Consider the following 288,358-nt stretch of genomic DNA (forward strand, 5'->3'; position numbering starts at 1 on the left):
ATATTAGAGAAATGCAAATCAAAACATCCCTGAGATATCATCTAACCCCAGTGAGAATGGCCCACATCACAAAATCTCAAAACTGCAGATGGTGGCGTGGATGTGGAGAGAAGGGAACACTTGTACACTGCTGGTGGGACTGCAAACTAGTACAACCCTTCTGGAAGGAAGTATGGAGAAACCTCAAAGCACTCAACCTAGACCTCCCATTCGATCTTGCAATCCCATTACTGGGCATCTACCCAGAAGGAAAAAAATCCTTTTATCATAAGGACACTTGTACTAGACTGTTTATTGCAGCTCAATTTACAATCGCCAAAATGTGGAAAGAGCCTAAATGCCCACCAACCCAGGAATGGATTAAGAAGCTGTGGTATATGTATACCATGGAATACTATTCAGCCATTAAAAAAAATGGAGACTTTACATCCTTCGTATTCACCTGGATGGAAGTGGAAGACATTATTCTTAGTAAAGCATCACAAGAATGGAGAAGCATGAATCCTATGTACTCAATGTTGATGTGAGGACAATTAATGACAATTAAGGTTATGGGGGGGGAAGCAGAAAGAGGGATGGAGGGAGGGGGTGGGGCCTTAGTGTGTGTCACACTTTATGGGGGCAAGACATGATTGCAAGAGGGACTTTACCTAACAATTGTAATCAGTGTAACTGGCTTATTGTACCCTCAATGAATCCCCAACAATAAAAAAAAAAAAAGATTATGCTCATTAATGCAAATATATGTAAGAATTATGCTTATGAACACCACAGCAATGACTGATGTGTTGAACATTCACACCTAAGTAAAATGAATATTTTCATGTAGATATATGGACCTATTTCATTTAGGTGAGTGCTTTAGATATTCATTAACCTATTTTTAAAACATCATGCATTAAAACTTTCACAATAATTACAGTGATGAGACCAAAGTGTGACAAGCTCATAAACGAGATGTCAAGCTGACAGTGCTGCTGTCCTTCTTTAAGGCAGGTGACCTCCCAAAATAAAACATGGTGAAAGTCTGCTGCATAGACTGAAGCACTTTCCCAGGCATACATAAACATTTGTTCCTTCTTAGAATTTTAGGAAATGGAATTATTCTTTTGGGGAACATTGATTTTTCGGCAAAAGAACATAAAGAGCATGTTTGTTTCAGGACAGAGATTAATTTTTTCTCCTTAATGCACAGATTGACAGACGGGGCATAGTGGCTCATGCATGTAATCTAAGCACTCTGGAGGCCAACACAGGTGTATTTACTGAGCTCATAAGTTCAAGACCAGCCTGAGCCAGAGCAAGACCCTGTCTCTAAAAACAGCCCGGCATTCTGGCGGGTTCTTGTAGTCCCAGCAACCTCGGTTGTGGGGTAAAGATCATCACTTAAGCCCGGGAGTTGAGGTTACTGTGAGCCATGATGCCATGACACTCTACCAAGCGTGCCAACATGAGACTGTCTCAAAAAAAAAAAAAAAAAAACAGATTGCCAGCACTCATTCCTGAGTACCAACCATATTTTTTCCTTCACTCTCTATCTGGAGCTCTTGATCCTAATGTCTCTCACAAATACAAATCAGGCTCTTCTGGGACCAGGTCCAAATAATTTTAACTTTTGGCTGTTACATCTCCAATGTAAGTGTTTTTACCACCATGACTGGTCCTAAATAAAATACTGCAAATAATGTCACTTAGTTTCTTTACTGTGTTTTGTGCTTGTAACAGATTACTAGCTCAGTTACTAGTCAAAGTGCAGTGATGACTGTTGTGTTTAAGTGAATGGAAGTAGAGACAGTGAAGATTTCCACTGCAGAACTCTCTGGAATGTGTGATCAGCTGCCCCCAGCACCTTGCCATCCCTACAGAGAAGATCATTCACTGTCCTCACTGCTGTGGGATTCACAGCTGGAGGAGAATGCTGGCCACCAGAGAGGAATCTCATGAGAGGTAAGAACCCAGCTTCGAGCCAGTCACTGCTCTGGACCTGACTCTGCCCTATGAGGACTGTATTGAGACACCACCTCAGTCCGGACAAAAGATCAGCCCAGGCAGCCAGGCAGCTAGGGACAGATTCACCCTGAGGAGCCCCGTAGAACATGAAGACTCTCTTAGCAAATGGGGAGGACACAGGAGCAGCTGCCAGCCTGATCCTGAGTCAGGGAGGCGGTGGACAGAGCAGTGGGCTTGCAGGGCTGGCTCTGGGAGGCTGTGGTTACTTTGTCACATGATAGTGTATCAGCAGGATCTGGGCACCAGGGGGAGCTGGAGGCCTGTTCCTGGGAGTCTGGGGGTGAGCAGAGCTGGGATCAGCCACCTGCTATGTCTGGTGCCCTCTGCTCAGGGTCACAGCTGTGACCACCCAACCCCGTGGGACCACACAGCCCTGCCCCTGACACTCTCAGGCAGAGGGACCTGACTAGGCCCAAGGTGGGGTCAGAAAGCTGAGGGATCATTTGCATGGAAGATGGGGACTCCTCTCTCAGGGTATGAAGAAGGGACAGGCAGACCTGGGGGAGCTGTGCCTCAGCTGTGGGCACAGAAGGCAGGACCCAGGACAGTCCCCACCATGGCCTGGTCCCCTCTCCTCCTCACCCTCCTGGCTCACTGCACAGGTGACCAGACTTGGGCCAGGAGAAGGGCCCTGGGGAGAGCCTGGGGCCCTGCTCTCTCCTCTTCTCTTCAGACCCAGGGTCCTGGGCGCATTCTGGGCTTATTCAGCCGCCCTCGGTGTCAGGAACCCTGGTGGAGACAGTCACCATCTCCTACTTGGGAAGCAGCAGCAACATCGGGGTTGGGTATGCTGTGAACTGGTACCAGGAGCTCCAGGGAACGGCCCCTAAATCCATCATCTATGGTAACAGCAATATACCTTTGTGGGTCCCTGACAGATTCTCTGCCTCCAAGTCTGGCAGCTCAGGCTCCCTGACCATCACGGGGCTCCAGAGTGATGATGAGGCTGATCATGCTCTCAAAATGCTCCAGGCCCATGGGGAAGTGAGGAAAAAAAAATCCTTCTTACCCTTCAAAAGGGTCAACACCTGGCAGCTGATGCTCAGTCCTGGCCTGTGGCTTCTGCTGCTGTTGCTGCTGCCACCATGGACACAGCAGAACCCACAGGTGCCACCTGGGAGTGGAGGCTTCTCCTCTTCTGTCATTCACAGAAATCTATTTCTAGAAAATGTGTACCCAAGGAAACAGAAAACCCTGCTAATTATCAGCTTGATATACAGAATCTTTTGGTAAGGAAGTTCAAGGGCTGAGGTGGCAGTTCTAGCTCATCCATTCTCTTCCTGATTCCAGGATATCCCAGATCTCTTGTGTGAGTTTGCAGCATCCATACCTGTCTTTTGGCTGTACCCTCTTAATCCCTTCTTTCTAATGGATAACTAATACACAGTCATGTGACCATATTTAATGTGTACAGTTAGACACACTTGGATATTTTATGCTCCCTGGAAAACATCCCCACAATCAACGAACCTCACAACCTCAAAGGCCTCTGGTCACCTTTTTCTGATTCCTCCTCTGATTCCCTACCCAAGGCCACCCTAGATGAGCTCTACTTTCTGTCCCTGTTGCTTTCCATTTTCTAGAATTTAGAAATAGAATCCTATGCAGACATCTTTGTAAGTCAGGATTCTCTCCCTCACCACACTTCCACCGATGGTCTTCTGTACTGCCCCACCAAGCCTATCACCGTCACATTCCTTTTTGCCTCTGTGGGTACTTCCTCTGTTCAAAAATTATTGAAAACGTATTTCCAAACACACAGTCATAGATACAGATATAATCCAAGCTGGATTGCAGGCATTTTTCCTTCTGTAAATTGGCATATCTCCCAGGGTCCCTGAAAGTGTTTGGTTCTGTAGGTACGGGCCCGCTGTGCCAGGAGATGCTCAGCCCTGCTTTCATCTCGTTATGATTTACTTGCCTTTCCTTAGTACAGAAAAATTGTGGATCTTTTTAAAATTTTAAATAAATAATACATCATCAAGATATCAAATTAAAAGACATGAAAGTCAGCTGAATTTCTACCTCAAGGAAAAAATAAAAATTTAAAGAAAATGGTAAGAAACGACCTCCCAAAGTTAGGCACAGTGGTTCCTGCCTGTAATCCCAGCACTCTCAGAGACTGAGGTGTGTGGCGTGCTCAAGCTCATGAGTTTGAGTCCAGCCTGAGCAAGAGTGAGACTCCATCTCTAAACAAAGAAAAAAAAAAAAAAAACACAGCCAGGCATTGTGGCAGGCACCTATACTACCAGCTACTCTGGAGGCTGAGGCAAGACAATCACTTGAGCCCAAGAGTTCGAATTCTGTGAGCTGTGAGGCCACATCACTCAACCAAGGGCAACAAAGTGAAACTGTCTCAAAAAAAAAAAAAAAAAAGGAAAAAGGAAAGAAAGAAAAAGAAAAAAGGACCTCCCCATTCTATATGCTCTCTTCTGACCCTTTGGCTCAGCAGAAGTGACCAATGATGATGATGTTTATTTATCCTCCCAGTGAAGGTCTGTGTGTATAAACACAAATGTCTATCCATGTGTATGTGTGAGTGTGTGTTCACATGTGTGTTTTTCTTTATAACTATAACCCGTTGCTTTTATAATCTTGATTATTTATAAAACCTAATTACTGAGTGTCCCAATTATTCTGGACAAGCACTGTATTGTTAGAAGTTCAAAGAATCCCTAAGCAATATGAAAAAAAAAGACTTCTAAAGGAAGAAGGATGGAAAAGTTAAATATCAAGAAGTCAAATAAAGAAAACAAAATTTAGTCATTTCATTTTTAGAATTACATTTATTAGAGTAAGATGATGAGGAAGAAAATGACCTAGGGGTAATAAAGGAGAAGAAGACATGAGATATTAGGGCTCTGAATGTAAGTTGACCAGCTGAGTGAGGCCCTTGGGACTTTCCTGGAAGAAGCTCTCTTGAATTAAATATTTTTAATTTGTACTCATATAAGCCAGGAATGGTGGCTTAGCCTGTAAGCCTAGCTCTCTGGGAGCCTGAGGCAGGTGGATCACCTGAGCTCAAGAGTTCAAGACCAGCCTGAACATTTGTGAGACCTCATCTCCACTAAAAATAGCAAAACTAGATGGGCATTATGGTAGACTGCTGTAGTCCCAGCTACTTGGAGGCTGAGGCAGGAGAATAGCCTAAGCCCAGGAGTTGGAGGTTGCTGTGAGCTGTGTGATGGCACGGCACTCTACGGAGGGCAATAAAGTGAAACTCTGTCTCTACAAAAAAACAAACAAACAAAAAAAAACTTAACTGAAGACTGAAGTTTTCTCTGGACTGGAAAGCGGGGGTGGGGAGAGAGGGAGGGTTTCTGTTCCAGGAACTGTGCTATGTGACTATTTACATCTTTATTTGATTGATTTTAATATTTATTTATTTATTTATTTTTAATTTATTTGATTTTTTTTTTTTTTTGGGTGAGGCAGACTCTCACTATGTCACCCTTCATATATTGTTGTGGTGTGGGGTCACAGCTCACAGCAACCTCCACCTCTTGGGCGTTAAGGATTCTCTGGCCTCAGCCTCCCAAGTACCTGGGAATACAGGAGCCCACCACAATGCAGGACATTTTTTGCTTTCTTGCAGTTGTCTCTGTTGTTTAGCTTGCCAGGCAGGGCTGGAATCCGCCACTCTGCTCAGTGGATGTGGTTGGTGCCTTAACCACTGTGCTATGCACCACCCCCCCACCCCACCCCAGCCTATTTATTCATTTATTTATTTATTTATTTAATATTTTTCTTCTCCTGCAGTTTTTGACTGTGGTCGGGTTTGAACCTGCCACCTCTAGTATATGAGGCCGGTGCCCTACTCCTCTGAGCCCCAGGCACTGAACTACTTTTACTCTTTGATCTTCCTTCCTTCCTTCTTTCCTTCCTTCCTTCCTCTCTCCCTCCCTCCCTTCCTTTCTTCCTTCTTTCTTTTTTTTTTTTTTCCAGTTTTTCCCCCCCACGGTTGGGTTTGAACCCGCCACCTCTGGCATATGCGGGGTGGGGTGGGGGACACAGGCGAACTCTTTAAACGGAATGAATTTGGGGAGGGGGCAGTGTTTTTCGCCACCCACCACCTCCGTATATGGGGCCGGCACCCTACTCCTTTCACCGACAGGTGCCACCCGTTATCTTCTTTTCTTAACAATAGCTTCCCCCAGCCACACATACATCTCTCCAGATACAGTGAAACCAGGTGTGGGAGAATGATATGTCACTAAGTCAAATTAGGCTGGGCGTCCTGAGGTGGCTCAGGCCTGTAATCGTAGCACTTTGGGAGATCTAGGTGGGCGGATTGCTTCAGCTCACTGAGTTGAGTTCCCAAAAATTTTTTGGTTTGTTTATTTGTTTGTTTTCCAGTTCTGGCGGGGGCCGGGCTTGAACCGACACCCACGGTATAATATGGGGCCGGTGCCCTATTCCTTGAGCCACAGGCTGCGCCCACTCAGACGCACACGCATTTCTGAACTGAGCAATCCCCCGCTGAGGCCCCAGCACCTGTTTAGGATAATATTTAGAAATAAACTTATCCTACATCAAGCACACAAAGCAAATTCCGTGCGAGTTTCAAATGACTTGCTTTTCTTCCAGAGGCTTAAAGAGACCTGGATCCCCCTGGGTTACTCACAGAGTTAGGCTTTTTTGGAGTTGGAAAATTCCTCAGGCCTTTTCTCTGAAGCTGTATACCTGTGAAACCTGAGATCCAAGGGCATGACGCCTCTCCTCAGAGATACGGGCCAGAGGGTTGACATATGTTAACAACATATTGTCAGAGGTCTATAGGTACTCTGCCCCGAGGGAAGGACACAGTCATTACTTCATACTGAGTAAACTGAGTGAATGCTTGAAGATATTCTTCTATCAACTCTGTTCCCCTCTGGCTACTTTTGTCTTTGTGACCTGCTCGGAAACTAGTCACTGTTTAGAGGAAGAGATTTACTACACAAGTGATTGCATTGATATGATAAATACTTCCTTTCAAGTTAAATTACAGATATGTAAACAAGAAGATAAGATGATGAAAGTAATAGATAATAGATTAGGTGTGTACGTGAGTGGAAGAGTATAAAACTAAAACTTGGAATAAAGAATTTGGCTACATACCAAAAAAAAAAACAAAAAGAAGTTAATAGGTGGCACCTCTGGGTGAAAGGAGTAGGGTGCCGTCCCCATATACAGAGGTGGTGGGTGGTGAGAAAAACTGCCCCCTCCTCAAAATCATTTAAATGAAAGAGTTCGCTTGCGTGACCCCCCGCCCCCCCCCGCATATGCCGGAGGTGACGGTTTCGATCAAAGCCCCAGACAATAACTAGAAAAAAAAAAAAGCAAGAAAGAAGGGAAGGAGGGAGAAAGGATGGGAGGGAAGGAAGGAAGGAAGGAAGGAAGGAAGGAAGGAAGGAAGGAAGGAAGGAAGGAAGGAAGGAAGGAAGGAAGGAAGGAAGGAAGGGAGGAATGGAGGGAGGGATAAACGATGGGACGGAACGATGGAAGGAAGGAAGGAAGGAAGGAAGGAAGGAAGGAAGGAAGGAAAATCAAAGAGTAAAAGTAGTTCAGTGCCTGTGGCTCAGAGGAGTAGGGCACCGGCCCCATGTACCAGAGGCAGCGGGTTGAAACCGGGCCCCAGTCAAACACCGCAGAAGAAGGAAAATATTTAATAAATAAACAGATAAATAAATAGGCTGGCGTGGGGTTGGGGGTGGTGGTGCATAGCACAGTGGTTAAGGAACCAACCACATCCACCGAGGAGGCTGGCAGATTCCAGCCCTGTCTGACAAGCTAAACAACAATGACAACTGCAACAAAGCAAAAATACCCCGGTGATGTGGCGGGCTCATGTAGTCCCAGGTACTTGGGAGGCTGAGGCCAGAGAATCGTTAATGCCCAAGAGTTGGAGGTTCTTGTGAGCTGTGACACCACACCATGGCAATCTATGGAGGGTGACTCAGTGAGAGTCTGCCTCACCAAAAAAAAAAAAAAAAAAAAAAATCAAATGAACGAAAAATTAAATAAATAAATATTAAAATCAATCAAATAAAGAAGTAAATAGTCATGTAGCACAGTTCCTGGAAAAGAAACCCTTCCTCTCCCCCCACCCCCGCTTTCCAGTCCAGAAAAAAACCTCAGTCCTCAGTTAAGTTTTTTTTTTTTTTTTTTTTTTTGTAGAGACAGATTGTCACTTTATGCTCCTCGGGTAGAGTGCCATGGCATCACACAAATCACAGCAACCTCCAACTCCTGGGCTTAAGCGATTCTCTTGCCTCTGCCTCCGGAGTAGCTGGGACTACATGCACCCGCCACAATTCCCAGCTATTTTTTGGTTGCAGTTCAGCCGGGGCCGGGTTTGAACCTGCCACCCTCAGTATATGGGGCCGGCACCTTACCGACTGAGCCAAAGGGTATAAAAAGTTCCTCCACCTCAGGCATTCCAATAATTATTATTTCTTTGTGTTTTTTTCAGTGGTTATTCTAATTGGGGTGAAATAAAACATCTCATTGTGTTTTTATATTTGCATTTTTCTCAATAATTAGTGTTGTTGAAAATTTTTTCATATATATGGCAGTTATTTGCCTATCTTCTTTTGAGAAATGTCTCCAAAGATGGAGACGTGGATGCAGCGCCTCACCTTGGACAAGGTTATTAGGTCTTTGCTGCAGTTTTTTTCTGGGGAGGAGATTAGTGTGTGTGCTCCTTAATCAAGGTGGAGCCCTCCAAATGGTTTTGGCTGCTTTGGCCATGGTTTGGCCATGACCTTGCTAGGGCTCAGAGGTTTTATGCCTGGAGATGGGAGTCTAATGTCTAAGCTCACCTGATCCTGAAAAATGGGGGTTCCCTATCCAGTGGGAAAATCCTGTATCAATGTTCCATCTCATAAAATGTCTCTAATATGTAAAATGTAATAATTTGGTTGCTTAAGTTCTTGGGGAAACTAATCTTTGTCAAAGGATAAGATTCTTGCCTTTTAAACCTTCTAGTTATGAGTTTGGCTGAGTGAATGGGGGACTTCATGGTAAACTGGGATCCTGTTTTGTGGGAATTGGGTTTTTGAGAGTAATAGAAATTAGACAGAAAGGAGAATGGCATTGTGTAAAGAAAGAATCTTGCATGGTAAATTTTGTCCTGAAACAGAATGGTTGTGTAAGAAAGTGGAAGGCAGGGCAAAAGTTAAAGAAAGTTTAGAATGTTTGTAGATGGTCTGTGCAGGTTAAAGGAAGTTCATAAAAGAGAATTTTGAAAGAATTTACATGTGATCCAGTTGACTATGTATTTTCTTTAAAATCTTCTGGCTTGTAATTTTCTTTAAAAAAATGTTTTAGGCTTTTGATATTTGACAAACCTTCCAAAATAAAAACTCTGAATCTGGGGCTTGGACCCCGTAGGGCAGTGGTCCACATGCACTAAGACTGGCAGGTTCAAACTTGGCCCAGGCCAAAAACAACAACAACAACAACAACAACAAAACACAACTCTAAATTTGGTCTTCTTGAACTATTAAGACCATTGAAAGTCATGGGAAAACAAATTAAACTTATTTGATTTATTCAAAATATATAGAAAACATTGTCAAATATTAAATGGTGATTAATTTTGTGTGGATTATGGTTATACATATGTTCCAATATTATAAAGCATTTGTCTGTCCTAATGTATAAAGCATTGGTCTGTCCTAACGTATAAGAGATTGGTCCATCCTAACATATATTGTCGGTAATAATTTTAATTCATCTAAAAAAGAAAGAACTTTTTATGTAACTGGCTGAGTTCAAAGTTTATCCTAAAAAGAAAAAGAAATATTAAGAGAGGCTGACAAATTCTCTCAAATTGAAATTCTTGATGTCTTTCTAAATTGAATACCTCTGAACTAAAAAGCAGATTTTTAGAACTTTCATTGGAAAGTTAACATGTCTATGAGTATTGCTAACCTAACTTTAATAGAACAGAAATCAGTTACATGGAACTGGGCTAGTTTGTAATGGCTTTTGGTTTGAAATATTGTTGATTCTTTTTGTGTTCCTTTTTCCAGAAGTCAAGAAAATAATTTTCTGTCTTTTGAGCTATTTGTAGCTTTTAAAGCAATGTATGTACTTCCAAGCAGAGTTTGAAACATGTATTTTTCTCTCCTTGATTTCTCTGGAATTTGAAAGCCATTTGTAAGTATTCTTAATTTCTGACAATACAGTTATTTGCATAAGTTCAATAGGAATCTGTTTTGCTGTAACAGACAGAACATGATGAAGGCACTGGTTATTTTACCAAGGCTTCGGCTGGAATAGTATTTCCAGAGGAGTCCAGACTGCGTTAAGGAATCAAGGTTGACTTTATAAGGTCAGTAAAAAAGGCCCTTTGGAAAACTGGCCAGATACCCATCAGTAACATTTCCTGATCTGTGGTAAGTAATGAAGGATGCTTGCTAATGGGTCTGGGAATCAAAATGTGCTTGGGGACCTCAAGAGAAGAGGGATTTACCCAATGCATACAGGTATCTAATGGCACAGATGAAACCTGGGCTCTGAAAGGCTTTCAAAAATTCCAGCCTGAGATTCCTTATAAAAGGTTCTAGCAAAGCCAATTTTAAAGGAAAGAAGAGCCTAGATGGCTAATAATTATTCTTACTGCAATTTATGCAAATCATCAGACCCCCATATATTGAAGGTACATTTATTTTGGCAAATAAGTTAGTTTTACTATAATTTGTCTTTTGTAAAGAGAGAAATTGGAGAGAGAAAAATAGTTTAAAAGGAGGAAAAAGAGGCTGTGGTCTACCTGTATTTACATCTCAACCTTGTCTGTATTGTTGACTCATAAAATGAAGCATAACTGTTTTACTAAATTGATCTGTTGTTAATTGGGACTAAGAGACTGGCCAAAGAGTATGGAATTATATGCAGTAGTTATATTTACTCTGAAGCTTAAGACTCCACAAAGGTCGCCTGTTGGCTACACTGAAAAACTTGTGCAGTATTAAATGTTATCTAGAATTTCCCAGTAAATGGTGAAACTGTAACACTGCATCCTAGTCTGCTGAATCTGCTGCCAGCAGAAGCCAAGTGGCCCACTTTTATGGACTTAAAAGATGCCTTTTTCGGTATAAGGCTGGCTTTGGGAAACCAGAGGCTGTTTGTTTTCCAGTGGGAGAGACCAGATTGGAAACAGTACATATGGACCAGGTTACCACATGGGTTCAAAACACCCATGATTTTTGGAGAAGGGCTGGCTTGTGACCTCCAGAAATTCCAAGCTGAGGAATTAGAATGTGTGCTTTTCCAATATGTCCATAATCTCCTTTCAGGACACCCTAGCCAGGAGGGCTGTGCCCCAGGCATGGACTGTCTTTTATGACATCTAGAGGTATGTGGCTATAAAGTATTCAAACTGAAGGCCCAGATTTGCTAGTGGTAAGTACATCATCTAAGATTTACTATCCAGCAGGGGTAGAGGTATCTAGGCATGAAATAGAGGCAGGTCATTAATTGCCTCCTCACTCCCAAGAGTCAAAAGCAGGTTTGAAAATTCTTAGGCATGGTCGGATTCTGTCATCTTTGGATCCCCAACTTTGCCATCTTAGCTAAGCCCTTGTATGAGGCAACTAAAGGAGAGGAGAGAGAGCCCTTAGAGTGGGGAGGAGAACAGGAATGTGCCTTCTCCCAGCTAACAATGAGGCTGATGGCTGCACCTGCATTGGGACTGCCAGACTTGGCCAAGCCCTTTACTCTGTATGTCTCAGAGAGAGATAAAATGGTTGTGGGTGTGTTAACTCAGCTGGTTGATTCCTGGCCGAGGCCTGTAGCCTACCTCTCTAAGAAGTTGGATGGAGTGGCAAGAGGATGGCCACCCTGCTTATGGGCTCTATCCACTACTGCTCTCCTTGTGCAAGAAGCCAATAAGCTGCCTCTAGGGCAGGATCTCAGAGTGAAAGTACCTCACTCTGTGGTCACTTTGATGAATGCAAAGGGACATTTATGGCTCTCTAATGCAATATTAACTATCAAAGCTTAATGTGTGGTGATCCACGCAAAACAATAGAAGTATGTAACACCCTGAACCCAGCCACACTCCTTTCAGTCAGTGGAAGAGAAACTCAGCATGACTGTGCGGAAGTCATAGATAATATGTACTCTAGCAGACCTGACTTGCGTGACCAGCCCTGGACAGATGCAGACTGGGACTTGTATGTAGATGGAAACAGTTACGTGATGGAGCAAGGTGAACGGTGAGCTGGGTATGCAGTGGTCACCTTAACAGAGACTGTGGAGGCTATGCACCTACCTCAAGGGACATCTGCTCAGAAGGCTGAATTAATTGCCTTGACCCAAGCCTTAGAATTAAGCCAAGGAAAAAGTGTAAATATTTACACTGACTCTAAGTATGATTTTCTGACTCTCCAAGTGCATGGGGCATTATACAAGAAAGAGGCATTTTTAAACTCTGGGAGAAAGGACATTAAGTATCAGCAAGAAATACTCCAATTGCTACAGGGAGTGTGAAATCCCCAGAAAGTGGCAGTTATGCACTGTCGTGGACATCAAGAGATGTTTCCACCATCACTAAGGGGAACACCAGAGCTGACACTGAGGCAAAGAGGGCTGCCTCCCAGCCATACCAGGTATGGCGAGTGGCTCCCCTCATCCCATGTGTCCTGGAGCTCATCTCTATCTACTCCAGGGAGGAGAAGAAATGGTTGGCAGTGGAAGGGAGCCAGGATTGAATGGAGGGAGGATGAATAAAGATGTCAGATGGACAGGTAGCAGTCCACCAGATTCTAGGAGCCATTATGGTGACAGTAGTATTTGATGAAGTTGCTGGGCCAGTACTTCTACATCTCCCACCTGGTAGCCCTGGCCAAAACTGTCAGTCTACAGTGTGTCACCAGCAGCTAGTTTAACACATGCCAAGAACCAGTGGTACCCACGGGAATCCAGTTGTATGAAGCAACGCCTTTCGAGGACTTCCAGGTAAACTTTACTAAACTGCCCAGGTTTAGAAGGAACAAATACCAGCTGGTGATGGTCTATCAGACTTGGAATAGGTAAAAGCCCTTCCCACTGGGATAAAAAAGGACTCCTTAATTAGTAAAAATATTGCCCAGAGAAAATGTCCCATGGTTTAGGTTGCCACTCTGTTTTAAATTTGACAATGGGCTAGCCTTCATAACAGAACTAGTGCAAATAATAAACTAAATCTTTCAATAATTTATAGGCCTCAAAACTTAGGGTAAAGTGCATAAACAGGACCATAAAAGCAGAAATTGGTAAACTCTGTCAGGAAGCAAAGCTTAACTGGATGCAGGCCTTGCCTTTGATGTTGCTCAAAGAGACCTTTGTCAATTCTCTGCAATTTAGCAGGAATTCCTAAAAGAACTGGAAAAGACTGAACTGAATAGACAAAACCCTAGAAACAGTAACAAGGAAAATCTCTACTGGGATAATTAACTGTGTTCTGTTTAGTCTTTTGGGTCTGTACATCTTTTCTCTCTGCAAGATCAAGGGGACCAAGTCTAGGTCTGGAATCAGAACCTGATCCCCCTGAAACCAAGGTAGAAAGAACTTTACACCATCATTCTGACCACACGCACAGCAGTGAAGATGGAAAGAATCCTCATCTAGCGTCATCACAGCTGGCTGAATAGGGCTTCAATGATCCTTGAAAAGTAAAGGTAACTTTTAAGACAATCAACATGCCCTGCTCCAGCCACATACTGGGAGCTAGCTGGTCAATGCACAGATGAAGCCTGAGGAAACTCCTTGAGGGACTTGTCTTAATTGGACTTTGAACTTTGGGCAAAGGGGGGAAATGTCACAGGGAAAAGTAAAAACTCATATGCATATTAGCCCCCCCACCATGATACTATTAAGGCCTGAGTAGAGAACCCAACAAGAGTCATAGTCAATAACACCTCAGTGCTGAAAATTAATTAATATTGGCATCTGCAGAAACAAGTTGATATTGAGACCCCAAATTAAAATGTATTAGAGTCTTAAAAGGGGTAAATGAGAGAGGATACCTGAGAAGGGTGAGGTCTAGAAGAACAGGTCTTCTGAAGGAGACCACAAGGATACACATGTAGGGTCCTCTCCATGCTGACTCAGCTCTTGGGAATTTGTAAAGTTAACTTCCTGAAACTTTGAAATTTCCAAGTTCTGTGAAATCCTGTAGTTCTGTAGGGGTGGGAATGGCATCTCCCACTTGATTCAAACTTGCCAATGAGAAGGGTACCTGTGGGAATAAAAAGGGAAAGCTAAGGAAGTAAGGGAGCATGGCCATTTGGAATTCTTCTATGCCGTAAGCTCCCAGCTGGTGAATAAAGCCCATCCTTTTATAAACATGGTATTTGGGTGCTCTTTCTCTCTGTTGGGCCTTGTCTTCCTACAACAGTATGAGATGGAGACTGGAGGCCTCTGCATATTTCTTATACCCCACAGGCTTGGGATCCCAAATGTCTCCTCGGCCCGCTTAAAAGACACTTCTAACTGTGAGCCTCAGCTAAGCAGAAGCTTTCCAAGAAAAGCACTTATCTCTGGGATCTCTCCTGGCCTGGTTTCCCACTTATCCAGTGCACCAAAACTAGTCTCACTCTAAGCCCCTGAGGGTCAAGTCTTTTAATCTGCCAAACTCTTAGATCTCTGCTCTTCCCCTGTATCTCAGTGCCCACCTTTGGTCATTTCAGTCACTAGACTACACACCCTAATTCTTCTCCATGATCCCTGTGCTGAAATGTGCAGGGGCACCTCCCCCACAGTAGCTATACAGACAGCCCACAGCTAAACAGTATTAGCTCCTTTCTCACTCAGCAGCTCAGTTCGGGGTCCCAGATAACACCCAAAGTCATCTGCACACCTGCCCAAGATCTCCCAACGCAGTCCATTGAGTGCCCAAGTCCAAAAATCCAAAAGAGCCCACAGGTAAGGCATTTCCTGCTTGCAGTTTCCCTGTTGCTATGGTTACAGCTGCTGGCAGCCTCTGACTAAACAAATACATCTACCACTTGCTAGTTTTCCAGTGCTTTTGTTCTCCTTGTGGGGTCTATAAGTTGCTCACTGACTTCCTGTGTCACCAAAGGGAAGTTTCTGAGCAGAACCCACCAGCAAGAGATGCCTGGAGTCTTCTCTCCTCACTCTCAGTGCACCCAGTTGCACAGAAGCTGTAACTCAGCTGCCATCTTGCTCCTCATCACCCCTGCCCTTTGTCCACGTTTACACATTATTTAGCTACCAGTCATAAGTGATAACGTGGACCATCACTTTTTTATGTTTATACAATGAGTCATTGACCACATCAAGAGCAGAGAATGAATATCATTTGTAAATATACTTAAAATTTGGCAAATTGACCACATCTCTAGTCTGTATAACATTGAAGTAATTATTCACTGCCTTAGAAGACAGAGTGAAGGCAATTTGACCTGTATACATGCAGTATTTTATTTTCTTACTAGAACTCTATACCTTCAATTTAGCTTTCTATGAACTCTTTGCGGGGGGGGATGTATGGATTATTTAATTTTGTGTCATGACCATCTATTGGGATCTACATTTCTTAAATAAAAATTACAAGATAAAGGATCATAGAACAAGAGGTAGGTCCACAAATAATAGAGATGAAGGACTCTATGGGCTGCCTGTAAAGAGAATAGGAGGGTGAGGGGAATGGGGAATGGAGTGGTGTTTATAGTCTGAGGCTTTTTCAGTCAGAGGGGGTTGGTATCCAGTAGGGTGAGGATATGAAGAGTTATTTTGGGGTGACTAGTTAATAAATGGAGAGATGATGTGAATTGTTACTGGTCCAAAACTGAGAATGAGAAAAATTATAACATAATTAATTAGTGGCTCTATTACATACAATAACCAGGAGTTGTCATAGCCATTAGTAATCCTGAGAGGACATTTCCACCTAGTAGGGGAATGTCACAATACACATTACTGAGACCTCTGCTTGTTTTTAGAGACCTTTTATAAGGTGATAGTGTGGAAGAGGTTGCTCCCATGGTTATCAGAAAAGGAATTGGCTTAACTTCCATTAGGGAAAATACCCAGAGTTTAGTTGTCTGGGACAGCATCCAGAAGGCATCCTGACTTTCTGGGTCTTGTCAGTCTTTTGCAGCTGGGCTCAGGCCAGGTATTGGCCTTGGGAGTTACTGCAGAACTGTATCTTCAGAAAAATCCTAGGCAGTCAGACTTCCAATGAAGACTTTCATGGGCTGACTGCTTTGCCAGTCAGCCTGGTCTACTACACTTAAAGAACAATCCTGAGGAAAATTTGGGGATTTGTTTTGAAATAGCTCTTAGAGTTTCAAGAAGTAGCCAGGTTTTACCTAATGGTGGAAATTAATAACCAGAGCACTGAGAGGTTCTCCCACACCTTGAAGACCAAGGATATCTCTAGGGATTCTGAGAGCACTGGGGGAATTCTGCCAGTTTTTCTACCACATATGGTGGAGAGCAGGTGAGGCACAGTGGAGAGAGGTGGAATGTGATATTATTTAAGGGAAGGATGTGGGGGTTGGAGGGCAATGTGAATGGGTGAATGATGGGAGAATATAGATGGAGGAGAGGTATCCTACACAGAGGAATTTTCCAGGTGTTCTGGTTGAGAAAATAGAGGGATTGTAGGAGGTGGGTTTCAGAAGAGTAGGAAGGGCTGTGGAAGGGCAGAAGGGAAGAGCTGTTTACCGGGTAGGAATAGACAATGGAAATTCTGATGGGTCTGGGGAAGCCAGTGTTACACACATGAGGATAATCTGAGAGGGTTCTCAAGATGAAAGCAGAGAAGGAATATTTCAGAGTAAGAGAAATGCCTGGATGTAGGGAATCCCTGACCATTTACCCAGTTTTTGACAGTAATTATTGATATAAGTGAGAATTGAGAGATTAAAGGTGCAGTGTTCAGGCCAATGCAAGCCACTGTCAAGTTTGTACATAGGCCAAGCAGTATTACCGAAAAAAAAAAAAAAAAAAAGAGATGTTTTGGTTTGAGGTCCGGCTGGAGATGTAGGGGCTTGAGGTTAGTTAGAAGACAGCTTAGAGGTGAAGAAGGGGGAATCATGACTCGGTCATGCCCATAGCAAAAACTGGAGGTAAAGTAAAAGAGATTAAACCTAAGATATAAAGAGAATTTTCAAGGGGGAAAAAGAGGAACAAAAATAACTGAAACTGCAGCCAGAAAGGAATCTGCCTCTGTGTGTGGCTGTCAGACAAAAGATGTTCTAGACCTCTGGAAAGATTCTAGATGAGTGAACCTGTTTTACTGAATGACCAAAAACAGTACAGCTCCACAGTAGGGCAATGGACTGATGAGGCTGGCATCAGGAGATTACCCAAACTCTCCATATATGACTTTAGAAAGAAGAGAGGCTGGCCTCTGTGTGTGACCTTAACAAGCCAGAGGGTTCTGGGCCCACAATTAGGGCACCAGAGGGACAAGACCGAGGTCAGAGAGGACCTGAGCACTCCATGCAAACATCATTCAGGAGTGTAAAAGGAGCAATCTACCTATTCAATTCCATTCCTATTAAAATACCAACATCGTACTTTCAAGATTTGGAAAAAATGATTCTGTGTTTTGTATGGAACCAGAAAAAAACCGTGTATAGCTAAGGCAGTGCTTAGTAATAAAAATAAAGCTGGGGCATCAGCATACCAGATTTTAGGCTGTACTACAAAGCCATAGTGGTCAAGACAGCATGGTACTGGCACAAAAATGGACACACAGACACTTGGAATCGAATTGAAAATCAAGAAATGAAACTAATATCTTACAACCACCTAAACTTCGATAAACCAAACAAGAACATACCTTGGTGGAAAGACTCCCTGTTCAACAAATGGTGCTGGGAGAACTGGATATCCACATGTAAAAGACTGAAACTGGACCCACACCTTTCCCCACTCACAAAAAAATGATTCAAGATGGATAAAGGACTTAAATTTAAGGCATGAAACAATAAAAATCCTCCAAGAAAGCATAGAAAGAACACTGGAAGATATTGGCCTGGGGAAAGACTTCATGAAGAAGATTGCCATGGCAATTGCAACAACAACAAAAATAAACAAATGGGACTTTATTAAACTGAAAAGCTTCTGTACAGCTAAGTAGACAACAAGCAAAGCAAATAGACAACCTACACAATGGGAAGTGATATTTCATTTTTGAATCAGACAAAAGCTTGATAACTGGGATCTATAGGGAACTCAAATTAATCCATAAGAACTCAAATTAATCCACATTAAAAAAGCCAACAATCAATTGGCAAGAGACATGAATAGAACCTTCTCTAAAGAAGACAAATGGCTAAAAAACATATGAAAAAATGTTCATCATCCCTATATATTAGATAAATGCAAAACCAACCTGAGATACCATCTAACCCCAGCGAGAATAGCCCACATCACAAAATCTCAAAACTGCAGATGCTGGCATGGATGTGGAGAGAAGGGAACTCTTTTACACTGCTGGTGGGACTGCAAACTAGTACAACCTTTCTGGAAGGAAGTATGGAGAAACCTCAAAGCACTCAAGCTAGACCTCCCATTTGATCCTGCAATCCCATTACTGGGCATCTACCCAGAAGGAAAAATATCCTTTTATCATATGGACATTTGTACTAGACTTTATTGCAGCTCAATTTACAATCGCCAAAATGTGGAAAAAGCCTAAATGCCCACCAACCCAGGAATGGATTAACAAGCTGTGGTATATGTATACCATGGAATACTATTCAGCTATTTTTTAAAAAATGGAGACTTTACATCCTTCGTATTAACCTGGATGGAAGTGGAAGACATTATTCTTAGTAAAGCATCACAAGAATGGAGAAGCATGAATCCTATGTACCGAATTTTGATATGAAGGCAATTAACTACAATTAAGGTCATGGGGGGGAGGAAAAGCAGAGAGAGGTTAGGAGGGAGGGTGGTGGTGCCTTGGTGTGTGCCACACTTTCTGGGGGCAAAACATGATTGCAAGAGGGACTTTACCTAACAAATGCAATCAGTGTAACCTGGCTTATTGTACCCTCAATGAATCCCCAACAATAAAAAACAATAAATAAATAAATAAATAAATAAATAAAAGCAGCAGAAATGGTTTAAATAAGTTAAAAAGGATCAAGCTGAAATGAGTAATTTACAAAAGAGCTTACTGCAATATCTACCAGGGAATGTGTTTTTCTTCAAATACATTGTGCTTCAGTGCCATACAGAAGGATGGTAAGCTGAGATTTTTTTTAACCAATGAAAATTTTCATTTGAAATTGATTGAAAATTTGGATTTTCAAATATATGAACATATAGAGCTTTGACTCACTTCATTTATATACTTCCACATAATGTAAATAGAAAAGACTGACATGGTAAGAATATTCCTAAAATTTTATTTACAAAAACTGATTATTTTTTAAAGTAGTTTTTAATTTTTTTAATTTTAAAATAATATGAAGGTACAAATTTTTAGGTTACATTGTTCTCACTTCCAAGGTAAAGTTCAAGTTTTAGTTGACCCCTTCAACCAGGGGTTGGCTGAACACCCTCACATTGTGTACATTAGATGAAATCCCAAGTGTGGTGCATCTGTATATATACTTTTTCAAACTCACACACATACAATTCAGCCAATTAAAAATGAAATCTTGTCATTTGCAGCAGTGTGATTGGGAATGGATGTCATGGTGTTAAGTGAAATAAACCTGAGTTTATTTCAGAAATAACTCAATAACTTTCAGAAATGTGGCATGTTTCACACATAAAAATACTAAAAAGTGATTCCAATGGAGGCAGAGTAGAAGATTCTCCTAATACCCCTCTCCCCACTTCCTTCACCAGCCTCTGGTAACCACACTTCTACTAGCTGGTGAATCCCAGATGAAACTGCCTTCATAAACTGACTTCCTGTTTGCATAGGGCCACTTCAGACTCTCCCTAAAAGTGTACTGCCTAGAAGCTGGGAGCTAACTTTTCAGGTTCTGTGGAATCTGAGGGCAAGCCAACCCAACCCAGGCTTACCCAGCTGCCCTCCCTGCCACCTCTGCCCAGCAGAGATTAAGGACTCATTTGGAAGCTCATTTAGAAGGACCCCACCCACTATGTGGGGGCATTCAAGTGCTTCTCTTGAGGGATTAGAATCAGTCACAGGACCCCAAAACAACACTGCACCTTGTTCCTTCTGGCACCACCATCTGTAAATAGTGAGGTTAGTTTATATACCCCTTTACCATTTACTGACACACTCTTACATGGTGTGTGTGTGGGGAGTCCAAGAACTGGTCATTTGGAGAATTACCTACACTTTCCCTCTGAAAAAGCGCACTACTGAATAAGGACAGAAAGAACTCAGCCAAGTTCCTTAGCATACAAGCATTTAGCCTTCTCCCCTGTTAAGAGCTCTGTCAGTCTGCAGAGGTTGACTTGACCTTCCTACCAGTGGCTATCCCTAGTGGCCAAAAAAGCAACAACCGATCCTTGCTGAAGCTTTGCAAAGACTTTCAGAATCAAACAACCTAGCTATGAAATGCCTTACTCCTATCCTCACCCCAGTGGCAATGGAATTCAAGAAACCCCCGAGAGTTGCAGAATCCCTTCTAAAGTTTGGAGCACTCAAGTACTCCATCTTGGAGCCAAGAGTCTACCACAGACACAAAAGAACATCTCAGCAGTGGACTTGCTCATACAAACATCGATTAAAGAGAGGGGAAACAATGATATATCCCTTCAAAGGGTCATCCAACTGAAGAAAATAGGGTATAGAAGATCCACACGTATAAGCTTCACCCACCATTACTCTGAGTAAGCTGAATCACTATACATTGTCAGGAGGAAGTGAAGATAGTAGGCCTCTAAGAAACTGGATAGGTATAATAAATTTGTTAGGGAAACTCAACGGATACTCAGGCCCAAGACTACTCTCTCTGACACAATATCATTCAGGCAGGGATTGATATTCAGGGTCTCAGAGATAGGCCAATAAGCCAGCCCTATCACATGTGGTTCTTTCTTTTTTTTATTTATTTATTTTTCACATGTAGTTCTTTATTAAGAAATTATGTGAGAAGGAATCAACAAAACACTAAGTATAAGGTCAATGTTTAGAGAAATAATAACTCCTTACTAATGGATATCGACCTAAACAAAAGAATCAAAATGACAGATGAATGTAAGAAAAAGTATCAAATGTACTCAGTACTATTATGAAACCAATTTACAATTACTCACACTTTGTTTTGTGTGTGTTCATCTTTTTAATATTAATATTAAATCATAGCTGTGTACATTAATGCAATCATGGGGCACCATACACTGGTTTTATAAACAGTTTGACACATTTTCATCACACTGGTTAACATAGCCTTCATGGCATTTTCTTAGTTATTGTGTTAAGACAATTATATTCTACATTTACTAAGTTTCACATGTACCCTTGTAAGATGCACCGCAGGTGTAATTCCACCAATCACCCTCCCTCCTCCCCTCCTCCCCCCTACCTCCTCTACCCCTTCCCCATATTCTTAGGTTATAACTGGGTTATAGCTTTCATACACTTTCATATGAAAGATAAATCATAACTATAACCAAGGATTAAAAAGGGAAGAGGAGGGGAGGGGGGAGATTTGATGGAGGGCAGGTAATTGGTGGGACTATACCTATGGTGCATATTGCAAGGGTACATTTCTAATCAATTCAGTATAGAGTATATATGTCTTAACACATGTATTACGTAGATGAGGTGAAGGATATATTAACTATTTCAATGTAAGCATTCCAAATCAGCACATTGTACACCATAAATGCATTAATGTATACATGAACTAAGTGGTTATGACTTAGTAAAAAAAAATGACAGATGAAGAATTTTGAACATGTGTTGTAGGAAAGTTCATGGAAATACAAGAGAAAATTGAAACCCACAGAAAGAAGCCACAAAGACCATGCAATAATGAGTGATAAATTCTCCAAAGAAATGAAAGTACTGAAAACGAAAAGGAACTTCTAGAAATGAAAAGAAAAGCATTCAAGAAATTACAAAACACAGTGGAAAGCCTTAAGAGCAGGTTCAATTAGATAGAAGAAAGAATCTCAGAACTTGAAGATACCTTTGTGCTAAACAAATCAGTTAAAGAGAAAGAACAGAGAAATAAAAAAGAAAAGACTACACAAAATGTAAAACTATGCAAAGAGACCAAACATAAGAATTATAGGTGTCCCTGATGGTGCAGAAGAAAATACTCAAGGGTTGGATAATTTATTTGAGGAAAATTTCCCTGCCCTTGCTAGAAATCTGAATATCCAGATACAAGAAACACAAAGGACACCTGAGACATTCATTGTAATCAGGTAATCATGGTAACACAGAATCATTAGGTTGGTCAAAATAAACAAGAAAGGGACCATTTTATGAGCAGAACTAGGCTTTAACAGTAGGTAACTTACAAAAGATAACTGATCGGACTAACTCGAGACTTCTCAATTAAAATCCTACAAGGCAGAAGTTATTGAACAGCTATCCTCAGCCTTCTAAGATAGAATAATGGCCTACTTGGAATCTAATATCCTGCAAAATTAAGTTTTCTCTATGAGTGAGATATAAAGACCTTCATAGAGAAACAATTGCTGTGGGAATTTGTGAAGAACAAACCTGCCCTGCAGGAAGTATTCAAACCTGCTTTACACCTGGGTCAACATAACAGATACCCACCTATGTAAAATCACCTAAAAGCTAAAGTTCAGCATCCAGATATCACAATGGCTCTAGAGGTAAAACAAAACAGTAAGGGTGTATTAAACATGATGAAAAGAAATCCACCACACATATTGATACTTCCAATAAATGTGAGTGGCTTGAATTCTCCACTGAAGAGACAGGCTGCTGAATGGGGGGTGGATAAAGGAAACTAAGTATATGCTGTCTCCAAGAAATGCATCTAATTCAAAAGGACTCACTTAGACTTAAGGTGAAAGCATGGAAAACAATATTACATGCAAATGGAAGCCAAAAGAAGGCTGATGTAGTTAGCCTCATATCAGATAAAATAGACTTTAATCAACAAAAGTAAGGAAGACAAAGATGGTAACTGGATGATACAAAGGGACCAAGACAACAAGAAGACTTCAATATCATAAATATTTTTAGCACCCAACAGAGGAACACCCAGATTCTTAAAGCAAACTTTATTCAAAGTAAATAAAATAATAAACAACAGCATTATAATTGCCAGGGACTTCCACACCCCACTGACAAAACTGAACAGATCTTCAAAACTGAAAACAAACAAATAAATAATGGTCCTAAACAGAACTCTAGAGCAAATGGACCTAACAGACATGTACAGAATATTTGACCCCCTAAATACTAAATTCTTCTCATTAGCTCATGAAACATTCTATAAGATTGACTACATCCTAGGTCACAAAACTGCCTCAACAAATTTAAAAAATAGAAATTATCTATGTTCTTCTCAGATTACAGTGCACTAAAACTAGAAATAAATTCCAAGAGAAACACTCATCTCTATGCAAAATCATGAAATCTAAATACCTAATGCTAAATGATAATTGGGTCAAGGAGGAGATAAAGATGGAAATTAAAAGATCCTCAAACAAATGGCAAGGGGGGCACAAGTTACCAAAACGTGTGGGGTGCATAAATAGCTGTCCTGAGAGGCAAACTCATAGACTGACATGCTGACATAAAAGACAGAAGGTTCACAACTTGACAATCTAATGACTAATCTAAAGCAACTGGAAAAGAAAGAGCAAGCCAATTACAAACCCAGAGGAAGAAAATAAATAACCAAGATCAGACCAACATAAATGAAATCAAGAACAAAATAGCTATCCAGAAGATTAGTGAAACAAAAAATAGATTATTCGAAAAGATAAACAAAATTGACAAGTCCCTTGTCACATAAGTAGAAACAAAAGAGAGGACTCTAATAAGATCAATTAAAGATGAAAAAGAAGTTATAACCAATATCACAGAAGTAGAGAACAACATCTTAGAATACTATCAAGATCTCTATGCCTACCAAATTTAAAATGTGGAGATTATGACAAATTCTTGGAAACCTCCTTAAGTTCAATCAAGACGAAATAGATTTCCTGAACAGACCAATATCAAGCACCAAAACTGAAGCAGCAATGAAAATTTTCCAACCACAAAAAATTCCTAGATCAGATAGTTTTAAACCTACATTTTAACAAAGCTACAAAGAAGAACTTGTTTGGTAGAAAATTATTCTATAGCATTGAGAATAAAGGAATTTTCCCCAACTTGCTTAATGAGGCCAGTATTACCTTGATACCAAATCCAGGAAATGGCACAACTGAAAAAGAAAACTACAGACCAATATTCCTTATGAAATTCAATGAAAAATTCTCACTAAAATCTTAGGAAAGCAAATCCAGCTGCACATCAAAAAAAATAATAATCAAAATGATCAAGTGAATATCATCCCAGAGATGCAAAAATGATTCAACAAACACAGATTTATAGATAGTAATCCACTACATAAATACATGCAATAGCAAAGACCATATCATCCTTTCAATCAATGCAGAAAAAGAATTTGGCAAAATTGGGCACCATTTCATAGTAAGAACGATCAAAGAGATCAGCATAGGTGAGATATGTCTCAAAATTATAAAGGTTATATATGACAAATCTTCAGTCAAAATCTTTTTTTTTTTTGCTGTTTTTGGCTGGGACCAGGTTTGAACCCGCCACGTCCGGTATATGGGGCTAGCACTCTTCTAGTTTGAGCCACAGGCAACGCCCAACATATATATATATTTCTATTTTTTATTTATTTTATTTTTTATTTATTTATTTTTATTAAATCATAACTATACAATGATATGATTATGGGGCATCATACACTCACTTCATAAACCATTTGACACCTTTTTATCACAGTGGTTAACATAGCCTTTCCGGCGTTATCTCAGTTACTGTGCCAAAACATTTACATTCTACATTTACCAAGTTTCGCAAATACCCCTGTAATATGCACCACAGGTGTGATCCCACCGATTCCCCTCCCTCTACCCACTCACCCCCTTTCCCACTTCCCCCTATTGTTAAGTTGTAGCTGGGTTATAGCTTTCATGTGAGAGTCCCAAATTAGTTTCATAGTAGGGCTGTGTACATTGGGTATTTTTTCTTCCATTCTTGGGATACTTTACTAAGAAGAATATGTTCCAGCTCCATCCATGTAAACATGAAAGAGGAAAAGTCTCCATCTTTCTTTAAGGCTGCATAGTATTCCATGGTATACATATACCACAATTTATTAATCCATTCGTGGATCGATGGGCACTTGGGCTTTTTCCATGACTTAGCTATTATGAATTGGGCTGCAATAAACATTCTGGTACAAATATCTTTGTTATGTTGTGATTTTTGGTCTTCTGTGTATATGCCCAGCAGAGGAATTACAGGATTGAATGGCAGATCTATTTTTAGATCTCTGAGTGTTCTCCATATATCTTTCCAAAAGGAATGTATTAATTTGCATTCCCACCAGCAGTGCAGAAGTGTTCCCTTTTCTCCGCATCCACGCCAACATCTCTGGTCTTGAGATTTTGTGATATAGGCTAGTCTCATTGGAGTTAGATGATATCTCAAAGTAGTTTTGATTTGCACTTCTCTGATGATTAAAGATGATGAGCATTTTTTCATATGTCTGAAGGCCGTGCGCCTGTCTTCTTCAGAGAAGTTTCTCTTCAAATCCCTTGCCCAGCCTGCAATGGGATCCCTTCTTTTTTTCTTGCTGATGCGTTTGAGTTCTCTGTGGATTCTGGTTATTAAACCTTTGTCAGAGATATACCCTGCAAATATCTTCTCCCATTCTGAGGGCTGTCTGCTTGCTCTGCTTACTATGTTCTTAGCTGTGCAGAAGCTTTTTAGTTTGATCAAGTCCCAGTAGTGTATTTTTGAAGCTGCTTCAATTGCCCGGGGGGTTCTCCTCATGAAATACTCACCCAGACCAATTTCTTCAAGGTTTTCCCTGCATTCTCCTCTAGTATTTTTATAGTTTCATGTTTTAAGTTTAAATCTTTAATCCAGTGAGGGTCTATCTTAGTTAATGGTGAAAGGTGTGGGTCCAATTTCAGTCTTCTTCAGGTTGCCAGCCAGTTCACCCAGCACCATTTGTTAAATAGGGAATCTTTTCCCACTGAATGTTTTTAATTGGCTTGTCAAAAATCAAATAGCGGTAAGTAGCTGGATTCATCTCTTGGTTCTCTATTCTGTTCCAGATATCTACTTCTCTGTTTTTGTGCCAATACCATGCTGTTTTGATCACTATCGATTGGTAGTAAAGTCTGAGGTCTGGTAGTGTGATTCCTCCTGTTTTGTTTTTATTTCTGAGTAATGTCTTGGCTATTCGAGGTTTTTTCTGATTAAATATAAAACGAAGTAATGTTTTTTCAAGATCTTTAAAATATGACAGTGGAGCTTTAATAGGCAGTGCGTTGAAATTATATATTGCTTTGGGTAGTATGGACATTTTGATAATGTTGATTCTTCCTAGCCATGAGCATGGTATGTTTTTCCATTTGTTAACATTTTCAGCTATTTCTTTTCTTAGAGTTTCATAGTTCTCTTTATAGAGATCTTTCACGTCTTTTGTTGGGTAAATTCCCAAATATTTCATCTTCTTTGGCACTACTGTGAATGGGATAGAGTCCTTAACTGCTTTTTCAATTTGACTGTTGTTGGTGTATATAAAGGCTACCGATTTATGAATGTTGATTTTGTAACCTGAGACGCTGCTGTATTCCTTGATCACTTCTAGGAGTTTTGTAGTAGAGTCCCTAGTGTTTTCCAGATACACAATCATATCATCTGCGAAGAGCGAGAGTTTGATCTCTTCTGACCCTATATGGATACCCTTGATCGCCTTTTCTTCCCTAATTGCGGTGGCTAAAACTTCCATTACAATGTTGAAAAGCAATGGAGACAATGGGCAGCCTTGTCTGGTTCCTGATCTGAGTGGAAATGATTCCAATTTAACTCCATTCAATATGATATTGGCTGTGGGTTTGCTGTAGATAGCCTCTATCAGTTTAAGAAAAGTCCCTTCTAGACCAATTTTCTTGAGTGTTCTGATCATGAAGGGATGCTGGATATTATCAAAAGCTTTTTCTGCATCAATTGAGAGAATCATATGGTCTTTGTTTTTTAATTTGTTTATGTGTTGAATTACATTTATAGATTTACGTATATTGAACCAGCCTTGAGACCCTGGGATAAAACCAACTTGGTCATGATGTATAATTTGTTTGATGTGTTGCTGGATTGTGTTTGTTAGGATCTTGTTGAATATTTTTGCATCTATATTCATTAGTGATATTGGTCTATAATTTTCTTTTCTTGTTGGGTCTTTTCCTGGTTTGGGGATCAGGGTGATGTTTGCTTCATAGAACGTGTTGGGTAGTCTTCCTTCTTTTTCTAAATTTTGGAACAGGTTGAGTAATATAGGTACTAATTCCTCTTTAAAGGTTTGGTAGAATTCTGACGTGAAACCATCTGGTCCCGGGCTTTTCTTTTTAGGGAGGTTTTGTATAGTTGATGCTATTTCTGAACTTGATATGGGTCTGTTCAACATTTCCACTTGATTCTGGTTAAGTCTTGGAAGGTGGCGTGCTTCCAAGTATCGGTCTATTTCCTTCAGATTTTCATATTTCTGAGAATAAAGTTTCTTGTAATATTCATTAAGGATTTTTTGGATTTCTGATGAGTCTGTGGTTATTTCGTCTTTGTTGTTTCTGATTGATGATATTAGAGATTTTACTCTTTTTTTTCCTGATTAGGTTGGCCAGAGGTTTATCTATTTTATTGACCTTTTCAAAAAACCAGCTTTTTGATTTATTGATCTGTTGTATTATTCTTTTGTTTTCAATTTCATTTAATTCTGCTCTAATTTTGGTTATTTCTTTTCTTCTACTGGGTTTGGGGTTGGAATGTTCTTCTTTTTCCAGTTGTGTGAGATGTCCCATTAAGTTGTTAACTTCCTCTCTTTCCGTTCTCTTGAGGAAGGCTTGCAGTGCTATAAATTTCCCTCTTAGAACTGCCTTTGCAGTGTCCCAGAGGTTCTGATAGTTTGTGTCTTCATTGTCATTTTGTTCCAAAAAATTGGTGATTTCTTTCTTAATCTCATCTCTGACCCAGCTATCATTCAGCATAAGGTTATTTAACTTCCATGTTTTTGTATGGGTATGCAGATTCCTGTTGTTACTCAATTCAAGTTTTATTCCATGATGGTCCGAGAAGATGCATGGAATAATTTCTATTCCTTTAAATTTACTGAGGTTAGACTTGTGACCTATAATGTGATCAAATTTGGAGTAAGTTCCGTGGGCTGATTAGAAGTATGTGTATTCTGTTTTGTTGGGATGAAATGTTCTGTAGATGTCTGCTAAATCTAAATATTGGATGGTTAGGTTTAAATCTAAGATTTCTTTGCTCAGCTTCTTTCTGGAGGATCGATCCAACACTGCCAAGGGAGTGTTGAAATCTCCAACGATTATGGAGCTGGAGGAAATCAAGTTACTCATGTCTGCTAGAGTTTCTCTTATAAATTGAGGTGCATTCTGGTTGGGTGCATAGATATTAATAATTGAGATCTCATCATATTGAGTATTACCCTTAACAAATATGAAGTGACCATTCTTGTCCTTCCTTACTTTTGATGGTTTAAAGCCTACTGTATCTGCAAATAAGATTGCAACACCTGCTTTTTTCTGATTACCATTTGCCTGAAATATGGATGACCATCCTTTCACCCTGAGTCTGTATTTGTCTTTTAAGTTGAGATGTGACTCTTGTATGCAACAAATATTTGGCTTGAGTTTTTGTATCCAGTCAGCTAACCTATGCCTCTTTAGAGGACAGTTTAAGCCATTCACATTGATGGAGAGTATTGATAAGTCTGGTGGAATTTTGGGTATCGAGTTTTTGAAAGGTCCAGTGGACATTTTTAATCCTTTTGCCAGCGTGGAAGTTGGAGTTTGATCCGAAGTTTCTGAGTGAGTTTACTTTTGTGGTATAGGATTGGGTTGGTCATTGTGGAGGATAGGTCCGAGAACATCCTGAAGAGCTGGTTTACTTATGGCAAATTTTTTCAACATATGAATGTCATTGAAGTATTTAATTTCTCCATCATAGATGAAACTCAGTTTGGCTGGGTACAAGATCCTGGGTTGAAAGTTTTTTTGTTTTAGGAGATTAAAAGTTGATGACCAGCCTCTTCTTGCTTGAAAAGTTTCAGCAGAGAGATCTGCAGTTATTCTAATATTCTTACCTTTGTACGTTATAGTTTTCTTTCGCCGGGCTGCTTTGAGAATCTTCTCTTTCATGTTAACTTTAGTGAAGCTAATTATGATATGTCTGGGAGATGGCTTATTGGGGTTGAATCGTGCTGGGGTTCTGAAGCTGTCTGCTATCTGAATTTCAGATTCTCTAGGCATGTCTGGAAAATTTTCTTTCATAATTTCATGTAGAAGGGCCTCTGTGCCCTTGGCATCCACTTCATCGTTCTCCGAAATTCCTATAACCCTTATGTTGTTTTTTTTCGAATTATCTGAGAGTTCTCTGAGTGAGTGATCCATTTTTGCTCTCCATTTCTCTTCCTCTTTGAGAGATTGGGAGCGTTCGAAGACTATCTTCAATGTCAGAAATCCTTTCTTCTGCTTGCTCCATTCTGTTACTGAGGGATTCTACTGTATTTTTCATATCTTTGAGGGCTGTAAGTTCTTGTTTCAGTGTGTCTAAGTCTTTGGTGGTTTTGTCTTTAAATTCGTTACATTCTTGAGACAGTTTTTGAATTTCTCCTCGAATTCCTAATTCCATTTTATTAATCTTGTCTGCAAACCAAATTCTGAATTAGACTTCTGACATCTCAGCCAGTTGTTTATGAAAGGGATCTTCAATCACATCTGCCATATCTTTTCTTGGGGGGGTTGATCTATTCTGGTTATTCATGTTACCAGAGTTTTTCCGCTGATTCCGCCCCATGGTTTACTCTGTTCGGTTTTTCCCCTGGGGTTTTATCGAGGGCCCGTACAGTGTTGTGGCCTGAGAAACTGGGGCCCTGTCTGGTGTGGTGGAGCAAAGTGGTTCTGTCGTGTTTTCAGCTGGTTTCTGTTCGATCCTATTGCAACTTCTACTCTGGCTTGAAGTCTCAGCTGTGTGGAAAAACCAGCAATTAAGTCACCCCGCCTGCCCACCTCTGGCCTCAGTTGGAAAAGGAGACTCAAACCTTCCTACAATCGCACACCCAGGGCACCGCCTGAAAAGTCCTCAGTCTATTAGCCCATTTCCAAAGGTCCGAATCAACTGTCTCAATCGGCAGTTGTCTCGGGTGGAAGGGTTCAAGAGGTCTCTGGGAACTGGATCACAGGGGCCTGGTGACTCCTCTGACACAGCTCACCCCAGTGCAGCGTGGAGTCAGGAGGAGCCACCCAGCAAACAGAGCAGTCTGGGAAGGTTGACGTCTCCTTCCCCACTTTGCCCCTCCGTCGGACCCAGTCACTGGTATCTCTGCAGATGGCTAACCCAGTTGCCTGCAGTGAACAGACACTCCAGGGGTTTGCACCTGCCTGAATCACAAGGAAGTCTGCCAGGCCCCCGCAGACTTCCGCTATCTAGCAGGAGGTGATGTGCCCTCACATCTTTGAGTGTTTGATGCAGGTGATGGGAAGGAGGTGTTCACTCAGGCTTAGCCCCGTCCCTGATGAATGCTGCTAACAGAACAGAACAGAACAGACAACTTTGTGAGGTTCTGTCTCTGTTCCTGTCGTCGCCTACAGGAGACGGGCTGTTTTGAGTTCAAACGTCTTTGCTGCTGGAGAATTGCGTCTGAACACCTCTCTGGGTCGGCCCCGCCCTGGAAGCTTCCCGGGTTTGTGAGCCGTGTCACCGGTGGCCTCCTCTGGTTGCCCAGGGAGACAGGGGGTGTGGCCTCAGAATATCCAGAAGTGAGCGTTCTGCCGTTAAAGAAAAAACGGCTGTTGATCTACCTCCAGGGAACTGCTGCTCTGGTGTGGGCACTCAGGCCACCCTTTTCTCCTCTGTCCCGCGCCCCAGAGTCAGCACTGAGCGGCCGCAGTTTGTGCTGGGTCCACACCCCTTAAGAGATCCCCCAAGAATCAGAACTCTTGGGGGATGGGCCCTCAGACCCCGATTGGGAGTGGGGTTGGGGAAGCTAGAGTTTCATTCAGTTTCACGCAATACTACGGTCCGGGGAGGGCTCTGCACTGCACCGCAGGGAAGTGCCGCCAAGGCTTGATTTCCCCTCAGCAGAGTGCCCTCTCCTCGCTCACGTATCCCAGAGTCAGCGCTGACCTGCCGCAGGTCAGGCACTGTGCACTCCCCTCGAGAAATCACCCAAGGAGCCGAACTCCTGGGGGATAGGCCCTCAGACCCTGAGTGAGAGTAGGGGTTCTCAGCTCTCAGCGGGGAGGCCAGAGACTTATTCAGTCTTGGGCCCCGTATGCCCGGGAAGGGTTGCTGCACTGCACCGCAGGGAAGTGCCCCGAGGCGTGACTCCCCCTCAGCCCGGTGCCCTCTCCTCACTTGCGCGCCTCAGAGTCAATGCTGACCAGTCGCAACTCGGGGACTGTCCACTCCCCTTGAGAAATCACCCAAGGATCCGAAGTCCTGGGGGACAGGCCTCCAGACCTCAGTGGGAGGGAGGGGAGCACTGGGGATTCAGGGTTGCCGGGGAAGGATTCCCAAAGTTTTATTCAGCCCTATGTCTGGCAGGAGAACGCCACGGCACCCCAGTAGGGTAGGTAGGTCCAGTTTTTAGGTCTCTCCCGTGGAGTGTAGTGGGAGGGCCTTTAATTTCTGCCCACTTGTTCAATTGTGGGGCTCTTGAGCCGGTCTCATGGGGAAGGGGGACTCCCGTCCTCTTGGTGGTGGATTTTGTACCTTTTGTTTGCGTCCTTGTGATCACAACTTGCCTCAGCGGTGTTGATGTGCGTTCTTCAGCCTTCTCTCTTGGTGAGGCTCAAGTCCACCAGGATACTTACTAAATTCCTGTCCCTTAACTCTCCTTCTGGACGGGAGCCTTTGTTGAAAGCTGGCTTCAGTCCGCCATCTTGTCTCCCCCCTCCCCATATATATATTTTTTAATTTCACATTAACGTGAGGGTACAAATACCCAGGTCAAAATATTTGATTTTAGACACTTATACTCTGCTGTTAATATATTTGACATGTACACTTGCAACATACATAGTAGGTGAGGTATGGCAAGTATATATGTCAAATATATTAACAGTAGAGTATAAATGTCTAAAGAAAACTATTGAATAAATGAGGTGAATGGCATGTTGACCAATTTAATGTGAACATTCTGGATTGTGCATAGAGTCAGCACATTGTACCCCATAAATGCAGTAATGTACACAGTTATGATCTAAAAAAAAAAAAGATTAGGAACTATTAGGGTGACATCAACCTTTGGCCTTGGCAAAAGATCTTAGGGAATAAAATGCAACTGGATGTTGAATCTTGTCAGGGGAGTGTCAGACTGAACTAGGTGGAGGCTGAGACAGCTTTTTTGGACAGCAACAATGGAGAGAACCAAAGCAGTCCAGGACATTTGCATTGTAATGGAGTGCAATAAGCTGCAGAAACAAGTATCTTTATTTAAAAAATGTTTGATTTTGTTAAGTGGAGTCCCTCTTGTTATGTCCCACACTCAAAAGGTTTCCCACATAGCCCCACACCATGCCCATTCAGAGGAAGCACCCCACCCTCCTTGCATCTCCTTGTCTGTCCATCATTGCCCTACCCCAAACTTGAATTGAAATGAGTTTTTCTCCTGTGTGGGCTTGTGTTATATCATCTACTGGCTTCATATTAGTATTGAGTACAGTGGATAATTGATTTTTCATTCTCGTGAATTAAATGCGCTACTAAGAATGTGTTTCATCTTCATCTAGGATAATACAAAGGAAGTATCCATCTGTTTAATGGCTGAATAGTATTCCATGGTATACATATACCACAATTCATTAATCCATTCCTTAGTTGATGGGCATTTTAGTTGTTTCCATATCTTTGCAATTGTAAATTGATCTGTGACAAATAATCTAGTGCAAATTTCTTTATAATAAATGATTTTTTTTTTCTGTTGGGTAGATGCCTATTACTAGCATTGTGGGGTCACATGGAGATTAAATTTGAATTATTTTTTTTACTTTTTTTATTAAGTCATTTCTACATAGATCATGAATGCATTTATGCCATCATGGGATTCAATGTGTTGATTATTTGTACAAATTGGAGTGCTTACAGTGAACTCTTGGAGGATTCTCTAGACTTCTTTCCAAATAGACTGTATTAGTTTGCAGTCCCATCAACAGAGTAAAAGTATTCCCTTCTCTCCACATCAACACCAGCATTTGCAGCTTTGGGACTTTGTGATGTGGGCTAATCTTACTGGGGTAAGATGATACCTCAGGGTTGTTTTGATTTGCATTTATCTAATAATTAAGGACAATGAGCATTTTTTCATATGTTTGTTAGCCATTCATCTGTCTTCCTTAGAGAAGGTTCTGGTCATGTTTCTTGCCCAGTGATAGATGGGATTGTTAAGGTCATAAATGACAGAAAAATGAAGAAGGGAAATTTAAAATATGAGATGATGAAAACAATGAAGTAAATTTGTGAGAAAGTGAAAAATAACCAAAAGGAAATTATAAAAATCAGAATTAAATAAGAGGTGAAGGATATGAAGAATACAGAAAGGATATAGCGGAGCTGAAGGAATTGAAGCAGTCAATTAGGGAACTTAAAGATGCAGTAGAAAATATTAATAACAGATTAGACCATGTAGAAGAATCTCAGAGGTAGAGGATAAAGCTCTTGAGATAACTCAGACAGTTAAAAAGGCAGAAAAAGAGAGAGTGAGCACAGAATGCTAACTGACAGAATTATGGGACTTGATAAAGCATTCAAACATGCAAGTTATAAGCATCCCATAAGGAGAAGAAGAATACTCTAAAGGAATGGAAGCCATACTGGAGAATGTTATAAATGAAAATTTTTCAAATATCAGCAAACATTTTGACAGACTCCTTTCAGAGGGATATTGGACCCCGGGTCACCTCAACTCAAATAGAGCTTCTCCGAGACACATTGTGATGAATGTTTCCAAAGTCAAATGAAATAAAAGATTCTACGAGCTTCCAGGATTAAGTACCAATTTACATACATGGGCAAATCCATCAGGGTGACTTCAGACTTCTCTAATGAAAATTTTCAAGCCAGAAGATAATGGTCATCTGCCTTTAATCTACTTCAGTGTAACCATTTCCAGCCCAGAATTCTATATCTTGCTAAGCTAAGCTTTAAAATTGATGAAGAAATCAAATCTTTTACTGATATGCAAACATTGAGAAAATTTGCCACAACAAGACCAGATCTACAGGAAGTACTTCAACCTATTCTACACAGTGACCATCACAATGGACCACCAGAAAAGTAAACACCCAGAAATTAAAGAACAGAACCTAGCTTCCACAATGATGCAAACGACAAAACTAATGCACTTTTACAAAATAAGATGAATAGAATGCTACAACACTTATCAATTATCTCAATAAATATTAATGGCTTGAATTCCCCACTGAAAAGGCATAGACTGGCTAATTGAATTAAAAAGTACAAGCCATCCATTTGCTGCTGCAAGAAACACACCTAGCCTCAAAAGACAAATTAAAACTAAGAGTTAAGGGTTGGAAGACAATTTTTCAGGCCAATGAAATTCAGAAAAGAGAGGTTGCAATCTTAGTTTCAGATATAAGTGGCTTTAAAGCAACTAAAGTCATTTCTCTGATGATTAAAGATGATGAGCATTTTTTCATGTGTGTGTAGACCATGCACCTATCTTCTTCAGAAAAGTTTCTGCTTATGTGTCTTGCCCACAATGAAATGGGATTACTTGTTTTTTTTTCATAGTCATAAGTTTGAGTTCTCTGTGGATTTTGGTTATTCGACTTTTGTTGGAAATATAACTTGCAAAAATCCTCTCCCATTCTGAGGGTTGTCTATTTGCTTTATTTAGTGTGTTCTTGGCATTGCAGAAGCTTTTTAATTTGATCAGATCCCAGTAATGTATTTTTGATGTTGCTTCAATTGCCCGGGGTGCCCTCCTCATAAAGTATTCTCCTTCCTTTTGGAAGGAAGTTTGGAGAACACTCAGGGATCTAAATGTAGACCTGACATTTGATCCTGCAATTCCTCTTCTAGGTGTATATCCAAAGGAACAAAAATCATTTGGCAATAAAGATATTTTCACCAGATTGTTCATTACAGCTCAATTCATAATTGCCAAGTCATGGAAGAAGCCCAAGTGCCCATTGACCCATGAATGGATTAATAAATTGTGGTATATGTGTACCATGGAATACTATTTAGCATTCAAAAAAATGGAGACTTTACCTCTTTTATGTTTACATGGATGGAGCTGGAAAATATTCTTCTTAGTAAGGTATCTCAGAAATGGGAAAAAAATCCAATATGTTCAGTACTACTGTGAAAGCAATTTATAATCACTCACACTTGCATATGAAAAAGGAAACACAACTATAGCCTAGGATGAAGGAGGGAAGGGGAGAAAGAGGGAAGCATAGGGGGTGGGTTGATAGAGGGAGGGTTAGTAGGGCGGCCACACCTATGGAGCACATTGTAAGTGCAATTGGATCTATCAGGTGTAAAATACAAATGTCTTAATGCTGTAATCGGGTAAATGAGGTTAAAGCTATGTTGATTAGTAAGGACTCTGATTTGTACAAATAATCAACACATCAAATCCCATAATGGCATAAATGAGCTGTAATGAACAATCTGGTGAAAATATCTTTATTGCCAAATGATTTTTGTTCCTTTGGATATACACCTAGAAGAGGAATTGCAGGATCAAATGTCAGGTCTACATTTAGATCCCTGATCTATGTGCAAATGACTTAATTTAAAAAAAAGCAACTAAAGTCAAAAAAGACAAAGATGAGCACTTCATATTGGTCAAGGAAAAAAACACAACAAGAGAGTATTTCAATTCTAAACATTTATGCCCCCAAGTTAAATGCTCCCAGATTCATGAAACAGACCTTAATTAGTCTGAGCAATATGATATCATATAACACCATAATAACAGGGGACTTTAACATTTTTCTTACAGAGCTGGACAGATCCTCAAACCAGCGGTTCTCATCTTGTGGGTCACGACCACTTTGGACTGTATTAAAGAGTTGAGGCATTAGGAATTTTGAGAAGCACTGCTCTAAACCGAAATTAAACAAAAGATATAAAGGACTTAAATGAGACCCTAGAAATGTATCTCAAAGCTAAAGAATATAAATTCTTTTCCTTGGCCCATGGAACATTCTCCAAAAGTGATCATATCCTAAGACATGAAACAAACCTCAACAGAATCAAAATAATTGAAATTTAACCTTCTATCTTCTCAAACCACAAGGCACAAAAGGTGGAGCTCAAACCAACAAAAATGTTCAACTCAACACAAAGGGATAGAAATTAAACAAGCTTATGATGAATGACAGTTGGGTGCAGGAAGAAATAAAAGAGGAAATCATTAACTTCTTTGAGCATAACAGCAATGAAGACACAAGCTAACAAAACCTGTGGGATACAGCAAAAGCACTCCTGAGAGGAAAATTTATCACTTTAGATGCCTATATCCAAAAAACAGAAAGAGAGCACATCAACAAACTCACAAGCCATTTTATGGAATTGGAAAAAGAAAAACAATCTAAGTCTAAACCCAGCTGATGAAAAGAAATATATAAAATTAAATCAGAGATTAATGAAATTGAAAGCAAAAAAAATTTTTTTTCAGAAAATTAATAAAACAAGGTATTGGTTTTTTGAATAAATAAATAAAATAGATAAAACTTTGCCCTAACTAGAAATAGAAAAGTAAAATCTCTAGTAACCTCACTCAGAAATGATAAAGGAAATGACAACTGACACCACAGAGATACAAGGGATTATCTCTGAATACAAGATACTCTATACCCAGCAATTTGACAATGTGAAGGAAATGGATAAATATTTGGAATCACACCCTGTCCCTGGACTTAGCCAGGAAGAAATAGATCTCCTGAACAGACCAAATTCAAGCACTGAGATCAAAGAAACAATAAAATACCTTCCACAAAAAAAAAAAAAAATGCCCCGGTCTAGATGTCATCACACAAGAATTCCATGAAATCTTCAAAAAAGAGCTTGTTCCCATTCTGAAAAAATTATTCCAAAAAACTGAGGAGGAAGGAATCTTCCCCCAACACATTCTACAAAGCAAACTTCACCCTGATACCAAAACCAGGAAAAGAACCAACTAAAAAGAACTTCAGACCAATTTCACTAATGAATATAGATGTAAAAATTGTCAACAAAATCCTAGTCAATAGATTACAGGAATCATTAAAAAAGTCATCATCATGATCAAGTAGGTTTCATCCCATGGATGCAAGGCTGGTTTAACATCGCAAATCCATAAACATTATTCACCATATCAACAGAAGCAAACATAAAGACCATATGATCCTCTCAATGGATGCAGAAAAAGCATTTGATAAAATCCAGCATCCTTTTCTAGTCAGAAAATGATGTACACTTTTGAGAACAGGCATAGGTGACACATTTCTTAAACTGATTGAAGCTATCTATGACAAACCCACAGCAAATATTTTACTGAATGGAATAAAATTGAAAGCTTTTCAACTTAGAACTAGAACTTGAACTCTGTCACCTCTACTATTCAACATAGAGCTGGAAGTTTTAGCCAAAATGATCAGGTAAGAGAAGGAAACAAATGGCATCCAAATGGAAGCAGAGGAGGTCAAACTCTCCCTCTTTGCTCACTAGATTATCTTATACTTAAAGAACCCCGAAGAGTCCACCACAAGACTCCTGTAAGTCATGAAAAAATACAGTAATATCTTGGAATATAAAATCAATGTCCAAAAGTCAGTAGCCTTTGTATATCCCAATAACAGCCAAAACATCAGAGGCTAATTAAAGACACAACCCCCTTCACCATAGCTGCAAGGAAAATTAAATACTTAGGAATATACTTAACAAAAGACATGAAGGACCTCTTGAAAGAAAATTATGAAACCCTAAGAAAAGAAATAGCAGAGAATATTAACAAATGAACGAACATACCATGCTCATGGCTAGCAAGGATCAACAGTGTTAAAATGTCTATACTTCCCAAAGGAATCTACAGATTCAATGCCATCCCTATTAAAATACCAACATCGTACTTTCAAGACGTGGAAAAAAATAATTCTGCATTTTGTATGGAACCAGAAAAAAACCTGTATAGTTAAGGCAGTTCTTAGTAAAAAAAAACAACAACAAATCTGGGGGCATCATCATACCAGAACTTAGGCTGTACTGCAAGGCCATAGTGGTCAAAACAGCATGGTATGGCACAAAAATAGAGACATAGACATTTGGAATTGAATAGAAAACCAGTAAATGAAAATAATATCTACAGCCACCTAATCTTTGATCAACCAAACAAGAATATACACTAGGGGAAAGAATCCCTATTCAATAAATGGTGCTGGGTGAACTGGATATCCACATGTAAAAGATTGAAACTGCACCCATTCCTTTCTCCACTCAAAAATTAATTCAAGATGGATAAAATACCTAAAATTTGGCATTAAATGATAAAATTCCCCAAAGAAAGTGTAGGAAAAATGCTTGGAGCACCCTGGAGAAAGACATTATGCAGAAGACCTCCATGGCAATTGCAACAACAACAAAAGTAAATGAATGGGACATAATGAAACTTAAAAGCTTCTGTACAGCTAAGGAGACAACAGCCAAAGCTAATATACAACCTACACAATGGGAAAGCATATTTGCATATTTTGATTCAGAGAAAAGCTTGATAATGAGGATTTGCAGAAAACTCAAATGAATAAACATAAAAGAGCCTATAATCCCTTAGATCACTGGGCAAGAGAGATGAATGGAACCTTCTGTGAAGAAGACAGACGAGTGGCCAAAAAACATGAAAAAATACTCATCATCCCTAATTATTAGTGAAATGCAAATCAAAACCACTCTGAGATATCATCTAACCCCAGCAAGAATAGCCCACATCACAAAATCTCAAACCTACAGATGCTGGTGTGGATGTGGAGAGAAGGGAACACTTTTACACTGATGGTGGAACTGCAAACTAATACACCCTTTTTGAAAGGAAGTACAAAGAACCCTCAAAGAACTCAAGTTGGACCTCTCATTTGATCCTGCAATCCTATTACTGGGCATCTACTCAGAGGGAAAAAAATCCTTGTACCATAAAGACACTTGCACTAGACTGTTTATCACAGGTCAATTCACCATTGCCAAGATGTAGAAACAGATGAAATGCTCACCAGCCCGGGAATAGATTAACAAACTGTGGTATATGTATAACCAGGGAATACTATTTCTGCATTAAAAAAGATAGAGTCTTTGCATGCTTTGTAGTAACCTGATGGAAGTGGAACACATTATTCTTAGTAAAGCATCACAGAAATAGAGACAATAATTCCATGTACTCAATTCTCATATGAGGACAGTTGATGACCTAGTACAGGCTGGGGGGGTGGGAGAAGGGGAGAGCAAAGAGAGGGAAGGAGGGAAGGAATGGGGCACAGAAGAGTAGAGAGAAGGAAGGAGGGAGGGAGTGGGGAAGAGTGGTGGTGTGTGACACACCTTTGTGTGCAGGACAGAATTATAAGAGGGACTTAACCTGACAAATGCATCAATGTAACCTGGTTCTTTGTACCCTCAATGAATCCCCAACAATAAAAAAAAACCCAAAAACAAAACAACAAAATCATATATTTTTCTCCTTTGTCTGTTGGTAGTATAGGACACCTCCTGCTCCCCAAAGACTACAGATTATGCTAAAGGAGTAGTCTTGGTGCAACAAAAGTGAATGTGACTGGGATCTGCACTTCCTACTTAGGTCTGGACTGCCTACTTGTGTGGCTTACTCACACCTCTTGCCCTATTCAGCTTTGAACTGAAACTTACCATTTCTACCAAGAATAAGTGCTGAACCTATAAGATTTTAAGCCTTAGGGTTCCCATAAAACCAGTCTTGTATTGAGAAGTTTTGGATATGGGATTACTGGGTGCCCTATGTTCAGTCATCCCATATCTACATGACTCCGTAACCAGCAACTATTTCTCCATGATATATAAAAATTCTCAGTAGGGGCACAACATTGTTTTAGAATCCCCAGGGTGTTATTATGATTCTTCTCTAAAGGCATTCCGAAAGTCCATATGGAATGCCCCCCCACCATTTAATACCATATATCTTAATGTTCTCACTCCAAGTAATAGGAATGTATAACAGGAGATGGTGAGATGGTGTTGGCATGCAGGTGATTGACCTAGGTACTTCTTGATACTCCCTTTCTCAATTTTGACCATAAATGGTGAAATGGAGTAGTCAGCACATGAGATAGAAATGATGACAGTCTCAGAAACTCAGTGATGAGGAACAATCTCACCCTACAATGTCAATCATTCTGACTAACAGAGGTGTTATCTAGGGGTGCAGAGAATTGAGAACGAACAGGAAAGGGGGCACATGTTGCATATCAGTGTGAACTTGAGATGACCTTCAGGAGACTAGGCTCTGTACTATGACCCACTGACCCTTCTTTAAGAAGTTGTTCAGCCCATTGACCTCTCTCCCTAAAGAAAGGGAGAGGAAACCATAAAGGTACCACCTCCCACACCTACATGCACAATCCAAATGGATAAAGGGGCGTAAAGGAGTGAAAACTGTGCTGCATCTCCCACTATGCATCTCAAAATTTAGAACCTTTTTCTTTAAAGTTGGCCATCTCACAGCCCTCAACTAAAGGAGGCTGCTTCACCCAATGTCACAATACTCAGAGGTCTGTCTGTGTCACTGACCAACAGAACCTACACCCACCACTGTGCTGTTAATGAGATTGCTCCTGGGCTGCTCCCAGCCACTGATGGGAGCACTGAAGACAAATTGCGCATGCTGCTTCCTGGGCACCATATAGACAATGATGATCCAGTTCAATTACTCCTGCCAGGGTGGTAACTCCTCTTCTGGTCATGAAAGTACTGAATGTCCAGGCAGCCCATAGCTTGAAAGGCCTTAAGACTTTTGCCTGTCTCAAGAAGAACCGTCTTTTAAGAGTCAAAACCTCTGTAACTGAAAAATCCAGACTTGCAGAGACCAGAAGCCCAAAGTTCCCAGGTGGGTCTTTAAAACTCACATTATGTAAGAATATTCCTACTTTCAACCCTTGTTATCTGGATCCTTGTATTCTGCATGCATGTCATACATTATGACATTTCTTTGATTTACAGTCTACATTACATACTGCAAAATATGTAGCCAGTATTTTCTTTGTGTTCAAATGCTCATATTAATTATGTTTATTCTCTTGGGAATTAAACACGTTCTCATATATTCCATTTAAAACTTTTCTGTAAAACTGTCCAACACTTTATAATCTCTTTAGGCTATACTTCATCTATACTCTTCCCTTCACTGACACACTTTGATTATATGTGTTGTCTATATTTCCTAAGAACTCCCACTTTTCAACCCAGTATAGCTGTATTATTATTGTTTTATCTCTAAATAGAGAGAAGTGGTAAATAAATCCCTAATATCTACAAAGATTTCCATGTCTGAAGTCATGTCAAAAGAGATTTCTCCATTCCAATTGCGTTAGTCACTTCAACAGAAGAAAAAATGTTTACCAATTTTCTTTCTTCAATAATGATTTATTTTCTTTTTTTGCAATGGGTTTTCTGCCATAACAAAGAACACATGCTATGAAAACCATCCATACAATCTAAAATGGGAAAGGAAAGAATTGTATTATCATCATAACATCATCATCACCGGACACGTAGATTTGAGCAAGTCCACAACTATTGGCCATTTGATCTACAAACATAGTGGCATTGACAAGAAACTCATTGAAAAATTTCAGGAGACTGCTGAGATGGGAAAGTACTCTTTTAAGGATGCTTGGGTCTTGGATAAACTGAAAGCTGAGAATGAATGTAAGCTTGCTGTTACCATTGATATCTCCCTGTGAAAATCTGAGACCAGAAAATATTATGTGACTATCATGGATGCCCCAGGACACATAAAAAACATGATTACAAGCACATCTCAGGCTGAATATACTGTACTGTGCTCATTGTAGCTGCTAGTATTTCATGAATGTAAAGCTGGTATCTCAAGTAATGGGTAGATCTGTGAGAATATTCTTCTGGCTTACACACTGAGAGTGAAACTAATTGTTGTTAACAAAATGTATTCCACCCTATACCCAGAATAGATATGAGGACATCATTAAAGAAGTCAGGATTTATATTAAGAAAATTGGCTAGAACCCTGACACAATAGTATTTGTGCCAATTTCTGGTTGGAATTGGTGACATGTTCATGTCCAGTGCTTACATGCCTTGGTGCAAGGGATGGAAAGTCCCTGGAAAGATGACAATACGAGTGGAACCATGCTACTTGAAGCATTCTGGTAAGAATAACTTTGTTGTAAAATGATTTTTGGTCATCTGGATTTATACCTAGTAGAGGAATTGCAGGATTGAGGGCAGGTTTACTTTTAATTCCCTCAGTGTTCTTCAGTATGTTTTAATGAAAAAAAAAAAAAACTGGACCAAAAATCTGTAACACAATTTTGAGACCCATTAAAACAAAATTAAATGGGGGGGAAAAGACTGAGTTCTTTTTTTTTCTTAATTGTTTAAATTAAATTATAACGGTGTACATTAATGCATTTATGGGGTACAATGTGCTGATTTTTTTTTTTTATTGTTGGGGATACACTGAGGGTACAATAAGCCAGGTTACAGTGATTGCAATTGTTAGGTAAAGTCCCTCTTGCAATCATGTCTTGACCCCATAAAGTGTGACACACACCAAGGCCCCACCGCCCTCCCTGCTTCCCTCTTTCTGTTTCCCCCAAATAACCATAATTGTCCTTAATTGTCCTCATATCAAAATTGAGTTCATAGGATTCATGCTTCTCAATTCTTGTGATGCTTTACTAAGAATAATGTCTTCCACGTCCATCCAGGTTAATACGAAGGATGTAAAGTCTCCATTTTTTTTAATGGCTGAATAGTATTCCATGGTATACATATACCACAGCTTGTTAATCCATTCCTGGGTGGTGGGCATTTAGGCTGTTTCCACATTTTGGCGATTGTAAATTGAGCTGCAATAAACAGTCTAGTACAAGTGTTCTTATGATAAAAGGATTTTTTTCCTTCTGGGTAGATGCCCAGTAATGGGATTGCAGGATCAAATGGGAGGTCTAGGTTGAGTGCTTTGAGGTTTCTCCATACTTCCTTCCAGAGAGGTTGTACTAGTTTGCAGTCCCACCAGCAGTGTAAAAGTGTTCCCTTCTATCCACATCCACGCCAGCATCTGCAGTTTTGAGATTTTGTGATGTGGGCTATTCTCACTGGGGTTAGATGAGATCTCAGGGTTGTTTTGATTTGCATTTCTCTAATATATAGAGATGATGAACATTTTTTCATTTGTTTGTTAGCCATTCGTCTGCCGTCTTTAGAGAAAGTTCTATTCATGTCTCTTGTCCATTGACATATGAGATTGTTGGCTTTTTTGATGTGGATTAATTTGAGTTCTCTATAGATCCTAGTTATCAAGCTTTTGTCTGATTGAAAATATGCAAATATCCTTTCCCATTGTGTAGGTTGTCTCTTTGCTTTGGTTATTGTCTCCTTAGCTGTACAGAAGCTTTTCAGTTTAATGAAGTCCCATTTGTTTATTTTTGTTGTTGTTGCAATTGCCATGGCAGTCTTCTTCATGAAGTCTTCCCCCAGGCCAATATCTTCCAGTGTTTTTCCTATGCTTTCTTGGAGGATTTTTATTGTTTCATGCCTTAAGTTTAAGTCCTTTATCCATCTTGAATCGATTTTTGAGAGTGGGGAAAGGTGTGGGTCCAGTTTCAGTCTTTTACATGTAGACATCCAGTTCTCCCAACACCATTTATTGAATAGGGAATCTTTCCCCCAAGGTATGTTCTTGTTTGGTTTATCGAAGATTAGGTGGTTGTAAGATGTTAGTTTCATGTCTTGGTGTTCAATTCGATTCCAAGTGTCTATGTCTCTGTTTTTGTGTCAGTACCATGCTGTCTTGAGCACTATGGCTTTGTAGTACAGACTAAAATCTGGTATGCTGATGCCCCCAGCTTTATTTTTGTTACAGAGAATTGCCTTAGCTATACAGGGTTTTTTCCAGTTCCATACAAAACGCAGAATCATTTTTTCCAAATCTTGAAAGTACGATGTTGGTATTTTGATAGGAATGGCATTGAATAGGTAGATTGCTTTGGGAAGTATAGACATGTTAACAATGTTGATTCTTCCCATCCATGAGCATGGTATGTTCTTCCATGTGTTAATATCCTCTGCTATTTCCTTTCTGAGGATTTCATAGTTTTCTTTATAGAGGTCCTTCACCTCCTTCGTTAGGTATATTCCTAGGTATTTCATTTTCTTTGAAACTATGGTGAACGGAGTTGTGTCCTTAATCAGCTTCTCATCTTGACTGTTATTGGTGTACACAAAGGCTACCGACTTGTGGACATTGATTTTATATCCTGAAACATTACTGTATTTTTTGATGACTTCTAGGAGTCTTGTGGTTGAGTCTTTGGGGTTCTCTAAGTATAAGATCATGTCGTCAGCAAAGAGGGAGGGTTTGACCTCCTCTGCTCCCATTTGGATTCCCTTTATTTCCTTGTCTTGCCTAATTGTATTGGCTAGAACTTCCAGCACTACGTTGAATAGTAAAGGTGACAGAGGACAACCTTGTCTGGTTCCAGTTCTAAGAGGAAAAGCTTTCAGTTTTACTCCATTCAGTAAAATATTGGCTGTGGGTTTGTCATAGATAGCTTCAATCAGTTTTAGAAATGTGCCACCTATGCCTATACTCTTCAGTGTTCTAATTAGAAAAGGATGCTGGATTTTATCAAATGCTTTTTCTGCATCTATTGAGAGGATCATGTGATCTTTATTTTTGCCTCTGTTAATATGGTGGATAACGTTTAGAGACTTGCGTATGTTAAAGCAGCCTTGCATCCGTGGGATGAAGCCTACTTGATCATGATGAATGACTTTTTTGATGATAAGCTGTAATCTATTGGCTAGGATTTTGTTGAGAATTTTTGCATCTACATTCATGAGTGAGATTGGACTGAAATTCTCCTTTTTGTTTGGGTCTTTTCCTGGTTTTGGTATCAGGGTGATGTTTGCTTCATAGAATGTGTTGGGGAAGAGTCCTTCTTCCTCAATTTTTTGGAATAATTTCTGCAGTACAGGAATAAGCTCTTCCTTGAAGGTTTGATAGAATTCTGGAGTGAAGCCATCTGGACCAGGGTATTTTTTGGTTGGAAGCTTTTTTATTGTTTCTTTGATCTCAGTGCTTGAAATTGGTCTGTCCAGGAGCTCTATTTCTTCCTGGCTGAGTCTAGGGAGCGGGTGTGATTCCAAATATTGATCCATTTCTTTCACATTTTCAAACTTCTGGGCATAGAGTTTCTGGTAGTATTCAGAGATGATCTCTTGTATCTCTGTGGGATCTGTTGTTATTTCCCCTTTATCGTTTCTGATTGAGGTTACTAGAGATTTTACTTTTCTATTTCTAGTTAGTCTGGCCAATGGTTTATCTATTTTATTAATTTTTTCAAAAAACCAACTCCTTGTTTCATTAATTTTCTGAATGATTCTTTTGTTTTCAATTTCATTGATCTCTGATTTGATTTAGGATATTTCTTTTCTTCTACTGAGTTTACGCTTAGATTGTTCTTCTTTTTCCAATTCCATAAGATCTCTTGTGAGATTGTTGATGTGCTCTCTTTCTGTTTTTCGAATGTAGGCATCTAAAGCGATGAATTTTCCTCTCAAAACTGCTTTTGCAGTATCCCACAGGTTTTGGTAGCTTGTGTCTTCATTGTTGTTATGCTCAAGGAAGTTAATGATTTCCTGTTTTATTTCTTCCTTCACCCATCTGTTATTCAACAGAAGATTGTTTAGTTTCCATGCCTTTGGATGGGGTTGAGCATTTTTGTTAGAGTTGAGTTCCACCTTTAGTGCCTTATGGTCTGAGAAGATACAAGGTAACATTTCAATTCTTTTGATTCTGTTGATATTTGTTTTGTGTCCCAGGATATGATCAATTTTGGAGAATGTTCCATGGGGTGATGAGAAGAATGTATATTCTTTTTCTTTGGGGTGGAGTGTTCTATATGCATCTATCAAGCACAGTTGTTCTAGGGTCTCATTTAAATCTCTTACATCTTTGTTTAATTTCTGTTTAGAGGATCTGTCCAGCTCTGTAAGAGGTGTGTTAAAGTCCCCTGTTATGATGGTATTATCAGATATCATATTGCTCAGACTGAGTAAGGTCTGCTTCAAGAATCTGGGAGCATTTAAATTGGGTGCATAAATATTTAGAATGGAAATGTCTTCTTGTTGTAGTTTTACCTTGACCAATATAAAGTGACCATCTTTGTCTTTTTTGACTTTAGTTGCTTTAAATCCACATGTATCTGAAAATAAGATTGCAACTCCTCTTTTCTTCTGAATTCCGTTTGCCTGAAAAATTGTCTTCCAACCCTTGACTCGGAGCTTTAATTTGTCTTTTGAGGCCAGGTGTGTTTCTTGCAGACAGCAAATGGATGGCTTGTGTTTTTTAATCCAGTCAGCCAATCTATGTCTCTTCAGTGGGGAATTCAAGCCATTAACATTTATTGAGATAATTGATAAGTGTGGTAGTATTCTATTCGTCTTATTTGGTGAGAGTCCATTGCTTAGTTTTATCTTTTTCATCAGTGTGGAGGTTAGGTTCTGTCCTTTGATTTCTGAGTTCTTACTTTGCTGCTGATCCATTGTGGTGGTCAGTGTGCAGAACAGGTTGAAGTATTTCCTGTAGAGCTGGTCTTGTTGTGGCAAATTTCCTCAATGTTTGTATATCCGTAAATGATTTGATTTCTCCGTCAATTTTGAAGCTTAGCTTAGCAGGGTACAGAATTTTGGGCTGAAAATTGTTCTGTTTAAGTAGATTAAAGGTAGATGACCATTGTCTTCTTGCTTTGAAAGTTTCATTAGAGAAGTCTGCGGTCACTCTGATGGATTTGCCCCTGTAGGTCAACTGGCGCTTACTCCTGGCAGCTTGCAGAATCTTTTCTTTTGTCCTGACTTTGGAAAGGTTCATCACAATGTGTCTTGGAGAAGCTCGGTTAGAGTTGAGGCGACCTGGGGTCCGATATCCCTCTGAAAGCAGTGTGTCAGAATCTTTGGTGATGTTTGGGAAATTTTCTTTTATAATATTCTCTAGTATGGCTTCCATTCCTCTGGGGCATTCTTCTTCCCCTTCTGGAATTCCTATAACTCGTATGTTGGAATGCTTCATAAAGTCCCATAATTCTGACAGTGAACGTTCTGCTTTCTCTCTCTTCTTTTCTGCCTCTTTTACTGTCTGAGTTATCTCAAGAACTTTGTCTTCTACCTCTGAAATTCTTTCTTCTGCATGGTCTAACCTGTTGCTGATACTTTCCATTGTATCTTTAAGTTCCCTAATTGACTGTTTCAGTTCCTTCAGGTCTGCTATATCCTTTTTATATTCTTCATATCGTTCATCTCTTATTTGATTCTGTTTTTAGATTTCCTTTTGGTTATTTTCCACTTTATTAGCAATTTCCTTCATTGTATCCATCATTTCTTTCATTGTTTTCAACATGTGTATTCTAAATTCCCTTTCTGTCATTCCTAACATTTCTATACTGGTGGAATCATCTGCAGTAGCTACCTCATGGTCCCTTGGTGGGGTTGTTCTAGACTGGTTCTTCATGTTGCCTGGAGTTTTCTGGTGATTCTTCCTCATGAGTGATTTCTTTTATCTGTTTCCTTGCCCTAATTTTCTTTTCACTTCCTCTTGCTCTTTAAGTTCTTGTCCCTGTGGACTAAGTGTTACAGGACCAGAAGGGTGAGAAGGTTGAAGAGCAAAAAAAGGGGATGAAAGAAAGGAGGACCGAGTGATAAGAAAAAAGGAAAGATAGAGAAAGGAGAGGGGTGGGTATAAGGAATATTGACAAAAAGAAGAGAGGCACAGAAAGAGGGTGACAGGGCAATATAGGTGTACAGTAGGGTACTTTGACACAACCTTAAAAAACCCCACCTTCTGGGGGTGCCCAGTTGCGTGGTTCCCTTGAGGTCAGCAGCTCTTTGCTAACCTGATCAGACACAGTACCCCACCTCCACCAAGTAGAGAAGAAAGACAAAAATGCTATAAATCAAACCAAAAGAAGCAAACAGAAAACTTTACGGGGATAAAATTGGGTGAAAAACCAAATTATATCGGTAGAAACACTAGCAAAAATGAAGTGGAAGTTATTAAAAAAGGCAGCAATGGGAAATTATAATTAAACTAGGAAAATTGAGAAAGAAAAAGGGATCTGTGTGGAAAAGATTGAAATTAAAAAACAAAAGAACATCAACAACGTCAAAATAAACAAACCAAAAAAACAACCAAACCAAAAAAAAAAAGAAGAAAAAAATACACAACCAAAAACAAAGCAGTTTGTATATGTTATTGAATTTTGTCTGGGCAACACGTGGTCTTCTGGGGTATGAGATGTTAGTCACAGTTCTGATACGACTGGAGCGTGCTGATTTCTCAAACCCCAGCAGGTAGACACCCTAAATCTCTCTTCAGCCTACGTAAAAGGCACTTTGAACTTGTAAACTTGCTGAGCAGAGGCTTTCCCAGCTTTCTCGCTGGAATCGCTGCTGAAGTGGCTATCCACTTACTCAGTGTGCCAAAACCGGTCTCACTCTGCCCCTGAGGGTTAGGGCTGTAAGGCGGCTCAAACCCCACCCTTAGGCTACTTGGTTGCTGGGTTACCAGCTCCCACCCGTTTCTAGCTCTGTGACCCTGAGGGCGGAGCTTGCCGGGGCAGATCACTGACAATGGATCCGTGTGACCCACCGCCAAACACTATCAGCTCCGTCTGGCTCAGCGGCTCAGACTGGGGCCCCAGACAATGGCCAAAGTTCTCCGCACTCCCGCTCAGGCCTTCCCCAAGGCAGTTCAACTCAGTGCCAAGTCCAAGGACATCAAAACAGTTCACAGGTAAGGCCTTTCTGGTTTGAAGTCTTGCTGCTACTGAACTTACAGTTGTGGGCGGGTTTAGACGGATTGAACACACGTGACCACTTGCCGGTTTTCCACTGTTTTAGTCCTCCTCTTGGGGTCCAGAAGTCTCTCGCTGACTCCCTGTATCTTCATAGGAGTGATGATAGGCAGTTCCCACCAGCCAGAGATGCCTGGAGTCCTATCTCCCCAGACTCACGGTGCCCAGATGCAAGGAAGCTGTTACTCGGCTGCCATCTTGCTCCGCCTCCCTATACCAATTTTCTTAAATGTTCTGATCATGAAAGGATGTTGGATGTTATCAAAAGCTTTTTCTGCATCGATTGAGAGAATCATATGGTCTTTGTTTTTTAATTTGTTTATGTGCTGAATTACATTTATAGATTTACATATATTGAACCAGCCTTGAGACCCTGGGATAAAACCGACTTGGTCATGATGTATGATTTGTTTGATATGTTGCTGGATTCTGTTTGTTAGAATCTTGTTGAATATTTTTGCATCTATATTCATTAGTGATATTGGTCTACAATTTTCTTTTCTTGTTGGGTCTTTTCCTGGTTTGGGGATCAGGGTGATGTTTGCTTCATAGAACGTGTTGGGTAGTCTTCCTTCTTTTTCTACCTTTTGGAACAGGTTGAGTAATCTTCAGGGGAATATGTGAATCCTAGTAAAAGTGGAATGTAAAGCTCTTAGCCAAATAACTAAGAGAATGCCACGAAAGCTATGTTAACTAGTGTAATGAAAATGTGTCAAACTGTCTATGAACCAAGTGTATGGTGCCCCATGATCATATTAATGTACACAGCTATGATTTAATAAAAATAAAAAAAAACTAAAGCAAATAAAGAACCTTTGGAATGGGAAAAGATATTTTCAGGTTAGTAATCTGACAAAGGGTTGATAATTAGAATCCACAGGGAATTCAGATTAATCAACATAAAAAGAACAAACAATCCCATCTATCACTGGGCAAGAGTCATAAACACAACCTATGAAGAAGACAAATGAATGGCTAACAAACATCAAAAAAATGGTCTTAATCATCACAGAAATACAATCAAAATCATTTTTAGATATCACTTAACCCCACTCAGAATAGCTTACATCACAGAGTCCCAAATGAGATGCTTGTGCAAATGTGGAGAAAAGTGAACATCTTTACACTGTTGTTGAGATTGCAAACTAATAGAGTCTCTTTGGAAAGAAGTAGGGAGAGTCCTCAAAGAACTCAAATTATACCTCCCATTTGATCCCAGAAGAAAAAAATAGCACCTTATCATAAAGACATCTGCATTTGATTATTGCTGCTCAGTTTACAATCACCAAGATGTGGAAACTACCCTAGTGCCCACCGACTCATGAATGGATTAGCAAACTGTGGTATATGTATACTATGAAATATTACTTAGCCATAAAAAGATGGAGAATTTACATCTGGATAGTTAGAAAACATTCTTTTTAGTAAAGTATCACAAGAATGGAAAAGCAAGTATCCAATGGATTCAACAGTAATATGAAGCTGGTAGACCAACTAATACATGCCCCCACAAAACAAAAACAAAACAAAACAAAAACAAAAAGTCAATTTAACTCCATTTGAGCCAAGGGGGGAGGAAAAAGGGGGAGAAGGGAATGGGATCAGTGTGGTCCCACCTAATGGGCACATGTAAGGACATAGGGCACATCTCCCCAGAGTGAGAAACAATTATAATAGGGACTTTCCCTAACAAACTCAAAAACAAAACAAAACAAACCCCTACAAAGTTTAAGACTTCTCTATAATAAACATGCCTTTTCCCTGTTTCTTGCAGCTTTTCATTTATTTTTATTTTTATTTTCTATTTTAAATTTTATTTATTTCTGTTTTAACCTTTCTTTTATTTGAGCCAAGGTCTTGCTCTGACTCTCAGTACAATGCCATGATCATAGCTCATTGCAACCTCTAATATGAGGGCTCATGTTATTTTCTCACTGCAGCCTCTTGAATATCTGGAACTGTAGGGAAGCATCACCACACCCACACCTGGATAATTATTTTTTCTTTCTTTCTTTCCTTTTCCTTCCTTACTCCCTCTCTCCCTCCCTCCCTTCCTTCCTTCCTCAATTAAAAAAGAGGGTCATCAAGGCCATATCTTTCAGTCTTAGTTTGCTTTACCTCTCAGCACCACCTGCAGGTCATTCCTTCCTTCCTTCCTTCCTTCCTTCCTTCCTTCCTTCCTTCCTTCCTTCCTTCCTTCCTTCCTTCCTTCCTTCCTTCCTTCCCTCCTTCCTTCCTCCCTCCCTCCCTTCCTTCCTTTCTTCTTTCCTTCCTTCCTTCTCTCCCTCCCTCCTTTCTTCCTTCCATTCTCTCTCTCTCCTCTCTCTTTTTTCTTTTCTTTTCTTTTCTTACTTTTCTCTCTTTCCCCTCCCTCCCTTCCTTCCTTCCTTCTGTCCTTCCTACCTTCCTTCCTTTCTTTCTTCTCTCTCTTTCTTTCTTCTCTCTCTTTCTTTCTTTTTGTTCTAACATTACCTAGGCTTGTCTACAGCTCCTGGTTTCAAGCCTCCTACAGTGCTTAGATTACAGGCATGAATCACCTCTTACAGCTTTTCTATCATCCTGTTTCTCCCCTTGCTTTGAACTCTATTTTTTTTTTTTTTTGAGACTAGGTATAACTTTGTCACCCAAGATCAAGTACAGTGCTACCATCACAGCTTGATGAAGTCTCTAATTCCTGGGCTCAAGTGATTCACCTGACTGGGCCTCCAAGGAGCTAGGACTACACTTTCATATCACCATGATGGACTAATGCCTTTATAGTTTTTGTAGAGATAGACCCAAGATTCAGGTGATCTTTTTGCCTTGGCCTTTTTACTTTGGCCTCCCAAAGTGCTGGGATTCCATGGCATGACTGTGTATTAATATTCCTTAATACACAGTCTCATCCAGAGATCTATTTTTCATCACTTTTTTAAACTAAAATCTTTTACAATCCTATACTTCCAATTAAAAAAGAGGGCCATCAAGGCCATATCTTTGAGTCTTAGTTTGCTTTACCTCTCAGCACCACCTGCAGGCACTGACTAGACCTTCCCTGTGCTCCTGGACGAGCATCTATCCTGAAATCTCCAAACCTGAAATCCAAAATGTTTCAAAATGTTATTCATCTTACATATAAAGATGACAGCACAAGTGGACAATTCCACATCTGAATTCATGTGACAGGTTTCATTGAAAACATACATCTTTGTTTCATGCAAAATTTAGTACTTAAAAATATTATATCAAGTTACATTCAGGCTTTGTGCATAAGTTGTTCATGAAGCATTAATGAATATTGTGTTTAGACTTGGATCCCATCCTCAAGATATTTTATTGTGTATATATAAATATTCTAAAATCTGAAATACTTCTGGGCATTTGGGGTACAGAATGTACAGCCTGTACTAGTAGAGAAAAAAAGTTCCTTTTAAGTATGATAGAAAGTAAGAGATTGACTTACTGAACTTGCAGATGACACATATTTCTCAATGCAGTCCAGTGCCTTTCCAAAGTTTACTTTCATTTTTGAATTTTCTTTTTCAAGGCTAAAATACATATTGTAAAATAATTCTTATCACAGATAAATTTTTAAAATGCCATAAAGCTTGTGAAAAAATATCTAAAGGCATAATTAGAGAATTTCTCAAAGATTAACAAAGCAGATAATTTGGCAAAGGTATTTTTCTAGGTGTATTTTTGGAAAATGTATAAAATTTTGAAAAAATATACAAAGGCATACATTTCAAAATAGCTTAAAGTTGAAACTTTCCTTGGCTTCACACAAACATACTTATTTTCTGAACAGATACAATCTCATATTACACTGCTATTTGCTTTATGAATACTCAAGTTATTTTGTGTGCTGCTTTTAACTGTACCTTTGCATGCGGTCTTCCATCATCCTTTTACATTTTATAGTCTCTGCTAACTGATCTTCCAGAGATTTCTGCACCTAAAACAAAGGATTAAAAATAATTTACACTTGGAAAAACAAAATGTCCACCAATGGATTAATGGATAAATGAAATGTGGTATACATAAAAATATTATTCATAGGCTATGACAATGTTTTTATTAAAATCTTACTACCCAAATTATTAATTTTAGGAATTAAGTCAATTTCTTTTGTAAAGTCACGGGGACTGGCACTACTTGCAATAAGTACTATCACTGTGAAGGGGATAGATATTTTTATCAGAGACGTTTTTCATATTGTCTACCATATTCTTATACGCAGGTTGTCCCTGACTTGGGATCCTCCAACTTCCTATTGTTTGACTCCATAATGATGTGAAGCCGTTGCAAGTTTGACATAATGATGATGGCCACCTTAATTTTTTTGACTTTAAAATGATATGAAACACCCCAATTTCAATGTATGTTGAATTTTGATTCATGATCCTTCCCAGGCTAGCAATATGTGGTATGAGGGACATACAATGCTTTATTATAGAAAGACTTACATTAGATGATTTTTTCAACTGAAGGCTAATGTAAGTGCTCTGAACATGTTCCAGGTAGGCTAGGCTAAGTGAGGATGGGTTTATTGGGATATAACCCCACTGAAAGTCAGTGAGCATCTGTGCTACAGGTTGAGCATCTTAATATTAGAACCTAAAATCCAAAATGCCCCCAAATCCTAATCACTTTTAGGGTCAAAATGACATTCCAAATGGAAAATTTGACATCTGACTTCATGTGCCATGTTGCAGTGAAAACATCTTTGCTTCATGCACAAAATTATAAAACATTACATAAAATTACCTTCAGAGTGTGTGAATATGGTGTATATATTACAAATAAATTTGTGTTTAGACTTGAATTCCCTTCCCAAGATATTTCAATATGCATGTACAAATATTCTACAATTCAAAACATTTCTAGTCCAAAGCATTTTGAGTAAGATACACTCAGCCTATTCTGCCACAGAACTAAAATAAGAGATTAACTTACGAAACTTGCACTTGACAAGTCTTTCTCATACTTGTTGAGTTTTTTGGCTTGGTCTTTGACAGTAAGTTTTAATTTGGAATTTGCCATTTTGATCCTAAAATATAATTTTTAAAATAATTAATGTCAGATAATTTTTTTAAATACCATGCATTTTTGAACAAACACTTGAAAGTATGTTTATGTGAATCCTTAAATATTTGAAAAGTAGATGATTAAGCAACTATATCATTTTTCTAGCAATGTCCACGCATAATGTGCAAAATTTAGAAACAAAGTAAAAAAAAATATGCATTTCAAAATAGCTTAAAGCTGAAAATTTTCCTAAGATTCACACAGATATAGTTACTATTACAACTAGCACTAGTCTCAAACTGTAACACTTATTTTCTTTATAATACTCAAGTCTTTTTATTTTTCTTTTTTGCTGCTTGAAAGCATACTTTTTCCATTGGTCTAGCATCTTCTCAGCACGGTGTCCTTCCTCTTTGAGTTGATCCTCTACTTCTTGAAACTAAAACAAAGATTAGAAAAATGTTTACACTTGGAAATGACACACATTTCCCTCACTGGATGGATAGCTAAAAAATGTAGTATATAGAAAACAAGGTTTTTAGACTAACACACTATTTCTGTTAAAAATAATAATGATCTAGTACAAATCTGCTCATCACCTGAAGAGATTTTTGTAGCTAAATTTCATTGGAACCCTGACACACCCCTTCATTCTGCATATTATTTATAGATACTTTTCTGCCATCACTGCACAGTGGAGCTGTTGCAACAGGAATCTTCTGGATCATAAAACCTAAAATATACTATTTGGCCCTTCACAGAGAAGGTTATCTACTCCTGTGATAGGATGAAAACACAACATTATTCTTGCTTTTACAAATTATATTGTATTATTATTAATTTTACAAATTATATTGTATTACATAAATACTATTAAATACTCAATAAATACATTATTCTTGATTTTACAAACTATATTGTATGAGATAAATACTCAAATTTATAAAATTGATAAAATGGGGAAAGAGAAGATTACATTATGATAAGCATGTATATTTTGAATTCTAAGACCACAACATCAACTTTTATTATTTTATTTTATTCACATTTAATTTTATTGTAACAAGGCAACTTATATACTTTCAGCATCTAACACTCACCATCATCTTTCCTTTTAGGAAAAGGAAAAGGACTTTTAAAAATAAATGGGAAGAAAAGTACAACAGAGAATGTCAACCCCAAAGTTAAGTTGCAAGGCTTAAGTTTTCACTAGAAGAGAATTTAATTTAAATGCGTTGCCTTAAACTGTGAGGATGACTATTAAACTTTGCAATTAAACATGACAAAGGAGAGGCCATGATGTTAAAATTACCACTTAACCTACCCAGTCACGTCAAAGCCATGTTTTACTAATCATAGTGACCAGATTTTTATTTTATTTTTTTGTTTTTGTGAACATGAGCAAGTAGACAGGCACAAGTTGGTAAATGCTAACTGTCCATATTCATAGACACATTGTAGTCTCTGAGCCAATTTACAGGGAAAATAGAGAAAAGGCTAGAACTTTGTGCACTGCTACACAGGGGGACAGCACCCTTCAGCTTCCCACAGAGCAAGGGGACCAGGTTTTCCTTTTTCTCTCACATCTCAGTGGTGTGTATGCTTCAGATGACAACCAGATGTCTCATGGAATAGTTCGAGAGGTGAACCTTTACAGAGGCCAAAAGATCTGGGTTTGAGTACTGGCTCCACCAGTACTGTGTGACCTTTAGCAAATTAGCATCTTGGTTTCTTCATCTACAACATGGACAGAATAGCACTGATTTCCTCATGTGGATGTTGGGAAGACTGAACTGGGGAATACACATAATGCACTTAGAAAAACGTGAGGCACATGGTGAGTGGCATATAATATTTACTATTAACATCTTGTATTTTATGTTCTAATAAAATTTTATAGTTTAGGCAGGTGACATGCCAATGAAAATGGTCCCCGACAACTGCACTCAACTTATCTCCACACTACTGAAATTGGCAATAAATGCAGAGCATGATGCCCACAACAGTCCCAAGTTCTGTAGAGAACAGTCACCAACTCCAGTAGCCAACAGTGTTTTCGTCCACTCATAAGAATTCATAGCTTACTTGTCTCCATAGCAATCAGTGGGATGGATGACCATGCACTGCAGTGCACAGAGCATCTCCTGGAGTGAGTTGTATGGAACTTACATGACCCCAGGCAATAGCCTCAACCTGCAAACACTGGACTCCATTGATAAATCAAGGTGCCTTGATCACTTCATTCCCAGCAACTGGATATGATGGGCTGCACTAGCAAGCACTCTGATGATCAAGTTAAGGTCATGTGCTGTGGTAGATCAGAAAGGCCAGAGCTTTTCAGTTGGAAAGGCAATTATCAATCTACAAGTCCCAATTCTGACTTTGTAATGAAGGAATACTAATTTAATTTTTTTTCTATAGTGAGAATGACATGAATGTATTTTTTTCCTGCTGGTTGCATCTACATTCACTTATTTATTTGGTTGAACACTTTCCTTGGAAATTAAATTAGTACTAGCAGGAAAGAAGCAGACTGGTTTGGCCCTAACTCATTAAAACAAACAAAGAAACAAACAAAAAACAGAAAAATATTTTCTTGCTACTGTTGAAACAGCAATGAACAATAAGAAAGAACTACAATATTATATAGAATAGATTCATTATCCTAAAAATCTTCTGTGATCCACGTCTTTACTCCTGCCTCCCTCATCCCCTAGAAGACCACTGATTTTTTTTTTTTACTGTATTCATAGTTTTTTCATTTGCGAAGTATAATAGGAATCATACAGTCTGTAGCCTTTTCAGATTGGCTTCTTTCCCTTAGTAATGTGCATTTAATGTTTCTCCCTGTCTTTTCATGGATTGATGGCTCATTTCTCTTTAGCACCAAATAATATTCTATTCCTTGTATGTTCCACAGTTTATTTATCTATACACCTACTGTTGAGCATTTTGGTTGCTTCCAAGTTTTGGCAATCATGAATAAAACCACTATAATATGAATAAAGCAGTTTTAAACATCAAAAAAAAAAAAAAAAAAAAAGAAAGAACTACAGGAAATATTTCAAACTTTATCAATATTAAATAAGATTACATGAGGAGATAAGCAAAGACATAGAGTACTTTCCAGATGTATATCTTTGAAGGAGATAAGGAAATCAAAATATGATTCCTTGGTATAGAGAATATTTTCAATGAAAAGGCCATTTTTGATTAGAATGCACTAGTCTGTCCTCTATAAAACCTGAATAACTTGATTTAGAATCAGAAAAGGGGCTGCTGGAGTCCTTATCACATAGGCCTGGCCCTAATGTCTTTTGAAGCACTGAGACCTGTCTCTCAGGTTAAACTGCAACTCAGTCTGTTTCCCCTCCATCTACCCATCATCCCTCGCAACCACTTGCTACACATATATTTTAAAGTTTCTCTCCCCCCTCCCTTCTAAAAGGCATCTTTAAAAGCCACTGACTATCACTGAAACATTGGGGAATCATTCATACCACCCATGTGCATGGTATTTGGAAATAAACCTTTCTCTTATTAATCTACTATAACTGTGAGTTGATTTTTTCAGCAAACCAACCTAGGGGAAAAGGGCAAGTTTCCCTGAGACTCCCCCTCACCTTCTTTCCATATAATTTCCTTAATTCCCCAATTACAAACTTCACTGGGAAGATATTGCAATGGATAAATCACAGCTAGACATATTTACAAAATACTTTTCACTAAATTCTGTTAAATACCATCTATTAATTATAAAATAACTTGGAAAAAGTCACTGAAATATATATCCCAAATAGAGAAAATTAGTAACAATAGCAAGAAAGAGTTTTTTTCTGTTTTTTTTTAATAAAAAAGTTCCAATTTTATATTTTATTGCTTAAAATATATTTAGAATAAAATTTTATTATATCAATTATCAGTATAAAGTATTTAATTATATTCTAACAAATGTTAATCTAAAACATTTTCAATTTATATAAGGATAAGTTATAGGCGTATCAACTTTTGCTATTAAATCATAGGTGTGTACATTAATGCAATTATGGGGTACAATGTGCTCGTTTTATATACAACTTAGATATTATTCTCAACTTAGGCAAATTTATAATTGAACAAGATGACTACTCATGAAAAAATAAAAGCCCTCAGAATGGGAGAAAATATTTGCAGGTTATACCTCCGATAAAGGTTTAATAATCAGAATCCACAGAGAACTCAAACATATTAGCAAGAAAAGAACAAGTGATCCAATCACAGGGTGGGCAAAGAACTTGAAGAGAAACTTCTCTAAAGAAGACAGACACACGGACTACAGACGCATGACGAAAAGCTCATCATTCTTAATCATCAGAGAAATGCCAATCAAAACTACTTTGAGATATCACCTAACCCGAGTAAGAGTAGCCCACATAACAAAATCCCCAAACCAGAGATTTTCGCATGGATGTGGACAAAAGGGCACACTTCTACACTGCTGCTGGGAATGCACACTAATACGTTCCTTTTGGAAGGATGTTTGGAGAATACTTAGAGATCTAAAAATAGACCTGCCATTCGATCCTATAATTCCTTTACTAGGTATATACCCAGAAGACCAAAAATGACAATATAACAAAGACATCTGTACCAGGAAGTTTATTGCAGCCCAATTCATAATTGCTAAGTCATGGAAGAAGCCCAAGTGCCCATCAACCCACGAATGGACTAGCAAATTGTGGTACATGTATAACATGGAACATTATGCAGCCTTAAAGAAAGATGGAGACTTTACCTCTTTCGTGTTTACATGGATGGAGCTGGAACATATTCTTCTTAGCAAAGTATCTCAAGAATGGAAGAAAAAGTATCCAATGTACTCAGCCCTACTATAAAGCTAATTTATAGCTTTCATATGAAGGCTATAACCTAACTATAGCTCAAGAATATGGGGAAAGGACCAAGGGAAGGGAAGGGAGGGGGGAGGTTATGGTGGACGGAGGGTAAGGGGTGGGGCCACACCACGGTGCATCTTAGAATGGGTACAGGCAAAACTTACTAAAGGTAGAATACAAATGTCTACATACAATAAGCATGAAAATGCCATGAAGACTACGTTGAACAGTTTGATGAGAATATTTCAGATTGTATATGAAACCAGCACATTGTACCCCTTGATTGCACAAATGTACACAGCTATGATTTAATAATAAAAAAATTTAAAAAACCAATGCAAAATGAAGCCCTAACTTATTCTGCACAGATTAGATAACAAGTACTAAAGAATAAAGTCAATGAAAGTCAGAACACTCAGAGAAAGTTTCATGAAGAAGGAAAAATTGTGCTCAGGTCTGAATGAGGTTAGATGATCAGAAGCTAAAAAAGTGGGAAGCACAGCATGAGCAAGGCAGAGAGATGGTCAAATCTGCTAACTAACTGAGGATGATAGTCAATGGCAGGGAAATAAAAACATGTCCGCTTGATATCTTTTAAATTAATGTTCATGGGACTATGATGCATTAGTGGCAAAAAGTAGAAACAAACCTAAAGGTCCAGCAAGTGAAGAATCGATCACCAGTAGGACCACACAATAGAATAGTACCAGACCATGAAAAGAAATGAAGTATTGATCCATACTACAACATGGATTTATCCTGAAAACATGCTTTGTGAAAGAATCCAGTCACAAAGGACTAAGTAGTATATGGCTCCATTTATAAGAACTGTCTACAAAACAGCATGGTACTGGCACAAAAATAAAGATGTAGATCTATGAAATTGGATAGAGAGTTTAGAGATGAACCCAGCCACATATCGCCATTTAATCTTTGAAAAGCCTACAAAGAGCATGCAATGAGGAAAAAGATCCTTATTTAACAAATGGTGCTGGAAGAACTGGTTATCCACATGTAGAAGACTGAAACTGGACCTGCACCTCTCACCATTGACAAAAAATTGATTCTTCGTAGATGAAAGATTTAATTATAGGACACAAAACAATAAAAATTCTAGGAGTGGGGGAAAACACTTGAATACATTGGCCTGGGAAAAAACTTTGTGAGATAGACCCTCTTAGCAATTGCAGCAACACCAAAAATCAATGCTCATTGTCTTTAATCACCAGAGAAATGCAAATCAAAACCACTCTAAGATATCACCTAACCCCAGCAATCCCAGAACTACAGATGCTATTGTGGATATGGAGAGAAGGGACGCTTCTACCATGCTGGTGGGATTGCAAAATAATACAGCCTTTTTGGAGAGAATTATGGAGGATCCTCAAAAATCTAAAAGTAGACCTACCATTTGACCCTGCAATCTCATTACTAGGTATCTATCAAGAATAACAAAGACATTTGCGCTAGAGTATTTACTGTGGCTCAATTCATAATTGCCCAGTCATGGGAGCAACCTAAGTGTCCATCAACCTATGAATGGATCAACAAACTGTGGTATATGTATGCCATGGAATATTATTCAGCCATTAAAAAGATGGAGACTTTACATCTTTTACATTTACCTGGATGGAATTAAAATACATTCTTCTTAGTAAAGTACCATAAGAATAGAAAAATAAATATCCAATATGAAATCCATACCTCCATAACTATAAGAAATCAATATATAAACAATTACATGCTCATTAGAACAATAAAACACTCTTATAGTCCAGTTTGTGGGTAGAGTGAAGCGGGGTGGGGAATGTTTGGCAGAATGAGGGAGGGCACGAGGCAAGATCTCACCTATTGTGCACATTGTGAGGATGTATAATATGCCCCTTGAAAAAAAATAAAATAAAATTTGATTGATAAAGTCTCCCTCACCCCCACCCCGTCACCCCCAAAATGAACTGTCTAGATAAGCAAATCTATGGAGATAAAGGTAGATGGTGGTTGCCCAGGCCTGGGGAAAGTGGAGGGATAAGATGAGGGTGGAGGTTATGGTTATAAGATGTGGGGTTTCTTTTCCCATCGATGCAAATGTTCTGAAATTGATTGTGATGATGGTTCCACAACCCTGTGAATATACTAAGAGACATTAAGTGGTGAACTGCATGGTATGTGAATGACACCTCAATACATTTGCTTTTAAAAATCCAATGGCAAGATCTGGATAATTTTCTTAATTCTTTATTTTGGATATACCTCCTATCCAAGACCTGAATATTTCTGTGCTTTTACAATATAATTAAAGTGAAATGAAAATGAAGGCAATTAACTTTGCAAAGAGTTTATAAATTAACCTAAAACATTTTCATTTTATTTATTTATTTATTTATTTATTTTTTTGTAGAGACAGAGTCTCACTTTATGGCCCTCTGTAGAGTGCCGTGGCCTCACACAGCTCACAGCAACCTCCAACTCCTGGGCTTAAGCGATTCTCTCGCCTTAGCCTCCCGAGCAACATTTTCATTTTAGACAAGAATATAAAGGCCTTTCTCTATGAGTTAACCTGAAATCCGTGAAATAAGTATACACAGATTTTGTATCCATTCACAAAATTGAAGATATGTTCTGGAACATTTCATTAGACATTACCCTGATTTAATCTGGCTTGCCTCACAATGGCAATAGAAAAATCACTGAAAACTACTGCTTAACAGGAAAAATGTCTCACAACTTCTGTGAAAAATGATGCATAATCCTCGACTTTCCTAAGGATATATATTATAAAAAATATGGTATATTTCTATGTAATTTTAAGGAAAAGTGGAAGAATGAAAGTCAGAATTTAAGAAATAAGTACATGATAAAGATAATAAAATTGTACAAAACTACTCATAATGAAAATATAAAAAGAAAGCAGTCACCTGCAGCTAGTATTCTAAAACACTTTATGTTATTGGATCAGCTCTAGATTAACTGGTGGCATGTTAATTTCGTACATACTTGGTTTGTCATCAGACTTATTTTTCTCATTGAATGTTGGGTCACATCTTCTAAATGAATGTGACAACGTGATGTAGTTTCTGGTAACGTCTCCGATCTGGATAGTTTTTGCATGGTATCACACAGTTCTTGGCGAAGTTGTCTCAAAACTGCCTGGTAAGATATATATTAAATATTTATTAAGAAACATTAAGCAGGGTGGCACCCGTAGTTCAGTCAGCAGAGTGCTGGCCACATACACGGAGGGTGATGGGTTCGAATTTTTATAGCCAGCCATTTGACTGGCCTAGGCCAGCTAGAACAACGATAACTGCAACAAAAAAAATAGCCAGGTATTGTGGTGGGAGCCTGTAGCCCCAGGTACTTGGGAGGCCGAGGCAAGAGAATCATTTAAGCCCAGGGGTTTGAGCTGCCGTGAGCTGTGATGCCAAGTCACTCTATGGAGGGTGACAGCTTGAGACTCTGTTCCCCAAAAACAAAAAAAAACAAAAAACATGAAGCTGGCCAGGAACGGTAGCTCACGCCTGTAATCCTAGCACTCTGGGAGGCTGAGATGGGTAGACTGCTTGAGCTCACCAGTTTGAGACCAGCCTGAGCAAAACAGCGAGACCCAGTTTCTACTAAAAATAGAAAAACTGAGGCAAGAGGATTGCTTGAGCCAGAGTTGGAGGTTGCCATGGGACTCTGTCTCAAAAAAAAAAACAAAACAAAAAAACAGAAAAAAATCAAGCAGCTGTACATCACAGTTTATCAAAATGACATTCACTAATTATTTAGCATGTCTACATCGAACACACATAATACAGTATGTGCTAATGCAGCAGATTTTAAGTTTTTGGTTTCAGAATCCATTTCTTTTTTTTGAGACAGAGTCTTGGGTAGAGTGCCATGTTCTCCTCACAGCAACTCAAACTCTTGGGCTCAAGAGATCCCCTTGACTCAAGTTCTCAAGTAGCTGGGACTATAGGCACCCACCACAATGCGTGGCTAGTTTTTCTATTTTTAATAGAGATGGGGTCTTACTTTTTTGCTCAGGCTAGCCCAGATTAATGAGAACACCAAAGAGTTTTTGTTTACATAAAATATATTGATATTTACTCTATTAAAAATTAAAACAGAAATTTTAAAATATTATTTACTAATTCATTTTTAAAATAATCATTAAAATTCATTAAAACACAATAAACACATTAACATAAAGAATATATTTTTGTGAAAAATTATTCCATCTTCTAACTCAAATAAGAATAGTTTGAAGAGTACCATTTTAATTACATTTTTGCAAAGCCTTAAAAATTTTTAAAAAATAGACTTAAGGAGTACAAGTTGAATTCTGATACACTTAAATACATATGCTATATAGTAGTATAGTCTGGGCTTTAGTAGTGTACATTGTACCCCATCAGTAATTTTTCATCCCTTCATCCCTCCCATGTAAACCCTTTTAATGTCTACTTTAATAAAAGACAGATTGATTATTATTATTTTTTTAAGTGATTCGTAGCTTTTTTTTTATTGTTGGGGATTCATTGAGGGTACAATAAGCCAGTTACACTGATTGCAATTGTTAGGTAAAGTCCCTCTTGCAATCGTGTCTTGCCCCCATAAAGTGTGACACACACTAAGGCTCCACCCCTCTCCCTCCATCCCTCTTTCTGCTCCCCCCCATAACCTTAATTGTCATTAATTGTCCTCATATCAAGATTGTGTACATAGGATTCATGCTTCTCCATTCTTGTGATGCTTTACTAAGAATAATGTCTTTCACTTCCATCCAGGTTAATACGAAGGATGTAAAGTCTCCATTTTTTTTTAATGGCTGAATAGTATTCCATGGTATACATATACCACAGCTTGTTAATCCATTCCTGGGTTGGTGGGCATTTAGGCTGTTTCCACATTTTGGCGATTGTAAATTGAGCTGCAATAAACAGTCTAGTACAAGTGTCCTTATGATAAAAGGATTTTTTTCCTTCTGGGTAGATGCCCAGCAATGGGATTGCAGGATCAAATGGGAGGTCTAGCTTGAGTGCTTTGAGGTTTCTCCATACTTCCTTCCAGAAACGTTGTACTAGTTTGCAGTCCCACCAGCAGTGTAAAAGTGTTCCCTTCTCTCCACATCCACACCAGCATCTGCAGTTTTGAGATTTTGTGATGTGGGCCATTCTTACTGGGGTTAGATGATATCTCAGGGTTGTTTTGATTTGCATTTCTCTAATATATAGAGATGATGAACATTTTTTCATGTGTTTGTTAGCCATTCGTCTGTCATCTTTAGAGAAAGTTCTATTCATGTCTCTTGCCCATTGATATATGGGATTATTGGCTTTTTTCATGTGGATTAATTTGAGTTCTCTATAGATCCTAGTTATCAAGCTTTTGTCTGATTGAAAATATGCAAATATCCTTTTGCATTGTGTAGGTTGTCTCTTTGCTTTGGTTATTGTCTCCTTAGCTATACAGAAGCTTTTCAGTTTAATGAAGTCCCATTTGTTTATTTTTGTTGTTGTTGCAATTGCCATGGCAGTCTTCTTCATGAAGTCTTTCCCCAGGCCAATATCTTCCAGTGTTTTTCCTATGCTTTCTTTGAGGATTGTTTCATGCCTTAAATTTAAGTCCTTTATCCATCTTGAATCAATTTTTGTGAGTGGGGAAAGGTGTGGGTCCAGTTTCAGTCTTTTACATGTAGACATCCAGTTCTCCCAACACCATTTATTGAATAGGGAGTCTTTCCCCCAAGGTAAGTTCTTCTTTGGTTTATCGAAGATTAGGTTGTTGTAAGAAGTTAGTTTCATTTCTTGGTTCTCAATTCAATTCCAAGTGTCTATGTCTCTGTTTTTGTGCCAGTACCATGCTGTCTTGAGCACTATGGCTTTGTAGTACAGACTAAAATCTGGTATGCTGATGCCCCCAGCTTTATTTTTATTGCTAAGAACTGCCTTAGTTATACGGGTTTTTTTCTGGTTCTATACAAAACACAGAAGATATTTTTGTTGCAGATATTATAAACACTTTATTATTAGGATGTGTTAACAATATTTAACTTCAACATATATACCTTGAAGATTATCATCACATACATTGCATTGACTCACCTTCTTTTCCTCCTGTGTACACATTCCTGTTGACCACTAAATTTGGCTAAGGACACTAAGGAAATTGCTACCTCCCCCCCAAGTCAGTATTCTACTGCTCAGACAACAGATTCAGTCCTCTATTCATTCCTCCCCTCATGAATGTGAAATGCATAAGGACCAACTGAAGGCTTAAAAGTAATGTGAAATGCATAACAAAAGATTCATTTGCATGTGGGTGGGATAGTGGTGGCAAATTCTACCCTGTAAAATGGTTTCTTTTTCTTTTTTTTTTTTTTGTAGAGACAGTCTTACTGTACCGCCCTTGGGTAGAGTGCTGTGGCGTCACACGGCTCACAGCAACCTCTAACTCTTGGGCTTACGCGATTCTCCTGCCTCAGCCTCCCGAGCAGCTGGGACTACAGGAGCCCGCCACAACGCCCGGCTAGTTTTTTGTTGCAGTTTGGCCGGGGCTGGGTTTGAACCCGCCACCCTCGGCATATGGGGCCGGCACCCTACTCACTGAGCCACAGGCGCTGCCCGGGTTTCTTTCTTTTTGATTAGAAGCTCAGATCAGCCTCAAAGTTTCTCACAAATTCAATCCTCTGCTCAAACTCTCCCAATAATCCCTATTTTAGAATAAAAGTAAAATTCCAATGGCTCCTGCAGGCCCTAAGTAAGCTGGCCTCCACCTCCCTCCCTAATCTCAACTCCTGCAACTCCTACCCCTACTCAGCTTCCTACTCACTTTTTTCTGCTTCGGCTTTGTCTTAAAATGAGGCAACATAAAGACACTAAAATTATGATTTCAGCATTTTTACTCTATGTCTATTAACAATGTATAACTTAAACTCTTAAAATGTTGTAAGTGACACACTGTCTTTACTCAAAGTAAAACATCTCTCAGTACAAACTTTTATTTGCTGGAAACAAGGTATGTTTCTAGGCTGATTTCACAAATACAGATATTCTCACATTCAACCAGATACGATGCTTAGTCACTACCAAATACCACGTCACTTTTCTTTTTGGAAGTTTGAAAAATATTTATTTCTTGATACTTACTTCTCTTTTCACTTTCTCTTTTTTATATTGGTACTGCCTTTCTTTTAAGTGATTGCATTCATCAAGCAACTTCTTGTTTTCCTCTTCCAAAAGCAGACTGTACCTTTCATGCCCTACTTCAAGAGCCTTCACCACTGCAGCACACAGGCTGTCTCTGGTGTGTTTTGCCTTCTCTTTATCGGCAGAATCCTTGTGAACATCATCCAGCTGTTGTTGCAGTGACATAGTTTTACATTGCAGTCCGGACAGTATCTGCTCTAAAGACTCCTGCTTTACAATGTGCATACTCACTGTTCTTTGTTCACTTTGATACTTAAGTTGAATGTTCTGCTTTTCAAACTGTGCTTCCATCAGGTCTCTCTGTGCACCTTCTAGAGCAAAAGTCTTCTCTCGAAGAGCATATTTCATGTGACAAAACTCAGCTTGCAGGCAATTGAATTTCTCTTCTGCATCACAAAGTTGTTGGAAAAGGGTTTCAGCACGAGAGTTCATATATTTCAGTGTACCAGACCATTCTTCTTTTGTTCTCTGGACAATGAAGGCAATATCTCTTTGGGAGACCTGACTTTGGTGACGCTCATGGTTAGCATCTGCCAGTCTGAGATGGTGGGATTCAAGTTCTGCTTCTAGTTTTTCCTGGTTTTCTTTCGCTTCCTTCAGTTTGGCTTGTAGCACTGTATTCTCCTCTCGTAGCATGTTGAGCTGGCCACTATACTGGGCTGTTACTTTCATTAACCTTTCCTCACTGAGCTTTACAGCATTTTGAAGATCATCAGTCTTGTCTTTGATGATTTCCAAGTCCCGCAAGTGTTTCTTGTCTATCTTCTCATTGTTCATTTTCATTCTTTCTACTTTCAATCTTAGCCTGACAATTTCTTTGTTCAGGAGATCTCTTTCATGTTCATGCCTTTGACAATTCTAAGTAAAAGAAAGGAAACTTTTAGCTATCACTCAATAAAATAATATATCACGATTCCCCCCAGAAAGTAAATAATAACATGCACATTTATGAAATGAAAGGGTTGTAAAAAGCAGCTAACTGGGCAAAGAAGCTGGATCCAAACCTCAAACCTTATAGAGCATAAATTCCTGAAAGTTCAAAAATTTACATGAATGCAATGAATCTGTGAAAGCAAAAAAGAAATCAGTAAAGAATTTTTATGAATCTCCAAATTGGAAAAGGCTTTCTTTGAATTACAACAAATCCAAATGCACAAAACTCTAATAACTGTGACACACTAGAAAGTTGGGTGTACACTCTGGTGTCTAACCTACATCCCCCTCCATAGTAGGAGCCTCAGCTCTGCGTACACTAGAACAGGCAAAATTTGCCAACGTTCTTTAAGTTTTTTTCTGAGAGCATTTTATAGATATTCTACTCTTCTAACATTTTTATCCTAAGTTATAACAATTATATCTATTGATAAATGACAAATCTAGGCATTGTGCAAAGCATTTCTCTATATATCAGTTAACTCAGTTACTGATCACAATTCTGAAAAGGAGAGATTAAACGTATAAGCCCCTTGTAGGATTTTCCTCAGTCTTCTGATCCTAACCCATGAGGCTCATCTACCAAGTCACAGTTACCTCTCTGGAATAAATAGATAAATGCAAAATAAGCCTTATATTTCAAAACACAAATGACAAATAAGATAAAATTTGCAGAGGTCTTCTTAGAAAATCATGACATTACTTTAGATTACAATACATTTTGTTTCTTTCCTCTTCATAATGTTTGAAGTTGTAATAAATGTGAAATAGGGGAAAAATCACTGAACTATTTTACTAGGAACAAAACACCTAATAAGTCATCATTAAGTATATATTATGGTATATTATTTTCAAAAATTCTTTGTATTGAAATAAGATACTACTTGGATGCCAAGATTTATAATAAACAACTTTAGCTATAAATATCATAATTAATTTTTAAGGCAAGATTTTGGTTTGTTTTATAACTAAATAATAAGCATTGAATCAAAGAGACATCACAACTAATAATGATGAAGTAAAATAATAAATGTGATGTTAACCAAAGATTAATTTACCTCCAGATTATTTCTAAGGGTCCCCAACTCCACATTTTGGGCTCTCAGTCTGTGTTCCAATTCTTCTTTTATCGCAACTTCTTTTCTATGTTGCTCTATTTCTCTTGTTAACTTTTCCTTAATTTGTTCAAATGCTATAGAATCATTTTTTCTCATCTCTTCCATTTCTTTTAGTGTGAATCTGCAGTTAAATATACTTATCTTAAAATTCATTTTGTTAGTGAAAAGTTCATTTTGAGACCTGACTCTTCATCTATTCATTGATTATCTAATAAAATGTCTGTTTTCTTGAATATTTGTTTTTTCTAGTTCTAAGGTTTTGAATATCTCACTTCATTTTCTCCCAAAAGACATGTACACATGAAAGGTAGATGTGAAAGAACATTCTTCTAATTGGTAAGTTTCTGTTAGTTTAGTTACTCTTAAAAAGGATATTGAAAATTTTCAAATGTATAAGTTGAAAATTACTTTTTTACATAGTCATAATTACTCCCAAACTGGGACAGATCATGGAGTGTAAACTAACCAAAATTTACCATTTATAAATAAGTTTATGAATTCACTGGAGGGAAATGTTCATCTCCACAAAACAGCACAAGCATTCCTGAAAGTGACTGGCAGTGTAAGAGAACTCATTCCGATGTCTCTCACACAACATATAATTGCAGACTGCTATTTTTATATTTGCTACCCACGTGTTCTGTGTTTCTGTTTTGAGTGATAATTTCAAGGTACTTGTTGATGCTGGTATATATTATAAAGAATTCTGAAATTCCTTTTGGGGAAAGACAAGGTCTAATATTTAATTAAACAATGAAGAATAATATATGTTTTCAACACAAAAGTTTAAATTAATTTTATCTGTGTAGGAGAGATGTTGAACAAGCGAATCAGTAGTCACTTTCCATTTTCCTTTTCATTCCCTGCATTATGAAAACAAACTATGTAATTTCCTTAAGAAACTTCTTCTGGGTTGAAAAAGGCCAACTAAAACTCTGTTGGTTGAGTTATAAATTTGCATAAACATTCCTGAGAAACATTTCAAAATATTGATCAAAGCCATTTTCATAAGATTACTTTAACCCAAGAATTCTATATTGAAGAATATGTTAAAGGCATATAATTTGAAATGTAAGACTTGTGTAAAAATGTTCATAACAGTATTAATTATAATACAAATATTTAAAATTCCAAATTCAATTTGTTAAATAAATGGAGATTTCCCTAAGGTGAACTTCTAATATAGTTATTTTAGAATTATGATTTAAAAGAATATACATTTAATTATCAGTAATTGTAATTACAATTAAGAACTTATTTTATTATTTCCAAGAATTTTATACCGCAGAAGACTAAGATGACTTCTCTCCTATTAAATACCAGATGATATGTCAGCAATGTCAAAAATTCTCCAACATATAAATAAATAAATAAATATTTCAAATAAATACTTCTAAATAAATAGTTCAAATGTTTCTTTAAAGCTAGGATTTCATACCTCAAACTGTGGAGTTCTTGCTCCCATTCACATCTTTGATGGTATAACTGTAAGTTTATTCCTTTTGTTTTAGATAGCTTCATTTTTAGAAAAATAATCATAGTTTCCAGTGCTTTGATATTATCTGTAAGTTTATTATAATAATTTTTATTACATTCTGCATGGCTTTTACAGGGAAGAGCTGTGTTTTGAATTTCCAATTGGTTAAAAGAATCTGTATCAGGATGAAAAAAAAGAAAGAGAATACAGGAACCCTTTTTATATATAAAGGGCTTCACATTCTCACAGTCACTCACTCACACATTGTACATATATAACTCAGTGGGTACAGTGGCGGACATGTGATACTGAGCTCTGCAGACTAGACAGGACCTCTGCTCTTATTTAGCTTGAAGTAAAGTGAAAAAAAAAAAAGACAAAACAGTGACAATTATTAATTCAGATAGATTCTGTAAGAAAATTAGTATGTTATGTAAGAGAATTTAATCTATACTGGGCCCAGGGAAGATTTCTCTGAGGAAGAGATGGCCATACTGACAAATGAAGGATGAGAAGCAAGCAGTAAAGTAAAGCAAGAATAAAAGCATGCTGGCCAGTCCATAGCATGTGCTGAAGTTCTACTGCAATCTCCTTCTAGCCAAGACAGAGGAACAGGTGTTAATTTTCCATCTTCCCCCTTAACCCCCCAAAAAAACCCCAGCCAAAACACATTAAACAGTTATTATTAAGACAGTAGAATTTAGGCAACAAAGACAAAGATCTTTGAAAAATAGAAAACAAGAGAAGGAAGCCTTGGGAATGCCCCAGATCCCTGCCTTAACAGAGTTTTCAGGAAAGCACACCTGGAGGAAAAAAATAAAAAAAAAGAAAAAGCCTGACCTACATGCTACCAGACTCCCCTAATTGTAGTTGAGTAAGGAGAGTCTGAAAAGACCAAAGCAGACAGTGATCGCAGGATAGCAACTGAAGAGGAGAAAGCAGTATAGTGAAAGAATCCTGGAGATGTGTGGAGATTCCCCTCTTAGGTATTTATCAGAGTAGTCAACTGTGCATGTGTGCTAGGAATTATTTGAGACTAAGAGAAAAATTATCTAAACAACATCAAGGTAAACCAAGCCTGGTGCTCATATAGTGCCAGGAAGTGTCCATTCTCATAATGAAGGATGGAAAAACACAGACTGCATAAGATAATCATGAAATAGGTCTTGCCTCTTGCGTAGGGTATTATCTCAAATTATAAAAGCAACAGCAGAAAGGGCCAAGCTGTTTTAAAGTAACGCAACCCTATCCCTATGTAAATCTTAAGAAGAAATTAAAAATTAAAAAAACCTGTACTGATAGACGTGTAAATTGTAATGTCAGAGAGGCAGACTACACCAGATAGAAAAAAAAAATTAGATATCATGAAAGAAAATATTCACAAAACTGAGATATTTGTGATCTATGAGAAACCTTTGATGAAAAAATACTTTTAATTACCCAAAACTTCACAAAACCACCCAAAGGGCACTAGATGTCACTAGGTTCAACCAATACAGACATATCACAGATTTACTCACAGATTTATCCACCTAATGTATATACATATAATGTTAGAAGAAAAACAGAATTTAAATATACAATACACATATAAAATAACATTGTGGATTGTTCTCTACTTCATAATAGTACCGTTCAACAGCATGCTGTGCATGTTGTTTTATTAATAATTCACAAACTTTTGTTACTTTTTATATTTTCATCAGTGTACATCCTGTTTGTTACATATGAAAAGATTTCCTCTGCTATTCTAACAATTTTATTTTCATCTTTTAAGGCCTTAGACTGCTACATGAAGCCTTCATTGATTCCTGCTGTTTCACCTGATAAATAGGCATCTCCATCCTCAGGGCTGCCTTAGTACTCTAGTGTCATCTCTACTGCAATGTTCCTACCTAAACTGTAAGTCGTTTCTTGCCATGTCTCTACCCTTTGCCCCTGGACTGTAAGCACAATATTTAAAAACTTCTGGAACAGTTTTTATCTGTTTTACTCAATAATTATTGATGCTGTAGCTGGAAGGAATATAAATAAAACTGTCAAAAATGAGTTTTCCAGAGATCATGTCTGAGTTGACACTTAGATGAGCCAAATTAAAGGGCGTAGGGGCCAGGAAAGGATGAGAGCAGGAGAGGAAGCAGAAAGTGAGAGAGAAAAATTCCTGAAAAAACATATGTATATGTATTTGTCTACAGTAGAGGGATTGGTGAGCCAGGCATTCTAGAAGCTCAGGGATGCCAGAAAAAAATGCAGACAGGGAAGAGACAGCAGAAATCCTTCTATGAAATTTCATGGTGCTTGGATATTAATATTTCAAAGAGATATTAATTATCCCATTTTCACCGAAGTAAATCACTCTAAATTCTATATGGAAGATGAATTTCAGTAAAACACAAGTGAATGGCAGAAGATGAATTACGAGGAAATATTGGAAAATAAAGGCAATGTGGGCCTGAAATAAGTGAATGTTTCTTGGAAATATTTTGGATATCAAATATCAGTGCCCCATATAGGATGGATGTTTTTATCAAATAAATAAACATATAAACCCTGGTTTTGTATTTTCATTTTTTCAATATTAATAAAAAACATAATAAATATCTGTGGATATGCCTATGTAATACAAAAGCCATTAGGAGTATCATAACAGCTTTCAAAGACTTTGATGTTGCAGCATTTATGTGATGGAATATTATAAAAATCAAAATAAATTAAACCAAATATACTTGTGTCAATATGGATTGATCTCACAAATACTGAGCAAATAGGGCGGCGCCTATGGCTCAGTGAGTAGGGCGCCGGCCCCATATGCTGAGGGTGGTGGGTTCAAACCCAGCCCCGGCCAAACTGCAACAAAAAAATAGCCGGGTGTTGTGGCGGGCGCCTGTAGTCCCAGCTGCTCGGGAGGCTGAGGCAAGAGAATCGTGTAAGCCCAAGAGTTAGAGGTTGCTGTGAGCCGTGTGACACCACGGCACTCTACCCGAGAGCGGTACAGTGAGACTTTGTCTCTACAACAACAACAACAACAAAAAAAATAAATAAAAAAAAAAAAAATATATATATATATATACTGAGCAAATAAAAGAAAGTCACAGAATGACATATGAAGCCTGACAATTAAGTTTACAAACTCACAACCGTGTGCTTACGTTGGTAGTACTGTATAAGCCCCTTATTAAGGTTTCATAACCTTGGTGTATCAGTGTCTCATAACTCTGTTTATGTTGACTGTCTTTCAGAATGGAGTTCATTATCAATGCTTTTACACTTTTGGTGGGAGTGAAAACTAATGCAGCCTCTTTGGAAAGAAGTATGGAGAATCCTCAAAAAACTCAAATCAGACCTTCCAGATGATCCCACAATCCCATTAGTAGGCATCTACCCTCATATTAATCTGAAATAATAAATAAAATAAGATGGCTCTAAAAGAAATGAAGTCTTTAAAAAAACTAAACCAAATGTTAACAAATAAAATTCAAAGATATATTAAAAGGATAATACCTTATAAACAAATGAGGTTTATCCTAGGAACGCAGGGTTAATTTAACATTCAAAAATCCCTGTTATTCACCATATTACAAATCAAAAGTGAATTATAGGACCATATCAGTAGATGGAGGCATGAGAAAAAATTTAATACTCATTCTTAATTTAAAAACACTCTCAGCAAACTAAGAATATAAAGAACTTCTTCAGCATGACAAGGAGCACCTGTGATAAACTCAGCTAACAGATGTCATGGGGAAAACTGAATGCTTTCTCTCTAAGACCAGGAACAACACAGGAATGCTGCTTTCAGTGCTGTCATTCAGCATTGCACTGAAGATTCTGGCCAGTACAGTGAGCCAGAAACAGGAATCAAAGGCATCCTAATTGGAAGGAAGAAGTAAAACATGATCTTTATTTACAACCATGATCACATACTAGGGTGAGTGAACTCCAACCTGTGAGCTAGCTTTGTTTTATGATAACGCAGATGTTCATTAATGTCTGTATTGACTGCTCTATGACTACTCTCATACAATAATGACAGAATTGATGAGCTACATCAGAGTTTGTTTTACAACAGGTTTAAAATATTTACTATCTTTTTTTATTTCTCAATTTTTTAAATCATAACTGTTTACATTAATGCATTTCTGGGGTACAATGTGCTGATTTTATATATAATTTGGAATGCTTACATCAAACTGTTTACTATAGCCTTCACCTCACTTACTTACTTATTGTGTTAAGACATATTTATACTCTACTCTTAATAGATTTGACATGTACCCTTGAAAACCCCCCAAATTACCTGACCCCTCCCCTCCCCTCACTCTCCTCTTTCCTCCTTCCTTCTGGGCGATAGTTGTGTTTTATCTTTCATATGAAAGTGGGGGTGATTGCATATTGGTTTCTCAAAAGTACTGAGTACATTGGATACTTTTTCTTGCATTCTTGAGATACTTTACTAAGAAGAATATGTTCCAGCTCCATCCATGTAAACATAAAAGAGCTAAAGTCTCCATGTTTTTTTAAGGCTGCATAACATTCCATGGTATACATATACCACAGTTTATTAATCCATTCATGGGCAGTTGGGCTTCATCCATGATTGGGCAATTATGCATTGGTTGCAATAAACATTCTGGTGCAAATATCTTTGTTGTATAATGATTTTTGGTCATCTGGATATAGGAAAGGAATTGGAGGATCATACAGCAAGTCTACTTTTGGTTCCCTAAGTGTTCTCCAAACTTCTTTCCAAAAAGAATGTATTAGCTTGCATTCCCACCAGCAGTGCAGAAGTGTTCCCTTTTCTCCACATCCATGAAGAAAGTAGTTTGAGAAAGTAAAGCTTTGACAACATACAGTCCATTTAGAAAATCTCAATGAATCTATCAAAGAAGGTACTACAAGTCATAAATGAGTTAAGTTGATGATACAAAATCAACATATAGAAATCACCTGTATGTACAAATACAATTAGCATTAAAATATAAAAGCGAAAATGTTTAAAATGTCATTTATAACAACATAAAATACAGATAAATGCAATAAAATAGGGAGGACGTATATACTCCATAGCACAAAATGTTAGCTGAGAAAATTAAATATGACCTTCACAAATAAAGTAATGCACTTTATTCAGGAATGAAATAATTCATTATTGTTAAGAAGTCAATTTTCTCCAAATTAACCTATAGAAGCATCATAAGCACAACCTAATTCCTAGTAGGCCAGTAAGTTGTTTTTTGTTTGTTTGTTCGTTTTTGTAGAGACAGAGTCTCACATTGTTGCCCTTGGTAGAGTACTGTGATGTCACAGCTCACAGCAACCTTCAACTCCAGGCCTTAGGTGAGTCTCTTGTTTCAGCCTCCTGAGTACCTGGGACTACAGGCACCTGCCACAACTACTGGCTATTTTTTATTTGCAGTTTGGCCGGGGCCAGGTTTGAACACGCCACCATCGGTATATGGGGCTGGCGCCCTGCCCACTGAGCCACAAGCACCACCCAGTAACTTTTTTTTTTTTTTTTTGTAGAGACAGGGTCTCACTTTATGGCCCTTGGTAGAGTGCCGTGGCCTCACACAGCTCACAGCAACCTCCAACTCCTGGGCTTAAGCGATTCTCTTGCCTCAGCCTCCTGAGTAGCTGGGACTACAGGTGTCCGCCACAACGCCCGGCTATTTCTTTGTTGCAGTTCGGCCGGGGCCGGGTTTGAACCCGCCACCCTCGGTATATGGGGCCAGCGCCTTACCGACTGAGCCACAGGCGCCGCCCAGTAACTTGTTTTTAATTGACAAGCTATTCTAACATTTATGCACCAAAATAACCCTGAAAAATATAGCCAAATTGAAGGGGTGCTTTTAGGAATTGCATGAACCCTTAGTAACTAGAAAAAATGAAACAGGCACAGCTTGAGTGTCCCTTATCCAAAATGCTTGAGAGCAAAAGTGTTTCAGATCTTGAAACATACGTATACATAAAATGAGATCATCTTGGGGATGAAACCTAAATCTAAACACGAAATTACACCTAGGTTTTATATACATCTTGCAATAGTTCGAGAATAATTTTCTACAGGCTTTTGAATAACTTTGTGCATGAAGAAAGTTTGTGTACATGAGGTCAGGTATGGAATTTTCCACTTGTGGTATTATGTTGACACTCCAAAAGTTTCACATGTACAGCTTGGCGCCAATAGCACAGTGGTTATGGCGCTAGCCACATACACCGAGGGTGGCAGTTTCTAACCTGGCCCAGGCCAAGTAAATAACAGTGACAACAGCAACAAAAAATAGCCAGGCATTGTGGCAGGTGCTTGGAGTCCCAGCTACTTGGGAGGCTGAGGCACCAGAGAATTGCTTAAGCACAAGAGGTTGCTGTCAGTTGTAACGCTATGGCACTCTACTGAGCAAAACTTAGTGAGACTCTGTCTCAAAAAAAGGAATAAATAAAAAAATTAAAAAAAATTCAGATTTAGGAGACTTTCATATTTCAGAGTTTTGGAATAGGGATGCTCAACTTGTACAATGGCAGCCAAACTTAAGATGGTTTGACTTAGAATTTTTCAACTTTTTGATGGACTTATTGGGGGCATTAAATGGATTTTTAATTATGATGGTTTTATCAGGACATAGCTGTATATTTGAGGAGCACCTATACATTAGTGGAACACAATAGAACATACAGAAACAGACCAGCATGTGTACAGACAACTTGTTTTCAACAAAGGTGCAATGTCAATGCACCAGAGCAACAATGGCTTTTTTGGCATATGATCAAACTGGATTTCCACATCCCCAAACTGAACTGAAATCCATACGTCAAACCATGAACAAAGAGGAACTCAAGAAGGATTACAAGCTTAAATGTAACAACAAAAACTGTAAAACTTTTAGATGCATAGGAGAAATTATTTGTGACCTTGCACTAGGTAGACCATTCTTAAATAGGACAAAACAAAAGCCATTATTAAACAAACAGATAAACCAGAATTCATTGGAATACTATTAAAAAATGAACACTGGGAAGGGCGGCGCCTGTGGCTCAGTGAGTAGGGCGCTGGCCCCATATGCCGAGGGTGGCGGGTTCAAACCCAGCCCCGGCCAAACTGCAACAAAAAAATAGCTGGGCGTTGTGGCGGGCGCCTGTAGTCCCAGCTACTCGGGAGGCTGAGGCGAGAGAATCGCGGAAGCCCAAGAGTTAGAGGTTGCTGTGAGCCGTGTGACGCCACGGCACTCTACCCGAGGGCGGTACAGTGAGACTCTGTCTCTACAAAAAAAAAAAAAAAAAAAAAAAATGAACACTGGGAAACATTTTTTGGAACGTTTGGAAACATTCCTTGGAATGCAAACCAGGAAAGATTCCTTGCAAAAAACAAAGCTAGTAAAGAAACTGTATCCAGAATATATAAAGAACTCTTAAAACTCAACAAAGAGAACAACAGTTTAATTTTTTAAATGGCAAGAAATTTGCAAAGACAGCTCATCGAAGATGTACAGATGGCAAATATGCACATGGGAGGATGCTCAACATTATGAGTCATTAGGATGCTGTGTATTGAAACCAAAATAGTATGCACAATGCATGCACATCAGAATGTCTAAAATTAAAAACAATGATATACTGAGTGTGAGGATGCAGAGAGAATGGAACTGTCATGGACTGCTGTAAGGAATGGAAAATGGTACAAATACTATGAATAGTATGGAAAGTAATTTAGCAGGTTCTAAAATAAGGGAATGTAAAACGCCAGGAGGAGAGTGCTGTGGGTGATGAATATGTTAACTCTCTTATTATGGCCATGGGTTCACTTGTATATTTCAAAACTTACGATATTGCACATTTCTTCATATACTAATTACGCCTTTCTGAAACCACTGAAAGCAGGAACAAACACCTAAGACAGTGGCTGAAACACACAGAGAAAGAACAGCCAGACACAACTCTAGCAGGATAATGCTAGAGTTCAGATCTCTAATCTTATAATAATGAGAAGTGGTAGATGTATTTTCAACAAGGATTTTTAACATGATGGGATCCTCATTTTTAAAAGTACAGTAGGCCCTCCATAGTTGACCACCTCCCTGCATTGACCACCTCAATTTGACCTCAAGTTGACACACATGCACCAAACATATGTATCTGTACAGTAGGCCTAGTTCCTTATGTTGGCCATCTCCATGTGTTGACCAGTTCATTATAGTCCCTTGAGTGGTCAACTCACAGAGGATTGATGATATATATAATGGTTGCAGAGTAGAGCATGGCCTCAGGAGATGGAGTTGTGAGGAAAGCAGTTCTAAGGTTACCATAGCATTCCAAGTGGGAGATAATGGCAACTTGATCTTTGGAAAGTGTAAGAGAGAAGTAGGGTTAGCAACACACGGGGGTGCCATTCACACTGAGAGAAGTACAGTGGGATTCTCAGAACTCTTGGACTGAGTTCACAACATACTGTAGTTCTCATTCTACATGAACATAAAGCACATTTCTGAGATTAATGTTACCATAATACATCTGTGCTGTACGGTGCAGTGCTAAGCAATGCATATGCTACTGTAGGACACATAAAAAGGCCTTACACTCATGCAATGGTCCTACCTTTATAGTGCTTTCCATGTTGTTTAGCAAGAAATGTCAAATTCTTATAATTAACGGAAGGCAACTCATAATCCTCTGAGGCTCCCTCAGATGACCAGGTTAAGTCATCATGGTCATCCATAGTGTGTATTTGTTTTTTCACCTATAAAATAAAGAACAGTGCTTCAAAATGTCCCCCAAATGTTTCCAGCATAGTCTAAATGTACAGAAGTGGTAGTTATCCATTTTCTTTTCTTTTCTTTCTTTTTTAATAAGTCATTTGTACATAGATCATAAACACATTTATGCCATTTCGGGATTCCATGTGTTGATTATTTGTACCACTTTACCTCTTTAATGTTTACATGGATGGAGCTGGAAAATATTCTTCTTAGTAAAGTATCTCAGGAATGAAAAAAATTATTTATTTTTTATATGAGCAAAACCACAGATATTTTGTAAAGTACTGATGTGTGCTAAAAGGATGACACTTTTACCTATGGCTATGGTTACTTAATCAGTTTTTAAAGGAAATGTCTTTATAGCAAAAGACTCCGTTTTTACTTTAACTTTATATTTTCAAATAATGACATGTTTGATGATTTTTTAATAATACCTTGTTCTTGTTCTTAGATGTTCTCTTTGTAGGCCTAAAAAACACAAATAATTCCTTTTAGCAAATAGGAAATATACAAATTGCAAAATATCTAAAACAATTGCTGTTTAATAAAATATCTGCATTTGTCATTTATTTCTCCTACTTACAGAGTTTTTAGGATTTTTAATACATAATGTAAAATCAATCATTTTCTACAAGAGGGATTGAAGCATAAACAGTAACATTAAGAGACAAAGAAAACATACTACATAACATCCTAACAAAGAATTACATTTAGATCAAGCTTTCTGAAAAAGAGAAAGGCCAATCATACTTCTTGCATTATTTGATAGAAATATACCAGGTGTTTGTCACTCTCCTTTTTAATAAATATGGCAATTTACAGGCACTAATACTTATTTGCATTATCTTTCTAACATACTTATATGAGGGAAATTCTTTTTTTAATAATGTTAAATGTTTGTAATAATGTTAATAATGTTAAATTCAAGGCCAGAAGCAGTGGCTCACACCTGTAATCCCAGCACTCTGGGAAGCAGAGGCAGTGAACTGCCTGAACTCATGAGTACAAGACTAGCCCGAGCGAGAGTGAGACACTGTCACTAAAAATAGCCAGGCATTGTGGTCGGAGCCTGTAGTCCCAGCTACCTGGGAAGTTGACCAAGAGAATCACGTAAGCCCAATAGTTTGAGGCCCATAGCATTCTACCAAGTGTTACAAAGTGAGACTCTGTCTTAAAAAAAGAATAATAATAATAATAATGTTTTTCTTTTTTTTTTTTTTAATTTTTTTATTAAATCATAAGTGTATACAATGATATGATTATGGGGCATCATACACTCACTTCATAAACCATTTGACACATTTTTATCCCAGTGGTTAACATAGCCTTTCCGGCGTTATCTCAGTTACTGTGCCAAAACATTTATATTCTACATTTACCAAGTTTCGCAAATACCCCTGTAATATGCACCACAGGTGTGATCCCACCGATTCCCCTCCCTCTACCCACCCCCCCCTTTCCCACTTCCCCCTATTGTTAAGTTGTAGTTGGGTTATAGCTTTCATGTGAGAGTCCCAAATTAGTTTCATAGTAGGGCTGTGTACATTGGATATTTTTTCTTCCATTCTTGGGATACTTTACTAAGAAGAATATGTTCCAGCTCCATCCATGTAAACATGAAAGAGGTAAAGTCTCCATCTTTCTTTAAGGCTGTACAGTATTCCATGGTATACATATACCACAATTTATTAATCCATTCGTGGATCGATGGGCACTTGGGCTTTTTCCATGACTTAGCAATTATGAATTGGGCTGCAATAAACATTCTGGTACAAATATCTTTGTTATGTTGTGATTTTTGGTCTTCTGGGTATATGCCCAGCAGAGGAATTACAGGATTGAATGGCAGATCTATTTTTAGATCTCTGAGTGTTCTCCATATATCTTTCCAAAAGGAATGTATTAATTTGCATTCCCACCAGCAGTGCAGAAGTGTTCCCTTTTCTCCGCATCCACGCCAACATCTCTGGTCTTGAGATTTTGTGATATAGGCTAGTCTCATTGGAGTTAGATGATATCTCAAAGTAGTTTTGATTTGCATTTCTCTGATGATTAAAGATGATGAGCATTTTTTCATATGTCTGAAGGCCGTGCGCCTGTCTTCTTCAGAGAAGTTTCTCTTCAAATCCCTTGCCCAGCCTGCGATGGGATCCCTTGTTTTTTTCTTGGTGATGCGTTTGAGTTCTCTGTGGATTCTGGTTATTAAACCTTTGTCAGAGTTATACCCTGCAAATATCTTCTCCCATTCTGAGGGCTGTCTGCTTGCTCTGCTTACTGTGTTCTTAGCTGTGCAGAAGCTTTTTAGTTTGATCAAGTCCCAGTAGTGTATTTTTGAAGCTGCTTCAATTGCCCGGGGGGTTCTCCTCATGAAATACTCACCCAGACCAATTTCTTCAAGGGTTTTCCCTGCATTCTCCTCTAGTATTTTTATAGTTTCATGTCTTAAGTTTAAATCTTTAATCCAATGAGAGTCTATCTTAGTTAATGGTGAAAGGTGTGGGTCTAATTTCAGTCTTCTGCAGGTTGCCAGCCAGTTCACCCAGCACCATTTGTTAAATAGGGAATCTTTTCCCCACTGAATGTTTTTAATTGGCTTGTCAAAAATCAAATAGCGGTAAGTAGCTGGATTCATCTCTTGGTTCTCTATTCTATTCCAGATATCTACTTCTCTGTTTTTGTGCCAATACCATGCTGTTTTGATCACTATCGATTTGTAGTAAAGTCTGAGGTCTGGTAGTGTGATTCCTCCTGTTTTGTTTTTATTTCTGAGTAATGTCTTGGCTATTCGAGGTTTTTTCTGATTCCATATAAAACGAAGTAATGTTTTTTCAAGATCTTTAAAATATGACAGTGGAGCTTTAATAGGGAGTGCGTTGAAAGTATATATTGCTTTGGGTAGTATGGACATTTTGATAATGTTGATTCTTCCTAGCCATGAGCATGGTATGTTTTTCCATTTGTTAACATTTTCAGCTATTTCTTTTCTTAGAGTTTCATAGTTCTCTTTATAGAGATCTTTCACGTCTTTTGTTAGGTAAATTCCCAAATATTTCATCTTCTTTGGCACTACTGTGAATGGGATAGAGTCCTTAACTGCTTTTTCAATTTGACTGTTGTTGGTGTATATAAAGGCTACCGATTTATGAATGTTGATTTTGTAACCTGAGACGCTGCTGTATTCCTTGATCACTTCTAGGAGTTTTGTAGTAGAGTCCCTAGTGTTTTCCAGATACACAATCATATCATCTGCGAAGAGCGAGAGTTTGATCTCTTCTGACCCTATATGGATACCCTTGATCGCCTTTTCTTCCCTAATTGCGGTGGCTAAAACTTCCATTACAATGTTGAAAAGCAATGGAGACAATGGGCAGCCTTGTCTGGTTCCTGATCTGAGTGGAAATGATTCCAATTTAACTCCATTCAATATGATATTGGCTGTGGGTTTGCTGTAGATAGCCTCTATCAGTTTAAGAAAAGTCCCTTCTAGACCAATTTTCTTGAGTGTTCTGATCATGAAGGGATGCTGGATATTATCAAAAGCTTTTTCTGCATCAATTGAGAGAATCATATGGTCTTTGTTTTTTAATTTGTTTATGTGCTGAATTACATTTATAGATTTACGTATATTGAACCAGCCTTGAGACCCTGGGATAAAACCAACTTGGTCAGGATGTATAAGTTGTTTGATGTGTTGCTGGATTCTGTTTGTTAGGATCTTGTTGAATATTTTTGCATCTATATTCATTAGTGATATTGGTCTATAATTTTCTTTTCTTGTTGGGTCTTTTCCTGGTTTGGGGATCAGGGTGATATTTGCTTCATAGATCGTGTTGGGTAGTCTTCCTTCTTTTTCTACATTTTGGAACAGGTTGAGTAATATAGGTACTAATTCCTCTTTAAAGGTTTGGTAGAATTCTGACGTGAAACCATCTGGTCCCGGGCTTTTCTTTTTAGGGAGGTTTTGTATAGTTGATGCTATTTCTGAACTTGATATGGGTCTGTTCAACATTTCCACTTGATTCTGGTTAAGTCTTGGAAGGTGGCGTGCTTCCAAGTATCGGTCTATTTCCTTCAGATTTTCATATTTCTGAGAATAAAGTTTCTTGTAATATTCATTAAGGATTTTTTGGATTTCTGATGAGTCTGTGGTTATTTTGTCTTTGTTGTTTCTGATTGATGATATTAGAGATTTTACTCTTTTTTTCCTGATTAGGTTGGCCAGAGGTTTATCTATTTTATTGACCTTTTCAAAAAACCAGCTGTTTGATTTATTGATCTGTTGTATTATTCTTTTGTTTTCAATTTCATTTAATTCTGCTCTAATTTTGGTTATTTCTTTTCTTCTACTGGGTTTGGGGTTGGAATGTTCTTCCTTTTCCAGTTGCGTGAGATGTCCCATTAAGTTGTTAACTTCCTCTCTTTCCGTTCTCTTGAGGAAGGCTTGCAGTGCTATAAATTTCCCTCTTAGAACTGCCTTTGCAGTGTCCCAGAGGTTCTGATAGCTTGTGTCTTCATTGTCATTTTGTTCCAAAAAATTGGTGATTTCTTTCTTAATCTCATCTCTGACCCAGCTATCATTCAGCATAAGGTTATTTAACTTCCATGTTTTTGTATGGGTATGCAGATTCCTGTTGTTACTCAATTCAAGTTTTATTCCATGATGGTCCGAGAAGATGCATGGAATAATTTCTATTCCTTTAAATTTACTGAGGTTAGACTTGTGACCTAAAATGTGATCAATTTTGGAGTAAGTTCCGTGGGCTGATGAGAAGTATGTGTATTCAGTTTTGTTGGGATGAAATGTTCTGTAGATGTCTGCTAAATCTAAATACTGGATGGTTAGGTTTAAATCTAAGATTTCTTTGCTCAGCTTCTTTCTGGAGGATAGATCCAACACTGCCAAGGGAGTGTTGAAATCTCCAACGATTATGGAGCTGGAGGAAATCAAGTTACTCATGTCTGTTAGAGTTTCTCTTATAAATTGAGGTGCATTCTGGTTGGGTGCATAGATATTAATAATTGAGATCTCGTCATATTGAGTATTACCCTTAACAAATATGAAGTGACCATTCTTGTCCTTCCTTACTTTTGATGGTTTAAAGCCTACTGTATCTGCAAATAAAATTGCAACACCTGCTTTTTTCTGATTACCATTTGCCTGAAATATGGATGACCATCCTTTCACCCTGAGTCTGTATTTGTCTTTTAAGTTGAGATGTGACTCTTGTATGCAACAAATATCTGGCTTAAGTTTTTGTATCCAGTCAGCTAACCTATGCCTCTTTAGAGGACAGTTTAAGCCATTCACATTGATGGAGAGTAAGGATAAGTCTGGTGGAATTTTGGGTATCGAGTTTTTCAAAGGTCCAGTGGACATTTTTAATCCTTTCGCCAGTGTGGAAGTTGGAGTTTGATCCGAAGTTTCTGAGTGAGTTTACTTTTGTGGTATAGGATTGGGTTGGTCATTGTGGAGGATAGGTCTGAGAACATCCTGAAGAGCTGGTTTACTTATGGCAAATTTTTTCAACATATGAATGTCATTGAAGTATTTAATTTCTCCATCATAGATGAAACTCAGTTTAGCTGGATACAAGATCCTGGGTTGAAAGTTTTTTTGCTTTAGGAGATTAAAAGTTGATGACCAGCCTCTTCTTGCTTGAAAAGTTTCAGCAGAGAGATCTGCAGTTATTCTAATATTCTTACCTTTGTACGTTATAGTTTTCTTTCGCCGGGCTGCTTTGAGAATCTTCTCTTTCATGTTAACTTTAGTGAAGCTAATTATGATATGTCTGGGAGATGGCTTTTTGGGGTTGAATCGTGCTGGAGTTCTGAAGCTGTCTGCTATCTGAATTTCAGATTCTCTAGGCATGTCTGGAAAATTTTCTTTCATAATTTCATGTAGAAGGGCCTCTGTGCCCTTGGCTGCCACGTCATCAGCCTCCGAAATTCCTATAACCCTTATGTTATTTTTTTTCGAATTATCTGAGAGCTCTCTGAGTGAGTGATCCGTTTTTGCTCTCCATTTCTCTTCCTCTTTGAGAGATTGGGAGCGTTCGAAGACTTTATCTTCAATGTCAGAAATCCTTTCTTCTGCTTGCTCCATTCTGTTACTGAGGGATTCTACTGTATTTTTCATATCTTTGAGGGCTGTAAGTTCTTGTTTCAGTGTGTCTAAGTCTTTGGTGGTTTTGTCTTTAAATTCGTTAAATTCTTGAGACAGTTTTTGAATTTCTCCTCGAATTCCTAATTCCATTTTATTAATCTTGTCTGCAAACCAAATTCTGAATTCGACTTCTGACATCTCAGCCAGTTGTTTATGAATGGGATCTTCAATCACATCTGCCGTATCTTTTCTTGGGGGGGTTGATCTATTCTGGTTATTCATGTTACCAGAGTTTTTCCGCTGATTCCGCCCCATGGTTTACTCCCTTTGGTTTTTCCCCTGGGGTTTTATCGAGGGCCCGTACAGTGTTGTGGCCTGAGAAACTGGGGCCCTGTCTGGTGTGGTGGAGCAAAGTGGTTCTGTCTTGTTTTCAGCTGGTTTCTGTTCGATCCTATTGCAACTTCTACTCTGGCTTGAAGTCTCAGCTGTGTGAAAAAATCAGCAATTAAGTCACCCCGCCTGCCCACCTCTGGCCCCAGTTGGAAAAGGAGAATCAAACCTTCCTACAATCGCACACCCAGGGCACCACCTGGAAAGTCCTCAGTCTATTAGCCCAGTTCAAAAGGTCCGAGTCAACTGTCTCAATCGGCACTTGTCTCAGGTGGAAGGGTTCAAGAGGTCTCTGGGAACTGGATCACAGGGGCCTGGTGACTCCTCTGAGACAGCTCACCCCAGTGCAGCGTGGAGTCAGGAGGAGCCACCCCGCAAACAGAGCAGTCTGGGAAGGTTGACGTCTCCTTCCCCACTTTGCCCCTCCGTCGGACCCAGTCACTGGTATCTCTGCAGATGGCTAACCCAGTTGCCTGCAGTGAACAGACACTCCAGGGGTTTGCACCTGCCTGAATCGCGAGGAAGTCTGCCAGGCCCCCGCAGACTGCCGCTATCTAGCAGGAGGAGATGGGGCCTGACATCTTTGAGTGTTTGATGCAGGTGATGGGAAGGAGGTGTTCACTCAGGCTTAGCCCCGTCCCTGATGGATGCTGCTAACAGAACAGAACAGAACAGACAACTTTGTGAGGTTCTGTCTCTGTTCCTGTCGTCGCCTACAGGAGACGGGCTGTTTTGAGTTCAAACGTCTTTGCTGCTGGAGAATTGCGTCTGAACACCTCTCTGGGTCGGCCCCGCACTGGAAGCTTCCCGTGTTTGTGAGCCCTGTCGCCGGTGGCCTCCTCTGGTTGCCCAGGGAGACAGGGGGTGTGGCCTCAGAATATCCAGAAGTGAGCGTTCTGCCGTTAAAGAAAAAACGGCTGTTGATCTACCTCCAGGGAACTGCTGCTCTGGTGTGGGCACTCAGGCGACCCTTTTCTCCTCTGTCCCGCGCCCCAGAGTCAGCACTGAACGGCCGCAGTTTGTGCTGGGTCCACACCCCTTAAGACATCCCCCAAGAATCAGAACTCTTGGGGGATGGGCCCCCAGACCCCGATTGGGTGTTGGGGGGGAAGCTAGAGTTTCATTCAGTTTTACGCAATACTACAGTCCGGGGAGGGCTCCTGCACTGCACCGCAGGGAAGTGCCGCCAAGGCTTGATTTCCCCTCAGCAGAGTGCCCTCTCCTCGCTCACGTGTCCCAGAGTCAGCGCTGACCTGACGCAGCTCAGGCACTGTGCACTCCCTTTGAGAAATCACCCAAGGAGCCGAACTCCTTGGGGATAGGCCCTCAGACCCCGAGTGAGAGTAGGGGCTCTCAGCTCTCAGCGGGGAGGCCAGAGTCTTATTCAGTCTTGGGCCCCGTATTCCCGGGGAGGGTTGGTACACTGCACCGCAGGGAAGTGCCGCGAGGCGTGACTCCCCCTCAGCCCGGTGCCCTCTCCTCACTTGCGCGCCTCAGAGTCAATGCTGACCAGTCGCAACTCGGGGACTGTCCACTCCCCTTGAGAAATCACCCAAGGATCCGAAGTCCTGGGGGACAGGCCTCCAGACCTCAGTGGGCGGGAGGGGAGCGCCGGGGATTCAGGGTTACCGGCAAAGGATTCCCAAAGTTTTATTCAGCCCTATGTCCGGCAGGAGAACACCACAGCACCCCAGTAGGGGAGGTAAGTCCAGTTTTTAGAAGGTCTCTCCCGTGGAGTGTAGTGGGAGGGCCTTTAATTTCTGCCCGCTTGTTCAATTGTGGGGCTCTTGAGCCGGTCTCATGGGGGAGGGGGACTCCCGTCCGCTTGGTGGTGGATTTTGTATCTTTTGTTTGCGTCCTTGTGATCACAACTTGCCTCAGCGGTGTTGATGTGCGTTCTTCAGCCTTCTCTCTTGGTGAGGCTCAAGTCCACCAGGATACTTACTAAATTCCTGTCCCTTAACTCTCCTTCTGGACGGGAGCCTTTGTTGAAAGCTGGCTTCAGTCCTCCATCTTGTCTCCCCTCTAGGATCATGGTTTTAAGACTGTGTCTACCAAATATTCATAAAGGAAAATAACTAAGAAAATGCCAGGAAAGCTATGTTAACTAGTGTGATGAAAATGTGTCAAACGGTCTATGAACCAAGTGTTTGGTGCCCCATGATCATACTAATGTACACAGATATGATTTAATAAAAAAAAAAAAAAAGAAAATTCATTTAAAAAAATTTCCCACATTGTTTGTAGACTCGCAACTTTCTCTTGCAATTCTGCCAGACTTGCTTTATGTATTTCACCAAAATAAATATGTACTACCAAAAAAAAGTCTCTCAATAAATGAAAAATTAGAAACTAAAAAAAAAAAAATATTCATAAAGGAGTGATTAATTATTTTACTAATAAGGATACCCTCTCACACAAACACACTCTACTAACTGGATCATCTGACTTCCTTTGTATCATTAGTGTAAAATCAGTAAGATGGAATAATTAAAGTTAAACATGACTGAGATGTTAACATGAAATTCTCCTCTAAGTAAAGATTTGAATTCCAAGAAGCACTTGGAAAGTTGTGGAGTCACCAAATTCACCTATGTCAATTCCCTAACAAGGACAGGGATGCCAAATCAGAGAACAGTGGGAGGCAGAATAACAACAACAAAAGAAAATTACCTGTTGCAGCTGGTTTAACTTTAATCCTTTGTACTCCTTTCTTTGGAGTAGGAGGTTTTATATCAGCATCGCGCACAGTAAGCTTTGAAACAAATTGTATCATAAGTAAAGCATAATTTCACATAATGTACAGAAAATAATTCAAGACAATGAATATTATTACCTGATACTGAGGTTGTGTCTTAACATGCACTGAAAAACAAAGAGAATGTACAATCAGTGTAAAGGACAGTGTAAATGTAAATATGACAAAGCCAAACATACAGTGGAGGAGAGTTCCTATTGAGCTGAACCCCCTAGCTGGGCTTAGAAAATAATTACTTTAGGTTTCAGGCTGCTTTTTCTCTCTTTTATTGGTGGATTGATTGATTTATGGGCAGACAGGAGCATAACAGACAAAAACTGAAAACAATAGGAATACAAGTTTAATATAATATGCAGTTAAAACTTCAAAAGTGAGATTATGTTTCAAATGAAAATCACTCATATAGAAAAGTGCACATACAGAAGAGTGAAGAGTGGTCTTTATTTGGAGGAGCAAATCATGACCCAGAGAGCATAAAAGGCAAGGCCAATGGCAGAAGCTTACAGCATGCCTTTACTACAACCCAAAACATCATTTGTACAATAGGCTGCAATTAACTGCCAAGTTCTTCAGTTTGTGGACGTCATTTAGGAAGAAACACAGCTATGATGACAGTTCAGATGAGGGCATAATCCATTTCTCATTAGAGAAAGGGTTCAATCGATCTGCATGGCTAGACCCTTGTAGAATAGCAGTTTTAAAAATTTGGCTTTTCCACACCCACAAGAGACGCAAATATACCAATATTTCTTAGGTCCTCTACTTTTGTGCTGTTAATTTTCTTTCTCAATTCATATAAGAGGTATTACAATTCATTAAGAGTATATGTGAGAAATTACATATACTGAGCTATCTATGGTGAACTATTTATCAAAAGGGAAACACTGAATGGCCAGACAATTATTAGATGTTGTGTGGTTCCTGTGGCTCAAAGGAGTAGGGCACTGGCCCCATATGCCAGAGGTGGCAGATTCAAACCAAGCTCTGGCCCTACAAACTACAAAAAAAGAAAAAAAAGAAGGTTAAAATGTTTTTAAAAAAGAATTATTAGATGTTAATGAATTTTTATATTCAAAAATCACTAGAATATTCATTGGACACGACATTAAATTTCATAAGAGGCAAAAATAAGCTTTTAGGCTTTTTTTAAATTTTCAGAATATTTGGGGATACATGTTTTGCTTGTATACTTTACTTTTATACAGATTGAATCAAATGCTAAGTGTACTATTTCTAAAATTAGTGTTCTTGAAGATCTCACATTAAGGGAATTAGGAAACAACTACTTTGTAGAAAAAAAAATAACATTTGCAAAAAAATCCAGCCATCTTTGTTCAAAGTAACCTGATCTGATTAACTAGTATCAATGCAACATATATCTCAGATGCCTGACCCTTCTGGAGAAAAGAAATGCCTCCCTGTGTTCTGCCCCAATCCAGCACTTCCTCCTCCTTCCAGTAATCTCTGGAGCTGTAATCATCCAATCTTCTCTGTGTGTGCAAATTTCCTGAAGCCACCTGAACTGAGTTCTCTCATGTTTGCTTATCAGTAACTGAGAAATTAGCTCACTAACTTCTTTCTGCCTTGCCTCTATGCCCACTCACAAGCCCTCTTGGTTTGCTAAAAAAAAAAAAAAATCTTGCAATCTGCCATCTGCATTCTTTTGATAGATTATTTCCACCACCTCTTACCTCTTTATTTAGCAAAACATCATATATCTAGTGTTTCAATTTCTCTATCATTCACTGTTATCCTCCAGCTAGAAACATGCTCAGAAATAAGAACAAAATAATGCTTTCCCTTGATTCTAGGTTGGAAATGCTCTTCAATGGCGCCTCCTACACATTTCTCTACAGAGAACTCTACGCCCTAGTTATTCAGGGCGTTCTGAGGACCAACAGTACTGGAAACAAATGAGAATGCATTACGACTGTAGAATCACAAACCTGCTCAATCACGATGTGCATCTTTAACATGGTCCCCAATGATTTGTTAATGTTTGAGAATATCTGGTCTTTAAAGAGTATCAGTCCACATTTCTTTACCTAAAAATAGCCCTTGGAACATAGCCTCCACTTTCTCCCAGTCACATATTCCACACTGAAATGGCATTTAAAAATCACCATGTTTCTAATGGAATGTTACTGGGCTACAGCTTTCCTGACCTCTCCACGAATAAGCCCATTGTGTTCTATCCACTTCCATAAAATTGAACCATATGCTATGAAGAAACATCACTTTATATGACATGAAATTGCATACACGTAACAGCTTCACACTCCATCAAACAGCTTTGCATGGACAGGGGCCTCAGCCCTTAATGGCTTCCAAACAGTGAGAAACACAGGGAGAACATGGATTTTGGTGCTACTTGTCTCACTCATTTTGGCACTGGAAGCTCATTTTACTAAATTCTTCCCACCTAACACTTTAATCTACCTTTTACTTAAGAAGTGTTTTATTGGACCACCCTGACATTACATCCATCTGCTCCTTTTCTCTCCATGTACTCCCTGTACTGTCTGCTTTCCCAGTTCTTCATCCCCTTTTGTAAAGATGTCCTCTTCCTGATTTCTTGCCTTTGCTCAGCTCTCGCACTATATTGAGATGGGACTAAAGATTCGTTCCTTAAGTGATACTCTCGATTTCATCATCATCTGTTGCTGACACCTGAGAAGACATACAATTTATCACTGTTTTGCTTCATCTTTTCTTTTTTCTACCATACATATCTAAAAGCCAAGGTGGTTTTTGGTGCTCATGTTCTTCAATAAACATTATTTCACATGACATTTCCCGTAAGTTGTAGTGCTTACCCTTTACTTGTTTGGGTACTGTCTTGTATCCATTCAAATTGCCACTCCCAGAAGAACCATTAAGATCCTCCTTGGTAAGATTCTCTGATAAATTCTGTTAAAATTAACATCAACATTGAGTTTAAAGTACTTTATAATTAAAATAAGTGGTATCAACATTTCCTAATCATTTTTGTCAAAAATATTTGAATTATCTACTCTAAGATCAAAGTTTTTTAACCTTTAAAGAAAGAAGAATGTCTTGAAAACCAAAGCATTGCAGCTATACATATGCTCTCGAGATGAACCTTACCTTCCACTTGTGTATGGCTATTGATTCTGCAAATTGAGTATAGGCAGCCAAAGGAAACATATTCGAAGACAAAACATTAACTCATGTCATATAGCAACAAGGAACTTACTTCACCTTCCATAACATTACTTTGCATTCTCCACCAAACACAGATCAACATTGTGAAAAATATAAGACATGGGATATCATACTTCTGGCATTACATCCTTAAAATATTTCTCACTCTAGAAATATGTCAGTGGTAACACTAGATACTGGCATAATGGGCAACTTGGGAGTACATCATGTCAAGTATGAGCTCAAAAATGTCAATGTTGCTTCATTTAGCTAAACAAGGCCTTGAATACATCAAAATGTTTTGTGATAAAATATTTACTGATAGGGAAAATTGTTTAAGAAAAAGATATCCTCTCATAAGAACTTGCCTTATGTTTATGTTTAAGTAAAAGCAAGTAAATAGTACATTCACTGTGCAACTCCTTCCCAATTAGGAAACAACTTCAAGAAAGTATGGCAAGCCTTAATAAAGAGGAAAGGATGGAGGCAGAGCATGATGGCAGATGGATGGATGAGTAGCCGACCTATCCCAAGTCATCAGGTGAGAGGAAGAGTGGTCTGGACCTTTCCCACACGTGGATTATTGGTGTGGACGGACATCTGGAGACACTCAGCGAATTGGCAGATTGTTGTATATGAGGGGTAATTTAAAACCACAGACTGTTGTAGAGATTTTTCCCTGCTTGGCCATGCTGGCTGGCAGGCCCCTCCCTTACAGAGGACAGCAGCTTGCAATTACTGGCAAAAACCAACTTACAAAAATGTACTCCTGAGCTAAGGGTGGCACCCGAAAGGAGAGCCACTCAAAACCACGGGGAGCTGGGCAACCCAATGGAAAATTGAAGGGAAGGGATACCACCCAGGAAACAGACATTTTGAACTATCCAAAATGGCAGACGCCTTCCCCCAGAACAACAGGAGCGATTAAATAGACCAGAGCATCCCTGGAGGGGAATGTTGGAGGGGGCTGGCAGTTTAGGCTGCATGGCAAACTGTCAAGTGGCTGGACTCAAAAGTCCCGATTCAAAAGGGAGACTCTGAACCACAAAACTGAGAATAAGGTCCCCGAGCACTCTAGCCACTGGACCTGTCAGCAGCCACGGAGCCACCAGCAGCCAACACCCTCCCCCACAGCCGATTGCAGTTGCCAGTTTGCAGAAGAATGTGGGAGCAGAGTGGAAAGATTTGTGAACTGTGGACTGCTGCACTGAGTTGGGAGGTCGGATAGTAGTGCCATCTGGAACAGAGCAGCTGAGGTTGCACAATACTTAGGTGACAAACTTTTAACAAAACTCCAAAATGGCAATTGGCCAGGTAGGGTGCTTACATGGTAACAGTATAAACTGTGAATCAGGTATAAGCCTGGAAACTACTCACAGCACCTCCTGGTGTCCAGAAAGTATATTGCATTATAAATATATTCCTACGAAAATTGATCCCTACATCATACATACAGATGTATATTTCTACATATGTACAAGAATAATATTTTTGTGATTGGTGCCTTTTTTTTCTTTTTCTCTTTTTTTTGTTCTGTTTTTTTCCTCACCATTTTCTTGGAGGAGTTATTATTAATTTATTATTTTTATAGACATATTTTTATTTCCATTTTTTTCTAATTTTAATTTCTCCTTTCTTATTTTTTAACTTTTTTATGAACACCACTTTTTTTCCAATTATTTTACATTTATCACTATTTTTATTGTAGTTGTTTTTTGTAGCTGTTGTCATGGGTGTTGTCTGTATGTCCATGTGTCTCTGTCTGTGCATCTACGGGCTCATGTGTCTGGTAGCCTTTGTATCTGTTTATTTGATCATTTGGTCTCAATGAGTTTGGTGTTACGACCTGCAATTCTGAGCTCCCAGCACTTCTCTCCACTCTCACTCTGAGGTCTGGAGGCCTGTCCCCCAGGAGTCCAGAGTCTTGTGTGATTTCTCAAGGGGTGTGGACAGGACCTGGACTGCAGCTGGTCAGAGCTGATTCTGTGGCACGGGAGTGAGGAGATGATGGTCAGCTGAGAGGGAATCACACCGGAGTGGCAGTGCCCCGAGGCACAGAGCAGCAGCCGTCTTTAGCAACAACAAGGCAAACCCCCAGATTTCCCAAAGCAACTCCCCCTGTCTCCCTGGGCAACCAAAGGAGGCCAGGCATCTTCTCAGATGGCAACCACCACAGAACAGATTTGGGGCTGAAACACAAGCCCCATGAGTAAAGGGTTTGCCTGAGGCGGTATTGGCCTGGGTGGAACACGAGAACTAGAAAAAGCACATGCAGAACAAGGAAACTCCCAGAGTGGGCTGACCAAGAAGACCGCTCTACTGAGCATAAGACGCACCCGGCCCTCAGGGGATCATCAGCCTATAGACAAAGGAGGACAGGAGGCTAGAGCTGACAGCTAACCGTGCTGCAAATAAAAACCTGCAGGAGTAAAGACAGGGCCTGAGGCACAGATTCTGGGAATTCAAATCAGCCCCTTTTCTGCAGAGGAATTTAGCTGGGACAGAAACAAACTCCAACAAGGTTGTTCTGTTAGGCCAGTAACATTAATCTAGGGCGTGGCTGGAACAAAGTGAACACCCCCAGCCTCCATCAAGTGCCCGAGGTTGACAGGTCTCACCACCCCCTGCTGGATAGAAGCAGAGAGCAGCGGCCTGGCTGAGCAGACACAGACTTCCTTGTGATTTAGGCAGGTGCAAACCTCTGGAGTATCTGCTCACTGGAGACAACTGACTGGGTCACAGCCCTGCGGGGCTAGCAGTGACTGGGTGTGACAGAACTTCAAGGTGGGGAAGAAGGTATCAAACTTCCCAGACTAATCTGTTTGCTGGGTGGGTCCTCCGGACTTCACGGAGCACCAGAGCAAGTCATATTTGAGTTGTCACCAGACCCCTGCATTCCAGTTGCCAGAGACCTTTTAAACTCTCCCACCTGAGGCAGGTGCTGACTGACACAATTGATTTGGACCTTTTGAACTGAGAAAATTGCCTGAGGACTATTCAAATGGTGTCCTGGTGTGTGGTTGTAAGAAAGTTTGATTTTCTTTTCCAATTGTTGCCTGTGGGGGGTAGTGTGACTTAATTGCTGGTAATACTCCACAGCTGATACTTCAACCCAGAGTAACTGTTTCACTAGGGGTGAACAGAGATCAGCTGAAAACAAGACAGAGCCACTTAGCCCCACCACATCAAATAGATCCCCAACATCTCAGGCTGTAGCACTGCACAGATCCTCGACAAGGCTCCAGGGGAAAAATCAAACGGTGTAAAGTAATCATGGCGCGCAATCGGTGGAAAAATTCTGGTAACATGAATAACCAGAATAGATCAACAACTCCCAAAGGAAAGATATGGCAGATGTAGCTGAAGATCCCATTGATAAACAGCTGGCCGAGATGTCAGAAATCGAATTCAGAATTTGGATTGCAAACAAGATTAATTGAATGGACAAAAATCTGGACTTAGAAATCCGAAAAGCAATTCAAAAGTCAGAATTAGAAATTTGAGGAGAAATTCAAACATTGTCTCAAGAATTTAATGAATTTAAAGACAAAACCGCCAAAGATTTCGATGCACTGAAGCAAGAATTTGCAGCCCTCAAAGATCTGAAAAATACAGTAGAATCCCTCAGTAACAGAGTGGAGCAGGCAGAAGAAAGGATTTCTGACATTGAAGACAAGGTGTTTGAACACTCCCAAACTCTCCAAGAAGACGAGAAATGGAGAGCAAAAATGTATCATTCTCTCAGAGAGCTCTGGGACAATTTGAAGAAGGCTAAAATCCGCCTCATTGGAATCATTGAAAGTGATGAAGTGGTCTTGCAAGGAACAGAGGCCCTCCTTCATGAAATTATGAAAAAGAATTTTCAAAATATGTCAAGATATTCTGAAATCCAGATAGCAGACAGTTTCAGAACTCCAGCACAGCTCAATCCAAACAAGATATCCCCCAGGCATATCATAATTAACTTCACTAGTGTCAATATGAAGGAGAAAATAATGAAAGCAGCTAGACGCAAGAAATCTATTACCTACAAAGGGAAGAATATTAGAATGACTGAAGATCTCTCTGCTGAAACTTTTAAAGCCAGAAGAGGGTTGTCCTCGACTTTTAATTTCCTAAAGCAAAATAACTTTCCTAAAGCAAAATAACTTTCAACCCCGGATCCTGTATCCATATAAACTGAGTTTCATTTATGATGGAGAAATTAAATACTTTAATGGCATTCATATGTTGAAGAAATTTGCCATAACCAAACCAGTTCTCCAGGATATTCTCAGAACTATCCTCCATAGTGACACCCCAATCCTCTACCAAAAAAAGAACTCACTCAGAAACTTTGATCAAACTCCAACTTCCACAATGGAGAAAGGACTAACACTGTCCACTGGAGTTTCAAAAAACTTGATACCCAAAATTTTACCAGAGCTATCAATATTCTCCATTAATGTGAATGATTTAAACTGTCCTCTAAAGAGGCACATGATAGCTGACTGTATACAAAAACTCAGGTTAGATATTTGCTGCATACAAGTGTAACATCTTACCTTAAAAGATAAATACAGAGTCAGGGTGAAAGGATGGTCGTCCATATTTCAGGCAAATGGTAATGAGAAAAAAGCAGGTGATGCAATTCTATTTGCTGACACAATAGGCTTTAAACCAACAAAAGTAAAGAAAGATAAAAATGGTCACTACATCTTAGTTAAGGGTAATCATCAATATGATGAGATTTCAATTATGAATATTTATGCACACAACCAGAATGCTCCTCAATTTATAAGAGAAACTCTAAAAGACATGAGCAACTTGATTTCCTCCAGCTCCATAATAGTTGGAGATTTCGATATAGACTGTTTATTGCAGCTCAATTTACAATCGCCAAAATGTGGAAACAGCCTAAATGCCCACCAACCCAGGAATGGATAACAAGCTGTGGTATATGTATACCATGGAATACTAATCAGCCATTAAAAAAAATGGAGACTTGGGCAGCGCCTGTGGCTCAGTGAGTAGGGCGCCGGCCCCATATGCTGAAGGTGGTGGGTTCAAACCCAGCCCCGGCCAAACTGCAACAAAAAAATAGCCGGGTGTTGTGGCGGGCGCCTGTAGTCCCAGCTACTCGGGAGGCTGAGGCAAGAGAATCGCTTAAGCCCAGGAGCTGGAGGTTGCTGTGAGCTGTGTGATGCCACAGAACTCTACCAAGGGCCATAAAGTGAGACTCTGTCTCTACAAAAAAAAAAAAAAAAAAAAAAAATGGAGACTTTACATCCTTCGTATTAACCTGGATGGACGTGGAAGACATTATTCTTAGTAAAGCATCACAAGAATGGAGAAGCATGAATCCTATGTACTCAATTTTGATATGAGGACAATTAATGACAATTATGGTTATGGGGGGGGAAACAGAAAGAGGGAAGGAGGGAGGTGGGTGGGGCCTTGGTGTGTGTCACACTTTATGGGGGCAAGACATGATTGCAAGAGGGACTTTACCTAACAATTGCAATCAGTGTAACCTGGCTTATTGTACCCTCAATGAATCCCCAACAATAAAAAAAAAAGAAAAAAAAAGTTGGAGATTTCAACACTCCTTTGGCAGTGCTGGATAGATCCTCCAACAAGAAGCTGAGCAAAAAAACTTTAGATTTAAACCCAACCATCCAACATTTGGATTTAGCAGACATCTAGAGAACATTTCATCCCAACAAAACTGAATACACATACTTCTCATTAGTCAATGGAACATACTCCAAAATCGATCACAGCTTAGGTCACAAGTCTAACCTAAGTAATTTATTTATTTATTAGTATTTTTTTATTAAATCATAACTGTATACAATGATATGATTATGGGGCATCATACACTCACTTCATAAACCATTTGACACATTTTTATCCCAGTGGTTAACATAGCCTTTCCAGCGTTATCTCAGTTACTGTGCCAAAATATTTACATTCTACATTTACCAAGTTTCGCAAATACCCCTGTAATATGCACCACAGGTGTGATCCCACCGATTCCCCTCCCTCTACCCATCCCCCCTTTCCCACTTCCCCCATTGTTAAGTTGTAGCTGGGTTATAGCTTTCATGGGAGAGTCCCAAATTAGTTTCATAGTAGGACTGTGTACATTGGATATTTTTTCTTCCATTCTTGGGATACTTTACTAAGAAGAATATGTTCCAGCTCCATCCATGTAAACATGAAAGAGGTAAAGTCTCCATCTTTCTTTAAGGCTGCATAGTATTCCATGGTATACATATACCACAATTTATTAATCCATTCGTGGATCGATGGGCACTTGGGCTTTTTCCATGACTTAGCTATTATGAATTGGGCTGCAATAAACATTCTGGTACAAATATCTTTGTTATATTGTGATTTTTGGTCTTCTGGGTATATGCCCAGCAGAAGAATTACAGGATTGAATGGCAGATCTATTTTTAGATCTCTGAGTGTTCTCCATATATCTTTCCAAAAGGAATGTATTAATTTGCATTCCCACCAGCAGTGCAGAAGTGTTCCCTTTTCTCCGCATCCACGCCAACATCTCTGGTCTTGAGATTTTGTGATATAGGCTAGTCTCATTGGAGTTAGATGATATCTCAAAGTAGTTTTGATTTGCATTTCTCTGATGATTAAAGATGATGAGCATTTTTTCATATGTCTGAAGGCCGTGCGCCTGTCTTCTTCAGAGAAGTTTCTCTTCAAATCCCTTGCCCAGCCTGCGGTGGGATCCCTTGTTTTTTTCTTGCTGATGCGTTTGAGTTCTCTGTGGATTCTGGTTATTAAACCTTTGTCAGAGATATACCCTGCAAATATCTTCTCCCATTCTGAGGGCTGTCTGCTTGCTCTGCTTACTGTGTTCTTAGCTGTGCAGAAGCTTTTTAGTTTGATCAAGTCCCAGTAGTGTATTTTTGAAGCTGCTTCAATTGCCCGGGGGGTTCTCCTCATGAAATACTCACCCAGACCAATTTCTTCAAGGGTTTTCCCTGCATTCTCCTGTAGTATTTTTATAGTTTCATGTCTTATGTTTAAATCTTTAACCCAATGAGAGTCTATCTTAGTTAGTGGTGAAAGGTGTAGGTCCAATTTCAGTCTTCTGCAGGTTGCCAGCCAGTTCACGAAGCACCCTGCTCCCTCCGTGGTAAAATTTTGTGAAGCCATCTCACCACTTCTATGGACCACTAGAGGAAGCCCAACCTCGCCCCACAGCGGTACCAGAGGAGGAGTGTGGCTGGGTGAGAGCTGCATTCTCTGAGGGAGTAAAACACACACTGAGTCAACCCCCAGCTTAGAGCAGACTCAGGGAGAACATGACCCAGTTTCCAATGAGCACCAAAGGGTGTCAGGTTTCAGCTCCCTTTGTGTGTTGGTGGCAGAATGCAACGGCCTGGTTAATGAATCATTGACTCCCCTTTGACTTTGGCAGGCACAGATCCCTGGCACATTTGCTCATTGTAGGGAACTCAGCAACAGACCCTAAGGATTAACATTGACTGCTCATGGCAGATGTGAAAAGTGGGGAAGGAGTTCCAACCTCCCTGCACTAACTCATTTGCTGGGTAGGATTTTCTGACTCCATGGAGTACCAGAACAAGTCATATTTGAACTGCTAGTGGACCCCTGCTGTCTGCTTGTTGGATACATTTTCAACTCTCCCACATGAACAGCGATTGTGCTGCCCAGAACAATTAGTTTAGAACTCCTGACCTGGGCTGGCTACCTGGGGATGCTCCAAGGTTGAACCCTGGTAGGGTTGAAATGGGAGAGACTGATTCTCCTCTTCAAGTTGTTGCTGCTTGGGGGTGGGGTGTCTTAGTTGCTTTTATCGCTCCCCAGCTAAGATTTCAGACCAAAGCCACTGATTCCCTGGGATTGGATAAAGGTTGGCTGAATACAAAACAGAGCCAACTAGCCCCATCACACCTACCATGTCCCCAGACTCTCAGGATGCACGATGGAAAGAGACCTTTGTAAAGCTGTAGGGGAAAAAGCCACAGTCACTAGTTACAACTTTTTCATAAAGGGATGGTGAACTGCAACTCAGGGATCCCTCGAACCATTTTCACTTTAGCATCTTCTCCAGGCAAAATGTGAAAAATAACCATTGGCTGGTGTGGTGCCTGTGGCTCAAGGACAAGTATATGTAGTATATGCTGGCTCCATATACTGGAGGTGGCAGGTTCAAAACTGGCCATGGCCAAAAACTGCAAAAAAAAAAAAAAATCATTGGGCAGAACCAGTGGAAATGCTCTGGTAATATGAATACTCAGAGTAGATTAACACCCCCATGGCACGACAAAATAGACACAATAGAATATGCCATTCATAAACAAATGGTTGAAATGTCAGAAAAGGAATTCATAATATGGATGGCAAATAAGATTAATAGAATGGAACGAAAGTTGGAATTAGAAATACAAGGAGTTGTCTCAAGAAATCAATGAATTCAAAGACAAAATATGCAATGATTTAGACATAAGGAGGAAAAAAATGAAGACTTCAATGAACTGAGAAATACAGTAGAATCCCTCAGTAATACAGTGAAGCAGGCAGAAGGAAGGATCTCTAAAGTTGAATAGAAAGCTTTTGAAGGCTCTAAAACATTCAAAGAGGCAGAGAAGTAGAGAGCAAAAATGGATCACTTGGTGAGAGGGTTGTGGGACCATTTCACAAGAGCAAACATTCACCTAATGGGAATTCCTGAAGGTGAAGGGGATAATTCCAAATTATATCCTCTACTCCAAGATATAATGGAGGATAATTTGCCAAGCATGGCAAAAGATACAGAAATTCAGATAGTAGATAGTGTCAGAACACCAGCACAACTCAATCCAAATAAAGCATCTTCTGGACACATTGTAATTAACTATACCCAAGTAAATATGAAGGAGAGAATTCTGCAAGCAGCCAGACATAACAAAAGTATAACCTACAAGGGGAAGAATATTAGAATGACCGTAGATATCTCTGTTGAAAATTTTCAAGCCACAAGAGGATGGTCATTCACCTTCAATCTCCGAAAAGAAAAGAACTTTCAGCCCAGGATCCTGTATCCAGCTAATCAAATACCTCACCTGCATACACATGTGGAAGAAATTTGCCATAACTAAGCCAGAATTTCCTATCCAGGAAATTCTCAGACTCATCCTCCATCATGATCAGCTTAATGGTCTACCACTAAAGTAAATTCACCCAGAAAATGAATAAAACCTAATATCCACAATGGTGAAATGATTGAAAATATCCACTGTGGGGGAGGAGGCAAGATGGCTGATTGGAACCGATTTCAACAGAGGCACCCATCCAGAAGGAGAGTTAAAGGACAGAAGTTTAGCAAGTAAGCTGATGGTTTAGAGCTGAGCCAAGAGTGAAGACTAAAGAGCACATATCAAAGCATTCCTTCTACAAGCAAGCAAGCAGAGTTCATATCTCTTCCTATTTTATCCCATGGGAGAGACACTCTATAAACCGTAACTCCTTCCCAAGAGAGGACCCACTAGTGTGCCATGGCACTCTCCCTCCAGGCATAAAACTGAACATAGACTCTACCTGCAATTCTGAACTTCCAGCACTCCCCTCCACTCTCACACCGTGGTCTGGAAGCCTGTCCCCCATGGAGTCCAGATTCTTGGGCATTTTCTCGAGAGGTGTGGACAGGGTGTGGGCTGTTACAAGTCTGTTCTGAAATGGAGGCATGGGTGGAAACTGGGGACTGTGGAGCATGGGAGCCATACAGGAGAGAGAGAGATGGTGTTCTACATGGCAGCCCAGCAGCAGCAGTGGTGGGAACAATAGGGCTCATGCCCCTGGTGATGTTTTGGAGAAACATTTTCCACCTCTCTTAGCAAGCAGAGGCAGCTGGGCCTCTGCTCTGGTGGCGGCCATGGGCGAAACAGATGTGGGATGGACACACAGGCCCCCTGAGCAAAGGATATGCCTGAAGTGATACCTGCCTTAGAGTGGCATGGCAGGAACAGGGAATAGAATCCACGTGCATGCAGAGATGGCACACTCCTAGGGCAGAGCTGAGTCAGAAATGCTACATTTGTGAGCCCAAGATGCAAGTGTCCCCCAGGGGAGCTTAGCTGGGACAAAATCAGGCAGGGCAACAGCATCAGCCCACGGAAGGGCTGAAACTGAGAGTCATTTCTGAGCTCTAAGTGAACCCGCCCCAACATAGAGTGCAGTGTAGTCAGAGATGCCAGCTACATGAGAATAGGTGCAGCAGCAACAACACAGGGTGGGACTGAGCCATAGTTTCTGTGAACTCAAATAGTGCCTGGCCCGTAGAGCAATAAAGCCAGGACAAAATGCAAATTATGTGAGAATTGAAATGTCTCAAGAATTCAATTAATTAAAAGACAAATCAACAAAGTTTTGACACATTGAGGCAAGAATTTGAAGCCCTCAAAGATCTGAGAAATACAGTAGAATCCCTCAGTAACAGAATGGAGCAGGCAGAAGAAAGGATTTCTGACAACGAAGACAAAGCTTTTGAATGCTTCCAAATGCTCAATGTGGAAGAGAAAGGGAGAGCAAAAATGGATCCTTCTCTCAGAGAGGTCTGGGACACTTCAAAGCAAACTAACATTTGCCTTATAGGAATTCCTGAAGGGGATGAGGTTGCTTTGAAAGCCCCAGATCCTCTGCTGCAAGACATAATCGAGGAGAACTTACCAAACATGGCAAGAGATTCTGAAATTAAGAAAGAAGACAGTTTCAGAACCCCAGCATGACTCAACCCAAATATAGCATCACCCAGACACATAATAATTAACTTTGCCAAAATTAATATGAAGGAGAAAATTCTGCAAGTAGCCAGATGTAAGACAGCCATAACCTACAAGGGGAAAAATATTAGAATGCCTTCAGATCTCTCTACTGAAACTTTTCAAGCTAGAAGAGGATGGTCATCAACCTTTAACCTCCTAAAAAAAAATAACTTTCAACCCAAGATCCTGTATCCAACTAAACTGAGGTTCATTTATGATGGAGAAGTTAAATACTTTAATGACATTCACATGTTCAAGAAATTTTCCATAAAGAAATCACCTCTCCAGGATATTCTCAATCCTATCCTCTATAGTGACCAGCACAATCCTCTACCAGTAAAGTCAACTCACTCAGAAACTTTTGATGAAAATCCAACTTCCACAGTTGCAAAAGGATTAAAAATGCCTATTGCGCTTTAAAAAAATTGATACCCAAAATACTACCAGGCTTATCAATATTCTCAATTAATGTGAATGGCTAAAATTGTCCTCTAAACAGGCACAGTTTGGTTGACTGGATATACAACTTTAAGTCATATATCTGCTGCATATAAGAATCTCAATTTACCTGAAGAGATAAATATAGACTCAGGGTGAAGGGATGGTCATCTATAATGCAGGCAACCTGAATAGCCAAGACATTACTCAGAAATAAAGACAAAGCAGTAGCTATCAGCCTACCAGAATTCAGTCTATACTATAAATCTATAGTGATCAAAAGAGCATGATAGTGGCACAAAAATGCCAAGGTAAATGTATAGAACAGAATAGAGAACCAAGAGATTAAGCCGGACACTTACTATCATTTGATCTTTGATAAGCATATCAAAAACATAAATAGGGGAAACATTCCCTATTCAACAAATGGTACTGGGTGAATTGGCTGGCGACCTGTAGAAGACTGAAACAGGCCCCTCAACTTTCACCATTAACAAAAATTGATTCTCATTGGATAAACGGTTTAAACTTAAGACAAAAAAATATTAAAATACAATTAGAGGGGACAGGGAAAACACTTGAAAAAATTGGCCTGGAAGAATATGCTATGAGGAGGACCCCAGTCCCCAGGCAATTGAAGTAACACCAAAAATATATTACAGCGATCTGATCAAACGAAAAAACATCTGCACGGCAAAGAACAAAGTAAGTAAATCAAGCACACGGTCCTCAGAATGGGAGAAGATTTTTCCAGGTTATGTTTCCAACAACAATTTGATAATTAGATTAAACAGAAAACCCAAATTAATTAGTAAGGTAAGAACTATTGATCACATTTCATTTTAGGCAAGAGAATTGAACAGAAGCTTCTCTGAAGAAAATAGGTGCATGGCCTACAGACACATGAAAAACTTCTTATCATCTTTAATCATCAGAGAAATACAAATAAAAACCACTTTGAGACATCATCTAACTCCAGGAAGAGTAGCCCACATCACAAAATCACAAAACTACAGATTTTGGTGTGGATGTGGACAGAAGGGAACATTTCTGCACTGCTGGTGGGAATGCAGTCTAATATGTCCCTTTTAGAAAGAGGTTTGGAGAACACTTAGGAAATTAAAAGTAGACCTACCATTTGATCCTGCTATGCCTCTGCTAGGAATAAATCCAGATGACCAGTCATCATTTTACAACAAACAAATTTGCACCAGAATGTTTATTACAGCCCAGTTCATGATTGCCCAGTCATGAAAGAAGCGCAAGTGCCCATAGCCCCTGAATGAAATAACAAATTGTGGTATATGTATACCATGGAATATTGTGCAGCCATAAAAAGATGGAGACTTTGCCCCTTTTATGTTCACATGATGGAGTTTGAACATATTTTTCTTAGTAACATATCTCAAGAATGGAAGAAAAACTATACTCAGTACTGTTATGAAACAAATATATAATCCCCCATAATTTTATATGAATGATGAATCACAACTATAGCCCAAAATGAAAGAGGGAAGACAGGAGGAGAATAGGGGAAGGGGGAAGCTGTGTGAAGAGAAGATAAACAGTGGGACATCACCTATGGTGCATATCGCAATGGTACATGTCAAATCTATTAAGAGTGTATAAATGTCTTAACACAACAAATAATTAAGTAAGGTGAACCCTATGTTTGATATAAGCATTCCAAATTGTGTTTAAAATCAGCACCTTGTACCCCATAAAAGCAGTAATGTACAGTTACGATTCAATTAAAAAAAGATATAAAAATAAGAACTTCATAAAAAAAAACTTTCAGTGTCCCTTCATTTCGACAATAACTTCTGACTTCTTTGCTTGTTTTTGTGTCTGTATTATCTTCACATTTCTCCTCACCTGTGTCAAATGCATGCCGAGTGTCCATGTGCATTGTTAGCATTTTTACAGTACAATTTTTTCTTTCATTTAAATGAACTTTAGGAGGTGAGTAGAGATTATACTTCAGGAACACAAAGTAGGCATGAGATGGGAAATATTTTTGTGACTGAGGCCTTTTTATTGAGAAAATGCCTCAAACACTAAAGAGTGGACACTCCAGGTACATCTTTCCCCTCACAGTCTGGTATACTATTTGTTACATTAGATGGTGAATTTTCAGAACTTTGCTCCTTCCTTACACTAACTCAACTAAAGGACAAGCAGGAATTTTGTATTATTCACAGTTTTAACCAGAACTCTGCTTCATCTCATTTCTCAGGTGTTTTTATTTACTTCCCCATTCCACTTTGCCTTGTTGGATGCACAGTTGCTTATACTTTTGAACACAAGGAAGTTCTGAATGTACAGATACATTCTATCAGTCCTCATTCATTTATAGTCAGGAGACATGTTTCCATATGCAAACATGTATAGTACCCAGCCAAAGAACCCCTAAAGGCCCCTAACTGTCTCATCCTGAGTTCCCCGCACATCTGAACCCCCTCTTGGGTTAATTCCCAAAACAGGTTTCAGAATAGAACAGGAAGTTCCCTTAGTGCCCAAAGATTCCTAGCCACAGGTAAAACAATGGTGCAACTTACCACAACCCCCTAGCAATGGCTAAACAATGGTGGAAAGCTTACTCAAGCAAAATTTCCCAAGCCAAGTTTATCCCCATGCCAGCTGCCAGGTTGTAACCCCCTGACTCACTGTAACCAGCGCCAAACCCCTGACTCACTGTAACCCCACCCTTGTGAAAAACGACATGCTGTTGCCCCCCTGAGCTAACTCTGTTACCTGGCCCCTGCGCTAACCACCTGCCATGTTTTGCTTCTGTTTTTGCTTGGCTTACCACATAGCACAAAAATGGTATAAAAATCAGCTTGATCCTCGCCTTGGGGCCGTTTGCCCTTTGGACAAAAACAGGCCTGCGCGGGTGTAATAAATCACTATCTGATTTATACCTAGAGTGGGTATACCTGAGTCTTTCTTCAGGTAGCATGAGTACAACACATGCACTATTAACGTGCTTATTTCCGTTCTGTGTTTAAAAATTGGTAACTGAAACCTGGGAAATTTTACATTATCACAAGACAAAATCAGTAGCAATCAGAAAGAAAAGCCAATTCTCAAATGTGAATTTAAATGATATAGCACAATATGACAGTGCTATTTTCTGAAACAGACTGTCGGCTTAAGCCCACATTTAATATTTTCTAATGTCCTCATAAGACAGTGAGTGAAGGAACCTTGGTACCGTTCAATAATTTCCTGAAGCTATGTGAGTTACAACTTGCTGCTGTACCCTCACATTAAAGTCCCTTTCTTCAAGGTCGGATTTCCTACATAGGCACAGTCTAATGACCTAATTCCCTCTCTCAGCACACACACTGAACTGAGTTAGAGGCCACAAGGTGGAAGAAACACTCTACCTGGCACGACTGATGTGCAGTATAAAAACTACATTACAGTTTGGTACATTGGGAATGATGACTCTTTGAACATGAGTCCAACTCAGTGGTCATCATGATGAAATTGCTCGTAATTTCTCTTGCTTAGTAATATGATTCTGTACTTGGCATTACCGTCCTTATCATGTAAGTTTACAAAACTGAAGAGCCAGAAAAACACCAAAAATTCTCTGCCTGGATTCCAAGGACAAAGATTAGCTATAAGTCACTCTTTACTTTAGGAAGGTTTAAGTTTTATAACTAGTTAAAAAAAAACTGTTTAAAATTAAATATTAGCTAACCACGTATGAATTCTAAAATGCTATTCCAGTAGGAAATGTCCCTTGGACTATGTCATATCATTCATGTAAAGAAAACAACATTAAACCAGGAACTTAAATTTAAATTTGTTGATACCTGTGGCTGGTTATTTTCACTTCCTTTAGGTTCTTCTTCCTCTTTCACTGATTTTGATAAAATTTTGTGTCCTGTAAATTTCATATATTCAGTTAAATGACTTGCTTAGAATGATAAAATCTCTCAGCTTTATAAAAATATATACAAACCTAAATTTATTTTTATCTTATAAATTGAGAGTTTAGATGAAGTTAAGTCTTTAGCAAACTATATACCTCTTTAAAAATTACTCCTAATCATCTAATACTTGAAAAACCACTCAGAAAGCTACTAGATGTCACCAGGTAGAAGGCATACAAAGATCACAGATTCACTCACAAATTCTTCCATCCAACATAAATGACAAAGCCGTCATAAACAAAGAAAAATTTATCAATCCAGAAAACATATCAAGTAGCCCTATGTACTCCTGTCTACCTCCTATTAGAACCTTCAATGCGTTGCACATGTTAATCATTAAGTTGTTGTTACTTTTTATACCTTCATCAGTGTATGCCTGGTGATATATATGTGAAATGCTTTCCGCTCATATGCTGACAATCTTCTTTCCATTTTTTTTTTTTTTAACACAGATTTCTACGTGAGGCCTCCATTCATTATGGCTCTTTCCCTGGATAAACAGGCATATCCTCCCTCAGTAAGGCCTCAATGCTCTAAGGATTTCTCCTTTGCAACTTCCCCACCTCAACTGTAAGTTATATATTTCCATTTCTATTCCCCAGATCTCAAGGCTGTAGGACACAATATTCCATAGCATCATTGGCAAACAGATGATAGAAAATAGATAATAAAAATATTAAATATTTTTATTTTAAATATTAAAATAGATAAAAAATTATCTATTTTACTTGATAATTATGGAATGGGGTTAAAGGAAAATGAATAAGATGCATCAAGGTTGGCATTTCCAGAGCTCATGTTTGAGCTGAGAAGGAAAGGGTGAGATGAGCAAGGTGAAAAGTTGGAGAGGCCAAGAAAAAATGAGAGCAGGATGGGATGGAGCACCCTGCGGCCTACAGATTAGGTGTACACTGTATCCTCTAGCTTTCCCATCTTAACATTTCTTCCTCCACTCATTCAAAAGCCTTGTAAGATACATCTAAGTAATTATGCATATTCACTCTAAATATGACATATTTATAAAAAAAGGAAACAAACTGATTCACCTCATCATTATAACATATTAACTAATTTTTACATTTAAAAATCAGTGTCATATTCATTGAAAATATTAAGGAAAGTCATGGAATGGGCTCTATAAATTTATGGTTTTGACTTTATTTTCTGTGGGGATATTACATTAATCTCTTTCTGATTTTAGAAAACACCTATTTTAATAAAGAATATTTTTAAAAATGACCAGTGTTTTTATATTCAAGTTAATCTATTTTTATGAATTAATATACATATAGCACATATCTCTGATGCCTAACACTTACAGGAGGAGAAATGCATTGCTGCTATAGCCCCACAGATTCACCATTCCCCACAATTTTTTTTTCTCCCAAAATGTTCCTTGAATATCCAGACTGGAGAATTCAAACAGAAATAGTTTCAAATACCCGATCCTAACCTTCCAAATTCCACGTTATAATTCTAGCACACTCTCTTGCTTCCAGTGATCTCTGTGGCAGAAGTAATCTTAATCTTCTGTGTAAATGCAACTTTCTTGAATCGATACAAGAGCATTCTCTCGGTTTTCTTCATCATTAACTGCAACATTATGGGGATAACTTATTCCTTCCCTCTTTCCCTGCTCATGAACTTTTTTTCAGATCTCTCATCATCATTCTTTTCAGGGATCATTTATGCCACTTATTTCCTCTTCAATTAGTAGTAATAGTTCATATCTATAATTTGGAATTGTTCACTTTTTTCTTTATCCCATCTGGCTAGGAACATGTTCAGAAATACATGTAAAAGCAAAATAATGCCCTCCTTTGATCCTTCTGTTGGAAATGTTCTCCAATAGCTCTTCCTATATATTTCTCTATAGTCTATAGTCTTGTTACTTAGTGTGGTCCAAGAACCCGCTGCATTGGAGTCACCTGAGAACATATTAGAGACACAGAGTCCTGGGGGAGCGGTAGCTCGACCCTGTAATCCCAGCACTCTGGGAGGCCAAGGCAGGTGGATGCTTGTGCTCTGGAGTTTATTTAGGACTAGCCTGAGCAAGAATAAAATCCCATCTGTAAAAATTGTCTTTTACAGGAAAATACAGTTCTTACCTTCTACTTGTGCATTTACTCTGTTTTTTTCTTCTTGATTGGCATCCTGAGATGAATGACTAAGATCCTTCTCTGAAAGAGTCTCTGAAACACTCTGTTAAAGTTAATATCAGTATGAGTTAAGTTAAAAATAATAAGTTACATCAATATTTGTTAATCATTTTCTTCAAAAACAACTGAATTTCTTTTGGTAAAAGCAATTACATATAAAACTAAGAGAAACATGTATTGAAAGCCAAAACACTTCAATACAGAACTTCATATATGCTGTCTAGATCAAGCTCATCTTTTATGTGCATATCGGTGTGTAGACACAGCATGAAAGACCAAAATGAATCATATTCACAAAAAATACGAACTCATGCATGTTTCAACATGAAACAAGCTTGCAAATAACTGATTACTTTGTATTCACCACAAGGAATAAGAGAACATTTTTTTAAAACAAAATACACTTGCTCTAATATTTACCCATTAAACACATAAAATATTTCTTAATGCAATTTTAGCATGAAAATTTGACACACAGCATTCTAATAAACTTTGTATATGTCATATTGGGCATAAACTGAACATTCATTTTTATTTCATATTAACATAAGTGTACCTAAACAGAACATTTCTGAAGCTGCTTTATTTAGGTAAACAAAATGTTAGAAAAATCTAAAATATGTTTTGTAGAGTTTTTACTTATGGTTGAATAAAAGGATACCACAGTTAAAAATAACTGTTTTGTTATGTTTAAATAAAATCAAACACTAGATATAGTATGTAACTTTTTACTAACAAAAAGCAAATTAGGAACTATAGAAAACCTCGATATAAAAGAATACAAACATTTATTTTTGAAGCATCTAAGGTATTCCAGACATGTATTTGCACATTTTCATTTCTATGCATTATAATGATAAAAATAAACTTGACTGATAATGATGATGATGATGATGACTACCCTACTTTCTGCTTCCTGGTGTTCCCAGGATGTTTAGAGTAAAAAATGATACATATGTGATCCATTGCTTTCTTTCCTATCTTCCTCCCACAATTTCACATGGCTGGCTCCTTCTCATCCTTTAGCTGATAGCTTGAAAATCACACTCAGAAAGATCTTTCCTGACTATAGATTTCCACCCCAGTCCTTTCCTCATTAACTGCAATCTTCCTCTATATTGTCTAACCTGATATTCTCTGTTTTCCCCATATGATGTCCTCATAGTAAATCAGAATTTTTGGCTGTTTGGCTTTCTATTGATACTGCAATACCATAAGTCATCCTATTGTACATTCAATGTCTAACTACTTAGCACATAATTGGTACTCATAGTACCAGATACTACTTCCGAGGCTGAGGCAAGGGGATCACTTAAGCCCAAGAGTTTGAGTTTGCTGTGAGCTATGACACCACAGCACTCCACCCAGGGCACAGAATGAGATTCTATCTCAAAAAAAAAAATTATATATATATATATATTATTTTTTTCAAGGTCAAACATGTACAAATCTCACTGGGAAGGTCTTAAGCACAAAATCACTATTCTTACAGGATATCTCCCACAATAGTCTCCCAAAACTTATTATACTCCAAATTAGAAAGGCTCATGCCAGTTGTAACTTGCTTAATTAGGTCACAGACATTCAAAATTAATTAAATAATTTTCCTCAGTTTCCACAGAAAGTGAAAGATCCAGAATAACATGTCTTTTGACATCCATTTGATGCTGGTGCTGTTGCCCAACCACTGCTTCTAAGAGGTCAGCCTTTCCCATGTCTTCCTACCTGAGCTCTGCTTCCGAATAAATTGTCAGTATTTCATACCTACAGTATATCAGAAGCATGGCTGCCACAAAAGTACTCTATGTGTTCTATTTTAGAAAATGACTTCTGCTTATTAAAATGCCACTAAATCAAATTGTTACTATTACAGCCCCACATGTTCACTTACTCCCCATGATTTTTATTTTTTTCTCCTAAAATGTTCCTTGATGATCTAGCCTGGTCAATTCAAACATAGTAACAGTTTTGAGTGCCACGTTTTATCATTTCAAGTCCCAAGTTATAAAAATCAACACTCCAAACTGCTTTTTCTTGAATTTCATTAGGACTTATATTATAAATCAATATTTACTATGGACTCATGCATTTGGCTGTAGGTTGATCTTGAATAATTCTTTAGTTTTTAAATAAACTTAACTTCAAAGCCAAATGGAATTCTTATAACTTCTAAGACTTATCATTTTGTATTATATTACACTGTCTTTTTAAATGAATCCTGCAAATTAGCAGAATTTTACTATCTAGCAGCTCATTCTTTCCACATAATTACTTTATTAATTATGGCCTGATAATGTAAGAAAATAATTCCTTGTGGGCACATACACAGGTGAGAAAAGGTAATTAAAAGCATCCCTTTTATGTTTTAAAGTTGTCAATGCTTATATTTTAAAGTAATGATAAGAAAAGACAGTACCTCCAAATACAAACTTGGTTCTTTTGGTTTGTTGTGTCCTGATAACAGTACAGAGATTTTATCTATAAAATGTCATTTGAAGATAAATTAATGATAAAAATATTACTGCATTTTAAAAACATATACAAATGTATCTCCATTTGTGACTATTTCAGTAAAATAAAACTCATAGCAAAAAGAATTTCAGAAGGTTAAAGCAGTTTCAGGAAAAAGTTTATAGTATAAAAAAGGTGGCAAAAGAAACGTACTTAAAAGGAATGGACATTATATATTTGTGACCTTACCTATGGTGCATATTGCAAGGGTACATGTCAAATCTATGAAGTGTAGAGTACCAATGTCTTAACACAACAATTAAGTAAGTGAGGTGAAGGCTATGTGACCCAGCTTGATTTAAGCATTCCAAATTGTATATAAAATCAGCACATCATACCCCATAAATACATTACTGTACATAGTTATGATTTAATAAAAACATATTAAATGTTTTTATTAAATGTCATATTAAATCAAACATAGTTATGATTTAATAAAATAAATAAAAGGAATGGAAATTAAACCAATACCCATTATTGGTTATTTCATAATAGCATGTAATTAAAATTTTTAGATGTTTCCCCTAATTATAAGATTACCACCTCTTATAATTTATTTACACAAAAATAAAATTGTCATTACCTATTTGCTTTTGTGTAGCACTTTCAACAATACCAATCGTGTTGGTATTGTCTCCAACTTCTGACTCTCTTGCTCCTTCCTATTGAGAAAAAGAAAAGTCAACTTCAGGAAATGTATTGATTCACTCACACACCAATCTGTTAGCAAAACAACACACATTCACTATGTTTATCAAGCATATGCACTACCTGGGAGAATAATTTGAACACAGAAACAGAAGACAGAGTCTGTCCTATATTTAAGGGGGTGTGGCAAAGATATATGAAAACAAATAAGAAAGGTAATTCATGAGTCTGTAATTACAGTAAATTAATTACACAAAGGATATAATGGAGGAAGAGTCAGTTCTACCCAGGAAGCTTAGGAAATGCAGCAAAGATAGAGGTGTATTTTCAAAGACACGATGTGCACAGTGAGAGTGTGAAGGGCTTTTAGACAGGGGAGAAGGGGCAAAAGGATGAGGAATGGAACCACAGGGCATATGAGGGCTATGAAGGTAATGTGGTAAAACTTCAACCTTGTGATAAGGAACAGGTTTCAGAGATGAAATGGGAGAATCAGGCCAAGCTACCAAAGACAGGTGGCAGAAGAGGTGCAAACTTTCCCTTTCCTGTAATGGGATCCACTCAATAAGCAGATAATTCAGGCCACCACAAACATATTTTCAAAAGGTCACCTTGGTAGAATGTGAAGATAGATGAACACAGGACAAAATCAGAAAAGAGCTTTTCGGGGAGGGAGACAAGATGGCGGACTGAAGCCAGCTTTCAACAAAGGCTCCCGTTCAGAAGGAGAGTTAAGGGACAGGAATTTAGTAAGTATCCTGGTGGACTTGAGCCTCACCAAGAGAGAAGGCTGAAGAACGCACATCAACACCTCCGAGGCAAGTTGTGATCACAAGGACGCAAACAAAAGGTACAAAATCCACCACCAAGCGGACGGGAGTCCCCCTCCCCCATGAGACCGGCTCTGGAGCCCCACAATTGAACAAGCGGGCAGAAATTAAAGGCCCTCCCACTACACTCCACGGGAGAGACCTTCTAAAAACTGGACCTACCTCCCCTACTGGGGTGCCGTGGCGTTCTCCTGCCGGACATAGGGCTGAATAAAACTTTGGGAATCCTTTGCCGGCAACCCTGAATCCCCGGCGCTCCCCTCCCGCCCACTGAGGTCTGGAGGCCTGTCCCCCAGGACTTCGGATCCTTGGGTGATTTCTCAAGGGGAGTGGACAGTCCCCGAGTTGCGACTGCTCAGCATTGACTCTGAGGCGCGCCGAGTGAGGAGAGGGCACCGGGCTGAGGGGGAGTCACGCCTCGCGGCACTTCCCTGCGGTGCAGTGCAGCAACCCTCCCCGGGCATACGGGGCCCAAGACTGAATAAGACTCTGGCCTCCCCGCTGAAAGCTGAGAACCCCTACTCTCACTCGGGGTCTGAGGGCCTATCCCCCAGGAGTTCGGCTCCTTGGGTGATTTCTCGAGGGGAGTGCACAGTGCCTGAGCTGCGTCAGGTCAGCGCTGACTCTGGGATACGTGAGCGAGGAGAGGGCACTCCGCTGAGGGGAAATCAAGCCTTGGCGGCACTTCCCTGCAGTGCAGTGCAGGAGCCCTCCCCGGGCACAAGACTGAATAAGACTCTGGCCTCCCCGCTGAGAGCTGAGAGCCCCTACTCTCACTCGGGGTCTGAGGGCCTATCCCTCTGGAGTTCGGCTCCTTGGGTGATTTCTCGAGGGGAGTGCACAGTGCCTGAGCTGCGTCAGGTCAGCGCTGACTCTGGGATACGTGAGCGAGGAGAGGGCACTCTGCTGAGGGAAAATCAAGCCTTGGCGGCACTTCCCTGCGGTGCAGTGCAGGAGCCCTCCCCGGACCGTAGTATTGCGTGAAACTGAATGAAACTCTAGCTTCCCCCCGCCCCACTCCCAATCCGGGTCTGGGGGCCCATCCCCCAAGAGATCTGATTCTTGGGGGATCTCTTAAGGGGTGTGGACCCAGCACAAACTGCGGCCGCTCAGTGCTGACTCTGGGGCGCGGGACAGAGGAGAAAAGGGTCGCCTGAGTGCCCACACCAGAGCAGCAGTTCCCTGGAGGTAGATCAACAGCCGTTTTTTCTTTAACGGCAGAACGCTCACTTCTGGATATTCTGAGGCCACACCCCCTGTCTCCCTGGGCAACCAGAGGAGGCCACCGGTGTCACGGCTCACAAACCCAGAAGCCTCCAGGGCGGGGCCGACCCAGAGAGGTGTTCAGACGCAATTCTCCAGCAGCAAAGACGTTTGAACTCAAAACAGCCCGTCTCCTGTAGGCGACGACAGGAACAGAGACAGAACCTCACAAAGTTGTCTGTTCTGTTCTGTTAGCAGCATCCATCAGGGACGGGGCTAAGCCTGAGTGAACACCTCCTTCCCATCACCTGCATCAAACACTCAAAGATGTCAGGCCCCATCTCCTCCTGCTAGATAGCGGCAGTCTGCGGGGGCCTGGCAGACTTCCTCGCGATTCAGGCAGGTGCAAACCCCTGGAGTGTCTGTTCACTGCAGGCAACTGGGTTAGCCATCTGCAGAGATACCAGTGACTGGGTCCGACGGAGGGGCAAAGTGGGGAAGGAGACGTCAACCTTCCCAGACTGCTCTGTTTGCGGGGTGGCTCCTCCTGACTCCACGCTGCACTGGGGTGAGCTGTCTCAGAGGAGTCACCAGGCCCCTGTGATCCAGTTCCCAGAGACCTCTTGAACCCTTCCACCTGAGACAAGTGCCGATTGAGACAGTTGACTCGGACCTTTTGAACTGGGCTAATAGACTGAGGACTTTCCAGGTGGTGCCCTGGGTGTGCGATTGTAGGAAGGTTTGATTCTCCTTTTCCAACTGGGGCCAGAGGTGGGCAGGCGGGGTGACTTAATTGCTGATTTTTTCACACAGCTGAGACTTCAAGCCAGAGTAGAAGTTGCAATAGGATCGAACAGAAACCAGCTGAAAACAAGACAGAACCACTTTGCTCCACCACACCAGACAGGGCCCCAGTTTCTCAGGCCACAACACTGTACGGGCCCTCGATAAAACCCCAGGGGAAAAACCAAAGGGAGTAAACCATGGGGCGGAATCAGCGGAAAAACTCTGGTAACATGAATAACCAGAATAGATCAACCCCCCCAAGAAAAGATACGGCAGATGTGATTGAAGATCCCATTCATAAACAACTGGCTGAGATGTCAGAAGTCGAATTCAGAATTTGGTTTGCAGACAAGATTAATAAAATGGAATTAGGAATTCGAGGAGAAATTCAAAAACTGTCTCAAGAATTTAACGAATTTAAAGACAAAACCACCAAAGACTTAGACACACTGAAACAAGAACTTACAGCCCTCAAAGATATGAAAAATACAGTAGAATCCCTCAGTAACAGAATGGAGCAAGCAGAAGAAAGGATTTCTGACATTGAAGATAAAGTCTTCGAACGCTCCCAATCTCTCAAAGAGGAAGAGAAATGGAGAGCAAAAACGGATCACTCACTCAGAGAGCTCTCAGATAATTCGAAAAAAAATAACATAAGGGTTATAGGAATTTCGGAGGCTGATGACGTGGCAGCCAAGGGCACAGAGGCCCTTCTACATGAAATTATGAAAGAAAATTTTCCAGACATGCCTAGAGAATCTGAAATTCAGATAGCAGACAGCTTCAGAACCCCAGCACGATTCAACCCCAAAAAGCCATCTCCCAGACATATCATAATTAGCTTCACTAAAGTTAACATGAAAGAGAAGATTCTCAAAGCAGCCCGGCGAAAGAAAACTATAACGTACAAAGGTAAGAATATTAGAATAACTGCAGATCTCTCTGCTGAAACTTTTCAAGCAAGAAGAGGCTGGTCATCAACTTTTAATCTCCTAAAGCAAAAAAACTTTCAACCCAGGATCTTGTATCCAGCTAAACTGAGTTTCATCTATGATGGAGAAATTAAATACTTCAATGACATTCATATGTTGAAAAAATTTGCCATAAGTAAACCAGCTCTTCAGGATGTTCTCAGACCTATCCTCCACAATGACCAACCCAATCCTATACCACAAAAGTAAACTCACTCAGAAACTTCGGATCAAACTCCAACTTCCACACTGGCGAAAGGATTAAAAATGTCCACTGGACCTTTGAAAAACTCGATACCCAAAATTCCACCAGACTTATCCTTACTCTCCATCAATGTGAATGGCTTAAACTGTCCTCTAAAGAGGCATAGGTTAGCTGACTGGATACAAAAACTTAAGCCAGATATTTGTTGCATACAAGAGTCACATCTCAACTTAAAAGACAAATACAGACTCAGGGTGAAAGGATGGTCATCCATATTTCAGGCAAATGGTAATCAGAAAAAAGCAGGTGTTGCAATTTTATTTGCAGATACAGTAGGCTTTAAACCATCAAAAGTAAGGAAGGACAAGAATGGTCACTTCATATTTGTTAAGGGTAATACTCAATATGACGAGATCTCAATTATTAATATCTATGCACCCAACCAGAATGCACCTCAATTTATAAGAGAAACTCTAACAGACATGAGTAACTTGATTTCCTCCAGCTCCATAATCGTTGGAGATTTCAACACTCCCTTGGCAGTGTTGGATCTATCCTCCAGAAAGAAGCTGAGCAAAGAAATCTTAGATTTAAACCTAACCATCCAGTATTTAGATTTAGCAGACATCTACAGAACATTTCATCCCAACAAAACTGAATACACATACTTCTCATCAGCCCACGGAACTTACTCCAAAATTGATCACATTTTAGGTCACAAGTCTAACCTCAGTAAATTTAAAGGAATAGAAATTATTCCATGCATCTTCTCGGACCATCATGGAATAAAACTTGAATTGAGTAACAACAGGAATCTGCATACCCATACAAAAACATGGAAGTTAAATAACCTTATGCTGAATGATAGCTGGGTCAGAGATGAGATTAAGAAAGAAATCACCAATTTTTTGGAACAAAATGACAATGAAGACACAAGCTATCAGAACCTCTGGGACACTGCAAAGGCAGTTCTAAGAGGGAAATTTATAGCACTGCAAGCCTTCCTCAAGAGAACGGAAAGAGAGGAAGTTAACAACTTAATGGGACATCTCACGCAACTGGAAAAGGAAGAACATTCCGACCCCAAACCCAGTAGAAGAAAAGAAATAACCAAAATTAGAGCAGAATTAAATGAAATTGAAAACAAAAGAATAATACAACAGATCAATAAATCAAACAGCTGGTTTTTTGAAAAGGTCAATAAAATAGATAAACCTCTGGCCAACCTAATCAGGAAAAAAAGAGTAAAATCTCTAATATCATCAATCAGAAACAACAAAGACAAAATAACCACAGACTCATCAGAAATCCAAAAAATCCTTAATGAATATTACAAGAAACTTTATTCTCAGAAATATGAAAATCTGAAGGAAATAGACCGATACTTGGAAGCACGCCACCTTCCAAGACTTAACCAGAATCAAGTGGAAATGTTGAACAGACCCATATCAAGTTCAGAAATAGCATCAACTATACAAAACCTCCCTAAAAAGAAAAGCCCGGGACCAGATGGTTTCACGTCAGAATTCTACCAAACCTTTAAAGAGGAATTAGTACCTATATTACTCAACCTGTTCCAAAATGTAGAAAAAGAAGGAAGACTACCCAACACGATCTATGAAGCAAATATCACCCTGATCCCCAAACCAGGAAAAGACCCAACAAGAAAAGAAAATTATAGACCAATATCACTAATGAATATAGATGCAAAAATATTCAACAAGATCCTAACAAACAGAATCCAGCAACACATCAAACAACTTATACATCCTGACCAAGTTGGTTTTATCCCAGGGTCTCAAGGCTGGTTCAATATACGTAAATCTATAAATGTAATTCAGCACATAAACAAATTAAAAAACAAAGACCATATGATTCTCTCAATTGATGCAGAAAAAGCTTTTGATAATATCCAGCATCCCTTCATGATCAGAACACTCAAGAAAATTGGTCTAGAAGGGACTTTTCTTAAACTGATAGAGGCTATCTACAGCAAACCCACAGCCAATATCATATTGAATGGAGTTAAATTGGAATCATTTCCACTCAGATCAGGAACCAGACAAGGCTGCCCATTGTCTCCATTGCTTTTCAACATTGTAATGGAAGTTTTAGCCACCGCAATTAGGGAAGAAAAGGCGATCAAGGGTATCCATATAGGGTCAGAAGAGATCAAACTCTCGCTCTTCGCAGATGATATGATTGTGTATCTGGAAAACACTAGGGACTCTACTACAAAACTCCTAGAAGTGATCAAGGAATACAGCAGCGTCTCAGGTTACAAAATCAACATTCATAAATCGGTAGCCTTTATATACACCAACAACAGTCAAATTGAAAAAGCAGTTAAGGACTCTATCCCATTCACAGTAGTGCCAAAGAAGATGAAATATTTGGGAATTTACCTAACAAAAGACGTGAAAGATCTCTATAAAGAGAACTATGAAACTCTAAGAAAAGAAATAGCTGAAAATGTTAACAAATGGAAAAACATACCATGCTCATGGCTAGGAAGAATCAACATTATCAAAATGTCCATACTACCCAAAGCAATATATACTTTCAACGCACTCCCTATTAAAGCTCCACTGTCATATTTTAAAGATCTTGAAAAAACATTACTTCGTTTTATATGGAATCAGAAAAAACCTCGAATAGCCAAGACATTACTCAGAAATAAAAACAAAACAGGAGGAATCACACTACCAGACCTCAGACTTTACTACAAATCGATAGTGATCAAAACAGCATGGTATTGGCACAAAAACAGAGAAGTAGATATCTGGAATAGAATAGAGAACCAAGAGATGAATCCAGCTACTTACCGCTATTTGATTTTTGACAAGCCAATTAAAAACATTCAGTGGGGAAAAGATTCCCTATTTAACAAATGGTGCTGGGTGAACTGGCTGGCAACCTGCAGAAGACTGAAATTAGACCCACACCTTTCACCATTAACTAAGATAGACTCTCATTGGATTAAAGATTTAAACTTAAGACATGAAACTATAAAAATACTAGAGGAGAATGCAGGGAAAACCCTTGAAGAAATTGGTCTGGGTGAGTATTTCATGAGGAGAACCCCCCGGGCAATTGAAGCAGCTTCAAAAATACACTACTGGGACTTGATCAAACTAAAAAGCTTCTGCACAGCTAAGAACACAGTAAGCAGAGCAAGCAGACAGCCCTCAGAATGGGAGAAGATATTTGCAGGGTATAACTCTGACAAAGGTTTAATAACCAGAATCCACAGAGAACTCAAACGCATCACCAAGAAAAAAACAAGGGATCCCATCGCAGGCTGGGCAAGGGATTTGAAGAGAAACTTCTCTGAAGAAGACAGGCGCACGGCCTTCAGACATATGAAAAAATGCTCATCATCTTTAATCATCAGAGAAATGCAAATCAAAACTACTTTGAGATATCATCTAACTCCAATGAGACTAGCCTATATCACAAAATCTCAAGACCAGAGATGTTGGCGTGGATGCGGAGAAAAGGGAACACTTCTGCACTGCTGGTGGGAATGCAAATTAATACATTCCTTTTGGAAAGATATATGGAGAACACTCAGAGATCTAAAAATAGATCTGCCATTCAATCCTGTAATTCCTCTGCTGGGCATATACCCAGAAGACCAAAAATCACAACATAACAAAGATATTTGTACCAGAATGTTTATTGCAGCCCAATTCATAATTGCTAAGTCATGGAAAAAGCCCAAGTGCCCATCGATCCACGAATGGATTAATAAATTGTGGTATATGTATACCATGGAATACTGTACAGCCTTAAAGAAAGATGGAGACTTTACCTCTTTCATGTTTACATGGATGGAGCTGGAACATATTCTTCTTAGTAAAGTATCCCAAGAATGGAAGAAAAAATATCCAATGTACACAGCCCTACTATGAAACTAATTTGGGACTCTCACATGAAAGCTATAACCCAACTACAACTTAACAATAGGGGGAAGTGGGAAAGGGGGGGGTGGGTAGAGGGAGGGGAATCGGTGGGATCACACCTGTGGTGCATATTACAGGGGTATTTGCGAAACTTGGTAAATGTAGAATATAAATGTTTTGGCACAGTAACTGAGATAACGCCGGAAAGGCTATGTTAACCACTGGGATAAAAATGTGTCAAATGGTTTATGAAGTGAGTGTATGATGCCCCATAATCATATCATTGTATACACTTATGATTTAATAAAAAATTAAAAAAAAAAAAAAGAAAAGAGCTTTTCAAAATCATAGATCAGAAAGTGAATTATGGTAACAAGCTATGAACACTGGTAATGGTGAGTGACTGGATTGGTGATCTGCAGGAGAGATAAAGTACAAGATTTACACTAACTTAATGTTTCAGTGCTACTTACTAGATGCTATTTACTAGAAAAGAAAAATTAGATGACAAAATAGGGCACCAAGAGTCAAGGAAGTAAGGGAAGGGTTAAGGACAGTATCTTCAGTCCTTAAAGTCCAATATGTCAACTATGAAGCACCGAAGGACATAGGAGTTAAATCTGGATGCATACTTTATCAAGAGATTACCTTATTCATGAAAGGCATATGGTGTTAAGAACATAAGTATGTGTAAGATATACTAAACTGGCACACCTATGTAATGCAAATCCAACAGAACTCTGACATTTGGAAAATGAGAACAAGAGGAGAAAATTAGGATTCAAATTTTATATTTTAACATTTTTGAAGAAAAATATGCTTTTATTAATATATACAAATTTTATTTCGTTATTGTGTGCATTTTTTAAATTGAAGAAAATGTTTAACTCAAAAAGAAACAATTCAAGATGCTACAAGAAAACTCTTTCAATAATTATCCCTACAAATTTTACCTTGTAGAAGAAAAATGCTGTTATGATTAGAGAATTATGAGGGCATTTTAAGTACTACTATGATGTAAGAAAGAAATGTAAAACCCTAGTTTGAATTTCACATGGTTTTCTTATTCTTCTGTCAACAACATACTAATAACTCTGTCTATTGACACCTGATAGAATGGTCATTAAAAGTTACAGAAAAGGGGTGTGGTATGTCTTTTGTGGGTGGGACCAGGGCTCTTTTTTATTATTATTAAATCATAGCTGTGTACATTGATATGATCATGGGGCATCATACACTAGCTTCATAAACCGTTTGACACATTTTCATCACACTGGTTGACATAGCCTTCCTGGCGTTTTTTTAGTTATTGTGCTAAGACATTTACATTCTACATTTACTAAGTTTCATATATACCCTTGTAAGATGCACCACAGGTGTAATCCCACCTATCCCCCTCCCCCCTCCGTCCCCTCTCTTTTCCCCTTCCCCGTAAGTAAGTATCTCAAGAATGGAAAAAAAAGTACCCAATGTACTCAGCCCTACTATGAAACTAATTTAGGGCTTTCACATCAAAGCTATAACCCAGTTACAACCTAAGAATAGGGTGACAAGGGTTCTTATCTAACAAAGCAATCAATGTACGCTGGATCTGTGTACCCTCAAGGAAACCTCAACAACAACAAAAAAAAAAATTGAAGAAAGGATCTAGAATTTAAAAAACCCTATGATTATACATGTTGAAGATTTAGAAATCTCCCAGTATATCCATGATTGTCCAGTAGGACCCGATATTCACATGAGGAAAGAAGAAATGGACTAAAACATCGGGCCCACAGGACTGTTGTGTTTTACTGATAAAAGACATTGTGTACAAGGTTTGACAAGTATGAATACTAAAGTTAATAATGCTTCTTTAGAATAATAAAATGTTTGCATTCTGGACATATTTGTCAAATTAAGAAATGACCTTCCAGAGATAATTTTGTATACTATTTGGCAGTCTTTACTGCCTTATGCTTCTATAACTTTGTGTAGTTTATTTGATGATTCTTTAATCAAATCTGACTACATTTACTGGATGTGTGAACATCTGTGTCCATTACAGAGATTTCATGAGCACAAGATGAATGAGAAAAACACCAAAACACACAACTGACTAATTTGTTTAAGAGGTTTGAATTTAAAATATCTTTTCACATTTAATGGATACATAAATTTTAATTTTAGTTAACAAAACTATAAATGTTTATTTATTTTCCTTCTTATTTTCAAGAAGTTCAGCTACCAAGAAATTACATCAAATAGTAAGATAAATTAGTTAAGTTGAAAATATACTAAACACTGTTAGAAAACTTAAACAAAAGCCAGAAGAGACAAATACTAATAATGCATTTAATAATTCTAATAGAGCCTAAAATAGGTTTCACTTTGTATAATCTGTGAGCATAGGTTTGACTAGATTAAATATGAGATGACATTTCATTAAATTGAAAAGAAATAATACGGACTAAATTTCCTTTCTTAGAGATACTACCAAAAAATAGAGAATAGACCTTAAAAAGAAGATTGATGTTCAGGCTCTCATAAGCAATCAAAGGAAAAGATAACTTTGGGGGGTTGTTCATAAATGGAATACCCCAAAAAAGAAAAGATAACCACACAGAATAAACATGTTTTTTTCTAAAAAATAAATAAAATAAAACTCCTTTATTATTATTATTATTGTTTTTGAGACAGAGTTTCCCTATGTCCCCCTAGATAGGGTGCCATGGCGTCACAGCTCCAAGCAAACTCCAACTCTTGGGCATCAGCGATTCTCTTGCCTCAGCCTCATAAGTAGCTGGGATTACAGGGGCCTGCCATAATTCCTGGCTATTTTATTGTTGCAGATGTCATTGTTGAGTAAGCCCAGGCCAGGTTTGAAACTACCTGATCGGATGTATGTGGCATGCACCCTAACCACTGAGGTATGGGTGTCGAGCCATTTTCTAATATTTGTAATTGATACATAATAGGGGTCCATATTTGGGGAGTACACATGATAATTTCACACATTCATATCATCAACTCAGGGTATAAGGATATTCATCATCTTAAATATGTAAACACATATACATTTTTATATATACTTTTTTTTGGGGGAATAGCTTTATCCTCTGTCATAACACAAACCAACAGACTTTGGTGTTGGCAAGTGAGGAAACACAACAGTAGAACACGCTGCTCACTGAGGAGGAGGATGAGTTACAAAGCCTCCCCCATTTCTCGTGCAGTTGAGATAAAGCCATAACCCTTATAAATAGATCATTATATTAAAAATATTTCCAGGGCCCACCTGGCTCTGCTCCTACACAAATAGGGTTAATCTCTGTAGTAAAAAGGGTGATAGGGAGAGGCAGAAATTTGGGGGGCTGGTAGCTGGAAAACAGGAAGGAAGACAAGCCAATGTGTAATGAAGGTTCTCCCAAACATCCAGAAGAGAGGGGCAAGGGGGCCCTGTCATTGGCTGAGAAGTGTACCTGGAGGTAGTCTCACTCCTGTCCTCAATCCCTGATGCTCTTGAGTGATCTTTCCTTTCAGATACCCCCCTGTTGTACTCTCAGAGTCTATTATTTTCTTGCAACCCACCTATTTAGCTCACCAACCAAGTTTTGGTGTCCCCTATTGCTTAGGCCTCTGAAGTCATCCCCTTTAAATCACAGCCCTCTCCTTAAATACAAAGCATGAGGAGACCTCAAAGGTCCTTCCTGCCAGGAGTATATTCCAGGGTCAGCCAGTTTTGGGGTCCCCCCTCAGTCTCAGACCATGAATTAAATTGGTGCTGGGCCCTGTGTTCATTGGTGGAGACCTCAAAGACATAGGCAGGGCCGTAATTCCAATAAGACACGCGGCAATTCCTGGGTGTCTCTGTTTGTCACCACCTGGAGGATGGTGGAGTTTTCAAGGATGCTGTTCATCATGTATCATTCAGCCAGCTACTAAAACTTGTGCAGGAAATTCACCAGGTACTCCTATAGGGGTGAGCACAACAGGCAGTACACAAATCTCCGTCCTCCAGCTGGGCCCGCTCTGTCTCTACCTTCTCCACCACCTGCTTGCCAAAGGAGGGTCATGTGCTCCAGGCTCTCATACTGGCTGCTCACTCTGTATAAGGCACCACTGTTACTGCTTCCACCACTGCTAGCCCAGGTCTTTTCATCACTTGGGCCCCAGTTCAGTTCTGCCAAAAACTTAAACAGGAAAAAGATGGGGGGAGGAGGCCATGATCATCAGTTCCTGGACACCACCCTTTTCTCAGAGAATTGGTAATTGATCTGCTGGACATCCACACTCTTGAGTGGGGGTACTCCAGGGCTGGGGCAGTGCTGGGTGATGTGTACAAACGGGTTCCTCTGGTATGAGCCAGTTGCATTTGGCAGTTCCACACAGGCAGAGAACTCTACTAGCTGCAACCAGGAAGAGCCCAGGGCCCAAGCCTGCCAGGCTGGGAATAATGGGGCAAGTACAGACAGGGGTGAGAGGGGTTAAGTGAACCCATACCCTGGTCAATAGATGGGGGAGTCTGACAAGAAGAATGGCTTCACATCTGAAACTTGCAGAGGGGTCTAGGGCCCCAGGCCAAAACTGGAAAATCTCAGAGGCCTGAGGACAACTAGGACCCAGTTTGGTGAGTTGGGACAACGACATGGTAGCCATGGTTTGGAAAGCCTTGTTCTTGGAAACCTGGTCCTTTAGCTTGGACTAGATTTCTCTTGATTACCTTCAAGTTGAAACCTGGATGAGACTAGAGACCTGGTTGCAAGTTCAGACCTTCTCCATTCTTAGCTTGATGTAGCAGGTAATCATTTAATTCTAACCGTACATATTGCCTTCAAAGGACAAGACAACCATAGAGCAGGTAGATGGCCAAGCTCTGCTCAATATCTGGGTTCCAAACACCCTCTGCATCTGGGTCCACTTTCCTTCTAGTACCCTTCCTGCCTGTGCCACTCTCATCACTGCTGTCCTTAATGCTTCTCCAGCCATGGCCATCATCCACAAGGGACCCTAACCCAGGGTTCCCAATCATGGCCTCCCAGCCTGTGGCTGAGGAACCATCACCTTAGATATTTATCTTTCATTCATGCTAGGAACTTATGAAATATCTTCTAGCTATTTGTAAATGTATACAAGATTAATGTTACTATAGCCATCTTTAAGTTTTCTTTATGTTCCTTATTAACATCAGTTATAAGTCATTCAGATAAATCTGAACATGTTTTCATTACCTGGCTTTCTTTTTCTAAGTTATGTTTAAAATAATTTCTATTATATCTTATACAGAGATCATGCCACCATTTAATCCACAATTTCTGTCGTGTTTTTATTTATTTATTTTTTACTTTTCTTTTTTAGAGACAGAGTTCCACTTTTTCACCCATGGTAGAGTGCCATGGCATCACAGCTCACAGAAACCTCCAACTCCCAGGCTTAAGCAATAGTCTTGCCTCAACCTCCTGAGTACCTGGGATTATAGGCACCCACCACAACACCTGGCTATCTGTTGTGTTTTCATAATAATCTCCCTCATTTGGACTGTCTTACTCAATGTTTATATTTATCTTGCCCTTCCTCAATCAATTCTTTCGCTTCATCCCCTCTTCCTCTCCATGTTTGTTGAGCTGGGGTTTTTTGGTTGCTTTATACTACTTTCCTTCCATAATGATAAGCTTAAGCTTTGCTCCACTAGTTTTCCTAATGCTCAATGCTAAGCACATCTCTGGCTTGTCACTATATGATTTCTCTTATGATTATGAGGACTTTTTTTTGTTAGATCTTTCTTATTATTATCAGAATCAGTGGGATGGTATGTGAAAAAAATCACATTGTATCACATAAATGCATTAATGTACACAGGTATGATTTAATAATAAATAAATATCCTTTAAAAAAGGTTTTATGAAGACAACTTACCTCAGTATCACAATGGTTGACAAAGGCCATTCGAGGACCTGGTATGAATGGCTGGACTAAAGTGAAGGTGGAAAAATGGTTTTCAGCCATTTCTTCTTTTTGACAAACAGAATGCCTGTCCTTAACCAAAGTTGCTCTTGCTACAGTAAAAACAAGGTAAAGAATACATAAAAATATTGGTAGTTCATAATCAATAAATAACACAAGAAGAGACAGTCTTCAAATAGCTTATAATTTTCCCTGCATGTCTGAGAAGCAGTCTATAGACTTTTAAAACCTGGGTTGGAAACCCAAAAGGAAACGGAAAAGGAAGAAAAAGGAAACCATAACAAAGGAGAGGTTGCAATCTTAATTTCAGATATAAGCAGTTTTAAAGCAACTAAAATTGAGAAAGACAAAGATGGAAGAGAGGAAAGGATGGAGGGGGGTGATGGATCATGGTGTTTGGCACACCTCTTGGAGAAAAAACACATTTATAAGAGGGACTTTGCCTGACAAATGCAATTAGTGTAACTTGGTTATTTGTACCTTCAATGAATCCCCAACAATTAAAAAAAAAATTAAAAAAAAATAAAAATAAAAAAAGAAAGACAAAGATGGACACTTTATACTGGTCAAAGGTACAATACAACATGAAAACATATCAATTTTAAATATTTATGCACCCAACTTTAATATGCCCACATTTAAGAAACAGACCATGAAGGGTCTGAGCAATATGACATCCCAATGACACCATAATAGCTGGGGACATTAACATCCCTCTGACAGAACTGGACAGGTCCTATACATGGAAACTAACCAAGATACAAGGGACTTAAATATGACCCTGGAACAAATGGGATTAATATACATATACAGAACACAACATCCCAAAGCAAAAGAATATACATTTTTCTCAGCCCATCATACATACTCCAAAATTGACCACATCCTAGAATACAAATCAAGCCTCAGCAAAATTAAAACAATAGAAAGGATACCTTATACCTTCTCAGACCACAAGGCAATAAAGGTGGAACTCAACTCCAACTAAAATGCACATCTCTACACAAAGACATGGAAATTAAATAACTTTTAGCTAAATGAGAGTTATGTTCAAGAAGAGATAAAAGAGGAAATCATTAAATTCCTCAAACATAACAACAATGAAGGAGTAAGTTCTAAAAACCTGTGGGATACAGTGAAAGCACTCCTATGAGGGAAATGTATTACATTAGATGCCCACATTTGAAAAACAGAAAGGGAGTGCATTGACAAACTCAAGAACCATCTTATGGAATTGGAAAAATAAAACAATCTAATCCCCAAACCAGCAGAAGGAAAGAATTAACCAGAATTAAATCAGAGATTAATGAAATTGAAAACAAAAGAATCATTCAAAAAATTAATGAAACAAAAAATATTATTTATTTATTTATTTATTTATTTATTTATTGCAGTTTTTGTCCAAGGCTGGGTTTGAACCCTCCACCTCCAGTATATTGGGCCGACACCCTACTCCTTTGAGCCACAGGTGCTCCCCCAAATGATTTAATTTTTTGAAAAAATAAATAGAATAGATAACCTATGGCCAGATTAACTAGAAACAGAAAACAAAATCTCTAATAACATCAATCAGAAACAATAAACAGGAAATAACAACAGATGCCACAGAGACACAAGAGATTATCTCTGAGTACTACAAGAAACTCTATGCCTAGAAATTGTACAATGTGGAGAAAATGGATCAATAACAAGAATAATATCCTCTCCCTAGACTTAAACAAGAACAAATAGATCTCCTGGAAAGACCAATCTCAACCACTGAGATTGAAGAAAAAATAAAAAATTTCCCAACAAAAAAATGCCATGGTCCAGATGACCTCACACCAGAATTCTATCAAACCTTCAAGGAAAAGCTTATACTCATATTGCAGAAATTATTCCAAAAAAAAAAAAAGAGAGAGAGAGAGAGAAGGAAGTAATCTTCCCCAACACGTTCTACAAAGCAAACATTACCCTGATTCCAAAACCAGTAAAACACCTAACTAAAATGAGAATTTCAGACCAATTTCACTAATGAATATAGATGCAAAAATTCTCAATAAAATCCTACCCAATAAATTACAGCTACACATTAAAAAAATAAAATCACAATCACGCAGGATTCATCCCAGAGATGCAAGCCCAGTAAACAAAAAATGTACTTCACCATATCAATAGAAGCAGAAACAATGACCATATGATCCTCTGAATAGAGGCAGAAAAAGCATTCAATAAAATTCAACATCTTTTTTCTAATAAGAACACTTAAAAATATAGGCATAGGTGGCATATTTCTTAAACTTATTGAAGCCATCTATGACAAACCCACTGCTAGTATTATACTAAGTTGAGTAAAACTGAAAACTTTTCCACTTAGAAGTGGAACAAACACAAGGTTGTCCTCTACCACCAATACTATTCAACATAGTGCTGGAAGTTCTAACCAATTCAATCAGGCAAGAGAAGGCTATAAAGGGCATCTCAATGGGAGCAGAAGAGGTCAAACTCTACCTCTATGCCAATGATGATCTTATACTTAGAGAACACCAACAACTCAACCAGAAGACTCCTGGAAGTGATCAAAAAATACACTAAGGTCTCAGGATATAAAGTTAATCTCCACAAGTCAGTAGCCTTTGTATATGCCAATAACAGCCAAGATGAGAAGCTAATCAAGGGCACAAATGTCTTCACAGTAGCCTCAGAAAAAATGAAATACCTAGGAATATACTTAATAAAAGAGGTGAAGGACCTCTATAAAGAAATTTACATGGGATTACACCAGAGGTGCATCTTACAAGGGTATATGTGAAACTTGGTAAATGGTCTGTGAAGCTAGTGAATGATGCCCCATGATCATATCACTGTACACAGCTATGATTTAATAAAAAAAAAAAGAAAAAAATAAAATTGTGGTAAAATTAAAAAAAAAAAGAAACTTACAAAACCCTAAGAAAAGAAATAGCAGAGGATATTAACAAATGGAAGGATATACCATGCTCTTGGCTGGAGAGAAACAACATTATTAAAATTTCTATACCTCCCAAAGCATTCTACAGATTTTATGCAATCCCCATTAAAATACCATCATCATACTTTCAAAATGTAGGAAAAAAATAATTCTGCATTTTGTATGGAACCAAAAAAAAATATTATAGCCCAAGCAATTCTTAGTAATAAAAACAAAGCCAGCGCATATCCCTACCAGACTTTCAGCTGTAAAGATCAAAACAGCATGGTATTGGCACAAAAATAGTCACTGACATTTAGAACTGAATAGAAAACCATGAAAGGAAACTAATACCTTACAGCTACCTGATCTTTGATAAAACAAACAAGAACATACACTAGGGAAAAGAATCCCTATTCAATAAATGGTGCTGGGAGAAATATGTAAAAGACTGAAACTGGGCCCTCATCTCTCATCACTTACAAAAATTGATTCAAGATAGATAAAAGATCTAAATATAAGGCACGAAACAATAAAAATCCTCAAAGAAAGTGTGGGGAAAACACTTGAAGATATCAACCTGGGGAAAGATTTTATGTAAAAGACTTCTGTGGCAATCACCACAACACCAATGGGACTTAATTAAACTGAAAAGCTGCTATACAGCTAAGGGAACAATAACCAAAGCAAACAGACAGCCTTCAGAATGGGAAAATACATTTGCATATTATGAATTGGACAAAACCATGATTACTGGGATGTATAGACAACTCAAATTAATCAACTAGAAAAGATCCAACAATCCTATATATCACAGGGCAAGAGACATGAATAGAACCTTTCTAAAGACAGATGAATAGCTAACAAACATATGAAATAATACTCATCATCTCTGATCATCAGAGAAATGCAAATCAAACCCACCATAAGATATCACCTAACCCCAAAATGGCCCACATCACAAAGTCTCAAAGCAGCAGATGCCGGTGTGGATGTGGAGAGAAGGGAACACTTTTACACGCTGCTGGGGCTGCTAATTACTACAGTCTTTTGAAAGGAAGTATGGATAATCCTCAAAGAAGTCAAATTAGATCTGCCATTTAATTGTTCAATCCCATTACTGAGCATTTACCCAGAAGAAAAAGAAATCCTTTTATCATAAGGACATTTGCGGTAGACTGTTTATTGCAGCTCAATTTAAAATCACCAAATGTGGAAACAACCTAAATGGCCACCAACCCAGGAATAGATTAACAAGCTGTGGTACATATATACCATGGAATACTATTCAGCCACTAAAAAAGATGGAGACTTTATATCTTTCATATTAACCCAGATGAAGATGGAAAACATTCTTCTTAGTAATTTATCACAAGAACGGGGAAGCAAAAATCCAATGTGTATATTCTATATTCTAATATGAAGGCAATACGTGATCTAATTCAAGGGGTATGGTAGCAGAATCAGGTAGCGGGGAGAGGCAGAGGTAAAAGGGGAGTGGAGGACACAGTGTGTGGCACACCTCTTGAGGGCAGAACACAAGTATAAGAGGGACTTTATCTAATAAATGCAATCAGTGTAACCTAATTCTTTGTTTACCCTTAATGAATTCCAAACAATAAAAAATGCACATTTTGGTTTCATTGATTTTGATTTTTTTACTTTTTATTCTGATTGATTTTGGCTCTAATTTTTATTTCCTTTCTTTTGGTCACTTTAAGTTTCATTAGCTATTATTCTAGTTTCCTTTTTTATTAATATTAAATCATTAATATGATTAATGTCTGTCTAGCTGATAGATCATGAAAAAAATGCACATTTTGTGTATGATTTACAATTTGTTAAAAATGAAGACTGATACATTGTTACAAAGTATTCCTTTGGGATCATACTTGAATACCAGAGTAGAATTAACAGTCATACTATTGGTGGGCTATTACTGCAGAAAGAAACTCTTACTTCCCTTCCTTTGTTTATAAAAAGTAAACAAGAACAAGATCTATCAAAATTATTTGATACCTGTAAGGAGCTACTATTTGCAATAATCATAATCCTAAAAAACCCTACCATACTGACAGAAAATGCTATCATTTGCAGAATCAGTATCACGTGAGTATAGTCTCAAACTTAAAAAGATTGATTTCTGAAATGGACGAGGAGCACTTAGAATACAGTATAAAGCATTCCCCCTTATCTGTTACTTGTGTGGGAAAAAACACACTCAACCTGTTTTTTCTTTGTCCTCACACCACCACGACACTAATCAACACAGAAGATTTATGTGACCTATGTGTGGGAATATTTTTTCACTCTGAAAATCCCACAATTGATTCTTCAGTAGACACCAGCTGGGTGTCATCCCTTTTAATCCCAGCACCATCTCCTTGGTGACAGTATCAGACCCCACAGGGCTCATCTGCCCCTCCCCACACCAGAACTTCTGACCAACAGCCTTCAAGCTGGGGTTCCCACAACCCCATCCTAGGGTTCGATAAATTCAGTAGAATGTTTCACAGAACTCAAGGAGACCCTTCTGCCAGCTGGTTAATTATGGAGGAGATTATGAAGGATACAGATGGTGAGGGACATAGGGCAAGGTATGGGGAAGAGATGCAGAGCTTCCAGGCCCTCCAAAGGGCACCACCCCCTAGGAACTTCCATATATTCAGCTCTAGAAGCTCTCTGAACCCTGTCCTTTGGGGTTTTATGAAAGATTCATTACTTGGCATGCCTGACTAAAGGACTGGCCATTGATATCAAACAAACTTCCAGTCTCTCTCTCCTCCCTGGGGGTTGGGAAGTGGGTCTAGAAGTCCCAACCTTCTAATCCTACCATAGTCTTTCGGGTGACCAGGCCTTACTCTGAAGCTGCCTAGGAACTGCTGGACATCAGGCCATCAACCACACACAAAGATATCTTCTTTGGAGATCCTAAGGATTTTAGAAATTGTATGCCTGGAAATGGGGTGCAAGATCAAGTATCACATTTTTGGCTTTGTGTCCTGTGGTTTCAATAACAGATAGTCAAAATGGTGTCTAAGTCTTAAATTGAAAACTCCAGAAATAAACAATTTATAAGTTTTAAATTGTGTACTCTTCTGAGTAGTGTGATAAAAAATCTCAAACCATTCTGCTCCATTTTGCCCAGGATGTCAATCATCCTTCTTCTGGTATAACCACACTGTCTGTGCTGTACCACCAAATCTCCCTTAGCCATTGATATGCTCTGTCCTCACATTCAGCCCTTAGCTTGGTGATCCAGGATCACTGGAAGGAGATGATCTCCTCCTTCTAATATGCAGTTGGAACATAAACAGCAGCCCAAACTGCATCACAGTGCCTGCCTCACCCACCTCCCTCATCCAGTCGCATTCACTGTATCTGCCCCTGTCATCACAAGGAGAAGTAGGGTGAGGAGAGTACAATAAACTGTTTTGAGAGATTACATTCATGTCACTTACAGTATAGCACATTGTTATAATTGTTCGTTTATTATTAGTTATTGTAGTTGATCTATTACTGTGCCTAATTTATAAACTTTATCATAGATATGTGTATATAGGAGAAAACATTTGCAAGGCAGACTAGAGACAGCCTACAAATGTGCCACTCACAGGGAAAGTGGAGTTGCAGGTAGCTGCCTTCATACAGATCACTTGTCTCTGAAGCCACATTGTGAAATCACAGAGAAGGAACAGGGTACACTCAGTGTGGGGGGAAAAGGTGATAGGTGACAGATTAAGAAGATTAGAGAATGTGAGGGGAAGAGTAGATTAGATTATGAAAGAACCATGTCAGCACAGCATGGCCTGAACTGCATGATGGCACCCAACACCCTCACAGACCTCTTATCTGCAGAGATGGGGTACCTCCTGGAGTCTGTGTAGAACCCATGCAACAGACAACAGGCACTGTGGGGAAGCACCCTTAACTCTGAGGTGCACCACACTGGTCGACACCAGGTCTACACGGAGCAGGGGAGGGAGCAGACTGACTTGTGGATTCCCTTTGTCCTCTATAGATCCTAGTTATCAAGCTTTGGTCTGATTCAAAAAATGCAAATATCCTTTCCCATTGTGTAGGTTGTCTATTTGCTTTGGTTGTCATCTCCTTAGCTTTTCAGATGAATTGACTCCCATTTGTTTATTTTTGTTGTTGTTGCAATCGCAACAGAAGTCTTCTTCATACAGTCTTTCCCCAGGCCAATAACTTCAAGTGTTTTTCCTATGATTTCTTTGTGGATTTTTATCGTTTTGAGCCTTAAATTTAGGTCTATTATCCATCTTAAATCAATTTTTGTGAGTCGAGAAGGGTGTGGTTCCAGTTTCGGTCTTTCTTTTACATGTCCTTATCCAGTTCTCCCAACACCATTTATTGAATAGGGATTCTTTCCCTCAGTGTATGTTCTTGTTTGGTTTATTAAAGATTAGGTGGCTTTAAGATGTTAGTTTCATTTCCTGGTTTTCAACTCGGTTCCAAATGTCTATGTCTCTATTTCTGTACCACGCTGTTTTGAACACTATGGCCTTGTAGTACAGCCTAAAGTCTGGTATGCTGATGCCCCAAGCTTTGCTTTTACCACTAAGAGGTGCCTTAGATAAATGGGGATTTTTCTGGTTCCATACAAAACAAAGAATTATTTTTCTAAGTCTTGAAAGTATGATGTTGGTATTTTAATAGGGATGGCATTGAATCTGTAGATTCCTTTGGGAAGTATAGACATTTCAACAATGTTGATTTTTCCCAGCCATGAGCATGGTATGTTCTTTCATTTGTTAATATCCTCTGCTATTTCTTTCCTTAGGATTTTGAAATTTCCTTTATAGAGGTCCTTCACCTCTTTTGTTAGGTATATTCCTAGGTATTTCATTTTCTTTGCAGCTATGGTGAAGGGGGTTCTGTCCTTAATTAGCCTTGCACCTTGGCTGTTACTGGCATACATAAAGGCTACTGACTTGTGGACATTGGTTTTATATCCTGAGACATTACTGTATTTTTGGATCACTTTCAGGAGTCTTGTGGTTGAGTCTTTGAGGTGCTCTAAGTATAAGATCATATCGTCAGCAAAGAGGGAGACTAGGCTCCCATTGGGATGTCCTTTATTTCCTTCTCTTGCCTGATTGTATTGGCTAGAATTGTATTACTATGTTGAATAGTAAAGGCAATACCTGGTAACCTCCTCTTTATTGACCTAAAAACTTCTTATTCCGTCCTTATGCCCAGTTTAAAGGTCAGGCTATTAAATTGTGATCATTCTGTCTTTTTGATTTAGGCATTTAAGGTTATTGATTTCCCACCAAAGAATGCTATGGCTGAGTCCCATAGATTATAAAAGCTTGTGTCCCCTTGTTTTTTCCTTATTTCACAATTTATTTTTAAAGTAGATCACAACACCAAGCTTTTGGTGTATTCTGCTATTGTACAAGCTCTAAATGCTGGCTCAACAGCTGAAGTGCACTCTTTCATAGCATGTCTGAAATGTGAACAAAAGTCCATATAAAACAAATATTCAAATTTTTTCTATAGGAACACAGATAAAGGTAACTCCATATCCTAATCCTCTAAATTGCTTCATCTGTGCCAACCCTACTTTTACAAAAACATTTCAAAACTAGCAGTGATTCAGTTAAGTGGACCCCAAAATCCCTAATGCCAGCTAAACTCACAGTTAACAGCTACGGAATGATGTCTGCACATTATTAATGGCTGAGGGACACACTGCTGGGTGACCTTTCATTTCACTTCCCAAGTACAAGACACAGGCAGAATGCTGACATCCCTCTCTTCTACTTCAGGTAGGACGTCAGGGTTCTGGATTTGTTCAGTTGCCATATCAGTCCTGACATTGCATAGTAGACAGTCAAGTAGATGCAGCAGCTACAGTGTAAGTAGCCAGGATTTCAAGGAGCATCCAGAAACACACATGCATTTCAGGCAGGTCACAGCACTCAACAATCTTATCAAGGCCATCACATACATACTCATCCCCAGAAGTAGATGGATGAATACTACTTCTCATCTGATTTAGTACTCTTGTGCAGAAGAGGCTTTACATTCACATAATCATTAGGATGTTACCAAATGACCCCTACACCCCGTCTTCACATAACACAGACAGACTTATTCACTGCACTCATCATCATCATCATCAGAGCCTATCTGTTCCTTCAACATGACTTTTTTTGCAACAATATTAACTGCAAGCATGAGGGGTGATGCAACATACTATCTGCCTGGCTCAGCTATGATTTTCACTCCAGGGTCTGATGCAAAACACTTGTCCAACACTGGGCTGATTACACTGATGATCTCTTCCAATTTCAGCTTCACATCCTCACATTCAGGCAAACCACCACCAATACGTGGTGAAACCACCAGCAGTACGTGCTGAAACCAACCTCGGCTCCTATGTTAAAGACACAGCAGACACCAGAGACCACCTGCATGAAGGGCTCAGGATCATTACAGCCATTTCCTACATGGAAGATAATGCTGATAACATTAATATTTAGTGCTTTCTCTTATTCCACAAGAAATCTTCTGGTTTTGAGCATGGCACCAAATTTAACAGTCAACAGGCTGCCTTAGAATCTCGTGGCAACCAGCAAAGGCAACTTTGGCTTTGATTGTGTTTAGGCAACTTTCATCAGCTTGACTGTGCTATCCAAAATCATCACCTGGACTCCATTATTGGCAGCACACTTAATTGTAGACACTTGTTTTCAGGGATTTGTATAGATAATCCTCTCTAGAGGTACATGTCACTCTGCACCAAATGTATTTCAGTCATGCTAGCACAGTCAGATCCAGTCCCCATGGAAGTGAGGATCTTCACAATGGCTCTGCTGTCATGACATTTGACTGCATAAAATAGAGTGACAGAAGAAGAAGCTTTTCGCTACTTTTGGGGTTTCCCCAAAATCCCAACATAGAAGGCATTCTTCCCTTCAGAAGAAGAAACCTCATGCATTTTTTGGTCCCGAATGTCCTTGGGAGTAAAACCTTGTGCTTTTAGAATCCCACTGAGTGCATCCTCAGATCAAAATGGAAATGTTCTCAGAGCATCCAGGTGCCACGGGACAGCCCCATGGTCAAGCCAGGGTGCTGCCGTTCCACGTGGTCATCAGTGCCTCGCTCCCACCCATCAGAGATGCCACCCAAGATGGTGTCCAAGCAGCAGGCACAGGGGCAGCTGGCAATGGCTACAGGGAATGATCTATGTTTCCCTGTTTTTCAAATTATTTCTTGATTTCCATCCTAATTTTATTTTTGACTCAATAATCATTCAGCAGCAGGTTGTTTAATTTCTGTGACTTTGCAAAGGTTTGAGTATTTCTCTAGTGATTCACTTCTAGTTTCATTCCACTGTGGTCTGAGAAGATGTATAGTATGATTTCATTTTTTTTAACTTCTTAAGGCCTTTTTGTAGCCTAAGGCATGATCAATCTCAGAGAATATCTCATGCGCTGCAGAGAAGAATCTCTTATTCAATAGTTTTGAGGTAGAATGTTCTGAAAATGTCTGTTAGGCCCATTTGATTTAGAGTCTGCATTTATTTATACTCTGCTTTTATGATCTATCTCTGACAGTTAGGTGTTAAAGTCCCCAGTAAACACAATCCTGCCACAGTAATCTTCCTGCTCTCTGGAACCCATGGGGAGGTATATTCCAGATAAATGTAGTTTCTGGTTACTTGAGAATTCCTTTTAAAAATAGCCCTATCTCTTTTGTTCACAACATACCATACCATACCACTAATTCTGTACTGACTTCATATTAATATTGAAATACACTGGTTAAAAGCAAATTAAGACAAAGAGAGACTTCACTTACTATAACACAGTTTTACTGTGTTATAAAACAGCTTTTTTTCTTAAAATTTATTTATTTTTATTAAATCATAGCTGTGTACATTAGTATGATCATGGGGCACCATACTCTTGGTTCACAGATCGTTTGACACGTTTTCATCACACTAGTTAACATAGCTTTTGTAGCATTTTCAGCTTTTTAAATGCAGTGTACAATTTTAGTTAAATTGAAGTCAAAACATTTTCTTTCTTTTTTTTTCTCTCTTTTTTTTTTTATTGTTGGAGATGCATTGAAGGTACAATAAGCCAGGTTACACTGATTGCATTTGTTAGGTAAAGTCCCTCTTGCCATCATGTCTTCCCCTAGAAAGTGTGGCACACACCAAGGCCCCATCCCCCTTCCTCCTTCTCTCTTTCTGCTTTTCCTCCCCCCCATAACCTTGTCACTAATTGTCCTCATATCAAAATGGAGTACATAGGATTCATGCTTCTCCATTCTTGTGATGCTTGACTAAGAATAATGCCTTCCACTTCCATCCAGGTTAATACGAAGGATGTAAAGTCTCCATTTTTTTTAATAGCTGAATAGTATTCCATGGTATACATATACCACAGCTTGTTAATCCATTCCTGGGTTGGTGGGCATTTAGGCTGTTTCCACATTTTGGTGACTGTAAATGGAGCTGCAATAAACAGTCTAATACAAGTGTCCTTATGATAAAAGGATTTTTTTTCCTTCTGGGTAGATGTCCAGAAGGGGATTACAGGATCAAATGGGAGGTCTAGCTTGAGTGCTTTGAGGTTTCTCCATACTTCCTTCCAGAAAGGTTTTACTAGTTTGCAGTCCCACCAGCAGTGTAAAAGTGTTCCCTTCTCTCCACATCCACGCCAGCATCTGCAGTTTTGAGATCTTGTGATGTGGGCCATTATCACTGGGCTTAGATGGTATCTCAGGGTGGTTTTGATTTTAATTTCTCTAATATATATGGATGATGAACATTTTTTCACATGTTTGTTGCCATTCATCTGTCATCTTTAGAGAAGTTTCTTTTTTTTTCTTCTTTATTGTTGGGGATTCATTGAGTGTACAATAAGCCAGTTACACTGATTGCAATTGTTAGGTAAAGTCCCTCTTGCCATCATGTCTTGCCCCCATAAAGTATGACACACACTAAGGCCCTACCCAACTCCCTCCATCCCTCTTTCTGCTTCCCCCCCCATAACCTTAATTGTCATTAATTGTCCTCATATCAAGATTGAGTACATAGGATTCATGCTTCTCCATTCTTGTGATGCTTTACTAAGAATAATGTCTTCCACTTCCATCCAGGTTAATACAAAGGATGTAAAGTCTCCATTTTTTTTAATGGCTGAATAGTATTCCATGGTATACATATACCACAGCTTGTTAATCCATTCCTGGGTTGGTGGGCATTTAGGCTGTTTCCACATTTTGGAGATTGTAAATTGAGCTGCAATAAACAGTCTAGTACAAGTGCCCTTATGATAAAAGGATTTTTTTCCTTCTGGGTAGGTGCCCAGTAATGGGATTGCAGGATCAAATGGGAGGTCTAGCTTGAGTGCTTTGAGGTTTCTCCATACTTCCTTCCAGAAAGGTTTTACTAGTTTGCAGTCCCACCAGCAGTGTAAAAGTGTTCCCTTTTCTCCACATCCACGCCAGCATCTGCAGTTTTGAGATTTTGTGATGTGGGCCATTCTCACTGGGGTTAGATGATATCTCAGGGTTGTTTTGATTTGCATTTCTCTAATATATAGAGATGATGAACATTTTTTCATGTGTTTGTTAGCCATTCGTCTGTCATCTTTAGAGAAGTTTCTATTCATGCATCTTGCCCATTGATATATGGGATTGTTGGCTTTTTTCATGTGGATTAATTTGAGTTCCCTATAGATCCTAGTTATCAAGCTTTTGTCTGATTGAAAATATGCAAATATCCTTTCCCATTGTGTAGGTTGTCTCTTTGCTTTGGTTGTTGTCTCCTTAGCTGTACAGAAGCTTTTCAGTTTAATGAAGTCCCATTTGTTTATTTTTGTTGTTGTTGCAATTGCCATGGCAGTCTTCTTCATGAAGTCTTTCCCCAGGCCAATATCTTCCAGTGTTTTTCCTATGCTTTCTTTGAGGATTTTTATTGTTTCATGCCTTAAATTTAAGTCCTTTATCCATCTAAAAGAAAGTGTGAGTAAATATAAGTAGGTTTCATAGAAGTACTGAGTACACTGGATACTGTTTCCTCCATTCTTGAGACATTTTACTCAGGAGAATTTGTTCCAGATCCCTCCATATAAACACAAAAGAGGTAAAGGCTTCATCTTTTTTAAGGCTGCATAATATTCCATGATATACATATACCACAGTTTATTAATGCATTCATGGGTTGATGGGCACTTGGGCTTCTTCCATGACTTGGCTTTTAGAAATTGAGCTGCAATGAATATTCTGGTGCAAATATCTTTTTTGCAAAGTAACTTGCAAAATTACTTTTGTCTTTTGCATATACTCCTAGTAGAGGAATTGCAGTATCCAATGGCAGGTCTGCTTTATTTATCTGGAAGCTGCTATGTGAGGTGCATACATACAGTAGAACCATCAGGGTCAACCAACTCCCTAAATTGACCCTCCTTAAGTTGACTTAATTTTCATAGACTGGACATGCACCACATGTATGTGTCAGTACAGTAGGCCTAGTTCTTGATGTTCTTTACTGAACGTTGACCAGTTTTTTACAGTCTCTTGGGTGTTCTGTTCAAGTCACTGAGGTTCTACTGTATTTAGGATTGTTGTAACTTCTTGTTGAAGTTCTCCCTTTACCATTTTAAAATAACCCTCTTTGGCTTTCTTTACCTTTGCTAATTTAAAATCCATTTTATCTCTGATATGAGAATGGCTATGCCTGCTCTCTTTTGGTTTCAATTTGTGTGGAATACTTTTTACCACACTTTCACATTGTATCTGTATGTATCCTCAGTGGCTCCAATATGTTTCCTGGAGAAAATAAATACTTTGATTGTGTTTCCTTATCCATTCAGTCAGATTACACCTTGTGAGTGGTGCATTTAAACCATTAAGAGATACAATTGATATGTAGGATGCTCTTCTGTTCATGGTGTTGGGTAATACCTTGTACCTTTTTTGCCCTTTTGTGCTATTGTTCTATAAGAGTTGTGAGCTTTACTTTTTTGGGTGATTTTACATTGGTAGCTATCAATTGTGCTGATTCATGTATAATGCAGTTTTGACTACTTTCTGCAAGGCAGGTCTGGTCGTAACAAATTCCCCCCATGCTTGTCTGGAAAAGCTTAATTTCTACATCAAATATGAAACCTAGTTTTTTAAGATACCAGATTCTAGGCTGGTAGTTGTTCTGTTTAAAAAGATTAAAGAGAAGACTCCATCCCTCTGGTTCATGAGATTTCTGCTGATAAGTAAGTTCTTAGTCTGATGACTTCTCCTTTGCAGGTCAGTTATAGATTACACCTAGATGCCTGTAGAATTTTCTCCTTCATTTTGACTTTGGCCAAGTTGATTATCATGTGTCTCAGAGATGTAGCATATGCTATGAGACTTTCCAGAGTTTGATGACCATCTTGTATCTAGATGTCTGGATCTCTGGTGATACCATGGATGTTTTACTCAAAAATTCCCTTGAATAGATTTGTGTACAGCATGGAAATCCATGGATTATCTGAGATATCTCTCTTCCCCCTAAGAGTTTCACATTCAATAATCACTAAATCATGTTGACTATATTGCTTTTCTTCTTCTGCATATTTCTACTAATGCTGCAGGGTTAAACATTAATACATTAAAATACATTGATAATTCCTAGTTTAGCGTGTGCTCTCAATGCATCATTCTCATAGGGAAAACAAACTACCAACTATCATTGTTATTTCATAAATGAAAAAAATACTTTAAGAGAAACAAACAAAAAAGTCATAATGCCAAGAAAAAGACCAACACTTAAAATAAAAAAAAAAACTAAGCTCCCTATTTTTCTATATTTTACCATAGATGTGTAAAACCTCATAATAGATTTTTTATTTTTTTTATTTTTTTTTATTTTTTTAATTTTTTTATTAAATCATAAGTGTATACAATGATATGATTATGGGGCATCATACACTCACTTCACTAATAGATTGATAGCAAGAATTGGTGCCAAGGTAACTGTGGCTTTGACTACCAAAAAAGCTTCCTTTGTCTCCTAATCGCTTCATGTGGTTACCTTCCTCCTATCCCCTACACGAAGCCTCAGAAAACTACAGACAACATACAAAAATTCATCCTGGCATGCCTTTATAAGTAACATTTATTGGAATAAATTCATATCTATTTGCTTACATATTATTGATGACTGCTTTCACAGAACCATGACAGGGTTGAGTAGATGTGACAGAGATAACCAGCTCAGCTAAAATATTTACTGTGTGGTCCTTTGAATAAAAACTTTGCAAGTCCCTGCTTTAGCCCATAAACAGAGGTCTCTGATACTCAAATCTGACCTGTGACTTCCTTGCTCAAAATTCACCAATGATTCGCTACAGCAAACTTTACTGGCTCCATACCTAATAGCCATTCCATGTTCCCTCTTGCTAGAGAAACACAATCCTATTTGGATATTTATCAACCCAAAACCCTTCCCCAGCTCCAAAACCAGAAATAATTATTCTAAGCTAATCTGCTTTCCCAGTGACTGGTTTAGGGATGAGCATATGATGTACCCCAGCCAACAAAATGTAACAGGATGTCCCCTGCAAGCATGTGAGTTTTCTCTCCATTTAACTGAAACATGAAGAAAAGCAGGCCTTCCAACCATTAGATATCACCTTATGGGAACACAATGTTTGGAGTTACAGCTAATTAGCCAACCACGAAAGGAGACATGAACAAAACACCAGCAACAGCACAGCAGAAAGAGGGACAACAAGGGGGATGCTGAGGATGTGCACTGACCCCCCCCCCAAAAAAGAAAAACAACTGTGTTTTCTGTGGTTGTAGCCACCATTGGTTAGGTCATCTTCAGCAGGAGGGAGGGTAATTGGGGGAAACACAACCACGGTGCATTTTACAAGGGTACATGTTAAATTTACTAAGTGTAGAGTATAAATGTCTTAACACAATAAGAAAATGAGCTGAAGGCTATGTTAACTAGTTTGATGAAAATATTTCAAATGGTATATAAAACCAGCACATTGTACCCCATAATGGCATTAATGTACACAGCAATGATTTTTAAAAAAATGCCCATGACCTACAGAATAAGACCTACTCATTTCTATACTACTAAAAAGGTTTTCATGAGCATGTGTGAGCCAGGTATTCACCTCATTACCAGCATAACTGAACCTCTCAGAAATCCTGCAAGGCCATTTATGAACATCAGATTTTGCACTTGCTCTTCCTTCTGACAAATATGTAATCTGGTTAGATGTTCCTTCTACAAGCATCCATATTTTGCCTCTTTCTCTGGAAGACTGCTGTTCACTCTACCTGCTTACCTTATATCCTATTCATTCCCTTAAAGCTTTAATTTCTTTGCATGGACTTAAGGTGGCTGGCATAAACATAACATAATAAATACATAAGGAATGATATAAGCATGTGCTCACACACATAAACACTGAAGAAAGTAGCAAATAAATAAAATGACAATGATAATAATTAGTTCTTGACTTGGCACTACAGCACAGTGGTTATGGTGCCAGCCATATGCACAGACGCTGGTGGGTTCAAACGCAGCTACACAATGACACCTGCAACAAAGAAATAGCTGGGCATTGTCGCGGGTGCCTGTAGTCCCAGCTACTTGGGAGGCTGAGGGAAGAGAATCGCTTAAGCACAAGAATTGGAGTTTTCTGTGAGCTGTGATGCTACAGAACTCTACCCAAGGTGACTTAGGGAGACTGTCTCGAAACAAACAAACAAGAACAACAAAAAAAAACTTCAACTAGCTTCTGATAGAATTTTTTAAAATGTTTGTCTTCTATAACACTAGCAAAATGCTTAGTACATAAAAGACACTTAATAGTTATTTGTTAAATGGGCAAAGTAATAAAGATTATTTCCTTAACAATTCTGTTCATCAACTTCAGGAATTAAATAGGAAATGATCTATTTGGAGCACCTTACAGGCCAAAACTGTCTATTCCATTTGTTTTCTTTGAGACAGTGTCTCACTCTGTTACCATGGGTAGAGTGCCATGGCGTTGTAGCTCACAGGAACCTCAAATGCTTGGGTTCAATCCATCCTTTTTTTAATTTTTTTTTTTATTAAATCATAGCTGTGTACATTAATGCAATCATGGGGCACCATACACTGGTTTTATAGACCATTTCACACATTTTCATCACACTGGTTAACATTGCCTTCCTGGCATTTTCTTAGTTATTGTATTAAGACATTTACATTCTACATTTACTAAGTTTCACATATACCCTTGTACCACAGGTGTAATCCCACCAACTCCCCTCCTTCTCCCCCCTCCCCCCGTCCCTTTCCCCATTCCCCCTATTACCTCAGCCTCCTGAATAGCTGGGACTATAAGCACCCACCACAACACCCAGCTAGTTTTCCTATTTTTAGTAGATATGGGGTCTTGCTTTTGCTCAGGCTGGTCTTGAACTTCTGAGCTCACTCATTCTGTCTGCCTCAGGCTCCCAGAGTGCTAGGGTTACAGACATAAGCTACTGAGCCCAGTCTACTCCATCTTTTTTTTCTACAATTTGAGAAACCTGATACAGAAATTCTTTCAGAAAGATACACAACATTATATTTCAGATTGTATAATGCATTTATGTCACATTGAGGTAGCCTAATAGCACTTTTGTTACTATGAAACATTTTTGTACTTTTATTATACTTTGTTTACTCAGAGTTGGGCATTTGGAATATTTATGAGGCAAAACCTCTAGCGAATGGTAACAGAGTATCTTCTTCTAACACAATTATGGTTACCATGATAGTTACCTAGCACACAGAAGAACACACCTTATTCTAACCAAGTAAATATATCTTATTCAATTACAATTTTTGGTTAAGTCAATAATAATAGTCAATAATAATAAGGTCTTGTTGGTATAAGAATATATAACTTGTGCTTCTCAACAGGGATTGCCCTTCTGACTCGCCTACTGAGAAGGTACCATTAAGAAATATTCACTTATTGGTGTTAGCCCACACTGGATATGTTTCGTAGTTTTATGCCTATTTATGGTACCACAGAGGTATTATTTATTGTTGAGTTCCCAGGTTTAAAGACAGTATGCTTTTAGAGACAGATAGCACTATGTAATACAGTTAGCCTTTAAACAACAGGGGTGTTGCCTGCAGCATCCACTTACGTGCAGATTTTCTTTCACCTCTGCCACCTGCAGACAGCAAAACCAATCTCTCCCCTCCCTCCTCCTCAGCCTACTACATGTGAAGACCAGGAGGTGGAAGTCCTCTACAATGATCCACTTCCACTTAATGAATAGTAAATATACTTTTCAATTCTTTCTTTCTTCTTAATGAATTCTTTCCTCTATCTTTATTGTAAGAATACAAGATTCTTTCTTTATTGTGAGAATCAGGTAGATAACACACACAAAAATATGTGGTAATTGATTGTTTCATTCACTAAGGTTTTCAGTCAACAATAGGCTATTAATAGTTTGTAGGGAGCCAAACATTATACATAGGTGGATAATCCCAGCACTTTGAAAGGATGGGGAGATTGCTTGAGACCAGGAGTTTGATACCAACCTGAACAAGAAAACAAGACTCCAACTCTATAAAAATTTAAAAAATTAGCTGGGCATGGTAGTATATGTCTGTATTCCCAGCTACTCAGGAGGCTGAGGCAGGAGGACTACTGGAGCCCAGGAGTCTGAAGTTGCAGTGAGCTATGGTGATGCATCCCTGGCCAACAGAGGAAGACCCTGTCTCCCCCCAAAAATGTTATATGTAGATGTTTGACTATAAACCACACGTTTTTTGAGGGTAAACAGTAATTAATATTCTTTTAATAAATGTAAATCCCTTATTACAAAAATTAAATGGAGGACTTATTTTATTAATAAGTTCAACTCATTACAGTGTGATGATAGAGGATATTTTAAACATTCTAACTTGCACATCTATTTTCTCATTTATACAAAAATCTCATATAAGATTTTAGAGGCCATAACTAATTAAATGAATTGCTTTTGGACAATATTATATTGGATTCTAAGTTATCTGCAACTGACTTAATAAACAATTCTGAACTCTAGGCCTGGAAGGAACAAATGAAGAAAAAATACATAAAATTTACCATTTTTTTGTAACTGCTCCTTTGTGTTCAGAACTTACTACTCTTACTATAATAGGTCAACCCAGAGTAATTCATTATCAGAAGTCTTACCTTGTGCAGGAGTTATAGGTTTAATTTTTGCCTTGTATTCCAAAATTTTCTGTTGAATGCTATGTATAAACAATAGAATTATAGTTTTAATACTGATATGAAATACATTTACCATATATATTAAATTATTAGAGTATTTCAGAAAACATAAGAGCTGACATCAGAATGTTATCCCATATAGATCAAATTTGTAAGCTCTATGAATTTCTTATACAGCTTCTAAAGAATAAAGAAAAAAAGCAAGGTGAAGTACTCATGAATTGAGGGAAGTACAGCTCATTACATTAATTAGAATTAGCTTGAAAAAATGGAAAACTTCCTGAACTCAGAATAAGTTCTACCTCTATAACAAATAGCTAATTGTTCGTGCCAAAACTGCTTCTTTAAGGATCACTATTTTTTTCTAAAAATAAGGATTTTATGACCATCTTTAACTAGGTTATTATGATGCTTTACTGAGACAAAATTTTTAAATGCTCAGAGAAACAGGAATACAATGGAAATCATTGCTCCTAAAATTTATTATTGAAACTATCATAGAATCCCACATAAAATACCATCTGTATTTTTCACAGGTTATAATAGTCTTATTATTTTTTTTTTTTTGAGGCAGAGTCTCACTAAGTCACCCTGGGTAGAGTGCCATGGTGTCACAGCTCACAGCAACCTCAGACTCTTGGGCTTAAGTGATTCTCTTGCCTCAGCCTCCCAAGTAGTTGGGACTACAGGTACCCACCACAATGCCCGACTATTGTTGTTGTTGTTATTGTTGTTGTTGCAGTTGTCACTGTCATTTTGGCTGGCCCGGGTAGGATCCACTGGCCAGCCTTGGTGTATGTGGCTGGCATCCTACCCACTGAGCTACGGGTGCTGCCCCATAGGTTGTAATATTCTAATGTTGCATTTTCTAGTACATTTTCATTAAGTCCTACTTTTTTGGATATTGGTTGTTTTCTACTGTATGGCTTATAAATCTGGTTGATAGCACACAAAGCGAGAATAAGATGGAGTTAGTCAGTCTAGGGCTGAGATGACACAGACGGTCTGGCTGGTTATGTCCTGTGTGACCTCTGATTATGTCCTATGTTACCTTTGCCTCATGTCTCCCATCCTTGTTGTCCTGTAAATATGGGTTTAACCTAACATTGTATATCTTGAATAGCTTAAGGCAATGTATTAAAGAGATTAACTTCTGAATTGGAATGTTATATGGATCATGGGTTATGTCAATTATTGTTTGTTACAGATCATTGGTTATGGTGATTATTGTTATTTAAAATAAATATTATTACTGCTGTTTAATATAAGCTTTAGCATGATTCTTTCTTTTAACATTTACATACAAAACTGTGATTTTGGAATATACCATATCAAAAGAAGCAAAAACAAAGACCTGATCCTCTCAATACATGCAGAAAAAGCATTTGATAAAGCCCAGCATCCTTTTCTGATTAGAACACTGAAGAATACAGGTATAGTTGGCACATTTCTTAAACTGATCAAAGCTATCTACTACAAACTCACAGCTAGTATTATACTCAATGGAGCAAAACTGAAATCTTTTCCACTTAGAAATGGAACCAGACAAGGTTGTCCTCTATCGTCACGACTAATTCAACATAGTGCTGGAAGTTCTAGCTGATACAATCAGGCAAGAGAAGGAAATAAAGGACATCCAAATGGGGGCAGAGTAGGTCAAACTCTCCCTCTTTTCTGATGATATGATATTATACTTAGAGAACCCCAAAGACTCAATCACAAGACTCCTGGAAGTGATCAAAAAATACAGTAAGGTCTCAGGATATAAAATTAATGTCCACAAATCAGTAGTCTTTGTATACACCAATAACAGCAGCCAAGACAAGAAGACAATCAAGGACACACTTCCCCTCACAGTAGTTTCAAAGAAAATGAAATACCTAGGAATACACCTCACAAAAGAGGTGAAGGATCTCTATAAAGAAAATTATAAAACCCTAAGAAAAGAAATAGCAGAGGATATTAACAAATGATAGAACATACCATGCTCATTGCTGGGGAAAATCAACATTGTTAAAATGTCTGTACTTCCCAAAGCATTCTACAGATTCAAGCAATCCCCATTAAAATACCAACATCATACTTTCAAGACTTGGAAAAAATAATTCTTTGTTTTGTATGGAACCAGGAAAAATCCTGTCTAGCTAAGGCCATCCTTAGTAATAAAAACAAACCTGGGTGAATCAGTCTACCATATATTAGGCTGTACTACAAGGCCATATTGATCAAAACAACATGGTACTGGCACAAAAATAGACACATAGACATTGTTGAACCAAGCGCCTGTGGCTCAGTGAGTAGGGCGCCGGCCCCATATGTCGAGGGTGGCGGGTTCAAACCCAGCCCTGGCCAAACTGCAACCAAAAAATAGCCGGGCGTTGTGGCGGGCGCCTGTAGTCCCAGCTGCTTGGGAGGCTGAGGCAAGAGAATCGCGTAAGCCCAAGAGTTAGAGGTTGCTGTGAGCCGTGTGACGCCACGGCACTCTACCCGAGGGCGGTACAGTGAGACTGTCTCTACAAAAAAAAAAAAAAAAAAAAAAAAAAGATAAAGAAAACCAGGAAATGAAACTAACATCTTACAGCCACCTAATCTTTGATAAACCAAACAAGAACATACTCTGGAGGAAAGAATCCCTATTCAGTAAATGGTGCTGGGAGAACTGGATAACCACACATAAAACACTTGAAACTGGATCTGCACTTTTCACCACTCACTAAAAGTTATTCACAATAGATAAGAGATCTAAATCTAAGGCACAGAACAATAAAAATCCTTAAAGAAAATACTGGAAAAACACTTCAAGGTATCAGTCTGGGAAAAGACTGTATGAAGAAGAGTTCAGTGGCAACTGCAACAGCAGAATAAATAAACAAATGGGACTTAATTAAACTCAATAGCTTCTGTACAGCTAAGGGGACAACAACCAAAGCAAATGGACAGTCATCAGAATGGGAAAAGATACTTGCATACTATGAATTAGACAAAAGATTTATAACTAGGATCTACAGAAAACTCAAACTAAGCAACAGAAAGAGTCAAAAATCCCTTCTGTCAATTGGCCAGAGAGAGGAAGAGAACCTTCTCTAAAGAAGACAGATGAATGGAAAAATAATAAACATATGAAAAACTGCTCATCATACCTAATTATTTGAGAAATGCAGATCAAAACCACCCTGAGTTATCATTGAACCCCAATGAGAATGGCCAACATCACAAAGTCTCAAAGCTACAGATGCTGGTGTGGATGTGGAGAGCAGGGAACACTTTTTTTTTTGTTTGTTTGTTTTTATTATTTTTTTATTGTTAAATCATAGCTGTGTACATTAGTTCAATCAAGAGGTACAATGTGCTGGTTTCATATACAATCTGAAATATTCTCATCAAACCGTTCAACGTAGCCTTCATGACATTTTCTTAGTTATTGTACACTTCTGCTGGGACTGCAAACTAATACAACCTTTTAGGAGAAAGTATGGAGAACCCTCAAAGAACTCAAACTAGACTTCCTATTTGATCCTCCCATTACTGAGTACCTACCCAGAAGAAAAAAAAATCCTTTTACCATAAGGACACTTGCAGTAGACTGTTTATTGCAGCTCAATTTACAATAAAAAAAAATGGAGAAACAGCCTAAATGCCCCCCAACCCAGGAGTGGATTAACAAGCTGTGGTATATGTTTGCCATGGAATACTATTTAGCTACTAAATCAGATGAACACTATACATCTTTTGTACTAATTTGGATGGAGATGGAATACATCCTTCTTAGTGAAGCATCACAAGAATGGAGAAGCAAGAATCCAATGTGTTCAATTTTGATATGAGGAAAATTGATAACCTAGTACATGTTGGGGGGTCAGAGAATGGGGGAGTGGAGAGAGGGAAGAAGGGGAAGGTCACAGTGTTTGGCACACCTCTTGGGGGAGGAACACATTTATAAGAGGAACTTTTCTTGACAAATGCAATTAGTGTAACCTGGTTCTTTGAATGAAGAACCTCAATAAATCCCCAACAATAAAAATACTGTGATTTTGGAAATAGAAGAACAGGACAGTCTTGGAGAGGACACTCTCATCTTCTCCACAATTGATGGACTTCTGACAAATAAAGTTTGGTGCACCTATCCCCATCTCTGCATATTGGCTGACAGTGACAGGTGGCCAAACTCTCTTCATCCAGTAACAAGGTCATCTCAGCTGTTTCATAGTTTTCAACAAAATTTATTTGTAAGACCTTAGTCCACTAAATTAGGTAACATAAAGTAAATGTCCCCCATTATAATGGTAGAAAACTAATAGACGTCAAGACCTGGTTTGGATTCCTATTATTCTCTCTCTACCTAGTACCTAGTCAGACTCTGAACCAGTAGATCTTTGTTAGAATGGTATTTAATCTCCATGCTCATCTCCAATTGATGTAGACAACAAAAAATCCTGCTTCTTTAAATTCCATGAAGGAACGAGATCCATGTTCATACTTTCTCATTTCTGAAATACATCAACAACACTTTGCACACAACATCCCAAGTGTTATTCAGCTCCATGCTCATTTCATAGATCATCTTACACAATTTTTTTTTTAGAGAACATCACAGTTTCACTATTGGGTGCTGCCCATTTTGCTTTGACTTATACTATTAGGGTTTGTCAAACAATTCAGTGACCATTCAAGAACTACACAAAATATGGAATGTCTCAAGAAACTGCACGTGACCTTTGCACATGAGTCATGCTAATCTTCTCTGTATTGTTTCAATTTTATTATAGGTGCTGCCAAAGCAAGCACAATGTTCTACTTTTGTATGTAACTATTTTTTTGGGGGGGGGGCTTCATTGAGGATATAAAGAACCTGGTTACATTGATTGCTTGTGTCAGATAAAGACCTTCCAATAATAGTGTTCCACCTCCAAAACGTGTACCACCCCCTGTGATTCCCACCCCCTTCCTTTCTCTGTTCTCCCCATCCTCAACCCCACACTGTGTGCTAGGTCACTAATTTTTCCCATATTAGAATTGAGTACATAGAATTCTTGCTTTTCCATTCTTGTGATGCTTTGCTAAGAATAATGTCTTCCACTTCCATCCAGGTTAATACAAAAGATATAAAGTCTCCATCTTTTTTAGTGGTTGCATAGTATTCTATGGTATACATATACCACAGTTTGCTAATTCATTCCTGGGTTTGTGGGCATTTAGGCTGTTTCCACAATTTAGCAATTGTAAATTGAGCTGTAATAAACAGTCTAGCACAAGTGTCCTTACGGTAAATAGATGTTTTTTTTTTTTTCCTTCTAGGCAGATGCCCAGTAATGGGATTGCAGGATCAAATGGGAGGTCTAGTTTGAGTTCTTTGAGGGATCTCCATACTTCCTTCCAAAAATGTTGTACTAGTTTGCAGTCCCACCAGCAGTGCAAAAGTGTTCCCTTCTCTTCACATCCATGCCAGCATCTGTAGTTTTGAGACTTTAGAAGGTGGGCCATTCTCACTGGGTTTAGGTGATATCTCAGGGTGGTTTTGATTTGCATTTCTTGGATAAATGGGGATGATGAGCATTTTATCATATGTTTGTTAGCCATTCATCTGTCTTCTTTAGAGAAGATGCTATTCATCTCTCTTGCTCTATGTTGTAAAGGATTCTTGGTTCTTTTTTGTTTATTAATTTGAGTTATCTGTAGATCCTAGTTATTAATCTTTTATCTAATTCAATTTATGCAAATATATCTTCTTATTGGGTAGGTTGTCTATGTGCTTTGGTATTGATTTGTCATGTAAATACAACTTACCTGTTCAGATTCAGAGGTTTACATCCAGCAGCTACATTCTTAGAATTTGACATAGAATTTGAAAACATTCTTAAATTTTGAGGTAGAGAACCAAGTAGCTTCAAAGATTTTCACAATTATGGAGGACAAATCATTTGAGGGCCAAGGACAAGTTGCTGTCCACTACTAGAGAAGGATATGGGATCTTTTACAGCCTAAGAAAAGGTGCTGCACAGGCTATGTAGGCTTCAGGGCATAGATCTGGTAACAAAGAAGAAACGGAACTCCATTCCTTTCCTGCACCATTATTTGAAACTCTCTGACAGTTTAGAACAATCTCAACTACTATTTGCTAGACAAAAGGACTTTAAAGGACAATGTACAAAGGATTAGGCTAAGTCTAAACTAAAATGTGAGCTCCATATATAAGCTCTATATAAGTAGGGGAAGGGATCTCTTTGCTCACTGTGTGTTTGTGTGGTTAAAGGTCAGAGGCCTAGCTGCCAGAGCAGAGAAGGATGCTAGTGCTTTTGGGAACAATGGACAAGCATATAAGAAAATGTAAGTGAACTACAAAAAGTATTATTTTGAAGTTAAAGTGTGGTTGACCATGGAGACTAAGGCATCTGGATCAGCTAAGACTTCCTGGTAGCAAATGTCCATAATTACCAGACTGCAGGACCAGTTTTCAGGCAACAATGCAGCAACACAATCAGGGGAAACAGAATGAGTACCAAGTCCTTCTTCTCCTCTTTCTGCCTTATAAAAGAGGATTGCCTTTCTTGCACTTTAAAACCTGTTCAGTTCTTGAAAATTTCAAGGAGGAAGGTCTAGAGCATAACAGTACAACATGGAATGGTACAACAGCTTCTACTAAAGTGGGCCTTTCACGACCCATATAACTACTCAGAAAAAGCAGAGTTGTGACACTGTCTTTATCCCACGCATAGGGGCTGTACTTGGAATAAAACAAATAAAACTGAAATCCGTAAGGTTAAAGGTCTTAAAAGTCTTAAGAACCCTGCACTCATTACTACTTGTAACACCTCCATCCTTTGGATTTCTTCCGGCTATCTCATTTCCATTCTAAAACTTTCTGAAACAAACCATGAAATTTCAACTAATATACAAGCTGCAATAGTTATAATTATTTTACACCTCAATTTAACATTAACTGGTCTTTTTTCTTTTTTTTTTTTTTTTGAGACAGAGTCTTACTTTTTACCCCTGGGTAGAGTGCCATGTCATCATAGCTCACAGCGACCTCAAACTCTTAGGATTAAGCAATTCTCTTGCCTAAGCCTCCTGAGTAGCTGTGACTACAGGTGCCTGCACAATGCCTGGATTTTTTTTGTTGCAATTGTCATTGTTGTTTTAGCAGGCCCAGGCCCCGTTCAACCCTGTCACCCCCAGTGCATATGGCTGGCACCTTAACCACTGTGCTACGGGTGCCACCCAGCATTAAGTAGTCTTTTATTGTATACACTTACCTTTCAGAGTCAGGAAGAAGAAAATTATCTGTAGTCTGTCCAAATAAATCTTCCGCAAAGACATTAATATTCTGCTCCAAAAGAAGATCCACTAAGCTTTCCGAATTATAAAGTACAGCAAGCATGAGCGCTGTTCTAAAATAAGAAAGATAACCCACACTTACGAACTTGAAAAAAGTTATTTATAGTACTAATTGGATATACTTTACCAATTCAATATCCTGCCTGTCCGTGTAGAATGTTCTTACAGACATGAACATCTTGGGTACTGAAATGTTCATTTTAGCAAATTTCCACTGAAGCTAAAAGGAAGCCTCTTAACCACTGGTATAACACAGTACAAGTTGCTAATTTATAGGGCTTTAATGGTCAAGAAACTATGCTGAGATCACTTATCTTACATAGTGCAAGATTTAGATGTAGAATTCTCCATTCCTTCCCTATCTAAATAGAATATATTTTAATTCAAAGACAGATAGTGGTCAAATAAGTAAGAGCTACTTGCAGGCTTCCAATAACATTAATAATAATGGTAATAATTTTAGTCAGAGTACTTACAGATTTTGATGCTGATATTCATGTGCTAGGAACTGCATTAAATTATTGTGTGTGTGTGGGTGTGTATATATATATCTGTGTGTATGTGTGTATATGTCTCTGTGTGTGTGCATATAAGACTTTACACACCATAAACCTTGGCAGATTATGCTCCTTTTCAGATCAAAAAACACATCTGATGATAAATGATGTTCCTAACATCACACCTAGCAAGTGTAAAAGCCAGGAATCCAACCCAGGCTTCGGGGAATCTAAAGCCTCTCTGTTTACACTTTATCACCCACCTATGGCTTATTTTATTCAAGGAAAAGTTTATCCAGTTGAAGTTTTCATCCTTCTGCCCATGCCAATTAAAACTAAAACATCAAACTACACTAGAAGTAAAAATGGAAAAAAAGCTGATGAACCCACAGGATCTGGTAATAGCAATTAATAGTCACTTAAGGATAATCTAACATCAATATTCTTTGAAGAAAACAACTTTAAGCAAAGACTAAGTCATTCAAAAGAGAAAATGAATCCCAGATCCTATTTATGGGACACAGAACATTCTAAAGGAAAACCATATCAGCAACAGTGGTTAAAAAATACTATGAAAGAGTGAAGAATTTCATATTAAGTCATAAAGTAAACTACAAGTTTAAGTCCACATTTTATACAACTAACTAAAGCCTATCAGCTAATATATCACCAAAACACCAAATTACGAGCAAATATCAGTCAATATTGGAAGAAAAGGTAAATCCTTCTGTATACTGTCCTTCATATTTCTCAGTCAAAATAACTGCTTTTCTGCGTAACTGAAAATCTGTGTGGATATTTTTCACTATACAACAATTATGAGGTAACGTTATTATTCATTTAACATTTCTGAGGAGAGATACTATTGCCACTCTAGAATACCACTCAGGTTTTAAAAACAGAACGAATTACTATACCTCCTACATCCATCAATTAGATGTATATTTGCCTTATGCTTAATTAAAAGTTCTGCCACATCTGAATGGGTTTCCTTCAGAGCAAGGAAGAGTGGTGTGGTGTCTTTCTGCAATACAGCAAAAACAATTAATACAATACTGGACAAAATTATACACTTTTATAAATGTAAAACTTTATATAAGGTCCTAAAATTGTACACATAAGGTAGAAAATAAATAAAAAGTAGCCCCTTCCTTCTCAGTACTCTGTGCTTTCCAATGTGACACTCCTTCCCTTGGAAACACCTCTCATCTGCCTCTTCACATCAACTCAGGTTACCTCCAAAACTCAGTTCAGACATTTAATGCTTTGAAGAATCTTTGCTTCTATCACAGCATTTACCACAGTATATTGTAATATTTTATTGTTTCTCATCTAAACCAAGAGCTTCTTGTGGGCAGAGGCAGTATCTATTATTAATATCTCTATATCCCCCTACCCTAAGATATAGTAGTAAACATTTTCAGTATTTTTATTGAGTTAATGATCTAAATTATTACCCCTAGATTAATATTTCTTACACTGGATTTCAAAGACTACTTATAAGAAGTATGTACCCCCAACACAAAGTTTCCATGATAATCCATGCATAACAAATATTATACTTTCCAAACTTTCCATTATATGTCCAATATTAAAGCAATCTCTTGAATTTGCTTAATCCCTCTTTGGCAATACATTTTTGGGGCAAACCCTAACATTTGAGAAATTAGAGTTTCCATGATCCTTGAAAGCTTTCCAACAAAAGGGGAGGATTTCACCAGGTAAACCAACTCAGGACTCTCTTCTATCGATGGTGACAAGACCCCAGATGCCAATTGGTCTGTCACTCCTGTTTCGAATGGTTCACTAAGGTTTTCTGACTGAAAAAAAAGCTAGACTTCAAATGAACTTTTCTTGCTTATCATTAAATGGCCCATGGGATGTCTCCTGTTACAAGATTATCAATTTTTTTACTTAGGAGGCTGAGGCAAGAGAATCACTTAAGCCCAAGAGTTTGAGGTCACTGTGAGCTGCGAAACCATGGCAATCTACCAAGGGCGACATAGTGAGACTCTGTCTCAAAACAAAACAAAACAAAACAAACAACAACAACAAAAAAAGATTACCAATTTTTATCACAGCTGTTAGACAGTTCACTGAGAAATTTTATTCTCGATGAAAATGGTATATGGAAATCTAATGCATATTTAACTTTCTAATCCATTTTTTTCTGGTTTCTCTTTAAATTATGTTTTTTTTAGGCAAAATATAAAGCAGAAATATAATGGTTTCTTAATAGAAGTTCTAGTACTGACTTACATGAATTATTTACAGCCTAAGTAAAGGCACTAAATCATTTTCATTTTTTTTTGTAGAGACAGAGTCTCACTTTATGGCCCTCCGTAAAATGCCATGGCCTCACACAGCTCATAGCAACCTCCAACTCCTGGGCTTAAGCGATTCTCTTGCCTCAGCCTCCCGAGCAGCTGGGACTACAGGTGCCCGCCACAACACCCGGCTACTTTTTGGTTGCAGTTTGGCCGGGTCCAGGTTTGAACCCGCCACCCTCGGTATATGGGACCGGTGCCTTACCGACTGAGTCACAGGCAGTGCTGAGGCAAAACATATGTCATCTGCAATATGCATAATCTATCCAACTACAACCATGATTAACTTAAAAAGGCTTATAGGTTTTGTAACAGGAAAACAATTATTTGATAGATGCAAAGACAAAGAGTTTTTAAAAGCCATTTTTTAAGTTTGGAGATATGACCCCATCACTAAGGACTAATATAATTTTTTTTAAATTCCTATATGTATTCTTGCTAACTTCATGGTTTTCAGTGTTTCAAATTGAGATCCTGATTATGCTGAAGCTCTGTGGCCCTAAAAGATGTGCTAAGACAGTTCATATTACAGCTTCAACTAAAAAAAAAAGGTAAAGGATTTGCTACTATTCTGATTGAGAAAACTCTACTTATAAAAAACATTTGTTGACTTAATCATCTGAATGATAACAAAGAGGAAATACTAAAATGGTCAGTCTGCACTTATTGAAAGACTATACACAAGTAAATTTCTAAAATCTCTCTTAATAACAGTAAATGATTGATGGTTGAAAAGGATAAGAAGTTGCTCTGTAAGCTAACAGATACTGCCAGTAACATTCCTTTTACCCTCTTAAGCAGTAAAAGACATCATAAACATCAGTCTAATATTACTGGAAAGCAGAGATTGAAAGAGAAGTAGTGCCTCTAGAAATTTCTTACATTTTTGATATATGTGAATTCATAATTACACATAAGTTCTCAGTGCATCAGAGTCTTGAAGAAATTGTGTTGTTTCTAGGGACAGTGTCAGAGAAAGTGTCAAGAACTCCTGGGTTGGTTCAGTGCCTGTAGCTCAGCAGCTAGGGCACTGGCCATATAAAAAAACCTGAGCTGGCAGGTTCTAAGCCAGCCCAGGCCTGCCAAACAACAATGACAACTACAACAAAAACAAAAAAATAGCCCGGCATTGTGACAGGCACCTGTAGTCCCAGCTTCTTGGGAGGCTGACACAAGAGAATTGCTTAAACAAGAGTTGGAGGTTGCTGTGAGCTATCACGCCAAGGTACTGTACTGAGGGGGACACAATGAGACTCTGTCTCAAAAAAAAAAAACTCCTGAGATTGACTGATCCTTCCTACCTCAGTCTCCCTCGAACATGTACCTGCCTTCAAGGAAATATTTTTAAATATATGTGCTTGTACCTTATTATATTCACTGAATCAAAATCTTCAGGACAGAGCCTAGACTTCTAAATTATTCTTTTACATTCCCCCCAGTTCATTGTGTTGCACAATTCTAGTGGAGAACTAATGCAACAGAAACCCACTTTTGTCCCATTGTCTACCTACATGGACAATTTCTGTTACCACTTGGGAATTTGGATAAAAAGAAGAAAGAATAAGAGGTGGAGTCATTACTGAAAATTCCATTTAATGTTTCTAGGGAAGGGGAGAACAGGGACTAGTGAACTGAACATGCACCTTGATTTTGCTACAGAAAAGGTCCTTCTCTCCCACCTTCCCATCAAGACATTCTGGTCTTGAGAGCAGAGTTTACACTCTTACCTAAAAGTGGCTGCTTCTGCCAAGTTAGGATGATCAGTTATTTGTTCTTCCTTCTTTCTTACTTCATCATACTCACTGTCAATCTGGTTTTCTTGGAGTTCTCCTAAAATTGATGCCTAGACAAGTCTACCTCTCACTAACTCTCTCAAACTGAGAATTATTATCCCTCAAAATAAAGAGATTCTGGTTTAAATGTTAAAAAACTGGGGCAAAACATGCAAAACCCCCTCTTATTGGTATTTCCTGCAGTTATGTATTTTTAACTATTTTTTATTAAGTCTTTTGTACATAGATCATAAAAACATTTATGCCATTTTCAGTGTGTTGATTATTTGAACAAATTGAAGTGCTTACATCATACTAATCAACATAGCTTTTACCTCATTTACCCAATCATGCAGTTTTTAAACTGGCCTGTGTGTTTCTGATCACTCTCCTTTCCCTTTTCCCCATTTTCCTCTTTACCTTTTGCTTATATGAAGCAAATCATGTTCCTAGAAATTATTTTTTAAGAAACCGGTCAACAGCAAGATTTCTATTTCTTGTAAAATACATTCCTTTTGTCGAAGTTTTAAGATAAAGCCTATTTGTAGGATAAATTGACTTTTCTGTGCTATTTTACAATAATTAGAAAGAAACAGCAGAATGGTAAAAAAAAATTGAAAAAAATAATTTAACCTTCAACAAATTCAAGTGTTATCACAAATATTTAACATAAATGCATAAAAGAAGATGCACTCTCTCATGCTCCTTCGAAAGTACCAATTTTTAAACAGAAACCTTTGACAATTGAGCTATTTCAAAATATTTTATTGTAGGGAATGCTTAAGTTTCCAAACTTGGAAAATTGAACCCTTACATATGTCAATGTTAAAACAAATGTATTTCCGATATTTTCAAAATAAAGTCAGTTAATCTATACCTTGTTCATTATCTCTGTAACGGCACCATATTCAAGGAGTTTTGTTGCAATCTCTACATTGCCGCTGTGGGCAGCATAGTGGAGAGCGCAGTTACCGTGGATATCTGTAATGTTGGGATCTGCAGCCACGTTCTAAGAGGAGAGTGACGCACTGCGGTCTCTCTCATTGCATGGCCTGTCAGTTTTACACCAAGAAATAGATCATAAGTTCTAGGAATTCAATGTAAACCTTTCACAGATTTCACTTATTAGTTATATTCAATTGAGATAAATTCATTTTTATTCTATGGCTTTAAATAAAATCCATCTCAAGCTGAAATCTGGCTACTATATACCTTTATCAGAGGTGTCCTCTCTTCAGCATCTCTGATGTTCAGATCGCAGTCCTCGTCCATCAACATAGTGGACACCTTGGCATAGCCTCTTACGCAAGCCAAATGCAAAGCACTCCTACAAAATTGAGAGAGCCTTTTTAAAAAATTGTAGCACACTAACTAAAAACATGTAATCATTCACGTAGTTGTAAGCATTGTTTCATTTATTCCTGTTTTCAGAACAAATCCTTAATTTTCTTGTGAAGATAGAACGATATTTATTAGCACTCACTGTGTAACAAAAGAACAGCCTATTGGAATCCAAAGACATTGGCCTTTGGATTCAGTTCAACTTCAGTTTGGGATACACTTTGGCTTAGCTTTTCTGTGTCTTAATTTCCTCATCGATAAAATGGAAATAAAAATAGTAAGAGCAGGCGGCACCTGTGGTTCAAAGGAGTAGGGCACCAGCCCCATATGCCGGTTGTGGTGGGTTGAAACCCAGCCCCAGCCAAAAACTGCAAAAAATAAAAATAAAAATAAAAATAGTAAGGGCACCTTACAGGATACCCTTGTGATGCTGACCATTTTGAACAGTTCCTGGCACAAATAACAGCTCAGTAATTGTTGTCTATTATAACTATTACTATGAATGCTAAGAAAGATGACATTCTGATTAAAGTAAAATGATACAATCATATCTACTCAGTTGTAAGGTTTAAAGATTAGAAACACAACTGTATTATAATATTTCTTTTTTTTTTCATTATAACATCTCTTAGGAATGCCACTTGTAATTCATGATTACAAGAATAATTGGCAGCATTTTCAGAATTACAGTATTGAACTTAAGATAATGGGGCATAGCACATTCCATGGTAGCTTTACAGTGAGTGAGATTTGGCACACACAGGTCTCTAGCATTTATTTTTATATGAATGACATTTAAAGAAATTTTAGTTTTTAAATATACTATGACAAAAAGATGGCTGAATTAACAATTTTCAAAAGAAAGTTAATTCTCATTTTGATTTCAAAAATATTTAAAACAAAGGAAATGCAGAATTCAAATGGAAAGTGTGGCTCATTATTCAGTGCTTAGATTGATTGACATGTAAAGGAGATATTTCCAATGATTAGTATTAGTCATTAAGACTGTTACAAAATTTCAAAGGTCACTAAAATACGTTTTTAAATAATTGTTTAACTTTAGGAATTCTTTTTATGCTAACTTTTATTCTCTTCAAAAGTAAAGGAATCTTTTTATCTGTGTTTAACAGGAGGGAGGAAAAACTTCATGTGAGATCAAGTCCTAATGCAACAATTTTAAACCTCTCATCTTCCTCAGGCTGCTCAGGTAAACATGATGGTGTAGGATGGAATGGTCCTGAAAGGCTATAGTATATGTCTCCTACCAAAGAGGTTTCCAGCTTATGTTTGGAGAATAAATGGATTCAAAGGATGGATAGGGAGCTCAATTAAAAGAAAAAAAAAAAACTCGTGAACTAAAGCAATACTTTTGCAAGATTAATAATCATTTATATTTGCCAGTTTTATTTTCTTAAGGGCACAAATAAAATGATGAATCTATAATTATTTGTATATATAATAAATACATATGATGAAAACAATGTGCATAATAAAATGTATACACAACAGAATATACATGCACAGATACAGGTAAAAAGATTCATTTTGAAGAGACTACAAGTTAGCAGAAGATACTAATTCAAATAAATGAATAAAAAGTGGGAAATTATTTTTCTTGTGTAAGATTCATATCCCATAATCCTTGTGAAAGGATTATTTCATTAATAATAAGCTGCTACTAAAACTTATACAGGTTCACTGCAGAAATCACAGGGATAAAAAGAAAAATCTTGGTTGTATACCAATTTCTAACACTAACTGCTTTTATTAAACTTTTTACATATTTTCAGCTAACACATTGCCATAGTCCATGTGTACTTATCAGCAAATTGACATTGTCCTCACTGTATATCTTAAAAGTTCACCTCCACATGTCAGCTGACACCTGCCTGTTCATATGCCACCTTCATATGCCACTCTTACCTAAGTGGCTGCTTCCGCCAGATTAGGATTCTGTCACATATTGTACTACCCTATGGATGCATTGAAATTTCTTTATACATGTGTTATGTAGATTCTCCTTAATACAGTGTTACTTTAAGCAGAGCTGAGAAAGTAAAATTTTATGAATTTCTAATTACTCCATAAAAATATTTTATTATGACTTGTTGGAGTCTATTTAAAAGGTCATGAGCACATAAAAGCATAAGTACCACCACATTGCATCCTTATAAACTTTGTGGAAAGAAAAAAAAATTATTCCCTTTTTAATTTAAGGTCCTTGTCTTATCAAGAACACTAAATGTTTTTCCCAGGTCCAGAGGTCAACTGTAGATTGGTAGAGAAAAATGTACTTTGCACAATTTTAGAATTATTTTCTTTCTTTTTTTTTTTTTTTTTGCAGTTTTGGCCGGGGCCGGACTTGAACCAGCCACCCCTGGTTTATGGGGCCAGTGCCCTACTTCTTGAGACACAGGTACAGCCCAGATTAAGATATATTTTCATTTGATGTGTTGCAAATATTTTGTAAACATGTTCTGTTAATTTTTTCCCCTCATATACAGAGGGTTTTAACATTTATTTTGCTGAAACAATCTTCAGGAAGCTTGCTTGAGAGGTCATTCTCAGGAAGGGCTTCATTACCATAAAAATGTATCTATCTCAATAGGCATTTGGGTTTGTTCCTAGTACTTTCCTCATTTGGTATATTTAAAACTTTTAATATGTATTTTATTATGAACTTACATTTATTTATGTATTTATTTGAGACAGATTCTCCCTATGTTGACCTAGGTAGAGTTCCATGGGGTCACAGCTCACAGCAACCTCAAACTCTTCAGCTTAAGCAATTCTCCTCCCTCAGCTTCCAAAGTAGCTGAGAGTACAGGTGCTCACCGCAACACCTGACTATTTGTTGTAGTGGTCATTGTTTAGCATGCCGTTCTTGGAACCCACCACCCCGGGTGTATGTGGCCAGTGTCCTAACCACTGACCTGCCGGTGCCCAGCCATGAACTTACTTTTGTGAATTAAAAATCTATCTACTTTATTTCCAGCTAACAGACACCTCAGTTATGAAAAATTCATTGTTCGCTAATAATATAAAATGTCACCTTATCAAGTTCTAAATTCTCCTATATATTTGGTGTATCTGGATTTTATATTTTGTGCCATTCATTCATGTGTCTTTTCAAATGTTAGTAAAAAATTTGTGGAACTTAATAGCACATTTTGATATCTAAATAGACAAATCTTTATTCACAACATTACAAATGTTTCTTAATATCATGACGATAACAAAAGACGGATTTCATATGCAACTCAAAAATTGAAAAATTTTGGCATTTTTATTTGGCTGATTTAAAATTAATAAACATGGAGGGGGAGACAAGATGGCGGACTGAAGCCAGCTTTCAACAGAGGCTCCCATCCAGAAGGAGATTTAAGGGACAGGAATTTAGTAAGTATCCTGGTGGACTTGAGCCTCACCAAGAGAGAAGGTTGAAGAACGCACATCAACACCGCTGAGGCAAGCTGCGATCACAAGGACGCAAACAAAAGGTACAAAATCCACCACCAAGCAGACGGGAGTCCCCCTCCCCCATGAGACCGGCTCAAGAGCCCCACAATTAAACAAGCGGGCAGAAATTAAAGGCCCTCCCACTACACTCCACGGGAGAGACCTTCTAAAAACTGGACCTACCTCCCCTACTGGGGTGCCGCGGCGTTCTCCTGCCGGGCATAAAACTGAAAAAAAAAAAAACAACTTTAAAAATCCTTTGCCGGCAACCCTGAATCCCCAACACTCTCCTCTCGCCCACTGAGTTCTGGAGGCCTGTCCCCCAGGAGTTCGGATCCTTGAGTGAATTCTCAAGGGGAGTGGACAGTCCCCGAGTTGTGACTGGTCAGCATTAACTCTGAGACACGCGAGTGAGGAGAGGGCACCGGGCTGAGGGGGAGTCACGCCTCGGCGGCACTTCCCTGCGGTGCGGTGCAGCAACCCTCCCCAGGCAACATTACAGGGTACAAAAACTGAATAAAACTCTAGCTTCCCCGCTGAGAGCTGAGAGCCCCTACTCTCACTCGGGGTCTGAAGGCCTATCCCCCAGGAGTTCGGATTCTTGGGTGATTTCTCGAGGGGAGTGCACAGTGCCCGAGCTGCATCAGGACAGCGCTGACTCTGAGACACGTGGGCGAGGAGAGGGCACTCTGCTGAGGGGAGGTCAAGCCTTGGCGGCACTTCCCTGCGGTGCAGTGCAGGAGCCCTCCCCGGGCAACAGTGCAGACGGGCGGGCGTGAAACTGAATGGGACTCTGGCTTCCCCCCCCACTCCCAATTGGGGTTTGGGGGCCTATCCCTGAAGAGTTCGGATTCTTGGGGGATCTCTTGAGGGGTGTGGACCCAGCATAAACTGCGGCCACTCAGTGCTGACTCTGGGGCGCGAGACAGAGGAGAGAAGGGTCGCCTGAGTGCCCAGACCAGAGCAGCAGTTCCCTGGAGGTAGATCAACAGCCGTTTTTTCTTTAACGGCAGAAAGCTCACTTCTGGATATTCTGAGGCCACACCCCCTGTCTCCCTGGGCAACCAGAGAAGGCCACCGGTGAGCGGGGGATTTCCTGACACTGCTCACAAACCCGGAAAGCTTCCAGGGTGGGGCCGACCCAGAGAGGTGATCGGATGCAAACCGCCAGTAACAAAGAGGACACAAACCTCCAGCAGCAAAGACGTTTGAACTCAGAACAGCCCGTCTTCTGTAGGCGATTTCAGCAGGAACAGAGACAGAACCCCACAAAGTTGTCTGTTCTGTTCTGTTAGCAACATTCATCAGGGACGGGGCTAAGCCTGAGTGAACATCTCCTTCCCATCACCTGCATCAAGCACTCAAAGATGTCAGGCCCCATCTCCTCCTGCTAGATAGCAGCAGTCTGCGGGGGCCTGGCAGACTTCCTTGCGATTCAGGCAGGTGCAAACCCCTGGAGTGTCTGTTCACTGCAGGCAACTGGGTTAGCCATCTGCAGAGATACCAGTGACTGGGTCCGACGGAGGGGCAAAGTGGGGAAGGAGACGTCAACCTTCCTAGACTGCTCTGTTTGCTGGGTGGCTCCTCCTGACTCCATGCTGCACTGGGATGAGCCGTGTCAGAGGAGTCACAAGGCCCCTGTGATCCAGTTCCCAGAGACCTCTTGAACTCTCCCACCCGAGACAGGTGCCGTTTGAGACAGTTGATTTGGACCTTCTGAACTGGGCAAATAGACTGAGGACTTTTCAGGTGGTGCCCTGGGTGTGCGGTTGTAGGAAGGTTAGATTCTCCTTTTCCAACTGGGGCCAGGGGTGGGCAGGCGGGGTGACTTAATTGCTGATTTTTCCACACAGCTGAGACTTCAAGCCAGAGTAGACGTTGCAATAGGATCGAACAGAAACCAGCAGAAAACAAGACAGAACCACTTTGCTCCACCACACCAGCCAGGGCCCCAGTTTCTCAGGCCACAACACTGTACGGGCCCTCGATAAAACCCCAGGGGAAAAACCAAAGGGAGTAAAATAACCATGGGTCGGAATCAGCGGAAAAACTCTGGTAACATGAATAACCAGAATAGATCACCCCCCAAGAAAAGATACGGCAGATGTGATTGAAGATCCCATTCATAATACAGCCCTCAAAGATATGAAAAATACAGTAGAATGCCTCAGTAACAGAATGGAGCAAGCAGAAGAAAGGATTTCTGACATTGAAGATAAAGTCTTCGAACGCTCCCAATCTCTCAAAGAGGAAGAGAAATGGAGAGCAAAAACGGATCACTCACTCAGAGAACTCTCAGATAATTCGAAAAAAAGCAATATAAGGATTATAGGGATTTCTGAGAATGATGAAGAGGCCTCCAAGGGCACAGAGGCCCTTCTGCATGAAATTATGAAAGAAAATTTTCCAGACATGCCTAGAGAATCTGAAATTCAGATAGCAGACAGCTTCAGAAACCCAGCACGATTCAACCCCAATAAGTCATCCCCCAGACATATCATAATTAGCTTCACTAAAGTTAACATGAAAGAGAAGATTCTCAAAGCAGCCCGGCGAAAGAAAACTATTACGTACAAAGGTAACAATATTAGAATAACTGCAGATCTCTCTGCTGAAACTTTTCAAGCCAGAAGAGGCTGGTCATCAACTTTTAATCTCCTAAAGCAAAAAAACTTTCAACCCAGGATCCTGTATCCAGCTAAACTGAGTTTCATCTATGATGGAGAAATTAAATACTTCAATGACATTCATATGTTGAAAAAATTTGCCATAAGGAAACCAGCTCTTCAGGATGTTCTCAGACCTATCCTCCACAATGACCAACCCAATCCTATACCACAAAAGTAAACTCACTCAGAAACTTCGGATCAAACTCCAACTTCCACACTGGCGAAAGGATTAAAAATGTCCACTGGACCTTTGAAAAACTCGATACCCAAAATTCCACCAGACTTATCAATACTCTCCATCAATGTGAATGGCTTAAACTGTCCTCTAAAGAGGCATAGGTTAGCTGACTGGATACAAAAACTCAAGCCAGATATTTGTTGCATACAAGAGTCACATCTCAACTTAAAAGACAAATACAGACTCAGGGTGAAAGGATGGTCATCCATATTTCAGGCAAATGGTAATCAGAAAAAAGCAGGTGTTGCAAATTTATTTGCAGATACAGTAGGCTTTAAACCATCAAAAGTAAGGAAGGACAAGAATGGTCACTTCATATATGTTAAGGGTAATACTCAATATGATGAGATCTCAATTATTAATATCTATGCACCCAACCAGAATGCACCTCAATTTATAAGAGAAACTCTAACAGACATGAGTAACTTGATTTCCTCCAGCTCCATAATCGTTGGAGATTTCAACACTCCCTTGGCAGTGTTGGATCGATCCTCCAGAAAGAAGCTGAGCAAAGAAATCTTAGATTTAAACCTAACCGTCCAATATTTAGATTTAACAGACATCTACAGAACATTTCATCCCAACAAAACTGAATACACATACTTCTCATCAGCCCACGGAACTTACTCCAAAATTGACCACATTTTAGGTCACAAGTCTAATCTCAGTAAATTTAAAGGAATAGAAATTATTCCATGCATCTTCTCGGACCACCATGGAATAAAACTTGAATTGAGTAACAACAGGAATCTGCATACCCATACAAAAACATGGAAGTTAAATAATCTTATGCTGAATTATAGCTGGGTCAGAGATGAGATTAAGAAAGAAATCGCCAATTTTTTGGAACAAAACGACAATGAAGACACAAACTATCAGAACCTCTGGGACACCGCAAAGGCAGTTCTAAGACGGAAATTCATATCACTGCAAGCCTTCCTCAAGAGAACGGAAAGAGAGGAAGTTCACAACTTAATGGGACATCTCACGCAACTGGAAAAGGAAGAACATTCCAACCCCAAACCCAGTAGAAGAAAAGAAATAACCAAAATTAGAGCAGAATTAAATGAAATTGAAAACAAAAGAATAATACAACAGATCAATAAATCAAAAAGCTGGTTTTTTGAAAAGGTCAATAAAATAGATAAACCTCTGGCCAACCTAATCAGGAAAAAAAAGAGTAAAATCTCTAATATCATCAATCAGAAACAACAAAGACGAAATAACCACAGACTCATCAGAAATCCAAAAAATCCTTAATGAATATTACAAGAAACTTTATTCTCAGAAATATGAAAATGTGAAGGAAATTGACCAATACTTGGAAGCACACCACCTTCCAAGACTTAACCAGAATCAAGTGGAAATGTTGAAAAGACCCATATCAAGTTCAGAAATAGCATCAACTATACAAAACCTCCCTAAAAAGAAAAGCCCGGGACCAGATGGTTTCACGTCAGAATTCTACCAAACCTTTAAAGAGGAATTAGTAACTATATTACTCAACCTATTCCAAAATGTAGAAAAAGAAGGAAGACTACCCAACACGTTCTATGAAGCAAACATCACCCTGATCCCCAAACCAGGAAAAGACCCAACAAGAAAAGAAAATTATAGACCAATATCACTAATGAATATAGATGCAAAAATATTCAACAAGATCCTAACAAACAGAATCCAGCAACATATGAAACAAATTATACATCATGACCAAGTTGGTTTTATCCCAGGGTGTCAAGGCTGGTTCAATATATGTAAGTCTATAAATGTAATCCAGCACATAAACAAATTAAAAGACAAATGCCATATGATTCTCTCAATCGATGCAGAAAAAGCTTTTGATAATATCCAGCATCCCTTCATGATCAGAACACTCAAGAAAATTGGTCTAGAAGGGACTTTTCTTAAACTGATAGAGGCCATCTACAGCAAGCCCACAGCAAATATCATATTGAATGGAGTTAAATTGGAATCATTTCCACTCAGATCAGGAACCAGACAAGGCTGCCCATTGTCTCCATTGCTTTTCAACATTGTAATGGAAGTTTTAGCCACCGCAATTAGGGAAGAAAAGGCGATCAAGGGTATCCATATAGGGTCAGAAGAGATCAAACTTTCGCTCTTCGCAGATGATATGATTGTGTATCTGGAAAACACTAAGGACTCTACTACAAAACTCCTAGAAGTGATCAAGGAATACAGCAGTGTCTCAGGTTACAAAATCAACATCCATAAATCGGTAGCCTTTATATACACCAACAACAGTCAAGTTGAAAAAGCAGTTAAGGACTCTATCCCATTCACAGTAGTACCAAAGAAGATGAAATATTTGGGAATTTACCTAACAAAAGACGTGAAAGATCTCCATAAAGAGAACTATGAAACTCTGAGAAAAGAAATAGCTGAAAATGTTAACAAATGGAAGAACATACCATCCTCATGGCTGGGAAGAATCAACATTATCAAAATGTCCATACTACCCAAAGCAATATATAATTTCAACGCACTCCCTATTAAAGCTCCACTGTCATATTTTAAAGATTTCGAAAAAACATTACTTCGTTTTATATGGAATCAGAAAAAACCTCGAATAGCCAAGACATTACTCAGAAATAAAAACAAAACAGGAGGAATCACACTACCAGACCTCAGACTTTACTACAAATCGATAGTGATCAAAACAGCATGGTATTGGCACAAAAACAGAGAAGTAGATATCTGGAACAGAATAGAGAACCAAGAGATGAATCCAACTACTTACCGCTATTTGATTTTTGACAAGCCAATTAAAAACATTCAGTGGGGAAAATATTCCCTATTTAACAAATGGTGCTGGGTGAACTGGCTGGCAACCTGCAGAAGACTGAAATTGGACCTACCCCTTTCACCCTTAACTAAGATAGACTCTCATTGGATTAAAGATTTAAACTTAAGACATGAAACTATAAAAATACTAGAGGAGAATGCAGGGAAAACCCTTGAAGAAATTGGTCTGGGTGAGTATTTCATGAGGAGAACCCCCCGGGCAATTGAAGCAGCTTCAAAAATACACTACTGGGACTTGATCAAACTAAAAAGCTTCTGCACAGCTAAGAACACAGTAAGCAGAGCAAGCAGACAGCCCTCAGAATGGGAGAAGATATTTGCAGGGTATATCTCTGACAAAGGTTTAATAACCAGAATCCACAGAGAACTCAAACGCATCAGCAAGAAAAAAACAAGGGATCCCATCGCAGGCTGGGCAAGGGATTTGAAGAGAAACTTCTCTGAAGACAGGCGCGCGGCCTTCAGACATATGAAAAAATGCTCATCATCTTTAATCATCAGAGAAACGCAAATCAAAACTACTTTGAGATATCATCTAACTCCACTGAGACTAGCCTATATCACAAAATCTCAAGACCAGAGATGTTGGTGTGGATGCGGAGAAAAGGGAACACTTCTGCACTGCTGGTGGGAATGCAAATTAATACATTCCTTTTGGAAAGATATATGGAGAACACTCAGAGATCTAAAAATAGATCTGCCATTCAATCCTGTAATTCCTCTGCTGGGCATATACCCAGAAGACCAAAAATCACAACATAACAAAGATATTTGTACCAGAATGTTTATTGCAGCCCAATTCATAATAGCTAAGTCATGGAAAAAGCCCAAGTGCCCATCGATCCACGAATGGATTAATAATTTGTGGTATATGTATACTATGGAATACTATGCAGCCTTAAAGAAAGGTGGAGACTTTACCTCTTTCATGTTTACATGGATGGAGCTGGAACATATTCTTCTTAGTAAAGTATCTCAAGAATGGAAGAAAAAGTGCCCAATGTACACAGCCCTACTATGAAACTAATTTGAGACTCTCACATGAAAGCTATAACCCATTTACAATTTAACAATAGGGGGAAGTGGGAAAGGAGGGGGTGGTGGTGGGTAGAGGGAGGGGGATCGGTGGGATCACACCTGTGGTGCATCTTACAGGGGTATTTGCGAAACTTGGTAAATGTAAAATGTAAATGTTTTGACACAGTAACTGAGATAACGCCGGAAAGGCTATGTTAACCACTGTGATGAAAATGTGTCAAATGGTTTATGAAGCGAGTGTATGATGCCCCATGATCATATCAATGTATACAGTTATGATTTAATTAAAATAAATAAAAAAAATAAAATAAAATTAATAAACATGGAAAGAGCTCATATTTTCAGGAAAATAAGTCTTCCTACTCAAGCACATGCAATCATTTTACCACTTTAAAATTGCTTTCTAAGACCCCCTCGGTAGAGAACGCAAACCCACAGCTATACTTTGATATAAAATGGAAATTGGACTTGATCTAAAGATGTGTTAGCTCAGAGGTGGACATATTGTAGGAATTCTCTCATTATGTACTTTTCCATAACATACAGAACATTATGTTCTAAAATGTGTACATCAAAAATAAAATGCGGTTATACCTAATTTTCTTGGTTAAATTACTTTAAAATGGTCAATACAGGCTGGGCACAGGGGCTGGCGTCTGTAATCCTAGCACTCTGGAGGCCGAGGAGGGTGGATTGCCTGAGCTCACAGGTTCAAGACCAGCCTGAGCCAGAGCGAGACCTCATGTCTAAAAATAGCCAGGTGTTGTGGCGGGTGCCTGTAGTCCCAGCTACTCTGGAGGCTGAGGCAAGAGAAGTGCTTGAGGTTGTCGGGGAGCTATGACACCACAGCATTCTATCCAGGGCAAAAAAGTGAGACTCTGTCTCCAAAAAACAAACAAAAAAGGTCAATACAGAGCTGTATAAGGGGAATCTGGAGTGGATGGAAACCAGATGAGGTTCAGCTTTTGCTCTGCTGCCCATAGTGGTGGCCCGGGTGGGGCGCGGGACCTCTCCCAGGCTTCCCCATCTGAGTTTCTAAGGAGCCCTGGTGACAGGAGGGCTCGCCCAGGGAGGCCATGAAAGGGGGCGTCTCCCCCCTCACACCCCTCACCCCTCATCCCTCACACCTGGTCACCCCACCTCTCACCCCCCATGCCGCCACCCCCACCCCCTGCCCCCCGCCCCAGCCCGGGCCACCTGGCTCCCAGTTCCTATTACCTCTTCTTCTTGTCATATGCATTTAACTTATTTCTTTTCAGATGGACCAGGTCCATCATGTCTTAGAGGTCGCCGTTGTAGGCAGCTCTGTGGAGAGTCTTGAGGTCCTTAAAGTTGACCTCATACTCCGTCGATGAGAAGACTGGGTCCTGATTCTGGTCCGAGTACTGGTGGACCAAAGGGGTCAAGACTGTGTTGCCCATCTCCACCTGCAGCTAACAATTTCTTTTAGATAGAGCTCCTGGCTCCGTAGACACCCTTTCCCCACCCACTCCCCTCCGCTTTTCTCGCTCAGCGTAGCCCTAGGACGGTGTCCCAGCCAGGTCTGGCAGCAACTCCAGGAAACAAGCCTGGCGGTTCCGTGGTCAGACCGGTACAACCGAAGGCTAGCAACGGCAGTGCGCGTGCGCAGGAAGACCCCCGCTGGCGTCAGGAAGTTGTGTGCAGCTGGTGCCCGGGCGTGCAGGGCGTGGCTACAGAGCTGGACCTCGGGGCTCCCTGGGTGCACAGGGTCCTCGCGCACTGTCCGCCAGGCCTGGCATACCTGCTGCACATGGTGCGTGCAGGAGGGATCTAGGGAGTTCTGTACCCTCTCAGCTCAGGCAGATATTTCCTGTCCTTGCTGCTGTTTGGACAGGGCCAGGGACTGTGGGGAGCAGCCCTGCAACTAGGAACCTGCCCGCGCCCCTAGCAGGAAGGAACCAGGCACCTGACACCTCAGTTGCAGTCAAGCCTGGCCATCGACCTGGCGGTTGCCGCTCAGCCGGACTGCCTGGTGGGCGCGGACCCCACACTCCCGGCATGGGCCCAGGAGGAGCTGCCCGGGAGGCGGGGTCGGTAGGGCCCTTGGGACGCACGCTGGACACGTTTCCTTGGGCGCTGGACACACCGACCTCAGGGTTCGGAGGTGGAGCCGTTCCGCCCCTGAGTGCCGCTGCTAGTGCCGGGCCCACCGCCTGGCTTGGCGCAGGCTGAGGCCCCCGGGCCCTTGCATCGGTGCTGCTGAGGGCGTCGCGAGATCTGGGATTTCTGGACAGTCACTGCAGGCGCCTGGCATCGAGTTGCGGCCACGGCTGTGGTGGCAGCGGGCTGGCAGCCTAGTCCCTGTCCATCCCGCCTGCCTGGCCTGAGGGCCCACCCTCCTTGACCTGCAACTGGAACGTGGGGCAGCGGCGCTGGAAATTTGGCCACCACCGGGCAAGTGGCTGAGCAGCTTCCCTATTCAGTGCCTCTGTTTAAGTCTGCGGTCCATCTGAGCAATAAATCTGTCAACTAGGCTAAGGGATAGGATGGTTTCTCTATAAGGAGACTAAGGGGATATTAGGCGAGAATTGTCAAAAATCAACTTCACTTCTGATCTAAAGGTAGATCACCTTCTGAGTCTCCAAAATCATTAATTGTGTCTAATCAACTTCCTCTAATGTTCTTTTATAGGCACTAGTTCTTTAGTTTAAGCAAGAATATGGTCGAACAAAATCTTAAATGAATTTTTAAATAATCTAATCTTTTCAAAGACTAGAAAATGTTGTAGCAAAGGAAGGACCTTCTCATTTAATGAAAAGTTAAAATGTTGAAGTATGTTTAATGCCCGTAATTAGAAACAAACACTGAAGCAAAAATTTTTAGAAGATATCCAATTAGTGTCATATAGAGTCAGAAATGACTGGGGAAGTGCACTGTATAACAATATTTTATTTGCAAATACACATAAGTTTCCTATTATTAGAAAGAACTCAGAAGAAAATTAGATTTACATAAGGACTAAAAGGATTTGCTTACATAGTCGTGAAACTTCTTCTTACCAGATATTTCTGTAGCCAACTTTAAATAAAATTTTTAAAAGCGTCCATTTGGTGTGCCAAGAGAAATTTTTTTTTTCATTCAGACTTTTTCACCCTAATAAAAATGAATTTATGATTATGACTAAAACTACCAGATAGCCAAATTATGTAATCTTGAAAGGTTTACACTGGAAAACTTCTTAAGGTTTTTCATTTCAATACTTCATATTACAGAGGAAAAACTATAGCCTGGTCAATTAATAAACAGGTGTTTTATAGTATACTCAACCGAAAATAATCGTTTAGTTTGTCACTTTATTATCCTTTTCCCCTCACAATCCAGGGAAAGGCACTGATATAATTAGAGCAATGATAATGATGATGGCTTGAAACTCATCAAGATTTATTTTTTTTGTGGTAGGCATTATTTTAAACACATTGTGAAAGTGAAATCACAAAATATAAACTTTAAACTTTGATTGGCTTTAAGTTATAATTCAGTGACTAGAAACCTTATCAAAGAGGACAGTTGGTAGGGTAGACAGACATACTTGGGAAAATATAAATGATGTGTTGATTTTCAAGTTAAGGACTAGGGCATGTTTACATTCCTGTGAGCCAAAAAGAACAATGAAATGCAGGTGAGATTGGAGTATAGCTAGATCAAGCAAAACCCTTACAGAGGTTTTCAATGCTAAATATGCTGCACTTGATTATTTTGGCTACATACACTACCCAAATATTTTCTGAAATTTAAGAAGAGAAAAATGACTTTTCTAAGGAAGATCATAGTTTGACTCTAACTCTTGTCAAATAAAGGTTAATCTCAAAACTTGAAATTTGTTTTAATCACAAAATATATAAGCTGCTCGGCCACCTGTGGGGAGACTTGAACAACACACAGTTCCCTGAGAAAGCCACTGCACGTTCAAGGGATATGGTTTGGAAAGGTCAAAATGTGTCTATTAAGCAGTCTGATGAGAGACTTGGGCTCCTGAACTTGCAGGGATTGAGGGCAAAGATATCAGGAAGATGGGACCAGGTCTCCTTGGCAGGATAGAGGCTTTCAGCCCCCATCTAACACAGCTGTACCTGTGTGGTGATTAGTATCTCATACTCCACAGAATGTCACCTGTTTTCCATGTAATATACAGCTATGTATTTGTTTTTCCTCTTTAAATTTTTTTTCAATTTTTTCCCCTAGATTTTTCTTTTTCTTTCTTCTGTATGCAATTATAGTTTTTCATTGTTTCTTCAATAGAAAGGGCTCCAATTTTTGCTATTTTTAAGACATTCTGCTCCTGTTATGCTTTTCCTCCTCAATTTTATCCATTATGGTTTTGGTTTGTTTTGTTTTTATTCATAGTGTTTTTATTTTTCCATTTTTACTTTCTTCAATAACATGGCTCCATTCCTGCTACAGTTTTCCTATGCCTTTTATTTTTTTCTTTCCTTTACATTACTCTCCTTTTTTCTTTGTTATATTTTTCTACTTTTCCTATCTATCCCACACAAATTTATCAAATATCAGCTAAGATGAACCTTCCTTTTTTTACATCTTATGTAACTTTATTTTCAATTCTCCTTATATACGTGTCTTCTTATTCTTATTCTTATTTGTTTTTACTGCTCAGTTTTATTCTTTGTCAATCTTTATTCCACTTATGGGAGAAATCCTCACTCTAAGGTCTGGATGTCAGTATCACAGCACTGGCCTGACTCAAGCAGACCCTGACTCCCTGGTATGGGGTTCATTCTAGCTTTGACCTTTGAAAGGATGCTTTTGGCAAGTACCCACTGCAACAAATTCCTGTATTTTATTTTTTAGTTTTGTTTTTTCTTCTCCCTTTAGTGGAAGTGGGATCTTGTTTCTGTTCAGGCTGATAAACGATCTTGACCTCCAGGGAACTCATAAACCAGAGGCTGAGAATTATAGGTATGGGTCAAAGCAACCTGCTGAATACCACTATTACTCTTGTATCTTTCTTTCCATTCTTCTCTTCTATTTCCCCCTTTCCTTTTTATTTCCTTTGTTTTCTATATTTTCTCACTTCTTTCTCTTCACTCTTCTCTTCATTTTGTTCCTATGTGAAAAAGACACGAGAGTACCTAAGGACAGAGACAAGGTAACTTAAAGAGGTGGAGTAAGTGAAATAAAAAAAAAGTAGAGTAAAGAAGCAGACATAAAGAAAACACGCATGAGGAAGAATCAAAAGAAAAATCCTTGCAACATGAAAAGTCAGAACAGAGTAAGCCCCACTAAAGGAATCATGAGGTAGCTCCTTTATAGAGGATCCCACCTATAATGAATGTTAGAAATGACAGAAAGGAAGTTTAAAATATGGATGATAAGAACAATGAAGGAAATTGCTGAGAAAGTGGAAAATAACCAAATGGAAATTCAAAAACAGAAAGAGGGAATGAAAGATATGAAGAAGATAGAAAGGCTATAGTGGAGCTGAAGGAATTGAAGAAGTTAACCAGGGAACTTACAGATGCAGTAGAGGAATCAATAACAGATTAGGCAATGGAGAAGAAAGAATCTCAGAGCTGGAGGATAAAGGTCTTGAGCTAACACAGGCAGTTAAAGAAGTGTAAAAGAAGAGAGATAAAATAGAACATTGAAAGAATTATGGGGCTTCATGAAGCATTCAAACATATGAATTATATGTATTCTAAACGGGAATAATAATGACCCAGAAGAATGGAAGCCCTATTAGAGGATATCATACATGAAAATGTCCCAAGTATCACCAAAGATTCTGACACACTCCTTTTAGAGGGACATCAAACCCCAGGGCATCTCAACTCAAAACAGAGCTTCTCTAAGACATACTGTCATGAACCTCTTCAAAGTCAAGACAAAAGAGAAAATTCTGCAAGCTTCCAGGAGTAAGTGCCAATTGACCCAGAGGGGCAGAACATCAGGGTGACTGTGGCCTTCTCAACTGAAAATTTTCAAGACAGAAGAGAATGGTCATCTACCTTTAAGCTTCTTTAAACAGAATATTTTTAAGCCCAGAATTCTATATACTACTAAGCTAAGCTTTAAAATTGATGGAGAAATCAATTGTTTTACTTCTACATAAACATCGAGGAAGTTTGCAACAAGACCATCTTTACACAAAATACTTCCGCCTGTTCTTCCCTCTGACCATCACAATATGCCACCAGCAACTTAAACACTCAGAAACTGAAAGACAAACTCTAGCCTCCACAATGATGCAAAAGATAAAGCTAAGCAACAGAATTTCACAAAATAAGATGAATAAAACTCCACCACACGTATCAATTCTCTCAATAAATGTCAATAGCTTGAATTGCACCCCTCACCCCCAAAAAGGCACAGGCTGGTTGATTAGATAAAAAAGTACAAGCCATCCATATTCTGTCTACAGGAAACACACCTAGTCTTAAAGAACAAAACAAGATTCAGGATGAAAATATTTCAGGGAAATGGAAATCATAAGACAGATGGAGTTGTGATCTTATTTTCAGATGCAAGTGGATTTAAGGCAACTAAAGCCAATGAGACAACGATGGACACTTCATATTAGTCAGAGGAACAATACAACAAGAGCATGTTTCAATTCTAAATATTTATGCACCCAACTTAAATGCTCCCAGATTTATGAAATAGACTTTAATTTGTCTGAGCAATATGTTATACTACAATATCATAGTATAAGGGAACTTTAACACTCCTCTTACAGACTGGACAGACACTCTAAACAGAAACTAAAAGGTACAAGGGACGTAAACGTGATGTTATAACAAATGCGCTTAATAGACATATACAGAACACACCATCACAAATCTAAAGGAATATACAACTTCTCATCAGCCCATGGAACATTCTCCAAAATAAATCATATCTTACAACACACATCGAGCCTCAACAAAATCTAAAGAATTGAAATTATACGTTGTGTCTTCTCAGACCACAAGGCAATAAAGATGGAACTCAAAGCCAACAAAAATTTTCAACCTTTACACAAAGGCTGAATGAAAGTTGGGTCAATGAGGAGATAAAAGAGGAAATCATTAACTTTCTTGAATGATGAAGACACAAGCTTCCAGAACATGTGCAACACTGCAAAAGCTGTCCTAAGAGGTTCATTGATGGCCTTAGGTACCTACATATTAAAAACAAAGAGAGTGCATCAACAACCTAATAAATCATCTTAAAGAAATGGAAAATGGAGAACAATCCAATCCAAAACCTAGCAGAAGAAAATAAATAACCAAAATTAAATCAGAAGTAAATTAAATTTAGAACAAAAGAATCATTCTTAAAGGTAATGAAACAAAATTTTGTTCTTCAAAAAGATAAATGAAATCAATAAACCATTGTCCTGATTAAATAGAAATAGAAAGCATGATCTTTAACAACCTGAATCACAAATGAAAAGAGGAAGTAAAAAATGATACCACAGAGATACAAGTGATTATATCTGACTTCTATAATAACCTCAACCTCCAGAAATTTGACAAAGTGGAGAAAATTTACCAATTCCTGGAATCATATAATCTCTCTAGATTTAACCAAGAAGAAATAGATATTTTGAAGAATGCAATATCAAGTAGTGAGATAGAAGAAACAATAAAAAAGTTTCCAATGAAACAACGCTCAGGACCAGATGGCTTCACACCAGAATTCTATCAAATCTTCAAAGATAAGCTTGTAACAATACTGCAAAACCTATTTCAAAACATTGAGAAGGAAAGAACCTTCCCCAACACATTCTATGGAACAGACATCACCCTGATACCAAAAACATGAAAGGACCAAACTAAAAAGGTGAACTGCCATCCAATTTCACTAATGAATATTGATTCAAAAACACTCAACCAAATCTTAGCTAATACATTCCAGCTACTCATTAAATTACATATCATGATCAGGTAGGCTTCATCCAAGGAATGCAAGGCTGGTTTATCATACACAAATCCATAAATGTAATACAACATATCAATAGAAGCAAAAACAAAGACCATATGATCTTCTCAATAAATACATGTCACACTTTATGGGGGCAAGACATGATTGCAAGAGGGACTTTACCTAACAATTGCAATCAGTGTAACTGGCTTATTGTACCCTCAATGAATCCCCAACAATAAAAAAAAAAATAAATACATGAAAAGCATTTGAGAAAATTTAGCATCCTTAAATACCAAGAACACTTAAGAAAATATGCATAGCTGGCACGTTTCTTAACCTTATGAAAGCCATGTATGGTAAACCCACAGCTAACAATATACTGAATAGAGTAAAACTGAAAGCTTTTCCACTTAGAACTAGAACCAAACAAGGATGTCCACTAACACCACTATTATCCAATATTTTCTTGAAGTTCTAGGCAATGCAATCAGGCAAGAGAAGGATACAAAGTGCATGCAAATGGGGACAGAGGAGGTCAAACTCTTCCTCGTGGATAATGATATGATCTTATACTTATGAAACTCCACAGACTAAACCACAAAACTTCTGGAAGTGATCAAGAAATTCAGCAATGTCTCAGAGTGTAAAATCAATGTCCACAAATCAGTAGACTTTGTATACACTCAGAACAACCAAGAAAAGGTGCAAATCAAGGACACAAATAATTTCACAGTACCTTCCGATAAAATGAAGGGAATATACCTAACAAAAGATTGAAGAGAACTATGAAACTCTAAGAAAAGAAAGTGCAGAAGACATGAACAAATGGAAGAAAATACCATGCTCTTGGCTGGGAAGAATCAACATTGTTAAAATGTCTATACCTTTCAAAGCAATCTACAGTTTCAGTGCAATCCCCATTAAAATATCAGCATCATACTTTAAAGGTTTGGAAAAAATAGTACTTCACTTTGTATGGAACCATAAAGAACCCTGTATAGCCAAGGCTATTCTTAGCAATAAAAACAAACCTGGAGCTATCGTCCTACCAGACTTCAGGCTACATTTCAAGTCCACAGTAATCAAAGCAGTGTGATATTGGCACAAAAATAGACACATAGACCCATGGAACAGAATAGAAAATCAAGAGATGAAACCTGCCCCTACTTGCCACCTGACCTTTGATAAGCCAAATAAGAGCATATAGTGGAGATAAGAATTCCTATTCAACAGATGGTGCTGGAAAAACTGTATAAGCACAGGTATATGATGGAAACTCAACCCACAAATTTCACCACTTAGAAAAATTGACTCATTATGTATAAAAGATTTAAATCTAAGGCATGAAATGATAAAAATCTTACAAGAAAGTGTGGGAAAACTCTTCATAATGTGGGAATGTGGAAAGATTTGATAACTAAGACTTCATCAGCAATCTCAATAATAACAATTAAAAAAAAATGGGACTTGGGTGGCACCTGTGGCTCAACAGAGTAGAGTGTGGGCCCCATAACCCAGAGATGGCAGGTTCAAACCCAGCCCAGGCCAAAAACTGCAAAAAAAAAAAAAAAAAAAAAAAAAAAAAAAGGACTTAATTAAGCCGAAAGTTTCTTTACAGGTAGGGACACAACAAGTAAAGTAAAAAGACAACCTTCAGAATGGGAAAGGTATTTTCAGGGGATGAATCTGACAAAGGGTTGATAACTAGAATCTACACAGAGCTCAAATTAATCATCAAAAAAAGAGTCAACAATTCCATCTATCACTCAGCAAGAGATATGAACAGAACCTTCTCTGATGAAACAGATGTGTGGCTAACAAATATTTGGAAAAAAATGGCCATCATCCTGACCATCAAAGAAATGGAAATCAAAACCACCCTGAAATAGCATCCAACACCAGTGTAACCCACATCACAAAGTCTCAAAGTGGTACATGCTGCAGTGGGTGTGGAGAGGCAGAAATACTTTTGCACTGATGGTAGAACTGCAAACTAATACAACCTTTTTGGAAGAAGTATGGAGAATCCTCAAATGACTCAAACTAAACCTCCCACTTAATCTTGCAATGCCATTATGAGGCATCTACCAATAAGGTTAAAAAAGAAAAGAAAAAAATATATATCATAAGGATATTTGCACTAGACTGTGTCACAGCTCAATTTACAATCACCTAGATGTGGAAACAACCTAAATGTCCACCAAATCCAGGAATTGATTAACAAGCTGTGGTATACGTATACCATAGAATACTATTCATCCGTTAAAAAATATGGAGACTTCACATCTTTTTTATTAAACTGGATGGAGTTTGAACACATTCTTCGTAATAAAGTATCACAAGAATAGAAAATCAAGAATCCAATATACTCAATTCTAATCTGAAGCCCAGTAGATGATCTAATAATACATGCCCACAAAAGAGAAAAAGTCAAATCAATTCAAGGTGGGGGAGAGAGACAAGGGAGCAGAGAGAGGTGAGGGGTGTGCTCCCACTTAATGGGCACAAAGTTAGGGTGTATGGTGTTTGGGGGCAGTGCATAATTATAAGAGTATTTTACATAACAAAAGCAAACCTCATAACCTAATTCTTTCTACCCTCAATTAACACACCAAACATTTTATACTCACATGGTTCCAGGCATCTTAGACCCTAGGACTCCTGAATAAGGTAAAAATAAATATAGTTTGGACAGATCATTCTTAACTCAGGGCATATTCAAAATTACAAGGAAAGAAGCTGTGATGAGTAAAGTGAATAGTAACAAGTACACTTAGCTACCTAAAAATTTGAAAAGTTAGACTAAACAAAAATCACTCTAACCCTAAAAAAAATGTTTTACGGAAAATGATAAATTCTGAAAGTAAAAGTATAATAATATATCAGAAACTTTAAAAGACAGAAAAAAATAAAAATACAATGATGGTAAAGATAATTAGTAAGCTAAAACTTTAATTTCTGAGCAGAATGGATTTCAGAAACCAGATCTTTCCTACATTAAAATCTAGATAAAATACATAAAACAACTATTTTCAAATATTGGAAAATAAGAAAGTCTGAGCGAAAAAAATAAACAAGGTAAGTTCTACAACAGCTGAAGCTTATGGCTTATCCTGCCTAGCACATGGACAAGAGCTCAGAAGTCTCCATGAGCTGAGGAGACAGAGTTTCAAACATCTGCATAAGGTCTTTCCCTGGATACTGGTAACTTCATATGCATAAGAGGAAATTCCTCCAGAGATGGGCCTGGAGAGCATGAGCCTAGCAATTGCACTCACGATGTGGGGGATAGTATATTCCAATATGCAAAGCCCCACTCCTACATAAGCTGAATTTTCAGGTAGAATTTTCAGAAAGTTTAAAATAATAGTTCTAAATTAACAGTAGAGTAATAGTGTGCTTTACCCATGCAACCAAGCCTTAAAAGCAAAGTTCAAAAGTATCAAACTTTTAGATCCCTGAGTATTCTCTATACTTCTTTCCAAAAGGGACGTGTTAGCTTGCACTCCCAACAGCAGTACAGAAGAGTTCCCTTTTCTCCACATCTTACGCCAATATCTGTAGTTGTGAGATTTTGTTATGTGAGCCAGTCTTATGGGAGTTAGATGAAATCAAAAGTGGTTTTGATTTGCGTTCCTCTGATGATTAAAGATGATGAGCATTTCTTCATCTGCCTGTAGGCCATGCACTTGTCTTCTTCAGAGAAGCTTCTGTTCAAGAACCTTGCCAAAGTGAAATGGGATTACTTGCTATTTTCTTATTTATAAGTTTGAGTCCCCTGGGGATTCCAGTTATCAAACCTTTGTCAGAAGAATAACCTTCAAATATCCTCTCCCATTCTGAGGGATGTCTGTTTGCTTTACTTACTGTGTTCTTGGCTTTGCAGAAGCTTTTTAGTTTGATCAGACTCAGTAATGTATTTTTAGTGTTGCTTCAATTGCCCAGTGGGTCTTCCTCATAAAGTATTCTCCCAGGCCAATTTCTTCAAGTGTTTCCCCTGCACTCTCTCCAAGAATCTTTATAGTTTAAATCTTTTATCCAGTGAGAGTCGATTTTTGTTAATGGTGAAAGTTGTGGGTCCAGTTTCAGTTTTCCACAAGTCACCAGACAATTCTCCAAGCAACATTTGTTAAATAGGGACTCTTTCCCCCAATTTATATTTTGATAGGCTTAGAAAAGATCAAATGACGATAAGTGTCTGGGTTCATCTCTTGGTTCTCAATTCTGTTCCATACATCTACCTCTCTATTTTTGTTCCAATACCATGCTATTTTTGATCACTATAAATTTATAGTATAGTCTGAATTCTGGAAGTGTGATTACTCCCAATTTGTTTTTATTTCTGAGTAATGTCTTGGCTATTTGAGGTTTTTTCTGTTTCTATATAAAACAAAGTACTTTTTAGTTTGATCAGGTCCCACGAGTGTATTTTTGATGCTGCTTCAATTGCCTGGGGAGTCCTCCTCATAAAATATTCACCCTTATGCACAGCCAAGAACATAATAAGTATAGCAAGCAGACAACCCACAGAATAGGAGAAAATATTTGCAGGCTATACCTCTGACAAAGTTTTAATAACCAGAATCCTCAGAGAACTCAAACATGTTAGCAAGAAAAGAATAAGTGATCCAATCTCGGGGTGGGCAAAGGAGTTGAAGAAGAACTTCTCGGAAGAAGACAGGCGTACGGCCTTCAGACACATGAAAAAAATGCTCATCATCCTGAATAATCAGAGGGATACAAATCAAAACTACTTTGAGATATCACCTAACTCCAGTAAGATTAGCGCACATAAGAAAATCCCAGAACCAGAGATGTTGGCATGGATGTGGAGAAAAGGGAACACTTCTACACTGCTGGTGGGAATGCACACTAATATGTTCCTTTTGGAAGAATGCTTGGAGAATACTCAGAGATCTAAAAATAGACCTGTCATTCAATCCTATAATTCCTTTACTAGGTATATACACAGAAGACCAAAAATAACAATATAACAAAGACATCTGTACCAGAATGCAGCCAAATTCATAATGGCTAAGTCATGGAAGAAGCCCAAGTGCCCATCGACCCACAAATGGACTAGCAAATTGTGGTACATGTATACCATGGAGTATTATGCAGCCTTAAAGAAAGTGGGAGACTTTACCTCTTTCATGTTTACATGGATGGAGTTGCAACATATTCTTCTTAATAAAGTATTTCAATAATGGAAGAAAAAGTATCCAAAGTATTCAGCCCAATTATGAAGCTAATTTATAGCTTTCATACGAAAACTATAGCACAAGAATATGGGGAAAGGGCCAAGGGAGGGGAGGAGAGGGGGGAGGTTAGGGTAGAAGGAGGGTATAATTGTTGGGGCCACACCTATGGTGCATCTTAGAATAGGTACAGGTGAAACTTACTAAATGTAGAATTCAAATGTCTTCATACAATAACTAAGAAAATGCCATGAAGGCTAGGTTAAACAGTTTGATGAAAATATTTCAGATTGTATATGAAACCAGCACATTGTATCCCTGGACTGCACTAATGTACACAGCTATGACTTAATAATAATAATAATAATGATCATAAAATAAAGTACTATTTTTTCCAGATCTTTAAAGTATGACGGTAGTGCTTTGATAGGGATGGCTCTGGCATTTGATCCTGCAATTCCTCTACTAGGTGTATATTCAATTGACCAAAAATCACTTTATAACAAAGATATTTGCACCAGATTGGTCACTGCAGCTTAATTCATAATAGCCAAGTCATGGAAGAAGCCCCAGCGCCTATCGACCCATGAATGGATTAATAAATTGTGGTATATGTATACCAGGGAATATTATGCAGCCTTAAAAGAAGATGGAGACTTTACCTCTTTTATGTTTACATGGATGGAACTGGAACATATCCTTCTTAGTAAAGTATCTCAAGAATGGAAGAAAAAAATTCAATGTACTCAGTACTATTATGAAACCAATTAACAATCACTCAGACTTTCACATGAAGAACAGATCACAACTATGGCCCAAGATGAAAGAAGAAGGAGGGAGGAGAAGGGGAAGGTCAGATTGAGGGAGGGTGAATGGTTGGATCACCTCTGGTGTATAATGCAAGTGTACATGTTGGATCTGTTAGTATACATTATAAATGTCTTAATACAATAACTAAGTAAATGAGATGTGGTATATAAAACCAGTGTGATGTAAGAATTCCTAATTCTCTATGAAATCAGCACGTTGTATCCCATACATGCATTAATGTATGCACGAATAAAAAATAAAAAATTAAAAAAATAAAATTAAAATCCCAACAACAAAAAAAAGATCAAACCGATTCCTAGTAACTTAATTTTGAACAGTATATCCATGAATATCTGAATGAATAAATAAAATTCAGTAGCCAAAAGGTTCCTCATCCAGTAAAAAACTATTAGACATTCAAAGCAACAGGAGAAAATCAGTCAGTAAAAAACAGACCAAAAGGTGAAAGATAATGGAAATGACAGATGATGATCTTAGCGCTGTTATAATTATTCCCATAAGTACCAGACTATAGAAGAAAACATGAACATGCTACAAAGGGGAATAGATTTTAAAAAGACCCAAACGGAACATCTAGATTAAAACTATAATATCTGAAATACAAACTCTTACTGGTTGTGATTACCTGGAGTAGCTGATAAACATTGGATTGTATTTAGCAATAAAAACTATGCAAAACATCAATCACATATGGGAAAAATATATATACATGATAAACACACACACACACAACACCAAGAGAGGATATCCAGGAGGTGGTAGTCAAAAAAATATATATTAAAAAAAATAGTTGAGGGCGGCGCCTGTGGCTCAGTGAGTAGGGCGCCGGCCCCATATGCCGAGGGTGGCGGGTTCAAACCCAGCCCCGGCCAAATTGCAACAACAACAAAAAAATAGCCGGGCGTTGTGGCAGGCGCCTGTAGTCCCAGCTGCTCGGGAGGCTGAGGCAAGAGAATCGTGTAAGCCCAAGAGTTAGAGGTTGCTGTGAGCTGTGTGATGCCACGGCACTCTACCTGACAGTGGTATGTGAGACTCTGTCTCTACAAAAAAAAAAAAAAAAAAAAAAATAGTTGAAAAATGTTCCTGATTTGGTGAAAATTCTAAGTCCAGAAATACAGAAAGCTTAACAAATCCAAATAGAGTAAACAACAAAAGAAACAAATAAACAAAGAAAAAAGAAAGAAAAAACGATGGTATCTATGGGAAAGTCATGCTAAAAACAAACAGAATTTTCATTTCTCTGATGATTAAAGATGATGAGCATTTTTTAATATGTCTGAAGGCCGCGCGCCTGTCTTCTTCAGAGAAGTTTCTCTTCAAATCCTTTGCCCAGCCTGCGATGCAATCCCTTGTTCTATTCTTACTAATGCGTTTGAGTTCTTTGTGGATTCTGGTTATTAAACCTTTGTCAGAGACATAACCCGCAAATATCTTCTCCCATTCTGAGGGCTGTTTGCTTGCTTTACTTCCTGTGTTCTTGGCTGTGCAGAAGCTTTTTAGTTTGATCAAGTCCCAGTAGTGTATTTTTGAAGCTGCTTCAATTGCATGGGGGGTCCTCCTCATAAAATACTCACCCAGACCAATTTCTTCAAGGGTTTTCCCTGCACTCTCCTCTAGTATTTTTATAGTTTCATGTCTTAAGTTTAAATCTTTAATCCTGTGAGAGTCTATATTAGTTAATGATGAAAGGTGAGGGTCCAGTTTCAGTCTTCTGCAGGTTGCCAGCCAGTTCACCCAGCACCATTTGTTGAATAGGGAATTTTTTCCCCGCTGAATGTTTTTAATTGGCTTGTCAAAGATCAAACAACGGTAAGTAGCTGGATTCATCTCTTGGTTCTCTATTCTGTTCCAGACAGAAATGCAAATCAAAACTACTTTGAGATATCATCTAACTCCAGTGAGACTAGCCTATATCACAAAATCCCAAGACCAGAGATGTTGGCGCGGATGTGGAGAAAAGGGAACACTTTTGCACTGCTGGTGGGAATGCAAATTAATACATTCCTTTTGGAAAGAGATATGGAGAACACTTAGAGATCTAAAAATAGATCTGCCATTCAATCCTTTAATTCCTCTGCTGGGCATATACCCAGAAGACCAAAAATCACATCATAACAAAGATATTTGTACCAGAATGTTTATCACAGCCCAATTCATAATTGCTAAGTCATGGAAAAAGCCCAAGTGCCCATCAATCCATGAATGGATTAATAAATTGTGCTATATGTACACCATGGAATATTATGCAGCCTTAAAGAAAGATGGAGACTTTACCTCTTTCTTGTTTACACGGATGGAGCTGGAACATATTCTTCTTAGTAAAGTATCTCAAGAATGGAAGAAAAAGTACCCAATGTACTCAGCCCTATTATGAAAGTAATTTAGGGTTTTCACATAAAAACTACAACCCAGTTACAACCTAAGAATAGGGGGAAGGGGGAAAGGGAGGGGAGGGAGGGTGGAGGCGGGTAGAGGGAAGGGGATTGGTGGGATTACACCAGCGGTGCATCTTACTAGGGTATATGTAAAACTTGGTAAATGTGGAATGTAAGTGTCTTGGCACAGTAACTGAGAAAATGCCAGGAAGGCTATATTAACTAGTGTGATGAAAGTGTGTCAAATGGTCTGTGAAGCTAGTGAATGATGCCCCGTGATCATATCAATGTACACAGCTATGATTTAATTAATAAAATAAAATAAAATAAAATAAAAACAGAAAAACAAAAAGAAGGTACATAAAAACCAAATTGCTGATAACCACTAATAAAAAAGAACAATTTTAAAGGCAGTGAGACCTTAAGTAAATATATAGTATATATGAAAAATTAAGAATAAAAAATTAGAATTCTTGTCAGAAAGTTAGAAAACTAAAAAAGAAAAAAAAATTAATAGAGTGACACTTTTAAAGTACTGGAAGAAAAAAGGCTGTCTAAAATTCGTTAACCAGACTAAATGATCTCTCAAAGACTTATTTCAGTAAAAACAAACAAACAAAAAAAATCCTAAGAAAGATTATGTTTGATAATCCCACATTATAAGAAATGTTAAGGAAGGTTAGAAAGATCAGATACTAGTGAAAGATTTTGGACCCAAGGATGAAAGATTATTACAAGGCACAAAACAAAAGGAAAAGGAATCCCTGTTCTGTAGAAATAATGTAGGTGGTAGTGTGAAAGAAGTTGTTCCCATGCTTATTAGAAAAAGAATTGGCTTACCTTCCATTAGGAAAAATACCCAGAGTTTAGTCGCCAGGGACGGCATCTAGGGGGCATCCTGACTTTCCGGGGGTTGTTAGTCTTTTGCACCTAGGCTCAGGTCAGGCATTAGGTCTTGGGAGTGACTGTGAAACTCATCTTCAGAAAAAACCTAGGCAGTCAGATTTCCAGTGAAGACCTTCATGGGCTGAGTATTTTGCCAGTTAGACTGGTCTGCTGCACTTAAAGGACAATCCTGAGGAAGATTTTGGATTTTTCTTTTCTTTTCATTTTTTTTTTGTTTGAAATTTCCCTTGGAGTTTCAAGAAGTATCCTAGTTTTACCCAACAGTGGGAATTGATAATCAGAGCTCTGAGAGGTTCTCCCACACATTGAAGGCCAAATCTTTGAGATCTCACAAGGGATCTGAGGGCCTTGGAAGAATTCTGCCATTTTTTCAACCAGACACGGTGTAGGGTGGGTGAAGAGAAGTGGAGAGAGGGGGATGGGGTATTGTTTAAGGGAAGGATATGGGGGTTGGAGGGCAAAGAGAATGGGTCAGTGATGGGAGGTTATAAATGGAGGAGAGGTATCCTACACAGAGGAATATTCCAGGTGTTCTGGTTGAGAAAATGGAGGGATTGTAAGAGGGGGTTTGCAGAGGAGCAGGAAGGGCTGTGGAAGGGCAGAAGGGGAACAACTGTTTACTGGGTAGGAATAGACAATGGAAATTCTGATGAGTCTGGGGAAGCCAACGTCACACACACCAAGAGAATCTGAGAGGGTTCTCAAGATGAAAGCAAAGAAGGAATATTTCAGAGTAAGAGAAATGCCTGGATGCAGGGAATCTCTGACCATTTACCCAATTTTTGACAGTAATTAGTAAGAGCAGTGAGAATTGAGAGATCAAAGATGCCATGTTCAGGCCAATGCAAGCCACTGTCATGTTTGTACATAGGCCAAACAGTATTACATAAAAGAAAGAGATCTTTTGGTTTGAGGTCAGGCTGGAGACATAGAGTCTTGAGGTGAGTTAGAAGACAGCTTAAAGGTGAAGAAGGCGGAATTCATGATTGAGTGGTGCCCATAGTGAAAACTGGAGATAGAACGTCAATGAGATTAAAGCTAAGATATAAAGAGAATTTTCAAGGTGGAAAGGGAGGAACAAAAATAACCAAAACTGCCACCAGAAAGAACTCTGCCTGTGTGTGGCTGTCCGCCAAAAAGTGACCTAGACCTCTGGGAAGATTCTAGATGAGTAAACCTGTTTTACTGAATGACCAAAAATGGTCCATGGACAATGGACTGATGAGGCTGGCATCGGGAGATTACCCGGAATCTCCACATATGACTTTGGTAAAAAGAGGTCCTGGACTCTGCATGTGACCTTAACAAGCCTCAGGGGTCTGGACCCACAATTAGGGCACCCTGGGTGCAAGACTGAGGTCAGAGAGGACCTGGCCACTCCATGCAACCACCAGTCAGGAGGGTAAAAGGACCCAGAGACCATATACAAATATTTAAAAGTGCAGAAAGAGAGAATGGGGGGAGAAGGAGGTAGAATAGTAATGGGAGGAGGAAAGAAGTATAGAGAAAGGTTTTTGACAAGGGCTCACCTCAGTCTTAAATGGATGAATGTTAGGTAAGGTCAGAGAGTGTACCACTTCTCCTCAACTCATTGTAATAAGTGTCCATTTGGTTAGGTCTAGTGGGGTATATTTTCAGCCCCCCAAAGGAGCTTCTCCCCAGTGAGTTATGGCACCATACAAAAGATTCTGGACCCAAGGATGAAAGATTATTACAAGGCGGAAAACAAAAGGATAACGGAATCCCCATTCTGTAGAGATAATATGGTCTTTATTTCCACCCGGATGCAGGTGAGGTGAAATTAAGAAAGGAATTCCAATTTGATGAAAATATTTCAAATGGTATATAAAACCAGCACATTGTACTCCATGATGGCATTAATGTACATAGCTATGATTTAATAAAAAAAAGGATGAAAGAAAGAAAGAAAGAAAGAAAGAAAGAAAGAAAGAAAGAAAGAAAGAAAGAAAGAAAGAAAGAAAGAAAGAAAGAAAGAAAGAAAGAAAGAAAAGAAAAGAAAAGAAAGATTCCACACGTGAGCTATGGCAGATGGGGATTTAAAGTGTCAGGGAGGGAAGCAATTGGCGGGATTCCTATTTCCTGGGAGGTACATGAGTCTGATCATTCCTGGGTGGGTCATGAACCTGACTCTCCCTGGTAGGAGAAGGTCTATTTGGGGGAGTACACCTGATTCTATCAACCAAAAAGAAATTTGGGTCTACACATACTCGTAGGAATGAAAATGTCAGAAATAGTGGCTATGCAAATGAATATAAAAGATAGTTTTTCTCATTTTTTAACCCTTCAAAAGCTAAGTTATTGTTTATAGCTAAAATAATAGAAATGTGGTGTTTGTTATATATACAGAATCAAAGTGTGGGACATTTTGGAGCAATAGGAGGAAGGACAACAAGTACAGAATGGAAATATAATGTGTGCCTCTTTGAATAAGACTGATGGTATCATCTTTGAATGTAGCCTGTGATAAGTGAAAAAGGTATATTATAGACTCAATAGCAGTCACTAAAACATAAATAATAATATTTAATAAGCAGATAATGGAGGTGAAATATAATCATGAAAAGTTTAATATTTCCCAGTGCAGACAGGAAAAGAGGTAAAAGAATAAAGAACAGAAATAAATGGAAAATCAATAAACATATCAATAATTACATTGAGTGCAAATGTTCTATCACATTAATAATGCAGAAGTTAAGACAGGCTTCCACTGAGAGTAAAATTGGGAAAATTTACACAAAGTTCAGATAGCGGCCTAAGAAAGTATATGTTTCTTCTTGAAAAGGATCGGAGAATTCATGTGTAAGAGTCTATAGCTCTAATGTGATGGTCATGAATGTAGTGTGAGGTTTAATTTACAAATATTAGAGAATGATAAATCTGAAATTTTGGAAGGAGTGCAGTTGTTGTTTCATTATGAGTTTCAGCATCATAATTTGTTAAGGTTTGGGTGATAATCATTTATATAATTTTAGATTTTGGCTATAGCTAAGCAGGAGAAAAAAAGAGTTCTTCTGTTCCATTATTGGGATCCTTTCCAAACATGTTGAATTCCCAAGACCAGGCACATGACTGAAAATAGCTTCTAAAATTGGAGTATTGGGGACTATTGAGCATCTCTTAACCAGCTGCTTGGTGGTTAATGAGTGAGAAAGTCAAAGATTTTCTGAAGGTCATTTTTTATAGAAAAATAAACATATTTAATCATTTGGCTAAAAACACAAAATGAATTTTATTTGATTTTATGTTCTAAGAGCTATGGAAATGTAGTTTAGTATTCTGAGATCACAGTGTAAACAAAAAACTATTAAAGTTCTATGGCTACAAAGGCTTAATCACTTTGCCATCCAACACTTTGTCAGTTACATTTAAGTCAATTTCACCTTTCCTGAACATCACAAAACTTAATAGTTCATCTATCCTGAAAAATTCCAATATGGAGTAATTACAGTTCTAGACTTTCTTTTCTCAAAATGTTAATAAAGTGTCTCTGCATCGTGTAATTTTAAAATGGTTCTCAAGTTTTGGAGATATAAAACTATAATTCAAATATGTCAATAATGTTTAGTAAGTCATTTGACTTTAATTAGGACTGCCATATTTACCTTTTAAATATTTTGTCAGCCATTAAATAGGTACAGATAATCACAAATCGAAGAAGCATGATTTCTGCTATCATGAATATTGTACATCAGCAACATCTTTAGGTCAATGTACCATAGCATTGTCATAAACACAATGAATCTTTGTAGTTTTTACTGTTTGTTTTTTTTTTTTTGTGAGACTGAGTCTCACACTGTCACCTGGCTAGAATTTAGTGGCATCATCATAACACACTGTAACCTCAGATTCCTGGGCTCAAGTGACCCTCCTTGCCTCATCCTCCAAGTAGCTGGAACTAAAGATGGTACCACGACCAGGGTAATTTTTCTTTTTCTTTTTTTTTAATTCTTTGAAAGCAGAGCAACACTTTTCAAGGTACATAATTTTTCTATTTTGATTTGAGACAGGGCATCACTTTTTCTCAGGCTAATCTCAAACCCCTGAGCTCAAGAAATCTTCCTTCAGGATTCTGGAATTATAGGCATGAGCCACCAGGCTTTGCAGTTTTCATTTATTCATTTTTGTTAAGTCATAAACACATACATCATGTATACATTAATGCATTTATGGGGTACAATGGGCTGATTTTATATACAATTTGGAATGCTTATATTGAATTACTTAATATATCCTTCATCTCATTTACTTAACTAGTGTGCTAAGTAAGACATTTATACCCTATACTTAAGATTAGATAAGTACCCTTGCAATAGGCACCATAGATGTAGTCCCGCCATTTAACCTCCCTTCCCATCCTCCTCCTCTTCCCTCCTTCATCCTGGGTTATAGTTGTGATTTATCTTTCATATGAAAGTGTGAGTCATTCTAAATTGATTTCATAATAGTACTGAGTACATTGGATACATTTTCTTCCATTCTTGACATACTTTACTAAGTAGGATATGTTACAGCTCCCTCCATGTAAACATAAAAGAGGTAAAGTCTCCATCCCTCTTTTTTTTTATTAAATCATAGCTGTGTACAATAATGCAATCATGAGGTACAATGTGCTTCAGACTGTCTCCATATTTTTTAAGGTTCATAGTATTCCATTTTATAAATATACCACAATTTATTAATCCATTCACGGGTCTATGGGAACTTCAGCTTCTTCCATGATTTAGAAATTATGACTTGAGCTGCAATGAACAATCCAGTGCAAATATCTTTGTTGTAAAGCGATTTTTGGTCTTTTGGATATACACCTAGTAGAGGAATTGCAGGATCAAGTGGCAGGTCTACTTTTAGATCCCTGAGTGTTCTCTAAACTTCTTTCCAAAAGGAACGTATTAGGTTGCATTCCCACCAGCAGTGCAAAAGTGTTTCCTTTTCTCAGCATCTAAACCAACATCTGTAGTTTGGGGATTTTTGTGATGTGGGATACTCTCCCTGGAGTTAGATGATATCTCAAAGATAGGCACATGGCCTATAGGCTTTGTGGTTTTTTAAATGCTTTTGTTTAAGTCATTTTTGACATGTAATTTTTACCAGGAAGATACGTTTCACCATGTTTTTAATTTTAAGAAAATATGCCATTCTTTTATTCATGCTTGAGCTAGTTAAAACAAGGTTGTAGTGAGTTAATCATCACAAAGGTTTTTGGTAAAATCAACCTCTATGAAAATACAGACTATTTAACCTTGAGTGATTTTGCAACATACATTCTAACAAAATGATTTCCTATAATAAACATTTTTAGTTACTACTTTCAAATAGCAGTTCTTGGAATGTTTCTTGCAAACTATGTTATGGAAAGCACTTTGGCTATCTTAGTAAGCACACTCAGAGATATGTGTTTCAAATCCATATTTCTATATGCATACTATATATACATATGTAATGTTTCTTTTACTTTTTTAAGGAAAAGGCTTTGAGAATTCTGTAAGCAAATCGCATTTTTCACTGACTTGAATAAAATTAATCCACAAATTAAATAAAGAACTTTGATAAGAAATGTGTTTTTAATGTTTAAAGTTTATTTCTAGCCCTGAAAGAGCAAAATTATTATTATTTTCTGTTTTTGCTGAAAAATCTACTGATTAGCCACATGTGCCTATTCACATTCATATCAGTCACAATTGGTAGTCAGAGCCCAGTATTGTTAATCTGAAGTGCAAGTTAACATGTGTCACCTGACCCACTGCTCATGGCTTGCAATGCTTATGCTGTCAAAACAAATCTTGATTTCTGGGATGCAGTCATATACTACTACAACAAACTCTGGCTAAACTATCAAAGGTAATGGCACTGACACTAACAGCACAATTTAAATACCTGTTTTTCATCCACTGATGTCATCCTTACTTTTCACACTGGTATTAACTTCTCGACCCTAATTCTAGGAAAGGTGTAAGGTATCTCAATTTTCATAGAAAAGTAAAGCAAACAATAAGCAAACAAGGAAAAATTAAAAAAATAGGATTAAGTTATTTGGACAGTTGCATTTATTACATTCAATTTCTTATTTTTTTAAATTGTTGGGGATTCATTGAGGGTATGCAGAACCAGGTACATTGATTGCTTTTGTTTGATAAGGACCCTCTTATAAGTCTATCCCGCTCCCAAAAGTTGTACCACACCTCCTATGGTCCCAACCCCCCCTTCCCTTCCTCTTCTCACCCCATTCCCCACTCCCCACTGTGTACTAGATCATTAATGGTCCTCATATCAGAATTGAGTACATAGGATTCTTGCTTCTCCATTGTTGTGATGCTTTACTAAGAAGAATGTGTTCCACTTCCATCCAGATTAATACAAAAGATGTAAACTCTCCATTTTTTTAGTGGCTGAATAGTATTCCATGGTATACATATACCACAGCTTGTTAATCAATTCCTGGGTTGGTGGGCATTTAGGCTGTTTTCACATTTTTGGCAATTGTAAACTGAGCTGCGATAGACAGTCTAGTGCAAGTGTTCCCGTGGTAAAAGGATTTTTTTTTTCTTCTGGGTAGATGCCCAGCAATGGAATTGCAAGATCAAATGGGAGATCTAGCTTGAGTTCTTTGAGGGTTCTCCATACTTCTTTTTTTCTTTCTAGGTGTTTTTATTATTTTTTTGTTAAATCATAGCTTTGTACATTAATGTGATCATGGGGCAGCAAAAGTTGTATTAGTTTGCAGTCTCCCAGCAATGTAAAAGTGTCCTCTTCTCTCCACATCCACGCCAGCAACTGCAGTTTTGAAACTTAGTGATGTGGGCCATTCTTGCTGGGGTTAGATGATATCTCAGGGTGGTTTTGATTTGCATTTCTCTAATAATTAAGGACGATGAACATTTTTTCGTATGTCTGTTAGCCATTCATCTGTCTTTTTTAGAGAAGGTTCTATTCATCTCTCTTGCCCAGTGATATAAGGAAATGTTGGCTTTTTTATGTTGACTAATTTGAGTTCTCTGTATATCCTAGTTATCAAGCTTTTGTCTGATTCAAAATACACAAAATCCTTTCCCAGCATGTAGGTTGTCTATTTGCTTTTTTTTTTTTAAATTAAATCATAACTTTGTACATTGATGTGTTTATGGGGTTCAGTATACTGCATTGATATACAATGTGAAATGCTTACATTGAAGGAAGTAACACATCCATTACAATTATACTCATTTCTTAATAGTTTTGAAATGTACCATTGCATCATGGACATTATGTAAGGTCCCCCAAATACCCTCCCTTCTTGCATATAGCCCCTCCCTTTCCCTCTCTGTCCTCTTCCCTTCTACTTTCTGGTAGTTATGCTTTGCCATTCATATGAATGTGTAGATGACTATATACTGATTTCATAGTAGTATTGGGTACATCAGATACATTTTTTCCATTCTCGAGATACTTTGCTCAAAAGAATATTTCCCAGCTCCATCTTTTTATGGCTGCATAGTATTCCATGGTGTTAATTTGGAATAACAATTTGTTAATCATTCATCAGTTGATGGGCACTTGGGTTGTTTCCATGTCTTGGAAATTAAGAATTGGGCTGCGATAAATATTTTGGTACAAATGTCTTTGTTGTAAAATAATTTTTGATCATCTGGGTATATACCTAGGTGAATTGCAGGATTGAACGGTAGGTCTACTTTCAGTTCCTTGAGTGCTCTCCAAATTTCTTTCCAAAAAAGTCATGTTAGCTTGCATTCCCAGCAGCAGTGTAGAAGTGTTCCCTTCTCTCTGCATCCAGGACAACATCTGTAGTTTTGGGATTTTGGGATGTGGGCTAATCTTACTGGGATTAGATGAATATCTCAAAGTGGTTTTTATTTGCATTTCTTTAATGATTAAGGATGATGAACATTTTTTCGTGTGTTTGTAGGCCTTGTGCCTGTCTTCATCAGAGAAGTTTCTGTTCAAGTCTCTTGACCACATAGAAATGGGTTATTTGTTCTTTTCTTATTGCTTAGTTAGTTTTAGTTCTCTGTAGATTCTAGTTATCAGACCATTGTCAGAAGCAACACCTGCAAAAATCTTCTCCCATTCTGAAGAGGAGTGAAGGGAAAACCATGAGATTAAACTAACATCTTATAGCCACCTAATCATTGAGGCCACTTAATCTGTTTCTTCACTGTGCTCTTGGCTGTGCAATTTTTTTTTTTTAAATTTGATCAGATCCCAGTAATGTATTTTTGGTGTTGCTTCAATTGCCTAGGGGGTCCTCCTCATAAAATATTCTCCAAGGCCAATTTCTTCAAGTGTTTTCCCTGCACTCTCTTCTAGTATTTTTTATAGTTTCATGCCTTAAGTTTAAATCTTTTATTCAGTGAGAATCAACTTTTGTTAATTGTGAAAGGTGGGGGTCCAGTTTCAGTCTTCTACATGTCACCAGCTAGTTCACTCATTACCATTTGTTAAATAGGGAGCCTTTCCCCCAAGGAATATTTTTGATAAACTTGTCAAAGATCAAATGACTATAAGTAGCTGGGTACAGCTCTTGGTTCTCTATTCTGTTCCATGAATCTACCTGTCTGTTGTTGTGCCAGTACCATGCTGTTTTGATCACTATAGATTTATAGTATTCTCCGAAGTCTGGTAATGTGATAACTCCCGATTTCTTCTTACTTCTGAGTAATGCATTTGCTATTCAAGGTTTTTTGCTGATTCCATATAAAAGTAAGTACTATTTTTTCGAGTTCTTTAAAGTATGATAATGGTGCTTCAATAAGGATTGTATTAAATCTGTAGATAGCTTTGAGTTGTATGGACATTTTAACAATGTTGATTCCTCCCAGTCATGAGCACTGTCTATTTGCTTTGGTTGTTGTCACCTTAGCTGTACAGAAGATTTTAAGATTCATTAAGTCACATTTATTTATTTTTGTTGTTGTTTTGATTGCCATGAAAGCCTTCCCCATAAAGTCCTTGCCCAGGCCAATAGCTTCCAGTGTTTTCCCCATACTTTCTTTGAGGATTTTAATTGCTTCATGCCTTAGGTTAAGGTCTTTTATCCATTTTGAATCAATTTTTGTGAGTGGATAAAGGTACAGGTCCAGTTTCAGTCTTTACATGTGGACATCCAGTTCTCCCAGCACCATTTATTGAAGAGGGTTTCTTTGCCTCAGTGTATGTTCTTGTTTGGTTTATCAAAGATTAGGTGGATGTAAGATGTTAGTTTCATCTCATGGTTTTCTCTTCAGTCCCAAATGTTTATGTCTTTATTTTTGTGTCAATACCATGTTGTTTTGATCACTATGGCCTTGTAGTACAGCCTAAAGTCTGGTAGGCTGATGCCCTCGACTTTGTTTTTATTACCACGAATTGCCTTAGCTAGACAGGGCTTTTCCTGGTTCCATACAAAACAAAAAGTTATTTTTCCAAGTCTCGAAGTATGATGTTGGTATTTTAATGGGGATTGCATTGAGTATGTAGATTGCTTTGGGAATTGTAAACATTTTAACAATGTTGATTCTTCCTAGCCATGAGCATGGTATGTTCTTCCATTTGTTATTAGCTTCTGTTATTTCTTTTCTTAGGGTTTCATAATTTCTTTGTAGAGGTCCTTCACCTCTTCTGTGAGGTATATTCCTAGGCATTTAATTTTCTTTGAAGCTACTGAAAAAGGTATTGTGCCCTTGATTTCCTTCTTATCTTGGCTGTTATTTGGCATATACAAAGGCTACTGATTTCTGGACATTGATTTTACATCCTGAGACATTACTGCATTTTTTGATCACTTACAGGAGTCTTGTGGTTGAGTCTTTGGGTTCTCTATGTATAAGATCATACCATCAGCAAAGAGGGAGAGTTTCACTTCCTCTGCCCCCATTTGGATGCCTTTCCTTTCTTTGTTTTGCCTGATTGCATTGGCTAGAAGGTCCAGCACTATGTTGAATAAGAGTGGTGATAGAGAACACCCTTGTCTTGTTCCAGTCCTGTGTGGAAAAGCTTTCAGTTTAACTCCATTCAGGAAGATATTAGCTGTAGGTTTCTCATAGATGGCTTTGATCGGTATAAGAAATGTGCCGCCAATGCCTCTATTCATCAGTGTTCTAATAAGGAAAAGATGTTGAATTTTATAGAATGCTTTTTCTGCATCTATTGTGGGGATCGTATGGTCTTTGTTTTGCTCCTGTTGATATGGTGAATTATGTTTATGTATTTGCACATGTTAAACCAGCCTTGCATCCCTGGGATGAATCTTACTTGATCACGGTGTATGACTTTTTAAATGATAATCTGTAATCTATTGCTTAGGATTTTATTGAGAATTTTTGCATCTATATTCATTAGTGAAAATGGTCTATAGTTCTTTTTAGTTGAATCTTTTCCTGGTTTTGGCATCAGGGTGTTGTTTACATCATAGAATGTGTTGGGGAAGATTCCTTCCTCCTCAATTTTTTATAATAATTTCTGCAGTATGGGAATAAAGTCTTCTTTGAAGGTTTGATAGAATTCTGGTGTGAAGCCATCTGGACCATGGCAATTTTTTGTTGGGAGATTTTCTTATTGTTTCTTTGATCTCAGTGCTTGACCTCGGTCTGTTCTGAAGGTCTATTTCATTTTGATTAAGTCAAGTACTATTATTCTATTTTTTGTAATAGAGACTCTCAAGCTGTTGCCCTGGGTACAGTGCTATTGTGTCACAGCTCAGAACAACCTCAAACTATTTGGCTTAAGCAATTCTCTTGCCTCAGCTTCTCAAGTAGCTGGGGCTACAGGTGCCTGCCACAACACTTGGCTATTTTTTTTTCTGCAGTTATTCTTGTTGTTTTAGCAGGCCCGGGCTAGACTCGAACATGCCAGCCTGGGTGTATGTGGCCACGCCCTGTCCACTGAGCTACAGGTGCCACCTGATTCCAAGTATTGATCCATTTTGTCTACATTGTCAAATTTCTGAGCATAGAGTTTCTTGTAGTATTCACAGATAATCTCTTGTATCTCTGTGGCATCTGTTGTTATTTTCTCTTTATCATTTCTTATTGAGGCAACTAGAGACTTTACTTTTCTGTTTCTAGTAAGTCTGGCCAAGGGTTTATCTATTTTATTTACTTTTCTAAAAACCAACTTTTTGTTTCATTAATTTTCTGAATGATTTTCTTTTCAATTTCATTAATCTCTGATTTAATTTTGGCTATTTCTTTTAGTCTGTTGGGTTTAGGGTTAGACTGTTCTTCTTTATCCAATTCCGTAAGGTGGTTTGAAAATGTACTGATGCACTCACTTTCTGTTTTTGAAGGTAGGCATCTAGCATGATAAATTTTCCTCTCAGGACTGCTTTTGCTGTATCCCAGAGGTTTTGGTAATGTTTGTGTTCATTTCCCTTGTGTTTGAGGAAATTAACAACTCCCTCTTTAATCTCTTCCTGAACCCAACTATCATTCAGCATAAGGTTGTTTAGTTTTCAATTCTTTGTGTGAGGATGAACAATTTTGTAGGAGTTCAGCTTTACCATTATGCCCTTGTGGTCTGAGAAGAGACACGGTATAAATTCTATTCCTTCAATTTTGCTGAGATTTTATTTGTACACTAGCATGTGATCTATTTTGGAGTATGTGCCATGAGCTAATGAGAAAAAAACTATATTCTTTTACTTAGGGATGACATGTTCTGTATATGACTATTAATCCCATCTGATCTGGAGTCACATTTAAGTCCTTCGTATCCTTGTTTAGTTTCAGTTTAGAGGATCTGTCCAGTTCTGTCAGAGGGGTGAAGTCCCTGACTATTAAGGTGTATTAGACATCATATTGCTCTCATCCCTCAAGGTCTGTTTCTTTAATCTGGGAGCATTTAAGTTAGGTGCATAAACGTTTAAAATTGAGATATCTTTGGTCTTCTGGGTATATGCCCAGCAGAGGGATTACAGGATTAAATGGCAGATCTATTTTTAGATCTCTGAGTGTTCTCCATATATCTTTCCAAAAGGAATGTATTAATTTGCATTCCCACCAGCAGTGCAGAAGTGTTCCCTTTTCTCCGCATCCACGCCAACATCTCTGGTCTTGAGATTTTGTGATATAGGCTAGTCTCAGTGGAGTTAGATGATATCTCAAAGTAGTTTTGATTTGCATTTCTCTGATGATTAAAGATGATGAGCATTTTTTCATATGTCTGAAGGCCGTGTGCCTGTCTTCTTCAGAGAAGTTTCTCTTCAAATCCCTTGCCCAGCCTGTGATGGGATCAAATGGTCTATGAAGCGAGTGTATGATGCCCCATGATCATATCAATGTATACAGTTATGATTTAATAATAAAAAAATAAAATAAAATTGAGATATCTTCTTGATGTATTGTTCCTTTGACCAGTATGAACTGTCTATCTTTGTCTATCTTAACTAAAGTTGTTTTGAATTCTATTGTATCTGAGACTAAGATTGCAATCCCTCCTTTCTTCTCATTTCCATTTGCTTGATACACTGTTTTCCATTCCTTAACTCTGAGTTTTGATTTGTCCTTCAGGGCTAGGTGTGTCTCCTGGAGACAGTGTATGAATGGATGTGTTTTTTCATCCAATCAACCAGCCTGTGCCTCTTCACTGGGGAATTCCATCTTTGACATTTCTTAAAAGTACCAATAATTGTGGTGTGAAGTAGTTTATTGTGTACTTTAATCCTTTGGGCCCTTGTGAAGCTTAGTTCTGGTCTTTGCCTTCCAGATGTTATCTTTGGTGGTGGTCCATCATGGTGTTCAATATTGAGAATAGTCCAAGTATTTTCTGTAGAGCTGGTCTTATTGTGATGAATTGCCTCAATGGTTATATATCTGCAAATGATTTGATTTTTCCATCAATTCTTTTGGTTAAGTCATAAACACATAGATCATGTATACTTTAATGCATTTATGGGGTACAATGTGCTGGTTTTAAACAAAATTTGGAATGCTTACATCAAACTAGTTAATATATTCCTCACCTCATTTACTTAATTATTGTGTTAAGACATTTATACTCTATGCTTAATAGATTTGACATGTACCCTTGCAATATTTACCATAGGTGTGGTCACACCATTTACCTTCCCTCCATCAAAATTCCCCCCCTCCTTTACCCCCTACTTCCCACCTTCCTCCTGGGATATAGTTGTGATTTGCTTTCATAAGAAAGTATGAATGATTATGAATTGGTTTCAGAATAGTACCGAGTACATTGGATACTTTTTCTTCCATTCTTGAGATACTTTATTAAGTAGAATATGTTTCAGCTCCATCCATGTAAACATAAAAGAGGTACAGCCTCCATCTTTTTTAATGAGATATATTATTCCATGATATACCTATACCATTTTTTTAATTAAATCATAAACACATAAATCATGTATACATTAAATAATTAATGTGCTGATTTCATATACTTTTTGGAATGCTTACATCACCCTACCTATAATATCCTTCGCCTCCTTTACTTAATTATTAAGACATTTATACTCTGTACTTAATAGATTCCACATGTACCCATTGCAATATGCATCATAGGTGTGCTCCCACAATTCAACATCCCTCCATCTGACCTCTCCCCTCCTGTCCCATACCCACTCCTCCCTCCTTCATCCTGGGCCATAGTTGTGATCTATTTTCATATGAATGTGTGAGTGATTCTAAATTGGTTTCATAGTAGTACTGAGTACATTGGATACTTTTACTTTCATTCTTGAAATACTTTACTAAGTAGGATATGTTCCAGTTCCATCCATGTAAACATAACAGAGGTAAAGTCTCCATCATTTTTTAAGGTTGCGTATACATATACCTCAATGTATTAATCTATTCATGGGTTGATGGGCACTTGGGATTCTTCCATGACTTGGCTATTATGAATTGAACTGTAATGAACAGTCTTCTGCAAATATCTTTGTTATAATGTGATTTTTTTGTCTTTTGGATACATAACTAGTAGAGGAATTTAAGGATCAAATTGCAGGTCTACATTTAGATCCCTGAGTATTCTCCACCAAAAGGAACATATTAGCTTGCATTCCCACCAGTAGGGCAGAAGGGTTCCCCTTTTGCCACATCCATGCCAACATCTGTTGTTTTGGGATTTTGTGATGTGGGCTACTATTACTGGAGTTAGATTGTTATCTCAAGATGTTTTTGATTTATATTTCACTGATGATTAAGGATGATGAGCACTCTTTCATGTGTCTGTAGGCCATGTGCCTGTCTTCTTCAGAGAAGCTTCTGTTCAAGTCCCTTGCCCACAATAAAATGGGATTACTTGTTCTTATTTTATTAAGAATTTTGAGTTCTCAGTGGATGCTGGTTATCAAACCTTTGTCAGAAACGTAACCTGCAAATATCCTCTCCTATTCTGAGGGCTGTCTGGTTGCTTTACTTACTGTGCTCTTGGTTGTGCAGAAGCTTTTGATCCCAGTAAAGTATTTTTTTTAAAGTATTTTGCTTCAATTGCCCAGGGGCTTCTCCTCATAAAGTATTCTCCCAGGCCAATTTCTTCAAGTGCTTCCCCTGCACTCTCTTCAAGAATCTGTATAGTGTCATGTCTTAATTTTCCAACTTATATACAGTGAGAGTCAATTTTTGTTAATGGTGATAGGTATGGGTCCAGTTTCAGTCTTCTACAAGTCTCTAGCCAGTTCATCCAGCACCACTTGTTCAATAGAGAATCTTTCCCTCAATTTATATTTTTGATGGGCTTATCAAAGATCAAATGATGATAAGTGTCTGGCTTTGTCCCTTGGTTCTCTATTCTGTTCTATACATCTACTTCTATTTTTGTACCAGTACCATGCTGTTTTTATAATTATTGATTTATAGTATAGTCTGAAGTCTGGTAGCATGCTTCCTCCTGATTGGTTTTGATTTCTGAGTAATGTCTTGGCTATTCAAGGTTTTTTCTGATTACATGTAAAACGAAGTAGTATTTTTTCCAGATCCGTAAAGTATGATACTGGTGCTTTAATAGGAATTTCATTAAATCTGTAGATTGCGTTGGGTAGTATGGACATACAAGGGTGAATGTGAAACTTAGTAAATGTGGAATGTAAATATCTTAGCACAATAACTGAGAAAATGCCAGGAAGGCTATGTCAACGATTGTGATGAAAGTGTGTCAAACGCTCTGTGAAACTAGTGCATGATGCCCCAAGATCATATCAATGTACACAGCTATGGTTTAATAAAATAAAAAAAAAGCAGTGTTGGTTATTCCCAGCCATGATCATGGTATGTTTTTCCATTTGTTAACATCTTCAGCTATTTCTGTTCTCAGAGTTTCATAGTTCTCTTTAGAGGGATCTTTCACGCTCTTTGTTATGTAAACTCCCATGTATTACTTTGGCAGTGCTGTAAAAGAAATGGAGTCCTTGACTGTTTTCTCAGCTTGACTATTTTTGGTGTATATAAAAGCTACTGATTGGTAAGTATTGATTTTGTATCTGATGCACTGCTGTATTCCTTGATCACTTCTGAGAGTTTTGTTGTTGAGTCTCTGGGGTTTTCCAGGTATATAATCATATCATCTGTGAAGAATGAAAGTTTGATCTCCTCTGATCCTATTTGGATACCCTTTATTGCCTTCTCTTGCCTGATTGTGATGGCTAAAACTTCCATTACAATGTTAAAAAGCAGTGGAGACAATGGGCAACCTTGCCTGGTTTCTGATCTGAGTGGAAATGTTTTCAATTTTCTTCCATTCAATATGATATTGGCAGTGAGTTGGCTGTGGATTTCCTGTGTCAGTTTAAGAAATGTTCCTGCTATACAAATTTTCTGAAGTGTTCTGATCATGAAAGGATGCCGGATATTATCAAAGCCTTTTCTGCATCAGTTGAGAGAATCATATGGTCTTTGTTTTTTATTTTGTTTATGTTGATGTTTTATATTTAAAACATCAGATTTACATATATTGAACCCACCTTGAGATCCTAGGGTAAAATAAACTTGGTCATGATGTATAATTTGTTTCATGTGTTGCTGGATTCTGTTTGCTAGGATCTTAGCAAATATTTTTCCATCTATATTCACTGATGATATTGGCCTATAATTTTCTTTACTTGTTGGGCCTTTTTCTGGTCAGTGGATCATGGTGATATTTACTTCATAGAATGTGTTGGGAAGTATTTCTTCTTTTTCTATGTTTTGGAAAAGGTTACATGGTATAGGTACTAGTTCCTATTTAAAGGTTTGGTAGAATACTTTTTTTTGTTTTCACCATACACTGGTTTTATATACCATTTGACATAATTTCATCACACTGGCTAACATAGTCTTCTTGGCATTTTCTTAGTTATTGTGTTAAGACATTTATATTCTACATGTTTCATCACATGTACCCTTGTAAAATGAAAAATCATGGGGCACCATGCACTGGTTTTATTTACAATTTGAAATATTTTCATCAAACTGGTTAACATAGCCTTCCTGGCATTTTTATTAGTTGTTGTGTTAAGACATTTATATTCTACATTTAGTAAGTTTCACGTGTACCCTTGTAAGGTGCTCCGTAGGTGTGCTCCCACCAATTACCTTCCCTGCACCCATTCTCCCCCTTCTCCACCCCTCCCTTTCCCATTTCCCCATATTCTTAGGTTATAATTGGGTTATAGCTTTCCTATGAAAGCTATACATTAGTTTCATAGTAGGGATGAGTACATTGGATGCTTTTCATTCCATTCTTGAGATACTTTGCTAAGAAGAATATGTTCCAGCTCCACCCATGTAAACATGAAAGAAGTAAAGTCTCCACCTTTTTTAAGGCTGCACAATATTACATGGTGTACATATACCACAATTCATTAATCCATTCGTGGGTCGATGGGCACTTGGGCTTCTTCCATGATTTAGCAATTACAAATTGGGCTGCAATAAGCATTCTTTTACATATATCTTTGTTGTAATGTTATTTTTAGTCTTCTGGATATATACCTAGTAGAGGAATTGTAGGATTGAATGGCAGGTCTGTTTTTAGATCTCTAAGTGTTCCCCAAACATCTTTCCAAAAGGTACGTATTAGTTTGCATTCCCACCAGCAGTGTATAAGTGTTCCCTTTTTTCCACATCCACACCAACATCTCTTGTCTTGGCATTTTGTGATGTGGGCTAATCTTACTGGAGTTAGATGATATCTCAAAGTAGTTGTGATGTGCATTTCTCTGATGATTAAGGATGATGAGCAGTTTTTCGTATGTCTGTAGGCCATGTGCCTGTCTTCTTCAGAGAAGTTTCTCTTCAAGTCCCTTGCCCAGCCTGACATGGGATCACTTGTTCTTTTCTTGCAAATATGTTTGAGTTATGTGTGGATTCTGGTTATTAAACCTTTGTCGGAGACATACCTTGCAAATATCTTATCTCATTCTGAGGGCTGTCTGTTTGCTTTACTTACTGTGCTCTTGGCTGTGCAGAAGCTTTTTAGTTTGATGTCATCCCAGTAGTGCATTTTTTGGTGTTGCTTCAATTGCCTGGGGGGGTCCTCCTCATAAAATATTTGCCCAGGCTTATTTCTTTGAGTTTTCCCTGCACTTTTCCTAGTTTTTTTATAGTTTCATGTCTTAAGTTTAAATCTTCAATCCTAAGTGAGAGACTATCTTAGTTAATGGTGAAAGGTGTGGGTCCAGTTTCAATCTTATACAGGTTGCCAGAATTCTTATGTGAGGCTACGTGTTCCCTGACTTTCCTTATTTGGGAGAATTCATACACTTCATGCTACTTCAGTTATTGATATAGGCCAGTTCAATAATTCCAATTCTCTGTGTGTGTGTGTGTGTGTGTGTGTGGTTTTGGATGGGGCTGTTCTGGAACCCAACAGCCTGGGTATGTGGGTGCAGTACCCTATTCCTTGAGCCACAGGTGCCGCCCAAGAATTCCAATTCTTTGTTAACATCTCCAGCTATTTCTTTTCTCAGAGTTTCATAGTTCTCTTTATGAAGATCTTTCATGTCATTTCTTAGGTGAATTCCCAAATATTTCATCTTCCTTGGCACTACTGTAAAAGTAATAGAGTCCTTGACTGCTTTTTCAGCTTGACTATTTTTATTATAGATAAAAGCTACTAATTTGTGAGTACTGATTTTGTATCCTGAGATGCTACTGTATTCCTTGATCGCTCTAAGAGTTTTGTAGGTGAGTCTCTGGGGTTTTCCAGTATATAATCACATCATCTGCGAAGAGTGAAAGTTTGATCTTCTCTGATCCTATTTGGATAGCCTTCATCACCTTCTCTTGCCTGATTGTGATGGCTAATACTTCCATTAAGATGTTAAAAGCAGTGGAGACAATGTGCAAACTTGCCTGGTTCCTGATCTGGGTGTAAATGTTTTCAATTTTACTCCATTCCTTATGTTATTGGCTATGGGTTTGCTGCAGATGGTCTCTATCAGTTTAAGAAATGTTCATATTATCCAAAGCAATATACAAAGTTAATGAAATCCCTATTAAAGCACCACTGTCATACTTTAAAGACCTGGAAAAAATAGTACTTTGTTTTACGTGGAAACAGAAAAAAAACTTTGAATAGCAACATTTCTCCAAAATAAAAACCAATCAGGAGGAATCATGCTACCGGACTTCAGACTATACTATAAATCTATAGTGATCCAAACAGATGGTACTGGCACAAAAAAGAGAGGTAGATGTATGGAACAAAATAGAGAACCAAGGAACGAACTCAGACACTTACCATCATTTGATCTTTGATAGGGCCATCAAAAATAAAAACTGGAGGAAAATTTCCTATTTAATAAATGATGCTGGGCAAACTGGCTGGAGACTTGTAGAAGACTGAAACTGGACTCACACCTTTCACGATTAACAAAAATTGACTCTCAATGGATAAAAGATTGAAACTTAAGACATGACACTATACAGATTCTTGGAGAGTGTGCAGGGGAAACACTTGAAGAAATTGGCCTGGAAGAATACTTTATGAGGATGATCCCCCGGGCAATTGATGCAACAATAAAAATACATTACTGGAATCTGATCAAACTCAAAAGCTTCTGCACTGTCAAGAACACAATAAATAAAAAAGCAGAAATCCCTCAGAATGGGAGAACATAGTTGCTGATTGACAAAGATTTGATAACCAGAATCCACAGAGAACTCAAACTAATTAATAAGAAAAGAAAAAGTGATCCCTTTTCATTGCAGGGAAAAGACAGAAGTTTCTCTGAAAAAGATAGGTGCATGGCCTCCAGGCACGTGAAAAAATGCTCATCATTTTTTAAACTTCTTTCCAAAAGGAACATATTAGCTTGTATTACCACCAGCAGGGCATAAGTGTTCTCTTTTCTCTGCATTCCCACCAAAATCTGTAGTTTTGGGATTTTGTGATGTGGGCTACTCTTGCTGGAGTTAGAGGATATCTCAAAGTTATTTTGATTTGCATTTCTCTGATTCAATTCAGCTGTCCCATTAAATTGTTGACTTCCTCTCTGTCCATTCTCTTGAGGAAGGCTTGCAACGCTATCAATTTCTCTCTTAAGACTGCATTTTCTGTATGCCACAGGATCTGATAATTCGTGTCTTCATTAGCATTTTGTTCTAAAACTTTGATAATTTCCTACTTAATCTTGACTGTGACGCAGCAATCATTGAGCATAACGTTACTTAGTTTCCATGTCTTTGTATGACTATGCAGATTCGTGTTGTTGCTGAGTTTGACTTTTATTCCCTGATGGTCTGAGAAAATACAAGGAATAATTTATATTCTTTTCAATTTGCTGAGGCTAGACTTGTGACCTAAGATGTGATCAATTTTGGAGGATGTTCCGTGGGTTGATGAGAAGAATGTGAATTCAGTTTTGTTAGGATGAATTGCTCTGTAGATGTAATTGTTGTATGGTTCAGTTTAAGTCCAAAATTCTTTCTTTACTTTCTCACTGGAGGATCTATCCAACACTGTCAAAGGGGTGCTAAAATTTCCGACTATTATGTTGCTGGAAGATAGCAAATTGTTCAAGTCTGTTAGAATCTCCCTTATATATTGAGGAGCATTTTGGTTGGGCACATAAATGTTGATAATTGAAATCTCATGTTGAGTATTTCCCTTAAAAAATATGAAGTGACCATTCTTATATTTTCTTACTTTTGTTGCTTTAAAATCTATTGTATCTGTGAATAAATTTGCAACCCCTGCTTTTTTCTGATTTCCATTTGCCTGAATCATAGATGTCCATCCCTTTACCCTGAGTCAATATTTATCCTTCGAGGTAAGATGCACTTCTTGTATTCAGCAGATATCTGGCCTGAGTTTTTGTATAAAGTCAGCCAACCTGTGCCTCTTTAGAGTACAATTTAAGCCATTGATGTTAATTTATAGTATTGATAAACCTGGTAGTATTTTGGGTATCATGTTTTTCGAAAGCTCCAGTGGACGTTTTCAATCCTTTTGCCACTGGGGAAGTTTTTTTTTGTTGTTGTTGTTGTTGCAGTTTTTGGCAGGGGCTTGGCTTGAACCGGCCACCTCCAGCAGATGGGCCCAGAGCCCTACTCCTTTGAGCCACAGGTGCTGCCTGGGAAGTTGGGTTTTCATCAATAATTTCTGAGTCATTTACTTTAGTGATAGAGTGTTTTGCTGGTCAATGTGGAAGATGGGTCTGAAAATATCCTGGAGAGCTAGTTTAGTTATGGCAAATTTCTTCAACATCTGTATGCCTTAAAGTATTTGACTTCTCCATTATAACTGAAACTCAGTTTAGCTGGTTACAGAATGCTGGTCTGAAAGTTGTTTGGTTTTAGGAGATTGAATGTGGATGACCATCCTTTTCTGGCTTGAAAAGTTTCAGCTGAGAGATCTGTGGTCATCCTAATATTTTTCCCCTCGTAGGTTATACTTTTCTTATGTCTGGCTGCTAGGAAAATTTCCTCCTTCATATTAACTTTAGGAAAGTTAACTACAATGTGTCTAGGGGATGCTTTATTTGGATTGAGTTGTTCTGGGGTTCTGAAACTGTCTGCTATCTGAATTTCAGTATCTCTGTCCATGTTTCAGAAATTCTTCTCAATTATCTATTGGAGTAGAGCATCTGTACCTTTCAGAACATCCTCTTCTCCTCAGGAATTCCTCTAAGGCGAATATTTGCTCTTTTGAGTGGTCTCACAACTCTCTTAGAGAATGATCTGATTTTGTTCCCAACTACTCTTACTCTTTGAGCATTTGGGAGCATTCAAAAGCTTTGTCTTCAATGTTAGAGATCCTTTCTTCTGCCTGCTCCATTCTGTTCCTGTGGTATGATACTGTACTTCTAAGATCTTTGAGGGCTACAAGTTCTTGCCTCAAAGTGTAAAATCTTCAGCTATTTTGTCTTTGAATTCATTGAATTCTTGAGACAACTTTTGATTATTACTTGAATTTCTAATTCCAACTTACCTCCATTCATTTAATCTTATTTGCCATCCTAATTCTGAACTCAATTTATGATATCTCAGCCATTTGTTTATGAATTGGATCTTCTGTTGTGTCTCATTTGTCATTCCTTGAGGAAGTTTGAACTACTCTGATTATTCATGGTGCCAGAGTTTTTCTGTGGATTCTGCCCCATGATTATTTTTCACTGTTTGGCTAGAGAAGCTGGTAATGTGAAATTGAATTGAGGGCTACTGGAATTATAATTAATCATCCCATTACCAAAGAACTGGGACTTGTGAATTTGACTTTTCCCCCACAGCTCATAAAGGTGCCATTCAGTACTTCAGCCTGAATGATGTGGAGACCTGCTTCATGTGATGGGGCTAGGTGGCTTTGACTTGTATTCTGCTAGTTTCTGTCCAATCCTAGTGAATCAGTGGCTCATGGGTTAATATGTCAGCTGTGAATAAATATAAGCAACTAAGACACCTGGCCCCCCATGGGTAGCAACTGGAAGAGGAGTACCTAACCCTCCCACAACAACACAACCAGGGTATACAACCTTGGAGGGTCCCTGGGGAATCAGGCAAGGTCAAGATTTCCAAACCAATTGTCCTACTCTACATAAATGCATATCAAGTGGGAGAGTGCAAAAGGTCTCCAGCAACTAGACATCAGGGGTCCACTGGCAGCTCAAGTGCTACATGCTCTGGTTCTCTGTGGAGTCACAAAGGCCCACCCAGCAAAACAGTTACTCCTAGGGGCCTGGCATCTCCTTCCCCACCTTGCACCTCCATCACACTCAGCACTTGGTAACCCTTCTGGGCTGTGTCCCATTTTCCTGCAATGAACATATGTGCCAGTGATTTGTGCCTGCCAGAGTCAGTAACTCAATGCCTCCTTAGCCAGGCCATCACACTGTGCCACCAGCTGGCTAGGGAAGTCAAAGCCTGACTGCCTCAGGTACTCAATGGTAAGTTGGGAGTGTTCCACCTGAGCTCATTCCAAACCAGAGGTTAACAAAGCAGCAAATGTTTTTTTTTTTTTTTTTTTTTTCCCCTCAGAGACCGGGCCTCTACCCCAGCCACCTTGCTCCTGTGGTATCCCTGTAGTGCAATGTCTGGCTACCTCTGACAGTCCACAGAATTGGGGAGGTGTATATGCAAAATTTGACTTCAGCAGGATTGCTGTACTAATGCTGATGCTGCATGGGAGGTGTCTCAGTGTGGGTTCCCTTGCCTTGGCAGTTCCTGAGCCTCCTCCCACTGTGTGTCAATCCTAGCCTCCACCTGCTGCTGATTTCCACATTCACAGAGCTGGGCCAGACACCCTTACTCCTATGCCTTTCTGCACTGCTTCTGGTTTCACTGTTACAGTGTAGCTGTGTTGCCTTTGCAATGCCCAGTCCTAGCAAAGAACCTTGTACATTCTAGACTCTGCAGGGATTGGGCAACTAGATCACCAGTTGAGGGGGAAAGGGTGGACTGGGAGTTGAATATGGCAGGGAAAATATTTGTTCGAATTTCATGCTGGGCAAAAAAAATTCCCAGACTTACAGCATGCAGACTTACTCCTCTGCAGAAGGAGTCCCAACTTACATCAACTCTCTCCTGTGAGGCAGTGAGACAAGAGGTCCTCAGTTCACTTGTAGAGATCCTGTTTACTTGTAGAGATCCCACATCAAGCAAGCAACTCTCTTGGGGGAGGGGGCAGACACATGTCCTCTTTGGGATGGGTTCTGTACCTGAAATTTGCTTCCTTGGAGTAGGAGCTTGCCTCAGCAGAGATAATATTCAGTTATCAATCTTGTCTCTCAGCTCAGCTCCCAACCTTCAGCTTTATTGGATTATTTCTGGCCATTGTCTCTCCCCCTGGGGGACAGCTTCTTTTGAAAGCTAGTTTCAGCAGACTATCTTCCCCCTACCCTCTTGCTCTGTTGAATGTAAAAATTGAAGTTAGGGAAAAGGGTCAATCAATCAGAGGTTATAGCAAAACAGAAGACGTGTTGAAACAAAACAAACAAACAAGCCCAAATAGCCTAATGTAAGCAATCTCAGCAACCTTCAGAGAAAGGGAAGAAGAGAGAGTGAAAAAAAAAAAAAAAAGAAAATATTAACAATGACTCCTACAAGAAAGAAAAAAGTGCAAAGCAACCAGCAAGCAAAAGCAGAAAAAGCAACAACAACAGAAAAATTATATATCTATATAGATAATTGGGAGGGAGTTGATCCCTCCAAGTTTAGTACGAATATATTTATATTGCAATATACTTTCTGGATGCCAGGTGTTGCTGTGAGTTGTTCCCTGGCTTATACCTGTTTCCCAGCTTAGATTGTTCTTTGTGGTCAACTGTTTACCCGCTGGCACTTAGACCTGCCTAACAATTGATTCACAGATCTCAAAAAAATCTTCAGAGACAGGTTTCACAATTCCCCCTGCAATAATTCCCATGGAGTGTTGGATATCCTGGGTCTGTTCCAAGTGTTGGACTATAACTCACAGGTGGAAGTCAGATTGCTGCACCAGGCCCACACAGGGAGATGGCCGCACACACAGCCATCTCACAAATTTTGTAACAATAGCCACCTCCTATCCTGTAACTTTCTCCTTATGAATGATTCGCCTGCCGTCAAACTGCAGCACAGCTGCTTCAGATGGCACCTACTCTGGCCACCAAATTTTGCTCTGAAGTCTGCACTTCACTACTCTTTCCACACAATGCCTAGTTTCCCCATGAACCAAGAATGTAATCCTCCATGGGGGGTGGTAGGGAAGGAGATGGCCGCTGCCCAACATTCGCCATTGCCATGGTGCAGAAACTTGCCTGGCAGCCTCTGCAGCTCTGGATTACCCTCTAAGTCCAGTAATTCATCACCTTGCTGCACACCTAGAACTTCCACTCCCTGCCACTCCATGTCAAAATTATATGCTGGGAATGATCTAGCCCACACACTCCCTTCTGTTGTTCCAGGAGAGCTGGGCTAAATGTCTTTCCTGTCCACCATCAGGCTCCACCTCGCTCCATCAATTTTGAAGTTTTGCAGGATACAGAATTCTAGGCTGAAAATTATTTTGTTTAAGGATGCTGAAGGAGGATGACATGTACTTCTGGCTTGGAAAGTTTTGGTTGGAAATTCTGCTGTCAAGCTAATGGTTATGCCCTTGTGGGTCATACTTATTCCTAAATGCTTGCAGGATTTTCTCCTTCATCTTGACTTTGGAATGGTTCATTACAATGTGTCTTGAAGAGGCTTTTAGAGTTGGGATGACCTTGCATTCGATATCCATCTGAAAGGAGGATGTCAGGATCTTTAGTAAAGCTTGGAGAATTGTGTTTATGGTAGTCTCCAGTAGATCTTCCGTACCTTTGGGACAATCTTCTTTCCCTTCAGGGATTCCTAGAATTTCTATGTTTGAACACTTCATGGCATCTTGTAGTTCTCTAAGTGCCTGCTCTGCTTTCTCTCACTTCTTTTCTGACTCTGTAATTCCTGTGTTAACTCTAAGACTTTATCTGCTAACTCTGATATTCATTCCTCTCCATGATCTAATCCATTTTTGATATGTTCTACTAGTTCCTTATATTCCCTGATTGTCTCCTTTATTTCTTTTCCACATTCTCCATATTTCTCATCTGATTTCTGGTTCTGTCTTTTAATTTTTTTCCAATCCCTTTATTATCTTATTCATCCATATTTTAGATTCCCTTTTTGTGAAATCCATTAATTATTTATAGGATTTTTTTAACCTATTGGCCAGGGCTGGGTTTGAATGCGTCATCTCCTGCATATAGGGCCAGCGCCCTAATCCTTTTAGCCACAGGTGCTACCTGGAGGAGTCTTCTTTAAATGTTGCCTGACAGTCCCTTGAAGGAGTTGCTCTAATTTGATTATTCATAGAGTCTGAATTTTTATTTTGGTCCCTCCTCATGTGTGCTTTCTTTTTGTTCACTTCATTGTGTACCTTTTCTTTGCTTCAAGTTACCTGGTCTCAGATTTTAGGTGATGAATAGGCCTCTTGGTATGGAGTCAGAAGGGGGAGAAGCTTTGGAGCAAGCAAGGAGAAGAAATATGAAAGGAGAAAAAAAAGAGTAAAAGGAAAAGAAAAAAAGGAAAAGAGTAGGAGAAAAGCAAAAGAAAGAAAAAGAAGAGAAAGAAAGACAAAGTGGGGAGGAGGACTAACAGAAAAAGATGAAGAGCAGGCTAGAGGGAGGACAGAAAAGGAGGATGAGAGTGATAGAAGAAATGTTAATGTTCAGCACAGTGCTAAGGCCACGCCTATAGCTCAATGGTTATGAGGAGCTGGGCGGGGTGGGTTCCTCTAAATCAGGCACTCTTTACTTGCCTGAACACAGCCAGACTCTTCCTCTGCCAAAAATAGGAAGAGAACAAAAAGAGCAAACCCAACAACCCAGAAGGAAAAATTGAGTAAAAATGAAAAAAGAAGAAGTAAAAAAGAAGAGTGTGATCTTCCTACAAAGTTCTTCCTGAGGCCAGCAAAAGAAAGTTCTCCTGGCCTCTGTAAGCCAGGCTACTGCTTCAGTCTACCTGCCAGACCACCACTGTGTCACACCCACTCAGATTAAGGAAAGAAAGGTTGGCAAAAGAAAGAAAATAAAGGAATATATATATATATATATCTTTGAATAAATAAAGGAAAATTAAACACATCATTGAATCAAATTAAGGAGAGGGTGGGAAAAGGGATAAAGAAAGAAAGAAGCAAGGCAACAAACCAAGAAAAAGAGAAAGAAAAAAACAAGGGGGGAAATATCTTAGCTTATTTCAGATCACTTTATGTGGGAGAGATGAGATGAATAAAGAGTCTCTATCAATTTAGAGAATTCAGAGGAGTGTACTAGGGTTAGAGAATCATTCAAAATAAAATTCTGCAATCAAAAAAAAAGAACATTAAAAAAATACAGAAGCCCTTGCTCTTGTGGAATGTAAAAATGGAAGTTAGAAAAAGATCCAAGCATACAATTTACCAAAACGCTAAGCACATTGAAAGAAAATTAAAAAAAAAAAAAAGGCAGGTCCTGTGGCTCAAAGGGGTAGGGCACTGGCCCCATATGCCAGACGTTCAAACCCAGCCCCGGCAAAAAAACTGCAAAATAATAAATAAATAAATAAATAAATAAATACAATGAAAGCTGCAAAGTCTCCATCTTTTAAGAAAAAAAAAAAAAAAAAAGCCAAACTAGCCTTATGTAAGCAATACCAGCAACCAATTGAGGAAGGAAAGGAAAAAATAAGATAAACTAAAGTGGAAAGAAAAAAAAATAAGCAACAATAAAAAAAAATTATGTATACATATATGCACACATACATGTATATTATGCAGAAAATCGTCTTTTGTGGACTATATTATACTGCAATATACTTCCTGGACACCAGATTGCACTATATATTTGGGGACAAACAACACACATGTTAACCTCTCTCTGGTTCCCAGGCTTAGAGCAGTTATCTACCTTAATCCTTCCTGGTGGTCTCTCCTTCAACTTAGCACTCCTTCAATCCTGCATATCTGGGATTCTACAGTTCTCAACAGTTCTTCAGAGAGAGAGGTCTCACTGATTTCCTCTACAACTATTCTTGTATAGAGCAGGAGTCCCTGGGCTTGTTATAAGTCAAAATCTGCTTTCCGCAGGTAGAACTCTTACCACAGCGCCTTCGGCTCCCACCAGGAAGCCAGCCCACACAAGCTTCTGGTAACCCTTCACCACAATGGCATTCTCCTGACCAGGAACTTTCTCCCTATGGATGTTTCACCTTTTTCCAGGCAGCACCTCAAACTGGCCCCCAAATTCCACTTGGGAATGCTCACTTCTCTAATCTTTTCAGAGTCCCTGAGCCTGACACAAGTAAAGGTCCGCTCCAGACAGCCAGAACCCAGTGAAAGGCCCACCTACACAAGCTTTTGTTGCCATTTACCACAGTGGCATCCTCCTATCCAGAAACTTTCCCCCTACGGATGCTTTACCAGTTGCCAAACTTTGGCAGAGCCGCTCCAGACAGCACCCCAATCTGGCCACCAAATTCCGCTTGGGAGAGCACAGTTCTCCAATATTTCCCTTCAATGCCTAGCTTCCCCCAAGAACCGAAAACTGTAAGAGGTTTCTTCTGGGACATCTGTGCGGGGGAACTGGCTGCCCCCACCTCACCCACCATGGCCTGGGCGTGCTCACAGAAACTTGCACAAGTGTGTTAGTTCTCCACAGCTCTGGCCAAATACAGCTGTCCACCACCACACTGCGCACTCTGAACCACCGCTGCATACCAATATTCCATACTGATCCAGCCCTCTCATTCTGCCCTTTTGCTCTACGAGGGCTCAGCTAAATGTTCTTCCTGTCTGCCACCTTGCTCTGTCCCCTTACTTTCAATTTCTTGATCCTTATATCCTCTGGTTGTAAATGTTTTCCTTCTTTGAACACAAATCTGTTTTAAGTATTAAAAATGGCATTCCAGTTTAAAGTTGCATGTGCTCACAGCTGCAAGTGAACCGTTAGACAAGTGCTTACTAAACTTCCAAATGTGCAGTTTCACACTGATGTTTTTCTTAAATTAAGGCTTCATCAAAGAGAAATCTGGAGTATGATGAGTTGTATTTTTTTAGCTTCTGAATTAAGTGTTCTCTTCCCCAAATCAAGTGGTCCTGGAATGACCTAGGACAAGCTGCACTAATCAGGGGCAGGGCTGAAGTAATACCTCACTGGGAGTCCAAGCAGCTCTTCATCTCCATCACAGTCCGTGGCAAATTACACAGTGAGATCCACGTATTTCCTTTCGGTGGGAGGTTTCAGAAGTTTATGCATTGTCAGCTTTACTCTTTTTGCAGACCAGACATTACTGGAACATAATAAAGCATTTTGATTCCCTGCACCACCATCGTTGGTTCAATTCTATACTTCCCTTTGACTGCATTTACAAAATCCAAGAGCATGAAATCTTCTTTTCCATGTACAGTCCATCTATCGCACATTGTAAACGATATTCCATTTCTGATTTTAGTCTTTCTTACTTCAGATATCTCTGTAAACGCTGTAATTGGAATGCCTAAATTAAGGAAACAATTTTTGTAGGCTTCAAATAGATAGCCATTAATTACTTTGATCATCCCCAAGGCAACCAGGCCAGAAACTGCAACAGTGAATGTTGCTATCACACATACAATTTTGCCAGCTATTCACTTTATTTTGAAGCGGTCAGCTGGTTCAATGTTATACGTTTTGGCATGAAGATTTGCTGCAGCACTGATGAAATCTGTGTTCATTACAATCAACATCTTTTTCAAATGAAAGCACTGCCATCTGATGGTCACTTTGAGTAGCTTCATTAGAGAAAATAGCCTTTTTCTAGCCTCTCATCTTCACTCTTAACAGGAACATGGTCTTGTTTCCTTGCACTTTCATCAGTTTGAACAAGCTCGTTGAATGGTTTGTATTCCTGAATCTTTACTTCTGAAATAATATTCAAGAAAGCATCTTCTAATAAGTCTTCTTCTGAAAATGGAATGCAATAAACTGTAGCATACAGTTTTCCAGCATTCCGAAGGAACCTGAGTGCAAAGGTTCATGTAAACCAAATTTTGTTGAAGATGGGGGCCTCTACAGTGATTGGCAAAACAAACTGCCATCTTTTCACTCTATGTCTAAAGATAAACACTAAAGAAGCTGAAGAGCCTTATGGTTAAAATATTATTTCAACCTTTAGTCTTGGTAATTCTATGCATTGGGATCAATTTCTAGGTCTTCTGGTAAGTAATTTAATAACTTAAAAACAGCCTTCTAAATTATGTCCACTTTGTATCTTTTGCAGGACTCCCCTTCTTTTTAGTTCTGCAGATGAGTAGGTTTGCCAAAACTTGTTAAAATGAAGGCTTGTGGGAAAAGGAACTTTCAAACTTATCTGCTAGTCCACAGTATGGTATGCTGAACGGTGGCTGGGAAAGACTTCAAAGTACAAAATGGTATTTCCTCTTCTGGGAGATCCAGACGACTATAATAAGATTTTGTCAAGTGAGGTACAATAACTTCAGTGTTAGTGCCTATTGTTCCAGAATCTAAGAGAGGCCTTAGATTTGTTAAGCAACGGCTGTCTGCATATCTCCTGGCTTCTATATTGTCTAGTGCTGTGATAATTATATCTTGTTTGGTATAGAACTCATCACTGTAAATGGCCTCACTTGCCAGACAGACTCTGTTCAGATGTGCATCTATTTTTATTTGAAAACGTATTTTCTGAGTTGCATCAGCAGTGGTATAACTCTTAGGTTTCTGTGTGTGATGAGGGTGGAACAGGAACTGTCTGTTTAACTTGGACTGTTCTTTTTTCCTTTTCTTGAGACAGAGTCTTACTATGTTGCACTAAGTAGAGTGCTGTGGCTTCACAGCTTACAGCAATTTCAAACTCCTGTGCTCAAGCAATTTTCTTGACTCCACCTCCCAGGTAGCTGGGACTACAGACACCCACCACAACCTCCACCTCTGGCTATTTTTAGAGATGGGGTCTGGCTCTTGCTCAGGCTGGTCTCCAACTCCTGAGCTCAAGAAATTCACCCATCTTGGCCTCCCAAAATGCTAAACATGGATTTTTCTATCAAGTCATGGTCTAAAACTATAACCATCTCCTTCTCTTTGCTTGTGCCAACATGAAGTAAAGCGAAACTTTTTAACATTTCACAGTATATACCTCCACACCCTACTAAGAAGATGTTTAGAACAAGTCTAAGGCTTCTCTTAGATTCTGGAACAATGGGCACTAAGAGACACACTGAAGTTATTGTACCTCACTTGAAAAATATTATAATAGTCATTGGGATCTCCCAGAAGTTTTTCTGATGCAGGCTCACAGGGCATCATACAGATCTCCTCCTGGGAGAAATTCTTGGCACTCAGGTTTGCCTAGGGATTAGACAATATCTGCTGCTTCAAGATATCACCATTGGTACAAAGGAGAAAACTTTCCCATCATACCTTTCAGTACTTCTTGGCTGTAAGCACCTCCTACTGCTGCGGCCAGCAGGGCAAAGAAGCCTTAGGCAGCCCAGGGGAGCCAGCCCACAATGTCAGCCTTGACTCCAGTTTCTCTTCCAAGGTTTCACTTACAGATGTTGCCAGTTTGAATAGTTCTGAAACTTGCTGGCATCTGATATTTGGCTTATGGCTATAATTCTCCTGAAGCTGGTCCAAGGTAATCAAAGCTGGGTGAATCTGTAAAGGTGCCTCAGGTTTGCTGAAATCTGCAATAAGGCACTTTGGATGTTTTATTTGCCTTTCCAGTGGTTCAAAGCAAAATGCCTTAGGAGTCTAACGTGGACAGCTGTTCCAACATGTAAATATGGTTCCATTCTGGAGTTTCATCAATGCTAAAAGAACATAGTGATACCACAGTTACTTGTTGGGTAGATCCATTTAAACCTGTCATTCCACTAATTTCTCAAAATGTTATGAGTTTTCCTCTCTCAAATTGTGAGGATGATTTTCAAGGTAAGTGACAATGCCAGGATTACTTTGCATTATGTTTACAATGAAAATTTATTTTGGCTCTTCTGTTATATCTAAAACTTCAAAATCATCACCAAAATCACAAAACAATCATGACCAAATCCCATATATACCTGCACTGATGAACTTAACTGGATGACATTGAGAACACAAAAAGTTGTTGACCTTCTTCTGCGATGCATTTTGACCTCAATCAATACGACACAGTGGTATTTATCTAGGGAGAGATCTGTGGCCTCATTGTAAGAAAAGGGAAATGATGTGACATGAACATATGGATTTACTTCTGCAATATATTGGAATAGAGTGTCAACCTCGTACAGTGATACACTGTGAAGTGTTAAAAAATTTTTGCTTTACTTGGTGATGGCACAAGCAAAGAGAAGGGGATGGTTATAGTTACAGACCCTGACTTGATAGAAAAATCCAAGTTAAGCCCTTTGGGAGGCCAAGATGGGTGGATTGCTCCAGCTCAGGAGTTGGAGACAAGCCTGAGCAAGAGTGAGACCCCACGTCTAAAAACATCATCTTATTAACAACATCATCTTCACGAAGAAAGAATTTGGTTCCTAAAACCCATGCTTGCATTCTTCTCTATTATGAATTGTAAGTACCTTAAATCCTTCAAGAAAAAGATTCTTTGCAATTTTCCAAATCAAGACTGCTCATACCAGTTGAGAAAACGTGAAACTTGGCCATCTTCTGCATTGCTGTGTTTCCAAGAACATACCTCTGTCAACTGTATAATGCATCATCAATCTCCACTGATTCTCCTGACATGATGGGCAGACTTTTATTTGTACTGCCCATTCCCCAGGAAGAGCAGGGGGAGAACAGCATGGATCCCACCATCAACTGTCACCAGAAAGAACAAAATTGTTGAGCAAAGTCATCAAATACAGAAGTTAATGTCAATGTAACAATTAAGAATTGAATGAGATTAAATTAAAAATAAAAGACAGTATAAAATTTGAAGACGCAATAGAAAAGACAAGCTACTTTCCCTTAATTCCATATCTATCAAAACAAGAAACAAGAAGTCAACACATTTTAACCAAATGTGTTGAATTCCAAATGTAATTGTTTGTCTCAATAAAAAAAAAAAATGATAATTTAACAGAACTATCATACATTTCATTCTTTCTCTTGTCTGGGCAACATTTTAGATTGGAGGAGAAAGACTTCAGTTCTGTCAAGGCCAGGGCAGTGCTTGATTCTTCTCCTTTAACTCCATCGTCTACCACAGCATCTTTGCCAGAGTGTTCAATAAATGCTCTGAGTGAAGAAAAAAAACAGTGTTTGTGTGTATCTTTATGTATACATATTTATAAATATATAAAATATTATATATATTATGTATACAATAGATAGATATATACATGTATCTTTAAGCACCTAATTTTTCTCCTTATAGCTACTACCTGATCAGAACTAAAGTTTTGTGGCTAGAATACAGTATATACAAACCAACATGTATTTAAGTTAACCCTACAAAGAAACACCCATAGGTAGTTTAAAATTGCTTGGAAAAGGCACAGGCTCAATTATATTGGTGGTGGCAGATGAATTTTAATAAGCTTAATACTTATATTTGAAGGGAAGAGAATCCATACCATATACCAGGCACTCAACACATGAAGATAGAGTTGTGTTAGCCTTGGTGTCTTATGTTCCATGATCGCTCTATTTATCACTCTTCTAGGTAGGATGAAATGCTCAATGTTTTCATGTTTAACTGTCCCTAAAACCAGCAAAAGGAAAAAGAAAACTTTAAGACCACCAGAAAATCTAAAATACAATAAATAAGTACTATAGTAATACTGTTCTAATAACAAGATGACTACTAAGATAATTTTAGGATTTAAAAGGAAATTTTAATTCTAAGGTAAGAATAAAAAGGGATGAATACAAAAGGCAATTGTTAAAAACATGAATCTCGAGTCAGATATAATTGTTCTTTCAACAAGATCTGAACACTTTAAAATTAACTAATAAGTCACAAACCCATATGGCTTTTAAGAGTATTTTATTTAAAAATAATACAATTCAGAATTAACCAAAGCATATTTCTCTTACAGGTTAGTTTATCCAAGTAAAGAATAAACCACAGTGTAATTCCCACAACCAAAGAGTCAGGTTCAATGACAAAGTCCACTACCAGCAATAGATGTGCAGGTAACCAGAAAAAAATTGTAAATACAAATCCCAAACTGCTTCTTATCAACTGAAAAGCCCTTTGTTGATTCTTAAGCATAAAGTAGGGCATTGGCACATAGTCAATGAATATGCTCTACATGACTTGGGATGGAAGTGCCTTCTCAAGTGGTCCTGATGTACATAGTTTTATCATAGTTGGTTTTCTATTTCATTGGTAGCACCTTCTTCATTATAATCCATTCAGACAATTGTTCAGAAAGAACATTCAAATCTGGAACTCAAGATGCACTTTAGCTATTCACCAGAAATAAGCCGGTGCGTTCCTGTAATTTAGTAACAGCTGCAGAAAGCCAGTATAGTCCATGAAAAAAATAAGAATTATATTGGAAGGAGACCATTAAATGCTCTAGATATAAGTTTCATGAATCATTTTATCCATTTTTCTGAAAAATCTTCCTCATAACAATTAAAAAACAGCCATTCCTCTCCTTTTACCTGTATCTTAACAGATATAATGGGAATAATAGGAAATAAAAGCCTACTTACTAGCTTCCTTTAATGTAGTACAAAACGGCAAAATTATTTTTATTCATGATTTGTACTATTGCAGGATAGCAAGCAGGTGTGATGGGAGGGGTGGTGTGAATGAAATGTGGGAACTGAACTACAGATACTCCTCTTTTATGTGGTTCTAGGCATGTGAGAAGGAAAAATACCTACTCAAAAAGCAAAACAACTGAGAAATAAGGAAAGAAGTAGAGGAGCAGAAAGAAGAAAAGCCGAGGGCACTAGAATAATTAATGCTACAGGTCACAGGCCTTTTTTCAATAGGCCTTTTTTCAATCTTTAAAAAAAAAAAAAAAAAAAAAGTATTTCTACCAGCAAATACATTGCACCGTTTTTCCTTTCTCCTGTTTTTTACATGAATATTCTCTACTTATTTAAAGAGGACAAATGCTCAAAAAACTAAAGTAACTCAACACTTCAAGAAGTCTCTGTCATTTAAAGCAAAGGTTTCAAACCCTGATTGGCTGACAAAGTGTTTTTGCCTCCTGGGTTAAAAATGGTGCCGCTCATTGCCACAGGAGGCGCTGGAAGATAGTCTTCCAGTTTTCCGGGGTCAGATGAAATGACCCCAAGCGAGGAAAGATCCTGGACTCGGGAGGTGCATCAGTTCCGGCTCCCTGCGGACTGTGGGGCTCCCCAGGCCAGCTGTACAGGGGAGCAGGGGAGCATGGAGGGAGGGGCCGCTAGAGTGCAGCCGCTGCTACCGCTGGGCCCATCACCGCCCAGCCCTCCTGGAACAGCTGAGGTCCAAGTCAAGTGACGCCAGCTGGAAAAGTGACTTCAAGTACTTCCTTTTTAAAATGTTTCAGCTGTGAATACGTCCTTTCTGTGTGAGCTCATTGCAGTCAACGTAAAATGATAACGTTAGGAGAAGTTAACATTTATATTACTATAAAGCTTTCCCCAACTAGACTACGGGCACCTGACACATAGCCTTTTAATCTCCAAATTTGAGCATGCTGTTTGAAATAATAGGATATAAAAAGATAAATGGTCTCAGTTCATAAAACCCATGACTGATTATTTATGTTCGTATTATAAGTGAATATCAAAGTGTAGTTACCATTTCTTTTGTTTGCCTGTTCTTCGAAAATCTGTAAGAAGCTAAAACAACTTTTAATTTGTAGATGGCTTGTTTGATTTGTCACGCCTCTCAAGGAGGCAGTTTAATTAAGGTACTTCTGATAAATTCAGATTAAGGAAGAAAAAACAAACACAACAGAGGGTATTGATTATTCTTCACCTGAGAGAAAGGCATCATTGACGACAAGCCACAAGATACAAATAAATTTAACAGAATTTATAACTGACCTGGAATCAGGAAAAAAAAAAAAAACTTATTTCTGACTGTTAACAAGACATACTCCCGATCCAAAAATGGATTAATAAATTGTGGTATATGTACACCATGGAATATTATGCAGCCTTAAAGGAAGATGAAGACTTTACCTCTTTCATGTTTACATGGATGGAGCTGGAACATATTCTTCTTAGTAAAGTATCTCAAGAATGGAAGAAAAAGTACCCAATGTACTCAGCCCTACTATGAAACGAATTTAGGGCTTTCACATGAAAGCTATAACCCAGTTACAACCTAAGAGGAAAGGGAGAGGGGTAGAGGAGGGGGGGTTGGTGGGATTACACCTGCGGTGCATCATACAAGGGTATATGTGAAACTTAGTAAATGTGGAATGTAAATGTCTTAGCACAATAACTAAGAAATTGCCAGGAAGGCTATGTTAACCATTGCGATGAAAATACGTCAAACGGTCTATGAAGCTAGTGTATGATGCCCCCATGATCATATCTATGTACACAGCTATGATTTAATAAAAAAGAAAAGACATACTCAATGGATATGGGTACTGATCTTCTAAATACACATTTTATATTTCTTAGTAAACGGGGATTGTGGCTTGCAGGTTCTGGCTGCAGTTTGATGTCTAACTAGGACTGAATTAGAGAATATAGAATTTATAAATTTCTTTTTCACACCTTGGTAAACAAAACTATAGCTTCTGGAGTCTAGCAGCTCGTTAAGTCCTGTCTTTGGCGCAGGATTTTAAAAAACTTAATAGTGTTCACATGAAACCTATCTGAGAGTACTGTTTTTAAATGTGTAGAAAAATACATGAATTACAGAAGAAATCAATTATAATGAAGTAATGATATGATGTAATATTAAAAGTAAATTGATTCTGTAATCAATACTTTCTTAGTGCATTATATAACTCTACAATACACAAACATGTGCAAGGAAGGTTAAAGTAATTTTATATTATTTAATAATGTGTGATTTACATACAAAATGCATGGATTTTAAGTGCATTTTAATTAATTTTGATAAATGTATATTCATGAAAACAACACCCCATAAAGATACAGAGGAGTTCCATCACTCCAGAACCTTCATGTGTGTCCTTTTCCAGTGAATTCATCTCATCTATAGAAAACCATTTACATGATTTCTTTCAGCATGACTTTGCTTTTTCTATTGTAAAACTCTATGTAATTAGAATAATACAGTATTTTAACTTTTGCATATGGCTTTTTTTATTCAGGATAAGGATTAATTCATGTTTTTGCAAGTGAGGAGTGTATTGCTGAGTAGTAGACCCTTGTATGACTACATATAATTTATTTACTCTCTTGTTCAAAGATTTGAGTTACTTTCAGTTTATTTCCAGCCTTATTTCCAGGCTGCCATGAACATTTCTGTACAAGTCATTTTTGGTCACATATGCGTTCTATGTATTGTACATACTGAATAAATGACTAGTAGTTAACCTGCTGGGTAGTTGTATTTTTAACTTTAAAGGAAACTGCAAAAGAGATTTCCAAAGCGGCAGGGCATTTCACAATCCCATCAGTAATGTCTGAAGTTCAATTGTTCCTTTCCTTTGCAAACACTTGATACTGTCAGGAAAAAAAACAGTCATTCTTGTGGTTGTATGGTGGTAACTCTTTGTGGTTTTAATTTGCATTTCCAGGATAATTTAGGATGTTGAGATTTTTCATGTGCTTATTTGCCAATTACACATCCATTTTGGTGAGATGTCTGTTCAGATTTTTGCCTATTTCTTTATTGTGTTATTTGTATTTTATTTATTTATTTATTTTTATTTTTTCAGTTTTGGGCCAGGGCTAGGTTTGAACCCACCACCTCCGGCCTATGGGGGCTGGCGCCCTATGCTTTGAGCCACAGGCGCTGCCCTGTGTTATTTGTATTTTCACGGTTGAATTATAAGAATTTGGCAGATATATTTGTTATAGATATATTCTCATAGTTTCGGCTTGCTTTTTCATTTTTAAAGCCTTTTTACAAACCCATTTTAAAATAAAAATATATAAAATATAAAAATCTATTTTTCCCCTCCTGATTAGTGCTTTTCTACCTGATGTAAGAAATGTTTACATAATCCAAAGTCACAAAGGTATTCACTTGTATTTCCCCTTAGAAGTCTAATATGTGTGGTTTTAATTGTTATATTTTGGCCCATAATCCATCTGAGTGGGTGGTGTAAGACTCAGGCTGAGGTTAATCTTACTTTCATAGAGAAATCAAATTGTTTTAGCACAGACAATAAGCTAAAAACAAAACAGACAATGAGAAAAAGGTAGTCACCCTTTCTCACCATGTTAACGTGGCAACATAGTGAACACCAATCAACTGTGTAAGTGTGTTGTATTTACAGACTCTCTGGTCTGCTCTTTTTTGCTATGTGTCATTTGTTATGCCAGTGCCACACAGTCTTGATTACTACAAAGCTATAATTTTACATTTGTCTTTACATTCTATGTACCTTTTATTTATTTTCCATTATTATACTAGGACCTTCGGCATTAAATAAAAGTACTGATGGTAGACATTCTCACTTTGTTCCCAATCTTAGGGGAAAACATTCAGCATTTTGCCATTCATTTTGATATAAGTTATAAATAATTTTCAGATACATTTGATCTGATCGATAACATCTTCTATTCCCATGTAAAAATTCCTAGTTTATTGAATATGTGTTTCCTAAATGAGTGTTTATTTTTGCAAAATGCTTTTTCTGCCTCCATCGAGATGATTATATAATTTTTCTGCCTTATCCAATTAATGTGGTAAAATACAGAGATTAATTTTCTAATATTAAATCAGTATTTCATTCCTGAGAAAACCTGTTTTTGCTCATGATGGGGCACTCATTTTATATTTTGCAGGATTCAATTTACTAATATTATGTGGAAGATAATAGTGAATAGATTCTTTGTTCATTAAGTATATAGGTCAGTGGTATTGGCAAAAGGCCTATACATAAACCTTTAAACAGTTCCATTCTGAGAGAATAAGTTTAAAGTCTTTTGTGAGTTAGGGAGGAGAAAACCTGGATAGAATTCCATATGTGGCTGAGGACCTAATAACGCAGATGTGATTCAGAGTCTAGCTTCATGGAGGTAGATCTGCAAGCAGATATATTGTATCTCAGGAATCTCCAAACGACTCCCTAAGATGGATGACTACCTCCAGATGGTTTGTTAAAAGTGAAGCACTCAAACAGCTTGTTCCCCCAGAGCTCTGTTTTATGGTTTTGTTTTGATTATAAAATGTTAGAATAGTTGTAGATAAGGTTAGTGGAACATTTATCGGTTAATCAACAGACTCAGTAGAGCAGGAAATTCAAGCCTAGGTCACGGGATTTGAGTCACAAGATTATTGATTAATAGTGTGTATGTGCAGTACGGTCTATATAAATTGTGGTAAAAATAAAGAACATTGCTACATGCCAAAGAGAGCTTGTAGTCTTTCTTATCCACCATACAATTTCATTGCAGGTATCAGCCTCTGCATAGCTGCATTGCTCTCCATTAACACACCAAATTGGCGTACTCTCGGCAGGATGAGCTTTGCAAGGACACCACGGGGGCCCGCTTCCTCGGAATCACATCCCTGTTTGAACAGCTGACAGCTTAAGGTGAGCCTGGTACTTTCAAACCCAAAGGGTGACTGCCACACTGTAAGTACATGGGACTTTTGGAAAAGGATAAGGAAAAAATGGGTAACTCTCAGTCTTTGCAGGATCAGTATGTGGCTTTAATAAAGACTATGCTAAAGTCTACAGGCACTACTGTTAAAACAAAAACCTTGCAAGGACTGTTTCAGGTAGTAGCTAAACACTGGTACAGGTTTACTCCAGAAAAGTAAAATCAGCTAAATTTGAAGGTGTGGAAAAGTGTAGGTAAGGCACTTAGGCCCACCCACCAGAGGTGTGAGTGCATAAGCTGAGAAATTTGGGTTGCATATCACTTGATAATTGTAGCTTTGGAACCATTACAATCTAGTTCTGATGCAGAATGTTTTGAAAATCTTCCTTCCCCGCCTCCCAAAGAGGGGCAGGAGGAAGAGGAACCTGTGTAGGATGAGCCTACTGAGAGCCCAGAAGTTAAGGAGGAGTCAGAGAAAGACCAAACTGAAAGTGACTCAGATCGTACTATCACTAATTTTTCTGATAGTGAGGATGTGGCTGAAATTAAGGAAATGTTATCCCAATGCCACCAGGTCATTGAGAAATATTATTCTAAACCTCCCTTAAATATAAATATAAATATATGTATATATATATATATATATTTTTTTTTTTTTTCTTCAGAATTTCAAGATGAGCCTTTAACCCCTGCTGCTCCTCCAGGATGTTATCTGGTGTGGGCAAATCCTTTGGATTCTCAGCTTGTTACTAAACTTCATTTCCCTGTTGACCCAGCAACTTTTAATATTGTCTGAGATGCAGAGTCGTCCCTGGCATGACCATGAGCTTCTAATGCTCCAGTGGGCAGTGCTAGAGGACGGCCAGATGTGAGACTGCTCATATTACTATTGAGATAAAAATTTTAACCATCTTAAAAAATGCTGTGCATGCTTATGGTCCTAACTCACCATATGTGATGGGGATTCTAAAATCATGCTGCAGCAATCGTTTCCTCATTCCTGTAGATTGGGACACATTGCCCCAGATGACTTTAAGTCCAGGACAATACATTCAATTTAAATCTTGGTGGATGGAGGAAGCAAAGAAACAGGCTTGCCGTAATAGACTTGCAAATCCCCTGACTTTTATTTGATCAATTAACAGGAGCTGGGAATTTTGAAGGTGTAAATGCTCAAATGCATTTCCTAATGAATTGTTGTTTCAAATCAAGAAAATTGTCTTACTGCATGCAACATCTTGATGAAAAAGGACAGATTAGACAATATTTTTTACTAAAGTATTTTAGGAAAACAATGAGCCTTATACTGATTTTATTGCTTGTTTACAATCATCAATTGAAAGGTCTGTTTCTTGTGAAGATGCTCAAAAAATTTTGTTCCTGCAACTAGCTTTTGCAAACGTAAATGTTGATAGCAAAAACGCCATGGCTGGTCCCAAAATTCAAGATAATGTCACCTTTGAACAATATGTTTGTGCTTGCTGTGAGGTCGGATCTGGCACTTTTCAGGCTAATTTACTGGCTTCAGCCTTACAGGCTGGCAATTCAAAATCTAAGTCTTTCTATTGTGGAAAATTTGGCCACCTCTGGAAAGAATGTAGAAAAGGTAAAAGCGAACGGAGGCTAAGCTGCCCAGAATTTGCTGCCAGTGTGGTAAAGGCAGACACTGGACAAATGGATGTTGTTTTGCCAAGACAAAGATGGCAACATTCTGCCTCCTACTCAGGACCAGGGAAACTCCTCTGTGGGGCTAGCTCGGAGCCCCCAGACAAAAAAATTTGAGCTCTCGTCTCCAGCACTTTCCAGTGAGTGACGGTCAGGCTCATGCTCAGATGAATCAGAATTAAAATCTGCTGGTAAAGTTCAGGTTCAAGATTTATTTCATGCCACCCAACGAAGTGCAGCTTTAGATCTCCCTATATTATCAGATGTTAACCTTAATAGTGGAGAGGCTCCTAAAAAGTTACCCACTGGAGTCTAGTCTATCATCCTATACCTCCAGGGACTTGTAGGGTTAATATTAGGAAGAAGCAGTCTTACTATGCAAGGACTTTGTGCTCACTCAGGAATAATTGATGAAGATTATAAAGGTGAAATATTAATAATGGCTTCAGCCACAAAAAAATACCCAATTGTCTGCAGGACATCATGTGGCTCAAACATTAATTTTACCTAATCGTAAGGGCAAAGCAGCTCCCATTACCAAGGAAGGTGGTTTTGGAAGCAGAGGAAAACATGTTTTTCGGAATACTTTTCTAAATGATGCTCACCCTCAATGTAAGGTAACTTATGAACTTAATATTCAAATTGAAGGGCTAGTGGACACAGGAGCTGATGTTTCCATTATTGCTTCTCACATGTGGCCTGAGTGTTGGTCAAAAGCTCGAGTAAAAGCTACTTTTGCCGGGCTTGGAACAATGACTAATATTGAAGAAAGTACTTCTGATTTACCTTGTCAAGGACCTATTAGACGAGCAGCTCACATCCACCCTTATATTGCTCCTATGGCCATCACTTTATGGGGCAGAGATCTATTACAGCAATGGGGAGCAATGCTTACCATTCCTACAATTTCAAAAGCTGCTAAAAATATTATGTTCAACATGGGCTATGATTCAACTCAGCCCAGCCCTTCCAGAGAGCCTGAATTGGCCTTGATAAAACAGGCCTGGGGCTTCCTTCATTATCAGAGTATTTTTCCTAAGGGGCCTCTGCCCAGCGCTTTGCCCTTTCCTTGCAATGGAAAATGGATAAACCAGTTTGGTTGGAGCATTGGCCCCTTCTTTTGGTAAAATTAGAAGCGCTACGTCAATTAATTGATGAACAGCTACAAGTTGGGCATATAGAACCCAGTACAAGTACCTGAAATTTCCCAATATTCGTAATTAAAAAGAAATCAGGCAAATGAAGAATATTAACAGATTTAAGAAAAATTAATGCAATTATTCAACCGATGGGTTCTTTACAACTTGGAATTCCTAACCCAACTTTAATACCAAAACATTATCTTATAATTATTATTGATTTAAAAGATTGCTTTTTTTTAACATTCTTTTGCAATCAAATGAAAGTATTGGGAATATTTAGGTTATCGTATTACTGCTCAAGATATTATTCCTCAGAAAGTTCAAATTAGAAGAGACCCTCTTCGAACTTTAAATGACTTTCAAAAATTATTCGGAGATATTAATTGGATATGGCCAACCTTAGGAATTTGCACTTACTTTCTTATGAATTTATTTTCCATTTTGGAAGGCGATCCTAATCTCCATAGTCCTAGACACCTTACTCCGGAAGCTGAAAAAGAATTACAATGGATTGAAGAACATGTTCAAGATGCGTCAATTTTCCAGGGTTAATGACAAACACAAAACCACAGGTCTAAAAAGCTCAGAAAATAGCAATCTGATAAACACAAAGAAAATATCCAAAAACCAGCACCACTGATACATAAAACAAAGGCAAAGTAAAATCTTGGAAAACACTGAAGGGGGAAAACATTTTACCTATAGAGTAATGAGGATAAAAATTATTGATAACTACTCCTTAGAAACCATACCAGCAAGGAGAGAATGAAGTGAAAATAAATGACCAACAGTCTAGAATTCTATGCACAGTGGAATTAATCTTTAAAATGAAAGAGATATAAAGACTTTCTCAGAAAAACAAAGAATTCATTTCCAATAAACCTCCTCAACTACATATGAAATGATTCAGTCATGTGAGTTTATTGTTATTCTTTGAACATGGCAAATAATTTAACATCTTTATTCATGCTAATTTGTTTTCTTGCAGTATCTTTTATCTTTCCAGTCTCCTCACAAGACTGCTCATAAGAAAGTCCATGTAACTTTGCTAGGTAACACTGACCTCTCTTACCTAACTCAGATGCAAAAATGAAGCTTAATTATTACAAAGTAAAGAAGGAGCATTCCTAATATGGTCTGAAAATTTCTTATTGTATGTTATAAAATTTTACTCAGTAAAATAAAAAAGTATAGAAAGAGAGACAGACATTAGGGGGAGGATGATTCTAAATTTTCCTTTGGTCATTCTGGGCTTGGAGAGTCAACTAGACTTTCAAATGCAAAAGCATGGCTCTTAGAAAGTAAAAAATTAAAAAAAAAAGAAAGTAAAAAATTATTAACATTTGTCAGTTAATTACATTGAGTTGACATCAGAATATGGGATCTTTATGTGGAAATACAGACAGAAAAGTACAGGGATTACAAAGTAGTCTTAGAAAAAGAAAAAACAAATGTCAAGAGACCATAACAAACCCCTAAATGATCTTTTCATAGAAACCATGGAAATTAATAGAGAATGTTTCTAAGAAAGTAAATTGGGTCAATCATGTGAATATTAGAGGTGAGGCTCAGAGGAAGATATTGGTTTGGTATTTAGCAGGAATATGAGCCATAAAATTTTCTTCAACTATACTACGTATATTTTAAGTCAAAATTTCCCACATTCTACAGTAGTTCTGGTCAGTCCATATAGTTATAAACAGGATTTACCTCCTCTCTCACTTCAGCTCCTAAATTTGTGACCCTAGCCATAAGATTTATTCAGAAACAGGTACACAACCTGAGTTGAACCAATGAGATTCTCCCTCATATATCACAGTGGCTTTTAGGAATGAGAGTTTTTCATTCTGGTATTTCAGACATATTTCAAATATCTTTTTATTCTTATAAAATATACAACTTCCTAACTATAAAAATGAAAAAGAAAACAACCTTTTTGTTTGCTCCAGAATGAAAAACAGAGGTATTTGGATTACATTGACCCAATACAAGGAAGAATGTACTTAATATACCTTTGAAAATTGGGCCTTACAATGCATATAACCATTAAAACACAACATCAAAATGAATCGGATGTCCAATATGACATAGAGTTTGCTTTGTCAAAACCACATTAGTGTTTCTGTTAATGCTTACTTTTCATCTTGTTTTATGGTGCCAGAATAGCACTAATACCAAAACCCAACTAGAATATTAGAAGAAAGAAAAACCTCACATACACCTAGGGTAGTGGGTTCAAACCTGGCCGAGGTATGCTGAGCAACAAGGACAACTGCAACTAAAAAATCACTGGGCATTGTGGTGGGAGGCTGTAGTCTCAGCTACTTGGAAGGTTGCTGTGAGCTGTGATGCCATGGCACTCTACCCAAGGTGACATATTGAAACTCTGTCTCAAAAAAAAAAAAGAAAGAAAGAAAGAAAGGAAAAGAAAAGAAGAGAAGAGAAAAGAAAAGAAAAGAGAAGAAAAATTAAATCACTGTGTTGTGTTAATGGAGTGTGATGCAGCTACACAGAGGCTGAGACCTGCAATGAAATTGAAGGGTGGATAAGACAGACTACAAGCTCTCTTTGGCATGTAGCGACGTTCTTTATTTTTACCACAACTTATATAGACCATTTTGCACGTACACACTATTAATCAATAATCTTGTGACTCAAATCCCATGACCTAGGCTTGAATTCCCTGGCAACACTGAGTCTGTTGATTAACCGATAACCATTCCACTAACCTTATCTAAACTATTCTAACATTTTATAACCAAAACAAAAGACTCAATGTTAAGAGGTCGATCAGGGAAATCTGTTAATAATAATATAATAGCAAATAACTCTGCCTTTTGTACAGTTGAATAAGGAGATTATTGTACTTTAATGAGTATGAGGACCTAAATTTCCAGATATTCCTAATTTATTTGCATCCATATAAAACATTTCTGCATATGGGGCAGGTTCTAATTTTACTATTTTAGGAAAAATCCAAGAAGTATTTTTAAGCAATTCAATACTAGGCAGAGCATGATGGCAGATGGGATAGAGGTTTAGCCCATCTCTCCCAAATCATCAGGTGAGAGCAAAGGGGTTCTACATCTTTTCCCCGTGTGGAGTGTTGATGTGGATAGGCAGCTAGAAGTGTGCAGCAAATTGGTGGATTGCTGTATTTGAGGTGTAATCCAAAGCCCCAGACTCTCCTGGAGAAATTTCTGTGCCACTGTGGCACCAGAGGCTGGCAGCCGGTAGCCAGCCCTACCCCACGCAGGACTGCAGTTCCCAGTTCATGTGGAAACTAGGTATTTGGTAGATTTTGGTGAAATGTGGACTCCTGAGCAGAATTTGGCAGCCAGAGAGATGTGCTGTTTGGAGCTGCACCTTTTGTGGTTGTTTTTTTTTTTTTTTTTCTTATTCCTCTCTTTTTTTCATCCTTGTCTTGGAGGAGTTATTATTTTTTTCTTCTTTATTAACTTTTTTATTAATACAATATTTATTTCTTTCTCTCTTCCTCTTCTTCCCTACTTATGGTTACTGAACGTGTTTACATCAGATTTTTAAAGGTTTTGAAAAATTTGTTTCAATTATTTTATGATTATCATTATTTTTGTTCAGTTGTTTTTTGTCTGTATGTCTATGTGTTTCTGATTGTCCGTGCATCTATGAGCATGTGTGTCTGGTAGCCTTTTTGTCTGTTTATTTGCTTGTTTGGTTTCAATGTGTTTTGCTAAATCCTCATGTTGGCTACTTTTCCTAACTCCAATTTTCACATTCAACAAGAACAATGGGGAATGGGGGATGATGGCTGACTTGAGCCAGCTCTCAACAGAAGCTCCAGTCCAGAGAGAGAGATAACGGCCAGAAAAAACACAAGAAAACCAAAGGATGGAAGCTGAGCTGAGAGATGAGATAGATAATTGCTCATTTTCCCTGCTGAGGCAAGCTTCATCTCCAAAGAAACTAATTTCAGGGACAGATCTCATCCCAAAAAGGTCATGTGGCTGTCCCCTCACCTAAGAGAGTTGCTTGCTTGCTGTGTGATCTCTACTGATGAGTGATGAACTGAGGTTCTCCTTCCTCACCCCACCAGAGGGAATTGCGGGAAGTTGAGACTCCTTCTCCAGAGAGGCCCTGCTGTGAGCCCAGTAATTCCCTTGTCTGGCAGAAAGTTTGAAAAAATATTTTCCTTGCCACCTTGAACCTCCAGTCTACCCTTCCACACTAGCCTGGCAGTCTAGAAGTCCAACCCCTCCAGAAGCCAGACTGTCTGCACTTCTTTGCTAGGATTGTACATTGCATAGATGGAGCCAATACAGCTGTGCTGTATCTGTGAACCCAGTAACTGTGCAGAAACTCAGAGAGGGAAAGGTGACTGATCTGCCCCAGAAAATGTGTATCTCAGCAGCGGACGGAGACTTGGAGGCTCGGAAAATGCTGAGGTGCATGAACCCAAGAGGAGAAACCTCCCACACAACATTGGCAGCGATAGAGTGATCCTGCTGGGGTCTAATTTTGGAAAGTCATCTACCCAAGTCTGTGGCCTGCCAGAGGTAATCAGACCTCGCCCTGTAGGGATACCAGAGCTGGAGAACAGAGACAACAAAGGTGCAGTAGGTGAGGGAGAAATTATTTTGCTGTCTGGATATCGTCAAGTTTAGATTGAGCTCAGGTGAAACTTTCTTCAGTTGCCATTGAGCGCCTGAGGCAGACATACATCAGCTTCCCCTCCTGGATGGTGGCAGACAGTGGTAACCACGAGAAGGAGGTGGTGACCTTACTTTGACTCTGGCAGGCACATAACCCTGGCACATTTGCTTATTGGACAGAACTGGGCCACAGAGACTGGTTTAACAGAGACTGGCGGTAGAGCTACCAGAGACTGGGGTGACCAGAGTCCAGTGATAAAGGGTGAGCAAGGTGGGGAAAGAGGCATCAACCCTGTTGCTCCAAACATCCTACTAGACGGGCCTTTCTGACTCCTTGGAGGACCAGAGGCACACAAACCACACTTGAGCTACCAGTAGACTTCTAATGTAAAGTTGCTGGAGACATTTTGACTCTCCAGCTAGAAAGTGGGTTCCGTTTGGGACAATTGGTTTGGAACTCTTGAACTGGACAAATCACCAGAGGACCCTCCAAGGTGGTACCCCAGTTTTGCTGTGGAGGGAAGGTTTGAATTTCCTCTTCCAGATATTACTGGTGGGGGAATGGATGTCCTAGCTGCTTGTGTTTATTCAAAGCTGAGACTGCAACCCAGAGTCACTGATTCACTAGGATTGGACAGAGATCAGCTGAATACAAGACAGAGCCACCTAACCCCACTACACCAAGCAGGCCTCTAGAGTCACAGACTGTAGTACTGTACAGGTCCTTTGCAAAATTGTAGAGGAAAAGCTGTGGTCACCAGCCTCAGTTCCTTGGTAAAGGGATGGTCAACCAGAATCCCCATAGTCACCAATCCAATTTCACCTTACCTGCTCATCTAGCTAAACATTGGAAAACAATCATGGGGCAGAATCAGTGGAAAAACTCTGGCAACATGAACAATCGGAACAGTTCAACTCCCCCAAGGAATGACAAACCAGCCAAAGCAGAGGATCCCATTCACAAACAGATGGCTGAGATGTCCAAAATCAAATTTAAAATTTGGATAGCAAATAATACCAACAGAATGGAAGTAAAGATGGAGTTAGAAATTGTAGGATCAATTCAGAAGATGTCTCAAGAATTCAATGAATTCAAAGTCAAAATCACTAAAGATTTAGACACATTGAGAAAAGAAGTTGCAGCATTACATGATAAGAGAAATATAGTAGAATCCCTTAGTAACAGAATGGAACAGGCAGAAGAAAGGATTTCCGACATTGAAGACAAAGCTTTTGAAGGCTCCCAAATGCTCAAAGAGGAAGAGAAGTGCAGAGCAAAAATGGATCATTCTCACAGAGAGCTCTGGGATAATTTGAAGAAAACCAATATTCACATTATAGGGATCCCTGAAGGTGATGAAGTACCTTCGCAAGGCACAGAGGCTCTTCTTCATGAGATTATGAAAGAGAACTTTCCAGACATGCCAAGAGATTCTGAAATCCAGATAGCAGATAGTTTCAGAACCCCAGCATGACTCAACCTGAATAAGACATCCACCAGGCACATCATAATGAACTTCTCTAAAGTTAATATGAAGGAGAAAATCCTGAAAGCAGCCAGACATAAAAAAAAAAAAAAACTATGACCTACAAGGGGAAGAATATTACACTGATTGCTGATCTCTCTGCTGAAACCTTTCAAGCTAGAAGAGTGTCTTCATTGACTTTTAATCTTCTAAAACAAAATAACTTTCAACCCGGGATCCTGTATCCAGCTAAACTGAGTTTCATTTATGATGGAGAAATTAAATACTTTAATGACATTCACATGTTGAAGAAATTTGCCATAACCAAACCAGATCTCCAGGATACCCTCAGACCTATCGTCCATAATGACCAGCGCAATTCTGCACCACAAAAGTAAACTCACTCAGAAACTTTTAATCAAATTCCAACTTCCACAATGGCAAAAGGATTAAAACTGTCCACTGGTCTTTTGAGAAACCCGATAACCAAAATTCTAACAGACCTATCAATATTCTCAATTAATGTGAGTGGCTTAATTTTCCTCTAAAGAGGCACAGGCTGGCTGACTGGATACAAAAACTCAGGCAAGATATCTGCTGCATACAAAAATCTCATCTGACCTTAAAAGATAAATATAGACTCTGGGTGAAGGGATGGTCATCTATATTTCAGACAAATGGAAAGCAGAAAAAAGGAGGTGTTGCAATTTATTTCCAGATACAATAGGAATAAAGCAACAAATGTAAGGAAAGATAAAGAGGGTCACTACATACGTGTTAAGGGCAATACTCAATAGGATGAGATTTCAATTATTAATATTTATGCACCCAACCAAAATGCACTTTAATTTTTAAGAGAAACTCTACAGACTTGAGCAACGTGATTTCCTCCAGCTTCATAGTAGTCAGAGATTTTAACACCCCTTTAGCAGTGTTGGATAGATCCTCCAATAAGAAGCCAAGCAAAGAAATTAGATTTCAACTTAACCATGCAACGATTGGAAATAAAAGACATCTACAGAACATTTCATCTTAACAAAACTGAATACACATTCTTCTCATCAGCCCATGGAACATACTCCAAAATTGATCGCAACTTAGGTCACAAATCTAACCTCAGCAAATTTAAAAGAATAGAAATTATTCCTTGCATCTTCTCGGACCATCATGGAATAAAAGTGGAACTCAGTAACAACAAGAATCTGAATACTCATACAAAAACATGGATTCTAAGTAACCTCATGCTAAATGATAGCTGGGCCATAGACAAGATTAAGAAGGAATTTAACAAATTTTTGGAAGAAAACGACCATGAAGACATGAATTATCAGAACCTCTGGGATACCGCAAAGGCAGTCCCAAGAAGGAAATTTATAGCACTGCAAGCCTTCCTCAAGAGAATGGAAAGAGAAGGAGTTAACTTAATGGGAAATCTCAGACAACTTGAAAAGGAAGAACATTCCAATCCCAAACCCAGCAGAAGAAAAGAAATAACCAAAATTAGAGCAGAATTAAATGAAATTGAAAATAAAAGAATTACAACAGATCACAAAATCAGAAAGTTGTTTTTTTGAAAAAGTCAATGAAATAAATAAACCTTTGGCTAATCTAACCAGGAGAAAAAGAGTAAAATCTCTAATTTCATCAGTCGGAAATAATAAAGATGAAATGACAACAGACTCCTCGGAAATTTTAAAAATCCTTAATGAATACCACAAGAAACTTTATTCTCAGAAATACAAAAATCTAAAAGAAATTGACAAATAGTTGGAAACATGCCACCTCCCAAGACTTAGCCAGAATGAAATGGAAATGTTGAACAGACCTATATCAAGTTCTGAAATAGCATCAACTATACCAAATCTCCCTAAAAAGAAGAGGCTCAGGACCAGGAGGCTTCACATTAGAATTCTACCAAACCTTTAAACATGAACTAGTACTAGATTTCTCAAACTTTTCCAAAATATAGAAAAAGAAGGAATACTACCCAACACATTCTATAAAGCAAATGTCATCTTCATACCCAAACCAGGAAAAGACCCAACAGGAAAAGAAAATTAAAAATCAATATCACTAATGAATATAGATGCAAGAATATTCAACAAGATCCTAGCAAACACAATCCAGCAACACATCAAACAAATTATACACCGTGACAAAGTGGGTTTTATCCCAGGGTCTCAAGGCTGGTTCAATATACCTAAATCTATAAATATAATTCAGCCCAGAAAGAAACTAAGAAAGAAAGACCATATTATTCTCTCAATTGATTCAGAAAAAGCTTTGGATAATATCCAGCATCCCTTCATGATCACAACACTTAAGAAAATGGGTATAGAAGGGACATTTCTTAAACAAATAGAGACCATCTACAACAAACCTACAGCCAATATCGTATTGAATAGAGTTAAATTGAAACCATTTCCACTCAGATCAGGAACCAGGCAAAGTTGCCCATTGTCTCCACTGCTTTTTAACATGGTAATGGAACTTTTAGCCATTGCAATTAGGGAAGAAAAAGCAATCAAGGGTATCCATATAGGATCAGAAGAGATCAAACTTTCACTCTTCATAGATGATATGATTGTATATGTGGAAAACACCAGGGATTCTACTACAAAACTCTTAGAAGTGATCAAGGAATACAGCAGTGTCTCAGGTTACAAAATCAACACTCAGAAATCTGTAGCCTTTATATATACCAACAATAGCCAAGCTGAAAAAATCAATCAAGGGCTCTATTCCATTTACGGTAGCACCAAAGAAGATGAAATATTTGGGAGTTTACCTGACAAAGGACTTGAGAGATCTCTATAAAGAGAACTATGAAACTCTAAGAAAAGAAATATCTGAAGATGTTAACATGTGGAAAAACCTACCATGCTCATGGCTGGGAAAAATCAACATTGTCAAAATGTCTACATTACCCAAAGCAATACGGAATTTTTTTATTTATTTATTTATTTATTTTTTATTGTTGGGGATTCATTGAGGGTACAATAAGCCAGTTACACTGATTGCAATTGTTAGGTAAAGTCCCTCAAAAATTTTTTTTTGTTTGTTTTTGAGAAAGTCTCATTATGTCACCCTTGGTAGAGTGCCATGCCATCACAGCTCACAGCAACCTCTAACTCTTGGGCTTAAACAATTCTCTTGCCTCAGCCTCCCGAGCAGCTGGGACTACAGGCGCCCGCCACAATGCCCGGCTATTTTTTGGTTACAGTTTGGCCGGGGCTGGGTTTGAACCCTCCACCCTCGGCATATGGGGCCAGCACCGTACTCACTGAGCCACAGGCGCCGCCCAGCAATACAGAATTTTAATGCAATCCCTATTAAAGCTCCATTGTCAGACTTTAATGATCTTGAAGATATAATACATCATTTTATATGAAGTAAAAAAAAAAAAAACTCAAATAGCCAAGATATTACTTGGAAATAAAAACAAATCAGGAGGAATTATGCTACCACACCTCAGACTATACTATAAATCGATAGTGATTAAAACAGCATGGTACTGGAAGAAAATCAGAGAGGTAGATGTATGGAACAGAATAGAGAACCAAGAAATGAACCAAGCTACTTGCTGTTATTTGCTCTTTGACAAGCCAATTAAAAACATTCAATGGGGAAAAGATTCCCTATTCAACAAATGGTGCTGGGTGAACTGGCTGACAACCTGTAGAAGACTGAAACTGGACCCATACCTTTCACCTTTAACTAAGATAGACTCTCACTGGATGAAAGATTTAAACTTAAGACATAAAAATATAAAAATACTAGAAGAAAGTGCAGGGGAAACTCTTGAAGGAATTGGCCTGGGCGAATATTTTATGAGGAGGATCCTCAAGCAATTGTAGCAGCATTAAAAATACACTACTGGGGAACTTCATGGGTCCATACATCTAATTAATTTTAAAAGTAACTGAGATTTGAGAAAGTGGGGGCCGAATAACAGCTTCCCTGCAACTGGGCATGGTTAGTCTGGGGAGATAAGACTCCAGGCATCTCTGGCTGGTGGGATCTGCCTATAATCATCCCTTTGAGGATACAGGGAGTCAGCAAGGGACTTCTGGTCCCCAAAAGGAAGACAAAATCTGTGCAAAACTGCAAGTGGTTGCCTGTGTTCAAGTGACCTAATCCCGCCAACAACAATAAGTATGAGCAGCGGTGAGACTACAAACCGGAAAGGCCTTACCTGTGAACTGTTTCAGTCATTTTGGACTTGGCACTCAGTTGAACTGCCTTGGGGAGAGCTTGAGCAGGGGTGCAGAGCACTTTGGGCATTGTCTAGGGCCCCAGACTGAGCCACTGACCTGCATGGAGCTAATGGTATTCGGCTGTGGGCCACAGGGAGCTATTGTGAGAGAAGTGCCCTGGCAAGCTCCGCCCTCAGGGTCGCAGACCAAGGATCAGGCGGGAGCTAGTAACCTAGTGACTGAGCAGCCTAAAGGCGGAGACTGAGCTGCCTTACAGCCTTAACCCCCATTGTTAGAGTGAGACAGGTTTTGGCACACTGGAGCCTTGGGCTGTTGCCCTGGGTAGAGTGTCGTGTCTTCACAGCTCATAGCAACCTCAAACTCCTGGGCTTGGTACCGCCCGGACTTCCATAAGAGCTATGCACACTGGGTCTCCGCATGCCCTGACCAGGAACTGTGAGAAATGCACAACCCCACTTCCTCCCTCCTATACCCTCTCTGCCTCCACCATGGCTGCGTGCCCTCTGGAGCCCTCCCTGCATCTGCGCAGAGCCCTTCTCCTGGACACAGACTGCTGGAGCCTTGGGTTCTCTGTGCCAAACTCACTGGGCGCCAGGCACTCCCAGAACCGTGTGCACAACCACCCTCCCTGTTGCTGGATCCAGGTGTGTCACACTCCAGAGCTGCTTCCAAACCAGAACTCCCTAGCTGGGGCAGCCTCAGAGGAACTACACAGGGTCACTCCCTACAAAGATCCAGCAACAATAGTGTGATCCCGCTGGGGTCTAATCTTGGAGACACACCTTCCCAACTCTAAGGACGGACAGAGGCAATGGTGAAAAAAAATCATGAGGCAAAATCAACAGAAAAACTCTGGCAATATGAATAATCAGAGTAGATCAATTCCCCCAAGGATCAATGGGGCAGACACCGCACAAGATCCCATGCAAAAACAAACAGCTGAGATGCCAGAAATTGAATTCAGAATCTGCATAGCAAATAAGATCAAATTAGAATTTCAAGCAGTAACTCAAAAGATGTCTCAAGAATTCAACAAATTCAAAGACCAATTGACCAAAGATTCTGACACATTGAGACAAGAAGTTGCAGCCCTCAAAGATCTAAGAAACACAGTAGAATCCCTCAGCAACAGAATGGAACAGGCAGAAGAATGGATTTCTGACATTGAAGACAAAGCTTTCGAACGCTCCCAAACTCTCACAGAGGAAGAGAAATGGAGCACAAAAACAGATCACTGTCTCAGAGAGCTCTGGGACAATTCGAAGAAAAGCAATATTCATCTTATAGGGATCCCCAAAAGCGACAAAGTGACTTCACAAGGCACAGAGTCTCTTCTCCATGAGATTATGAAGGAGAACTTTCCAGACATGACAAGAGATTCTGAAATTCAGATAGCAGACAGTTTCAGAACTCCAGCACAACTCAACCCAAATAACACATCCCCCAGACACATCATAATCAATTTCACTAAAGTTAATATGAAAGAGAAAGTTCTCAAAGCAGCCAGATGAAAGAAAACTATCACCTACAAGGGCAAGAATATTAGAATAACTGCAGATGTCTCTGCTGAAACCTTTCAAGATAGAAGAGGATGGTCATCAATTTTTAATCTCCTAAAACAAAATAACTTTCAACACAGGATCTTGTACCCAGCTAAACTGAGTTTCATTTATGACAGAGAAATTAAATACTTCAATGACATTCACATGTTGAAGAAATTTGCCATAACTAAACCAGTTCTCCAGGATATTTTCAGACCTATCCTCCATAAAGACCAGTGCAATTCTCCACCACAAAAGTAAACCCACCCAGACAATTCTGATTAAATTCCAACTTCCACAGTCGCAAAAGTATTAAAAATGTCCACCGGACTCCCGAAAGGCTTATCAATATTCTCAATTAATGTGAATGGTCTAAATTGTCCTCTAAAGAGGCACAGGTTGGCTGACTGAATACAAAAACTCAAGGATTAAAAATGTCCACCAGACTCCCGAAAGGCTTATCAATATTCTCAATTAATGTGAATGGTCTAAATTGTCCTCTAAAGAGGCACAGGTTGGCTGACTGAATACAAAAACTCAAGCCAGATATCTGCCTCATACAAGAATCTCATGTTACATTAAAAGACAAAAATAGCCTCAAGGTGAAGAGATGGTCATCTATACTCCAGGCAAATGGAAAGCAGAAAAAAGCAGGTGTTGCTATCCTATTCGCAGACGCAATAGGCTTTAAACCAACCGAAATAAGGAAGGATAAGGATGGACACTTCATATTTGTTAAAGTTAGTACTCAATATGATGAGATCTCAATTATTAGTATTTATGCACCCAACAAGAACATGCCTCAATTTATAAGCGAAACTCTAACAGACTTGAGCAACTTGATTTCCTCCACTTGCATAGCAGTTGGAAATGTTAACACCCCTTTAGCAGTACTGGATAGATCCTCCAAAAAGAAGCTAAGCAAAGAAATCTTAGATTTAAACGTAATCCTCAACATCTGGACTTAACAGACATCGACAGAACATTTCATCCCAACAAAACTGAATACACATTCTTTTCATCAGCCCACAGAACATACTCCAAAATCGATCACATCTTAGGCCACAAATCTAACCTCAGCAAATTTTTAAAAATAGAAATTATTCCTTGCATCTTCTCAGACCATCATGGAATAAAAGTTGAACTCAATAACAACAGGAACCTGCATACCCATATAAAAACATGGAAACTAAACAACCTTATGCTGACGGATAGATGGGTTATAGACAAGATTAAGAAGGAAATCACCAAATTTTTGGAACAAACAACAAACAAGAAACTAATTATCAGAACTTCTGGGCTACTCCAACGGCAGTCCTAAGAGGGAAATTTATAGCACTGCAAGCCTTCCTCAAGAAAACGAAAAGAGAGGAAGTTAATAACTTAATGGGACATCTCAAGCCACTGGAGAAGGAAGAACACTCCAACCCCTAACCCAGCAGAAGAAAAGAAATAACCAAAATCAGAGCAGATAGAACAAAATTGAAAACAAAAGAATTATACAACAGATTGATAAATCCAGAAGTTGTTTTTTTTAAAAAGATCAATAAAATAGATAAATCTTTGGCCAACCTAACCAGGAAAAAAAGAGTCAAATCTCTAATTTCATCAAACAGAAATGGTAACGATGAAATAACAACAGACCCTTCAGAAATTCAAAAAATCCTTAACAAATACTACAAGAAACACTACTCTCAGAAATACGAAAATCTGAAAGAAATCGACCAATACCTGGAAGTACGCCACCTACCAAGACTTAACCAGAACCAAGTGGAAATGTTGAACAGGCCTATATCAGTTCTGAAATAGCATCAACTATACAAAATCTCCCTAAAAAGAAAACCCAGGACCAGATGGCTTTATGCCAGAATTCTACCAAACATTTAAAGGAGAACTAGTACCTATATTACTAAACCTCTTCCAAAATATAGAAAAAGAAGGAATATTACCCAACACATTCTACGAAGCAAACATCAACTGGATCCCCAAACCAGGGAAAGAGCCAACAAGAAAAGAAAACTATAGATCAATATCACTAATGAATATTGATGCTAAAATACTCAATAAGATCCTACAAACAGAATCCAACAACACATCAAAAAGATTATACACCACGACCAAGTGGGATTTATCCCAGGGTCTCAAGGCTGGTTAAATATACGTAAATCTATAAGTGCAATTCAACACATAAACAAACTAAAAAATAAGGACCATATGATTTTTTCAACTGATGCAGAAAAAGCTTTTGATAATATCCAGCATCCCTTCATGATCAGAACACTTAAGAAAATTGGTAAAGAAGGGACATTTCTTAAACTAATACAGGCCATCTATAGCAAACCCACAGCCAATATCGTATTGAATGGAGTTAAATGGAAATCATTTCCAATTAGATCAGGAACCAGGCAAGGCTGCCCATTATCTCCATTGCTCTTTAACAATGTAATGGAAGTTTTAGCCAGTGTAATTAGGGAAGAAAAGGCGATCAAGGGTACCCACACAGGGTCAGAAAAAATCAAACTTTCGCTCTTCGCAGATGATATGATCGTATATCTGGAAAACACCAGGGATTCTACTACAAAACTTTTAGAAGCGATCAAGGAATACAGCAGTGTCTCAGGCTACCAAATCAACACACATAAATCAGTAGCCTTTATATATACCAACCATAACCAAGCCGAAAAAACAGTCAGGGACTCTATTCCTTTCACAGTAGTGCCAAAGAAGATGAAATATTTGGGAGTATACCTAACAAGGGACGTGAAAGATCTCTACAAAGATAACTATGAAACTTTAAGAAAATAAATAGCTGAAGATGTTAACAAATGGAAAAACATACCGCACTTATGGCTGGGAAGAATCAACATTGTTAAAATGTCTATACTACCCAAAGCAATATATAATTTTAATGAAATTCCTATTAAAGCTCCATTGTCATATTTTAAAGATGTTGAAAAAATAATACTTTGTTTTATTTGGAATCAGAAAAAACCTCAAATAGCCAAAACATTACTGAGCAATAAAAACAAAGCAGGAGGAATCACACTACCAGACTTGAGACTATAGTATAAATCGATAGTGTTCAAAACAGCATGGTACTGGCACAAAAACAGAGAAGTAGATGTCTGGAACAGAATAGAGAACCAAGAGATGAATCCAGCTACTTACCATTATTTGATCTTTTTAATTTAATCTTTCAATTCAGCCAATTAAAAACACTCAGTGGGGAAAAGACTCCCTATTTAACAAATGGTGCTGGGTAAACTGGCTGGCAACCTGTAGAAGATTGAAACTGAACACACACCTGTCACCATTAACTAAGATAGACTTTCACTGGATAAAAGATTTAAACTTAAGACATGAAAGTATAAAAATACTTGAAGAAAGAGCATGTAAAACTCTTGAAAGAATCGGCCTGGGTGAATATTTTATGAGGAGGACTCCCCAGGCAATTGAAGCAGTATCAAAAATTCACTACTGTGACCTGATCAAACTAAAAAGCCTCTGCACGGCCAAGAACATAGTAAGTAAAGCCAGCAGACAGCCTTCAGAATGGGAGAAAATATTTGTAGGTTATACCTCTGATAAAGGTCTAATAACCAGAATCCACAGAGAACTCAAACGTATTAGCAAGAAAAGAACAAGTGACCCCATCTCAGGCTGGGCAAGGGACTTGAAGTGAAACTTCTCTAAAGAAGACAGATGCATGATCTACAAACACATGAAAAAAAAGCTCATCGTCCTTAATCATCAGAGAAATGCAAATCAAAACTACTTTGAGATATCACCTAACCCCAGTAAGAGTAGCCCACATCACAAAATCCCAAAACCAGAGATGTTGGTGCGGATGTGGAGAAAAGGGCACACTTCTACACTGCTGGTGGGAATGCACACTAATATGTTCCTTCTGGAAGGATGTTTGGAGAATACTTAGAGACCTAAAAATCGAACAGCCATTCTATTCTATAATTCCTTTACTAGGTTTGTACCCAGAAGACCAAAAATCACAACATAACAAACACATCTTTACCAGAATGTTTATTGAAGCCCAATTCATAATTGCTAAGTCATGGAAGAAGCCCAACTGCCCATCAACCCACGAATGGACTAGCATATTGTGGTACATGTATACCATGGAATATTATGCAGCCTTAAAGAAAGATGGAGACTTTACCTCTTTCATGTTTACATGGATGGAGCTGGAACTTATTCTTCTCAGCAAGAATAGCAACTTATTCTTCTCAGGTATGGAAGAAAAAGTATCCAATGTACTCAGCCCTACTATGAAGCTAATTTATAGCTTTCACATGAAGGCTATAACCCAACTATAGCACAAGACTATGGGGAAAGGGCCAAGGAATGCGAAGGGAGGGGGAAGATTAAGATGGAGGGAGGGTAATGGGTAGGGCCACACCTTCGGTCCATCCTAGAATGGGTGCAGGTGAAACTTACTAAATGCAGAATACAAATGTCTACATACAATAACTAAGAAAATGCCATGAAGGCTATGTTGAATAGTTTGATGAGAATATTTCAGATTGTATATGAAACCAGCACAATACACCAACCCCTGTATTGCACTAACGTACACAGTTATGATTTAACAATAAAAAAATAAATAAAAATAAAATATATAAACAAATGAATAAAAATACACTACTGGGACCTGATGAAACTAAAAAGCTTCTGCACAGCCAAGAACACAATAAGTATAGCAAGCAGACAGCCCTCAGAATGGGAGAAGATATTTGCAGGATATGTCTCTGACAAAGGTTTAATAACCAGAATCCACAGAGAACTCAAACATATTAGCAAGAAAAGAACAAGTGGTCCCATCTCAGTCTGTGATAGGGACTTGAAGAGAAACCTCTCTGAAGAAGACAGGCACATGGCCTACAGACATATGAAAAAATGCTCATCATCCTTAATCATCAGAGAAGTGCAAATCAAAACTAATTTGAGATATGACCTAACTCCAGTAAGATTAGCCCACATGACAAAATCCCCAAACCAGAGATGTTGGCGTGGATGTGGAGAAAAGGGAACACTGCTACATTGCTGGTGGGAATGCAAACTAATATGTTCCTTTGGGAAAGATCTTTGGAGAATACTTTGAGATCTAAAAATAGACCTGCCATTCAATCCTATAATTCCTCTACTGGGTATATATCCAGAAGACCAAAAATCACATTATAACAAAGATATTTGTATCAGATTGCTAATTGCATCCCAATTCATAATTGCTAAGTCATGGAAAAAGCCCAAAGCCCATCGAATCACGCTTTTGTTAATGGATTAACAAATTGTGGTATATGTACACCATGAAATATTATGCAGCCTTAAAGAAAGATGGAGGCTACACCTCTTTCATGTTTACATGGATGGAGCTGGAACATATTCTTCTTAACACGGTATCTCAAGAATGGAAGAAAAAGTACCCGATGTACTCAGCCCTAATATGAAACTAATTTATAGCTTTCATACGAAAGCTATAACCCAATCTCAGCACAAGAATATGGGGAAAGGAGAAAGGGAGGGGAGGGGAGAGGGGAGGATGTGTGGAGGGAGTGTCATTAGTGGGTCCACACCTACAGTGCATCTTAGAAGGCTACAAGGAAACTTACTAAATGTAGAATATAAAAGTCTTAACACAATAACTAAGAAAATGTCATGAAGGCTATGTAACCAGTTCGATGAAAACATTTCAAACTGTATATAAAACCAGCACATTGTACCTCATGATTGCATTATTGTACACAGCTATGATTTATGAATAAAAAAATGAAATTGAATTCTTTTATCTGGAGGAAAATGATTATTATTCCAATATAATCTGATAATGCAATTTGTCATTCAGTATTTAACATAAGCAAATCGGAAACTTGATTGTTAGGTAGAGGGACAAGTATTTTCTCAGGGTCTCTTCTAACTAATTGTCTTAAACGTTGTCTTCCCTTTAGTATTATAAAGGTCATTTTTTGGACATAGGCATCCATCCTTTTAGATGCTTTGTTTGTTAAAAAGCACCATTCGACAAAAGCTGTTTCTTGCACAATCAATCTTTTAGGAGAGTGCATGGATAGAAAAACATAAAGGTAAAAATTGTCAATTTGTGAAATCTGATTTAATTGAGCATCCTGAACATGCTCCTCAATCCATTGTAATTCTTTTTCAGCTTCCGGAGTAAGGTGTCTAGGACTATGGAGATTAGGATCGCCTTCCAAAATGGAAAATAAATTCATAAGAAAGTAAGTGCAAATTCCTAAGGTTGGCCATATCCAATTAATATCTCCGAATAATTTTTGAAAGTCATTTAAAGTTCGAAGAGGGTCTCTTCTAATTTGAACTTTCTGAGGAATAATATCTTGAGCAGTAATACGATAACCTAAATATGCCCAATACTTTCATTTGATTGCAAAAGAATGTTAAAAAAAAAGCAATCTTTTAAATCAATAATAATTATAAGATAATGTTTTGGTATTAAAGTTGGGTTAGGAATTCCAAGTTGTAAAGAACCCATCGGTTGAATAATTGCATTAATTTTTCTTAAATCTGTTAATATTCTTCATTTGCCTGATTTCTTTTTAATTACGAATATTGGGAAATTTCAGGTACTTGTACTGGGTTCTATATGCCCAACTTGTAGCTGTTCATCAATTAATTGACGTAGCGCTTCTAATTTTACCAAAAGAAGGGGCCAATGCTCCAACCAAACTGGTTTATCCATTTTCCATTGCAAGGAAAGGGCAAAGCGCTGGGCAGAGGCCCCTTAGGAAAAATACTCTGATAATGAAGGAAGCCCCAGGCCTGTTTTATCAAGGCCAATTCAGGCTCTCTGGAAGGGCTGGGCTGAGTTGAATCATAGCCCATGTTGAACATAATATTTTTAGCAGCTTTTGAAATTGTAGGAATGGTAAGCATTGCTCCCCATTGCTGTAATAGATCTCTGCCCCATAAAGTGATGGCCATAGGAGCAATATAAGGGTGGATGTGAGCTGCTCGTCTAATAGGTCCTTGACAAGGTAAATCAGAAGTACTTTCTTCAATATTAGTCATTGTTCCAAGCCCGGCAAAAGTAGCTTTTACTCGAGCTTTTGACCAACACTCAGGCCACATGTGAGAAGCAATAATGGAAACATCAGCTCCTGTGTCCACTAGCCCTTCAATTTGAATATTAAGTTCATAAGTTACCTTACATTGAGGGTGAGCATCATTTAGAAAAGTATTCCGAAAAACATGTTTTCCTCTGCTTCCAAAACCACCTTCCTTGGTAATGGGAGCTGCTTTGCCCTTACGATTAGGTAAAATTAATGTTTGAGCCACATGATGTCCTGCAGACAATTGGGTATTTTTTTGTGGCTGAAGCCATTATTAATATTTCACCTTTATAATCTTCATCAATTATTCCTGAGTGAGCACAAAGTCCTTGCATAGTAAGACTGCTTCTTCCTAATATTAACCCTACAAGTCCCTGGAGGTATAGGATGATAGACTAGACTCCAGTGGGTAACTTTTTAGGAGCCTCTCCACTATTAAGGTTAACATCTGATAATATAGGGAGATCTAAAGCTGCACTTCGTTGGGTGGCATGAAATAAATCTTGAACCTGAACTTTACCAGCAGATTTTAATTCTGATTCATCTGAGCATGAGCCTGACCGTCACTCACTGGAAAGTGCTGGAGACGAGAGCTCAAATTTTTTTGTCTGGGGGCTCCGAGCTAGCCCCACAGAGGAGTTTCCCTGGTCCTGAGTAGGAGGCAGAATGTTGCCATCTTTGTCTTGGCAAAACAACATCCATTTGTCCAGTGTCTGCCTTTACCACACTGGCAGCAAATTCTGGGCAACTTAGCCTCCGTTCGCTTTTACCTTTTCTACATTCTTTCCAGAGGTGGCCAAATTTTCCACAATAGAAAGACTTAGATTTTGAATTGCCAGCCTGTAAGGCTGAAGCCAGTAAATTAGCCTGAAAAGTGCCAGATCCGACCTCACAGCAAGCACAAACATATTGTTCAAAGGTGACATTATCTTGAATTTTGGGACCAGCCATGGCGTTTTTGCTATCAACATTTACGTTTGCAAAAGCTAGTTGCAGGAACAAAATTTTTTGAGCATCTTCACAAGAAACAGACCTTTCAATTGATGATTGTAAACAAGCAATAAAATCAGTATAAGGCTCATTGTTTTCCTAAAATACTTTAGTAAAAAATATTGTCTAATCTGTCCTTTTTCATCAAGATGTTGCATGCAGTAAGACAATTTTCTTGATTTGAAACAACAATTCATTAGGAAATGCATTTGAGCATTTACACCTTCAAAATTCCCAGCTCCTGTTAATTGATCAAATAAAAGTCAGGGGATTTGCAAGTCTATTACGGCAAGCCTGTTTCTTTGCTTCCTCCATCCACCAAGATTTAAATTGAATGTATTGTCCTGGACTTAAAGTCATCTGGGGCAATGTGTCCCAATCTACAGGAATGAGGAAACGATTGCTGCAGCATGATTTTAGAATCCCCATCACATATGGTGAGTTAGGACCATAAGCATGCACAGCATTTTTTAAGATGGTTAAAATTTTTATCTCAATAGTAATATGAGCAGTCTCACATCTGGCCGTCCTCTAGCACTGCCCACTGGAGCATTAGAAGCTCATGGTCATGCCAGGGACGACTCTGCATCTCAGACAATATTAAAAGTTGCTGGGTCAACAGGGAAATGAAGTTTAGTAACAAGCTGAGAATCCAAAGGATTTGCCCACACCAGATAACATCCTGGAGGAGCAGCAGGGGTTAAAGGCTCATCTTGAAATTCTGAAGAAAAAAAAAAAATATATATATATATATACATATATTTATATTTATATTTAAGGGAGGTTTAGAATAATATTTCTCAATGACCTGGTGGCATTGGGATAACATTTCCTTAATTTCAGCCACATCCTCACTATCAGAAAAATTAGTGATAGTACGATCTGAGTCACTTTCAGTTTGGTCTTTCTCTGACTCCTCCTTAACTTCTGGGCTCTCAGTAGGCTCATCCTACACAGGTTCCTCTTCCTCCTGCCCCTCTTTGGGAGGCGGGGAAGGAAGATTTTCAAAACATTCTGCATCAGAACTAGATTGTAATGGTTCCAAAGCTACAATTATCAAGTGATATGCAACCCAAATTTCTCAGCTTATGCACTCACACCTCTGGTGGGTGGGCCTAAGTGCCTTACCTACACTTTTCCACACCTTCAAATTTAGCTGATTTTACTTTTCTGGAGTAAACCTGTACCAGTGTTTAGCTACTACCTGAAACAGTCCTTGCAAGGTTTTTGTTTTAACAGTAGTGCCTGTAGACTTTAGCATAGTCTTTATTAAAGCCACATACTGATCCTGCAAAGACTGAGAGTTACCCATTTTTTCCTTATCCTTTTCCAAAAGTCCCATGTACTTACAGTGTGGCAGTCACCCTTTGGGTTTGAAAGTACCAGGCTCACCTTAAGCTGTCAGCTGTTCAAACAGGGATGTGATTCCGAGGAAGCGGGCCCCCGTGGTGTCCTTGCAAAGCTCATCCTGCCGAGAGTACGCCAATTTGGTGTGTTAATGGAGAGCAATGCAGCTATGCAGAGGCTGATACCTGCAATGAAATTGTATGGTGGATAAGAAAGACTACAAGCTCTCTTTGGCATGTAGCAATGTTCTTTATTTTTACCACAATTTATATAGACCGTACTGCACATACACACTATTAATCAATAATCTTGTGACTCAAATCCCGTGACCTAGGCTTGAATTTCCTGCTCTACTGAGTCTGTTGATTAACCGATAAATGTTCCACTAACCTTATCTACAACTATTCTAACATTTTATAATCAAAACAAAACCATAAAACAGAGCTCTGGGGGAACAAGCTGTTTGAGTGCTTCACTTTTAACAAACCATCTGGAGGTAGTCATCCATCTTAGGGAGTCGTTTGGAGATTCCTGAGATACAATATATCTGCTTGCAGATCTACCTCCATGAAGCTAGACTCTGAATCACATCTGCGTGATTAGGTCCTCAGCCACATATGGAATTCTATCCAGGTTTTCTCCTCCCTAACTCACAAAAGACTTTAAACTTATTCTCTCAGAATGGAACTGTTTAAAGGTTTATGTATAGGCCTTTTGCCAATACCACTGACCTATATACTTAATGAACAAAGAATCTATTCACTATTATCTTCCACATAATATTAGTAAATTGAATCCTGCAAAATATAAAATGAGTGCCCCATCATGAGCAAAAACAGGTTTTCTCAGGAATGAAATACTGATTTAATATTAGAAAATTAATCTCTGTATTTTACCACATTAATTGGATAAGGCAGAAAAATTATATAATCATCTCGATGGAGGCAGAAAAAGCATTTTGCAAAAATAAACACTCATTTAGGAAACACATATTCAATAAACTAGGAATTTTTACATGGGAATAGAAGATGTTATCGATCAGATCAAATGTATCTGAAAATTATTTATAACTTATATCAAAATGAATGGCAAAATGCTGAATGTTTTCCCCTAAGATTGGGAACAAAGTGAGAATGTCTACCATCAGTACTTTTATTTAATGCCGAAGGTCCTAGTATAATAATGGAAAATAAATAAAAGGTACATAGAATGTAAAGACAAATGTAAAATTATAGCTTTGTAGTAATCAAGACTGTGTGGCACTGGCATAACAAATGACACATAGCAAAAAAGAGCAGACCAGAGAGTCTGTAAATACAACACACTTACACAGTTGATTGGTGTTCACTATGTTGCCACGTTAACATGGTGAGAAAGGGTGACTACCTTTTTCTCATTGTCTGTTTTGTTTTTAGCTTATTGTCTGTGCTAAAACAATTTGATTTCTCTATGAAAGTAAGATTAACCTCAGCCTGAGTCTTACACCACCCACTCAGATGGATTATGGGCCAAAATATAACAATTAAAACCACACATATTAGACTTCTAAGGGGAAATACAAGTGAATACCTTTGTGACTTTGGATTATGTAAACATTTCTTACATCAGGTAGAAAAGCACTAATCAGGAGGGGAAAAAATAGATTTTTATATTTTATATATTTTTATTTTAAAATGGGTTTGTAAAAAGGCTTTAAAAATGAAAAAGCAAGCCGAAACTATGAGAATATATCTATAACAAATATATCTGCCAAATTCTTATAATTCAACCGTGAAAATACAAATAACACAGGGCAGCGCCTGTGGCTCAAAGCATAGGGCGCCAGCCCCCATAGGCCGGAGGTGGTGGGTTCAAACCTAGCCCTGGCCCAAAACTGAAAAAATAAAAATAAATAAATAAATAAAATACAAATAACACAATAAAGAAATAGGCAAAAATCTGAACAGACATCTCACCAAAATGGATGTGTAATTGGCAAATAAGCACATGAAAAATCTCAACATCCTAAATTATCCTGGAAATGCAAATTAAAACCACAAAGAGTTACCACCATACAACCACAAGAATGACTGTTTTTTTTCCTGACAGTATCAAGTGTTTGCAAAGGAAAGGAACAATTGAACTTCAGACATTACTGATGGGATTGTGAAATGCCCTGCCGCTTTGGAAATCTCTTTTGCAGTTTCCTTTAAAGTTAAAAATACAACTACCCAGCAGGTTAACTACTAGTCATTTATTCAGTATGTACAATACATAGAACGCATATGTGACCAAAAATGACTTGTACAGAAATGTTCATGGCAGCCTGGAAATAAGGCTGGAAATAAACTGAAAGTAACTCAAATCTTTGAACAAGAGAGTAAATAAATTATATGTAGTCATACAAGGGTCTACTACTCAGCAATACACTCCTCACTTGCAAAAACATGAATTAATCCTTATCCTGAATAAAAAAAGCCATATGCAAAAGTTAAAATACTGTATTATTCTAATTACATAGAGTTTTACAATAGAAAAAGCAAAGTCATGCTGAAAGAAATCATGTAAATGGTTTTCTATAGATGAGATGAATTCACTGGAAAAGGACACACATGAAGGTTCTGGAGTGATGGAACTCCTCTGTATCTTTATGGGGTGTTGTTTTCATGAATATACATTTATCAAAATTAATTAAAATGCACTTAAAATCCATGCATTTTGTATGTAAATCACACATTATTAAATAATATAAAATTACTTTAACCTTCCTTGCACATGTTTGTGTATTGTAGAGTTATATAACGCACTAAGAAAGTATTGATTACAGAATCAATTTACTTTTAATATTACATCATATCATTACTTCATTATAATTGATTTCTTCTGTAATTCATGTATTTTTCTACACATTTAAAAACAGTACTCTCAGATAGGTTTCATGTGAACACTATTAAGTTTTTTAAAATCCTGCGCCAAAGACAGGACTTAACGAGCTGCTAGACTCCAGAAGCTATAGTTTTGTTTACCAAGGTGTGAAAAAGAAATTTATAAATTCTATATTCTCTAATTCAGTCCTAGTTAGACATCAAACTGCAGCCAGAACCTGCAAGCCACAATCCCCGTTTACTAAGAAATATAAAATGTGTATTTAGAAGATCAGTACCCATATCCATTGAGTATGTCTTTTCTTTTTTATTAAATCATAGCTGTGTACATAGATATGATCATGGGGGCATCATACACTAGCTTCATAGACCGTTTGACGTATTTTCATCGCAATGGTTAACATAGCCTTCCTGGCAATTTCTTAGTTATTGTGCTAAGACATTTACATTCCACATTTACTAAGTTTCACATATACCCTTGTATGATGCACCGCAGGTGTAATCCCACCAACCCCCCCTCCTCTACCCCTCTCCCTTTCCTCTTAGGTTGTAACTGGGTTATAGCTTTCATGTGAAAGCCCTAAATTCGTTTCATAGTAGGGCTGAGTACATTGGGTACTTTTTCTTCCATTCTTGAGATACTTTACTAAGAAGAATATGTTCCAGCTCCATCCATGTAAACATGAAAGAGGTAAAGTCTTCATCTTCCTTTAAGGCTGCATAATATTCCATGGTGTACATATACCACAATTTATTAATCCATTTTTGGATCGGGAGTATGTCTTGTTAACAGTCAGAAATAAGTTTTTTTTTTTTTTTCCTGATTCCAGGTCAGTTATAAATTCTGTTAAATTTATTTGTATCTTGTGGCTTGTCGTCAATGATGCCTTTCTCTCAGGTGAAGAATAATCAATACCCTCTGTTGTGTTTGTTTTTTCTTCCTTAATCTGAATTTATCAGAAGTACCTTAATTAAACTGCCTCCTTGAGAGGCGTGACAAATCAAACAAGCCATCTACAAATTAAAAGTTGTTTTAGCTTCTTACAGATTTTCGAAGAACAGGCAAACAAAAGAAATGGTAACTACACTTTGATATTCACTTATAATACGAACATAAATAATCAGTCATGGGTTTTATGAACTGAGACCATTTATCTTTTTATATCCTATTATTTCAAACAGCATGCTCAAATTTGGAGATTAAAAGGCTATGTGTCAGGTGCCCGTAGTCTAGTTGGGGAAAGCTTTATAGTAATATAAATGTTAACTTCTCCTAACGTTATCATTTTACGTTGACTGCAATGAGCTCACACAGAAAGGACGTATTCACAGCTGAAACATTTTAAAAAGGAAGTACTTGAAGTCACTTTTCCAGCTGGCGTCACTTGACTTGGACCTCAGCTGTTCCAGGAGGGCTGGGCGGTGATGGGCCCAGCGGTAGCAGCGGCTGCACTCTAGCGGCCCCTCCCTCCATGCTCCCCTGCTCCCCTGTACAGCTGGCCTGGGGAGCCCCACAGTCCGCAGGGAGCCGGAACTGATGCACCTCGCGAGTCCAGGATCTTTCCTCGCTTGGGGTCATTTCATCTGACCCCGGAAAACTGGAAGACTATCTTCCAGCGCCTCCTGTGGCAATGAGCGGCACCATTTTTAACCCAGGAGGCAAAAACACTTTGTCAGCCAATCAGGGTTTGAAACCTTTGCTTTAAATGACAGAGACTTCTTGAAGTGTTGAGTTACTTTAGTTTTTTGAGCATTTGTCCTCTTTAAATAAGTAGAGAATATTCATGTAAAAAACAGGAGAAAGGAAAAACGGTGCAATGTATTTGCTGGTAGAAATACTTTTTTTTTTTTTTTTTTTTTAAAGATTGAAAAAAGGCCTATTGAAAAAAGGCCTGTGACCTGTAGCATTAATTATTCTAGTGCCCTCGGCTTTTCTTCTTTCTGCTCCTCTACTTCTTTCCTTATTTCTCAGTTGTTTTGCTTTTTGAGTAGGTATTTTTCCTTCTCACATGCCTAGAACCACATAAAAGAGGAGTATCTGTAGTTCAGTTCCCACATTTCATTCACACCACCCCTCCCATCACACCTGCTTGCTATCCTGCAATAGTACAAATCATGAATAAAAATAATTTTGCCATTTTGTACTACATTAAAGGAAGCTAGTAAGTAGGCTTTTATTTCCTATTATTCCCATTATATCTGTTAAGATACAGGTAAAAGGAGAGGAATGGCTGTTTTTTAATTGTTATGAGGAAGATTTTTCAGAAAAATGGATAAAATGATTCATGAAACTTATATCTAGAGCATTTAATGGTCTCCTTCCAATATAATTCTTATTTTTTTCATGGACTATACTGGCTTTCTGCAGCTGTTACTAAATTACAGGAACGCACCGGCTTATTTCTGGTGAATAGCTAAAGTGCATCTTGAGTTCCAGATTTGAATGTTCTTTCTGAACAATTGTCTGAATGGATTATAATGAAGAAGGTGCTACCAATGAAATAGAAAACCAACTATGATAAAACTATGTACATCAGGACCACTTGAGAAGGCACTTCCATCCCAAGTCATGTAGAGCATATTCATTGACTATGTGCCAATGCCCTACTTTATGCTTAAGAATCAACAAAGGGCTTTTCAGTTGATAAGAAGCAGTTTGGGATTTGTATTTACAATTTTTTTCTGGTTACCTGCACATCTATTGCTGGTAGTGGACTTTGTCATTGAACCTGACTCTTTGGTTGTGGGAATTACACTGTGGTTTATTCTTTACTTGGATAAACTAACCTGTAAGAGAAATATGCTTTGGTTAATTCTGAATTGTATTATTTTTAAATAAAATACTCTTAAAAGCCATATGGGTTTGTGACTTATTAGTTAATTTTAAAGTGTTCAGATCTTGTTGAAAGAACAATTATATCTGACTCGAGATTCATGTTTTTAACAATTGCCTTTTGTATTCATCCCTTTTTATTCTTACCTTAGAATTAAAATTTCCTTTTAAATCCTAAAATTATCTTAGTAGTCATCTTGTTATTAGAACAGTATTACTATAGTACTTATTTATTGTATTTTAGATTTTCTGGTGGTCTTAAAGTTTTCTTTTTCCTTTTGCTGGTTTTAGGGACAGTTAAACATGAAAACATTGAGCATTTCATCCTACCTAGAAGAGTGATAAATAGAGCGATCATGGAACATAAGACACCAAGGCTAACACAACTCTATCTTCATGTGTTGAGTGCCTGGTATATAGTATGGATTCTCTTCCCTTCAAATATAAGTATTAAGCTTATTAAAATTCATCTGCCACCACCAATATAATTGAGCCTGTGCCTTTTCCAAGCAATTTTAAACTACCTATGGGTGTTTCTTTGTAGGGTTAACTTAAATACATGTTGGTTTGTATATACTGTATTCTAGCCACAAAACTTTAGTTCTGATCAGGTAGTAGCTATAAGGAGAAAAATTAGGTGCTTAAAGATACATGTATATATCTATCTATTGTATACATAATATATATAATATTTTATATATTTATAAATATGTATACATAAAGATACACACAAACACTGTTTTTTTTCTTCACTCAGAGCATTTATTGAACACTCTGGCAAAGATGCTGTGGTAGACGATGGAGTTAAAGGAGAAGAATCAAGCACTGCCCTGGCCTTGACAGAACTGAAGTCTTTCTCCTCCAATCTAAAATGTTGCCCAGACAAGAGAAAGAATGAAATGTATGATAATTCTGTTAAATTATCATTTTTTTTTTATTGAGACAAACAATTACATTTGGAATTCAACACATTTGGTTAAAATGTGTTGACTTCTTGTTTCTTGTTTTGATAGATATGGAATTAAGGGAAAGTAGCTTGTCTTTTCTATTGCGTCTTCAAATTTTATACTGTCTTTTATTTTTAATTTAATCTCATTCAATTCTTAATTGTTACATTGACATTAACTTCTGTATTTGATGACTTTGCTCAACAATTTTGTTCTTTCTGGTGACAGTTGATGGTGGGATCCATGCTGTTCTCCCCCTGCTCTTCCTGGGGAATGGGCAGTACAAATAAAAGTCTGCCCATCATGTCAGGAGAATCAGTGGAGATTGATGATGCATTATACAGTTGACAGAGGTATGTTCTTGGAAACACAGCAATGCAGAAGATGGCCAAGTTTCACGTTTTCTCAACTGGTATGAGCAGTCTTGATTTGGAAAATTGCAAAGAATCTTTTTCTTGAAGGATTTAAGGTACTTACAATTCATAATAGAGAAGAATGCAAGCATGGGTTTTAGGAACCAAATTCTTTCTTCGTGAAGATGATGTTGTTAATAAGATGATGTTTTTAGACGTGGGGTCTCACTCTTGCTCAGGCTTGTCTCCAACTCCTGAGCTGGAGCAATCCACCCATCTTGGCCTCCCAAAGGGCTTAACTTGGATTTTTCTATCAAGTCAGGGTCTGTAACTATAACCATCCCCTTCTCTTTGCTTGTGCCATCACCAAGTAAAGCAAAAATTTTTTAACACTTCACAGTGTATCACTGTACGAGGTTGACACTCTATTCCAATATATTGCAGAAGTAAATCCATATGTTCATGTCACATCATTTCCCTTTTCTTACAATGAGGCCACAGATCTCTCCCTAGATAAATACCACTGTGTCGTATTGATTGAGGTCAAAATGCATCGCAGAAGAAGGTCAACAACTTTTTGTGTTCTCAATGTCATCCAGTTAAGTTCATCAGTGCAGGTATATATGGGATTTGGTCATGATTGTTTTGTGATTTTGGTGATGATTTTGAAGTTTTAGATATAACAGAAGAGCCAAAATAAATTTTCATTGTAAACATAATGCAAAGTAATCCTGGCATTGTCACTTACCTTGAAAATCATCCTCACAATTTGAGAGAGGAAAACTCATAACATTTTGAGAAATTAGTGGAATGACAGGTTTAAATGGATCTACCCAACAAGTAACTGTGGTATCACTATGTTCTTTTAGCATTGATGAAACTCCAGAATGGAACCATATTTACATGTTGGAACAGCTGTCCACGTTAGACTCCTAAGGCATTTTGCTTTGAACCACTGGAAAGGCAAATAAAACATCCAAAGTGCCTTATTGCAGATTTCAGCAAACCTGAGGCACCTTTACAGATTCACCCAGCTTTGATTACCTTGGACCAGCTTCAGGAGAATTATAGCCATAAGCCAAATATCAGATGCCAGCAAGTTTCAGAACTATTCAAACTGGCAACATCTGTAAGTGAAACCTTGGAAGAGAAACTGGAGTCAAGGCTGACATTGTGGGCTGGCTCCCCTGGGCTGCCTAAGGCTTCTTTGCCCTGCTGGCCGCAGCAGTAGGAGGTGCTTACAGCCAAGAAGTACTGAAAGGTGTGATGGGAAAGTTTTCTCCTTTGTACCAATGGTGATATCTTGAAGCAGCAGATATTGTCTAATCCCTAGGCAAACCTGAGTGCCAAGAATTTCTCCCAGGAGGAGATCTGTATGATGCCCTGTGAGCCTGCATCAGAAAAACTTCTGGGAGATCCCAATGACTATTATAATATTTTTCAAGTGAGGTACAATAACTTCAGTGTGTCTCTTAGTGCCCATTGTTCCAGAATCTAAGAGAAGCCTTAGACTTGTTCTAAACATCTTCTTAGTAGGGTGTGGAGGTATATACTGTGAAATGTTAAAAAGTTTCGCTTTACTTCATGTTGGCACAAGCAAAGAGAAGGAGATGGTTATAGTTTTAGACCATGACTTGATAGAAAAATCCATGTTTAGCATTTTGGGAGGCCAAGATGGGTGAATTTCTTGAGCTCAGGAGTTGGAGACCAGCCTGAGCAAGAGCCAGACCCCATCTCTAAAAATAGCCAGAGGTGGAGGTTGTGGTGGGTGTCTGTAGTCCCAGCTACCTGGGAGGTGGAGTCAAGAAAATTGCTTGAGCACAGGAGTTTGAAATTGCTGTAAGCTGTGAAGCCACAGCACTCTACTGAGTGCAACATAGTAAGACTCTGTCTCAAGAAAAGGAAAAAAGAACAGTCCAAGTTAAACAGACAGTTCCTGTTCCACCCTCATCACACACAGAAACCTAAGAGTTATACCACTGCTGATGCAACTCAGAAAATACGTTTTCAAATAAAAATAGATGCACATCTGAACAGAGTCTGTCTGGCAAGTGAGGCCATTTACAGTGATGAGTTCTATACCAAACAAGATATAATTATCACAGCACTAGACAATATAGAAGCCAGGAGATATGCAGACAGCCGTTGCTTAACAAATCTAAGGCCTCTCTTAGATTCTGGAACAATAGGCACTAACACTGAAGTTATTGTACCTCACTTGACAAAATCTTATTATAGTCGTCTGGATCTCCCAGAAGAGGAAATACCATTTTGTACTTTGAAGTCTTTCCCAGCCACCGTTCAGCATACCATACTGTGGACTAGCAGATAAGTTTGAAAGTTCCTTTTCCCACAAGCCTTCATTTTAACAAGTTTTGGCAAACCTACTCATCTGCAGAACTAAAAAGAAGGGGAGTCCTGCAAAAGATACAAAGTGGACATAATTTAGAAGGCTGTTTTTAAGTTATTAAATTACTTACCAGAAGACCTAGAAATTGATCCCAATGCATAGAATTACCAAGACTAAAGGTTGAAATAATATTTTAACCATAAGGCTCTTCAGCTTCTTTAGTGTTTATCTTTAGACATAGAGTGAAAAGATGGCAGTTTGTTTTGCCAATCACTGTAGAGGCCCCCATCTTCAACAAAATTTGGTTTACATGAACCTTTGCACTCAGGTTCCTTCGGAATGCTGGAAAACTGTATGCTACAGTTTATTGCATTCCATTTTCAGAAGAAGACTTATTAGAAGATGCTTTCTTGAATATTATTTCAGAAGTAAAGATTCAGGAATACAAACCATTCAACGAGCTTGTTCAAACTGATGAAAGTGCAAGGAAACAAGACCATGTTCCTGTTAAGAGTGAAGATGAGAGGCTAGAAAAAGGCTATTTTCTCTAATGAAGCTACTCAAAGTGACCATCAGATGGCAGTGCTTTCATTTGAAAAAGATGTTGATTGTAATGAACACAGATTTCATCAGTGCTGCAGCAAATCTTCATGCCAAAACGTATAACATTGAACCAGCTGACCGCTTCAAAATAAAGTGAATAGCTGGCAAAATTGTATGTGTGATAGCAACATTCACTGTTGCAGTTTCTGGCCTGGTTGCCTTGGGGATGATCAAAGTAATTAATGGCTATCTATTTGAAGCCTACAAAAATTGTTTCCTTAATTTAGGCATTCCAATTACAGCGTTTACAGAGATATCTGAAGTAAGAAAGACTAAAATCAGAAATGGAATATCGTTTACAATGTGCGATAGATGGACTGTACATGGAAAAGAAGATTTCATGCTCTTGGATTTTGTAAATGCAGTCAAAGGGAAGTATAGAATTGAACCAACGATGGTGGTGCAGGGAATCAAAATGCTTTATTATGTTCCAGTAATGTCTGGTCTGCAAAAAGAGTAAAGCTGACAATGCATAAACTTCTGAAACCTCCCACCGAAAGGAAATACGTGGATCTCACTGTGTAATTTGCCACGGACTGTGATGGAGATGAAGAGCTGCTTGGACTCCCAGTGAGGTATTACTTCAGCCCTGCCCCTGATTAGTGCAGCTTGTCCTAGGTCATTCCAGGACCACTTGATTTGGGGAAGAGAACACTTAATTCAGAAGCTAAAAAAATACAACTCATCATACTCCAGATTTCTCTTTGATGAAGCCTTAATTTAAGAAAAACATCAGTGTGAAACTGCACATTTGGAAGTTTAGTAAGCACTTGTCTAACGGTTCACTTGCAGCTGTGAGCACATGCAACTTTAAACTGGAATGCCATTTTTAATACTTAAAACAGATTTGTGTTCAAAGAAGGAAAACATTTACAACCAGAGGATATAAGGATCAAGAAATTGAAAGTAAGGGGACAGAGCAAGGTGGCAGACAGGAAGAACATTTAGCTGAGCCCTCGTAGAGCAAAAGGGCAGAATGAGAGGGCTGGATCAGTATGGAATATTGGTATGCAGCGGTGGTTCAGAGTGCGCAGTGTGGTGGTGGACAGCTGTATTTGGCCAGAGCTGTGGAGAACTAACACACTTGTGCAAGTTTCTGTGAGCACGCCCAGGCCATGGTGGGTGAGGTGGGGGCAGCCAGTTCCCCCGCACAGATGTCCCAGAAGAAACCTCTTACAGTTTTCGGTTCTTGGGGGAAGCTAGGCATTGAAGGGAAATATTGGAGAACTGTGCTCTCCCAAGCGGAATTTGGTGGCCAGATTGGGGTGCTGTCTGGAGCGGCTCTGCCAAAGTTTGGCAACTGGTAAAGCATCCGTAGGGGGAAAGTTTCTGGATAGGAGGATGCCACTGTGGTAAATGGCAACAAAAGCTTGTGTAGGTGGGCCTTTCACTGGGTTCTGGCTGTCTGGAGCGGACCTTTACTTGTGTCAGGCTCAGGGACTCTGAAAAGATTAGAGAAGTGAGCATTCCCAAGTGGAATTTGGGGGCCAGTTTGAGGTGCTGCCTGGAAAAAGGTGAAACATCCATAGGGAGAAAGTTCCTGGTCAGGAGAATGCCATTGTGGTGAAGGGTTACCAGAAGCTTGTGTGGGCTGGCTTCCTGGTGGGAGCCGAAGGCGCTGTGGTAAGAGTTCTACCTGCGGAAAGCAGATTTTGACTTATAACAAGCCCAGGGACTCCTGCTCTATACAAGAATAGTTGTAGAGGAAATCAGTGAGACCTCTCTCTCTGAAGAACTGTTGAGAACTGTAGAATCCCAGATATGCAGGATTGAAGGAGTGCTAAGTTGAAGGAGAGACCACCAGGAAGGATTAAGGTAGATAACTGCTCTAAGCCTGGGAACCAGAGAGAGGTTAACATGTGTGTTGTTTGTCCCCAAATATATAGTGCAATCTGGTGTCCAGGAAGTATATTGCAGTATAATATAGTCCACAAAAGACGATTTTCTGCATAATATACATGTATGTGTGCATATATGTATACATAATTTTTTTTTATTGTTGCTTATTTTTTTTTCTTTCCACTTTAGTTTATCTTATTTTTTCCTTTCCTTCCTCAATTGGTTGCTGGTATTGCTTACATAAGGCTAGTTTGGCTTTTTTTTTTTTTTTTTTTCTGTTTTCCTTAAAAGATGGAGACTTTGCAGCTTTCATTGTATTTATTTATTTATTTATTTATTTATTATTATTATTTTGCAGTTTTTTTGCTGGGGCTGGGTTTGAACCCACCACGTCTGGCATATGGGGCCAGTGCCCTACCTCTTTGAGCCACGGGAGCTGCCCTTTTTTTTTTTTAATCTTCTTTCAATGTGCTTAGCGTTTTGCTAAGTTGTATGCTGGAATCTTTTTCTAACTTCCATTTTTACATTCCACAAGAGCAAGGGCTCCTGTATTTTTTTAATGTTTTTTTTTTTTTGATTGCAGAATTTTATCTTGAATTATTCTCTCACCCTAGTACACTCCTCTGCATTCTCTCAGAGATAGAGACTCTTCTACTCTTCTACTCTTCTACTTCTCCCACATAAAGTGCTCTGACATAAGCTAAGATATTCCCCCCTTGTTTTTTTCTTTCTCTTTTTCTTGGTTTATTGCCTTGCTTCTTTCTTTCTTTATCCCTCTTCCCACCCTCTCCTTAATTTGAATCAATGGTGTGTTTAATTTTCTTTTATTCAAATATATATATATATATATTCCCCCCCCCTTTATTTTCTTTCTTTTTCCAACCTTTCTTTCCTTACTGAGAGTGGGTGTGACACAGTGGTTGTCTGGCAGGTAGACTGAAGCAGTAGCCTGGCTTAAAGAGGCCAGGAGAACTTTCTATTGCTGTCCTCAGGAAGAACTTTGTAGGAAGATCACAATCCAGAACTTTTCTATTCCCCCTCTTCTGTTTTACTTCTAATTTTTTCATCCTTACCCAATTTTTCCTTCAGCGTTGTTGTTGGGTTTTCTCTTTTTCTTCTCTTCCTATTTTTGGCAGAAGAAGAATCTGGCTGTCTTCAGGCGAGTAAGGAGTGCCTGATTTAGAGGAACCCACCCAGCCCAGCTCCTCATAACCATTGAGCTATAGGCGTGGCCTTAGCACTGTGCTGAACATTAACATTTCTTCTATCACTCTCATCCTCCTTTTCTGTCCTCCCTCCAGCCTGCTCTTCAACTTTTTCTGTTAGTCCCCCTCCCCCTTTTGCTGTTCTTTCTCTTCTTTTTCTTTCTTTTGCTTTTCTCCTACTCTTTTCCTTTTACTATTTTTTCTCCTTCCATCTTGCTTCTCCTTGCTTGCTCCAAAGCTTCTTCCACTTCTGACCCCATACCAAGAGGCCTATTCATCACCTAAAATCTGAGACCAGGTAATTTGAAGCAAAGAAAAGATGCACAATGAAGTGAACAAGAAGAAAGCACACATGAGAAGGGAACAAAATAAAAATTCAGGCACTATGAATAATCAAATTAGAGTAAATCCTTCAAGGGATAGTTAGGCAACATTTAAAGAAGACTCCTTCAGGTAGCACCTGTGGCTAAAAGGAGTAGGAGGCTGGCCCTATAAGCTGGAGCTGATGGATTCAAACCATGCCCTGGCCAATAAGTGCAAAAAAAACTCCTATAAAGAATTAATGGATTTCACAAAAAGGGAATCTAAAATATGAATGATTAAGATAATAAAAGGATTGGAAAGACAGAACCAGAAGTCAGATCAGAGATAAGGAGAATGTGGAAAAGAAATAAAGGAGACAATCAGGGAATGTAAGGAACTAGTAGAACGTATCAAAAATGGATTAGACCATGGAGAGGAATGAACATCAGAGTTAGCATATAAAGTCTTAGAGTTAACACAGGAATTACGCAGTCAGAAAAGAAGAGACAGAATGCAGAGCCAGCACTTAGAGAACTACGAGATGCCATGAAGTGTTCAAACATAGGAATACTAGGAATCCCCAAAGGGGAAGAAGATTGTCCCAAAGGTATGGAAGCCCCACTGGAGACTACCATAAACACAATTCCCCAAGCTTTACTAAAGATCCTGACATCCTCCTTTCAGGTGGATATCGAATGCCAGGTCATCCCTACTCTAAAAGCCTCTCCAAGACACATTGTAATGAACCATTCCAAAATCAAGATGAAGGAGAAAATCCTGCAAGCATCTAGGAATAAGTGCCGCCTTACCCACAAGGGCATAACCATTAGCTTGACAGCAGAATTTCCAACCGAAACTTTCCAAGCCAGAAGTACATGTCATCCTCCTTCAGCATCCTTAAACAAAATAATTTTCAGCCTAGAATTCTGTATCCTGCAAAACTTAGCTTCAAAATTGATGGAGCGAGGTGGAGCCTGATGGTGGACAGGAAAGACATTTAGCCCAGCTCTCCTGGAACAACAGAAGAGAGTACATGGGCTAGATCATTCCCGGCATGTAGTTTTGACATGGAGTGGCAGGGAGTGGAAATTCGAGGTGTGCGGCAAGGTGATGAATTACTGGACTTAGAGGGTAATCCAGAGCTGCAGAGGCTGCCAGGCAAGTTTCTGCACCATGGCAATGGCGGTTGGTGGGCAGCAGCCATCTCCTCCCCCCCATGGAGGATTACAGTTCTCAGTTCATGGGGAAACTAGGCATTGTGTGGAAAGAGGAGTGAAGTGCGGATTTCAGAGCAAAATTTGGTGGCCAGAGTAGGTGCCATCTGAAGCAGCTGTGCTGCAGTTTGACGGCAGGCAAGTCATTCATACGGAGAAAGTTACAGGATAGAAGGCAGCTATTATTACAAAATTCGTGAAATGGCTATGTGTGCAGCCATCTCTCTGTGCGGGCCAGGTGCAGCGATCTGACTTCCACCTGTGAGTTGTAGGCCAGCACTTGGAACAGACCCAGGATATCCAACACTCCACAGGAATTATTGCAGTGGGAATTATAAAACCTGCCTCTGAAGATTTTTTTGAGATCTGTGGAATCAATTGTTAGGCAGGGTCTAAGTGCCAAGGGGGTAAACAGGTGACCACAAAGAACAACCTAAGCTGGGAAACAGGTATAAGCCAGGGAACAACTCACAGCAACACCTCGTGTCCAGAAAGTATATTGCAATATAAATACATTCATACTAAACTTGGAGGAATCAACTCCCTCCCATTTATCTATATAGATATATAATTTTTATGTTGTTGCTTTTTCTGCTTTTACTTGCTGGTTGCTTTGCACTTTTTTCTTTCTTGTAGGAGTCATTGTTAATTTTTTCTTTTCTTTTTTTTTTTTTTTTTCTCTCTCTCTTCTTCCCTTTCTCTGAAGGTTGCCGAAATTGCTTACATCAGGCTGTTTGGGCTTGTTTGTTTGTTTGTTTTGTTTCAACACATCTTCTGTTTTGCTATATCCACCAATTGACCCTTTTCCCTAACTCCAATTTTTACATTCAACAGAGCAAGGGGGTAGGGGGAAGATAGTCTGCTGAAACTAGCTTTCAAAAGAAGCTCTCCCCCAGAGGGAGAAACAATGGCCAGAAAAGCTGAAGGTTGGGAGCCGAGCTGACAGACAAAATTGATAACTGAATATCATCTCTGCTGAGGCAAGCTCCGACTCCAAGGAAGCAAATTTCAGGTACAGAACCCATCCCAAAGAGGACATGTGTCTGCCCCCTCCCCCAAGAGAGTTGTTTGCTTGCTGTGGGATCTCAATAAGTAAACAGTGAACTGAGGACCTCTTGTCTTACCACCCTGCAGCAGAGAGTTGATGGAGGTTGGGACTCCTTCTGCAGAGGAGTAAGTCTGCATGCTGTAAGTTTGGGAATTTTTTTGCCCAGCATGAAAGTCGAACAAATATTTTCCCTGCCATATTCAACTCCCAGTCCACCCTTTCCCCCTCAACTGGTGGTCTAGTAGTCAAACCCCTGCAGAGTCCAGAATGTACAAGGTTCTTTGCTAGGACTGGGCATTGCATAGACTGTGGCAACACAGCTACGCTGTAACAGTGAAACCAATAGCATTGCAGAAAGGTGTAGGAGGGAGGGTGTCTGGCCCGGCTCTATGAATGTGGAAATCAGCAGCAGGTGGAGGCTAGGGTTGCCACACAGTGGGAGGAGGCTCGGGAACTGCCAAGGCAAGGGAACCCACACTGAGACACCTCCCATGCAGCATCAGCATTAGTAGAGCAATCGTGCTGGAGTCAAATTTTGGAGATACACCTCCCCAATTCTGTGGACTGTCAGAGGTAGCCAGACATTGCACTACAGGGATACCAGAGAAGCAAGTAAAGGCTGGGGTAGAGGCATGGTCTCTGAGGGAGAAAAACATTTGCTGCTTTGTTAACCTCTGGTTTGGAATGAGCTCAGGTGGAACACTTCCAACTTACCATTGAGCACCTGAGGCAGTCAGGCTTTGACTTCCCTAGCCAGCTGGTGGCACAGTATGATGGCCTGGCTGAGGAGGCATTGAGTTACCTCTGACTCTGGCAGGCGCAAATCACTGGCACATTTGCTCATTGCAGGAAAATGGGACACAGCCCAGAAGGGTTACCAAGTGCTGGGTGTGACAGAGGTGCAAGGTGGGGAAGGAGATGCCAGCCCCTTAGGAGTAACTGTTTTGCTGGGTGGGCCTTTGTGACTCCACAGAGAACCAGAGCGTGTAACACTTGAGCTGCCAATGGACCCCTGATGTCTAGTTGCTAGAGACCTTTTGCACTTTCCCACTTGATATGCATTTATGTAGAGTAGGACAATTGGTTTGGAAATCTTGACCTTGCCTGATCTCCCAGGGACCCTCCAAGGTTGTACCCTGGTTGTGTTGTTGTGGGAGGGTTAGGTACTCCTCTTCCAGGTGTTAACCATGGGGGGCCGGGTGTTTTAGTTGCTTATATTTATTCACAGCTGATATATCAACCCATCAGCCACTGATTCACCAGGATTGGACAGAGACTAGCAGAGTACAAGTCAAAGCCACCTAGCCCCATCACATCTAGCAGGTCCCCACATCATTCAGGCTGAAGTACTGAATGGCACCTTTATGAGCTGTGGGGGAAAAGTCAAATTCCCCAGTCCCAGTTCTTTGCTCAGGGGCTGATTAATTACAGTTCCAGTAGCCCTAGATTCAATTTCACATTACCAGCTTCTCTAGCCAAACAGTGAAAAATAATCATGGGGCAGAATCCACAGAAAAACTCTGGCAACATGAATAATCAGAGTAGTTCAAACTTCCCCAAGGAATGACAAATGAGATACAACAGAAGATCCAATTCATAACAAATGGCTAAGATATCAGAAATTGAGTTCAGAATTAGGATGGCAAATAAGATTAAAAGAATGGAGGTAAGTTTGGAATTAGAAATTCAAGGAATAATTCAAAAGTTGTCTCAAGAATTCAATGAATTCAAAGACAAAATAGCCGAAGATTTTACACTTTGAGGCTAGAATTTGTAGCCCTCAAAGATCTTAGAAGTACAATATCATACCTTAGGAACAGAATGGAGCAGGCAGAAGAAAGGATCTCTGACATTGAAGACAAAGCTCTTGAATGCTTCCAGATGCTCAAAGAGTAAGAGTAGTTGGGAACAAATCAGATCATTCTCTAAGAGAGTTGTGGGACCACTCCAAAAGAGCAAACATTCGCCTTAGAGGAATTCCTGAGGAGAAGAAGATGTTCTGAAAGGTACAGATGTTCTACTCCAATAGATAATTGAGGAGAATTTCTGAAACATGGCAAGAGATACTGAAATTCAGATAACAGTTTCAGAACCCCAGCACGACTCAATCCAAATAAAGCATCCCCTAGACACATTGTAATTAACTTTGCCAAAGTTAATATGAAGGAGGAAATTTTGCGATCAGCCAGCACAAGAAAAGTATAACCTACGAGGGGAAAAATATTAGAATGACTGCAGATCTCTCAGCTAAAACTTGTCAAGCCAGAAAAGGATGGTCATCCACATTCAATCTCCTAAAACCAAACAACTTTCAGCCCAGGATTCTGTATCCAGCTAAACTGAGTTTCATTTATAATGGAGAAGTCAAATACTTTAATGGCATACAGATGTTGAAGAAATTTGCCATAACTAAACCAGCTCTCCAGGATATTCTCAGACCCATCTTCCACATTGACCAGCACAACGCTCTATCACCAAACTAAATGACTTAGAAATTTTTTATGAAAACCCAACTTCCCAGGCAGTGCCTGTGGCTCAAAGGAGTAGGGTGCTGGCCCCATATGCTGGAGGTGGCGGGTTCAAGCCTCGCCCCTGCCAAAAACTGCAATGACGACGACAACAACAACAACAACAACAACAACAAAACTTCCCCAGTGGCAAAAGGATTAAAAACGTCCACTGGGACTTTTGAAAAACGTGATACCCAAAATACTACCAGGTTTATCAATACTGTAAATTAACGTGAATGGCTTAAATTGTCCTCTAAAGAGGCACAGGTTGGCTGACTTTGTACAAAAACTCAGGCCAGATATCTGCTGAACACAAGAATGCATCTTACCTTGAAGGATAAATATTGACTCAGGGTAAAGAGATGGACATCTATAATTCAGGCAAATGGAAATCAGAAGAAAGCAGAGATTGCAAATTTATTCACAGATACAATAGTCTTTAAAGCAACAAAAGTAAGAAAATATAAGAATGGTCACTTCATATTTCTTAAGGGAAATACTCAACATGATGAGATTCCAATTATCAACATTTATGTGCCCAACCAAAATGCTCCTCAATATATAAGGGAGACTCTAACAGACATGAACAATTTGATATCTTCCAGCAACATAATAGTCATAAATTTTAGCACCCCTTTGACAGTGTTGGATAGATCCTCCAGTGAGAAAGTAAAGAAAGAATTTTGGACTTAAACTGAACCATACAACAATTGCATCTACAGAGCAATTCATCCTAACAAAACTGAAAACACATTGTTCTCATCAACCCACAGAACATCCTCCAAAATTGATCACATCTTAGGTCACAAGTCTAACCTCAGCAAATTGGAAAGAATATAAATTATTCCTTGTATTTTCTCAGACCATCAGGGAATAAAAGTCAAACTCAGCAACAACACGAATCTGCATAGTCATACAAAGACATGGAAACTAAATAACCTTATGCTCAATGATTGCTGTGTCACAGTCAAGATTAAGTAGGAAATCACCAAAGTTTTAGAACAAAATGCTAATGAAGACACAAATTATCAAATCCTGTGGCATACAGCAAAGGCAGTCCTAAGAGAGAAATTGATAGCATTGCAAGCCTTCCTCAAGAGAATGGACAGAGAGGAAGTCAACAATTTAATGGGACAGCTGAATTGAATCAGACAAATGCAAATCAAAATCACTTTGAGATATCCTCTAACTCCAGCAAGAGTAGCCCACATCGCAAAATCCCAAAACTACAGATTTGGGGGGGATGCAGAGAAAAGAGAACACTTTTGCCCTGCTGGTGGTAATACAAGCTAATATGTTCTTTTTGGAAGGAAGTTTTAAAGATGATGAGCATTTTTTCATATGTCTGGAGGCCATGCACCTATCTTCTTCAGAGAAACTTCTGTTCAAGTCTTTTGCCCACAATGAAATGGGATCACTTTTTCTTTTCTTATTAATTAGTTTGAGTTCTCTGTGGATTCTGGTTATCAAATCTTTGTCAGAAACATAACCAGCAACTATGTTCTCCCATTCTGAGGGCTTTCTGCTTGTTTTATTTATTGTGTTCTTGACAGTGCAGAAGTTTTCAGTTTGATCAGATTCCAGTAATGTATTTTTATCATTGCATCAATTGCCTGGGGGATCCTCCTCATAAAGTATTCTCCCAGGCAAATTTCTTCAAGTGTTTCCCCTGCACTCTCTCCAAGAATCTGTATAGTGTCATGACTTAAGTTTCAATCTTTTATCCACTGAGAGTCAATTTTTGTTAATGGTGAAAGGTGTGGGTCCAGTTTCAGTCTTCTACAAGTCTCCAGCCAGTTTGCCCAGCACCATTTATTAAATAGGAAATTTTCCCTCTGTTTTTATTTTTGATGGCCCCATCAAAGATCAAATGACAGTAAGTGTCTGGATTCATTCCTTGGTTCTCTATTCTGTTCCATACATCTACCTCTCTGTTTTTGTACCAGTACCATCTGTTTTGATCACTATAGATTTATAGTATAGTCTGAAGTCTGGTAGCATGATTCCTCCTGATTGGTTTTTATTTTGGAGTAATGTGGCTATTCAAAGTTTTTTTTCTGTTTCCATGTAAAACAAAGTACTATTTTTTCCAGGTCTTTAAAGTATGACAGTGGTGCTTTAATAGGGATTTCATTAACTTTGTATATTGCTTTGGATAATATGAACATTTCTTAAACCGATAGAGGCCACCTACAGCAAACCCACAGCCAATAACATAAGGAATGGAGTAAAATTGAAAACATTTACACTCAGATCAGGAACCAGGCAAGTTTGCACATTGTCTCCACTGCTTTTAACATCTTAACGGAAGTCTTAGCCATCACAATCAGGCAAGAGAAGGTGATGAAGGGTATCCAAATAGGGTCAGAGAAGATCAAACTTTCACTCTTTACAGATGATGCGATTATATACCTGGAAAATCCCAGGGACTCACCTACAAAACTCTTAGAGCCATCAGGAATACGGTAGCATCTCAAGATACAAAATCAGTACTTACAAATCAGTAGCTTTTATCTTTACCAAAAATAGTAAAGCTGAAAAAGCAGTCAAGGACTCTATTACTTTTACAGTAGTGCCAAGGAAGATGAAATATTTGGGAATTCACCTAACAAATGACGTGAAAGATCTTCATAAAGAGAACTATGAAACTCTGAGAAAAGAAATAGCTGAAGATGTTAACAAAGAATTGGAATTCTTGGGCATCACCTGTGGCTCAAGGAATAGGCACTGCACCCATATACCTGGGCTGTTGGGTTCAAGAACAGCCCCATCCAAAACCACACACACACAACACACACACAAACAAAAAAATTGGAATTATTGAACTGACCTATATCAATAACTAAAGTAGCATGAAGTATATGAACTCTCCCAAATAAGGAAAGTCAGAGAACACATAGCCTCACATCAGAATTCTGGCAACCTTTACAAGATTGAAACTAGACCCACACCTTTCACCATTAACGAAGATAGTCTCTCACTTAGGATTAAAGATTTAAACTTAAGACATGAAACTATACAATTACTAGAAAAAGTGCAGGGAAAACTCAAAGAAATAAGCCTGGGCAAATATTTTATGAGGAGGACCCCCCCCCCAGGCAATTGAAGCAACCCCCCAAAATGCACTACTGGGACCACATCAAGCTAAAAAGATTCTGCATAGCCAAGAGCACAGTAAGTAAAGCAAGCAGACAGCCCTCAGAATGAGAGAAGATATTTGCAGGTTATGTCTCTGACAAAGGTTTAATAACCAGAATCCACAGAGAACTCAAACTTATTAGCAAGAAAAGAACAAGTGGTCCCATCTCAGGCTCGGCAAGGGACTTGAAGAGAAACTTCTCTGAAGAAGACAGGCGCATGGCCTACAGACATACGAAAAACTGCTCATCATCCTTAATCATCAGAGAAATGCACATCAAAACTACTTTGAGATATCATCTAACTCCAGTAAGATTAGCCCACATCACAAAAATCCCAAAACTACAGATGTTGTCCTGGATGCAGAGAGAAGGGAACACTTCTACACTGCTGCTAGGAATGCCAACTATTATGACTTTTTAGGAAAGAAGTTTGGAGAACACTCAAGGAACTGAAAGTAGACCTACCGTTCGATCCTGCAATTCACCAAGGTATATATCCAGATGATCAAAAATTATTTTACAACAAAGACATTTGCACCAGAATATTTATTGCAGCCCAATTCATAATTTCCAAGACATGAAAACAACCCAAATGCCCATCAATTGATGAATCAATTAACAAATTGTGGTAAAGGTACACCATGGAATACTATGCAGCCATAAAAAGATGGAAACTTCACATCTTTTATGTTTACCTGGATGGAGCTGGAAAATATTATTTTTAGTAAAGTATCTCAAGAATGGAAAAAATGTATCTGATGTACCCAATACTACTATGAAATCAGTATATAATCATCTACACATTCATATGAATGGCAAAACATAACTAACAGAAAGTAGAAGGGAAGAGGAGAGAAAGGGAAGGGGAAGGGCTATATGGAAGAAGGGAGGATATTTGGGGGGACCTTACCTAACTTCCATGATACAATGGTACATTTCAAAACTATTAAGAAATGAGTATAATTGTAATAGATGTGTTACTTAGTTCAATGTAAGCATTTCACATTGTATATCAATGCAGTACACTGAACCCCATAAACACATCGATGTATAAAGTTATGATTTAATTTTAAAAAATCAAATAGACAATCTGCATGTTGGATTTTGCACATTTTGAGTCAGATAAAAGCTTGATAACTAGAATATAAAGAGAACTCAATTTAGTCAACATAAAAAAGCCAACAATTCCTTATATCACTGGGCAAGAGAGATTAATAGAACCTTCTCTAAAGAAGACAGATGAATGGCTAACAGACTTATGAAAAAAAGTTCATCGTCCCTAATTATTAGAGAAATGCAAATCAAAACCACCCTGAGATATCATCTAACCCCAGCAAGAATGGCCCACATCACAAAGGTTCAAAACTGCAGTTGCTGGCGTGGATGTGGAGAGAAGATGACACTTTTACATTGCTGGGAGACTGCAAACTAATACAACTTTTGCTGCCCCATGATCACATTAATGTACAAAGCTATGATTTAATAAAAAAATAATAAAAACACCTAGAAAGAAAAAAAGAAGTATGGAGAATCCTCAAAGAACTCAAGCTAGATCTCCCATTTGATCTTGCAATTCCATTGCTGGGCATCTACCCAGAAGAAAAAAAAATCCTTTTACCACGGGAACACTTGCACTAGACTGTCTATCGCAGCTCAGTTTACAATTGCCAAAAATGTGAAAACAGCCTAAATGCCCACCAACCCAGGAATTGATTAACAAGCTGTGGTATATGTATACCATGGAATACTATTCAGCCACTAAAAAAATGGAGAGTTTACATCTTTTGTATTAATCTGGATGGAAGTGGAACACATTCTTCTTAGTAAAGCATCACAACAATGGAGAAGCAAGAATCCTATGTACTCAATTCTGATATGAGGACCATTAATGATCTAGTACACAGTGGGGAGTGGGGAATGGGGTGAGAAGAGGAAGGGAAGGGGCGGGGTTGGGACCATAGGAGGTGTGGTACAACTTTTGGGAGTGGGATAGACTTATAAGAGGGTCCATATCTAACAAAAGCAATCGATGTACCCTGGTTCTGCATACCCTCAATGAGTCCCCAACAATTTTAAAAAATAAGAAATTGAATGTAATAAATGCAACTGTCCAAATAGCTTAATCCTATTTTTTTAATTTTTCCTTGTTTGCTTATCATTTGAGACCCACTTTTCTATGAAAATTGAGACACCTTACTCTTTTCCTAGAATTAGGGTTGAGAAGTTAATACCAGTGTGAAAAGTAAGGATGACATCAGTGCATGAAAAACAGATATTTAAATTGTGCTGTTAGTGTCAGTGCCTTTACCTTTGATAGTTTAGCCAGAGTTTGTTGTAGTAGTATATGACTGCATCCCAGAAATCAAGATTTGTTTTGACAGCATAAGCATTGCAAGCCATGAGCAGTAGGTCAGGTGACACATGTTAACCTGCACTCCAGATTAACAATATTGGGCTCTGACTACCAATTGTGACTGATAATCCATGAATGTGAACAGGCACATGTGGCTAATCATTTGATTTTTCAGGAAAAATAGAAAATAATAATAATTTTGCTCTTTCAGGGCTAGAAATAAACTTTAAACATTAAAAACACATTTCTTATCAAAGTTCTTTATTTAATTTGTGGATTAATTTTATTCAAGTCAGTGAAAAATGAGATTTGCTTACAGAATTCTCAAAGCCTTTTCCTTAAAAAAGTAAAAGAAACATTACATATGTATATATAATATGCATATATAAATAAGGATTTGAAACCCATATCTCTGAGTGTGCTTACTAAGATAGCCAAAGTGCTTTCCATAACATAGTTTGCAAGAAACATTCCAATAACTGCTATTTGAAAGTAGTAACTAAAAATATTTATTATAGGAAATCATTTTGTTAGAATGTATGTTGCTAAATCACTCAAGGTTAAATAGTCTGTATTTTCATAGAGGTTGATTTTACCAAAAACCTTTGTGATGATTAACTCACTACAATCTTGTTTTAACTAGCTCAAGCATGAATAAAAGAATGACATATTTTCTTAAAATTAAAAACATGGTGAAACATATCTTCCTGACAAAAATTGCATGTCAAAAAAATGACTTAAACAAAAGCATTTTAAAAACCTCAAAGCCTGTAGGCCATGTGCCTATCTTTGAGATATCATCTAACTCAAAGATGATGTGGGAGAGTATCCCACATCACAAAAATCCCCAAACTACAGATGTTGGTTTAGATGCTGAGAAAAGGAAACACTTTTGCACTGCTGGTGGGAATGCAACCTAATACGTTCCTTTTGGAAAGAAGTTTGGAGAACACTCAGAGATCTAAAAGTAGACCTGCCATTTGATCCTGAAATTCCTCTACTAGGTGTATATCCAAAAGACCAATAATCACTTTACAACAAAGATATTTGCACTAGATTGTTCATTGCAGCTCAAGTCATAATTTCTAAATCATGGAAGAAGCCCAAGTGCCCATCGACCCATGAATGCATTAATAAATTGTGGTATATTTATACCATGGAATATTATGAACCTTAAAAAATATGGAGACAGTCTGAAGCACATTTTACCTCATGATTGCATTATTGTATACAGCTATGATTTAATAAAAAAAAAAGGATTGAGACTTTACCTCTTTTATGTTTACATGGAGGGAGCTGTAACATATCCTACTTAGTAAAGTATGTCAAGAATGGAAGAAAATGTATCCAATGTACTCAGTACTATTATGAAATCAATTTAGAATGACTCACACTTTCATATGAAAGATAAATCACAACTATAACCCAGGATGAAGGAGGGAAGAGGAGGAGGATGGGAAGGGAGGTTAAATGGCAGGACTACACCTATGGTGCCTATTGCAAGGGTACTTGTCTAATCTTTTAAGTATAAAGTATAAATGTCTTAGCACACTGGTTAAGTAAATGAGGTGAAGGATATATTAACTAGTTCAATATAAGCATTCCAAATTTTGTATATAAAAACAGCCCATTGTACCCCATAAATGCATTGATGGGGTACAATGTATGTGTTGTATGTGTTGTATGTGTTTATGACTTAATACAAATAAATAAATAAAAACTGCAAAACCTGGTGGCTCATGCCTATAATTCCAGAATCCTGAAGGAAGATTTCTTGAGCTCAGGAGTTTAAGACTAGCCTGAGAAAAAGTGATGCCCTGTCTCAAATCAAAATAGAAAAATTATATACCTTGAAAAGTGTTGCTCTGCTTTCAAAAAATTAAAAAAAAAAAAAAGAATAGTAAAGAAAAGAAAAATTAGCCTGGTCGTGGTGCCATCTTTAGTTCCAGCTACTCGGAGGATGAGGCAGGAGGGTCACTTGAGCCCAGGAATCTGAGATTGCAGTGTGTTATGATGATACCACTAAAGTCTAGCAAGGTGACAGTGTGAGACTCAGTCTCACAAAAAAAAAAAAAAAAAAAGTAAAAACTACAAAGATTCATTTTGTTTATGACAATGCTATGGTACATTGACCTAAAGAAGTTACTGATGTACAATATTCATGATAGCAGAAACCATGCTTCTTCAATGTGTGATTATCTGTGCCTATTTAATGGCTGACAAATTATTTAAAAGGTAAATATGGCAGTCCTAATTAAAGTCAAATAACTTACTAAACGTTATTGACATATTTGAATTATAGTTTTTTTTTTTTTTTTTTCCCTTGTAGAGACAGAGTCTCACCCTACTGCCCTCGGTAGAGTGCCGTGGCATCACATGGCTCACAGCAACCTACAGCTCCTGGGCCCATGCGATTCTCCTGCCTCAGCCTCCCGAGCAGCTGGGACTACAGGCGCCCGCCACAAGGCCCGGCCATTCTTTTGTTGCAGTTTGGCCGAGGCTGGGCTCCAACCCACCACCCTCGGCACATGGGGCCGGCGCCCCACTCACTGAGCCACAGGCGCCGCCCTGAATTATAGTTTTATATCTCCAAAAATTGAGAACCATTTTAAAATTACACGATGCAGAGACACTTTATTAACATTTTGAGAAAAGAAAGTCTAGAACTGTAATTACTCCATATTGGAATTTTTCAGGATAGATGAACTATTAAGTTTTGTGATGTTCAGGAAAGGTGAAATTGACTTAAATGTAACTGACAAAGTGTTGGATGGCAAAGTAATTAAGCCTTTGTAGCCAGAGAACTTTAATAGTTTTTTGTTTACACTGTGATCTCAGAATACTAGACTACCTTTCCATAGCTCTTAGAACATAAAATCCATTTTGTGTTTTTAGCCAAATGATTAAATATGTTTATTTTTCTATAAAAAATTACCTTCAGAAAATCTTTGACTTTCTCACTCATTAACCACCAAGCACCTGGTTAAGAGATGCTCAATAGTCCCCAATACTCCAATTTTAGAAGCTATTTTCAGTCATGTGCCTGGTCTTGGGAATTCAGAATATTTGGAAAGGATCCCAATAATGGAACAGATGAACTCTTTTTTCTCTCCTGCTTAGCTATAGCCGAAATCTAAAATTATATAAATGATTATCATCCAAACCTTAACAAATTATGATGCTGAAACTCATAATGAAACAACAACCACACTCCTTTCAAAATTTCAGATTTCTCATTCTCTAATATTTGTATACATTCCTCTGAAATTAAAGCTTACACTACATTCATGACCTCAATGCCAGTACATTAGAGCTATAGAATCTTACACATGAATTCCCCGATCCTTTTCAAGAAGAAACATACTATCCTAGGCAGGTATCTGGACTTTGTGTAAATTTTCCCAATTTTCCCCTCAGTGGAGGCCTGTCTTAATGTCTGCATTGTTAGCAATGTGATAGAACATTTGCACTCAATGTAATTATTGATATGTTTATTGATTTTCCATTGTTATTTCTGTTCTTTATTCTTTTACCTCTTTTCCTGTCTGCACTGGGAAATATTAAACTTTTTATGATTATATTTCATCTCCATTATCTGCTTATTAACTGTTATTCTTTATGTTTTAGTGACTGCTATGGAGTCTATAATATACCTTTTTCACTTATCACGGGCTACATTCAAAGATGATACCATCGTCTTATTCAAAGAGGCACACATTATATTTCCATTCAGCACCTGTTGTCTTTCCTCCTATTCCTCCAAAGTGTCTCACACTTTGATTCTGTATATATAACAAACACTATATTTCTATTATTTTAGCTATAAACAGTAACTTACCTTTTGAAGGGTTAAAAATGAGAAAAACTATCTTTTATATTCATTTGCATAGCCACTATTTCTGACATTTTCATTCCTACGAGTATGTGTAGACCCAAATTTCTTTTTGGTTGATAGAATCAGGTGTACTCCCCCGAATAGACCTTCTCCTACCAGGGAGAGTCAGGTTCATAACCCGCACAGGAATGATCAGACTCATGTACCTCCCAGAAAATAGGAATCCCGCCAATTGCTTCCCTCCCTGACACTTTAAATCCCCATCTGCCATAACCCATGTGTGGAATTTCTTTCTTTCTTTCTTTTTTTTTTATTAAATCATAGCTGTGTACATTAATACAATCATGGGGTACAATGTGCTGGTTTTATATACCATTTGAAATATTTTCATCAAATTGGAATTCCTTTCTTGATTTCACCTCACCTGCATCCAGGTGGAAATAAAGACCACATTATCTCTACAGAATGGGGATTCCGTTTTCCTTTTGTTTTGTGCCTTGTAATAATCTTTCATCCTTGGGTCCAGAATCTTTTGTATGGTGCTGTGACTCACTGGGGAGAAGCGTGGGGAGGGAGGCAGGAGGTGGGTAAAGGGAGGGGGATTGAAAGGATCACACATGTGGTGCATCTTACAAAGGTACATGTGAGCCTTGGCAAATGTGGAATGTAAATGTCTTGACAAAGTAACTAGGATGATGCCAGGAGGCCTATGTCAACTAATGAGATGAAAATGTGTCAAATATTCTATGAAACAAGTGTATGATGCCCCATGATCATATTGATGTACACAGCTATGATTTAATAAAAAAAATAATAAATAAAATAAAATAAAAATAATACTTAAAAAAAAAAAAAAAGAGAAGTCCCTTTGGGGGGCTGAAAATATACCCCACTAGACCTAACCAAATGGACACTTATTACAATGAGTTGAGGAGAATTGGTACACTCTCTGACCTTACCTAACATTCATCCATTTAAGACTGAGGTGAGCCCTTGTCAAAAACCTTTCTCTATACTTCTTTCCTCCTCCCATTCCTATTCTACCTCCTTCTCCCCCCATTCTCTCTTTCTGCACTTTTAAATATTTGTATATGGTCTCTGGGTCCTTTTACCCTCCTGACTGGTGGTTGCATGCAGTGGCCAGGTTCTCTCTGACCCCAGTCTTGCACCCATGGTGCCCTAATTGTGGGTCCAGACCCCTGAGGCTTGTTAAGGTCACAGGCAGAATCCAGGCCCTCTTTTGACCAAAGTCATATGTGGAGATTCCGGGTAATCTCCCGATGCCAGCCTCATCAGTCCACTGTCCATGGACCATTTTTGGTCATTCAGTAAAACAGGTTTACTCATCTAGAATCTTCCCAGAGGTCTAGGTCACTTTTTGGCGGACAGCCACACACAGGCAGAGTTCTTTCTGGTGGCAGTTTTGGTTATTTTTGTTCCTCCCTTTCCACCTTGAAAATTCTCTTTATATCTTAGCTTTAATCTCATTGACTTTCTATCTCCAGTTTTCACTATGGGCACCACTCAATCATGAATTCCGCCTTCTTCACCTTTAAGCTGTTTTCTAACTCACCTCAAGCCTCTACTTCTCCAGCCTGACCTCAAACCAAAACATCTCTCTTTTTTTTTTCTGTAATACTGCTTGGCCTACGTACAAACATGACAGTGGCTTGCGTTGGCCTGAACATGGCATCTTTGATCTCTCAATTCTCACTGATCTTACTAATTACTGTCAAAAATTGGGTAAATGGTCAGAGATTCCCTACATCCAGGCATTTCTCTTACTCTGAAATATTCCTTCTCTGCTTTCATCTTGAGAACCCTCTCAGATTCTCTTGGTGTGTGTGACACTGGCTTCCCCAGACCCATCAGAATTTCCATCGTCTATTCCTACCCAGTAAACAATTGTTCCCCTTCTGCCCCACAGCCATTCCTGCTCCTCTGCAAACCCCCTCCTACAATCCCTCCATTTTCTCAACCAGAACACCTGGAAAATTCCTCTGTGTAGGATACCTCTCCTGCATTTATAACCTCCCATCATTGACCCATTCTCATTGCCCTCCAACCCCCCATATCCTTCCCTTAATACCCCATCCCCCTCTCTCCACTTCTCTTCACCCGCCCTACACCGTATCTGGTTGAAAAAATGGCAGAATTCTCCCAAGGCTCTCAGACCCCTCGTGAGATCTCAAAGATTTGGCCTTCAATGTGTGGGAGAACCTCTCAAAGCTCTGATTATCAATTCCCACTATTCAGTAAAACTGGGATACTTCTTGAAACTCCAAGGGAAATTTCAAAAAAAAAAATGAAAAGAAAAGAAAAACCCAAAATCTTCCTCAGGATTTTCCTTTGAGTCCAGCAGACCAGTCTAACTTGCAAAATACTCAGCCCCTGAAGGTCTTCACTGGAAATCTCACTGCCTAGTTTTTTTTCTGAAGATGTAGCTTCACAGTCACTCCCAAGACCTAATGCCTGACCTGAGCCTAGGTTCAAAAGACTGACAACCCCCAGAAAGTCAGGATGTCCCCTCGATGCCATCCCAGACAACTAAACTCTGGGTATTTTTCCTAATGGAAGGTAAGCCAATTATTTTTCTAATAAGCATGGGAACAACTTTTTTCACACTACCACCTTATAAAAGTTCTCTAAAAACAGGCAGAGGTCTCGGTAATGGGTATTGCAACATTCCCCTACTAGGTGGAAATGTCCTCTCAGGTTTACTAGTGGCCCTGACAACTCGTGGTTATTGTATGTGATACAGCCACTAATTATGTTATGATTTTTCTCATTCTCAGTTTTGGACCAGTAATCTGTCTCCTCATCTCTCCGTTTATTAACTAGTGACCCCAAAACAACTCCTCATATCCTCACCCTACAGTAAACCAACCACCTCAGACTTTCTGAAAAAGCCTCAGACTGTAAAAGTCACTCCCTTCCCCATTCCCTTCCACCTCCCATTCTCTTTACAGGCAGCCCACACAGTCCCTCTCCTTGCGGAAAGCAGTCAAAGACACACCACACCCAGCACCCTGCCTCCTTATAATAAACTGAAAAGGCTGCTATGATAGAATCAGGTGTACCTGCCCAAATAGACCTGCCCCGCCCAGGAAAGATCAGGTTTATGACGCGCCCAGGAAGGATCAGACTCATGTCCCTCCCAGGAAATAGGAATCCCACCAATTTCTGCCCGTCCCAACCCTTTAAATCCTCATCCCCATAAGTCACGTGTGGAATTCCTTTCTTGATTTCCCTCCACCTGCATCCAGGTGGAAATAAAGACTACATTATTTCTACAGAACAGTGATTTCTTTTCCTTTTGTTTTGTGCCTTGTAATAATCTTTCATCCTTGGGTCCAGAATCTTTCACTAGTATCTGACCTTTCTAACCTTCCTTAATATTTCTTATAATGTGGAATTATCAAACATAATCTTCCTTAGGATTTTTTTTCTTTTTTTGCTGAAAAAAGTCTTTGAGAGATCATTTAGTCTGGTTAACGAATTTTAGACAGCTTTTTTTTCTTCCAGTACTTTAAAAGTGTCACTCTATTAATATTTTTTTAGTTTTCTAACTTTCTGACAAGAATTCTACTTTTTTTTATTCTTAATTTTTCATATATACTATATATTTACTTAAGGTCTCACTTCCTTTAAAATTGTTCTTTTTTATTAGTGGTTATCAGCAATTTGGTTTTTATGTACCTTCTTTTTTTTTTTTTATTTGTTTTTAGCATGACTTCCCCATAGATAACATCGTTTTTTCTTTCGTTTTTCTTTATTTGTTTTTTTTTATTGTTTATTCTATTTGGATTCGTTAAGCTTTCTGTATTTCTGGACTTAGAATTTTCATCAAATCAGGAACATTTTTCAACTTTTTAAAATATTTTTTTTTGACTACCACCTCCTGGATATCCTCTCTTTGTGTGATGTGTGTGTGTGTGTGTTTATCATGTATATGTATATGTATACATATATATTTTCCACATGTGATTGATGTTTTGATTTTCTTTTTGTGCTTAACTTTGCACAGTTTTTATTGCTAAATGCAATCCAATGTAATATCAGCTACTCCAGTTAATCACAACCAGTAAGAGTTTTTATTTCAGATATTAAAGTTTTAATCTAGATGTTCCATTTTAGTCTTTTAAAAATTAATTCCACTTTGCAGCATGTTCATGTTTTCTTCTATTTTCTGGTACTTATGGGAATAATTATAACAGCACTAAGATCATCATCTGTCATTTCCATTATCTTCCACCTTTTGGTCTGTTTTTTACTGACTGATTTTTCTCCTGTTGCTTTGAATGTCTAATAGTTTTTTAGTGGATGAAGAACCTTTTGGCTACTGAATTTTATTTATTCATTGAAATATTCATGGAGATATTATTCAAAATTAAGTTACTAGGAATCGATTTGATCCTTTTTATTTGTTCTTTGGATTTTAATTTTTTTTTTAATTTTAATTTTTTTATTAAATCATAAACACATAGATTTTGCATACATTAATGCATGTATGGGGTACAGCGTGCTGATTTCATACAGAATTAGGAATTCTTACATCACACTGCATCTCATTTACTTAGTTATTATATTAAGACATTTATAATGTATACTAACAGATCCAACATGTACACTTGCATTTTACACCAGAAGTGATCCCACCATTCACCCTCCCTCAATCTGAACTTCCCCTTCTCCTCCCTCCTTCTTCTTTCATCTTGGGCCATAGTTGTGATTTATTCTTAATATGAAAGTCTGAGTGATTGTTAATTGGTTTCATAATAGTACTGAGTACAATGGATATTTTTTCTTCCATTCTTGAGATACTTTACTAAGAAGGATATGTTCCAGCTCCATCCATGTAAACATAAAAGAGGTAAAGTCTCCATATTTTTTTAAGGCTGCATAATATTTCCTGGTATACATATACCACAATTTATTAATCCATTCATTAGTCGAAGGGCACTGGGGCTTCTTCCATGACTTGGCTATCATGAATTGAGCTGCAGTGAACAATATAGTGCAAATATCTTTGTTATAAAGTGATTTTTGGTCGATTGAATATACACCTAGTAGAGGAATTGCAGGATTAAATGCCAGAGCAATCCCAATCAAAGCACTACCATCATACTTTAAAGATCTGGAAAAAAATAGTACTTCATTTTATTATTATTACTATTAAGTCATAGCTATGTACATTAGTGCAGTCAAGGGATACAAAGGGCTGGTTTCATATACAATCTGAAATATTTTCATAAAACTGTTTAACCTAGCCTTCATGGAATTTTCTTAGTTATTGTATGAAGACATTTGAATTCTGCATTTAGTAAGTTTCACCTGTACCTATTCTAAGATGCACCATAGGTGTGGCCCCACCAATTATACCCTCCCTCCACCCTAACCTCCCCCCCCACCCCTCTCCTTCCTTGGCCCTTTCCCCACATTCTTGTGCTATAGTTTTCCTATGAAAGCTATAAATTAGCTTCATAGTAGGGCTGAATACTTTGGATACTTTTTCTTCCATTCTTGAGATACTTTATTAAGAATAATATGTTCCAGCTCCATCCATGTAAACTTGAAAGAGGTAAAGTCTCCCTCTTTCTTTAAGGCTGCATATTGTTCCATGGTATACATGTACCACAATTTGCTAGTCCATTCGTGGGTCGATGAGCACTTGGGCTTTTTCCATGACTTAGCAATTATGAATTTGGCTGCAAGAAACATTCTGGTACAGATGTCTTTGTTATATTGTGATTTTTGGTCTTCTGAGTATATACCTAGTAAAGGAATTATAGGATTGAATGGCAGGTCTATTTTTAGATCTCTGAGTATTCTCCAAGCATTCTTCCAAAAGGAACATATTAGTGTGCATTCCCACCAGCAGTGTAGAAGTGTTCCCTTTTCTCCACATCCACACCAACGTCTCTGGTTCTGGGATTTTGTTATGTGGGCTAATCTTACTGGAGTTAGGTGATATCTCAAAGTAGTTTTGATTTGCATTTTTCTGATGATTAAGGATGATGAGCATTTTTTTCATGTGTCTGAAGGCTGTGGGGATCACTTATTCTTTTCTGGCTAATATGTTTGAGTTGTCTGAGGATTTTGGTTATTAAAACTTTGTCAGAGTTATAGACTGCAAATATTTTCTCCTATTCTGAGGGCTGTCTGGTTGCTATACTTATTATGTTCTTGGCTGTGCAGAAGGGTGGATATTTTATGAGGCGGACTCCCCAGGCAATTGAAGCAGCATCAAAAATACACTAGTGGGACCTGATCAAACTAAAAAGTACTTTGTTTTATATGGAAACAAAAAAAACCTCAAATAGCCAAGACATTACTCAGAAATAAAAACAAATTGGGAGTAATCACACTTCCAGAATTCAGACTATACTATAAATTTATAGTGATCAAAAATAGTATGGTATTGGAACAAAAATAGAGAGGTAGATGTATGAAACAGAATTGAGAACCAAGAGATGAACCCAGACACTTATCATCATTTGATCTTTTCTAAGCCTATCAAAATATAAATTGGGGGAAAGAGTCCCTATTTAACAAATGTTGCTTGGAGAATTGTCTGGTGACTTGTGGAAAACTGAAACTGGACCCACAACTTTCACCATTAACAAAAATCGACTCTCACTGGATAAAAGATTTAAACTATAAAGATTCTTGGAGAGAGTGCAGGGGAAACACTTGAAGAAATTGGCCTGGGAGAATACTTTATGAGGAAGACCCACTGGGCAATTGAAGCAACACTAAAAATACATTACTGAGTCTGATCAAACTAAAAAGCTTCTGCAAAGCCAAGAACACAGTAAGTAAAGCAAACAGACATCCCTCAGAATGGGAGAGGATATTTGAAGGTTATTCTTCTGACAAAGGTTTGATAACTGGAATCCCCAGGGGACTCAAACTTATAAATAAGAAAATAGCAAGTAATCCCATTTCACTTTGGCAAGGTTCTTGAACAGAAGCTTCTCTGAAGAAGATAGGTGCATGGCCTACAGGCAGATGAAGAAATGCTCATCATCTTTAATCATCGGAGGAACGCAAATCAAAACCACTTTTGATTTCATCTAACTCCCATAAGACTGGCTCACATAACAAAATCTCACAACTACAGATATTGGCATAGATGTGGAGAAAAGGGAACACTTCTGTACTGCTGTTGGGAGTGCAAGCTAACACGTCCCTTTTGGAAAGAAGTATAGAGAATACTCAGGGATCTAGAAGTTTGATACTTTGAACTTTGCTTTTAAGGCTTGGTTGCATGTGTAAAGCACACTATTAATCTATGGTTAATTTAGAACTATTATTGGGCGGCTCTTGTGGCTCAGTGAGTAGGGCGCCAGCCCCATATGCCGAGGGTGGCAGGTTCAAACCCAGCCCCAGCCAAACTGCAACAAAAAAATAGCCGGGCGTTGTGGCAGGTGCCTGTAGTCCCAGCTGCTCAGGAGGCTGAGGCAAGAGAATTGCGTAAGCCCAAGAGTTAGAGGTTGCTGTGAGCCATGTGATGCCATGGCACTCTACCGAGGGCGGTACAGTGAAACTCTGTCTCTACAAAAAAAAATTTATAACTATTATTTTAACCTTTCTGAAAATTCTACCTGAAAATTCAGCTTATGTAGGAGGAGGGCTTTGCATATTGTGTGTGTATTGTGAGTGCATTTGCTAGGCTCATTGTGAGTGCAAACCCACATTGTGAATGCAATTGCTAGGCTCATGCTCTCCAGGCCCCATCTCTGGAGGAATTTCCTCTTATGCATATGAAGTTATCAGTATCCAGGGAAAGACCTTAAGCAGATGTTTGAAACTCATGGAGACTTCTGAGCTCTTGTCCATGTGCTAGGCACGATAAGCCATAAGCTTTAGCTGTTGTAGAACTTACCTTGTTTGTTTTTTTCTCTCAGACTTTCTTATTTCCCAATATTTGAAAATAGTTGTTTTATGTATTTTATCTAGATTTCAATGTAGGAAAGATATGGTTTCTGAAATCCATTATGCTCAGAAATTAATGTTTTAGCTTACTAATTATCTTTACCATCATTGTATTTTTATTTTTTTCTGTCTTATTTCTGATATATTATTATACTTTTACTTTCAGAATTTATCATTTTCTGTAAAGCATTTTTTTTTAGGATTAGAGTGATTTTTGTTTAGTCTAACTTTTCAAATTCTTAGGTAGCTAAGTTTACTTGTTACTATTCACTTTACTCATCACAGCTTCTTTCCTTGTAATTTTGAATATGCCCTGAGTTAAGAATGATCTGTCCAAACTATATTTATTTTTACCTTATTCAGGAGTCCTAGGGTCTAAGATGCCTTGAACCATGTGAGTATAAAATGTTTGGTGTGTTAATGAGGGTACAAAGAATTAGATTATGAGGTTTGCTTTTGTTATGTAAAATACTCTTATAATTATGCACTGCCCCCAAGACACCATACACCCTAACTTTGTGCCCATTAAGAGGGAGCACACCCCTCACCTCTCCCTGCTCCCTTGTCTCTCTCCCCCACCTTGAATTGATTTGACTTTTTCTCTTATGTGGGTATGTATTATTAGATCATCTACTGGCTTCAGATTAGAATTGAGTATATTGGATTCTTGCTTTTCTATTCTTGTGATACTTTATTAAGAAGAATGTGTTCAATCTCCATCCAGTTTAATAAACAAGATGTGAAATCTCCATATTTTTTAACGGATGAATAGTATTCTATGGTATACGTATACCACAGCTTGTTAATCAATTCCTGGATTTGGTGGACATTTAGGTTGTTTCCACATCTAGGTGATTGTAAATTGAGCTGTGATAAACAGTCTAGTGCAAATATCCTTATGATTTTTTTTTCTTTTTTTTACCTTTGGGGTAGATGCCTCCTAATGGCAAGATCAAGCGGGAGGTTTAGTTTGAGTCATCTGAGGATTCTCCATACTTCCTTACAAAAAGGTTGTATTAATTTGCAGTTCTGCCATCAGTGTAAAAGTATTCCTGCCTCGCCACACCCACTCCAGCATGTACGACTTTGAGATATTGTGATGTAGGTTATTCTCACTGGGGTTGGATGATATTTCAGGGTGGTTTTGATTTCCATTTCTTTGATGGTCAGATGATGGCTATTTTTTCCCAAATATTTGTTAGCCACACATCTGTTTCATCAGAGAAGGTTCTGTTTCATATCTCTTGCTGAGTGATAGATGGGATTGTCACTCTTTTTTTGTTGATTAATTTAAGCTCTGTGTAGATTCTAGTTATCAACCCTTTGTCAGATTCATACCCTGAAAATACCTTTTCCCGTTCTGAAGGTTGTCTTTTTACTTTACTTGTTGTGTCCCTGCCTGTAAAGAAACTTTTCAGCTTAATGAAGTCCCATTTTTTTTTGCAGTTTTTGGCCGGGTTGTGTTTGAACCTGCCATCTCTGGCTTATGGGGCCAGCACTCTACTCAGTTGAGCCACAGGTGCCGCCCAAGTCCCATTTTTTTTTTAATTGTTGTTGTGATTGCTGCTGAAGTCTTTGTCATAAAATCTTTCCACATTCCAACATTATCAAGAGTTTTCCCACACTTTCTTCTAAGATTTTTATTATTTCATGCCTTAGATTTAAATCTTTTATACATCATGAGTCAATTTGTCTAAGTGGTGAAATGTGTGGGTTGAGTTTCCATCTTATACCTGTGCTCATGCAGTTTTTCCAGCACCATCTGTTGAATAGGAATTCTTTTCCCCACTGTAAGCTCTTATTTGGTTTATCAAAGATCAGGTGGCAAGTAGGGGCAGGTTTCATCTCTTGATTTTCTATTCTGTTCCATGGGTCTATGTGTCTATTTTTTGTGCCAATATCATACTGCTTTGATTACTGTGGACTTGAAATGTAGCCTTAAGTCTGGTAGGACGATACCTCCAGGTTTGTTTTTATTGCTAAGAATAGCCTTGGCTGTAAAGGGCTCTTTATGGTTTTATACAAAATGAAGTACAATTCTTTCCAAACCTTTAAAGTATGATGCTGATATTTTAATGGGGATTGCACTGAAACTGTAGATTGCTTTGGAAAGTATAGACATTTTAACAATGTTGATTCTTCCCAGCCAAGAGCATGGTATTTTCTTCCATTTGTTCATGTCTTCTGCACTTTCTTTTCTTAGAGTTTTATAGTTCTCTTCAATCTTTTGTTAGGTATATTCACTTCATTGTATCTGAAGGTACTGTGAAATTATTTGTGTCCTTGATTTGCAACTTTTCTTGGTTGTTCTGAGTTTATACAAAGTCTACTGATTTGTGGACATTAATTTTACACACTGAGACATTGATGAATTTCTTGATCACTTCCAGAAGTTTTGTGGTTAATTCTGTGGGGGTTTATAAGTATAAGATCATATCATTATCCACGAGGGAGAGTTTGATCTCCTCTGCTCCCATTTGCATGCACTTCGTATCCTTCTCTTGCCTGATTGCATTGCCTAGAACTTCAAGAAAATATTGGATAATAGTGGTGTTAGTGGACATCCTTGTTTGGTTCTAGTTCTAAGTGGAAAAGCTTTCAGTTTTACTCTATTCAGTATATTTTTAGCTGTGGGTTTACCATAGATGGCTTTCATAAGGTTAAGAAACATGCCAGCTATGCATATTTTCTTAAGTGCTCTAGGTATTTAAGGATGATAAATTTTCTCATATGCTTTTTCTGTATTTATTGAGAGGATCGTATGGTGTTTGTTTTTGCTTCTACTGATATGTTGTATTACATTTATGGATTCGTGTATGATAAACCAGCCTTGCATTCCTTGGATGAAGCCTACCTGATCATGATATGTAATTTAATGAGTAGCTGGAATGTATTAGCTAAGATTCGGTTGAGTGTTTTTGAATCAATATTCATTAGTGAAATTGGACTGCAGTCCAATTAGTTCAGTCCTTTCATGTTTTTGGTATCAGGGTGATGTCTGCTCCATAGAACATGTTGGGGAGGGTACTTTCCTTCTCAATGTTTTGAAATAGGTTTTGCAGTATTGTTATAAGCTTATCTTTGAAGATTTGATAGAATTCTGGTGTGAAGCCATCTGGTCCTGATCATTGTTTCATTGGAAACTTTTTTTTTCTTTCTCTTCTTTTATTTTATTTTATTATTTTTTTTTATTAAATCATAGATGTGTACATTAATATGATCATGGGGCACCATACACTAGCTTCATAGACTGTTTGACACATTTTCATCACACTGGTTAACATAGCCTTCCTGGCAAATTCTTAGTTATTGTGCTAAGACATTACCTTCCACATTTACTAAGTTTCACATATACCCTTGAAAGATGCACCGCAGGTGTAATCCCACCAATCTCCCTCCCTTCCCCCACCTTCGCCCTCCCTTCCCACCCTTTCCCGCTTCCCCCTATTCTTAGGTTGTAACTGGGTTGTAGTTTTCATGTGAAAGTCCTAAATTAGAGTCATAGTAGGGCTGAGTACGTTGGGTACTTTTTCTTCTATTGGAAACTTTTTTATTGTTTCTTCTATCTCACTACTTGATATTGCATTCTTCAAAATTTCTATTTCTTCTTGGTTAAATCTAGAGAGATTATATGATTCCAGAAATTGGTAAATTTTCTCCACTTTGTCAAATTTCTGGAGGATGAGGTTCTTCTAGAAGTCAGATATAATCACTTGTTTCTCTGTGGTATCATTTGTTACTTCCCCTTTTCCTTTGTGATTGAGGTTATTAAAGATTATACTTTTCTATTTCTATTTAATCGGGACAATGGTTTATTGATTTCATTTATCTTTTTGAAGAACCAACTTTTGTTTCATTACTTTTAAGGATGATTCTTTTGTTTTAAATTTAATTTACTTCTGATTTAATTTTGGTTATTTCTTTTCTTCTGCTAGGTTTGGGATTGGATTGCTCTCCATTTTCCATTTCTTTAAGATGATTCATTAGGTTGTTGTTGCACTCTCTTTCTTTTTTATATGTAGGTACCTAATGCCATAAATGCACCTCTTAGGACAGCTTTTGCAGTGTTCCACATGTTCTGGTAGCTTGTGTCTTCATCATTCCAGAAAGTTAATGATTTTCTCTTTTATCTCCTCATTGACCCAACTTTCATTCAGCCTTTGTGTAAAGGTTGAAAATATTTGTTGGATTTGAGTTCCACCTTTATTGCCTTGTGGTCTGAGAAGACACAAGGTATAATTTCAATTCTTTTGATTTTGTTGAGGCTTGATGTGTGTTGTAAGATATGATTTATTTTGGAGAATGTTCCATGGGCTGATGAGAAGTTGTATATTCCTTAGTTTTGGGGTGGTGTGTTCTGTATATGTCTATTAAGCGCATTTGTTATAACATCACGTTTATGTCCCTTGTACCTTTTAGTTTCTGTTTAGAGTGTCTATCCAGTCTGTAAGAGGAGTGTTAAAGTCCCCTTAAACTATGATATTATAGTATAACATATTGCTCAGACAAATTAAAGTCTATTTCATAAATCTGGGAGCATTTAAGTTGGGTGCATAAATATTTAGAATTGAAACATGCTCTTGTTGTATTGTTCCTCTGACTAATATGAAGTGTCCATCATTGTCTCATTGACTTTAGTTGCCTTAAATCCACTTGTATCTGAAAAATAAGATCACAATCCCATCTGTCTTATGATTTCCATTTGCTTGAAATATTTTCACCCCTTCATCGTGAGTCTTGTTTTGTCCTTCAAGACAAGATGTGTTTCCTGTAGACAGACTATGGATGGCTTGTACTTTTTTATCTAATCAACCAGCCTGTGCCTTTTGGGGGGGTGAATGGTGGAATTCAAGCTATTGACATTTATTGAGAGAATTGATACGTGTGGTGGAGTTTTATTCATCTTATTTTGTGAAATTCTGTTGCTTAGTTTTATCTTTTGCATCATTGTGGAGGCTAGAGTTTGTCTTTCAGTTTCTGGGTGTTTATGTTGCTGGTGGCCTATTGTGATGGTCAGAGTGAAGAATAGGTGGAATTATTTTGTGTAAAGTTGGTCTTGTGGCAAACTTCCTCAATGTTTACGTAGCAGTAAAAAAATTGATTTCTCCATCAATTTTAAAGCTTAGCT

The 288,358-nt window shown here is 38.5% G+C and overlaps 1 non-coding gene and 3 pseudogenes across 1 annotated transcript; 1 reads left to right on the plus strand and 3 right to left on the minus strand.

Moving 5' to 3' along the window:
- Positions 1-12,858: 12,858 nt before the first annotated feature.
- Positions 12,859-169,337, minus strand: LOC128576581 (putative ankyrin repeat domain-containing protein 20A3; annotated as a pseudogene).
- On the minus strand, positions 149,240-149,346 carry LOC128576638 (U6 spliceosomal RNA). The gene has a single exon (XR_008377469.1). It is a non-coding gene; the product is annotated as a U6 spliceosomal RNA (small nuclear RNA).
- A 43,944-nt stretch (positions 169,338-213,281) lies between the features above and the next one.
- On the minus strand, positions 213,282-225,036 carry LOC128576582 (ubiquitin-like modifier-activating enzyme 6; annotated as a pseudogene).
- Positions 225,037-246,697: 21,661 nt separating this feature from the next.
- Positions 246,698-258,448, plus strand: LOC128576583 (ubiquitin-like modifier-activating enzyme 6; annotated as a pseudogene).
- The last annotated feature ends 29,910 nt before the right edge of the window (positions 258,449-288,358 follow it).

Source organism: Nycticebus coucang, chromosome 24, assembly GCF_027406575.1.
Source record: "Nycticebus coucang isolate mNycCou1 chromosome 24, mNycCou1.pri, whole genome shotgun sequence".
In the NCBI taxonomy this organism is placed as follows: domain Eukaryota; kingdom Metazoa; phylum Chordata; class Mammalia; order Primates; family Lorisidae; genus Nycticebus; species Nycticebus coucang.